Below are 288,358 nucleotides of genomic sequence, written 5' to 3'. Positions count from 1 at the left end.
CGGATAAAAATTATAGCAAACTTTTGTTAGCCCTTGCTAAAAGGTTCCCCAAAATATATGATGCCATAAGACAAAATACTTCGAAAAACAAAGAACATTCTTATACAAATAATACAATCAAACATTTCAACTAGTCTAGTTATGGTAATATTGGTGGCCTTAGTAATGGTAATAACACAATTATTACTATTAATATGAACAATTATAATAATACGAATGATAAAATCCATCTTAAAAAAAGGCCATCAAAACCGCTGCTCATAAGTCACACTGTCTAGTGAATTGCCGGTAAATCTCCTGAACCCAACAAGCACCACCAATCCATGTCAATAGTATATTTTAGTACGTTTTGGATCCCCCGAAAAAACCGGTGAATCCAGCTACCCTCCCCAGCCTATAGCTTTATGCTATCACGTTCATACCCGGGCATGCTCGGCCCAGCCCCTCCCTTCCCATCCATGTCTATCACTAAGGGCTGTGCCCTTCTTCCATTCGTCCTATCGTGTGGTATCCACCCTTATAAGTACAGTTGTATTAATAACTTATGTAAAATAAAGGCATGATGTATATAAAAATTATTTTTTTATTCGTTGAATTAATATTAAGTTTGACAATAAATATTTACATTGTTCTTACTTCGCCATTAAATAGATTATAAGTTATAATTTGGTCGTGTAATATTAAGCAATATGCCGAAATGGAGGCTGAAACGCTACTTAGGTCTCATCTCAATCCTTAGATCAACAGCTGACGTTTTTACATTATCGTTCTGTCTGCTCATACAGTCATATCCTCAACTATGATCGGTGATAGTTTTTTTTAAATCTAATGGAGTCAATAGAGTAGTAACGTTATCTCGACCATAGTAGGATTTCTGGAACTCGGTATATGCGCGATATAATGTAGCTATCTTGTTCTTATTAAAGTCGCTTTGAAAATCTTCGTAGGGTAATAATTCAGAATTTAAATAAATCTTCAAGTTTTTGATTTTACAATGACCAAAACATTACATTGCTTTACTCATACGGTTTTTCCTATCAGTTTGAAATCCGTTTATAGCATACCAAGGTTTTTCTAAAAGAAGATATTTCAAAATATGTGTGACAAGTGACAACGCTTGTGCTCAACATGGAGCTATTATAATTGAGATATACTTAGAGTAATAAAATATTTATTTATAAATAATAAAATAATAATCATTTTATAAGGAATATGTTATGGTTGGTAAATATAATACTATTATACGTAGATATATGGTTTACGTCGTCGACAACAATGTGATTTAGTAATAATTATGGTAAAAATAAGAATTCAAAAATACTATTGAAAAGTATAGTTTGTATATTATTCTATTCAATAATGTCATACAAAAATACTGTAAAAAACGACTTTTTCCTAAAATTAATTTCAAAAGTTATAGATTATAACAGTAAGGTAAAAAACGGGATTAATACGGGACAGATTTGAAAATACAGACAAAAAGCGTCTTGAAAGAAGATTATCAAGACAACAGAACTTAAAGTTGAAATAAAGGACAATTCTGTATAAAACAAGACGTATGGTCACTCGATCTAATCTACACACAGCATTTCTTAAAGTAATGGCTGCTGGTGGTCGTTAAAAATTACATCCCCTAATACGTGGGACGTGTTCGATTGGTTACTTGAAAAAAGTTAAACACACGCAAGAGTATACTTACTTTTTATTTCTCTTTTATTTTTTCTTAAGAAAAAAAAAAAAAAACAAACCTGTAGTAGGCGTCGCAGTCACGAGTTAGAGGACTTAAGATACGCATCATTTCAAATGTATTTATATTTTTAAAAGTGTGTCTTGTATTCTGTAAGATTTCTCATGATCTTAGTAGGACGTTACTTCAGTTATGATTAAGGTTTTGTAATATATTAACGATAATTTACAAATATAATATTGTTTACGATTTCCGTTCGTCGTACAGTGTTTTATAGAAATCGGTTAGAATTAAAGTAAATTAATTTTTTAACAAGTTTTATCGCATCACTATAATAATTAAATAAAAATGTTTGTGTGTGTATGTGTGTGTGTAGATATGCAAATATATTGTATTTTATGATTAAAAAAAATGGTTGATTCGAATGCAGACCATAACTTGGCCAGGCATACGTTTAGAGAACTTACATATATATTTAATGTTTGTATAACGAAGAAACACCGTCAAACGAACAATTTTGGAAAATATGCTGCAATAATAAACGGTGTAACTTATGTAAAGTATTTATAGTGTGCAATTTAATTTACATGTATATAATTTGGTATACCATCAATAGATAGTGGTCAATTGATAGGGCGACAATAGATAGTGGACAATAGATCGCCCGAAAATTGATCGTATACGACAATTGATAGTATACAACGATTTCGATACAATTTTCATTTTATTAAATTATAATTTACTTAATTATGAGTTTAAAATATATAAAGAGTGAAAGAGGCACTAATATTTTGATGGATGGCGGATTCATGTATCAGTGTGAATATAATAAGCCGGAAAAAAAGTATTTGGCGGTGTGTGCAATATAAACAAAAATGTAAAGGAAGAGTTCATGTATCTAATGGTGAAATAATAAAATACATGGACCATAATTACGTTCTAGATATTTCCAAAATTGAAGCCAAAATACAGATCAATGAAATGAAGGAAAAAGCAGTCAGAAGTACACGTGAATCGACACACTCAGTTCTGGGAACAATAGCTCAGGTACCCGTTTATTTTATTATTACATAATTTAAAAATTAAAAGTTTTCAACTTCATTCAGAATATTCTAATTTGTATAGGTACTAGTACACAGTGTCGTAAAAACCGGGTGTGTAGAGTGTGCAAATGTATAATTAAGGGCCTCAAGATTTGGGCTTGCACACAGGACTCAAGTAGTCTAGTTTGGTACTGCTAGTACATTACGTTTATTTTTATAACTTGTAGTGTTACCTCTGTAGGTAATAAAGATAATTTGGTAGATAATAATCGCATTGTATCTACAGCGAGTTGCATAGGGAATTGTACCTATCATTATTATTTTAATTATTGACAACTTTGTTAAAGTTTATTTGTGGAGAACAAAATTTAAAAAAACATTACACTATCAATTGTCGTTCATTATCAATTGTCGCGCGATCTATTGTCCACCATCTATTGCCGCACTATCAATTGACCACTATCTATTGACATGGATCCGTTTTTCATATTGGAGTCGTTAACTAAAAAACAAGTGACGTGACATAGATTTGTATAAGAAGGAACTCCGCAAAATAAATAATATTGAAATGTATTTGCTGTCATATAACATGCATGATTAATTAATACAATGGTTTCATTTTAAAATAATCATAGTCAAATACATTTTATTCTGAATTCAATTTTTATCTAAAAGACTTATTCAATGTACCCCCATAAACTTCGATGCTCTAAACATAACCATATTTACATATTTAACGTTAGTTTATTCCATTATACAACATTTAAATAAAAAAAAATTTAAATATTAAAAATAAGTTAAGAGTTTTTTAAAAGAAAATGTTGGTCTAAGATTTACTAAAATAGTTAATGTTTTTTATGTATGATGTACGGCAAATTTCATATTAACGATAAAAGTAAATTACTCTATAATGATAAGCAAAAAATAAAATGTTAATTTTATCGAGTTAGTTATGTTACTGTGATAATTAAAACACTCGAATTTCAATATGAATATATAAATAGTTAATTTTAACTTATGACCTACGTATAAAAATTAGTAATTAACATAATTTATTAATCACCAAAAAGCTAAAACATATAATTTACGATACATTCATAGTAATAAATTTAATCATTTGAAATCTGTTAACCTTAATTTTTTATTATTGTTTTTTAAATTTATCATGTATGCTAAATGACAATAAATATATTTCATTACCGTTTATAACGCAATGTTCTCAAACAAATCGATATGTCACACAGCATTTTTTAGCCGGTGACTCAAGTTTAAAAAACGCTTGACAAGCTCAAAAATGATGTCACATCTCGATTCATATGAGAATTTTATAAAAAATACAATTCTCGTGTGCTTATTTTTAAATTTAATATTATATTCTAAAAATAATTTGTACAAACACAGATTTTAAAGATGAGAAAAAATTCTAAAAAAAAATTTCATTTGGCCACTACAGTAAGCACGTTAATGCTACTATTGACCTGATTCTATTCAGAAACACTATGTAAATTGAATTAATTTAACTCCCCCACAATTGTAAATTTCTGTACCTATATATGCCACTGCTGCATAGATCACATTACGAATACAATTATATTAATTATTAATACATTTCCGTACCATCGTACTTCATGTGATCGGAATATAATTTAATAAAATACTATGTTTTTTAGGAAATTATATTTTGACTTAAACGTGTTTACTTTCATAACATGTCAAATGCAATATTATAGTTCATTTTTTTAATTACCCGCTCACGCAAAACACACAGACTATCATATGTATAGTAAACATTTACTGTATTCCGTAATTATGATGATGTCATACTTTATACTTTTATAGTCCCTTTGTTTGATTTTTTCCCGCGTATTTATACACAGAATGTGCACACAATCCTTTTGATTGTATCGGAATTTATTATTTTGAAAGGAATGTAAAAAGGGTTATTCGTGGGTATTAAACTTTGTGTGTTTTTATCCGAAAACACGACGATGGGGGTATTATTACCCGGGCGAGGGAGTCAAACGTGTAGGAAAACTTGTAAAGTACGACCAATTAAAAAAACTTAACTCCTCTGGTGCTTTTTTTTTACCAATCCACAGGGCGTATTTGATGGGGTTTTATTCCCTAGCCTGGACAGGAAAAAATGAATCTCTGGATTAGTATGTAAATAAATTGATAAAGGCTTTCATCCCTTTTTTTCTCGTACTTTGACCTCCTAGTTATACATGTATTGGATGTGTGTGTGTATACCTATATAATATTATAAACGGTGTGTATCATATAAAAAGGATCGTATTTTTCCGTTACGACCAGATTAAAAGGGTCTAGATTTTAACAAGAGAACACACACGACGTTATTCTTTTTTTAATGAAATAAATTTTAAATTTAACTGCCTCTCCCTCTCATTAGAAACAGTGGTCTACATAATGATATTTTTCCCACACGTCTGAAAATCCTGTTATAAATTATGTGATTATAAATTTTATCTTTTTCGAATGATTTTTGGTTTACATTCGTTTTATCTTGTTTTTATTAATATTTGTCGTTTATCTATAGAGGTAAAGTGGTATGTGTGGCGAGCACATTTAAGTCCCACTAAGAATTCGTATACGTTTTTTGTCGTAGCAAAAAAAAAAAAAAAACTGTTAAACATAATTTTTCAATTTTGTTTAAGATGGATTAAGTGAAACTATAATAATTAATAACCATAATGAATATTATAAGTACCATTATAACGATATCAAATTGTAGTGAGTTTGCAAATATTGTTTTCGATCTTGACATTTGAACGTGCGTTACAATGTGGTCAAAAACTTTAAAGGTTTGTTAGGAGCGCTGATATTGTTTTAAGTAACATAATATAATACTGCCGCCTTGTACTCAGCAAACCGTTAAATGAGAAACACAAATATTTGTTCGATGTGTATATTATTATACGTCTGATACGCATATATACAATTGAACTACTTTGTCGGCAGTATAGATTATATAATGTTTAAAGTATATCGAGTAATATGCAAACATTTTAAAATAATGCATGCTGGAAATGGATAAAAAAAAACCACTCTAAGCTAAATACCACGCGTTCTGTCAGTTGTCGACTTAGTCGTATTTTGAAATGCGGCAGTTTAAATGATTTGCTTTTAATAAATAATATAAATGTTTTTTCGAGGGGCGAAAGTTTGTGTTCGACTCGAATACGCCAAATGCGTACCTATACATAAATCAAAACTATTTTTAAAAGTTTTTTCCATCGAATTAACATAACTATAATAAGCTGACTAAAACCTTTACTTAAACAATAATAACAATATATATATAGATGTTTTTTATTTATTCAAAACGATAATGGGCTCCGCTGAAAAAGTTCGTTTAATATATAATTATTATAGTTCTTGTTTTTCGATGTTGTCATTATGTACATTGATGTTTCCATTATATATGATGGTCTGACATAAAATATTTTGATAAGCCGGTGAAGTACCCTACGCATAAATTGGCACCATATAACATAAGTTAGTGTGTGTAAGCACGTAAAAGTCAAGATTCATATACAATTTTTCTTTCTGCACATACATTTTTTAGCAATTAAAAGTTTTCTTACTATTCAAGTAATTGGCACTCGGCCGCTCTGGTGCTAATTAAAAATAACTATGGACTTCTTGTGAAAAACCTCATTAGGTTAATAATATAATTTATTATATTACATTAACAAAATTTCTAACGATGCAGTCCTACCTAGTCGATAAAAGTGAGGAGAGAAATATTATTTAAAAAAAAGGAAAAGAACCTCACTGGCGTAATTTTTGTCATATTATCTAAATTGACATTAATATTCAACTGCCGTGTACACCAATCCAATTGTTGTTTATACACAAACACAGAACTTAGAATTGTAAAACTTTTTAAATGATGCATAACACTTGCCCTGATGGTCGAATCTCACGACCACCAAGTAGTCTATCGTTTATTCACGTGTCCTCTTCTTTTATCATCCAACTTAACCTAATCAAACATATTTTTTATTGCTTACAATAATAATTATGTTAATTTACAGTTTGAATAATATTATTATTGTATACAATTATTTGTTTAATGTTCTAAATGTTATATTAATTTAGTTTCCATTTCGATATTTTTACACAGTTTTCATTTTTATGTCTTATACTTACTTCCATGTCCTAGATTTTATTGTTATTGACATTGATTAATACTATAGTCCTTGTTATTAAAAAAAAAAATAAGAAAAAAATATGTCTTCACATTTTATATTAGTTACTTGTTCATCAAAATAGTTTGTTTTTTTTTTTGACTATTGCAGTAGCAGTTTGTTTTATATTGTGTGAAATGTTATTCTTTTGGTGTTTCTCAGTCGTCTTTTAGCTGTTGTTATTTTGTTATTTACCTTATTATTATTATTTACTAAATTTACCAAGTTTTAATAAGAAATAGTTTTATAAAAATATTTCTAAATCTGTGAAGGTAAATATATTTTTAACTAAATATGTTTAAAATAATTAAAAATAACGCCTTCAATTAAAACTATCGATTTTATATGACCATTCAATTAATAAATTAATTTAATTCGAAGACCGTATATATTTCTGCAAGTAATCGTTCGCTGTTGAGGACATATTTTTGAAAGGTATATCAATTGAATGATAAATTCAATTATTATTGTATTTTTAAGTGTATATTCTTAGAATTCATTTAGCAGACAGAAAAAATAGATAAACGATAATGGTAGTTTTATAGCATTATATTTTATTATATTATTATGTTATACTATCGTGATACATGTATTAAATTCCATAAGATGGCAATATTATACTTCAAATATCGAAACATTGTATCTCAATAGTTATCATCTCGTACTTTTATTGATTTAAAATATATTGTGCACTCATGTTATATATTTCCCCACATTATATTTTTATATCATTCAGTAAGTAACCGCCGTATATGAATGTACAATATACATATACGCACATCGTTGTAAGATATAGAGGTTAGGTAGAAATACATTATTAAGATGCTCGAGCGTAAGTGCATATTATATTATAATATACTATATAGGTAGTAGATATTATACCTATCGTATTTATGTGGTATGCATTATATTTGTAATAATTTTTCAAGGAATTTTTTTCGATTCAAATATTTTGAAGTATACCTACTTACTTGTTTATATGCGAACCATACTGAGACATTTTTTTACATAATATATTATTAGATGATATAATCCATGTATAAAATGGACGGATTTCGTCAGAATAAAATGCGCATTTCCAAGCGCGGAGCAGACTTCCGTCGGTTTTATACGCGCACACGTATATTATATATATATATATATATATATATATATATATATACATGTACCTACTACACGGTCCGTATTGTATTTGTCGGTTGAAAGGACATTGGAGTGTAGCCACTTACCACATATATATATATATATATATGTGTGTGTGTGTGGGTGTGTGTATGTGTTATACGCATAAGATTGATCAGTAGCTGTATGCATATATATAATGCACGTGTTTTATATACTGGGTATGTGCAAAAACGCGTTCTTGACGGGATTTGAGAACTGCATGCAAATTATAACGATTATATATATAGAAGGTTTGTATAGTTAAATTCAAAACTCGTTATATCATGGGCGTTTTCACGGGGAGGATATAAGGGATAGATCCCCTCCCAAGATTCTTTATTTTCCTAACCTTAATTTACCTAACCTAACCTAACCTTACGGCTTATTATGTAACTATTTTTTTCATCCCTCTCCATTAAAATATCCTAAGAACGCCTCTGCGTTTTATAGCAATTATACCTATATAATACATATTATTATATTCATATCTGCATAACTTATATATATATATAATGTACATAGTGCGTACCTTATATAAAAATATATATTGTATATACTTACCCGTTATATTTCAATGTCTGTACCCGTCGGTTGCTAGCTCATTACGCGAGTGTATTATTATGTATAATATAGTGTGGTTTAACACACCCTTGTTGTTTAACCACTGAGTTAACCTAACCGCAGTACATATACCTAATCAGTGGCATATTACGTATCACTGCAGCAGTATGTGACAAGATCCACCTCGACGATGACGGCGTCGAAAAAATTATACGCTCATATATATATGTAAATATTATTTCCTCACTGTCGGCGTTTTTTAATAACACAATAGTATGTGAACGATTCCATCCGTTTGAGAATGTGTTTCGCGCAAGCCGTTGTAAATATAAATTCGTCGCGATCTCTATTGTTCCGCTCTTCGCGCAGAAGACTATTTGATATTTTTCTTAATTATAATAAAATAATATAAAAGGTATAGTCAAATCAGAGGTAGTAAAATTATTTTTTCATGGAGGTGAGATACGAAGTATATTTTTTAACATGCACTTTGATAATTAAAATCATGACTCAAGGATATAAGATTCGTTTATTATGTAATTTTAAATATAAGTTAAAAAAATATTAGGAACTTACTTAATATTAATATAAACTTTAATTAATTTTATTTTTATTATTACATGATAATAATGGAAAAAATATCATGAAAATATCGTTAGTTTATGGTTTTCAGAAAAAAATTATTTTGATATTGAAATTGTTAATAATTTTATCACAGTGATTCTTCACACAATACGTTTCTAATAATGATTGATTACTCCCATCATTAGAATAAGAACAAGTAGGATCATGTTCTATTACATTCTAACTGATTAAACAAACTTTAATTGATCTTTTGATGCAGTATATTAAAGGTGAGTTTTAATTGGCATTTAATCTGCATAAAGAATGCAATTCAATATCTAAAAAGGAAAAGTTTTGAAGTTAAATGATAAGAAATTAAATATAAAATACATTTTTTTTTTTTTAAATAAATAAAACGTACATTTTAATTTCTTGGTCTCAGCATTGGAACTAAAATGATTAAACTGTAAAGGCAAACTGTTGTTGCTTCATATTAAATTTTTATATCTGTACTTCTATTTACTAAAATATTATACATTACGTATGAAACTAAAAATCTAAAATATTTTGGGCAAAAAAATATATTCAATTTTTTTTTTCAATATCTAAAAAATTTAATATAAAATATAATTTTGTATTAATAAAATAGCGAATTGTTATTAGGTGTTAAATAGGATAATGGATTATTAATTGAGCTAATAATTGTATCATTATTAACTAGAATACTTTGGTTTGACTGAATACATTCGTATTTAATCAAATAATTATATTATATTTATTTTTGAACAATCGATGTCGGTAGCCGGTAGGTATTGCTATTAGATTATGATAACATATGGTTTTAAAATTTAATGTACATAATATGGCCTTTAAGCTTTTTGTAAAAGATTTTGTGTTCATAATTGGTAAATATTTTACCCATTATTTTTCAACCAAAAATACATACTTGTAAATTTATGAATAAAATTTAACTGCTATGAACAAAATAATAAGTAGATAAGTTAAAATAAAAACAGAATACATATATATTATATATGCGTGTAATTAAAAAAAAAAGGTAGTTAAAAAAGTAACACAATTTTAAATTTTATTTTATTGTTAGACCAGCCATAAAGTGTCCGATAAATAGCAATGACTATAATTTTTAATATTCTAATAAACTACTTAACAATAGCCAATTAATTTTCTTCACTTCACAACCCCTAAGTATAATCTAATATGTAACCAACCTTATTTTTTAATTATATACCTTATTATAAATTTTAATTACGTATTATGTTAAAGGTGTGAAGTATTTCTAATGTAATTTACATACACATGCACACACGCACGCATATATATGGTCGTTGATAGGGAGTTAATTGGAAATTATCTATGATGATTTCTATTTTAATTCAACAATTGTATAGTTGTTCAACGTAAAAGAATATATTAGCAAACACGCTCCAGAGTCTATACTCTATAGCAGGAGTGGCCAACATGAATAGGTTCGTGAACCACATAGTTAAATAAAATGATACCAAGAGCCAAAATGTTTATATTTTTTAATCATTTAATATATTTTTTATATGTTAATACCTAAAAATTAAAATTCATAATAATAATAAGTACATTTTCATTGTGTAAATAAGACGCTAGCCGCATCTGATAATGACGAGAGCCACATGTGGCTCGCGAGCCGCAAGTTGGCCACTTATGCTCTATAGTCACAACTCATAATGAGTTATAGAATATAAATTTAAACTAGAAGAAAAAACGAATTTATATTATTAGGTACATTATTATTATTAAATTGTTAGGATATATCAAATTAAATATTAATCTTATTTTGGTACACTAGAGCAGGGGTCGGCAACCTTTTTAACCACACGGGCCATTTTTTTTTTTCAATTGTTCATCAAGGGCCACATAAAAAAAAAAAAAAATACATATTATGATATAATACTTATAATTGTATTACTATTATGAAACGGTTAGATTAAATTTTATTTATAAAGGAAAAAGAATTATATAATATTGAAAATTATATGAAAAATGTTATTGAACAAAAGTAAAACACAAAAATTAACCACCTTTGTGCGGGCCATCAAAAATTGCTTTGCGGGCCGCGGGTTGCCGACCCCTGCACTAGAGTATAGCTTATGAATTATTCTAAAAACTAGACCTTTCCGTGATTTAATTCCATTTTAATTAGTTTAAAATTATTTTTATACATTAAATACAGGAATGCCACTGTGTTAGTTTAATATTAATATCAAACAACGGTATTCTTCTGAAACAGCCATTATTTTATCATCAGATATTTATGTATGATTATATTTAAGATTACTATGGTTGTATTTTTTATTATTGATACCAAATACATTGCAATTCGATGACTTACAGCCGTTAAGCATTATGCTTTGGCAGTTGTTATATCTTTATAAAAGTGACTTTTTTTTTAGTATTACATTTGAAACAATTGCAGTCGCGGATCATTCGAAAATCGGAACAGTGCAGACCACTCCATCGCCTACGCGTCACACGCACGGACGGTCAGCTAATGGAAATTTAACATTTCCATATTACTCGTATACACACCCCAACCACTATCGATCAAACTTATGACCAATGGCATTAAACCGACGCGCTGTCAATCGCGAATGTAGTGACATGTTAATTCAATACGCGAACGTTGTACGTCCGTTACACCTAATGCTGTATGCCAATATTCGACCTATTTTGCATAAAAGGACCATGGCTCCGAGAGTATCTACCCTTCCCCTTGGTATCTGAGTCCATAGTGATTTTACATTTAGTTCTGCGGTACTATTATATATGTTTTATGTAATTATAATATAGTGTTGCTATTTAAATGACAAGTCGTGATTATGATCGAGCAAGTGGGCATTATATACTTACATTTACACATTGTTAGGGACATGTATAGTTGCATATTGAGAACACACGTGTATAAGACGCTCTAACAGCTTTTAAATTATTTATTTTTTAGTTTTGTGTAATTGTATAATGTATGTTGATTGTAGAACTGCACTCCTTTTACTTAAACCAAAATTTTTGAATTGTACATCTAGACTCTGGTTAAAACAGGTAATGTTCAAATTACACTCTATCCAATCATTCTATTGAGACAAGACTTATAAATATATTTATTTTAGCTGACAATTGTATGCGTGTCAATAAATTTAGTACTTCAACAAATTCATTAAAATAAATAATTAATCAATAAATAAACATAAATTCGTATATATTTTTAAATTATTATTTTTTAAATCGCAGCAGTAGTCTGTATGCAATTATTATAATGAAACAATATACGTTTTAGATTTGATATCGTCGACAAATATTTGTTAGTAAATAGGTTTTAGGAATTAATTGGGGTGAATAATGAAATCTGAGAATTGTCTTTTTTAAATCCGAGTGCAATACGACCTTGCCTTACTGCTGTATGATGATGTGCATGTTATAACTTTTGTGTAGAGAACTAAAAAACAAAACGAAATGAAAATCCATGCGTGTGTGAACGATGCAAATCAACTCTCATCTACACCTAGGTCCTAGGTGTATAATGTACCCTCTGTGGTGCATTATGTTACAGTTATATCTATTACGTTGTCATAAATACGAGTGATACCAATGTATCTACAGTATAATTATAAAGGTGTCACTGTTTAAACTACGATACGTATGGGGTGGTTATAACTCCGAATGAGCGAGCGATCGTCGTTGTACTGCAATAAACACATACTACACTCATGAAAAAGAAACTGCTCAGTCTTGTCTGAGATTTGGATCGTCGTACACTGTATTACCTACCCTGAATAGTGTGAGATTAAATGAAAACCTTTCCGACGCTCGCGCGTGCCGTGGACTGCGAAGGGTGCAAACAGTACGACGCGTGGGACGTTTTTGCTTCCCTTTTGTTATACAATATAATGTAGTGATTATACGCGTACGTTCGTCGTGTTTGTGCGCGAATCGAAACGAGTTCAGAAGAGTAGACAATCACGGGCTCGAGGGCGACGCAAATGACTTCTAAACGAGTCGCATCGTCTCCCCCACGGGATTCGACGACGTTTCGTCCAAAATGCTGTCTCTCGGAATACTAGAGAAATCCGTGACGCGTATTATATCTAAAGGTACACGTGTGATGTGTGTGTGTGTGTGTGTGTATGTGTGTGTTTGTTTATAGTCTGTCGAGAGAGGATTGGAGAAAATGAAATAGAAAAAAAAAACCTTATAATATTATATGCTTTGCCGGTGACGTCGTTTACGCCGCGGCGCAGTGATGGATGGCCACCATAAAGTTCAGCGTCTACCGCTAGCTCGTGTACACACATTATATACGTATATTATTATTATTATTATATTATATATATCATCCGTTCGGTTGTCGTTTTCGTAGAGTACATAGAGAATACATTGTATTCCTAAACTTAAATAGAACGCCACAGTCACTATTTTATATAAATATAAATAAAATGAAAAACCCAGTTCTCTTCTCTCCCTCTATACGCCGAGAAAACGCGTGCGCGGTCTGATTTATTTTTAATTTAAATAAACGTCGTCATCAGTCCTGAGGGCCGAGTTTCCACAACATATAATATATATAATGTAATGTGTATAATACGATCTGTCGACGCGCGCGCTCGTGCGATGATTGGATTGCGAAACGATTTGATCTTTGGGTTTCATTAAAATATCTTTCTTTTTCTCACTGGTTCGCTCATTCTCTCTCTCTCTCTCACACACATACAAACATACGGCACTTTGCTCATTCTCGTTATCTTTCACTCCGTTTCGTTTTTTTCTGCCTTCTACGGAAATTTCTATCTCGTCATTTTATTTCCCGTCGAATACTATATTATATTGCCACCGCTCGTCGCAGTTTTGAAATTCGCGTGAATTAATCTCTGTACGCACCAATCACTGCTGTTGCAAATCTATGACGCACGACTTTAAACGTGTTATTTTTTGTATAAGCCCGTTGCTGAAGCGGACTTGAAGACTGTGTGACGGAAATGTGTACCGTTTTGTGAATAAATAATAAATGAGTACATAACAACATAAACGTCAGAAAACCGTTTTAAGAAAAACATTTTTTTACGCCATTGATTTATAAAATATAATATTTTCTTATTCATCCACAAGTGTGTTTCTTTTAAACCATGCGTATACCACAAATCATTCGCTCGGTTTGATTTAATATTTTTAAGAAACGCGGAGTGTTCCAACGTGGTTTCATGGTATTTACATATTAAACCGCACCCCCGCCGCACTATACGTTCGTCAACGGCTCAATCGTTATGTATATCGTGATATAATATTATATTATACGGCAAAACTTTTCGAATATACTCGTCTCATCTCCGTATACATGATTTGATAATTTTCAGGCCTATAATTTGCATCCCCGTCGCGACCAGAAACAAATAAGCGTCCTCCGTTGTAAATATATTTATACATATGATACTCATATATTATACACACCAGACAACAATATACAAATGTATATATTATACGCAAATATTACGCGTACAGTATGGAATAAGAGCCGAACGCAACTGATATTGAAAACCAGCAACGGTGATTCAGTCTTTTTTTGCAGTCAAATTTATATTCGATCTGGAAAAGAGAACGAGACGAGCGCACTAACTCGAATTTTTGCATCCAACAATAATGTTTTACCGCGCTGTAATTCTATTTGTACAAAGTCAACCGTTCTGCATCCCTCCTCACCAGTCCCGAAATCCTTTCGTTTCATTATACGCGTGGAGAGTACGCGCTTGATTTTTGAACACGAGTCGTTTCTCCCCTTTGCCCTACACAAAAGAGACTTGATATCTCTCTGGAGGCGTTTCTTTCTCTTTCTCTTTCTCTCTCTCTCTCTCCCTCTTTCTTGTCTATTTTTTCCTCTCCAAAATCAATCGTTTTCGACTCTATTTTCTCCCTCACTCCCCTTTTCTCACTCTTTTTATACACGAATCTGTATATATATATATATATACATTTAGACATATATATGCACACACAAATGTTCGGTGGTAATATTATCGGCCGTACGTGTCCAGCTTACGAGATTGCCGTTATAATTTTCAGCCGAGTCGCGCGGCCATCGACAACCCAGACACGCGTGCTGCACGTCCGACCCGTCATCCGTTGCTCTTGTAGCCTCCGGGTCCAAATTGCTGACACAAGACCATTCGATTATGTCATTATAAATACCTTGTTTTTATTTCATTACCGACGTCTCTCGGCCCCGGACACATAATGTGCATTTCGCCACCACCGCTACCTATACGCGCTCCATACCAGTCGACGCCCTCGCCGAACTTTATATCATTAAGACGTATACTACTTCTAAAACAGTATTGGGTTACCGTCACTTAATACATTATGTACATTATTACACATACACCATTGGATGCAAGTATAATGTGAGTGTATGTATCAAAGATGTTTTGGGACGTTTTTTAACGGCTTTATTATCGTTATATTATTAGGTACATATACAACTGCTGTTGAGATGATTCGTCTATCATGTTCACTTTCGTTTAATAATTCAATAGTAAAATTTTTCAAATTTTGATTTTTAGAATTTTTAAATATATTTAAATATCGAATTCTCAGGTTCTTGAGATGAACATTATTTAAGACGTGCTCTGTGGTAAAACAAGATTCTATTTTTACTGATAATTATTTAGTTGATAATTTTTTTTTTTTAATTTTAGTATAAATATATAATTCAAAATTCAAACGAGACATGTTTTAATTTTTAAAATGTATAATGTATATACTAAGAATTCAGAATAAAATTCCATAAAAATGGCTTTACAAAAATATGATATAGATTTATTATTAAAATGTAGTATTTATTATATTTGAACCATATTTATAAACTATAAATATTGATAGAATAATGTAAATTACTATAATTTTAAATTGATTATAGTCATTATTTTTAGTTTTTACTATATTCTAAACTTATTATCATTGACTTATTACTTATTAGGCATTGGTATGTTAAAAATTTAACAAAGTTAAATAAAACAAAAGTTACTCGTTCGAAGTTTGATTTTAATACGTCACAGTTTAAAAAAAAATAAATACCTGATAATACGTAGTTTACTGTTTAATAGATAAAGTTGTTATTTTAAATATATTTTCCACGAAACATTCCTTGAATAGTAAAAAAAGTATCTAGAATTTAATGATATTATGGTCTGTAAGTAACTTTAAAACTCTAAAAATCTAATTTTGAATAACTGCTTTATCGAAAAATAAAAAGGGGACGAACATGCTTGGTGATTGCAGTATATACTTCAGGTATATACGTAACCCGTTCAATTGTACCATATTTGACACATTGTTGAAAATGTCAAGATAGTCATATCATTCCTTTATGATGGATATTAAAAAGTTATTTTTCAGACATCAAAGGTATCTACTTTAGTTGTTTGTATTTTTTTTTTTTTTTTTTTTTTTGATATTTTCTTGTACAACTGAAATCAATTGATTAATATATCTAATACATTATTTGACACTAATTAATCCGGTATTCATTTATTCACTAATAGTATCGTACTATAATCTTAAAAAAAGTAAGTATTCTTTATTTTTTTGATTGTTGTAAAAAAAGTAGGTAAGATTGGATTTAAAACTGAATTAAATAATAATTATTCTCTAAAATAAGGTTTGAAAAAATAATTAAAAAGTTTTTACAAGTCAGAAACAAACATGGTGACGATCTTGCAAGTATAAAATACATAATTAAAATGCTTGTTTGAGGGTATTAAACAAAATATTATAGAGTTTACACGAACGAAATTCATTACTGTCTGCACATAATGAATGGTCAGTCTTATAAACAAAAAATAAATTAATAAAAAATGTGTACACTTTTACAATTACAAATTATAAAAATTATATTCTTCGTCTTCATAAGAAATATTCTTTGGCTGACCGTTTACATTTTCTACATATTTTGAGGAGTATAAATCGTCAATGAAATCTGGAATCGGTGGCACATAGTCTCTCTGGCCTTTTTTTACTACGTTCACACGTTCCATATCGTCAGAATCGTTTTCGTAATTAATTTCCTCTAAAATATCCTCCCGAAATTCTTTAGAAAGGATATGGTCTCCTGTTTCCAAAGAATCGTGTTTTAATTTCGAAACTTGTTTATTGTATTTTCTCCAAGCCCTCTGAACAAAAGAACGACAAAATTATATTATTATAATATACTATGTTATTATAATAATCGATTTATTCTGGCGAATTACTTGTATTAAAGTCGCAGCATCGTTAGCCGATTCGGTCGTTACACCGTATTTTTCCACCGTTTTTATCACATTTTGAGCAATAATTTCACGGGTCCATTCGTTATTTATAGAAGAGATGGGTTTTTCGCGATTTTCTTTGACCATTTTTTCCAAGTAACTGGCTATGATCAAATATGCCTTGCACTCGTCCTCAGGATTGTGACGCAACACCTAGTTATGCATTTTATAACTTATACTAGTTATCCTACGTATTCAATTCAGTTTGGTTGAAAAAATATAAAATTAAATTAAAATATTTATCAATTAATAAAAATACACCAAAGCTGGTATTTAATTTCTTTAACTATTACTTTATTTGTCTGTAACCTTAACTATGTAATAATAAACAAATAATAATAACTATTTTCTGTTTAATTAATTAAATTGAATACTAAAAAATTAAAGTTTTAAAAGTTATTAAAATTGTTATAACTAACTCCACTAGCTGTTATTGGTTTCTATATGATAAACTTGAAAATGAGCCGTTTAATAGGATAAAAAAAAAGCGTATCTCAATGCTAAAAGGCCTAATCTGTTCGGAAAAAAATAAGTTACTTGTATAGCCTACGAAATACTAGTAGAATATACAGTCGAGCGAAGTTTTAGATCTCTTCATAAAGGACAAATTATGGAGTGGTGAGTGGTTTGACCACGTCAATTTGATACACGTGAAATGTGGAAAAACACATATGTGACATGGTTTGTCTAATTTATAAGACATTAAGCGTGTTAATAAAATGGCAATTATTTAAGACCAAATAGATTTAGGTTTTTCAGGTTTTTATATGTGTAGTGTATACTCACCTCTCGAGTGACGACCATTATTAGGGCCGGCAATCCTTCGGGGATTTCGACTGTCACTCGCTGGCTGTTCGTTGTGATCGGATGGCACGATTTTTCGTTCATTTCTACCAATTATATAAAATATTGCGACGAATATTTCGAGGCTCGTTGTAAGTACATATAATAATATATTATATATGAATATTTATAAATACTGTGACCTGTCTTCACAGTATTTAATCGCTCGGAAAAACATAGTAATAATAATGATAATATTACGATGACGACGGCGACATAATAATAATAATAATAATAATAATAAAATATATTTTGTGTACGACAAACGCGCTACAAACGCTGCTTGATGATTAATAATAATAACGTAAAGAGGGGACGTGGAACGATGATTAGGCGTCGCGCGCGCGTGTGCCATTAGTGTATATAAATATGTATATAAATACGATAGTGAGAGACACGCGGTTTACTCATATATATATATATATTGCAAGGCCTTTGGGAAATGTCAATGTTATGAAACAGTGTTTAGAGTGTGCTAATTGCGTCGATTAACAAAACTGGCGTTGAAACGTAATTTGACATTTCGAATGCAAATAACGTTGTCGTTGCAGGGGTAAACACGCGCGTCTCGCGGAAAATATATCGCATAATATGTTCAACACTGCAGCAGTCACGAGCGGTGTGTGCATTAACCACAGAGGCACGTCTTCAAAAGACGTCTTGTCGCGTCACGTTTGATTTAGTGCCGTTCCTTCAAGGAGATGAAAAAAAGGTTTACGCAGTATTTATATATATAGTATTATACGATAAAAGGCAATGGATATTTTGTGTGGGTATTATATTACGTCGTACAAAAGGAGTGTGGCGCTTTCATGTACCTTTGAGGACCGCGACGGTTGGCTATAGTACCGTAAAGTATTTCGTACGACCGTGGGCGGGTAGGCAGTAACTGCGAGATGAGTTTCTCAAGACATACCTACATCAGGTCTTGTTTTAACTTAAAATGTGGGTACATAAGTTCTTACACGACTGAGATATGTAAGATTGAACGTAAAAATAAAAACCAGACCATAAACTCACAAACGAAATATATGAGTTTCTAAACAAATATAATGGCCGTCGCCATTTTTCTCAAAAAATGAGATACCGTTTTCTTACACTGTCAATTTTCCTCTAAAAAAAAAAAAAAAACAATATATTTTTATGATTGTACGAAAATGTCTACAGCAAATAAATAAAGATTCAAAGAAAAGAAAAAAAATATTAGGCAATCGAATACTTATTTTACTTTTGTATAACTTAGAAATTTCTTCGTTTTACAATTTATTAGTTAGATTATCGATTGCTTCACTCCGATTTTTTGATCTGTAATCTTTAGATATTATTGGAAGATAAATGCTTCTTATTTTCCAATAAATATCAGTCTAAATTCGTTTCTCATTATTAAGCCACATAAGAAAGATATCTACTTTAAGATTACGACTTCGAAATTTACTTGCTGTCACGCGCAAATAGTTCAACATGGTAAACATTATATTATAAAGTATCATAATTCATAGGAAGATATTATATTTATAATTCTTAATACAAACTAAATGTGGTGATGGTACTTTAATAATACATAATATAATAATTTTATTTACGCAAGCGATTGGTAATTGTTGGTCTGCTGATCACAAAATTCGTGTTTGTATAAGACGGAGCTAATTCAATGATATTACGAAGTGGTATGACATTTAATCGTCCGTTTAAAAGTGTAATGTAATTTTCATAAATATAAATAATCACATATCAAATTAACCAAAAAGTTACTCGAAAATAGTTAAATTGCAATCAATATCAGGTTGTCAAACGTTGAGTGTCGTGTTAGAAAAACATTATGTCAAATTGATATGTCTTGTATAAATAATACATAAATCACGTGATCTGTATAAAGTGACAGAGTAATGGTCGTATCGATTTCGAATATCATCAATAGAATCAGCGTATATATTTTTCTCTGCACCTATTCGAAATCGTGTTTTTTCTCATATTATAGTATTCACAATGTCTTTACTAGTACACAAGATATAATATTACTACATGAATATAAATTTCTACTGTTATTACACTGATTTATAAAATAAACACTACTATGTCAAATATTGATTGACAGTTGACACGAACACAATATGCATTTTTCCCCTACGTAGAAAACGAAATATTTTGGTTGATAAAAAATTCTACTAAATCAAAGATCACGAAAAAACCTTATAAATATTCATCGAACCCTGTCGTATTAGTATTACTATTATTATTTTTTCCATCGTCTTCGTTTCGCTGACGTTGTGGTACTTAGGCGTCCAGGCGTGTCCCCTGAGACATCGAAGCCACCGTTCCGTCGGGAAAAATCCAAAGTCTACAGAGGATCAAAAAATACGAATAATAAAAATAAAGCAAAATAATAATAAAAGTAAAAAGACGGTAATTGGAACGGAATTAGGATGCGAGGGCAATCTTCGTTGAGCGAAGTACGACGAACCGTGACAAGTATTTGCAGCGGTGCGAACGAACTCTGCGACGCAGGTCGAGAGTGAGAGCGGGATCGGTAAACCCCGATTAAATAATAAAAAACCTTTTAATCCTTAAAAAATAAATACGGGTGAAAGCCCATTATGAAAAAAAAAAAAAAACAGTCGTATTATAAAATATGCAGGTTGGCAGCCCGCAAAAATGTGTACACTCCCTCACAGCTGCGTAACTACTCTTTACAGTTAAATTTTTTCGGCTGGTCCTTCAAATTATATTTAACTACCAACGAGGTTAACACGAACTTACATTAACACTGGCTCACGCATTCCATTACACAATAGATTCATGAGTATACTGTTTGTACGAATTCTCGCATCACCGACGACGCCACCTTATCATCTCTCAAAAATCGCAGATATAGTTATAATTAGCCGTATTAATTATAAAGTTATTTTAAAAAGTTTTACCGGGACCTGATGTTAAAAATAACGAATTCATTTCTCGCCGTTTTTAGTTATTTTTTACTTTTATTATTATTATTTTTATTATTTATTACACGTTGGTTATACTTATTCTTATCTATAAGACCATAACGGCTAACGCCCCTCGCCGCATAAAAATGTTTTTATACTTCGACAATACCTTCCGAATGTAAATAATGCACACATCGTTGTTCGTTTTCGTATCACAAAAAAGTTAGATTAAAATTTTTTGTTAAAAGTATTTATGTTCAAATTATCATAGCTATATTGTAGCTTTTAAGTACAAGTTTCTTTATAACAACATCAAGAAAACCTTGTATTTTTAATTCTAAACGAGGCGATGGGTATTCAATTTTGCATATTTTTATATAATTTAAATATATAATATACATCATTGCGTATTTCATCTGTAAACAAGAAATATATTTATTTATTTTTTCACGTTGTTGATATGCAAATACATTAAATATCATACCATTTTTTAGTAATTTATTGAAAAAATATTTTGTTTTTGTAAAATTTATCAACTAAGAATTTATTTTAAAGTTTTCTGAAGATTTTTATTGCATGTTAGTATATAATAAAAATGTTTTAGTAATTTTTTTTTTTTTTTTGTATATATCTTTTTAATTTATGATAATAATTGAAATTATATAATTAGTTTAAAAAATTTAAATTTTTAAAATAATTTAATATTAAGTACACTATTGAGGTGAAATGTTTAATGAATATTTACAGACTACAGCTAATAATAATAAGTTTAATTGATGAAATATATTTCAAGTTTTATAAAACAAATAAGTTAGTATAAAGTTATATTTAAAATGAAGGATAAAATTACATAAATTTCAAAAGTTTCTTGGTATTTCTAAAAATTTCTTTTTAAACACTTTTGGAAAATTAAATTTTTGAAATTTAACATTTTTAATAATTGTAATATAAAGCTTTTATTTTATTAAACTATATTCATATTTAAATTTTAAACTCAACAACAGTATAATTGTAAATATTATATTATACTAGAATACAATAATTAAAAGTTTTTAAAACCAATTTACAATTTCAATAATGTGGTTTACCTAATATTCAGGAAGTTTGCATATTGTAAATATGAACCGCGCAAGTGCAATCTGGACTGGAATTTTCGTCGAGAACAAATCAATAAAGCATTATTGTACTAAAATTGTTTTTTTTTTTTTTTGATGGAAGCGTTTTGTGTTCAAATAGCGTTTAACCTACATAGAAAATGTAAAATTAAATTTTCTACTTCTCATCATATGAAGCTCACAACGTAAATTCCGCATTAAAATATTATGAGTACTCGAATTTTACAGAGTTAAATGTAATCTGTAATAAGTTTTTAGACTTATTTTTAATATTTTTTATTTTTATTTACATGACGTCAATCTTCAGTCTTTTATAATTTTGCGTTGTTATTTTTAAATAAAAAGAAATTTCCTTGTAAAAAAACATAAAAATAATAAATTTGAATTGTTTTTTCAGTAAAAATTATAAAAACGACTAATATTATTCTGAAACTTGAAGTACATATTTTTATAATATAGCACATATGAAAACAAAATTTAACAATTATACATAATATAATAATATTTAAACCACTAAACAATTATTCAACAATTGCCCGATGACGGGCTGCAGTTCTCGTGCAACCACCGAAATATTCGTTGCAAAGGCAATGCACCGGGCGCTCCGAGCGTCGACCCCCTTCGTTTAGCCACCCGGTCACCCCCTTTTCCAAGTTACGCAACATTTTGCGCGTTGCGCCGGGGTGCAGGGGTCCTCGCCTCGCTGTTCCTACTCATGGACCCAGTTCGCCCTACAACCACCACCGTCGGATCAATACGTTCGCCAACGACCGCCTTCCCCTATTCTGCCACCTAGCTCTCTACCGTCCTCCCCTCATTGTAGTAAATGTACCTGCAAGTGCAGTCGCATCCTTTCTCCACTGCCACTCCCTACAACCCTTGACCACTCCATTCGCCAATTCACACCACCACCACTGATATGGTGGAGAGTCACCTCTGCAAGCTACTGCAGCACCGTCGCCCTGACCATATCATCCTCTGCAACTCCCTGTAGGTACACCTCACTTCAAGGGTCTATGCACATTGGCATGTGATATATTTTTTTTTACTTGTCGTCGCGTCTAAAATTTTTTTCTCTCTTTTTTTTTTTTTGTCTCCCCTAGAGATCTATATTAATATTATACAGTGTAACAGCTGGTAATCAAGTCCGCGTGCTATCAAGTCATAACGAGACTGTAATTTTTTTCTATTTTTATTACATATAATAATGATAATGATCACGGGATTATTAAGAAAATATGACCCTTTATCTTATTTTTTTTCTTTTTCACTCAGTTTTTTTTTATCTTGCACTCACTCAACTTTTATCTTAAGTTTTTCTCTCCCTTTCTGAATTTTAGCACCTTTCGGACAACCGCAGCGCTGGTTCATTGTTTGGAAACATCCTTTTACAGATATATATGACTGTATATATAATAATATAATGCACCGGCTGCAGCTCGTTGATCCATTAATTTCTCCAGCGACCCGCCTGCAGTGCCAAAGGTCACAGTCCTTTTTGTCATCAGTGCAACTCGAGATATCGTCGGAAGAATCAAATTAACTGACCGGTAAATGAAAAAAAAGAAAAAAAAATTCGTTTAAAAAAGTCGTCTATTCATCTCGTATAATTGGTAAACCCTCCCGAACCCTGCGTGTCATATTATTACTACGTTATACGCACGTCGGTAAAAAGACTATTTTTTTTTTTTTAAATTTCTGGCCGTACTTTAATCAAGAAACGACTGCACATTCACGATTATATCACACCGAGTTAAATTGAGAAACTTTTCTGCACACAAACACAGATATTTATACATGTATTTGCGATCATAAAATTGCTATTTACCCTACGGACCATTTGTTCTACGGCGTTCAACACGATGGTATAAACGAATTTTTTTACGCACAATATTCCGTGTTAATTAATAAGAAATTTAATTGTATATATCGTAATGAAATCTAAACAATGTGATTTTAGCTGTATCATGCATAATATATATTGCACGAACTTTCGTCGGCGACAGTTCTCCGTTTCCGTTTCGTTTGATTCTTATTAATTTCTAACTAAAAAATTTAAAAACAAAAATCAGATTCAATGGTTTTAATTAAACGGTTTGCAAGTCTCGTGACCAAAAATTTCATTCTATATAACCACACCAAAAATAAAAATAAAAAAAAAATAAAAGTAATAGTATAATGCCGTTGGATCATGCGCTTTTGAAGTTTTCAAAATTCCTGCATCAACATTTATTCAAACATTTTTTTTTTTAACATCATAATTATATGGGTTTAATGATAGAAATAATAATAAAAAAAAAAACAATGAAGAAGGTTTAGTATTCATCCAAAGCACTTATTGCGAATTGCAACCGAGTGTTATATTAATAATATTATTGTGTTAAGCATACAAGTCAAGAAGGAATTAAATGACCGATTAATTGTATATAATATACACACTCGTATATATATATATATATTGATAACGAAATAGGTATGTATTGTTATATTATGTACTTAACGGTATTATTAACACATAATTGCTGATTTGTAAATTATATAAAAAAAAAAAAAAAAAAAAACGATATTGTTTTTTGTTTTATTACAATTTAAATAATTAAAGTATAACATTGTACGAGATCAAAAACATGAATGTAATACGATAAAATATGATTTTAATTGTTAAAAACGATGCGCATTCATATAGAATTATCAAATATTATATACATTTAGGTACAATTTTTTTTCTATCGAAAAGATTATATTGCTAATATTTACATGATTTTAAATTGTAATCATTATTCATTTAAGTCATAGTATGTATAATATAATAAATGTGTGAACATATATGTATATTATGAGAATACGAGCATATTGAATTCCGATTACGCACTTTGAGCACACTTTGATTGTATTCATGTATAATATTATAATATCCTGATTCGAGGACATGTAAATATATTACATTACACACTGACGGTTATTTCCTTCATTTATTTTATTTCTTTTTTTTTTTTTAAAGTCATATTCACTTACGATTCGAAATCAGCGAGTTCAATAGTGATTAAATTGTTTGGTGACCGTGTTTAATTATTCAATAATCCTCGAATGTATACCCGTTCGACTGACCCTTTATGTTTTATTCATTTGTACTTAAAAACCAATTAAATCCTCAGGTCACGCAGTGTACTATAGGTACCTATTATATATACACACTCACTTTCTAATCTATATGCATACAAATATATTGGCGAATACACGTTTTGTAATCTTTAAATTTTTAATTGTGTACACGCAACTGTCGTAATTAAAAAAAAGAAAAAAAGAAAAGAATGATATGTAAAACATATAAAATATCATGTTGTACTTTTCCTCGTCATGTTAAAATATTTCATTACAACTCATATCGTAATACTTGAACTAGTGAAGGACCAAACTAGTGTATTGAAGTACACACACACACACACACATATATATATATTATACATAAGTATAATAAATAGAGTTTCCCATTTGCGAATCGAATTCTTGTAACCCTCGTGTGCACGCTTATGCAATAAATTGTAAGTCGACTGAAGACCATATTATTATGTATATTACAGATTTCTTATAATTAAACTAAAACTTTTACTATGTTTACCACTGATTATACCATAAATCCCTAACCCTCTTTGAAATAATGCCGTTTTTTCAGCTTATAAAACTAAAATTTTAAATCAATTTTTTGCTTTCTTATTATAATTATTTTACGATTCTGTGAGGCCGCTATAAAATGAACATTCTGCTTAGTCTGTATAATATATTAACAAAAGTAGAAACCCACAATAACTGATTTCTTACATCCATGCTATATATTGTTAATATGAATATTGTACCCGAAGAAAAACTATAACAATTAATTTTTACACCGCTTGCGTTGTAAACTAACAAGTTCTCCAAAAAACATAAAAAAAAAAGTTATATATTTGCAAGCGATATGATTGAAGTATATGTTGAAAGGATACATAATTATTTATAGCATAAATTATACGAAGAATATATACAAAAAAACATTTTATTTTATTTTTTTTTTACTTATATCATTTTTTACGTTTTTGTTTTTACTTTTCAAATGACAATATATTATATTTAAAATTTTACATGCAAAACCGAAATATTTTTTTCTATTTTAATTGTTAAAACCAAGTTCATAAAGAGCAATTAATTTTTGTTATCGTATTTATTTTTTATACATTTAGAATTTGTATAATTTTTACAATTATTATGTATAAATTATATTTATAAAGTTAATTTAAAATAAGATAAAATTAATTAAATAAATTAGCTAAATATTAAAAAGACTAAGGTCTTGAATGAACCTTCCAGTAATGAAATTTCACTGAATACTCTAAGGAGGGTTAGTTAATCATTAGTCACAACATCAAGTTTGTTGTAGATGCTTTCTGTTGTCACCAAGAATAGTAGTGATAGACAGTTCTAAGATCAGTAGGTTGCAGTGATTATACTTTGAAACGTCTTGTGCTATTGGGAAAAAGATATCTTTATGGAAAGTATCATTTGAGGTATAGTATTGGGCTTCAGTTATTTAACAGAGACATTACAAATAAGAGATTTTAGATTTTATTAATATTGATAGGATTGATATTTTCCCATAGTTGGATTATACAAGTATAAATTGGTTCAAGTAGCAGTTTATATAGAAGAAGTTTATTTTTAAAATGTACATATTTAGACGTGATGAAAAAACGCAGCTATAAAGAACGGTTGTCTAAGATTTAAGGTGAGACAATTGGAAGTTTAGACATATATTATTGTTATAAATATTAAATTTTAATACTAATGTCTAATACTAACTGTGGAATAAGTAAATCTATATTTTGGTGTCCACCTATCCATATTAAATATTGTATCTATGTGTTATTTAATTTCAATAATCTTAACTTAAAGTAGGTATCTAAAAGTTACGTGTAACTGGTTAACTACTTCTTTAAAAAAATTTTCTCAACAGAAAAAAAATCTGTTAAGATGTGAAATTAAAAATTTAACGGCCACTTGAAAAAAAGAAAAATAAAAAGTGATAACAACAAGAATTAGTAAATATTTTTTTTTTTCAAAAATCATATTTTATTATAATGACGATAATATACATTTCCATCACAATCACTTTAAATAGGTGTATTATTTTTACGTATTGGCGGTTTATCACTTATATAATATAATATGTAAATAAATATATATTATAAAACAGTCAATCAGTTGACGCGGTTGTCAATTACAGAATCGAAAACTCGGGATTCATGGGTTTAAAATAATAATGAGAAGCGACGGACGGACGAGGGTTTTGCACCGTTTAAATTTATATATATATAATGTATATAATATAATACAGTCGTGCACGTAAATACGTAGGTACCTATATAATATGTGTATACAGCGGATAGACTCGGTGTCGCCGCCGTTGCTGAACTTGTTGTTATTTAAAACCGGGAGAGTGACGAGGGGTGCATATTATAATATAACACACGACGTTCCGGCGCGGCATACATTACTGCGCGGAAATATAATCATTCGTCGTAGTCGTATTTATATACATATACATACTTATATTATGCGTATACGTGCCGCAAAACTTTCTAGCCAAGTCATCCGATGCCAATGAGTGTCGACATCCATTCGAATGACGAATTGCTTATCTAAACACGTGAATAATTCCGTAGCGGTACGCGCGCACACCAAGTCATCTATATAATATTATTGTGTGCGTACGCGACTTCGGTGCGGAAAACTATAGGAACCCTTCCGGTTTCGCGGCCGCATGTGTGTTATTAGGGAGGGCCCCGGGGGTCGTGCATTATATACACTGCAGACGTCCGGGTGTGCGTTAAAATGCGTTCATGAATATTTGACGGAAAACCGCAGCGCCGCGACGACGACGTGTATGATAATGTGCGCGCGTGTATGCGCATTATTACTATTATTATTATTATTATCATCATCATCATTTGTTATCGCGATAGTCGATGTCTTCGAGCATGGTACCGACCTATATATTATATTATATATGCACTTATATATATTGTATTCTTCCCGCAGAATATCTCTTATGGTTTTTCGTTCCACGTCAATCGGCAACGCCATAATAATATCATATTGTCGGTCGATTTGTATTCTTCGACAATTTGAGTTCATCTTTGAAACGGCAACAGTCGGTTCAGAAACGAAACGACATGAGGAATGCTATTTCAATGGGTAGCTGAATGTTGTGTTGCTTGTGTTGTATTATTACTTAATACGTGCAAGTACTAGAGAGCTAAAATCATACTAATTAACATGCCCAAAGTTGAAAATATTTTTCAAAGCCTATACTACTCATATACTTTTGTAACAGTTTTGTATTATCTATAATTTTTCAAGCGATAAAAATTGATGTTTCAAGTAAAATTGTATATCAATAATACATTACTTTTATCACATATTATACTGATGGTATTAATATACTAATGTTACTATTACAAGGAATTCAAACAGTCAATAATCAGAGATTAACTATTATTACAAATAGTTGGCCGACTATGATCCTTATAGAAACAAGAGAACAATATCGCCACTATAGCTTAAAATATAATAAGTATATTTAATTGGGCAAACTTTGATGAGCTTATCATAATACAACTTGTGAACAATTTAACATATTAGTAAATCAACAGTAGTATTACAGTAAATTTACCGGAATCCAATTTTAATAGTATATACTTGTAATACACCTAGACCCGGATACTAAAATCGTAATATTGAACTCACAATGTAGGATATATTATTATCTGAGAATAATATTATACACGTAGCTGGGGTGTATCAATATTGCCTAACTAAAGCGCCTCGTGACTATAATTATAATTACTGTTCTTAAATTCTGAAAAGCGAAATTATTTATAATACTGTCGTACTATTGTACGAAAAACGAATTTACTATCAAAATAATACATTGTGATATTGTTACGTAGATCATAATAAGATTTTATTTAAAACCGGAATTTATATGTAAATCCAATTTGGCGGAAAATTCACAACTTCCATATTGCGTTTGAGTGCATAAAAAATATTATAATTTTATTGTGATCAGACGTGTAAGATAAACGTCTCTTAAAGCACAATATATAATTTTAGGTAACGGAAATCGATTCTCTAAAATACAATATGAATATGAAACTATAGTGGATAGATTTTAACCAAAGCGTTTTATATAAGTAGTATATTTTTGTGCGGTGGGAGGACAAAACGTATTTTACCTATGACAATATCGGTAGACATCTCGAAAGTACATTTTGTTGTGTATGTTTTATACTTATATCATATGTGCAACTTTATAATCTTCAATCGCATATAATAATACGCATTCAACGGGTATGGTATGTGTTAAACATAATACTATTAATGAATCTTATTTAATACGCCTTTCTGCGCAGTAATAATATTGACACTCATTATTATGCGGCGATGACGTCGTGCTTAAGAAATATAATCCTGCACTTTGCGTCTGGTACTTACCTATAACATAATAAAACATATAATTTCCATAATCGAGTGGCTTTCATTTTATTTTACAACTATTATTAGATATTAGAAATTTTGCAGAAAGCTTTTAAAATGCGTATTTTACCTAGATTCTATATAATAACACTCTATAGAGTTTCAACAAAATATTTAAAATTTGATAGTTTAAGTTATAATAATGTATAATCATGTAAAAAAATAACTCGAATACGGTTATTTCAGATTTTGAAAGCACAAGACTACTAGGAAGGTGATTTACAGACGACCATATTATAGAAGTCACCAGCATAATGCAAGCACCCACATGATCTGAGTTCAGAGATCATGAAGCGCAAGATCAGTTATCCAATTCGAACCACAGTCAACCAATTTTTATACACCGTACCTTACATAGCTGGTGTAACGGTAACGCAGCGGGAGAATGACCTGTGCATTTACGATTAATGTTTTAAATGTTAACTATTCCATATAAACGATGACAGCCACCGGCCATGACCCTTTTGCGGTCGTTGGTTCGAACAAAGAAAAAAAGATCAATGCTGTACCTTTTATTAAAATAATATAATACAAGTATAATATTAAGACATTGTGCGCCGCTGTGGAAACGAGATAGGCCGACAATATTTTAACGCCGTGTGTATGCTTAATTAAAAGGGAGTTAAAATATATGTCGGAGCGCTGGAAAAACGTTTTACGGGAGCGCATAAAACATAGCCGAAATCCTTTAACTCGCGAGTTGGGCTACTTTATATAAATATAGGGTTCCGAAGAGCCAACATTTTTCCCGACATCGTACTATGTGTAATATATATATCTACATGTGTGTTTGTATGTGTATGCGAACTCAGACCTCCTCCTCGCAAACATAATCCCGGGATCAGGGCAAGTCGAGGACATATCCCTCTAGTGCGTACATTATTTCATTGCGGTTTACTTCGAAAATAACGACTTTCCATATTATTGTATATTTAAAAGCCCGTTCTGCTACCGTTATTAGAATTATAAAATATATGAGTGGGTACGCGTCCGGTGCTTATATAGGTATAACGCTTATGACGATAAACAATAATATTATATAAACATAAATGTATAATATACTATACAAACAGAACCGAATTGGACAAATTTTATTTTATAAAAGTTTTACATAAGCGCCACATCCACCGAATGGTTTGAGTGGGCTAATAACGCGTACGTTGTATGGTCGTAAATTAAATAAAACCTAATCTAATGTCGCGAAATCGAGCTGATTGTACTGTACAGTGCATATAATTTATAGATCGATATTATAATAAACGCATATTACCGTCGTTATAGGAGCAATCCGTTATGGAAAGAAACATACATATTATTATGAGGCTTAAATATGTAGTCAAGTGAATTATTTTTCAATAAATTATCTTTATTATACTCGTATGTCAACGAATATTTGTATTATAGTATATAGGATATATAATACGGGCAAGGAAGAGACATGTAAATGTTTTTCGGTTAAATTGTTAGTATTTTTCAATTCTCTGGTTTAATTTCTTTAAGTGAGTCATAAATTACATATTTATTCAAGCAGCCATCATACATTTATAACACATTATTTTATTATAATATTATTTTGTATACCTATTTTATTTTAGACAACCAATAAGAATAGACTTGAACCATTACCTATGATTTTTATATTGATAAAGTGTTTTTTTTATGAAATCTCAAACATTTAATACACGACTTTTCATATGTTTTTTTTTTTTTTTTAGTAGTAGTAGTAGTAATAGTAGAAGTAGAAGTAATCAAAAAATATTGATAATACATTATCAAAATTTATTTAAGTTAAAATTTTTAAAATATTTTGTAGTCGGAATTTCATAGAAATTATGCCTTTCTAATGTTTTGTAGGGACAACGTCTCGACATGTAATCAACCTCATTTTCCAATCTTGTGTTCATGAAAATATTACAATACAGTCTAAGGTTATCGATAGGATTTAGAACAAAAACACATTTTCGGACAACATTTTTATTTGTAAGAGGCGTGCGGAGTTGTTTATTATTTTTGTCACATGTGGTCCCCTAAATAGCAGCCATCTTTTTGAGAATTTAAATTGACATCCACGGTGGTAAACGGATATTACCAATAGGTAAAAACTTTCAATATTAATTTTCATTCACTAAATATATAAGGATTAAGTTAAGTAATATTCATTTTTAGTAAAAATTATTGACTACCACGGCGTCATCTGCAGGCATCATGCATTGACCTATTTATTTTAGCATATTTTAACAAATTATAATTAGAAATCGCTGAGAGTTTTCTATCTAATATCAAATTAATATAATAAAAAATAAATATCAATATATTTTATAAATAACACTATTCGATGGGTAAATTAAACTCGCAGTCATTGCGAATTTAATGATTACGATTAACTGACGAAAAAAAAATTATTTCATAATATGTAGCATACCCTTAACAGTATGAAATTATCTACTATAACTCTTCATGTAATTATTAATTTTTTGCGTCTCATTTAAAATGGAAAAAATATGAAAAAACATCGAATATTGATGATGCGAGCGTATACTGATATAATACACGGATGATTCGTAAAGTAATTTATGTAGTCTTGACGTTATCGGTCAGCAACATGTAATAAGTAATAACAAATAGAGTTGAACGCAACAGTAAAAACGGATGAACGAATTTTGTTCAAAGATGATTTATTACGAACCGTTCAATATTATATGAGAATTTATGAAAACGATCGCTGAACAGCATATATGTGTATTACAGGTATGCAACTATGCTATGCAAGTCACTTATAGGTACATACGATTTCATTAAAAAATCTTTTGGACAGAAAGACTTTTAAAACTACATCCGCCGCGTCGAAAAGTATACAGGGCAGTCTTGATATATAATATTGTACAATTTGTGTTCGCGTAATAATTGTATAGTCATACTCGTTAAGAATTATATACGCTTTTATCTAAATCATAAACATTCTATATTATATTTTTATTTATACTATAGATATTATATTATTTCTTACGATTTATGAGCTGACCATCATAATACTAATATAATATTGCGTCGTATCTACTACTTAATTATACGAGTATATAATATAGATCGGCGGAATCTTGGTGGTCGTGTCACAGCCGATTTTATAGTAAAATGTTTTCTCTATATTGATTAAAACGCGGTACCTATACATATAGCTATTATATATTTTTTTTAAATAAGCAGATATATCAATTTTAAATCAAACTAGATTTTTCAGACACGCAAATATAAACGTATATAGTAGCAAAGTAAAATCGTCATGTATATAAATACAAAGATACGTCACGTATTTTACTAGCTAATATTTATAACGTCAAAAGTCATGCCGGTATCATTTTATTATTTTAATATATGATCATGAAAAAGAAGGTCTATATGATTACACTTATTGCTTGTTTTAATAATAAAGCGTTCTTATAATTCCGAAATGTCTGTTATTAAAACAGACGAAACATTTTCTTTTAGAAAAATAATACATGTTAAACAATTTTAACATTAAAATTTGTTTACTCATTTTAAGTATTTATACTATATTTAATTTCACTATATTGGCAAAGATGTTTTCCATATTTTAGGTTAAACTGCAAAAGTATTTTTTAAATTATTGTGATCTCTATTCATAGTTTTATTTTTCAATCCAAAGCAAAATAATTTTCTAAAATATATTATACTGGTATAAAATATATTCATCATAATATTAAAGTCTTATTATAACTACTTCATCTATGACTAATACTTATTACTGATTATTAAATAAATAAACGAAATATTATATGTCAATCAAATATTTAAATCCATGGTTTTTACATATTATCTACATTTGTGTTTAGAATTACGTGTAAAGTGACTTCGATCAAACGAATAAAGAAGCCTATAAATTATAAAATATTGTCTGGTCTGCCATATCGAGTATTCGATATATTTCTGTATGGCATTACAATCATCGACAAATAACAATCACAATAAATAAAATTTATAACGACATATATAATTTATACAATAATAAAGTTATTTATATTATAATTTAAAGAAAACCCAGTTAATAGTGTGGGTTTTTATGAATATTTTATTGCTTAAATCAATAATAATTTTTAGTCACAGTTCGGTTAGTATACATAATCGGTAGGTAGTATTGTCACAAGATTATACGTATAGTAGCAGCAATACTTTATTATACGAATTCCGTTTACATAACCTCTTCCTTTTCCGGTACTAGTTTTCCCGCCTTCAATGTTGGGCACAGGAGATTTGTTGGGTGTCGACGACAGAACCTATTAAAAAAAAAAAAAACGAAAATTCGCTGTAGTTACGAAGCTTCTTCTCCCTCTTTTCAATAAATATATATGTATATACAAATATGCGGACCGTTTCTTGTTGGATTTTACCGGAGCGTCTCGACGCCTCGAGCTCCACCGAAAAGGGTCAAATGTGCGCATGTAATTTAAAGTGATTTTCTATTGCATAATGGGAGTTTCTGTATATTTTTTTTTAAACTGGAAAGAAACTCGGTTTGACCGCAGTGAACCGCAGCAATTGGGTTAAACGAATATACCAAGAACGGTCGATTTTTCAATAAAATATGTTATGCGGAAAATAAGTAGATGTAAACCAAATCGTTCCTGGTATATTGTTGAGGATAATTGTTGTTCATTACGGCTTATTTTATCTATTTAAAATTATATAAATATATTGTTCTATGTTGTATAATATATATTATAATACTGATTTATTATAAGTTAACACCAATACATAAAAGATTTTTCTAATACACTTGTCGCATTGGTTATGTTTAAATTATACATTAAGATGAACTTTTTGAATTTTTAAAGATGTACTTAGCTCAAATATCATGTTAATTTCATGTTATAATAAATGATAATAATAATATAATAATATAATAAAATATAATATAATAATAATAATATAATATAAATATAATATAATAATAATAATAATATAATATAAAAATAAAATATTATTATATTAAAATATAATATAATCTTTTGTAATTTTAAAAACTAATTTTTTTTTAAAGTAGAATTTATAGTAAAACTATATATATATATATTTAATTTCAAATGACTATTACTGCCAACAAGTTATATTTTTATTTAAAGCAAAAAATAAAAATCTTTTTTTTTAGTTAAGTCGAAATATTCAATAGGTATCAATATAGTATTTTTGTTTGTTTTTTTTTTCATATGGTGCCAAAAATCAGAAGTTATAAAAGTTAGACCCATCTATAGAATATAAAACAGAATAATTTAAAAAATTTAGTGTAATTTCAATTATTTCGATACATCATCATTCAAAAAATAATCAGTTAAAGTCTTAATAATATTTTTAAATGTTGTAAAAACTCAATTTTGAGATTAGTCTTTAACTCTATTAGAATAATACGATTAAAAATTTAAATAATAGGTTTTTTAATGAATACTTAATATAACAGTATTTGAATTAGATGAGCATGCTAAAAAATCACTACGCATCGTATGACAGTAATAAAGCATGCTTGAATAATATGTCGTAGACATAATATTTAAGAAAAAACATTAATCTACATTATAATTAATTTATTAAACAAGTAGCTGTGTGCAAGTTTCCTCACCACCTTAGCACATTCAACGACATCATTAGATACCATTTAAAAACATGAGGTATTGCACATGGCGCGTTTTTTTTATCGTGGTATCCCCGTTAAGGCCTAGTCCACACGTACAAATTAAGTGTAAATCTTATCCACATTTTTATCGCCAAGAAAATTACTGTTAATGAATAGATAATATTTTATTTTCATATATCTATATTAGATTGTATATGCAATTTCACGATAGACCGTGATTTGATTTAGTTTTGTAGTGTTTGAACTCTAGAGATTTTAGTAAATATGTGGATTTAAGTTAAAATAAATAAAAAATATAATTATACTTTAATAGTTAAATACATATATTGGTGATATACTTTTTTTCTTATCTATATAAGTTGCACATCTATCTTTAAGAATTTTTAGAAAGAAAAGAACTTTAAGAAATATCAAACATTTACTGATATTGTTAAATAATTTAATAGCAATAATAACCCTACAATAGAACACATCTAATAAATTTATTAACTAATTAAGTAATTTGAAAACATAACTAAAATTATTTAAATTGATACTTCATTAATTATTTGCACTCAAGTTCTCATAAGTATTACTATACGGAAGTATTAAAGGTTTTATAATTAAATATTTAAAAAATAAAACAAATATAACTGTTGAAAAGTTGTAGTGGATTGTCATACTAAATACATTGTGTAGGTACTAGGAATTATTAATATAAAAATGAAAAAACTTAATATTTACACTGATTTTACACGTATAAGTTCTAATATTAACTCCAATAATCATAAGCGGTCTTGGTTAGTCACCTATTTTTTTATAATTATTTTAAATACAACTGTAAAATAACATTAATACATATTATAACTATAGTATACGACCTGCCACCTGCACTTCTAATGGTTTCACAAGGTATCTCTTTTTATATTGTACTGTATTTTGTGTTGATTATTTCAAATTAAAGAAAGAAAAAATAATAATAAATAAGTTAACAACATAACTTTAAGCACTATTCTAAAACTAATTTAAAAAAATTTAAAAATTTATTGGATAAAAATTAAAATAATTCATTGCCAAAATAATACGATAAAAATAAATTAATTTTATCTGTTCAAATATTTAAATTTACGTTGTCAACCAAAAAACATTATTCTCTTTATAATAATAATAACATTATTCTATAAATTCCATAGTATTACAAAATATTTATTTATTAGCCAATATAATATAATATCAATTGTATATAATATAGTGTAAGGTAATTTATTTATTTTTTAGATTGATAATTAAATTCCAAACAGTATTATACTTATTGGCTTTTTAGATGTATACAATATAATACTTGTTATATTATTATGTATACAATTTACATTTTCCTTATTCAATTAATTTTAATACATTTACTTTTTTTTTTTCATCGTCTTGCAGGTATAATAATAATTTAGTAGAATAGTTGCGTTCTAAAAAATTCCTCCCGCAGATAACGTAGTATGTGTTCCGAAAAATGTATTTCCTCGACGTTTAGAAAATATATTGCTCTTCATAGGATCGAAAACGTACACATATGTTGGAGATACTTTAAGAAGTAACATTTTAATTAATATCCCGTTAAAAATCATTATTCCCCATTGAATTTCGTTACTCACATGGGTTATAAATCTGAGCGTGTTTCAACGGCGTACATAACTATTCGCATAATTTACCTACCGTAAATGTTCGTTTACTTATAAAATAAAACATGGTATATTTTTGTTTGTTAGACTTAAAAATATACAAAAACAAAATTATATATAATTCTAAGGCTACTATATTATGTGCTAGAAGATATACATGTTTTTATCATTTTAGTCGGATATTACTAATAGTTATTTACATATAATTAACTACGGATAGTAATAGTATAATCAAATATATGTAAGTATGAATGCTCTACCGATTTTTATATTTGAATTGTATATTTGTTTCTGTTAGTGAAGTTGAAGAGTTTGGATAGAGAAGCCTATACGAGTACATACCTAATTTTCACATTTTATGCAAATAATTTTTGAAAAGAAGTAATGATTAAATCCATATTATGTAAAACTAAATTATTTTAATCAGCAAGTTTAATTGAATGCTCATGGTTCGATCTTTAAATAATGAAAACTTTGAATAATTAAAAAAAAAAATGTTATTCTACTGTACTCATAGTCATATTTGAATGCTGATTTTGGAAATTTTTAATATTTGTCCAATAAAGCTATAATAGCAGACGATTATAATTATTTAAAATTTAAACTGGCATGGTGGAGTGGCACATATTTACCATACAAAATGTTGGTTGACTGATAATCCGATTATATATTTTAAACACTTATTATACAATAAAATATTAACTACTCATTTGAATTTAAATTTGAAGAAATTAATATTCTCAAAAATAAATATCCTATTTTAAAACATGAAATTAACAATTCATATTGCCATAAAAGAAAAAAAGAAAAACTTAAAATGATATCATGAAAAATTTATTTTGTTCAAAAATGTTATTTTAATATGGATTTAAGTTATTTAAAAAAAATAAAAATATTTCTTAAAAGTTAAAACCGTTTTAAAAACAAATGCTAACTTTTTATAGAACCACTCAATAAATTATAACGAATAATTAATGCCTAAAAAATCCTAGTGTATACATAATTCATGTAAAAGACTTTAATACCGAGCTGATTCGAGCTCATTAATTCGCTGTAATAGTCGAGTGCCTGCAGTGTACACAATAATGATAGGTATACGTACGGTTTTTAATCTATATGTATATATATATATATTAATACTCATTATATTATATAGTATGATTGTACAATAATACCTACCCACTTCCTATAAACATGCTATGTATACTGTTGTATTAGATTAAATCTCGTAAATCCTTGTTAATCTAGTAATTGATGACCACCGTATAGACGTGCGTTGTTCGCGTACACATCGAGAATTGATATTTATTCGTGGTGTATATTGCTATTATTTGCTGCAGCATGTATAATTATATAGGTGTACTCATTGCACACACAATATATTTTTGGTCCAGCGATTCGTTTACCTTGACTGTGTAACGAGTACAACGTTGATAATAGAATAGTAAATCTCATTGGATACAAATATTGAATAATAATATTACACACCATAATAGTAACATATAATTAGGATATATTTATGGAATTTATGACAAAATATTTTAATACAATGACATATTTTCAGCGAAAAATTATAAAATCTTCCAATGATCCTAAATATATAATCTAACCCGTTTTGCTTAAAAACACGATGTTTGCATTCAAAATATTTACCATGTGACTAACAGTTTACAAAAAATAAGAGCGGTTCTCATTTAAAAAAAAAAAACAGATAATAGAGTAAAATATAAACATTTAAAAATACAATATTTAAGGACACTTTGTAAATCATCCTGTGTGTGTGTGTGTGTATAATTGTCGTGGTGAATGACACGGGTGGTTGGTGTGGTTGGGTTGCAAGTCGTTAGTTACATTGTTATAATAATATGTCAGGTGAAAGACGTGTAGTTTAACGGTACTCGCCGCCGGAGCTATTTATGGGCGCCCAAATGAATTTATCGGCCGAGCGGACGTCTTAAATCAGTGCGTCGCGATTTATAAATCTCTAAACGACGATGCGGTGGTGATGGGGGCCAAAAGAGAGCAAAACAAACCATAAAACACGCGCTCACCCGAATACCGCGGCGTGTTTATATTATAATGTACGCTTATAGTCACGCGTCGTATATTATACAGTAACACGTCCGAAACCGTGTATTTCCGTATATTACACTATTAGAATAAACAAAACCCAAAGATTTATACACCGCGTTTTGTCCTCGTAGTATGCGACGCTTTGTTTTTTTTTCTAGCTTCTCCTCATTTCACATGACGTGCGGCATCTAAAGGGTTTTTGGTTATATATCGTCATTACAATAATATTTGGGTCAGCCACTAACTGCTCTTCGTCGTCGAGGACACATCTGGTCGCTATTATGCGACTCGTCATCGCTGTAAATATCATAGTAATTATAACAATGTTATACTTAGAAACACTAGAACCAATCGTGCGTACGAGTATGTTGTTTTATAAGCAGTGTACCTGTACATACTCGTACTCAGTCGATATATATTTTTTTGTTTTTAGACGATACGTTTTTCCAAAACGTTATGAAATTATTTATTATACACTAAACGTATTACTGAAATCTATCGGAGTTTATATTAATCTATTTTTCTACCGTTTTCTGTCGTGTTTCTATTGAAATGCATAATACAAACACAATTACAATGATTAAATTAATGATTTGCCACTAACTGATTTTCTACATATTTTTGATATAAATTTAAAAAACTGAAGAGAAATTTACAAGTACTCAAAAGCTAACGCAATCCAAAATTGTTAAGATTAGTATTCGACTTTATATGTTTACATCAAAAATATGATGAGAATTAAAAAAAAAAAAAAAACCATAATCGCAAACCTTAAATGTCATTGATGTATTTATAAGTATTTGATTTTAAGATTTGTTTATTTATCAAAATATTTATCATTTTAATAGTAATATAATCTTTTAACCAATGGTAATCATTTTAATAAAGAAAAAATATTTTAAAATTTTCGTGAGCAAAAAATAAATTCTTGCATTAAACATCTACAGCAATATAAAGAGGTTAAAAAATATTTAACAAATATTTTAAAAGTCTCAAAAAATCTATTTGTATAAATGTCTTCAAAAATAATTCAGCAGTTTGTGTGTCTATAAAGTACAAACAAGAACATATATTTTTAAATATATATTATACGAGTAGGTAGATTATACAAAGTATAATTTGTTCATTGTGGATCAAAAAATACCGCGGTCTTTAAATGTTAAAAATCAAAATAATGATTATCGTAGAAAAATGTACAAGATAGTATGAATATACTTTGAAGTGTGTTCTCTATGATTATGCCTGATTTCGTGATAATAGAACCAGCCATTTTTAACGACACATTAACGCTCTAATAAATTTTGAGTAAGCAATTATTTTTGTGCTGTTTTTTGTACAGATCAAATTAAAATCTAAACACTAACGCGTTATAATTTATTAGGCAAATAACAATATTATTATTCAACTAAATATTTCAGTATAGTCATTATTAATTTATTATTATTATTATTATTATTATATCACGTTATCTTACTAGTAAACGCTGTTTCATTGTTGTCTTGTTGACACTGCCTTGTCTAATTTATAATTTAGTTTTATGCTCATTAACTATCATCTCTATTAAAAACTTGTAAATCATAATAATATAGGTAGGCACAGTAGAATGTAACACACTAGTACATTAAATACTTAAACATGACAAATGTGAAAACAACAACAATAATATTACAATATTTTTATTTTAACATTACACGGCTCTCAGGTATTTCCCATTTTATACTTAATTAAAAATGAAAAAGTTTGTAACTACAAGACAAGTGGAGGTGTAATTTTCAGAAATGAATTCTTTTTTTTAAGAAGATTAGAAAATAAAGCATCATTATTAAGATCTTAAATACTTATTATTACTTTGCGTAATGGTACTCAAATGAACCCGTGAGTTTATAATAAAATATTACGGGTAATAATGCAGTTTGTTTTTATTTAAAAAAAAAAAAAGAAAAAAAAGTAAGTCATTATAATGTTTCTTATTTCAATCTTACACGTTTGAAATATAAAAAAAGAAATAAAAGAAAGACAAAGGACAATACTGTAAAATTCATATTTGTATGTTCTTCATTAAATTTTGGACTTTGAAAATTTAAGGTAATAACTGTAATAAGGTTTATTTGTAATTTGTTACAATATACTATATTTAATTACTATATTAGTGGACTAATCTATTAGGTGATATTTTATATTTTATTATAATTATGTAAAATTATGAGTTAAATTTTGTTATTCTTAAAAATGTTATCAAACCATATAATATTAGATTGTCTTTTAATGGTAAACAAATTTTAACAACACAATTATTAATAATGTATTTTTTATAAATTAATAATTAATTAATTTTTTGTTTTTATTTCAAGTGTGTTTTTATTTTTATTAAAATTCAAATAAAGTTAAAAAAAATTTAAATAAATTTAAAAAATATTAAGTTTCTATGGGAGGTCATGAATTTATAATATAATAATATATTATAATACAGTTATTTTTATTATGTTCGATAAACTTTAATGACAAACTAAAAAATCATTTGACTATTAATAATGAAATTATCTTTTAAACAACTTTTATTATTAACCGGTAAATTACCTATTTTGTATTTTAATTATTTTATATTAGTTTAAAATTTAAATTTTTTTTTGTTTTTTAGTCTTCTTGGCTTCAAATAATTCTGTGGTTAGAAATATTACAATTGGGCATAATATTATCATCTACACTCTACACCCAATTTCACGACAACTAGAAAAACGGGCGTTCGGCAATCGTAATATTATATTTCTATCTACGGGTGATATAAATGATTGATTTATATAATAATATAAATCGAAACATATTTCGACCAATCGGCGATTAAAATTGGACGACTACGGGTAATATATTATTATTGTCATTACGTATTATTACTTTCTTTACAGCCCATTGATGCGTTCTATTCGAAGAGTTTTCCGATCGATGTTTTTACGAGTTCCTACATCGATATGGCAAATATATTTCCGTACTCGCACCCTTTTTCGTACGTATAATATAATATATAAATATGTCATATGGATGACATATTCCACGGCGTTCCGGTCCATTGGTTTACATTACGCAATGGTTCGAGAGGAGGGAAGGGGGTTTATTACTATCCAATAATAACGGTCGCACATACGTCGCCAATGAAATGCGTATATAATCCACGTGTAAAATGTAATAATAATATTTCGGGATTTTTTTTATGAATCTCATTTTATTATTATATTATAGCCACGTGTCACGTAAACTCTCTTGCGCGATATCTACTAGCACCCCAGTATACATATACATGTTTTTGAATGCAACGGAGGAATATAGAAATAAAATAATAATAACGTTACCTGTTGACGGTGGCGGTCTATCGGCCCCTTTTACACTGTCCCGTGGTACTTTTAGGTATATCATTCAGAAAATCATGTGCTGAACAGCTAATGGGATATTTCAAAGAGTCTGCGGCGGGATAAACCAGAAATAAATAATAGCGCTTTAATTACCCGTGTTTTGAAAGTGTATAATTAACATCGACGCTAATAGTGATGTGGTGGTGTCGGTTTCGACGACTACGAAAGCAACAAAATACAGAATCAGGGAGAGAGAGAGAGAGAGAGAAAGATAGAGTAAGAGGGAGGAGAGCAATGTAATAATAATAATATAAAAACCGCGGTTTTAAGACCGCGGCGCGCGTCTTAACCCACAAAGTTGTCGTTCCACCGCCGGCGCCGTACTTATAATTATACTCCGAGTGAACCCCGCGAGTAAGTCGAGATTTTCGGTACTCCTCCACCTAACGGTTTTTAATTAAAAGCGGCAGAGCCAAACTTTTACCGCTACCGCCACTCCTCAAAATCCAATTAATCTTCGAATAAAAATTAACCAACCCACGTGGAGATGAGAGACGAATGGTCAACTACAATGAAGATGACGACAACAAGCTTATAGTAAAGTACCTACAACGTTCAGATTGAATGGAAATGTATACTTTAAATATATATTAAAAACCAACCCCTTAAAAGAATATCGTCCATCTGATCGGGTACACAAAAAACGTCTGCAATCATTGATGTTTGTTGTAGTTATTTGTAGATGAGTTTTTGTTTTTCGTGTTATTTTCACGAATTTATCATCGACGAGTAGCGTAGTTCCGCGCATTTGTCCGTGTGTCGTCTATAGAGGAAACTCCGTGACGTTGTCATCCACCCACTCAAGATTGCACGCGTTGATATACCTATTATACAAGGCATACACCCATCGCCGACGATCTTTTCCGGAAAAACCAGCTACAACAAATATCATCAGTTTACAATCACTGTCTATCGTCTTTATTAAACATACGTTTATTTTTTTCATTACGCGACCCTAATTCGGTCGTTGTATAGTGTACACACGTCTTGTTTACCTTTTAGAAGCATCAATATTGCTTGTTCAGAATAACGTTTTTAATTTGTTTAAAAAATATTTAATTCAACCTCAGAATTTACATAGTTGTTTGTATGTTTAAAAAGTTTATTCCAGAAAAATAATTTATACCTTCATATTTGTATCCAATTAAATAAGTATTAATTACTCGGTTTCTATACTATACAAAAACCCGAAAATAGTACTCGCTTGACGCTTAATATCATATCATTGCGGCGTGCAATGACGATTTCAACTTTTTGATTTCTACATTATCTACGCAATATATCATTGGACCTGTATAGTATGATAATTTATGAACGATAATAATAATGAATAATTGCTTAAAGATGTATATTATGGTAACGTAAAAAACGTCGCCTGAAGCGTTTTTCCGGTCTGTCGAAATTGCAGCTTAGTATTATATTCGTTGGTCTTTCGTCAGAACTCTACTTCATTCCACTTCACAATTGTTATATAACGTGTTACGTGTATACTACACGTGCGCATAATAAAATAATAATAATAATAATATCCTCCATATTATTATTATTATTATTATTATTATTATTGCTCGCGTGCCGGACTGTAGAGTTGAAGCCCTCTCGTGGCATGCTGCAAGCTGAGCTTTTCCAATAATGTCCAATTAGACCGAAAAGCCCAAGAGTCCTATGAAAATGGACCGCGTTGCGTGAGTGCGGGTGGTGGATGATGACGGGCGTAGGTAAAATCCGTTCAAAATATCGTTATAGCTTCGGCTAGAGGGTAGTGGAGCCTTTTGAAAAGGGAAACTCATAAGTGATACTCGAAACACGACGAGCGCGCGTTATTTAGGGCGTCCTCCTTTCCCGCGCTCACAGAACTCGAGAACCACATCATAATATTATAATATATAAGCGAAACCGGTGACGTACAACTGCTGTTAAGGTATTATTATTATTATTACCACACCTAACCTATGCGTGTGTTGACAAAAAATACATTTTGCATGGCCACTACTCTCTACGCAATTTCTGATAAAATACTAATGTATAAAACTATGTATATATATATATACATTTAATGATGATGATGATTCTGTATACTATAATCCATGTATTATACTTTAAGAATGACCCACAAAATCCTTTTTATACGAAACGATACGTAACAGCGCTTTCGAGTGCCACGCATATATATTTATAAATATATAGGTAGTTACTTTCATTACATGGAATGTATATTATTATTATAACTATATTATATGAGTGAGCTGTAATAATACAAATTTATCGAATTATCTATAAATATGCACTTATTCGAATATTTGAGTTTAATTACCGTCCATACAATTTCGTTCTAAGATCGTACAATTTAAAATTATAATATAAATATAATTCATATTAATATTAAGTGATGTAAGAGGCGCGTGCTCTTCGTATCACGACTCTCGAAACAACTAACGTTTGTAAGGTTGCAGTTGCAGGTGAATCACTTGAAGACCATCATTATCGTGACAGCCGTATACTATATAAACACAGTAATAAAGTTATAAGCCCTGAAAAATTTGCAATGATGCAATTTTGATTTTCGTCGTCTGTTGACAACAACTTTAACTTGTAGAATGTTCAATTTCAAAACTGAAACTAAGGTATCACTATTTGTTAACTAGTCTTACACTAGTAAAAACCATTTTATTTTTCTAAACTATACATTGTAACATTTAGAACATCTGAAATAGTAGAGCAGTTAAGTAATATTCAATTTATCAGACAATATAAATGTGAATTACTTTTTACAAAATATTTTTTTAATATTTTATATGAATTATATTTATTACTTTTAAATTTAAAATTCAAGATTTTAATAAAAAATATTTTAATTGAATTATCGATATCAAATATTTATGAAAAATGTATTATAATCTCGTATAAACGAATCAATTAGAATAATAATAAGTAATAAATTTGATGTTTATTACGCTATTTTTGAAAATTAATGACAGAAATATAAGTCACAACAACTTTATCCACTATTGTTACACTATACTTTATATTGCATTAGAAAATTTTACAAAATAAAATAAAATTTTATATTCAATATTTATTTTAACAAATATTAAGTATTTTATGACTGTACATTTTACAGCAGAAAACAGTATAAATATAGGCATTTAATAAGTAACAATAGGTATTGCTATGTGAAATTTAAATTTTTATTTCATTATTATTATTTATATAAATTTATAGTATTTTACTATACTATGTTTTCGTAAATTATTTAGTAACATAGGAAAACATTATCATTAATAGCCTATTTGTTTATTCTTTTTATATTAACCAGAAGGTATATCTTATCAGAAGACAAAAAACAAATGTATAATATTTATTTGTTCTCACCATTAATTACTTATATTTATTATCAAATTTCCTCAAAAAATAACCTATAATTTCGTGAAATATTTTAGACTTAAATACTGCACTATATGCATAGGTACAACCTGCAAATGATGATATATTTGTATGATTCTCAATAGTTGTATTGTGGCTTAACGGATTAATTACTATGCATGTCAACTATTAGTTTCATAAATAGCATATTTACTTTAGATATAAACATAGGGAACTATTTAAAAAAGGTATTATACGTTACCACTGTTCGATTTGATTTTCGTTTGACCGTCAGAAATATAAAAATATGATTGTTTCGAGTAAGTAAAAAAAACTAAATTGCAAACGTGACTACCATCACTTTGAATTATTTTTATAGCCATATAGAAGCCGACAATGTTCGAAAAGTTTCGAAAATAATTTGATCAATATTATTTTATTTTGCGTTTTATTAAGACCCTCTTGTAATTACTGTAAATTAATTTAATAAATAATTTCCTTTTAAAAAATTATTGTTAATAGGTTTATATTTAAAATGCGAGTTTTGTAAAAATGAATTAAAATAATACGTTTAATGAATATTTATATTGGTAAAATTCTCACGAGTTTTTCGAAATTAATTTGAATATTACTTGTGAAGAAAGAATCTTGGAGTCTACAAAAAAAAGTAAATGGTAAAAATATTTGAAATTATCTTATAAAAATGCATAATTAACTGGAACATAGAGTATAAAAATACCTTATAATTGCCTCTGAACAAAATTATGTACTAACTTACCTTTCAAGAGGAATGTCAGAAAAATGTCGGATGGAATTCATAATTAACTATTTTTTATTCTTAAAAATTTAAATATTTTTTTCAACATTAAATTCAATGCAACATTTGATTTTTTTTTTTTATGTAATTAAAAATAAATATTTTTTCACTATCGAATTTAATCGTTTATTTGTTAAGAACGATTTTATATAATAAATGTCTTCTAACTAAAGTTTTAAAAAAAAAATAAAAAAAATATTATGATATAAAAACATAATATTGTGCTTTTTCATCTTTTATGCATGAAATTACATACGTACACAATATATACATATTCAAAAAAGGAGTTTTATACTGTAAATATTATATGTATGTATATTTTTTTCTATTAACGTTCTAAAGATTTGATTTATGTTGTCAATTGAGTTTAAAGAAAAAATAATAAAATTCTGAAAATCCAATACAATAACCCCGGAAAAATATAGATATCCACAGTATGATAACAAAAAATAAAAGTAAAAATGTATATACATCATCCCTACACGACGGTGGCCGTTCAAAATCCGTTTATCGAAAAATAAGCTTTTAGCTTTACAAAAGGAGACAAAAAGAGATGACTCAATTATTGGAACAAATATGTCATGACGGGGTCGGCCGAGGGCGTTCTCCCCGAAAGATTTAGCGACGAGGGTGAAAACGAAATTTTCACCCCGAAACCCCGGAAGATATGTGAACTATGCAAAAGATTTTACACACACTCACACACACACACACACACACACACATATGATAATAATAATAATAATAATAATAATAATATATGATGAAAGCCTTTATTTCCACACGCCTGTGAAGAATTTTAGCCATTTGTCAACTATCCGAAGTCAATTATTATATACCATCGATAAATAATAAATATATATAATATATATATATAAATGTATTGGGTTTCAGTGTTGTCACGTATCTAAGTTGAAATAGTGCACGGTCGAATGAAAACGGAATGCGACTTATCGTCTTTCGCTGAAATATGTGTACTTATATTTACGATAGGGACTATTTAATTGTGTTCATCGCCGAAAAAAAACAACAAAATATTTCGATTAGCGACCGTGTTGAGTCTGTCCTGTGCAAAAGCATTCAGCTGCACCAACGTCGTTTTGTGAGAAAAATTTCCCAAGTCCAATGTACTAAAATTGAAATATTGAGCGGACACAATAATAAATAAACTTATAAATATCAAATTAAATTGAAAGTGCATTGCCAAAAATCCGGTTAATTATTTTTTTTCTCCCAATTTTAACAACGCTTTTATTGCATTCTCGTAAAGTGTACTGCGTGAAATAATTTAGAAGTGTTATGCTAACTCACGAATCACGCATTTAAATACTCGTACAGTGGTTATACGCAAAACGATTGTTATAATATGTTATGTTATATACCTATACAACTTGGATGTTATTATAATATAATAATATATAGTTTAAAGCGTAACTACATATTTAATGGATTTTTTTTTTTATATATATATATTTTTTTTTTTTTTTTGTTTGAAAACGCATTTTTCACGCGTCAAAACATTTTTCAAGCTTTTCGGATTTGACGGGAGCTTTGAAAACTTTTGATGGAAAACTCTATTTCAACGTCAGTATTTTTCACGTGGAGTTTTTCTATAAAGAGGGGCGATGGTGGCCCTCCAGCCAAATGAAGTGAAAATGATAATGCACTAGTATAGCGCTACCGACTATACATATTATTATTACATTCTGAAATGCAACATAACAAATAATAAAATATAATATAAAGTTTTTTGAACTCTGCTGTTATAGTATAATACATATATTATGCTGAAGTTTACGTTTATTTGACGTGATATTTCGACCGTTAAAGTTTCGATTTTAATTTATGTTGTTACATCCAAAATCAATAATTGCACAGTGCACAGACGGTCGTTTTTATAATTATAAATACGCTCGATGCAATATAGTCAATATAGTCATATTATGTGAAAGCAAACAAAAAAACAAACGTTGTACGATTCATCTATATAGCTATTTACTACATATGTGAATTATTATTATTTAGTAATAATTGGATGTGTTTGAACATTTATTTTAATTTAAATAAAACGTGATTCGAATCAATATCATATCTATTATATTGTCAAATCGAACATCAAGCGTTTATTTTTACTATCGCTTTTATACAGTAATGTTTGCATTACAGACACACTAATATGACTACTGCAGATCTGTGCATTTCACGTTTGTGGTCGGCTATCTGAAGTATTTTCGATTACAGAACAATGATGAAAAAAAAATAATAATAATCGAGTCATAAATGTGGAGTTAATTTCTATAATAATTGATTTGCGCGAAATTCAATTAACATATTATATTTTTTGGAAAAATTAAACAAAATCGATACTCAATTCATTCTAGTTATAAAAATTAGAACGTAAAAATATGTTTATTTTATTATTAAATTTCGAATTTAATAAATAAAAATATTGAAATAAGTTTTTGAATATAAAGTAACTTATAATTAAACAAGTTTGGAACTCATTTCTATGTATATTTTGTATTTTAGAAAAAAAAATATTATTCTATACTCTTAATATTCGTGTTAACATGCAGTTGTGAGAGTTCATTTCTCGCCATAAATGCTAGGTATCTAAATTTATGGATTAAATAGTGCTGCTTATATTTTATAAAAACTAAAAATATTCATACCGAATTTCAAAAATTGGCCTATGAACAAGAACAAAAATCACATAAAAATATAATACATTGGAAAATTCTAAACTAATTAAAAAATAAATTATATGAAAAAAATGTTTTTAAATGTTGGATGTTTTTTTTTTAAATAAATTATCCACACTTCAGATCACATTTTAGTCAAAATAGTATCGTTAATGTTATTGTCACTTATAAAATATCTTATCAATCATCACGTCCCCAATAGTGAAATTGAAGCAGTATTTGATTGATTTTTTTATTTTACAAAGAATTGTAAATAAAAAAAATGTACAGACTAAAGCAAAGTATGTATAGCAAAATTTAAAAAAAAAACTTTTTTGATATGATATTATAATAATATCATTTAGGCTCCGGAAATATAATTATTAATTCGTGTACAAATAAAGTATATAGGTTTAAATTTCTGTATACCATTATAGTTGTATTCTAGGGCGTTTACTTACACTATATTACAGCTTCCATGCATAATATAATAGTTTGGTACTATTTTATGTATTATATTATAATATATTAGAAGTATGTCAAGTTTTATTTGAACACGTTGAACCCATTTTTTGACTAACACTAGTACCAAAAGTGGTACCATATCTAAATGTGAGGGATTAGCCGGATCAGATCTCGTACTGTGTTATTTGAATTATAATTTTTTCTATAGTACTAAATTGATATTTTTCTCAATACATGTCGTAAAAATAACAATTATCTCACCCCTTAAAAAGTCGTTATTATTCCGCCCTCTCGATTTGAACTATACTATGGGTCTTACATATATCACTACACAACGGTGTATGAAATGTATAAAGCATGGTTGAATGGACGGGACCGGATACTATACACATTACATATGTATATTGTATATATTATAAATGTATACGTTTATAAGTACTACCTTTATTATACATTACTATAAACGATATTATAAAGACATCTTTACAATACATACAGAATAAGCTGAACACCAGTTATTACGCAACCGGAGAGATGTCGCTGCAGCTGGTCACCCTCAAACTTAACGATACTTGGTTAAATTTTCCATACACTACGCAAGCATATAATTATAACAGAAAACGATTTAAATATATTTTATGTTATATTCAAATCAGTAGTTTCTGAGTTATTAAAATCAAAGTAATAACTACTAATCAAGGATATAATAAAATAATAATAGTCTTACATAATGGTTTTACATACCATTTAAAATTAGTATAGTATTATTATTAAACTTAAACAGTTTTTTATAAAATAATATAAAATAAAACTATACTAATTGAAGCCGTTTTCAGAATATCATATCACTATAATATTATTTTTATTATATAATATTATAGAATTAAATAATTATATATTATTAAACTTGCATTACAAACAGTTCAATAATTCAAAAACTATAACTGTTCGAATTTCTATTCGGCTAGACAAGTATATCAAAATATAAAAAGAAAAATCATCTGCTCGACAATTTACAATAAAAAAGGATAGTTTATTGCGCTTTCGATATAAAACGTAATTCTTTAAATAGCGTAATAAATTCTAGCAATCAAAAACATAACGCGGTTTTATAGTGTACTCAGAAGCGAGAAAGCCACGAAAACGTGAACTCTTACGTACAAATGTGAGTAAATTCAACAAAAAATTCGCAGTGATCCGTGCTCGGTGAATCGTCCTTTGCACACAACGTGCACGACGTATTGCTATAGGATGTCCGCTGCGCATCGTGCAGTTTAAAATACGATTTGTCGTATTGCTCTGTCGTCGTCGCGGGGACTTGTACGTAAAATATAAATCGCGGACACGTGGACAAAGAGATCTGTATCTCGATCCGTGCATACACGCGTGTCTGTAAACAATAAAATATAATTATATTACCGGTGTAAGCGTAGTAGGTGTGGCAAGCTATAAATTTATCGGACGGCGGCTGCGACAACGGCGAAAAACGTCCGAATATAATAACAGCAATATGTCTTCTCGACCCCATTTCGCAGGAGACCGTGTGCTACACACGCGTTGCCGTACTCACATAACGGTGAGCAGATTTCGCACCACCGCCGCTCTGCTACCGTCGTGGATGCTGTACGCCAAACGACGACCGCAAACACCGTAACCACAGTAATGTAATATACCACATATATGACTTGTATGTGTGTGTGGGTGTGAGTGTAGGTACCCCCGAGGGTACGAAGATATTATCGGGCTTTTCGGATATTGTTTATAACATCGCGGCACACACGTTATAATAATAATATAATATATTTTATGTACGTATACGCGTGATATACGTGTCAAACGTTGGTAGAACGGTGGTCGACGTTATTGTATTATTTTATTGTCGTCTCGGTCTTTATTGCCTCCGCGTCAAGGCAGAGATATTATACAATATACATACACACACACACACATATATATATATATATATAAAGTATTAACTATACAGTATACACAGATATAATATATTCTCTATGCTACGTTATTATTATTATGAAATGTTGCACGGTGCCCAAAGATACGGCAGAAAAGTTGCATCTTCTTCATTAATATAGTAGGTATGTACTCGTATTAACAAGATAATCACAAAATATATTAATTCGTTCGTCCGTGTTGGTTTAATACTCGTAAAACTAACTCCGAACCAATTGTCGACGTATTCGGATCCAAGTAGTGTTAGGCCAAAAATGTATTTTAACCATTGTACCACTTGAATGATTTTTTTATACTCCATATAATATACGCCTAAATTTTGTATTTTTCTCCACCATGATTGAAAATGGGGAAATCGGCAACCACGTAAAATTTTATTCGGCCAAACTATAAAAACAGCCTTACTTTACTCAATATATTTAGTATAATTTACCGATTTCGATTAATTTACCTCAATAATTAAACTATTAATATTTATTTATAAATTGTAGTTTTTTTGTTTGACAAAAAAAATCCATGAATACTTTTTTAACAACAAAAAAAATTTAAATTAATCTTTATTGAAAATTTCGTTATTTTATTTTTAAAATCATTTATAGAAATAAATTCTTTGTTTTTGTTCATCAGTTTTAAAATGTTAATTAAAGATGCTTGGGTTTCTTTTAGTTTGTGGGAAACGTTGAAATATTTGTTCATTTAGCTTTATATATATGTCTCATATTTAAAATATCGTTGGTTCTAAGGTTGTTTGTTTATTTATTGGATATTTCCTTACTTATTGTTTTTAACGGATTTCCTGTTAAATCATCCATTGCGTTCTTCTTCACTTGATTAGATATAATATGGCGTTCAAAGATTTTAGAGGAGGATGTTTGTGATTAATTTCTTCATTTAAATCTATAGTTATACCCTCGTCTGTATACAGCTTAAAGTTGCAACTTTTTTCTGCGCTCTGCCATTTTTGCACATTTTTAGTAAACTCTTTACAAAAAATATATATATATATATATATTATATAATAAATAGGAGGACGAGCCACAATAACTACGTACAACGCGTGGAATTATACTGAACAACTATGGATTTATAATATAAACGGATAACAATTGTCCAATTGTTTTACTATCTTCATAATATAATAATAAAATGATAAAAATAATGGTTTTTTAACGTACCTACAAGCACAACTTTGAAGATTAGATTACCGAACTTAAGATAAAACTAGGGAATCGAACATGTAAAAACAGATTCGTAATTATAAACATTTCAAGTTATCCAACCTATTTATAAATTACTAATTTACTAAATGATCAACACTGATTTTTTGTAAGTTTTAAAATAAATGGTAATAGACTATAGTATTATACACATTAATATAAATATTTTCAAGAATCAATCGGCACATTGACATAATATAACAATTTATTACATTCAAAAAACAATAAATACAATTGATATATGCCCGCCTTCATAAATACCGAAAAATTTTTTATAGAATTTAAAGTTTAGATAAATGAAATAAAGTGACAAGACGATAACTGTGAAATTCGTGACGTGTTGACCCACTTGTTTAACAATCAAATACATATATTTAGGTATACAATTTATGTGTGTGTGTGTATATATATATATATATATATATATATATAGCATTTGTTTAACCGAGGTATTTGTATTTGTATTTTACATTTTATAGATATTTTTTTTATAAATCCATCATAGTTCAGATTATAGAAAAGTCAAGAATATACACGAGTATTGAAATTTAAAAAACAAAAATTAAGTAATAAAATTCTAATTTATCATAATTGCATGCATTTATTAAATTGTTCAAAAAAAGAATTCCGAGTGATTTTAATATTTTTGAAATGATAATAATATTCGCTATCGAAAGAAATTAATTATACGTACGTACTTTATCACACTAAGAGTGATTATGTCTTGAATACAGTAGTGACAAATACTTGCTTGTGAAAAAACCACATCGCATATATCGATGCGTGTCGTAGGTTGGAAATTATTATAAATGGCACTCTTGGATGATGGTGGCCTATAACTAACTATACTCTTTGAATATATTATTTAAAGTTATGATTGATATTTTGTGTTAGTGTTATTATCATCACCGTTGTCCGTGTTTAAAAACGCGTAGTCGAAAAGGCGTAGTAAGTCTAGTTTAAAATTGTATACTACAAAAAAAACTAAAACTCGTCTTAATGCACTAGGACACATATTATTGTCATTAAATATTCACTATTGATCTTGGAACGGTATTAGGTCTTTGATAACATTTTTAATATAAACGCTATCAGACGATTATATTATGCTAGAAAAAAAAACACTAGCCCAAAAACAACTTTAAAAAATAAAACCTGTTCTTACCAATTAAAATAAAAAATGGATCTTTTAAATATATCGACTGCGTTAAAATGCATTATGCGCCGTATTAAATTAATATAATATATATATTATTATATGAATTAATAATAAATACTAACACATAATACTATTCTCCGTTATAAAATTGAATGCAATTTATAAAAAGAATATTTATCATTCAAATTCAGTATTTTTTTTATTTTTTTAATGTGATGCACTTACTGTTGTTAAGATAATATGTTTTTGTTACATTTACGAGTGAATTAAACAGGGTAAAAGTTAATAAAGTTGTATAGAAATCACAGAGTACAAATAAAGTGAGACACTGGGGAAGATGCAAGGAAAATACTACTTACTATTCTGTCACTAAATTTCTCAATACAAGTTTTATACAAGTTCAATGTACCTATAGGAAACCAAAAAGACTTAAGATTAATAATTACGCCGTGAAAGGATTAAAAGCAAAGAAGGGAAAAGATTAAACAATAAATGTGTAGGTTTTGTTCTCTCGAAAAGCTCCACTTCTGAACATTGGCTGCAGTCAGCTGCAATATTTAGAAATAAAATAGATGATATGAATGCAATGTGTATTATATTATAACACAAGGAGTGATTCATTTAACTATCTTTCTAATATAAAATTAGTATTTAAAAAAAAAAAATTCTAATTTAACTTACACTACTATAATTTGAAGTATTTATAACATTTAAATTATTTAAAACTTAGGTTATCATAAAAAAACTAAAAATCTTCAAAAACCTTAAAAAAAATGACACTATAATATTATAAATAAATAGTATATTTTTTTTTTTTGTAAAATTTTAATAAATTTTATTTATATAAAAACATTTAATAATTTACAACTAAAAACATGTTTTTTTTTTTTTTATTTAAACAATACAACAATTACTCAGAAAATTAATGTTTCGATCTAGTGGCTACCTCGTAGCTTTTAAATAATTTGTGTACAAATATTTTGTAACTTAACCACATCATTTCTTATTAGGTATTTACTTATAGCTAGGGATGGACAGTATATAAGCCATGTATCTCAGATACATTTGTTTCTTTTGAACTTTGTTAATTTTATTGTATTTAATAGTATATATTATCTAGATACTTATTTTCAAGTATCTTCAAATTTCTGCTAATAGGTATACACTATTATTTGAAAAAGTCATCAACATATACGGTCAGTTCCTTTCCTCGACAATTTAATTTAAAGGCTCGAATATTATCGCACATGCTAAACACAAACACAAAGCTCATCGTAACGTTTTTTCATGCGTTTTATAATCATTATTCGTACGTCATATACGTATTATATTTTGTTCATCTACTACAGTATGTAACTGTATACGACCATCGACGACATTACAGAGTTTGTATTAAAAATTCGGCATACGATGTAATTATTAATACTGTGTACAACCTATTTAAAAGTTTTAACGTTTCATAATAACTATAATATAAAATAATGTTCGGTTGTCGTCGGCTGTGTAATATATATTGTAGTCTCATATTATCATATAGATTTCATAACGTGTCTCATTGAAAGCAAATTAGTCCAAATAATATACGATTTAATTATGTGCAGGTGTTTTGGGATTTCCTGTACAAATTTTGAGAATGATCTGATGTCAGAGAGTAAAATTGAAAATACAATTTACGCTTTATACAATATAAGAAAACTTGTATAGTAACTTTTATTAGATATTCTATAAGTCCTTAAATTAATGTTTTTATGACATTTAGATTCCCCCAAGTTACGTTCTATCTCAAAAAATTTCTATTTTAATAATATATTAATGTGATGATATATCAAAACAAGAGTAATCTGACTATATAATATTTATTGTGTGCTTGTGTCTGCAATTTGTATTAATTTAACTGTATGTTAAATGAAAAAACTATATCTTAAAATATCGTACCTACTCAAAAAATACAAAATGTGTTTTAAATCACTCTGTCTAATACGAAATCGTTCTCAGGGTTAGAGTACGGAACAACTGAAAACATCCTTTACACTACGTTACACTTGGTCATAAATACTATACATAATACGTATATGACGTGCAGTCTATAATCAGGTTATGATTTTTTTTTTTCAAGAGATAGTACTCATCTTGTTTTAAACGTATAACGGATATTGAGCTGCGAAGATAAAATTCACCCCCTTCCTACAACCATCCGCCAAGAAGTCAAGACTCGTTTTGGAAATATTTTTATTATATAGCATAATAATTGACATGTGGTGACCACTCGTTTACTTTTCAAAAACTTTTACATTTACATATATATATATGTAATATGTATGTATAAGTATTAAGTAGTATTTTAGTTGTCGCGTTCGTATACATTCGGTGGCAGCTGTTTGTCGTCTTCGTCGGAGACGCTATAAATCGGCGAGCGCACGCTCATCGTTTCTATTAAGGAATCAACAGTGGATAAGGCTTTCTTTATGTTTATTGTATATATCAAATAATACGGACGAGTGAATTAAAAGCAGTTCCAAAAGTTTTTTCGGGGGACGAATTTAAAAACAAATTCGAGAAAATACGAATGGCATGGTTTTTGTTTGGTAGACGGACACGTTTACACAAAATAAATAGATGACGACGACTACAATCATGTTTTTTTTTTTAAAATTTATTTCGTCTCCCAAAAAAGACGAAGCAATGAGACAAATCGAGTAAGGAAAGGGTGGTTTTGGAGTATACACTATACACTTCAACCCTTCCGTTAAATATTATTATTATTATTATTATTGTTGTTCGTCGTGTAAGCGACGGAGGATTTTTTTTTTATTTATTCTCTCCTTTTATTTTCAAAGACAACGTCTGATGATAAAAACGAGTGTCTCCGCCAGCAGCGACCCAACATATAATACGCGCGTCGCCGTTTTCGTCGTTGCGCGCGCGCTCATCCCTCGCGATTAGTACACCAACGATTTTAATTAATTAAAAAACTCCTCGGCGTAGAAACACACAAAACGATTATTTTTACTTACCCCATTCGCCACCGTCACCACCGTGGACGACGAAAGACGAAAAAACTTCTTCTCGTCAATCCGCTGGCTTTCACAAACACTTTGGCGTTTAATTAAATATCAGATATCTTCGAGTTTTTTTTTTTCGTCTCTTGGGTTTTTTTTCCACTGGTTTTGTTTTTTTCGATGTTTTATCCTCCTTGTGGTACCCACTTCGACAAGTTAACAATGACAAAACCCATATAATAATTAAAAACAAAAATAATAAACAACTACGTCTTCATCTGCTACCGTCGATAAAGTATGTACAATGTACATGTATATTGTGTATTATATTCAGTCGTATTATGACAGCGTATAATATACATTGTAAGGTTGTCGTATCGGTGGACAAATAAAACCGCTCGTTTGGCGTTACTCATATTTTGGAAATCGTCCTTGATGGCCGCATGACTGCGGAAAATATCGAGAAAAATCTCCGTCACGTTTTCGTCTGTATTATAGATATTATACTAGTATTATAACCATTAAAACTTTTAAAAACACAACATTTTGTTTTTCTTTTACTGTCGATGTTAAATTTTTATTGTTTGTAGCCGTGAATAACGTAACCAAAAATTATGAATTATAAATTAAATTAAATTTATTGCATAGTAAGGTTAAATACAATTGTTATTCTATTTAACTATAATCTGAATTCGGTTGTGAATTTGATATTCTCACTATATATTATGTCTATAAATGTGACAAAATTATTAATATTTTTATTTAAGAATAATTGTGCACAATATTTTCAACACGTTTTTCTAACATTTTATAATTGTACAAGCATATAGAGAGTTTAAAATATATTTAAACTTAAATAATATAATAAAAAAATTATAAAATATTTTTATAAGTATTTATCATTTGATATATTATCTACTTATATTGCACATTTGATTACCAATATCGATTTAAAATATTATTATAGGAATAAGGCATTTATAAGAAGAAATATTATTTTTTACGCAATAAGCATTATAGTAGGTAATTTTAAAATTTAATTGTAAAATTTCTATTTAATTAACTATTAAAATATCATTATTTGTTAGTATATTACTCTAAAAAATTAGAATATCGTACAGTTGTTTAGATTTTGACAGTAAACAATGACAATAATATTATATAGTCTATTAATAATAAAAAAAATATTATTCTTTTCGTTACTGTTTATTTTTCTTTCTTTTAAAATTACCCTTTGTGTGGATACAACGATTTTCCAATAATATTCGTGGAGAAAATACACTTTCTTTTAACTATTCTTTCTCAATATCAAAACCCTTTGCTTTTAAGTTTTAAATAAGTGATATCCAGCTATAAAATACTAATTTACGTAGAAGGTATTAAATGATTTATATATACGCAATGCTTTCATTATGAGTTTACCAAATGGTGAGCCACCAATATATATTTTTTTGTTTGACATTATTATATTATATAATATTTTTTTTTTTTTTTAATAAATTAATAAATAATATAAGGTTTTTAAAAAAAAAATGAAATAATTTTAAAATTTAACAGCATTTGTTGAAAATTAATTAGTAACTCCTAATATTTAATAATTTATATAAATTACAAATCAAATCTTTTAACTAAAATACAGTAAATATTATTCAAATTTTAAACTTCAGATGCTCATAAAAAATATTTATAAAGTTACGCTCATCATTTTTTTTTTTTTCTAATTCATTAATAAAAGCTTTTGAGGAATACTTTATATAACATTTAAGCATGAATATTAAAATATTTATAGGAATTTTCAAATACAAAATAAATTTTGATTTTTCATGATTTTCTGGAATTTAGTTCATAAAGAAATATTTTGATATTGTATTTTAAATATTTCTTAATTTGTATATGAAAAACCTATTAGGAACCTTGTGTTACGTTTTCAAAGATTTTTCTAATAAAAACATTTTTATTAACATTAATTAATACAATTTTGATTTTAAAATTTGAAGAAGATTTCAAGTACCTATTTAAGATTATTTATTTTTGAAATACAAAAAAAAAAACAATATTGTCAAAAATTTTTTTATTAATATATTTATCACACCACTTATAATCTAAAATGTATACATTTTTCTTTTTTTTTTTTGATATTGAAAAATATAAATAATCGATACCTCATAATACATCATATAATTTGGATAATATACATAAATATGTCATAGTAGGAATTTTGAGGGAGTCACCCTTAAATGTTAAATAATATTATTTTATTTAAAGAAAAAATAATCAAAACGTACTGTAAAATTGTAATATTTACAAATTATTTTAGTTTATTACCTATATATATTTCATACTGAACTTTTCATTAATGTTCTTATATTACCGTACGTTATAAACACAATATATATATTGCTACAATGCTATAAATATATTTTAAAATTATTGATCATTTTTATAGTTTTGTGTATTAAATAATCAGTTCTTGGATATTTCAATTTTTTTTAATAGTTTTGATTACCACCATCACTATTGTCAATTATTTCTCTTGTCTCGACATTGATTCATTAGCGTTCAGTAATTATAAAAACGTTCTTTGGGCGTAATTTCTGTGTACATTTGTTAATGGTAAATTACAAAAAAAAAAAAAAAAAAAAAAAAAAAACAATAAAAAATCGTCAATTTTCGCACAAATCATATCGAGGAACCTGAATCTATTCCATATTTAAACACTTTGCATTGATATAATAAAATATTACGAAATGGTTTGGTAGTTTTTAAATTATACGAATCATTTACGAGTAATAATAAATTTGACAATTTATACGGTACGGCGATACTATATTACGATAAAAATATTATATCCAACAAAATTAATTAATAATATGACACCTACAGCCTGCAGATTCAGACAGACTGACGCAAAATATATGAGATGCCATGATAGAAATATTTAAGTATGGTCACGCAGCTATGATACGCATAACGATGACGTTACGTGCACAACATAAACATTATCAGTTAATGGTTATTATTATCAATGAGGCACGTGCGGAGCGACCACCTGCGACTGAATCAATAGTGAGTTGTCTATGATCTAGTATTAGGTATATTCATTATTATTTGGAATTGTTTAAGACTTTAATAATATAATATCAATACCAAAATTAATTAATACCTAATAAATTACAATACCAGGTGGATATATCTTTAAATTTATTTTTTCAGTTTAATATTATTTATTCCTATTTAATATTTAATAATAAATAATAGTTATTTAAAAACAACAAGATAACATTTTCTACCAGTAACCACTCTTAAAGTTGAAGATCAAAGCATTTTTATTACCCTAAAAGTTATTAATGACAGACACAAAAAATTAATATAATTAAAAAAAAAAATCATATAAAATTGTAAAACGCTCTGCTCAGAATATAATGTACTTTAAAGAATAGAATAAAATAAATGATTATTCATATAATGGAAGGTAAAGATACTTCATTTACTGAAAACTTTTTTTTTTTTTACAGTTTTATTATACTAAAGTAAGTTTTGACGTTAATTAAGCATTATTATAAAAAAAAAAAAAAAAAAAAAAATAAGTGCAAAAGTATAACCCAAATTTATATGCAACACTATAGGATCTCAAATTTTTAAATATCATGTGATCAATTCATTATATTATTTTGTCAGCTATTTTATAGAAAAAAATATATGAAACACGCTTATTAAATGAAGTAACCTGTAGAGTAAGTACCTACAAATATATGGCGTATGCTATTCTTTTTATGCCACTGCCTATAAATAATGGTTATCCGATGGGATTTTCTATAAGCATAATATAATATGTAACAGCTATAATATAAGTATATACATCGACATTTAATATTAGCTATTTTGATAAGTATTTAGACACTTATACTTTAATAAATAATTGAAAAACATTTGCACCGTAAAAAAAGATTTTACAATTTTAGTCTCCAATATTATATTGAGTGATATGTAATTTCATAACCGTCTGTGCTTCGAGATTTTTAATTTATTTTATTTTTAATACTTGTGTCGTTCACTAAAAATAAAACCGTCAAAATTCAAAACTTATCGGTGAACATGAGCGTTCAAGGTGCACGTTATTTTTGACGTTTACATCCTATTCATAAACGCACCGTGGACACAAAGCGTGTAATAAACATGGAAAATACTATTAAATTTGGTCCGTAAATCTTTTTGCTATTAATGAGAGCAAAATACTCATTACATTTTATAGGTATATATACATACACGCACACACACATACATATATATATATATATATATATATTGTCAAAAACAACAACCATAAACGGACCGCATTAAAAATAAACCAGCAAACTCCCAAAAGCGTAATATAGGTACTCCTGCTCTTACATACGGGATATTATTGGCTTTAATAAATTATTTCTGAACCAGCGCTTTGGGTCGACAATAAAACTGCATAGATTTGATGAATTCGTCACGGAGCAAGCAAGCGCATGGTCATATTTCCCTCATTTAATTTTCACTTTTTTGACGAAAAAAAAAAAACGTGTTTACTCTAAAAATATTAATATATATATTATGAATTGTATAAACCTCCCATATTTATTGTACATACTGGTAGTCGGGGCGAGGGACGTCGAACGTGTTTCATTAGTGAAAACCTTTTTTGTTTGAACAAAATCAAAAGAGACCTTTTTTTATTTTATTACATTATTATTTTATCGTCATTTTCGGTCCACACAGTAAATAACGAAAAAATAAAAAACTCGTAGGTAAAAATCTGGACAAGGTCGGATGAAATAAAATAAAAAAACTCTTTGTTTTTTCAAAATTGAATAAGATGATGATCGGGGTGTAGTGAGCAGGTAGGTGGTGGTGCTGGCAGAACGTGCCTCGAGGACTCAGCGCGATCAGAAAAAAAATGGGGTAAAATAAAATAAAATCTCCAGTGCAAAATAAAAGACTACTACCGCCTTTGTGTGTCCACCAGGAAACGTCGTCGGTCGAATGTTAAATTGAAATCGTCTTTTGGCGAGCGTGCGCGCGCGCATTTATACCTTCTTCGTCCGATAAACTCGTGTTCGGAATACCAGATAAAGGGTCGGGGGGTGTGTTAGACAGCGTAGATCGTGTGGTGATGGTGAAGAAGAGTACGTGGAAGGAGAAACGCGTGCTGAATCGAAGTTCGGCTATTTTTATTTTCATTCTTTTTAACTTTACTTCTGTCCTTTATATCGGTGAAATCCTTTTTGGTCTCGGTCAATTTACGCACAACCTACTCGAACAGAAGCACCGCGTCCGGTTGACCGTAAAGAACCGAGCGCATGTGTCCTCCGCTTTTCGTTTTCATTTTTTCTCTTCTTTTTGCTACTTATTTGTCCCTCTCCACCCATCACTCTATAGTAGCGTGTGTTTTGATGTGGAAATTCTCCAATCGTCAAGTGCCACTTTTTCATTTGTCAAAAGTTTCCACCATAATACAATGCAAACGAGATAACGTTGTTTTCCTTTCGGACTACCGTCGGACCACTGGCCATAATAAACATAAAGATGCAAAAGCACTATTCGTTTCACCGCCAACGTAGTACGTATAACTATATATTCTGTTTGCATAATATATAATTCAAACGATATTTTCTGAGACAACCTTCTCCGACCATACATATTAAATCGTGTTTTATTATATTACATCGCTCTTCCATATAATATATAGTTGACAATTCCCGTAAAAGCCGATATAGATTTAATATACGTTCACCGTATTCATCCCCATACTTGTCCATCTATGTGTCTGCAAACGTAAAACGTAATAACTAGGACTTGGAAGTTGATACATTTTTTTTTTTTAATTTATTAAACGATGCTCTCCTGGTCACAAATCTGTTTCATAAACATGTAAATCTAAATAACTAATTTTTATTTTGCATTTTTTTTACATTTTTTGGCTTTTTGACTTTTTAAGTCATTTTTTGTCATTTTAAGTCAAATTCGCATATATTTTTAGGTCATTTTTAATGTTTTTGAGGTCATCAATTTCTAAGCTCTAATATTAACCTAGACTAAATTATATATTAAAAACAAGTAACTAACTTTATGTATTTTATGCACATATAGTTTGATCTGTAGTTAATATATTAGTTAAAGTTATTACACATTTCTTAAACTTATTATTAAAATTTAACTGCGGTTAACAAAAATTTTAAATATTTTAAGCATAATCGTCAAAAAAAAAAAAAAAAAAAAAATGGTTAAATAGTTTTAAATTATTGTGTACGATAAACAATTCTGAGTGAAAACGGTTAATCAATCTATATAGCTAAGTATATTGTATGATATATTTATGTCTATATTAAAGTAATTTATTTTGTTATTAAGTTAGGTTGAACTGTTATTTTTTTTGCTGAAATCTTTATATTTTAAGATGTTATTACCCTTAAAAAATATAATTATATACATTAAAAATTAAAATTACACAAGAATATAGTGATTTTAAATTATCAAAAAATAACTTGAACATCGTTATTCTTTGCTTTACTAATTAATTTCATCAAAATATCAACTTATTAATATGTTTAAAAAAATATCTAATTTTTCTGAAATTTTATTAATAGCGCATAATAATATTTATAGCTGTTTATAAGCAGTATATAATTTCTAAATGTTACTTTATTATTATTCTAAACTTTTATAGAATAATTATTATAAAATAAAATGGATAAATATTCATAGAATTATGAAATAATGTAAAAAAAGAATCTGAAACTGGTTCTAGATGAGTCCGAACTCATCATGAAAGCATTATATTGTATTGATTATATTGCTATCGTTTAATAATCAATAATTCATTTACATCAATTAAATGAAGACATTTTAATTTTCTTTATATTTTTAAAATTTTATTCCTCAAGTTTTTTTTTTCGTTTTTATATACATAAATTGAAGGTAGCCCATTTATTAGATCATAAAAATACTGTTATATGATATTTTTTATTAATATGACTGATTAAAATGTTATAGTATTATATTACAACATGACTTTGAATTGCCTAGTCATTGCGCCGTCATCCAATTATAATAAATAACAATATAATATTATTATAATACTCGTAATATTGTTGCATTTTATACTTGTAAATTTACTACAGAACATTTATTAGTAATGTATACTTATTTAATATTATACTAATATTTTTATGACTTTTGCTCAAAAAAGTTTATATAGTTGACATTATAAAATGTATCTTAAAATTATTTTATTTATTTTACCCCACATTTTTTGATTGTTTATGACAGCTATAATCTACTTGATTTGCGTAACTTTAAAATATCTAAACAAAAACATCACTACGAGTTGTTTTAGAAAATTTTAGTTTCAGTCAATAGTTTGCGTCTCAAATATTCGCCATTGTGTTATTTTATGACGCCTTCCAGTTACTGTGCCAAACAGCAAATGGTGCAAAATGGTGCTAAAATGGTATTACATATCAATTTATATGATAATTTCGACCAGAATTATACAGTGTTTCCAGTGTAATAATATTATCTTTTATTTATTTTGAAAACTAGTTTTTTCCACAAAGTATAGACGACAAGGGCGCGTGCGCCGTTACAATAAAAAACAAACGAATGTGTTTTACGTGGTGTACGTGTACGAGGTACACACATGACCATATTATTGTCGTATATACATTTTGTATTTATATGTTGGATAAACTTAGACTACCATCACATCACCATATACATTTATAATTTATTAAATTTATGTGTACTATTATTATTTGGTATCACGTTAAGTATCTCCATTGGTAAATCACTGCTTATATAATCATATAGATATATAGTATTGTTTATTTCAAATTACACTGAAGAAAAGACATCAAATCACTGAGGAATATTTATAGTTTTACGATTTTTTTTTGTTTGAAAATAAATGCTGACACTTTAAAATTATAATTCATAGTTATAAATTCGTTGTTTTAATCTATAAAATAAATTATATGCGGTGGATATTCTATTAAATATTACAATAGCTTTAAAATATTATTATTATTAACTTAACCGTTTTAATTTAAAATTAATATATATTTATTTATTTTTTTTTTTTTTTTATCATTGTAATGTTTTAATGAGTTTTTTGAATAAAACTGAAATTTATTGCTTGGTTATTTACAAAAAAAAATTTACAAACAAAAATTTATATAAATACCGATCTAAGATATTTTTACCAGTATGAGAAAAATGAATTAAAATAATATAAGACCTCCTTTGGCTTAAAGTTCTGTAAATAAGATGTTCATAGTTAAATTTCTATAATATACATTTTAAAGAAATTTAAAGTTAAATCTTTGTTTTTTTTTTTTTTTTGTATAATACACGATTTAAGAGCACGTTGTACATCGTTCAAACCAAATAATATAGATATGATAAAAATATTAGATTAATCCGAATAACAGTCTCAAACCGTGTATGTATGACAAAATAAAAAAGAAGTATATTAATTTGATACAAAGAATAAAAATTAGATTAATAAAATGTATTATAAAAAATATTCATCTTTGCTGCAAACACAGTATAAATCAAGTATATAAATATTTTCAATGTCATAATGAACAGGGTACAACTCGCCAGAATTTAGAATTTTAATATTTTGCGATTCGATGAAATTTGTACGCATAATTACACAACACCCACTGGGTGCCTTTAAAAATCATTAACCTCTATACGGGATGTTCTGTTGTCCGTAAAAACTCTCAAGCGTACACGCACACGTATATGTGTAGTATATATATTTTATGTAGTCAGAAAATACAATGCAACAAAGAAAAGGCAAAAAAAAAATGTATTACCAACGTTTCAAAGACGGGTACGCGCTCTTATTATCGTGTTCTTTTCGCTGTGATGATATGGAGGGGGTATCCGGTAGCACACGTGTACACACACACACACACAGACACACAAATAAACGTAAAATAATGATGACAATAATAATATATATATACATTTATTATAATACGCACGAGATATAATATATACGCTAGCGGAGAGTCACGCGAAACCCTTCGAAGGACTTTTGGAGCGGTCTTACACGCTCGGGCGGTAGCGTGGTGGCGACGGGAAGTCGTAATCGTAACTTTTAAAAGCGCGCGAGACCGTAAACGACCCACCGCCAACTCCGGAGGATTTAGACAGAAAACCGTGGCGGTGGTGGTTAACTCTGTCACGTCGAGGGGGTAAGCCAATGAAAAGGGTGGGTTACGTTAATATATTTGTGTGTATGTATGTATGGGCTGCGTGGACCGGTCGCATTCTTGTATTAAAATATTATTATTACCACGTTTTGGGCACACACAAATGCACACAATACCAAATATATATATGCTTTTGTGTGCTTATATTTTACGTTCCTCGTCCTAGCTACAAGTCTCTCGCGGCAATCGCTGCAGTCGTTTCGGGGTGAAATATACGTCCAAAGAATATTAACCAACCCTACTCTTCTCGCATCTCATCACACACGCATACGTTGGTATCGGTAGGTAATACTATGAAAACTAAACATAAATTACCTCTTTCAAAAAAAAAAAAAACCTCTTGAACAAGTTCTGGCGATGATTCAAAATCGTAAATTTATAATTTAATAATCAAGGTCAAATTTTAATACAAAGAACATTAATTATTTTTCATTACTAAACATAAAATAATAAACGTAATCAAGTCGCAAGAGAAATATTTAAAAATTGAAAATTGAAATTTTGAGTGCATTAGACATTTTTTAAGTGTTAAGTATACAATTTGATACTTAATTTTATTTGAAATGTTAACCCTGACCCATGATAGGCTATTAGATTTCATTATGTCTTTACGATTTAACATGTATTTAATAACTGAATGTAGAATGTAGTATAGGTAATCTTTGTAGGTTTAAAATGAATAATACAGTCACCCAGGACTCATTCAACTCTAAATTAATTTCGAAATTGCATTCAAATCTCCCTCTAGCCGTTGCCAGTGTTGACATATTGCAGCAATCACTGCAAGTGTCGATGTAACCATTTACGTCATCCACTGTGTAATCATACTTTTCACATCGTATCGTAAATGTCATGTACGATCCTTGAACGGCTACAGTGAAAATCCATAAGCCGTTATTAAAACTCTACAGCGGCGTACCTTCCGCAACGCTACAGAATCCAATCCTCTACGCTCACCACACTCTCACTCGTCCCACCACCACTTTAAGTACGACGAATGCCATTATCATACGCAAGCACACACAAATATATACGTATTAAAGTGTTACCGCTGTCACGTCGCGGTTGTATATTTTATTTTATATATATATATTGCATGCACACGCATGCAACAGAAGGATATTTCTACACTCGCGCGCGATCGACCCGGAGCTTCTAATTAAAACCACTCGCAGATATCGTATATCAGGCCTAACCGACCTCCACCCTTAACGCCACCCACCCTTTACCGGTAACCACCCTCCGTAAGTCGTTCGTCTCTTTTCACCGACCTCCCTACCACCAACACCACACACCTATCTTCTACGCCTCCTCTCCCATATGCGGCGAAACGCGTGAAACTTTGCGGTACCAAATACATATTATATTATGATATGCATTATATATTATAACCAACTACTGGGTATGCGATTCGGTTAACGCACGAGGACGACATGTCATTCGTATAAAAACCGCAGGAGATATACCCATATGTATGCATAATGTATTGGTTATTTGCCGGTCATACTACTTTTGTATATAGTACCTTTGCAATTATAAATTATACATTACATCGCCAAACGACTATACAAATGGTTTTGTGCGTTTAACAGCATTAGAAGTTAATATTATCATATAAGTTTTGTTCACGGTATAGTAGTAGTAGGTTTAAGTAAGTTAATCAATTTTAAAAGGGTCGTCCGAAAACAGTTATGGCGTCAACAATGACAGTGGAGCAATTATTATTACATATTGTACTAAGTTTAAATTTATTATGCTATTGTGCCGGTAACAGTAACATATAACGAACATAAGAGTATAAAATATTAGAGTAAACAAATCACTATTTTTTGGTTTAGACTACAAATTAATTAAATACTGTCCATTTGATGATTTGAAATGCAACCCATTGAGTTTGGACGTTGTATGTATAACTCACAATTTTTATAAAAAAATTGAAAAATAACTTATATGATGATGTAATTGGGATTTGGGTAATAAATTTATTACAAAAATAAAGAATCTCAATCGTTTAATATTAAAATTAGTTGTACTAGTTATAGTTTTTGTTTAATAATTATACATATTTTTATTTTAATGTCGGCATAAGATTTAAATACAATCAATAATTAAAATTGTCAATACAGTATAATTATAAATTATATTCCCCATCTAGTTAGTAAACAACTATTAATTTGTATCTTATACTATATACACATTATGTATAATAAATAGTAAACCATTCGACTGTATATCATAGTCCTTAATCCATGACTTTCAAATTATTTAATGATACATCATATTTTTTTTTATCGTGCACTTATATGTGAGTAATAAACATTTTTCAGGGTAAACTAATGCACGCAACTTTATAAAAATAGAAATTTAACACGATGACGTAATTCTCAACAAATTAAAATTCGATACGGTAACAATTTTCATTATTTGGTTACTTTTCAGATATTGTTTTTAACAAAAACTCTGCGAATGACACCAAAGTTATGGATGTCACGCTTCTTAATTATTACTGTGTCAAAATAAATTACAATTTTTATAAAAAAAAAAAAGTTCTTAATTAATTTTTATAATATTGCGTATGTATAAAGTTTTGACAGAATGACGGTAAAAATTATTAGTATAAAAAACAACCTTTTAAAAGCTATATTATAACTTTTTAAATAAGTATTATATATAGTATTATAAATTATAATAATAAACAATTTTATTAAATGTAATTATGGATAATAACTAAATAATAAAAATATCAAATTTTAAATATTAAACAAATTAAAATAAATAGTAAATAGTTTGAAAATCTAAAGTATTATTTAAAATACCTGCTACCTAATACGATTATTATCAATAGCTACAAAGCAAACCTAAAAACTATTATACATAGCTTACCTATTAAATTTACGTTATATTTGTTTCATAGCTATTATTTCAAACAAAATAATTTTCGATATAATTATTACGACGTATTTATAATGACAAAATAAATTATAATAGTAAAAAAAAAACTGACATATATTTTTTTAAGTTATTAATTCCCTTTTAATACTGTGTGCACGCTATTTTGACAAAATGACGGGGAGTCATTTAAGATTAAAAAAAAGTACATTTTAAATGCCGTACGACGTTTATAATAAGTTTTAAATAGAACAAACGATTTTATGAATTCAAACAGTCGGCGGGGGGTAAAATAATTTCCATCAAGCTTTTAAACAAGCCACACCAGTAGAACTCACTTTTATGGCTCGCGCTTGCGTCTCTACAATAATAATAAGCTTCCAAAAACCGCTCAAAGGGTAAAACGGTCGGTTTTAAACAAAATAATATAATATTAAGAAATTAATTATATGACAATCGCACCTGCAGTCTACAGTACCTATATAGGACATTCAACCCGCGTTATACCTCGATACCTCGATATGCGTACTTGTCATTAGCATCGATAAACACTGCGAAGGCAGAGAGAAAAATGACTGAGCGGTATAAGTGATAGATAGTGCTGGGGGATGTAATAGTTGGGAAGGGCGAGAGAGATAAAGAGGAAGGATTGATCGAGTAACAGTAAATTTGGAATGTATGTGTATATACATAGTCGAATAAACCTCGTGCACCGGACCCTCGCGTACAATTTGTATACTTATGTATACACAAGCGCAATGAACACACACGCCCACGCATAAAAGCAACCAATTTGCCAGCACCGTGAGTCGTGCGTTTGCGACAAATGTTATAATAACATTTGTTTCCTCTGCACGCCCCTTGCCGGCAACAACGATGCGAATTTCCTACGACTCACAGCACATTCGCACTCTGTTACTCCAATCTCCATACGAGTATGTACTGTTTACCATAGGTTTCTATATGTGTGTGTGTGTGTGTAATATACACGGGCGCAGGAAGCAATAGTAGCAGCAAAACGTTTTGAGTTTTTGCAAAGGGGTGATGTGAGCGTGTGTGTTTGCGATATTAATATAATACACGCTGCGCACGGTGTACGGTTCTCAATAATAATAATAATAATGAATATACACAGAAGACAACGAGACATTTCTAATGGGTTGTCTGGATGACAAGGTAATTAGTGATTTAACCCGCTGTGAACCTTTCATAAGCACGCCCAAGGCCGCCAGTATGCATATACATCGTGTAATATACGAACGGGCGAATGACATACGCGAGTTACGAGGAATATCACTGCTACAACCCTTCTACGAGGAAATATGGATGCACAGCCTGAAATTGTACTATATAGTTCCCGTTAAATTCAATTAGACTCTTGTTCTTGCGAAGACCTGTACCGTCATGATATTATGTACATTTGTACGAGGCGCATATTGTACCTACGCATCTTACGGATACGAGCTTGAATATAATACAAAACATGAAGTATTGGTGGCACACTAATGTGCGGCGTAGCGGGAAACATGTCAAAGACGTGATGAAGTCGTTTTTCGGTTTCCACAATTTTCGTTTATCGTATAATAATAAATAATAAACAATATATCAATAACTTCGAACTCTTTGTTAATAACGCGTCTCGTCCGAACTTTGTCACTCGCGTTACTTTTATTGAAGTAAACTAAAAAGCACTATACAAATTATATTATGATTATACAGATATTTATTGATGACATTTGTTTTGACCCAGATTAACAGTTTTTGATAAAAGAAATTTATGATTATTTATATAATGATTTTTTTTTTTTTAGCAAATAAACAAATAATAAAATTAGGAAACTATATATTATATACACTATAATAATACCGCGAAAGTCATTTCACCAATTTAGCACAATAATTTAAATCAGTATGTTAGTTGTCTTAAGCATATAAACGTGGGTATTATATGTAGCGCGTTTTTTTTATAAGGTCCTTTATATAAGAACCTAATCCACATAATACGTAGTACAGTATTACGCGCCAACAATTCGTATTGCTCGATTTACCAATAGAAACGAAATAAATGAATCAAATATAACAATATATTACTCGTATTTTGGCATATTTCTGCGGCTTTTTAAAATTGTTTTATAACTTTTATTGGCAGGATGAACATCTTTGTTCGAGATCAGCTCCTCTGTACATTTTAAATACAAAATATGTAAGAGCAACACTTCGCGATAGTCTTCCAAACACGTTTTGAAACTCCAATTAATTACATCATATTAACATCTCAATACATAAACCTAACACCTAATAATAAAGTCATTATCGTTATTTCTACAATATTTTTTTATTTTTTTTTTTTTTTATCACTAATTTTTGACATAAACTTTTATTTTATTTTCATACACACCTTAAATTGTTTTTTTAAAAATTCAAATTGAAATATAAAAAATATTTTAATTATTATGATTATGAATGATGTATATTTCTATGTATAAACAAAATGTTCACAAGTGTTCACGTATGTAAGTATGAATAATAATTATACAATATATACGGTTAGATAGAGTTATAGATAAGAGATTGTTATTTATGAACCTCCACTTCGAAGTAGCATTGTTTTGTCATACGTGCATGTTTGTGAAATGTGAACATAAACATTGTTTTCAGAACATTCTGGTGTTTGAAATATGAAAAACAAACATATTAAATATCATAATATGACCTTATTTGGCGAATTAATATTTTCAAATAATCTGAAATATGTTTGTAGCATTTTTAAATTCGTATTTTAATTCTAATTTATTCATACTAAGTTGGGAAATGATTTGAAAATTCTGAAAGCCTTTACTGTATTTAAAAGTGTATTAATAATATTACAATGCTATTATAAGAGACTGAATTATATTAGAATAATTTTTATTTATAGGTTAAAGTCTCTCGATTGATAGTGTGATAATTATAACATTAAAAAATATATTATTATTATTATTTTAATATTCAAGTTCAATTTTCTTCATATTTTTTAATGATTGTATTACTATTCACTACCTAAAAATATAAAGTGATACCTTCATAAAAAGAAACTCAATCTCATTAATTTATCTTAGTTTTAGCGATTGATTTTTACTTTTTTATTAAATCAGTTTCAATTTATTTTTGAACGAATATACTATTTTGTTATTTTCAGCAGTAGCTCTGAATTCTCTGAAGTCTCAAATATCCGAACGGCCTGTCCACGCGTTAATTATGAGAAAATAAATTTCACTTTAATGTTAAAAACGTATTCATAATATTTTTTAAGTAATCAAAAATATTATCTTCTATAACAAAGTTTATATTTACTCAATTTGAATAAGTTTTTTAATTATTTATAAAAAGATTGATATTTTGAAAATTTAAAAAATGTCATCATATTTAATTTTGTTCTTAAATTTATATAAAAATATTTGTTAAAAACAGTATTTAGTTATATTTATTTATCATTGGTTAGTTAATAGTTTTGATTAATAAATAACTTTAATGACATAGTATAGATATATTATATTATAACCATATATTACATACTACATAGTTATAATATAATTGTTACATTTAATGACAATAATTTTTTACACACAAATTATAAAACATAGTATAATTAAAAATATACAATTAATTTTTAATATAGGCTAACATACAGGTAAGGAATTTTTATGTATTTTTATGTACTTTAAAGCAAACTAATATCCTATATGATACAACTACTGTAAACTTATGCCGATTTATTGTTTACTTAGCACACGGTTACGAAACTATTTTATGTACGTAATAAATTATTATTTAAGTTATAAATCATAATACATAATGTATTTTGTACTTCATGATCTTATATGCTCTTATATGATATCATATGATAAAATAAAATCATTCCAACAATTACCATTGTATTCGAAATATTTTATTTATACAAAGTGTAGCAGAAGAAAACATTTGGTAAATTAAATCAATGTTAACTCAAATATAATACAATTATATACATTATCAATTTATGATAAGCTAATCTAATTTATTGGCTACACGATAAAATCCACCGAAATTGTCTACACGTTTCTTTAGTTTCTATCTCATGTTGTAATATTTTTTCATTGTTTCTATTGATGTTTTCGATTACAGCCAACCACCAAGCATCATCATTTCTCACGCACCCTGAAAATGATAAACATACTTATTAGTTTGTTTTTTTTTTTTTCAAATTTCATTATTATTATTATAATGAGAATGAATGATGATTAAATTAAAAGCAAACAATGGAACTATCTAAATTGTAACTATTTATGAATTTGTAATTGACAAATAAAACATAATTATATTATTAAGTTACAGTTCCTACACCAATATCATTAATAATAATATAATCTATAAAAAATATTATTATTTCCTTCATAATAATGCTATTTTTATTTTAGCACATCATGGGGGGAAGAAGTATGGATTCCTCTCCCCAAGAATCGACTGCTGAATTTTATTCATATATATCATAAATGTGTATATATCAAAATAACTTCATTATTTCTAATACTATTAAAATAATATAAATCGGCCCGACCATTTTCGGTGAAACTAAAAAAATATTTAAAGGAACTAATCAAAATAATACGAATCTCTTCTCCCGCCAAAGTCATGACGATACGTCTTCTGGAAAACTATAATCTTGGCAATAAAAATAAAAAAAAATACCATGTTCACAACACAGAAATATGATTAAAAATAAGGTGCGTATCTACTGTGTTTGGTGAGTAATTTATATTACTTTTATATACGAGTATAAACTATTTTATAGTATTATTATTTATTGAACATGATTTCGTACAACTACGATAATATACTTATAGTACACATCTTCATCCGTATACAGTCTACACTCTACAATAGCGTCAATAGGTATATTTTATGTATCAGTTACAAATATTTTCCTCGCCGACCACATGCAAGCTGAATATTATATTGTTTTAATATTATACAAAATCATAAAATTTTTAACATGATATTATTCTTATAATAATAATTCATATTATTTATTCGATAATATAATAATTACTACAATTAAAATTGAGAAGTAAGCTGTAAGTAGATATATATTACGCAGTTTTTCGGGTTCAGCTGGCAATTGTGCTTTAGGCTGCAACGAATAACTACCACTATAGCGTTTGTCATCAACAGTTTCTTCGAAAATTTGTCTGTACTGTCCATCGTAGCCAACTACAGAGCACCGCTGCTCCTGCGCGAAACGATCACTGAAAAACGTCGGCATTTCGATAATGGACCGTTGCGATCTTGGAATCTTCGACTTCAGATGGCACGCGAAAATTGCCGTACACTGCAAAAGAGCGAAGAATATGGTTCTTTGATGCATTGCCGTCTGCGCAGTGATACGGTACACGTAGTTCTGGATTAAATGGTCACGGTCTCAACGAGGAAAAGAAATTTTTTAAACAAAATGGAAGTCCAGTATGCAAATGACGACCATGTCCATAAACACCTTTCCACTAATATTATGAGAATGATTGACCACGGAAACGTTGCGACGACTCATGGATATGATACCAATAATAATAACAATAATATAATATTAATATTATCATCGAATTATCCGTCCTACATGCACGTATGCACACATCATATGCGTATCATTTTTTTGATAAAAATATTAAATAACATTATACGATTATTATTATACGATGATGTGTTGTTTCGTGCACAAATGTTTGAGTTTGGAAGCAATCGAGGATCTCCAAGTTTAATATAGTTATTATTTTATTTTTTCAGGAAATGCATTTTCCAGAAAAAAATATTTATAGTCAACTGGAAACATTCTTTATTTGTTTATAGAATTCTAGTTGAAGAACTTATTAAATAAGATACTATTTGTACAATGTTTATTTTTAGTTTATACGTATAACAAGTATATAATATTATGGTTAGCGTCTATGGGTACGGACAAATATTTGTAACACTCATTTAAACGAATGTCTGATAAAACCGCCGATTTTTATTGGATTCTCACCATCAATATCGCAGAACGCTTGATGTTATAATTATACATTTCCCTAGATATAGGTTTTTATTAACATCATTCTTTTTTGTTGTTCTACAAATTATGCCTTGATGCATTTTATGAACATCTACAGAATAGATATTAGTATAATAGTTAAGTGTTAAATCTACTTCATATTATTATTATTGCGGTTTGGTGCGTTTTGAACTTAAATTATTATTTTTAATTTGCTTTTTAATGATTTAAATTTTTTTTCTTATGGACCCACAATTAAAATTATCTTTGATTATTATTTCTAATGTATATAATTATACTATATTTGATGAACCAATAATAATCAGTTTTATAATACCAATACTTTTTTTAGGTAAATTTAAATTAGTAACTCAGAGTGTCCAAACACATAAAAACACCAATATATATATATATATATATATATATGTAATAATATAAACATATAAATATATATAATACTTAATTATTATTTTTAAGCTCATTCTACAGAAATGTAGATAACATTGTCAATAATTAAAATTACCTAATTCAATATTCTAATTTTTTTTTTTTTTGTGGAACTCTTATAGTTATATAGGTTGTAACTTTTGAGTTATAACACGATATTTAACAAACATACAATTTTAATTATTTTACAAAATAATAAGTTATATTGTTAAATCAATAATATAATGTGTGTATTAAGAATCAAATATATGTCTAACCATAATAGTAATTTTATCAATGAAAGAAAAACTACTAGTTAGATAATACAGTTATAAAATAAATTAAAATATGTTACTGAAAATATCAAGGAGCTGTAACCCCCATTTCAGCTTAAAACATTTTTTTATTTGTTTTACTGATAATAACTTAATAATAACATAGTTGATAAATAACAAAAAAAAAAAAACACAAATATAATATTTTAGATGAGTTATGACGGGGTTGTTATTTAGGTTTAAGGTTACTGACCGATATCATTCTCCTATTGAACTGAGATTTAGGATTAAGTTCTATAAATTCAATGCATTCTACCTTCCGTTCCACCGATATTTTCGACTTTCATTTTAAGCATTATTATGTGATGTATTATAAACTTGTATGTAATTACTTATTTACAAGTATATGAGTACCTAATATTATTATTTTATGTTTCATATACATTTTTTTTCTAAATAACGCTTAGCATCTGAATAATAGGAATAGATTTGCATACTACTTATTTATTTATTTATATAAATATAAATTACATTAAAGTGAATAAACGATCAACAAATAATACAATATTGATTACATAAACATATAATAAAATTAAATTTAATTCAGCAAATTAGCAGCAACGATAAATTTTATGATGTAGAGATAAGGTTATCAGGACTAAGAGATTCGGCCTGTGATTCCGGAAGTTAAGAATTTCATATTTCTTGGTTATATTAACGCATTTATTATTAAATAAATAATATAATTTTATTTATAAGTTATAACTAATTATTATAATATAACTATTTTACATATTAATTAATAATTTGATTTTTTAAGTAAGATATCGGATTTAACTGATCAATGAGGTACATAAAACAACTTAATTTTATGAGCATTCTTATGACAATAATTTTAAGAGCAAAATTTAAAGCTTTTTATCATGATTTAAAAACAATAAATTCTTTTAGACATAGACTATAAAATCTTACAATATTCTGAGAGCACACAACTTACAATTTTTATTAATTTACTATATTTTGAGTAGAGATATTCGTGAGAAATTGATTCATTAGAGAATATACGACAGATGTAGTAGTTTTCGGGAGTGAAGCATTTAATTTCAATATACATAGATGATGAATATATATCTATAAAAAAAAACAATTACGTCATATTATTTACTTAACAAAGTTTAATACTTCAAATACACGTTTAAATAACTGCTGCACCTACTCAGTTTTTAGAATCTTTTTAAGAATATTGATATGATTGATCGGCCTCAAAACGTTTATCATGTTTGAAATTTGACATTATATACTAATTTTTTTCTAAAAAACCTGTCACGGTGGTCAACTTAAAAAAGATAAACGCGTAAAATATTTAGTATAAAAAATATGCACCGAACAAAATATTAATAAAACTATAAATATTATAATTTATCATGAATTTATATGAATGGAAATCAAGTAAGGCAAATAAAATTAAAATGTCAAATCAGCATCTAAATTAGTAAAATGCATTGATGCGTATTTAAATCTCTTTCTCAGCAGTATACATGATATTCTGTATGGTGGCCTAAGAAAAAAATTCAGAGCGTCTACTATTGCGTGATATAATATAATTACTTGTATTATATTGTTATACACGACCACATTTAGTATAAGAGCTATTATATCTCGAAATTCAACTTTTTTAATGAGTAGATTGTATACTAAAATTATAAGTATAGGTAATTAAAATTTTATTCATATAATATCAGTTGTATAACACGTAAGAACTAAGGTTTAAAAAGAAAATTAATAAAAATATGTTAACAAATCATAAAAATATAGATAAATAATACCATGGTTATAAAATCATTCCTGTGTAATTATTGAATTTTGATTTGAAATGTTTTGCTATGTAGCAATTTTATTGTATTTATAATAATATAATATATAAACACAAGGATTGTAAAAGTAGCACTAATGTGGTTTAAAGAAAATCTGTGTCAAATGCAATGTCAGTCACATTGTATAATTTTACTGCTACATATTTAAATCATTTATATTTTAATATTGTTTATTACTAGACAAAAGTAGATCCATGACTGAGTATGATTAGAGGGAAGGACTAAACACAAAAAATTAAAATTAGACACTCATAAGTGTTTAAAAAATAAATTAAGAAGTACCTACTTTCATTTCAACAACCAATTTAGAGTTAGTAAAACGTGTTAATATTAATGATAAAGAATAAACGACACTTACCTACACATTTTATAAAATTATTAATTAGTGGAAAAGATAATTTTAAAATAATAAACAGCCCTTATAGTTCTAGCACATCCATATTAATCACTTACACGTCATCAAATGGAATGTTATTATCCGTGGTATGTACCGACACACTAAAATATCATATTAGTGTTATAAATTATAATCATAATAATAATAACAATAACAATAACAAAATCTATATAGACATAATAAATATATAGTATTATATACTAACTTAATTGTAACACTATATGCATGCTAAACATCTCGATGTATTTAATTATAACATACCTGTACAAAAAAAGTTTTCAACAAATTATTATTATGCTTTTCCTATCTATACACATTGAATTGTTGTAAAGCAATACTGTAAAATGTGATACTTTTTAAAGGTTACTCAATGAAAAATTATCTTCGATTTTTATTATAACTTTTTTTTTTTTAATGTTTTTTTTTACTTTTTTTCAAGTGATAACATATATTTTTAATTTTATATGAGCGATGTAGGAGTTTGAGCACGAGTGTACCATACACTACTTTAATCATATACGTACTAAGTTCGTAAACTAAATACGAATAGGTTTTTATCAATGTTCTAAATCGAATGTTAATATTTTTAAATAGTTCTTTCCCTAAATAAAATTACATGCCAAAATATTATTCTGATTTTAAATCTAACAACGAGAAAAATCAAATTTTTTCTCATATATTTTGTAGCTATTCAAATCTTAATTCTATCGTACTAAATCCAACTTTTATATTTTAAGATAAATTTTGAAATAGATATTTAATGTAAAATTAATAAAACTCTTCTAAAATATTATACCACAAATATATATTTATATTGAAATATGTGCAATTTACAAACAAATGTTTACATAATTAATTATAATTTAACAACATTGAGTAAAATATAAAAATAGTAATAAGTAACTTGTATACAATAAATAAACATGTCTCATTGTATAGTTTAATAACGTTAAATAATTCATACTACATGAGATTAAGACATTATAATTATAATAACAGAATAGTTTACGCATAAATTGATTTATTTAAAAAAAAATATATCCAATTAAAAATCGATACTGTCTACTTCGTATCAAATAATTATTAAAGTATAACTTGACAATGTTTTGAATAAAATAATAAAATATGAAAGAATGCGTGATTTATCATTGATTAATAAGTGTACACCTAATAAAAATGAAACATGCGTATCATAAAATTTTGTAAATAGCAAACATATTTTTGAGCAATGGCACTGGATATTCCTTTAATTCAGGCAAGACACGTCTATTTATTCTAAAATTGATTTTACTTATTACATCATTTGTATACAAATTTTAAATATATTTTTTTTATAATAATAATGAAAAAAACAGGTTACTAATGAATGGGTCAAAGTTCCTTAAAATGCTTAAATATTCTGAAACCTGCAGGGAGCCGATAAACCAGAGCTCATTATTAAAATCATGAATTATATTTTTTCGTTTATAATCATGTCAAATTTTATCATTAAAATAAATTTGATAAAATTTTGTATTTTCTAATTATAGCAAATACAATTTTTCAACTGTTCGAATGTATTTTATTATTTATATGTTTTGGTTAAAAAAAAAACTATTTTTTTTTCAATTATCTTGTTGTATTAATCTTAAGGTCATAAAATTCCAAGCTCTAACGATAACAATAAAATAAAATATTATTAGTGCAATATTTACACGTAATGCGTTTGAAAATGTCGGCCTGCTGCAGGGTTGTCGGCATCACCAGTATTGTCAGCCATATTAAATAATTTGCAGTAATTATTAGGTCATAACATTTATTACGAGTTTACATTGATCAATCGTCGTTGTGGGTGTACTTGCAGTGTATATATATTTAGTACGATATGAAATTGCGATCGTCCCAACGTTCGACATCGTCGTCTTTCGGTGACAGATGTCACAGACGGTTGTCGCGGTCCATCTTTCGCAATCTGTAGCTCAACAGTTTGCCATACTTCTTGTCGAACACCCGCGATCGGACGATTGCGTTTGGAAATTGTTGTGACAGTAACGCCTGTTGTTGCCGCACGGGTGTCAAGATAATGTACCGACGATGTCTGCTGTGGCTGAGGTCGGCGACAGCAGTTCCGGTCGCAAAATTTCCTTCCGCCGACTCCCGATCACGTGCATCGGACAAGTCGGTGATCGTCGTAGTCGTCCTCGAAGTGGTTGTCGCTACAAGGCAAATCATCGCGATTAAGCACAGCGTTGGAAACGCATGGTAGATGACCACTCGATGTTGTCGGCCCATGACTGTTGCCGAACCAAAACCAACTGAATGCGTGTGTGCATTATTTTTCACGGTTCCTAACCGTCGTTGAAAATGTTATTTATTTATTATTATTGTTATTATTATTATTTCAACAAGTATTTAATTATATTGAAGGTTGAACTGCGGTACCCCACCACTACTACCGACAGCCCGAAAGATATTCGTCATTCGTTGTACAGCTGATTATTATGTAATAAATTAAATAACATATTAATGAAAAATCCTGTGGACATATTTTTTTCGACGTTTTCGTTATTCTCAGAAGATAACACAAAAAACGTGTTCGTTGTATGCCACAATTTTATTCTTCTAGTTTTTCAGTACATGGATGACACATATTCTTTGTCGATTTATACACAGTCTGCATAGCCATTAAGGAGGACCCGATCGGTTCAAGGTAAATTCAGCATCATTGAGGGATAGTATAACCATATATAAATAGATAATATAACTTCATTTTTTTTTTTATAACAAAAAATGATGTATCTATTTATTATTCAAACATTACATTTATATAGTACAATAATTACCTATTGTAGTCATTTCGTCTTTTACTTATATTTTATCAACTTAAACGTTATACAAAGTAAAATATAAAGTACTTAAATGAATTTGAAAAAAACGCTAACAATTACTCATTATTGAAAAATTATATAACTTATAGAAATAAATTAAACTTATTGATCAAGGAGGCTAAAACAATTTTTATAAAATTTAATTTAATTATCTGTCTTTATCGGATAACCCAAAAGCCACATGGAATTTAATAAACGAAATTACAAGTATGATATTTACATTATCAAGCCACATAGCTTTATAATTAAATATCATCATAATATTACTTATTATTTCATCTTAATGCTTAAGTAAATATTGAATAACCATATCCATAAACAATATAATTATCAAAATGATATCATAAATATTTAAATTTATAATTATTCTACATATTACAATATCTAACAAATTACCAATAACACCCAATAAACATGTGTGCTTACAAACTGCAATAATATAATAAAATAATTACCAAATAATTAGCAATCATATAATATTTATTTGTTAAGTAATTTATATCATGAAAAAACATGTTTTTATTATACAAATTTACTTATATAAAATAAACAATAACAAATTAAAACGGAACAACAAGTAAAAGATCAATTCTTTAAGTAAAAACCTCATTCTGACATTAAATTCAGTCAAGTCTCCATCAAGGATTTTGTCTCCACCGAGTAGTCTATATCCAACCATCAGGATGTCTTCAAAAAAGTATACCGTCTTATTCTTAAAAACAAAAGAATAATAATTTAACAGTCCAATTAATCTTTTACTAGTTGCAAAGTTGTAAATTAATTTCATAAACCATATTTGAGCTATTATTTTAATTTTATTCATATAATGTATATTAATTTCACACCTTAATCATATTATCATCTGGTCATCGACGCCTTTTAAGCAAGAAAATATATCAACATACTTTAATACATCAAGGGCAAAAATAACAATATCATTAGAAGTAAAAACAATACACGTAGACACGGGTATCCTATAAGAATGTAAAAATAAGCTATATTAATAAATCTGTATTCACAACCCTGAATAAAATTGTAATAATATATAGGCTCTAAACAAATAATAAACGAAGCAAAAAAAAACATGCACATTCTTAGCTCCATCGTTTATGTTTAAAAGAACCTAGCTATAAATATCTAAAAAATTAATTTATTATGATAAGGTAAAGTTTCATCAATAAATCTGGCCAAGTTTGTTTTTGATTCATTGCATACTGTAATGAACAAAGATAATATAAAATATTTAAAAATAGTTAATGTTCAAAGCGAACCCACATTAGCCAGTAATGCTTTTAATATTACTTTTTCAATAATTGGTTTGAAATTATCCAAAAAATTTAATAATTCAAATAATATAGAAATATAAAACCCATTCAATAAAAATTTTAACTTTGCCTTTAATCAACATGTTAATAAATCTGAAGTTATGAATTTAATAAATAATTTAAAGAATGATACAATTACAGTCTACAGGTCATGATAACATTTCCATAAAACTGTTTAAACATATATTAACATTTATTATAGATCTATTAATTTACATATATAATAAAAGCATAAATGAAGGCATAGTTCCATCACAGTTTAAAATATCTATTGTGAAACTAATTTTTAAAAACGAAGATTTAAATAACTATAGGCCAATTTCATTAATTAGCAATTTTGCGAAAATTCTTAAAAAAATAATTAAATAAAGACTAATTATATTTTTTAGAAAGTAATAAACTGCTCTCAACAAATCAGTACGGTTTTAAACCAGAAATAGGAACAACGGATGCTTTATATAAAATAACTAAATTTATATATGAAGCTCTCGATAGTAGCAAAAAAAACTATTGCAGTATTTTTAAATTTTCAAAAGCCTTTGATACGGTTGACCATAATTAATTATTACAATTCATGTTTAGTTTTGAAATCATAAAAAATAGCTATAAATGGTTTGCAAGCTATTTAAATTGCAGAACTCATATAGTTAAGATAAATGATAATACTGGAAATAAGACAAAAATAAATTGTGGTGTAAACTTTTTTTGTAGTCCTATTCATAATATACATAAATAATATATACAACATGCAAATTAATGGGTCTATCACTACGTATGCGGACAATACATGCTTAATATTTTCTGATGATTCATGGGACCTAATACTAAATAAAACAATTATTGAAATAAACCGTTTAATTCAAAAAGATAATAGAAACAACTGTTCTATGTTGAAATGTTGAAATTATATGATAATAAATTTATGGGCATAGCGAGGATGGTGGCAAGTGTATAAGTTTTACTATAAAATGGAAAAAGCAAAAAAAAAAAGTTATCAAATGCCCCCTTGATTAAAATTCTAGCTACGCCAATGTTTAAATTAATAAAGTAACAGTAACATAATATTTTAATATATTTTATAAAACTGTCAACACGATTAAAAATTAATGTTACTTTTTTTAACTGAACCAAAATAGAAGTGGCAAATTATTTTTTTCCTGGGACATTTCTAAGTACAGCAAATAAATTATTTGTCAAAAAAATTATTCTATTCGTGGGCTTTATAAAAATATTTATTGTTTGCTTTTATTTTTCATGTATAAGTTATTGAATAATATCATATAAGTACTCATGTATTTCGTACACATTACTAAGTCTAAAAAATACTTTCAAGTAATTTTTATATTAAAACCAGAGTAATTAAATATATTAGTTTTACAATGACACATTCGTTTTATATAGATATTTTTTTTGTTTAATATATCAAATTTTAGTTTTTTATTAAAAACTAAAAACATAAAAATGTATTGACGAATTCCTTATAAGTTGTTTATACTCAAATTTGTTTTATCTCTTTTTAAAGTTCAAATTTTTGCACAACTCATCAAAATCTAACATTTTCAAATATTTTTTTGTAGATAAGATCATAAATTTTATAATTTTTTAATCGTCTCTTAAAGTTTGAAATTCTATACAGGACTCTTAGTAAATTTAATTGCTAGAAATTTAAAATAATCAAATAAAACATAAAACTATAGAAAACTAGCAAATATTGTCTTCAATTTATTACGAGTTATTTTTACATTTGCTTATAAAATATAAACTGACTTTATTTTATAATATTATTATACATAGGTAAAACATGAAATCATATAAGTAGCGTTGACATTTGTAAAATGCTCTACAATACAATTTTAATTTAAATTCTGTGTTTAATTTGTTCATTTTTAGACATGGTAATATTATTTATGTTTTTATTATTATTTTTTAAAAAGAGTGACGCGTTTGCGATAAAACAAGACAGTATCACTTCCGCATAAAGTCACCCTTCAGTTTACGCACAAAAGTTTTAAAATAAATATATTATTTCATTATACAATACCATAAGTGTTTCATTCGGAATACCGAATCACACGGTTGTTCATAAAAAAAAATAAAAACGGAGAATGTTGATTACAATTGTAAAAGAGATTTATGAGCCCGACTACTTCGCTTGGATACGCTTCTTTCCCTGCTCTTCGTGTATGATTTATCTTATCTATATACACAAATACAAAACTGATGTAGGGTATTTGCCTCCGTATTTTTTTACTCGGTCAACCCCCACTAAGAATTAGGACCGTAGGGACGACAAATCATTGAAATGTAAGAGAGCAGTTAAGCAATTTATATGTATACATTATTACTATTATGCTCTACATGTGAAAAAAACAAACTAAGAACCGTCAACAGTTAGTTATGTGAAACAATAAATTTTCGTCAGTAAAAACGTTACACATGCACTTAATTCTGTTCCCATTTTTTATGAAAATTAAAAATTTAAAAGCGTATTAAATTTAATGAAATTACTATTTCCAAAGTTATATTTTTTTAAATAAATATTCGAGAAAATATTCTAAATATCTTTATACAATACGCATAATTATATATTAAATTAAATGTTTTTAGATTTATATCTATTTATAAAGTACTTGGATATATTTGAATGCTTACTCTTCTATAAATCTGATCTGAAAACTAAAAAAAATCTTATAAATCACTGGAATTCTTTGCTAAAAACATTTTTTTTTTTTTTTTTTGAGCCATGTTTATTCTTATATAAGATAATAAAGTATTTTTATTATATGCATAAAATTAAAAGATTATATTATGTTTAATCGAAAATTAAATTTTATACAATAAATATTGTGTATCAAAAAATAAGATTTTATTTTTTTTTTTTTTTTTATCAAACATTTTAAAATTTAATATACGCATCAATTACATGGACCATTGGTTTTAAGTACTTTTTTTTAAAGCTTTTCTTTATTACATTTTAGGGGTTATGTGTTCAGTATAAATTCGATTACATTATTTTAGATATATTGGATTGTATTTGACAATATTTATAGATTTTTTTTACTTTTTCGAGCTCTTCTATAAATAATCAAATAATTGTATAAAATTACAAATAAAAAATCTGTTTTCCCAAATTATTCACATAAGTACTCACTAAATTCTACTTACCAAAACATATATTAAATTAAATTAATAATTAAGCATTTTTTTATTGCACAAAAAGGTGATGAGAGACACAAAAAAAAATATAAATAAACACCAGAACTGGATTGGTTTGGCGAGCTACCGAAGAAAACTTGGTGGGTCGCTCAAAATATGAACTGGTTTTGAGTGTTAGTCGTATTTTATTTTTTTTTTTTTTGTGATAAATTAGTACAAACATCGGTATAAAATATAATTGATATGAATTATTTTAACCATACAGTAGCTGTAGCTGTAATTAAACACTGGAAATTTCTAAAACTTGGTAGGCCAATATTTTGTCAATCCGGTGTTGATAAACACAGTTACCTACATTACTATAAAATCTCGGTGTTTCCTAGTTGCGGACAAAGTCACAAAAACCATGCGAGTTGCGGACGAAATCTAAAAAGGTAACATACGAATTGCGGACACAAATATAACATACTAATTGCGTACAATCAATTATTCGTGGTCCATGGCGTAAAAAATAGTATTTACGTACCATTATTTTTTTGTTTGTTGGTGGGCAAATCAGTTACTGATTATTGTACAGCACTAGAATTTTTAAAAAAACGTTCACCAATCCTACCAACTACTTTTCATATTGATTTTGAACAATCTATTCACTCAGCTGTTCGTCTAGTATGGCCAATGAGCAAAATAAAAGTATATCGGTTCCATCTCGGACAAGCTTGGTACCGAAAAATACAGTTATTAGGTCTAGCTAAAGTATATAATACTGAGGGCGAAAATGGGAACTTTTTAAAATCATTTTTAGGTCTACCGTTTTTGTCACCTAACGAAGTGGATGACTGCTTTACAGATGACTTTATGTCTACGCTGCCGGCTGGCTGTACTGCTATACACGATTTTACAGATTATGTTTTTTTGAACTATATAAATACAGATTCTGCAATATTTCCTCCAGAAATATGGGCAGAATTTTCTTCATCTATTTCACGAACCACAAATGCTTGTGAAAGTTTCCATGCTAAACTTAATGGTATGTTTTATCGCAGTCACCCTAATATATATCAATTGATCGAGGCCATAAATGAAGTACAGACTGGTAGCTATACTAAAATGAACTATACTGCTGTAAGAAATTTAAAACGAGCCAAAAGAACTGTCGAAAAAGAGGATATTATTAGTAAACAAATGTTGCAATATTCAAATGGTGAAATCAGTAGATTATCATTTATACATGCTGTTTCAAAAAAATTTTTGCCACAAAAACTATAAAAATGAAAAAGTGGTGAAGGGAAATATTTGTGTCCGCAACTTACGTGATTTTTATTTAAAAAAAACTTTGTACGCAACTAGTACTATGATAACGAAAAACGTGTCCGCAATTGTTATGTTACAATATTGACCTGAATAATTTCGTCCGCAACTAGTATGCGTCCTAAAATCTAAGGTAGTAACGTTAAATTTTTTTTAACATTCCATTAAACATAAATTACATTTAGATACGATTGTAACAAGCAAATTAGTACTTATTTTTACGGTTCTAATAATCCATATACTTAGTACTTATACGATTTTAATTTAGTAAATATATATTGGCTTTGTGTCTTCATGTAGTATTATAAATTTTCATTCACTAACCACACTACTCCTTTTCGACTATTTAACGAGCGTTCAACAACATTACAACTTAGAAGAATCATTTATAATAATATATTCTTTGTAAATTGACTGAATAGAAATGAGGCACCCTCAAGAACCCGTACAAAATATAGTACAATAGTTTATGATGTAATGCCTAAAATAAAAAATATAAATTACATATAATATTATAATATAATTTTAATATTATATAATATATATATATCATGTATTGACGTTATTATTAACTTAAAAATTATTTACGCTGGTTTAAATAATTTTCCTTTGAAAAAGGATTTGTATACAGAAATAATTAAATGCATAATAGAAAAATATTTCAAGTTCGAAAAATTAATATATTTTGAATTATAGTATAACTGAAATTTTTAAATGAAAAATTGTTTTTCTTTTCTTTTGAAGATCCAATTTTGTCAGAAGTTTGAACTTTAATCACAAACAGTTGTGTGTATACATTTTTAATATTTTTATATTACTATAAGTAAAACTTATAAAGAACCTTATATAATATTTTTAAACCTTTTAGCATAAAATTTATTATAAAAATGTATAGCTAAAAACTGGAAATATTCAAATATTTCAAATAATATCTAGTTAGAAAATTATATTTTTCACGATAAATGATAAATTTAATTAAATGTATATTAATATAATAAAAAATCGTTTAATGATATATTGTTATTATACGTTTGAATTTCCTACAATTTCTATGATTCATATCATCATAAAAAAAAAAATTATGTTCATGTATTTTTGATATGTCAATGCAAATATTCAAAAGGTGATAACACATTAATAAAAAAAAAAAGTATTGCTCTGCTTAAAAACTAAGATTATTTTCGAATATTAAAGTTTAAATTAACACATCATTTAGGGACAAATTGAAATTTGTACTGAAAAACTGTTAGGTGATAGAGTAAATAGCATTAAAATTTGTAATTTAAGAAATGACGATTTTTTTTTCTTTTTTTTTTTTTTTGTTAAATTATTGTAATTTTATTTAGTTGAACAATTAAATCGTTAATCACTGCAAAAAAATTAAATAGTTTATTTTAATTAGATTGACCCTTGTTACCGTTAGAAAGGTAAAATTTTATTATAAAAATGATAATATGAAAATTAAATATAGGAAAATTAAAAATACTACAAATGTGTTATTTAATATTTAAATAATAATTATTTATCAACTATTGAAAATTAATAATTTAACTATATATATATAATTGATAGATTGATGAATGTCATGATTTGATTCTATAAAATTTAATCTGGTTCTGGTATATACTCTTAATATTATTTTATTAAAATTAAATAAAAACCATTTTAAATTCATTATTATACTGTTTATCAAATATATCACGTGTAAATAGCATTTTTATGACAATAAAGATTATTATCATTATTAATTACGATAAAATCTTATGGGCTCATATACTATCTAATAATTAAAAAAATATTGGTTGCGTGTAATGAGTAAACATTAATTTATAATTTTTGTAAATGTTTTCCCTTCAACAAATAACTCGGAAATCAAAATTTACATGGTAAAACGATCTAAATTATTGTATAAACATAAAATAAATTATTTCTTCATTTAATGGAGATATTAATTTTCAATCATCGCCCTTGTTTAGATTCCTCTTTGGCTTATACGTATACATATTATTTAATTCATTATGTTGCCTTAAATTCGATTATTTGTTAAACGGCTTTAACACGCCGCAGGAAAAATAGTTTTCATTTCTCGTGATGAAAAATTTTTTTTCGGTAAAAAGTAAACATGAGATGCAATCCTTTCTTTCGAAGTGTTATGAAGGCGGAACGGTGTTTCTAGGAAGGGGAGATTGAACCCCAAAAAAATCTTACTCCATCTAATTGAATTGCAAATATATTTTTATTACAAAATAGCTCGGCGACTACCCTCTAATTGCTTAATAAACATCAATTTAAAAAAAAAATAAATAAAAAATATTGTAAATAATAATGAAAAAAAAATGAAAATTGAATCACCTTGATAAGACGACGAAGGGAAAAGTTATTAAAATATTGTAGGCGGCTCTCGTTCGCGGACCCTCGAACAAAAAATAAATAAACAAATTCACCTTTAATTTACGGAGAAGCCCATCGTTTTTTTCAGCAAGCGTTTATTATTAACAAAAAAAAAATAAATAAAAAATCCGCTTTGTAACAATGTTATTAATATTTGTTAGGCGCGCTATTATTGCGGGGCACGCGAAGTTTGTATATTAAATTGCTTGCCCCCTACAACAGAGAATGTAAATGTAAATAAAATATGTTGTACTTTAATAACGCTAAATCGTTTATATTTGAAAATAAAGTTATCGTTAAAACCCGGTAATATTTTTAACTTCATAATTCCATTAAAAACTCAATATTAATAATATTAATGGAACATAATAATTTATAATAAATATAACCATGATATAATTTTAAGTAAAATATACTCTATTTACTTTTTTTTATTTATTATTAATTTAAAATATATTTTCTACTATATTTTATTTTTTATCAGATTCTTAGCAAAGTGATGACTGTATTGATTATACAACATTGTTCATTTGTTTTTTTATATGTGTATATACCAACGATTTAAGTTGGAAAACATTTTTCAGTATTCAACTTTGAAGTGGTTATTTGTAGAAAATTAGACCTAGTTAAGAAAATTAAAATGGAAATTTTACAGTGCTTAAGTAGTGAGAGGAAAGTTTAGATCAGTAACCTTAATACAAATCGGAGTATTTATTGACTTCACGATGACTACGTATGTTATAAGTTCCTTGAACATCTAATAGTAAGGTAATATTATAAATATTAGCATTAACGAAGGGAGTTAATTATGCATAGTGATTCAATCAAAAAAAATATATAATTGAAATAGAACCGGGTATTTTACAAAATAAAATAATATGTTGATTCTACAATTATACTGGATAATGAAATATTATACTTTTATAAATTCTCTTCTGGGAGAAAAGTATTTATATAATAATAAATAAAAAGTACTCTCATAAACAAATTAATAATGAGTAAAAAAAAAAACAGAAATTTTATGTTTAGCCAAATAGATACAAAGTACCTATATTCTGTAATATGGATTTGATAATAAAGCTATTAAAGTAATTAAATTTGTTTTTCATGTTATAGTACTATTGTAGGTTGATAACATTTTTTCCGAAAATATTGCATTTATTTAATAATTTATTATTATTATTTAACTATAGTAATAATAATAATATTTTAATATACTATCAACTTACTCATGTGTAATTTAAAATTGTACAACATCTTTTTGTATATTATAATGTAAAAAGTAAAAATAGATACATGGTATAAAAAAAGAATAATATCTTATAAACCACAAAATGTCATTGCGAATAGAAAAATTCATAAAAATAAAGTTTACGTAAAAGTTTTAAGTTTCCATAAATAATATTTTTAAAATATAACAAAATAATTAACATACTTATTTATTTCTTTAAAAATTCAAACACTATTCGTTTGAATTTTGATTTAAATACGTCAACATTTTCAAAAAATGTTATCCGCTAAATATTTTTTAGCAGAAAAAGATGATTGTTATTTTAAGTACATAAGTTTATATCTCCACAAGGCACTCCTTTGTGTTACAAAAAATCTAAAGAATTTGAACTATAGCTTTTAATATAATTTAAAAATTTAAAAATCAGATTTTGAACAATCATATTCAAAAAAATAAGGAGACGAACCTCCTCAGTAAATTAAACTATGTATAATATATAAATATTTTTCAATATATTTTCACAGAGTTAATCAGAGTAAAAAATAATAGAAATTTAAAGTAATTCTATACTAATTTAATATAATTAGTAATTTAAAAATTAATAAAAATGTGTTTAAAAAGAAATTAACTAATAATAATTTTCAAAATGTTGTTTAACTATGATTTATTTGTTCTCATTAGTCAGTTATGTACACATTTTTCGTGTTTTCAAAATGTATTTGGTATATGTATATTTATTATTTTACTTGCATGCATACAACTAGTTATTGTAATTGTTGTGTATAAGTAATTATAAGTAGAACAAAATGTCACAGTATAAGTTTAATCAAAACTCAGTTTTTATAAACTTACAAATTCAAAAAATCAATTTATATTTATTTAAAAATACAGTTTTCAATTTGTTTGGTATACTTGCTACAATGCTTGTATTATACGTAGATAACCTGAACATTTCTACCTAAAGTTTTGACATATTTTCTGAAACGATAATATTATTACGTAAATAATATAACAAAATTTACACTTTTCTGTAAGGTAAACATTATTATTTTATAAACTGTCTATCGCACGATTCGTTATATTTTTATCTACTCGTAGCATTAGGAATACTTGTAGGCTGTAGCACGTGACTTTTCGTGATATAGTCCTTACAACTTCAATATTATTATTATGAGACACGTGTTTCTATATTGTTGTATAAACAACAAAGTAATTATGAAATAATTGTGTATAAATATTTAAATGAAAATACCTGAAAAATAAAACCTACAAAATGTAACTACCTTCAAAACAAATTTCTCCAATAATGAATATGTAGATATAAAATAAAAGTAAATGTACATGTGTATAATTAATTTTCTTAATATATACATCAATTCATAACACTGTAATAACGTGAAAAAAAAAGAAAAAAATGTAAATATATAAAATTAATAATTGCGGAGGCCAAAATAGTGCCTTAAGGATAACTAGATCTAAATAGGAGGGCCTGGATCTAGAAAATACTTCTCTACACTTATAAATGCTGAAAAATATAATTACTTACTAGATACCAATATTAGATTTACGTTCTTCTTGATTTTCAGAGGACTCTCGAGGTCGTTTAATCGAGAATTTGATCAAGTAAACCGTAATATAAATTGAATACATAATAACTATAATAATAATATAGAATATATTGTGATCATGCACCTTACCTGATCATAACCGTGTATATGTTATGCTTATCAGAAAAAAGTGAGGTGGTACAAATAAAAATAAAACTCTGAACATGTGAACCCAAATAAAAAAATAACTTTGACTTAGCTCTTTGAAAAGTAAATTCCAGTTGTTACTCTCAAAATCCGGTGTTGAGAGGTGTTGATCGAATGATTGATGCCCACGGACTGATTAAAGAGACAAAATGGTCAATCCAGCCAAAGTGGCTGGTGGTTTCATCAAAAGCCTCTAAATTACCACTGAACTAGCCTTATCCTTGGTGGTAGAGATCTTTATTTGGCCATCCCCAGTCTCCGATGGTGAACAAGAAAGTCACCAACATGCGTCAATTTCTACACGACCTTTACAATGCGGTTTATCCTTTTCATCAGTGTTGAAAGAGTTGAATTGGAAGTAGCTGTTATCTGTCTGCGACAACTTGACGTTATTTATTTATTATCTTTAAGCTATATAATTATATATCAGCAAATCATCGTAATTTATAACACTATACTACAAGTAGTTCACGTGCAACAAATTTTGAATAATTATTTAAAAACTGTTAATAATAATCAGTGAAGATATAGTTTCTACACTGAAGAATAAAACTAAAATATTAGATAGGTATACTTACGACATTCATGGATACTATAAATATAGATACTTTGTTATAATATATTAGATGTATTGTAGTTTAAAAATATAGATATTATATTATATAATTTATAATTTATTATTTATTAATCAGTTGTGTGCATTTTTAAATAAGTACACGCGTATAACATTATTTATACTATTCTATTATTATTTATCATAGTGGTTCATTTCCGCCACATCATACTATATTCACCATGCTCCAAAAATCGATGCGCTTAGGTAATCAAAATACTGTTTGAAATTAATGTTATTAATTTGGAACGAGTCATCTACAAAACACCGTTCGGGTTTTTCTTCAAAACCACCACCGCCACTGATTCATATATACAATTATTATAATTATTATTATTACTATTATTATGTGTACGAAGTGCACGTTTGCTCTCATTTGCGCGCCAGTTTACCCTTTTCAAGCTAATCTATTACCGGGAATCAAATTAGTATTGACAATAATAATAACAATAGTCGGTGACCGGAAATATCAAGCGGACCGCTGCGCAAGGTGCAGCAAATACGGCGCTGCAACGTCCCGTCGTCGTTCCGTATTATATATATTAATATGTATATATCATGCACGTGTATGTACTTTATATGTATATGCACTATGCATGTGTATGTAATGAGTGCATTGGTGTTTGTACATTTCGTATAATATGCATGTATATTGTATATATATGTACGCAACAAATTGCACATAATACTATATGTATAGCTGTATGCACATCGCATCGGTATACTAAAAGGGTTATTTCCCAAAAGTTTAATATGGCTTTTTGGTTATATATGAACACGAATACAGTTTTGATTTTTGACCATTATAAATAATTATACAAAAAAACATAAAAACTAACTGCTAGCACCCACTTGCATAATATAAAAAAATATTTTTTGGTAAGCTATTGTCATGAGCTATTAATTAAATACTCAGGTTTGATTCTATATCCAAATGCTGAAGTCAAAACTTCATACACTTTTTTCGTTTTACTAATTGAAGAAACTATTAACACGCTCCATTTGTTATAACAGTTGTTGTTTTGATTTTACACTCTACAATTGTGCACTAGCTGACATACTTATTACTCAATGATTTTTTTTTTTTTTATTTCGATTGGTTTTTAGTAAATATTGAACTATACAGTCATATAAGTAGAATAAGTAAGTACATACTATAATATTATTTACGGATAATATATTAGAGATCACAATTAACTCTACGAGTTTTTGTTGGCATTTTTGCAAGCTAAGTATGGTAGAACAGTAAAGTTTATGATGAGGAAAAGTAATTAAAATATAATTTCTTCTTTTAAATTATATTAGTTTTATTCATAAAACGTATTTAACGGGCATGAATAATTTACGATAGTAAATACATAATGACAATATAACACTGTGTAATTAATTTATCGAACAACACTCATAATTTCCAGTCCAAATAAAATTATATTTTTATTGTTATAATTTTTTAAGTTTTTTACTCTTTTGAATGACAATATACATTTTTAATTTCATATTCTGAAGCAAAATATTTTTAGAAATATTTTTGTACATAAAAATTAAAATTCAGGTGAATAGTTTATGAGTAATAAATATTTAAAGTTTGTGTGAGCGAAGTGGAGTAGTACGAAGAAACCTCGCAAAATGTTGGTTTACTACTGCATTCACCTAAACTTCTAATATTTATAATTCATAAATGATTGGTCTGAATTTCGATTTTTATTTAATGAAACACTTTAAAAAATTTTCTGTTTTAGAATATGAAATAAAAGGTTTGTATTGTGATTTGAAAAAGTAAAAAATCTAAGGATACAAAATATTAAAAAAAAATTTTTTAATTTTATTTTATTTCAACTGTAAATCATGTAAAAGTATAAATAAAATTTTAAATAATGAGTGTTGTTTGATAAAAGAATCACCTTGAATAACATTATTTTATAATTGTACGTAACTTTGTGAATTTGAAATTCAAATTTAATACAAAACGTGTTTGTAGGTAAATTAGTGACAGATAAATGTGTAAAATAAAAATGAAAATAAGTTGATTTTTTATCCGCTACAACACGTATATTTTTATAACAATAAACTGCAGTAACGTTGCAAAAATGACTTCATAGATAAATTTACTGTTAATATATTACTATAAAATTATATTATACACGATAACAGTGGATATTTTAACTTATATACTGGACGACAAAAATGTCACCTAGAGAAAACTTTTTGTCGCCCAATAGACCATATATTTAGTTGTTCGATCATTTGAATTTGGGAGTACAAATAATTATTGAAATTTTCTATAATGGAAAACCCGTGTGAACGATCTCCTTAGGTACTCATAGAATAATATAGTATACAAGAAACAATTTATTTTATGCGACAATGTGACATATTTCATCTGGTCATCAATCGTTCCAATAAATATCTACAAATTATTTTCGATTTTATTTTTATCCTGGTTTCTACAAGCTAATTCTTATATTTACTTTAATATGTTGTTTTTTATACTTATATAACAAAATTTATAGGTACTGTATGTTATTGATTCCTTTTTTTAACTAAAAAGAGTAAGTTTAACATATAAATTATTTGTACTTGTTTATGTATTGTTAGTTTTGATGGTATTGTTAGATATAAGTAAGGTTTTGCATATTTAATTCTGAAAAGTATTTTTTAGGCGCATATATTGATTTTAATTATGATGTGTGCAAATTTTTTTTTTTTATGTCACCCAGTGATAATTGCTAAAAATATCCACTGCACGGTAATAAAGGGCGTATTAAATACATGTAGTCGTTTTGTTAATGAGTTTTATGTGTGGGTTATTTAATAATCAAAGAATAATTTTAACCGCTATAACATGGAATATGCATATGCCATACATATAGTATCCTGCAAAAACGTGTGGAATGTGAATTCGGAATTTATGTTCAGGACGCGATTTAATATTAAATAGATTTAATTCGAAATCTGTCACTTGGTTTTTACATGTATACCCTACTCAAACTACAATTATATAATATTGTAATTTCGATGAATAAAAAAAACTTGAAAAAATTATCGTAGGCCGTTACAACGATTAAAATTAACACTCAATAACAAATTAACACAGTAGTAATGACGTGATCGTGCAATATTTTATGACTTACGGTTAATCCTGAGTGTCATACGTACCCAGAAACGACATCAACTTTGCAACCCCACAATACTGTTTTATTTTATAGGGTTTTTCTTATATTTTCCTACACAATCCATTTGTAACAATCATCATTTTTTGTACGAAAATCTAACAATTAATCATATAAATAAATTTATTTTCAAATCGTTATGGGGAAAGGGGTGAGGCTTGGATCATTTTGTGCATAATGTATATGTATTACGTATTGCATTTGATGTACACCGATTACGAATATTTTATTTCTTATTAAACTAAGAATAATTTATTAATTGATTTCATTAAATTTTGATTTTAAAATTATGTTAAGAAGCCAAATTGTCTGTAGAAGATATCTAGACATATTCACTCTCTAAATTTTTGTATTAAAAATAATGATACAAATTCAAGTTTTAATTCGGAGATTTTCGGATTTATCTTTATATCTTAGAATTTTTTATCAAACAACCATTTTAATTGCATCTTCATAAAAATATATAGTAAATTTAAATGTGTTATCGTTTTAATGTCAGTTGTGTACGTACATAACTTTAAATCGACGAAGTATAATATATATTTGTCGAAAGCGCATATTTATAAATTATATATACATATATATATATATTACAACAATAATGTATAATAATATTATATACTCATATATTACATCATAGTATTCTAAATTATGTATGCGTACATATTTTATACACGTGGTAACTGTACACTAGCACTTTATCATTAGATTTATATTTGTTTAAACATGTGAACAACGATATCGGCACACGACGCAACGCAATACTGCACGCAGTACATTAAAACGGTGAATTATTGGACAATTAATTCCGCGCGGAATTTCGTATACGATCATACATATTATCATATAAAGAGGAATATAACATATGCATAATACTATGCATGTGCCATGTGTACGTGTTGTGCTTGTGTGCACAATGCACGCAAACGATTCGCATACATTTCCGGGCGGCGAAATACTATACCATTGTGTACAAATACTATGGCATACTATATTACAGCGCGTTATCGTTCAAGAATATTAACGGAAATTTCAAAGACAATAATAAGCTTTGGTACATTATTATATTATGTACACGTGCACACAATGATGACGTGTATAGGTAAGTACAGAGTGATTCGCCGAGTATGCTGATCTCCATTTTTAATAATGAATTAATTTAAATTCTATTTTGGAATTTTTAAATATACCTACTTAAAGACCGTGTTTTAAAATCCTTGAGATTTTTGTGCTATTTAAAGAATAAAAAAAACAAACTTCCAAGTAAAAATTCCTTTTTATCTGTAAATTAATTAATGGATATTCTTCTTTAAAATATTCATGTACCTAATATTAAATTTTAACGAGTAGTCTTTTCAGATATTAAAATGATAATATATTATAGATAAAAATCTTTAAAAATTGTTGACTGACGTTAATTTCAGAGAAACTTTCGTGTTGGCTTAAAATTTTGAACATAAGTATACGTAGAAATAAATATATTCGAATTGAATTCCATCATGAACCATGACTTTTGTATTACAATTACAGTGTACCTAATTAATTATCTGTATAAATATTATGATAAATATTTTATCGTGGATATTAAATGTCAGGAATTAAAAACCCTACTTAGAATGTTAATAATTTGTGATATTAGATCTTATATCGGCTAACCTAGTCAAGTGCATTAAAATTTAAAATTATTAAAAAATGATTTATCTGTATTAGCTTAAATTTAGGAAAAAATAGGAGTACTTTGGTTAGTACTAATTAATAGATATACTACAATTTTTGTGTATGGACTAGGTTCCAAATTTAAGAATAATATTATTATATTGACGATACAATACTAAATTTAATTTCACATTGTTATTTAGAAAAACCATTATCTTGCTGTTCGACTGCCACGATAACTCATCAGTACCTATTAGCTACTGAATACAATTATTGTGGTTTATTGTTATTAGTCACATCGTGGAACACAATATAATTAAGTACTGTGCAAGCATGCTTCCATATTCTGCAGCATCAGTATAATAAATTATAATATACATGCCACATAGATAATGTGATTTTAAATATCATCAAGACTGACGTGAAAAAAAAACCTTATATGTCGTATATGACGCAGTTTAAGTACAAATAAATTAAAAATAATAATCTACTTAATTAATTTTGTAAATAACAGATAATGAAATTAACTGCGTATAATAATTGTATTATTTTAATACTAAAGCAAGTAAATATGATTATTAACTTTATAAATTAATAACGAATTTAAATTAGTTTAAAAGCATTAATTACTGTTCTAACTAATTTCAGCCAAACACACGTTTGAAAATCCAGAATCAATATAGCAGAAATGTTTCTACCTACTATATATTATACATGTGCTTGTATGTGTATATGTGTATAGTATTACGAGTACATGAATTGAATTACTCAAGTAGGGTTTAGGTTTCATCCCAACTACATCATAATAGTATAGATTATTTACATTGAACACAAACCCCAATATCGATTGTAAGCAGCCCGACCGCTAGGGTTGTTTTAAATATGGATTTGTTGACTTTCAACGTAACTAACAACGTACCCTCCAGCTTACACTAGACTTCGACAATAATATTATAAAGTATAAATATTCAACCACTGAACATATTTATTTAAGAGATATTCAAATATATACTCATATATTATTACGCTTTTTTTGTTTTCAAAAGATATTTCTAAAAAATTATATTTACATTATTGTTCAAGGAAATTATTCAGTACCTGCCTACATATTATAACGAATCAGATTTTATATCATTTATAACAGACAAATAACAACATACAATGTATAATTTTTATTTAAATACGAAAAACTCGAGTAAATTACAAGTTTTTCTTAGTACAATATGTTATATGTATATAAACACAAAAACGTTTATAAAAGGGGATACGTGTATAAAGTATTGGTTTATTTATTTTTTATAAACTTTATAAAAAATTAAAACAAATTCTAGCATCTATCAAACAAATTCAAGCAATAGCGTTCTAAATGATAGCATTAAAAATAAATAAAATTACAGATTTTGACTTCAAGATTACAATATAATCATTTTTCCTACATCCTCATAATTCAAAAACATAAATATAATATCAACAAATATTGTTCTAAATGACAAAAATTACAACTGCAATAATTTTAAATTCTGAGCAGAGCGATGAATGCATTAATTGTTATTTGATGTAATTTGAAATAAACAAAAACCTATCATTTCATTTAAAAAAATTGACGTCTGTGATTAGAGGTAGATCTAAAAATAATTAAAAAGGGATGGGTTCAACCTAAAATACATACATATCTATAAAATGCAAATAAACAGAACCAGATTTTGTAGAACAGAGTTTATGAGTTCTAGTTCTCCAATTCTCCACTACAGTATATTATTTTCGATTTTAACATAAAAGAACATTTAAAACTAATAGAAAACGTTGCTCACCAGTCATTATTCAGAGATTAGTAAACAGTTAACTTACGCTAATTATGATTATGTTTTTCTGTATGTACACACACAAAATTAATTCCAAGTACAGATCATAATTTAAACACATTAAAGTTCTTTGCAATTTACACAATTTTTACTTTTTTACTTTTTTTTAACATTAATCATAGCTAAAAAAAAACTTTGTAATCAAACACTTTGAATGGCGCATTTGATTAAAATTTTGAATACAATAATAATAATAAGTAAAATCTTGCAAAAAAAGTTTCTCTGAATAATTTTATTCAAAAGCGTGACCCGTAAATTCAAACGATTCAAAGAGGTAAAGTTTAAATTGAAAGCAAAATGTATAGGTTCCTTAGTAATTTTTTTCTATGCGACTATGCACATATACCATAGGCGTGGATAATGTTATAACAAACTTCCAGTAGTGTCTATTGATCACGACTATTATTCCCTTTAGGGCACGAATTTTTGTGTTATTAAAACACTACCATCTGTGTTCTATGCAATATGAAATTCATTACGTATAATACAAAGTTATAAATTAGTATCATATATTATTTAGCGACAGTTTATTCATTACTTTCATTAATTAATAATAATAAGTGTAGAAAAAAATGTTTAACTAATCTAATTAAATAAATAATATTTTATAAGCTTAAACCCTAATAAAATGTAGGTACTTATAATATGATCATTTTTATTTAAATAAATAGTGGCGAAGCAACTCACTGCCACACGTATCTGTGTACTGTATATACGTATTACTTGTACAATACAAACAATTTAAAAAATAGTTCCTTCAGTTTGCACAAATGCATCTATCCCAGTATATTATTCTCTTTAATGCATATTTCAAATATAAGTATTCATATTGTGTTTATTTTTGATCGGCTTATAAAATTATTTCCACAGACTTTATACTAATATAATAATACAGATTTGCAATTCTGCACACTTAGAGTATGGACATAATACATATATTATACAGAAGAATCATTGAATGGTTATTTTAATACAGAATTAAAAACCTCAATAGAAGAGTGCGTGTATAATATATTATGTATATTTATGTTGCATAAGTTAACAAAATACCTAATAATATTTTAACAGTTGGTTAACACTTTGATTTGAGAATGAATAAGTTTGTTTATGTTAAATCAAATTTAAAAAACAAACTTTTTTTAAAAATATAAATATATAGGGTCTCATTTTTAAAATACAAATTAAATTGTTTTTTCTTTTTAATTATGCTGGAGTAAGTGACTATTTTTCATTTGCCTAAGCAATAGGCACTAATAAAAAAATATATATTTTTATATACATGTATACACACATATTTTTATATACATGATTGTTCATTAAATTAAAGTGTACCTATTGTTTTTTTTATAGTCAACATTTATATCAGTTCCTACTATATATATATATAAACAGATACGTACCTAAAAACTATGAAAAAAAGATAAGAAAATTACTATAAAACTAGCATAATTATGTTTACGTTACCCTAAAAACCATAAAAACAAAATAAATTGATAAAATAATAATAATTATATTATAATCATAGAAAAGTATACAAACACGTGTGTTGTAATGATAATACAATACAATTTTTTGTATAAGGTACAGTCAAACTCCAATTATCCGAACCTCAATCTATCGGACGTCCAATTATCCGGACGAAAAATAAAAAATGCTTATTTTTTTGATAACTCGTTAATCGTAATCGTATTTTGCCATTCCACATAACCGTAATCGTTGATTATGTTTCCACCTAATAAAATATTATAGAACGTTGATTATTATTATTTATTATCGACTATTGCCGTGGCACGGCGTCGGTATTTTGATATTTTTCTTATTACCTAAGTCAATTTTTCTCTAAACGTTGTTATTTAGTTTGTAAACCAATAATACGAGTGAATTTCAGTGTTATAATGTCGTCTAATAAAAAAATGTATAGTACTTACGATGAAAGAAACGATAGACATCATGCCAAGTCTACGTATTATGAGATTGTGATGAAGATAATACGAATATAAATGAGTAGTTGCTTATGGACAAAAATGATCTGGGATACTATATTATACTTTCAGATGATGAAATAGTTTAATTATTAAAGAAAGTAATACTGAAGAAGAGGAAAATTAAAATAACTAACTTATGATGATTTGACTGAAGTTGAATATGAGCCGTTTCATTCGGTAGCTTTTGATGCGTAGAATTTGGCGTTTAAATAACTTGAAAGGCAAGACGAATCAAACACCACTCATTACTCAGTTGTTACAATTAAGGAGATTGAAAGACTTAGCTACTCTAAAGAGAAAGTTAACAATAAAACAGACTAAAGTATCGTTATTTTATCAAACCTTTATAATAAATAATGTACATACCAAGTTAGTTTTTTCTTATTTCATTTTTATAACATTAATAATTTGTTTATTATCTCAAATGTCAAATTATATTATAAATAATAAATAAAATATTCATATACAAATATAAAACTTTAAATATGTCATCCTTTAGTTATCCGATTTTTTATTTTGTTTATCCGAACCATCCTCGACAATAATTCGTCCGAGTAATCAGCATTATATTGCTCTTGTATAGTTATATTTATCAACAAATACCCAGTACCTACCTATTACAAACTACAATATTAAAACTTAAAACTTATATGTTTCCAATATTATATAGTACATTAGTATCGTACGTTCGTACACTTCTAATAGTTTTTCTTATCTCCTATGTTTCTATTTTATTGAATGAAAGACTTAACTTGCCCGTCATAACTTGGAAAATAAAATATTTGCTCAAACTTTCAAAACAGCACTTGTTTTAGTAGACAACAATAATCCTGCTCTGTATGCGTGATGAAGGCAGTTGATAGAGGAGGTGAAAATCGACACTAAAAATAAGATACGTTGGAAAATCTTATTTCCCCGCGTTAACTTATTGTAATTTTTTTTTTTTTTTTGTTCCAGCAAGTAAAGTTTGCCACATTTACACTTGCAACCGGCGAATTACAATGTATAATATGATAATAATATCCTAAATCGTGACGTCGTCCACATTATGAGAGCGTTTTTTTTCCTTTTTATCATTATATTTACACTCGATCTCGAAATGAATATTACATGTATATTTTTTTTCGTCATTATCATACTAAAAAGTATACGTCCAAGTGCCCGAGAGACTTCCGCCATCGCCGTGGCAATGTTGATGATGATGATAATGATAATAATAATATTACAAATTTTTTTCTTTCCTCTCCTCGGCCGCAGGAGATCGTGTATATGCATAAAAGTAGGTATTCCCATAGCCTGCAGTACTTACGTGAATATCACACGGCGCGCCCGTGACTAAAACCCAACGGCCCCTCACTTTGACTACATTATGCACATCACAAAGTCCAATTACATATTCATCGGTGGCAAAAACGGGTGCGTTTAACAAACGGACGACTACCACGCGGATCACCACTTCATCGGTACAGGGAGGTGTACAGTGTACACCGTGGTCGGGCTTCGAGATTACCAATTCAAAACAAGCTCGTTTCTTCGCCCTCCGAACGGCGCCGCACAATAGATACAATTACTCCAACGTGAGGCGGTGGCGGTTACTACTGTATTTATGTACCATATATACCAAAATATACCGTAGCAGTGTGCGGGGCGGTGTACTTTTATTAAAACTTCTTCTCCTTCGCTTATAATATTATTATTATTATTAAAATGTACATATACGTTTAATACAGGGTGATCTATTTAGTGTAAGACACTCTTAAATGAAGGAAATAATTACGTTTTTGAAAATATAATAACAAAATAACAATTTACAATTTTAAGTCATTACTGAACAATATCTTTTAAAAGGAAACATTTTTACCATTTTCATTTTTTTTAAGTTTTTACACTTTTAGATGATAACATGCATTTTTATATTCTAAGGAGACTATTATTAAGAAATTTCGATCTATATAAGTCAAATTTTAAACAAAATATGGTTTATTTGTTATTAGTATTTTAAGTTTAAATACGAACTAACAGTAGTGGTCCACTACAATAGCAGTGGACCAACATTTTGCGTGGTACATCTAAATACAATATTCATTCAAAACTTGATTTTTAAACATCAAAGTATTCAAAAAAATTATTTTTTTACGTATAATTTATTAAAAATACATGTTGTTAATAAAAAAAAAAATAAAAAAATTATACTTAACGATAAAAATAGTAAAAATTATATTGGCTTTTAAAAACTTAATAATAAGAATAAAAAAATATTTTCAAAATTGTTAATAGTTCGTGCAAATGTTTTGCGTTAAATGAATTACCCTATATATTTGAGTGAACTAATATTATTTCAAACACAGTACTGGTATTGTGTACAACGTTATGTATAAACACGCAAGATCTTCGCACTCGATCCGGTCGCAATGTAGTCGGCGCTAAGGTAATCGGCACTACTCGTATATATTATCTTACATTATGACGTTTCAAATTCATTGAAATCATACAGTGACAAGAATTTATTACACCGTAACACTTGATGATGATTCTAGGTATGATATTTTATACGATAAATATAATAGTTATATGACGAACGGTCGATAACGATTCTTAAACCACGTTGCAGAGATATTGCACATTCAAAAAAACAATTTATTATTAATATTTTTAATCGATATATTTTTTTTTATTTTCATATCAATATAATATGACTGGACCGATTACATAGATAGAGGTTTAAATATTGATTTAACAACGGAGTTAGTGAAAAGGATAAACAATGAATTAATAATAACTAAAACATTTGAATAATTATAATAGGACGAGAGATGACTTTGAAACTTTACAAGTGGCATGCAACTATATTATATACATTTAACGAATTAAGTTTTACACTATTAGAGAAATAGGAAATAGTTCTAAAATAAAACTGAATACGGGTGGTGGCTCAAATAATTGTAACTTCCACCATAAACGGTATAAAATAAATAATGATTACAATATTTAACGTTGACTTTGTTATAGATATAATTTTATGTACGTTTTGGATAATTTGAATAACTTATCGTACGTTAAATAAATCAAAACATGAATTTTGAAAAACCTTTAATATATCGCAGAAAATGTATAATATTGATTTAAATTTATTCTGTGAGAGCTCTTTTGAACCGGATATCATGTTTGGTTAGTACACTTTGAAGAGGTGTATTTCAATTTTCTTGATAGTCTCTCTGAGTGCTAGAAAAATCTACCGATAACTGTTGAAAATATACGCTTGAAGAAATGCAAACGAGTACGGTACAGCAACAATAGGACTCAATTCGAAATAGTTTTTCTAGTCCGAAGATTTATATCGTTATTATTAAATTTAGGATACAACAAAGAAACAAGAAAATCGGTATGAATGTTTGTTAATATTACTGGAAATCGATGTTAATTTATTCTTTATCCAAGTTTATACTGAAATGGAATTGACATTATTGTCAACAACTAATTGGTATAATTATTAAGCATAAAACTATTAATATATGCCACATATTTTCATTGTCCCGATACTAATGACACAATATTATAAAAATAATAAATAAATATAGTATTAGATAATAGATATTGCTATACTAGGTGACCAGGTGATAGTAATTAAATTAAATTTTTCATAATGAGAGAATCGATTTTTATTACCTAAGTTTATATTGTACAGTAAATCCTAACATAAAATATTCAAATCGTATATTCATGTATATGAAAAATGCACGTATAATTAAAAAACAATAAAAACAATTTATCAATTACTCGACAAATTTCATCTTTGACGTGCAATTAGTAAAACAGCCTACTTCCCCTTATGAACGTCAAAGGCCTTGTATCACTCATTTATATATCACATACCAGAGAATATGCACATGTGGGATTATAATATCATAATAATTAATATAATATTATATTATTATAGTTATAATATATATATATATATTATAATAGACACTTGAGAGCAAATCATGCCCCGTGTATAGAGGGGATACGCGTCAAAACCGGACCGACGTTGGCACAATATAATAATATATAGACGAGACATGACGTATTCTCATGCAACGATTTAAAATTTTATAGTCTCCGTAGTCGTATTACCCACGTATTGGGGGAAGAGAGTACATGAAAAGTTCATACTATTTTAGTTTCACCAGCGACTGGTGAATATAATAATAATAAGAAGAAGAAGGAAGTCTGCGCACCCACCGACAGTTGTCAGGCCACAGCGGCATTTTAATTAAACGACGCTAATGTCTGTCGTACAAATTTCGGGACTTAAACGAGTAAACGTCCTATTGTGCGAGGCGCTAAGTACACTACGGTAGAAAGCACTTTATTGAATGCTATTGGGTTTATGCGCGCTGTCGAGTTGCCACAAACAGCTGCTCTCGACACCCCCGTATCTCGCCGCACACTATATACATAATAGTATATAATATAAATATATATATACCGAAGTTGACATTTTCGGACATTGCAATAAAGGCCTTAGACTTGAGCCAGAAACTGCTGCCATATACATATACAGTACACATATATGTTTTGCCTTTGCGCGTATATATATAGTATTATATAGGCCGTATGCGGATATTTCAGCGTGGAATATTTGAATAGGGTGTGTAAGTACGCACCGTTTCACGACCCATTAAAAAGGGACCCGGCGGCCTAAATAAAAAGGGAAAAAATCCTCACAATCCTTATTCAAGCGCACCGCCGTAATAATATACTACACGCAGTATATATGCACACATCCTGGCGCCAAACCCAATGTGACTTAGCAATATAACAAGACCTCGTACCCGAAGTAGTGCAGTGAACTACTGCGCCTCTGGCCTTAGGAATTAAAAACAAGCAGTGAGTTGGGTACACCTCTTCTTCACAACATGTATATTGGGTGGAATATCAAACTATATACATTTAAAATTAACATTTTTATTATATAAAAACACAAACATCGTGTTTATCAAAACAGTGCTTACTTTGAAAAAAAAAAAATAGGTAAAAATATACTATAATTATTATTTTATATATTAGGGTGAATTCGTATAAATAAATAATTTAAGGACCATTAACTTTATTTTTATATGATTATCGTGATTTTTTTGGTGAATCACGTTACTCATCATATGAAATAGGAAAATGTTGATAATAATCAAAAACAAGATATTTTTTATTAAATTGTTTCTCTATGACTGAACGAAACAGATAAGCCATAATAACTGAAATGAATTAATAACAGACCATCAACGAGTTATGATGTTGGAGTATAATTGGCTGCAGTGCTTTAAATTAAAATTGAATAATTCTAATGACAATTTTGTTGGACTTCATTTTCGTTGGTAGAATTTTTTTTTAAGAAACTTTATACCAACAACACAACATTTAGATTGTGAATTTTTTCTTTTCGAGTACAAATTCTATCGAATCGATGACTACCGGCATAGTCTTTAATATTTTCTTCCTCTCCTACTGTTTAAATTAAAACCGCATGTGTACGCTCCTCAGTAATACTCACTTATTTTAGGATTTATTGGGGACTATCGCTGTTGTCGTATCTCATTCGGTCATGAACTCACAGGTTTTTTTCACCCTTTCAAAAACATTTCCGTGCCCCACACACGGTTTCTTGGGAATAAAACACCTTCTACACACCTAAATATAATATAACACCGCGGATTGCGGCATGTTTATAAATGAGACGCCGCGAAGGTGGAAAATCGCGTAAATAAGAAAAAATGGGGAAAAATGAAAACGCGCTATCGGACGTATGAGTTTTCAGCGAATCGGAGTGGAAAATCTAGTACGTGCCGGCCATCCCAATAATATGTGTGACGAGTTATGGGATATTATGCACACTATTCACACTCACGCCGCACACGTCGGAATAATGTTATACGAAAGGTATATACAGGAATATATGCCACGGGTGGAGATTTAATCGAATTTTATGGAAGGGGTTGATGATTTAAGATATACATCATAATAGTTTTATGTATATTATATTATATTATACAAAGGATAAAGGTGGATTTAAGACCTTTCAAAGATGATATTTATTTTTTGTAATTCCTATATGTGTATTTCAAATTTTAAAATTAAATTATTGGATTCATAAATATCAGTTCATCTCAAATGCAAACATTTTTAAAATTTCATAATAATAAGACCTGTGTATACTTTAGTAAAAGTTAAAATTATACACAATAAGAATATTTTTTTCAATAAACTATAACTTATATCAAGAATATATAAATATTTTATTAATCGCTTACCATAAGTAATACAGCTCTTACAAGTTTACACTTTTTACTACATTATCATAACATATACTTTAATAATTATTGTAGGCACATTTTTAATTTTTTTTATACTAATAGCGTTCTCTATATAAATGACAAAATAATATATTATAAATATATTTCTACGACCTCCGTAAAAGGTTAAAATCGATTTTTTTTTTTTTTTTATGTGTGTGTGTCGTGTCGATTATATACTTAGAATTTCAAATTCTCCTCTTCCTGTGTACAGTCAGGCATCATTAAATGTTGTTTTCATTATAACTATTAGAGCTCAAATTGTATGCAAAAACCAATCTTTCCCTTCTTTCGTATATTTTAACTATATTTTTCAAAATATAAAAAAATTCTTTAATCATAACTTTTTTTCACAAACGCTTAATACGAAACCTTATACCTCATCAAACGTAACTATATATTTTAATGGTAATGTACAGTGTACACGCATAGATTTTTTTTTACAACTATAAATAAACACGCTGTTTTAATGATATAGCATTAAATACGACAGACACAATATTATATTCTCTCATTAAATCAAAAACATTGTGATTATTTTATTGAAAATGGTGTAGAAAATCATTTTAAATTATAATACCATACTATATAGGTGCGCAAATCTCGAGAAAAATATTTTACTGACAATACGAGGTTAATGTTTTGGAAGTCATTTGGAAGAGAGGGAGAGGACATAAACATCCTCATGAAGCAGAGACATAGTCCAATATAATTTTCTTCTGCATGATAAACATCGTTGGCATATTACACAACTACCTTTTTCAACACAGTAGTGGAAAAATGAGTGGTATAATAATTATTGTGTATCATTTTTTTATCTTTGCCAGTCTTAAAAATTTTACAAAAACGTGTCTAATGATACCTCATAAATTATTAGTTTCCACTATTATGAGTGTCACAAATAATTTAGAGCTTGCTTGACATATATATTACATAGCGTTCAGTCATCGCGAAACTAGTTATTAACCATAATAACTAATCACCTTACTACGATTGTAGTATGATGTATGACAACACAACCGATATGGTAACCATTTGATATATATTGTACAGACAATAATAAAGTCGAATTACTGCCAAACGTACTTAAAAAAAGTTTTAACTTTAAGAAAAACGTCATGTACATTATTATATTTAAAAAGGGATGTGGAAATTCAATATTATAATATGTACCATCGTGTTATTTCAAATACTTTTTCGTACACGTTTCGCGGGCCAAATGTTCATTTAACCGCAGGTGAAATTGATTTCGAAATGAAGAAAATGATTACAAAAGGGGTCGAAGCGCGGGAATTGAATTTAAGTTCGCGATTAGTTTTGACTTAAATTTGTTACGGTATGTAGTTACTGTTGTTGTGTGCGTGATGAATATTCTTAGTGAATAGTGTGTATGTGGCGACGACTAAATCAGATCCACGACGTCGTTTGGAAAAAAGACAATTTTCAGCCCTCCTACCATGTCACCATCGTCGTATCTCATTGTTTTCCCCTCATCTCTCTTGCACGCAGTACATACACACACATACGTATATATATGTATACAAAATTATAATGTGCGTGTACATTTATATTAAATCATTCGAGGTTTTATGGCCATTTCCAATTACAGCATAATATTAATATAAAATTTATGACATAATAACAATAATGCAGTTGGCTAGGGTGCACTATATTGCATTCAACAGACTCATAATGTACGTAACTATATTAATACATATTAATATATTATGTTTAAAAGAGTACAACGGTGAAAATCTAACGTCTTATCTATTTGTATGTCTTTCTTTGTCTAGGGTTTTCACTAAATATTCAACTTCTAGAAAACGTTGGCATCTAACCATATATACATTTAATTATAAAGATGACGTGAATTCTAATTCTAATTTCTTATTCCAGTAAACCCAAGTATAGATAAGTGGTGTGTACATTATAATTTTACAATACATTTTAGTTATTGAAATGTGCACACAGGGAAAAACCATACCGTTATTACAAATACTCGTAATATAAATACATACGTAAAATTAGTAATTTATATCATGAAAAACAAAACGTTTTAATGATTGATATGCTTAATAAATAATCAGCATGTTTTTAATACAAAACAGGTGACAATCGTGTTACATTAATCTACATTTAAAATTATCTTATACCTACATATTGACTAAAACTCGATTTCTGAAATCATATTATTCAATTGAATGTTAAAGATTAACATTCATAAATATAGTGAATATTGTATATATAGTATAATAATATGTACTGTGTGATGATTTTTAATTTTATTGTTAAAATATATACTCTTAGAATGAATTACATTAAAATTCATCATAAGCAACACATATTATCATATTTTAATGTTCTTGAATTGATTTAATTATTTTGCCTTAGTAATTATTTTGAATGCATAATAATATTGAAAAGAAAAACTATAAATATAATATACTTTTTGAAAAACTATTTTAATGTGGAATATTCAAATGACATTCACTTTATTATACATTTGCATTATAAGAAAACAACTAGCTTTGCAATATTAGTCACAAACCGTTAAACATAATAAAATACTTATTCAATGTGTCAGTGTATAATATTTCTCGTAAAACCCATACTGAAGATTTAACGACTTTAAAAAGGATTTTTTTCTTTTACATTTAAACGAAATTCATAAAATTTTAATAAGTCCATATTATAATATTATTTGCTAATGAATGATGTATTAATGTGAGTTTTTATTTATTTATTTAATTAAAGCATTTCTAGCTAGAATAGCTATCTAAGCCTACTGATAGTATATTAATGTGAGTAATATACTTGTATGTTCACAGAATGTTGTAATTTTTGAGTGCGGAAGTTACACCACATTGAACTGGCAATATAGGTCGCTTAAATACTTTTTATTTTACTGTATATACATAACAGAAAAATTACAAAGTTTTTGATCAGCAAATCATCACTCACACAAAGAATATTTATCATGTACACATCGTCACATATTTATATAATTATTGATCCATTACATAAAAAGACATTTACCGTAGTAAGAAACTTTTTTGAATAATATTAAATTTAGACATAAAATAATATTTACTAACAATAAATAAGAATATATATATCAATATAAAAAAAGATTATTTTATTAAATTATTGTGTTCTTTAATAACATAAAAAAAATTACTTCAATTTATTTATGTGAAAATATTTAAAAAATTTATGACGTACGTTAATGTGTTTACAGTAAAATAAAACATAAATTATATTACTAAACTATTTAAATTAAAGCTAACATATCTATAAATACAATTAAATAAATAATAATATGAATTTTTTATGTTCTAGAAGTTGTACTTTTTATATAAGATCAAATATTTAATTAGAAAATGTCTTGACTTATGTATTATCAAATCAGTTATAAATTTATAATTCATTGCTTTTCTATCATAGGTTAAAAATGTTTAATAAGATACTAAAATTATGATAAAACGCTTCATTACACTGAAAAAACCGTCTAATAAAGATATTTAACTAATTAAAGTGTGAATGTATAATTTACATTATACCATTGATTATTAATATTAAATAATCACATACATATATTTATAATTAATAATTAAATAAATAGTTATTAATTGAAAGTAATATTCATGCACCTCATCATTGATTAGGTCACTGTAATACCTCAATTGCAATATACCCCAACCTCATATTAGTTGCGTTATAAGAATAAAAAAAAATAGGTTTCTATTACAAATGTCAAACTTGAATTCAATAATAATATTTGTGTACGTTTTACGATGAAAATCAATTTTGAGCAAATAGAGCAATATGTCTACAAAATAATTCACGTTTTTTTTAAGAATTTTATCAGCGTTTTAAATTTAATCCCTTATAAAAAAAAAAAAAATAAATAAATATAATTTTATGCATAACATTTTTTTATGTGCTTAAAAATGATGATAAACCTTGTACTACATTGTTTTAACCTTAAATATAAAAACTACGAAATAGAAATAATTTAAACACCTAGATATAGTGCTAACTTCTAAATGTAGGTATAAATATGGTTAAGAATCTGAGAAGGAATGTTACAACTAACAAATATTAATTATAATAAGTATTATCATCATTTACTATAGCAATGAGGTTAGAAAATATTTTGTAAAGGACTAAGGAACTAAGGCCTTTTCCACTAAAAAAACACCTATAATCATATACAAGCTTTAAAAATAAACTTAAAAAAAAAAAAATAATTTCTGAAAGACGATTTTATTATTTTTCTACAAATATTAGTCTTTTAATATCATGTTTAAAAATTAAATTAGTTTTATCAGCAAAAAAAAAAATAGCGACAATAACTTATTATTTATGCAAAGCTATGTTTCATAGCTATTCATTCTGTATGACTACAATAATCTATGTTTATAAGCTTTATAATTAAACAGTAAATAACATATGTAAGCAGAATAAAATTATTATAAAAATGAATGCTAAAAAAATACTAGAACCAATATAAATTATTATATTTTTGTATTTTTATTAATCAAAATTCAAAAATCTATATGCTATATTAACTTTTAAATAATCGAATGATTTATTTCCTGTTAGTTTATTGTAGTAATATAACTCTATTTAATTCCAATTTCTAATTTTAAAACATCAAATTGTATTAAAATTGTTTAAGTAAGTCCATATAAAACATTTTTACACACAAAATAAACTCATTACTCTATATTAGGTTATATCCTATACATACATACTACAAAGAATTATATAAATTTTATTCCATGTGAAATATATATATAGGTATATTTTATTTATACTAAATTTATGTTTGAATATATTCTGAAATTAATTAGTCGGGCGGTCGGTAATTGGACCACATTTTATCTACCTACTTTGTATAAAATATTTGTTTACATTTTACTACCCGGAGATTGGGCCATAAATGTACAGCATAAAAATATAAAAATATATAACGTTTATTAGCTAATAATTATTTTTATAATGTATAAAATAATATCATACATAGATTTCATAAATTTAATATAATATATAAGGTCAATAAAATTAGTCAAATAATAATAATTATAAATATTTTTTTCTATAATATACACTAATCTTTTAAAATAATAACACATGCAGATTTCACAAATTTATCAATTCAATTATTAGTCAAATAATAATATAATAATAATATATTTTTTTATAAGTACATAAAAATACAATTATTTTTTTAAATAATTTGATAACGATTTTACAAATCCAAATCTATTCTTTTTCCTTATAATTTTGAATTTCATTAAAAATATATTTTTTCCGAATCAAAGTTCGTTTTCTTGCTTTTATCGTTCCTATGCTTCTCATTTTAATATATACTTCGGATTGAACCCCCAATAAAACATTTACAAAATTATGAATATTTGGATGTGACTTATAAAAATTGTTTTTGAAATGTGAATGAAAGGACTCGACGGCATTTGTAGTTCGAGTTACAGATTCAGAACGTAACGTTCATATGTGCGGAGGAAAAATAACATCGTCACTTATATAAGTGTCAAAAATATAATCTGAAAATATTGTTAACAGTGACCCACTTACCGGATACAATAATAAATAATAGTTGAAAATAGTGGCCCAAATACCGGGTCTACCTGTTGAAAATGTAAAATTAGGAGAATTATTGATTCCGCCGAAACTACCTGTATAATATTCACATATCGATTCCGCCGGCTACTGTTTATAATATCCACACATCGATTCTGCTGGACACTGTTTATCCCCCCCCCCCTTGTATATGTATTTTTAAATATATAGCAGCGGTTTCCAAGCTTTTTTAGTTTACGTCACCATAAAAATAAAAAAAATAATTTTACCTTCTATGAATAAATAAATAAAAATTGTATAGTATTTAATTATCCAAATATTTTTATTGTTGTGATAAAATAAATCAACAATAAATATTATTAAATTTCTATTTAAAGTATTACAAAATTTTTAATTTTTATGATAAAAAAAAAAACAATAATTATTAATATTAATATTTATGTGAATACATTAAAAAATATTAAAATGTATAGTCTAAATTATATAAAATAATAATAATATAATTGTATAAATGTATAATTCAAAATTAAAATGTGTATTCTAATTAATACGTGTATATGAATATATTAATTATATTATAATTAATATAATATTAATATATTAATGATAATAATAATTGTATAAATCAAAATTAAAATGTATAATCTAATTAATATTATTTAATAATATTAATTAATAAGACTTACACATGTACGACATAGCAAATTTTCGTTCACCGATAAACAGTAGCCGGCGGAATTAATATCCGGCGAAATCAATACCTAAATATTATAGACAGTAGTCGGCGGAATCAATATAAAATCGGCGGAATCGATATACGCCCGTAAAATTATAGTGGCCCAATTATCGTATACCTTTTTGAAAAAAGGTTAATTGTGGCCCAATTCCCGGACGCCCAATTAATCAGTTATCTCAGAGCCGATAAAATAAATTTTATATTATTAAACCCTATACGGCCTATACGGAAATAAATTAACCGTTGGATTTTCGTATGCATTTAAAATGGATATAATATTATTATAAACGTGTGTATATATATATAGATTTGAATGTAGAATTGTTGCCGAAACGCAGTGTAAAAAAAGTCTTTTGCCCCTCGTATTTAAACGAGAGAACGTCAATTCGAAAAAAGATTATTTTAATTAATGTTGTCCATAAACTATATACGTATATATATATATATATATATATATATAATATATTATATGCAAATCGTCGATGTAAAGTATAATTTAATCTAAAATAAGCGAAAAATCATTTTATTCATTTATAGTTTATATATGTATTATACATGCACAATATAGTATATGTAATACTATTTCTGTTATATTTATATATTATACTATATTAATTAACACAAAACTATTATAAACACGATTGTTTAATTATATAAATCCCAATGGATTATGTTATTGTGAGATAGATAAATAAAAAATTTTAAAAATATAATATTAGAGCTGATTAATTATTATAAACCAATAATGACCTCATTATATCAATAGTTATCTAAGCGCACATGTGTTAAGTATATAATTATTATTGTTTATTCGTGAATTTATTAGAAGCACATACGAAATTTTATATGAAAATGTAATATTAAATATTTAAAACAATTTCACTTAGAAATATATTTTAAGAACAGTTTAATTTCTTTTAAACAAAATGCAATAAAATTAATATATTTACACCTAGAATATTTGTGCGCTTGTCCATCGTTACTTAGTTGGTACTTGTCTATAAATATTATTAAAATATTTATTATCAATAATAATTTATATTAATACATTATTGAACAATGATAATATTTTATAATGAAACAATTCTCTGAACGTCAGCGGTATACGCTGTAATATGCTCGTACTTTGTATGCCTACGACTGTTACGAACCACGTCAAGTAACTAAGAATAATTTTATTTACTCATATAAATTCCAGAATCGTAATTTGAATAAAATATTTATAGTTTGGGGCATCGAGTAAATAAAAGCAATTAAAAAATAAAAAAAATCCTACATCAACTAATATCGAATACACATGCACACGCACGCACAGATAAGAGAAACCGCAAATATCGTCTTATTGCCGCAATAGTAACACTATCATATAAATGTCACGCGTTGTCCGCGGCCCGTTTCGACCGTTAAATGCACCCGGCGGAGACACTGATAACTCAATTCGACAGCTACAAAGACATTTATAAAAAGTAGGTATATATTCGAAAAGACGACCGTTTGTCCGGGTCCCGCGAACACGTGTCATCTTATACATAGTACACAATATACTTATACATTATATATTATATGGGCCGAAAACGTACGACGTCGTTACATCGAGGCAGAATACATGTACAGAACACGATTATAGCCAATATACTATATTTTATATACGTTTATATATATATATGTGTGTGTGTGTGTGTGTGTAATACAACGGGCGAGTGCAGCTGAGTTATATTGCCTCGCGAAATAGTGTGCGCTAAGTCTTTTTCATTCATAGACGACCGTAGAAATAATACTGTTCGCATACAGTAATAACAATATATTATTTCGTACCCATGATATTGCCGAATCGGCAACATCCGCATCCTCGATCCCCGTCCTACCATTCATCGCCCGCTGTTTCCTCGTCGTCGCGATGTAATGTACGTAGCACATATTATAAATACACAAGTGAGTACAGTCACAGCTTTTGCGTGTAATTAATTTACGGGTCCATTGCGCACCCCGTTTCCGAACATGCGTAATATATTTTGTGTGTGTAGGCACGCGCGTGTACGACGAACACATATTTCAATCAACCGCACCGGAAGCTGCAACAACGTTCACCCACCGGTTTGAAATTTCAGAACTAAATAATATACGTCGAAAATAATATTATTGTAATTAAAGTTATTATAAATTTTATGCTGCCGTTGCATTACACGCTACATATGATAATATTATATAGATATAAAAATACACTTGGTCGGTGAAGGTAGTATGTTTCCGACAATACTTATTGTGCCGTTTTAAAATTTTAATTTTTAATAATTTGTTTGTAACATTTAATCTTTGTTTTCACTTTTAAAATGATTTAATCATTTACCGCTTTTAAAAATCATTTAGTTTCAAAAATTTTAAAATATTTGTTTTCCTGTGGTTATTACATAAATGAAACATATGTACATAATACATAGTTTCTACTGATATGACCAATAAAAACAATGTAATTACATTGTTTAATTATGATGCTGTTTTATCGTAGAGTTTCTCGTAAAATATGATCAAAATACTCTACACATATTATATATTTTGTACATATTTGTACAATAACATCGTAGCGGTTTAAGGGTTACTCTAACATTTAATACCGTAAAATAAACATAATGCCAACAAACACGCGATAAAAAACTGGATGCAATGACAAAGCTTGCCTTTCTATATTTTTAATTAAACCTCGTATAAAGATCGCTCAATGCCCGCGGTTAAAGAAGCACTAAAATAATAAAAAATAAAAACAATGAAATTAACCTCCCCTTTCTTTTCCAACACACCCATCAGTGCACCACATCCGACACCCGTTGTCCTACCGTTTAAATAATGATAACACGTGATATTGTCCCGACCTCATTATAATTAAATACTATCTTTATGCCACCTTCTGGGTAATTATAAACAATTTATGGCACCTCGAGTACCGGTAACATTAAGTTTTTTTATTCCACTAGGTTTTATAATATAGTTCTTAAGTAAAACCATTTTTGAATACCCGTCGTCACAATTTTTTGTCGATGTAGCGTGCAGTGTGAGCTATAATAATTATATTATATGCAATTTCACTAGTGAAAATAATAATCCATGTAATAATTATATATTGATTGGTTGTTTATACAAACGTGTGAGATAAGGACAACAAGAAACCTTTTACTTGTTATACATTATATATGGATTGCGCGTCTTCAATATCCTACTATAAATTGTCTCATACTAATTACATTGTTAAGAAGTCAAAAAGGATTGCCAAAACTTTTTTTCTAAAAATGCTAATTTTTTTTTTTTTTTTTTTTTTGTTATTAAAATGGATTTAATACACTTTATGGCATGTATATTAGCTATAAATGCAAATTAATTTGGCTAACATAATGTCTAAATAGACTGAGCTGTAAGCTGTCTTTTCAAACATGATTTCCTCCAACCTAGAACTCTGTCCGGAACTTAATCCTTTCGTGGTTAACAGTTTTACTTTTCACACATGTACCTATTATACAGCGGTGAATAGTAGAGGTTGTCGCTAGAACCGTTTCCTTATTATTATCATCATCATTATTTTTATACCAATAATATGCTATGCGAACATAACAATAATATTAGTGAATACGATCGTTATCTACAAAACGCAGTCGTAAACGGTTTTTGGCCGACTTTTACTATCAGACTGAGTTAATTTCGAACATATTTAAATACATACCTATATATATATATATAGATATTATATATTACATTGTGTGTTAACGAGTGCGCATCGTCGATTAGGAGGCGAAATAGTTCCATATTATACGTTTGAATATATGTATAAAATCACCACTTTTAGTATACTGTGCGATGTATACAGTTATATCTATAACTATATGTACGCGATGATGCTCGTAACATTACAAATGTTTTAATCGTTTTATACACCATGTATATATATGTCCAATGTTGAATGTGCATGATGCGTGTACAATACTACCGCGTAAAAACTTGGGGACCGAACCGCCAGCCGGACTATACATATACATTATATGTATATAAGTCACACGTTCACGGCGCTTTTCTCACTCGTATAAAGCTATTAGAAAATATCGCGCGTATTTATACTCGTATTATTATTATGTGTATAATATATGTATATATGAGCGAGATATGCGAAGAATAATAATTACATTATTATATTATTATGTATATACTATCGGGTGACGGAACTGTGTATGTGTGTGTATATACCGTTTATGAGTACGACACACCCGGAGACGCAACCGCAGTTTAACGACTCAACTTTTTAAGCCCGTCGTACATTATTTTCAAAACGGATTTTCACCGCCGCCACCGCCATCGACTACCATAATAATATAATGTACGTCAACGACGTAAATTTCGGAAAAATTGAACTTTCCCCTTCACTGCAGTGTACCACACACCCCGCCGACCGGCCGACCGACCGAATATACGCGCTTATAATATTATTATATTGTACGCAATATAACGTCGCGGCGTATATAGTGCGCACGCCGCACCGAAGCGCGCAGCGACGGACAATTAATAGGAATTTATCGGCTACATTTGCATAATTGGATATACTGCTGCAGCGTGGGTATATTATCGTGTTTATATATATTATAACGGCCGTTTGCAGAAATTGGTTTGTCCCTTCGCCCCCGCAGCTACGGCCATCACGAGGGTGATCGATGTTAATGCGATGCTGCTGGTGCCACCGCCGCCGTCGATATCTTCGAAAGTTTCCAATACGAGTCTATTATAATATACGCTTATATTGTGTACACGCAGAACGGGCCGCATGATCGGTAATAAAGGGGAAACCGGTGAATTTAAAAACGGAAACAAAAAAAAAAAACACGATTTCCCGCATTATCTGCAAGCCGGCGATGCCGCGTTATATGGCACGATTTTCATTTATATTTGTGTATTATATAATACAGAGTGATTCGCCAAACGCACTCTGCACCTCCATTATTCCGTTTAAAGTTCAATTATTTGAGATGTAATATTTTCAATTATTTTAAAATTTATTATTAAAAACGATATTTTCAAATTCTTGAAATTGTTTACGAGTATATTATTGAAGAAGTGTGTCCTGTGGTGATACAAACTTCTGCTAACATCAAACTATAATCCACCTTTTCTAATATAAATTATTTAGTAGATAACTTTTCTGAGGGTTTTGACACTATTGAAAAAAAAAATTCAAACGATTAGTTTTCGAGTTATTTTCCTTTGTGCACTAAAGATAATAAGGTCATAATAACGAGTTTAGAATACACTAAAACTAAATGATATGAATATTTTAATAATTAATACTAATTTATCAACATTTTTAATTCATAAAAATAATCCTATAATAATAAATAATAGATCCAATATTACATCAGCTAAGTATTTCGTATTTTTGTAAAACCATTTTTCAGGATTATTATCTTTGGAATAAATATTTTAATAACTGTGGTACTACTCAGTTCCTAAGTATTTTGAGCTAGAGACGTCAAATTTTAAAATTATCCATTAAATAATTCACGGCGAATAAGTTAAAATCTCGTAGAAAAACAGAAATTGTAATCACTATAGGATACTCCTTAAAATTCTTAGTTCAAAAAAAATTTAAGAATTTGAAAATACGGTCATTAAGTATATTTAAATTCCAAAAACCAAAATCTGAATAAATCATTATTAAAAGAAACAATAGGGGTGAACATGCTTGACGATTCACCCTGTATATACGTAGTATTTGTTTTCTTTCGTTCATATTTTATATTGTATAAAGCACCGCCAACGTAGAAATTATTCGAAGAGGATTTGTGTTGTGCGTACGCGACGATGGTGTAAATATCGCTTTTTATTTTACTCTTTTTGTTTCTTCGAAAATCTCGTTTAAAATCGAACACCGCGCCGATTTCGTTAAACACCACGGGATTATTGTTATTGCATTCTAATAAAATCTCGCACCAACGCCGCGCTCGTCTAACCATAATTTATTATTACTCGTTCCTAAGTTTATTACAACGTAATTCTTTCGAAAAAAAAAACAAACTTATTTGATTCGGAAAACTAAGAAATTTAAAAACCCATGTACATCAACAGAAGTAATCGACTAAATCCATTCTTGAATCACTTAGACATTTTATTACTATTAAAAATAGACTCAGTCATATTATATAATATACCTTTAATGTGGAATAATATCCGCGATCACAGCGTAAAAGAATTTTGTGGAAATTTCTCATTGGTGGTTCTCGGAAGTGTCAGGATAAAGGTCCTGTAATAGTCAAACGGTATTCCATCCGATAGATTCTCTATTTTTTTTATTTTTTTTCAAATCGACAAATAACCATTAACCAATTAACTTATTAATTTTTTGTTGTATGACTTATATGCCCGAATACTATGATTGTGATGAACTGATGACCTTTATAATATCATACTATCTCTGATAGTTTTAATAGTAATAGAGAACTAATCTAAATTAATTATATAAAAATTTTATTTAAATACACGTTTAGCACCTCGTGATGTAATATTAACTCTCTCATATTATCTTAAATTCTATTTATTTTTTTTTTTTGTTATTATTAACTTTATTTAAATTGTTTTGATTAAAATAACTAGCAATAATAAAAAATAAAAAATAAAATTTTAATTGATAAAGATTAAATTTAACAACCGTTTATGCAATTTATAAGTTTATCATATAAAATATAATATTATAATATATTATATAATTACTATTAAGTAATTACATATCACTATACCCGATACAAATGTAATGTAAATTTTACTTATAATTAGCAATTTTTTTACATTTTTCTATAAAGACATTCAAATTTCAAACTTATTACTTTAAAAAATGTTTTTGTTTTCTAATACAAGCGATATTATAATTATCAAAAGTGTAATTATACTTTATCCTTAAAACATAACAAATTTTCAAAAATGTAAATTAATTGAAAATTAATTATGAAAAACGCGCATGGTAAAACATTCAAAACATATTACGACCAACATAAATTGTTTTTAAGACTGATTAGAAAATATTAAGATTAAAAATATGTTTATAATTTATTATAAAAGGCTTAAATAAGTCAGTAAAGATAAGTTAATAGTTATTATCAAAACTGATAAGACTTATAAGGTTTATTAGTTCGTACAATATATTAATATACACATATACAATATACATGTATAATATTATACTATACTGTCTATACTCGTAGTATTTTTAAAATAAAATGTTGCCATAAAGGAAAATATTTAATTTATATTATTTAATTAACAAAATAAATTCCTCTAATTTAAGGGTTTTGCCAATAGATTATTATATACACCACGTTTAAATCAAAATGTCTTCGAATCAAAACTTTTATTGTATAATAAGTAATATTATGTGTAGTGCTACGATAAAATATGTATGACTTGGCATTTTGAATACTAATCAAATTATAAAATTGCCATCATAAAATATTGTTCGTTAGAAAATATACCCTGGGGGGTCGATCTTCATAATTACGCCACTGAGTCAGCATATGGCGCACCCGAGATTCTTACAATTATTCAAAAACACGTTAATATATTTAAATATTTAGTGTATGGTTTTCTGAGCGCCATACTTATATACAAGCATTGCGCAATGGTCATATTATTATGTTCTAAGCAAATGTCCAAATGTTCAAATAAAGAGTATCCGAAAGGAAAATATACCAAAATATATCTATGGGATATATCTTTAGATATATATTTTTTACGATGAGTAATATAAATTGTACAGTACCACTGTCTAAACATTGATTATGCACAGTATAATATATATATATACTATATGTAATATGTATATCCAATGGTCTATAAGTATGCATAATATTCATATGCATACAACAATGTGTTATGTTAATGTTGTAAGATACAAATAAAAATGAATAGTTTTAATGATACTGTGAGCTAAAAGACTTTTACGGCTTTTGTCTCCATGAGCACTATATTATTATAATTAATTAAGAATTATTACTGTTATGTCTTTAATTCATTTTCACTTTACTTCACGTTAGTCCATGCATATTAAAAAATAATTTAGTATATGTATTCGTTTTTCTCCATATTTAATATCGTACGTATTTATCTAAAAACAGATTTAAAAAACATTATTTATATATATATATTTATCAGCACCTATAGCCATTTAAAGATTTTATATTTTAAACAAAAAGCATTATTCAAATAACATACGTTTATTGATATTAAAACTACCTAACATTTCGTATTTTAAATTTTATAACAGACTTACATATTTATCATATAACTAATTTAATGGAAGTACTTACTTAAAGTTGATTAATTTTTTTGTGCACAACATTACTTCAAAATAAATAAATATTAGAAATTCATAATTTATAACCAACAATTTTTTTTATTATTACAGTTTTTATAAAAAATTACTTTTATGAAATTTTATTTTTGAGTAAATTGACTATATTTTAAAACTTGGCCCATTTCCTAAAGGCAAGTCCATATTATTATCCTAATTGCAGTTTTCTACATTTTCATAGTACAAACGGTCTATTTATGTTTACTCATTTCATATACCAAGCTTGTTTTGTAATCCAGTTGCTTATAACATTTTACAGTATCTCTTATGACGTATTTACTGATATATAATGTTAATATTGCATTTTTAATTGTTGATGGTTAACTTGTAGATGGTTAAAATACATAAAAACAGGACATGGCGATAGGTACATGAATTTTGAAAATAATACAGCCACAATCAATATTAATCTAATTACGGTTAAGGTGTATCCTGTGATACGTTTATAAATGATGAATAAGTCGGAATATCAAATACATTATTATTAACTAATAAAAAGTCGGGTTTGTTATCTTGCAAGCATTTTTATAATATTGTCCATAAGAACTTAATTATCAGACATAGAAGCCACTGATATCAGTAAAATATTATATAATAAGTATATAATGTGTTTTTACACAGCATAAAAACGTGAAAACAGACTATGACCTGAAGTATCTGACAATCTGCGACAAATATTGAAGTTTGCATAAATCCGTTCAATGTTAACTTCGACTCGATTAGATTAAAGTACATTAAAATTTCACAAAAAAATACTATAATACTTAGAATTCATATAACACAATTAAATTATAGTTTTTAAAAAACACATAAATGTCAACAGCAATCAATTAAATTTTAACAATTTTAATTAGATACTATAAAAGTTTAACAATTTAATTTTACTTTATATTATTTTTCTATGTCTTGAAAAATATCATAGTTGCTTGTATACAAATTATTTAATTTTTATCAACGATTACCGCTACATAGTATAAACTGTTGTACAACTATTACGATTATTTATAAATTGAAAAGAACTATACCAAATGGCATTTTTACTATACAGAGAAAAATGCCTAAGAATTTAAACTATTAGTAACCAAACTTTTTTTTTGGCGATAACCTGCTTCACTGTAAACGGTAAATATTATTTAAACAAAAATGAGTAACACCCAGTAAAACGTATATGATGATTTTTTTTTTACTCCAGTTTTTTCTGTGAACTTTTACATATTTTATGACAGCGTGTAAATTACGATTCGTGCATAATGCATAAAATAATGTACACACTACACACAAACATTTATAAATTATAAATACTTAAAAAACAATATTATTAACGTGTGGTCGTTAGAAAAACATTTATCCTCAGAATGTTTATACGTGTTTTGCATCGACAACACGCTCGATCCATGTGGGCACGTGGCTGTAAAAAGTTTTATCCCCGGGGGTAGATTTCTGTAAACTTTATAATATAATAGTATGAGTATGTAGTATATGATGTTAACGCCACAGGAAAAGGGAAAAAAATTGTTAAAAAATGAAATGCTTTCACTATATATAGGTAAAAAAATATAAAATATTATATTTCTGGTGAGTCGTTTGATGCAATATCATACTATTATTATATTTATACACAAACCGATGCGGGCGCATGTTTGAGACGTGCGATGTCGTCACCATTGCAACAATATATAACATAATATAGAATATAGGTAGTTTTGTTATTATATCACATCGTCATTGTGTACATATATATAAAGGTATACTTAGCTGGTCGAGTAACTCGTTTACGGAACATAAGTATTTAACATGTACAACATTATATTTTATTTTGTACACCAACATAAGAGAAAGAATTTTTTATACTTTGGTGTCAGCTACAGCGATCCACATAATTTTTTGCTACCGGTTATTATTATATATATATATATATTTTTACATAAGACGTTAAAAAACAACATTTTTCTGAATAAAAAAATATATTTTAAATGAAAACATGCATTTTTAATTCCTAAGCCGAAATAAAAATAACTTTTGGAGTACTTCAATGTACAACATTTTTGAAAAGCAATTTATGAGTTATAAGTATACTTATAGTTTAAATGAACTTAGTGAAATAGAACAAGAGTACCCCGCAAAATATTGATTCACTACCCCGGTCATCTTTAAATAATTCTTATAAGTAGAGCATGGATTTTTATGAACTAAAAAGTATCAAAATATACCATATAATGTGCAGTAACAATCATAAAAATATGCAACAAATATGCAAGAAAATTTTTTTTTATTTATATAAAATTTAAAAACTAAACAACATATAATAATTAATTACCTAAATAAACTAAATATATAAAAAAAAATTCGTTTTAATATGCAATATATTTCGAATTTCGTAAAAATATACAGAAATGTACAAATAAAATTTCTTCATTAGATTCAAATTCTTATGGTTCGTGAAGATAACTGACAAAAATCTAAAAAAGTAAAAGGGAAAAAAATATGCAATTGCATAGAAATCCGCATTCTAGTATAACCATAACAAACTACTTGTCCAAAATTTTATTTTTATACATCAAAATACTCCAAAGAATATAATGCTTCGAAAAATGAAATTAAAAATATATTTCATCATTCAAAGGTGTAAAATATTTAAAAATAATACAATTTTTTTCCAAAAATATTGCTTTATTACGACTTAAAATTATGTAAAAAATATATTTTTAAAACATCTGGTATTTCTAAAATAATAAATTTCTTACTTTAATTGGATCATTCCGTGTATGTTCGTAGTATTATATTTCTAACAAGTCTTTTCCGTAAATCTAATGTGTGTAAAACTACAAAATTTTACCACAATCCAAATAAACAATAATTATTCATCATTTATATTATATACATATTTACGTATATATTTAGGATCAACAAAGACTTGGACACGTAATACATATTATGTATTGTATACATTTTTATAACTCGCAATTATTTTAGAATAATGTGCGTATGCATACTGTAATCCTGTAAGTGCTTCAAGCCACAAATATTTCAGGTAGACAAATTTGGCTAAAGCTTAAAGAACTTTCATTTTTACTTTTCAACGTCATCCTTGCAATCCTATTTATATTGACGATCTAAAACGTTCAAATAGACCAAAATTTAAAAATGCATCAGTATATATTATAATATTATGAATTTTTCTCCAATATACGTGCATTAATGTATTTAACAATTTAATTAAAAACTAAAAATTAAACTATAATATCATACAGAGTATATCACAAAAATCTTACACGTTCAATCATACAACTTTTTTTAGAAAATCTATATGAAAACTAAGTTACAAGTGTGACGGCATAGATAGTAACCTCTAACAACAATGACGTTGTATAATTTTTTGACTAACTAGTAAACATGAGATCAGTAAGCTTATGACCACAAACACATTAATATAGAATTTTTGAATATTACACGGCGTCATTAACTCATTTATTGAATAGTTAGCTTACTGTATAATAAGAACTAAAAGCTATTATATAAATTAAACATTATTTTAAATCTAAAAAATACAAACTATCAAAAAATAAAACTAATTTATTCTAATATTAATAATAATTGAATAAAATAAATTATTCTAAGCCAAAAATTATCTATTTTATGCATGGAATTGAAACAAAACATATGATGAATTTTCAATAAAAATTTTTGCAAATGCGGTAATAAAAATAATATTCGAACAACAAATAATTTATTGGTTGTAACTTGTAAGTTTGTTAATGTGAAATGACCATGATAGTTATATTACTTATATTTCCATACTGATAGCAGTGATATTGTAGAATTCATTTTATTTTTCGATGAAGGGGTTCAACTTTAAATATATCCTCGTTAGTTAGACCCGGTCATATTTCTATAAAGAAGATTAAAATGGAAATCTTGATTGACTTGTGAATTAAAGCCCAAAAGCATAATATTTCTGTTGGAAAATTCGTTTTTTAAAAGTCAATCTTTAATAAAAGGTAATTCAAAAGTAGAATGTAAATTTCTTATTACAACATGATATGTTTTTTCATATTTCTATACTGATAGGAATGGAACAAGATATTTTAAGATATTTGTTTACTGTTCTATACGAATCAAAACAGTATGTTTGGAATTTATAAGTTGGTAGAACTCTTACAGTCAAATCCTAAGAAATCGGTTAGTCTTTAATTTTTAGACAAAATTTATTATAGATATTATTTTAACTTGTGTGCTAAGTGTTTTAACAATTTACTTTTTCTTAAATTTTAAAATAAACATTTTTATCAAAATAATTTTTTAATTATTTATTCTTAACACTGCTGACAATATCACGATTGAGTTTATAGCGGTAATAATCGAGTGTTGATTTTTACAATAAAAATTGTATTTAAAATATAATATTGACTTTTAATTGAAAATTTCAAATTTAATACTTTGGTTATTAAAATAAAGTTAAGACTTTGAAAACGAAAGTAACTCGAAGAATTTCATAGAAGATGTTTTCAGTACGACAGGCATGACGCGACAGCATACGTTATTTATAATATATTTATTTTAGTACCCATTAATTTTGTTGTTTCATACTAATTTTATAAATAAATACAACATTTATTTTACATCGTTGTTTTATAAATAATTATCTACATACTTTAGTTATATATTATTACATAATAAATATTTAAATTTCTTGATATTTATCATTCCAAATAATAAATTACAAATTCATAATTTTAAAATTATATAAATTGTTGATGAATCCAAACTTAAGTATAGTTAGTATAATTATTATGTAATATAGTATATTAGATACTACCTTTTTTGTGCTATATAATGTTTTAGATTGAGTGGTACATGATAATGATAAAAAAAACTGTCGGTAAACTGTTTTATTGATGAGATGTAATAATTACATAAAGCGTGATGGTTAGGGGAACTCGCTTACACTAATAATCCGTTATTACGCGACACAAGACTTCCCAGTGGATATAGTATATTAAATTATACCCTTCAATAGTCTTAACGATATTCACTGATTGATGGACAATTGGATTCTCAAGACCAACCACCTGATAGCCCTTGTTTAAGACTTAACTATATCAAAGTCAGCACGGATTGTGTGAACGATCGCAATACACGTTAACACTTTAACAGTAATAGGGTGAGTATCTTTCCGTTGTTGGCCAATACAATTGGAACTTTGAAGAGAAAGCTGTAGCGTTATACTATTCAAATTGCTCTTATTTTCATAATACATAGTATGAATTGTTATTAAAATGTTACACGTGAAATATTATAATTGATTGATATTTGTCCATAGTTATATATTTTTTTTTTTTAGTATAAATTATTAAGTCATATTGCAAAATTAAATATCAAGTAGAGTTGTTTTTTTTTTTTAGATACTTAATACCATGTTAGTAAATCAATCAAAAAAGCTAAATAATCAAAAATTTCTCATGTATTATACTGGTGTGTAATAAATCTGTCTCAATTAAGAATTAAGAGTAACTTTAGACAACGAAAGGTTATCGTCCAGTTCCATCAGACCACATATTTTGATTAAATTAGTTTTCGTCGTCTGCTTTTATTTCTAATGATCTGAATGATTGAAAAATTATTTTATAGTGTTTATCTTAATTAAATTCAAACTTTGATGATTAAAATATTAAAGTGACGCTCTCGAGAGTTTAGCACTCGGAACCTGTTGGCCACGTACTTTGTTACCACTATGCACAGAAACTAACAGCTATGATCTTAGGCTAAGGCACTTTTTGGGATAAGTTAAAAATGTCTATAAAAAAGTTTAGGTAAATGTAATAAAAATGGTTTATTATTACGTTATAAAAAGGATGTAAGCTAATCTCAGAAGTTGTTATTTATACATTTCAATAACACGGCGTGTTGAATAGGCAATTTAGGCACGCTAATATCCATGTTATAATATTATCATTATGTTATTCCATTATCAATAAATATCTATCATTAAAATTGTTTAATATTGTTATAATATGTCAATATAATAAACAAGTAAAATAAAAAATAAATTAATTTAAGTAAAATAAAAAAAGATAAAAAAACATAGTAATGGTTAATGAACTATTTGCTTATATGTTATAAATTCATACCTTTCATAAAATAATATATAATATTATCTACGAATCCAAACGTCTAAATTGAAATTATACCACTAACATTATTATTCTTATAATATAAGACAGGTATGTAATATGTTTACAGACATACTAATAAAATTTGATTTCTATTATGTTAATGCAATATCAAATTTCAATAATAAAAAAATAACTATAATAATACAAACAATTTGAAATATAATCCGTTTGGTTTGAGAAAACAAAATTTGGAAAAATGTTTTTGATAAAAGATTTCTTACCGTGATATAGAATGGTATTGTTCACATTAGATTTCATTTTTAAAGACTTTAACGAACGATAGTCATAGTCAGATGAATGATCGGCTGAAGGCTTCTTAGTTTCGGTCACTCGGTTCGACGAAGTAGCTCTCTTTAACGTAAACAATAAACAAGAATAAAAATCTTTTTTTATTATTATTACGTTATTTACAATTTTTCTTCTAAGGTGCAACAAGAATATTTGCTATGAAAAAAAAAAAGAAAAAGTCACCCAATGATGATACTATTGATACTATAGATTAAGGTACTTTTAACCTTGTGAGAGGGTTTAATAAACAAAATAGGGTTATTTTGAATCATCAAAAAAATTTAAAACTGAAAACTTTTTATAAGATTCCTTATTTCAAAATATTTGATAATATTATAATAAATTTGGAAACATGGATTGATTAATAATTAAGTTAGAATTTATATGAATAAATAATCCGAGGATATTCATAAATTTTCCAAACGTTATTTTTTGAATCTTCGACAATCTAATTTTGGTAATGTATTTGATTTTTTTAGTTAAAAAAAAATATAAGTTTTATGATTTAGTATCAACTTTTCAAGAAATATTTAAAGTCCAAAAACTCATCTTTACTATTGTCTATTATCAGTGTACTTACAAATAATGCAGCTACCGCTAAACTCTCATTTTCGACGTTAAATTAAAATTTGAATTAAGTAAATCTCATCAAAAATCAACTCTACATAATATCAAGATAAATAAATTATAGAATGAATTTTGAAAAAATAATAGATAAATGAATTTTACCTAAAAATAAAAAATTATAAATATTATAAATTATTTCAAAAGTACTTTAATTTTTCTTTTTAAATTATAATTTTGAAATGTATATTATTACCTAAATCCTAGTTGATTAAAATAGCGTTTGAAATATATAACTATTTATTACATACTAAATCATTCTTAATGACTAAAATTCAGTTATTTAATTATTTTTAAAATAGCTTGTTTCCATTACTCGAATATTATGTAGGTACCTATATTACGCTATGCACCGTTAAGTTATTTATTTTTTTAATGTCTATTATATTAAAAACAAATGAATATATTAGATTAAAACCAACACTGACAAGATGCGATGTAAGCTGATAAGAAAATTAATAGCGTATGTAACAGAGAAGACTAAAGTGATGATGCTAGTCAAGCAGTTAGAATTATACTGAATAGAATAAAAGACAAGATAGACGGGAAATTAATCAAGCAACAAGCTGGCTTTAGGACTGGTAAGTCATGCACGGGGCAAATACTTAACCTTGTTGAAGAAATAGAGAAAGGCTATGAGAATAATGTAATAACAGGTGCAGCTTTTATCGACCTCAGCGCTGCATATGATACGGTTAATCATAGATTACTGCTTAAGAAAATATATGAGCTAACTGAAGATGCGAAATTCACAAAAATTATTAGTCTTTTATTAAGGAATAGACGGTTTTTTGTATCATTGCAGGCCAAAAAGAGCAGATGGAGAAGACAAAATAATGGATTACCCCAAGGAAGTGTTCTATCACCAATTTTATTTAATATTTATACTAATGATCAACCAATTGGGACCCAAACGAAGCACTTTATATACGCTGATGACCTCGCTATTACAACCCAGGGCAAAACATTCGAAGAGGTGGAAGTGAATCTGAATGCCACACTTAATACTATGAAGGAATATTATAATGATAATTATCTCAAACCGAATCCAGCAAAAACACAAATTACCGCTTTCCACTTACGAAACAAAGACGCCAAGCGGAAACTGAGAATTAATTGGCAAGACACAGAATTAGAGCATTGCGAAGAACCAACCTACTTAGGCATTAAACTTGACCGAGCCCTGACATATAAAAGTCATTGTGAAAACACAAAAAATAAAATAGGAACAAGAAACTGCTTGCTTCAAAAACTGGTTGGCTCTCAATGGGGCGCAGACCCTCATGTCTTGAGAACGACAGCCTTATCACTATGTTACTCGACGGGTGAATATGCTTGTGCTGCATGGAGAAACTCAGCACATGCTAAAAAGGTAGATGTGGCCTTAAATGTAACTAACAGATTAATTACGGGGTGCCTGAGACCAACACCAGTTCAGAAAGTACAAGTATTATGCGGTATAGCACCCCCTAATATAAGGCGAGAGGTGGCAGCAAGGGTAGAGAAAACAAAACAAGAATCAGACTTAAGACATCCTCTATATGGAGGTAAAACCATGGGGAGCCGGCTCAAATCAAGGAAAAATTTTTTGAAGACAACAATTAGCCTATCACAAACACCTGAAGCAACGAGAATAGACTTATGGAAGGAGGCAATGAAAGAGCATAACTCACTGCTATGGAAGGATCCGAAGGAAAGCTTACCAACCGGAAGTCACTTACCATGGTCGGTATGGAAGACACTGAATAGATTACGAACGGAAACTGGAAGGACAGCGAGTAATATGAAAAAATGGGGATTGAAAGATGATGGGAAATGCGAATGTGGTGGAGAGCAGGATGCGGACCATCTGTTTGTATGCCCACAATTACCGAATAAGTGTAAAAAGGAAGATTTTTTGACGCATAAAATTTCAGACAAAGCAATACAAATTGCGGCTTACTGGGGAGCGAAGGGAATATGAAGACCGATACGACAAGAAGAAGTTAGAATTATATAATGCTAAATCTAACTACAAAGGAAACGACGACGGCAGGATTGACGGAAAAAAAAAACAGAAAACTCACCATAGCATAGCACATAGCAACATGAAAAAAGTGGACTACATATGATACGTTGTTTTTGGGGTTTTCAACAATCGTCTGAAATCCTTCTCTCACCAACAAACAAATATTTCTAGTGCGCGCCAGGTTTCTGTGAAAATATTTTAAGACGATATGGAAATTGTTCATGTATTGAATAAGATCGTTTAATTATAAAAAAAATAAAAATGTCCATTAACTCAATAAAATAAAAAAAAAAATTTTCCAACTTCTTCGGGCCCACTCACCATTTTTATTAGTTGAGGTATAGATTTTAAAAATCAGCCTTCACCGCGCCATTAACATAAAGTAATTTAAATAAAATATACCTAAGTAAAATAATAGTACAATAACATGTATTAATGTTTTAAGTAAAATTTTAATACTTGTGTAGAAATAAACAATTTAGTTATGGCTTTAATTTTGGTAAATAAATTATTTTGTTAGTCCCCCTCTTGTTTTTTAAACAGTTACGCCACTGTTCTCATCGTTTATATATTCTCTTCGACGACGTGTCGTTGGTGTAATAATATTAAAGTCCGTGAAAAAATGGTGACATTTCGAACATCGTTTACCGATAGCGCATTCCGGATCGGGCGTAGTATAATTAATAACATGATAGTTTATCATGTAAGAATACGTATTTTATTTTTTTGGAAAATTTAAAAATACGCTGCAATGTGATAAAAAAAAAAAAAAAACAACTGATATATAGAAATACTTCAGGCGCACTTCGTGTATAATTTCGACTTGACTTGGGGAAGGAAATTTATGGATTTCCCAGCGCTTGCCGATAAATTAAAACTGACGTAGATGGTCCAGGAAAAAAACCGTGGAATGGGGACTGACGTTTAATTTTACGGGTGGCGAGAAATCAACCGTAAAAACCATCGTAGTGTAATTTCCGTCGACGTGTTCCTCTTATTCGTAAAATTTTGATGCAACAAAATCAAAATTCATAATATCATTGAACATAGGTGCATACCTACTTCATGGATCTAACCTATATCACTTAAAATAGAATTCGAGCTCCACATCATATCTATATTCTCATCACTACAAATAATGTTACCCATCTATAGATCATTTTCGATCTTAAATTTTTGTTTATATACTCGCAAATAACTAGTAACTGCTTAAATTTTATTTAAGATAAATTTGCTAAATAATGATTAAAACTAAATATACACACTTACAATATTATACAAGAAATTTACTGTATCAAGTATCAAGTATGTATATTGTAGATACAAAGCAGACATTTTATAAATCATGTAAAAAAAGTATTTGTGACGAAAATGAGAAAATATGTACCTTAAAAAATATATACCTTCATTTCTTGTACATACCATTTAAAATGAATTCATCATATATTACTAAAAATAAGTATTTAGTATTTACAACCAAATTCCATGCCCTAGCTCAAGTGATATAATATTACAAGATTTATTTTTAAAAATGACAATGTCCGGTTTGTCGAACCAAGTATCCTTCAAATAAACGAACCCCATTGTCGATGGAAACGGACACGCCGATCACCATCACTAAACGGTCGAGTAATCATTTTATGATTGCATGTGGTCACAACGAGACACATGTGTTGCTATCCGTCCTCCATAAAAATGGTGGGGATGAGGAATTGCCGTCGAAGAGAAAGATAGTCCTTGGAATCGCAAATCCCTTTAATAACCTTGCTCGCTAGTAGTCATTTTCCTACTCCCATTACTAGTCCTTCGAGTAAATAAAGTAGACAATGTCATGTTTATTAGTGCGTGCTGCGTTAATATTATATTAGTATCCATAAGTAACAAATCCTACGAACAGTGAACATTGAGTACTTTCGTCCTGCAACCATTTATGTCATATCAAAGCACACAATCGATTAATATAAGTAAGTATTCAGGACTACTACAGGTAAGGTTTTTGTACTTCTCGCGATAAATAATTGTATAGTATACGGTGAAGGAATTTTCTCAATTCTCAAATATATGACCTCACTCCTCAAGAACCCCGAACATTCTAAGAAAATTAATTGAGTAATATTTCATCTAATTAATCTCTAGCAATCAACACTCACTCTATTATTAGCTACAGTTTTTCATTTTTGAATTACTATAAAAAATAAAATAAAAACGTAATCAATATTATCAAAAGAAAAAGGTTTTGCGTAAGTAACAATTTGTTTTTCTTATTTTTTTTCCCCGATTATTTTGAAAAGTACTGTCAAAATTTTATTTTTGTATTTTTCATTTTACAAATTATTACTTTGATAATAATAGTGTTTAAAAAATATTTTAACTACGATTAGAACTAAAATATACAAATAGCCAAGAAATAATTTCATAAAAAAATCATAAATACCTATTTGGTTTGATAACAATTTAAGTATTTAAGTATAGGTACTGAAGGTACAAATTAATAATAATATAGATACGAAAGAGTGTAGACAATAATTTATTATATTACAGTTTAGTCGGATGACGTAAAAGTGAAAAATATAATAATAAATAAAACAAACAAAAACTTTTTTTCATATACATGTTCATATAATATATATTTTTAATATAACAACTAATATATATATATAGATATATATATATAAATAAAATAATATGTACAGTGTGTACACGTGATTTACATCGTAATAATTATTTTATACAGGTACGAATAGGTACAATAGTCATATTTAATGTTATAGGCCTAAAGATGTGTTGAAAAAACAAAAACTGCATATAAAATGTATACATAAGAATATTCACATAATATAAACGCGTTACCTATTCATAGTGCAACAACGATCGTCAAAAATAGTACCTACACCTTACACAAAAAGTATTTGACACGATTTGTTTGATTAGTATGTAAAATATCAAATAAAAAATAATATGATTTGCGGATGACAGTTAAAAGACAATCATAAACCATTTTAATAAAAAAAAAATGCATCTCGTCCTGATGTAGGTATACATTTATAGATTATAGTTAATATATTTGAGCTTTATCGTTTGTACTGATGATCTATTCTCTTCGGTCGGGACACGCGTGAATAACATACACATGAAATAGGTACACTATAATATTAGGCCCAACAAAAAACAGTATATTATTTATAATATATAACGTACAGACAATATAAGTATTTCTTTTGCAACAATAATAATGTAAATACATTTTTGATTCTTGTCATATCATAAAATATAAAGACCGCCTCATTTACATCGAATGCAAACGATAAAAATTCTTGACTGGGTTGTGGGAGGGATGATGGTAAAATGTTTGTAGGACATAAGAGTGGTCTTTTTTCACGATCGCGGTCAAAAACGACAATAGAAGGGATAATTCTTCAAAAGAATAAGACGTTATTTTTGTTTTTTTGTTTCTTGTATTTGGATAGTTGAGCAGACTCTTTAAACACCATATTGAGATCATTTCATTAGAGTAGGTGCATATGATTGCTGACGCAGTGAACAAATGAATAACCTATACATACATTTTTTTAATTATGAAAAAACACGGATACGATTATTATTGCATATATACAGACAACGTATTAAATCGCAGAGACGCAAAAACGTACGATAAAGCTATTTAAATAACTTCGTCATTCAAGTGTGCGAGTACGAAATGTTAGCCGCATTCGATCTAAATATTTATCACGGCAATAATTTATTTTTCTTTAAAAGTGGGGGAGGGGAGAATAATTCCGACCAATCTAGTTATCGTATAGCAGTGGTTTACAACTTGGAGTTTTCAAAAATAATAAACCAACAGGATTTCATATAATGGCCTTGCATTTTTACAAACAAATATTTAAATTAGTAGTTTTTGTAATGTTGTAACAAAAAAATATAAACATCTTCGAAACGCATATTATTTAACTTAAAAACAAGAATATCACACAGATAAAGGCAGGCCCTAAAATTGTATCTACTACGACACACTTTTTGTAGTACACAAAATGAAATGTGTACTATGAAATTCAAAAGTGTGTAACAAATAATATTTATTTTCTATATTATTATTTATTACTATTCATTTCACATCACTTTTTATAAATGTTTTATTAAAATATAGTGTTTAGTACGAAAAATAGAAAATTTTAGGCCTTGATTATAGGTACTGTACAGAATACATAGAATTTAGAAAATTTATTCATATTCAACTATTCACTTTTTGAACAGGTTGCACACTTAACATGAAAAAAAAATAATTGCAATTGCAATTCATAAAAAATTGAAAACCACTGCTCTACAATATACTACAAACATATAATCCTAATCCTTCAATATTTCCGTATTCAACGATGATTAGAAAGCTTAACGGTATTGTCAAATAGTGTGGTGCCATTTATGATATCATGTCACCGAGGCGGACAGCTAATGTACTCAATACAAAAAATAGCTAATGTAAACACATAATAATAATAATAATAATAATAATATACTAGTAGGTATACACAATGCAAAAAAAAAAACGAAAATAGTACAACACTAATCAATATTATTTTTAACAGTTTAACACAACTTTTAATCAAAATAAATTATTTGGATAATTAAAAATTTAAGGCAATAATAATAATATATAATAATTAATAATTATTGTTGTAGTATATTCTTTGTACAGAAAATAATGGTTAGAAACAAAAGTTAAAATGTAATTAAAATTGAAAAAAAAATGTATAATAAAACTATATAAACACATATCTTTATTTCGGATTTTAATTGTTTGTTCATTAATGAAGCTGAAACATGTGAACTTTCATAATTGACGGCTTAATAAATGGCACAGGGTGAACACATTTTTTTTTAACAACTGTGAAAACCAAAGCCTAACAATAATATTTAAAATTAAAAATAATATCAATTTTAGTTTTAAATTTTAATTCAAACACTCATTCTATATTTTCAAAGAGCCAAGTTAAGCATTATTTGTTTCTATTCGTTCACATATTTAAATTACCAAATTAAAGAATAATACATTTTTATATAATGTTAACACTAAACAAAACAAATAAACTAGTACATAAGTCAGAACTATAAGGAAATATAAATATATGTATATGTATATACACAGATATGTATATATTTATATATAAACATATATGATTATGTATAGTATATACATAGGCACGTATAAATTTTCACCAACAAATTCAATGATAAACATCGATGTTTGAAGTAATATTATACAGGCCGATTTTTACAAAATATACACAACTATATGTCCAAAGTATAACTAAGAAGTTATCCTTAAATAAATAAATTCAGGAGCTTGGATTTAATTCATTGGAAAGTACTACCTCCTCAGTAACAGATTCTGATATAAAATCATTTCCCGTCATATCTAAGTCTACATACATTTTAGGTTTTTTTTGTTGATTACAGTCACCATTACGGCCGTCCACGTCATCGGGTTTGAATCCAAAATGGTCAAGACCAACATGAGAATTAGAATTTTCTGCGCCCGTGCACATGAGAACATTGGACAGTATCATTTTCTCATTGTCATTTTGATCATTTGAGAAAACCTCTTCACTACTGTGCATCTGATAGTCACCATCTTCGGCAGAAAATTCAATAGTATTATTCATCATTGCTTCTAGAACACTCATGTCCTCTTCTGCAACATCTTCTATTTTCATAGTATTGTTGGTTTTCAATGAATCGCTTTTATTGCTAATACTAGAAGAACCCATTATGTCCATTTGTACACCTTCTTCTCCAACAACAACATATTCTACGTCAGTATCTACAGTACCAACAGACTGTGTACAGACGTTGTTCATTTGTTGTAACATTTCAGTATCAGAACTGGTACTGTTTAATTTGAATGTACCTCTTTTTCTAAGAGGTAATCTGTCTAACAGAGCCTCTGAAAACTTTTCATTACCGCAGTCTAAAATTTTAGTAATCAACGGCAATGATTTGTTTTCAATTGGCACATTTATTTCGGACACGCTTAGTAGTGGAGAATCTTTTTTCCTTTCAGGATTTGAATCCATGGACTCTTTGAATGCTTTAATGTCTTCTGTGGTCAAAACATATTTTTCTATGTTACCATTATCAGCTACTTTATACAGAACAACATCATCTGGATTGTCTGGTGGCATATGACTTTTAATATTCCTCAATATCGGATCTTCTACATTGGTCTCTATTATTGGTACATTAGACTGAGCTGTTTCTTGCATATTACTAACCATTTCTTCTGGTTGTTTGAGATTAGCAAGGTTCATATTATCAGTGAGTTGGAAATGAAGAGCATCTTCTTTGGCTAATATGTCATACACATTTTCAGTTAATGTAATGTAATTACCATCGCCATTCTCAATTAATATTGGAATATCCGTTGGAAGACCAGCTCCTTTTAATGCATTAATGTATCTTTCAGAATTCTGGGTTTGAGTTTCTTGAGGTTTTTGTACTTTAAGTTTATCGTCAGATTTATCATTTTTGGTTAGTAAGCTAGCTAATAATGGTGACCGATTGACATCTTCATCTGTCTTGATGTCATTATGCATTGACTTTTTTACATCATATCTATTTTCATCCACAGAATCTGCAGGCCTTTTTCTACTACGCTTATACTTAAGGTCTAAGTCATCACTGAACTTAGGATTGTTATTGTCTAGACCATTACTCATAGGCAATTCTTGATGATTTATAGTTGCTATACTACTATCATTGGTTCTGTGCTTTGAAGGCGATATGTATGATTGATTAGATCCTGCAAGTGATAGTAGTATTTGGGCAGATTCTGTCTGTGGTGGAGTAATAGGAGCCGGTTTGCTTATCAATGGTTCACAACATGGGCTCTGAAGATGAGCTTTAGGCCGACCCCTGCCAGCACAAGGCCGCCTTTCATTGGTATTATTATTTTGGCCAAGCCGTGCAATAACAGCTAAAAATGATTGAAAGATAAATTACCTAATTTCTTCAATATTAATTGTTCACGTTCATTAATACTTACAAACGGACGAAGGATAATTTCCGTTTTCTGTAACTTTGGTTGCAATAGATGTAACTGGAATTGGTGAAGATGAAACTTGACAGATTCTAGTTTGAGCTGTTGTAGTACAAACAAGAGAAGGTGGTTTTATACTCTTAGAATCTTGTAAGCTTTCATGAGCTAGTGATGATAAGCCTTTAACCTAAAAAAAAAGAAGTTAATTATTTTTATCAAAAACTTTATGTCTTAAAAGAGAATCTCAGAGTACTTTTGTTTCCTCCCTTTAAACCATACAAAATATGGTTAATTTGAGCTAAACAAACCCAATCTTGTTTTATTAGCTTTAATATTAGAGTAAGATGGCTATGTTTATGAAAAAACAAAAAAGACAAATTTTAGCTAACTTTAAAAAAATGAACCTTCAAAAACCCTAGTTTACAACACAGATAACAAATAATATGCTAATATCTTTTTGAGAAGTCTTAAAATACAATAAATGATTTATAACGATTAATGAAACTTAAACTAAATAACAATTATTATCAATTGTTTTTTATTTATTTCAATATAATATATTAATAAATATTAACTAAAGGTAAAAGTTATCATTACTCTATACATTTTATCAAAATATTAATACAATTTGTATAAATTAATCATTTATAAAATTTTCCTCACTACAAAAACAAAAAAATACAGTTATAGTTAAACAAACAATTGGTCACTTCCAAGCCAAAAAGTAAAAATGATATTTTAATATATTATTTTAACATTTTTTTTTTTTTTTTTTAATGTAGTAACATCTTAATATTATAGTCCTTGATAAATTAAAATTCTCAAAATTTAGATAAGATCCCTTTTTAACTCCTAATTTTTATTGTCTTGAAATTACAAATTATCCATAATTCAAACTTTATTAATTTCCTTTTAACTTTTGAGTTCCTAAAACCAACTGAATGAATGTCAAAGTATTTATTCTAAATACAAGATTAATAATTGTATTTCTTTATAACTAATTTTTTTTTTTTAATTAATATTTTCTTTGTAACTACTTTTTACTTCTAAAATCATTCATTATAATACTATTTTATACGATTATGTTAAATACTAAGATTTATTTAAATTTAAATCACTATCAGTTATACATTTTATATCTAGTTATATAACATAAATTTAGCTAACAGATAGAAATATAAGTAAATATAAACAAATACATCAAATTTTTATAGTGTATAAAAATATGCAATATTAACATTCATAAATTTTAAGCTACTTGAAAATATAGCATACTAAAATAGCTTTTGAATATGTAACATAACTAACATAATATTAAGTTCAGTATAAATTATCAATAACTATTATAAATTATATTACATGCACAGTAATTCATAAAATGTCAATATCTTAATAGTTGCTTAACAATAATAATATAACAAACTCTAATAAGTGGATTTTATAATTAACAGTTGATTTATGTTTATAAGAATTTCACTAAAATTTAAAACAAATATGCAGTAGATGCCACTTATTAGACACACTTTGAGAACAAACTGAGACCATAGCATTTAAGTCCCGTTAATCATATGAATCAAGAATACAAAAGGTCCAAGAATAAAAAAATAAGCATATACGTTTTAATAAAATAAGAAATTTAATTTGCTATGTACTAATAAACAGTTATTATTATATATTAGATATATAATCATTCATAAAGGTAAAAATGTATAACAATTGAAAACTAATCAGATCATCATATCTTATTTTCAATAATTAAAAAAATATGACTCATTATATTATAAATAAAAGTATTTCTCTAAACGTAAAAAAAATGTTTGAACTTAATTTGGAATTTATTAAAATGTATTAAAATGTGTTTCACACAATAATTAAAATATTTATCTACTAGAATAAATAATTAATAATTAATAATAAATGACATATTACTTGAACATGCAAAACTTTAAATACTAAGATACTAGGATTATTTTTATACTTCACTTTTTTAATAGCAGTAGGTATATTATATCAAAGTGCATGTTACTTTATAAAAAAATGCTATTTTATATTTAATTAGGTATAGTCATGATTGCCTATAAGAAACATTGTCGGTGAAGGCAAAATAAACAAATTTTAAATTTAAGTTAAATAAAGATATAATGATCAACGTATAAATAAAAAATATATGCCAAAATTATATGGTATTACTTAAATGATAAATATTTAGTATATTATAGTTAATTAAAATTCATTTTAATAAGTACAGGAAAAAAATAGAAAATATGAAAATAAAATAAAATTAAATGTATTATTCAATTTTGATTAATAATAGAGCAAATTTCTTCATTTTAGAATATTTAAGTCATTAGCTAATACTAATAATAATAATATGATCATTATTTGTTAAATTATAAGGTAATATTATTTTCTGTGGAGGCAAGTGCTCCATCTCCCTCTCGCAAACGGGCACATATGGATAAAATTAACAATATATTCATGAAATATCAAATGTACATACAGAAAATACAAATATTAGTATTATTCCATCATTATTTGGATTTGACAAGACACACTAGTTTCTATGTTACTTCACAGTAAAAAAATATAAGGGGAGATTATTAACTTGTTTATCTGTGAAATACATTAGTTTCAAAATGGTTTTGTATTTTGCCAACAAGTCAAAATAATAATTTTTCTTTAAAGACTTTTTTTAATGCCAGTCGGAACTTACTTTCTAGATATTTATTATTAGTATTAATTACAGTGGTATAGTCAAATCAGACAGAGGATTTTATCTAAATTAACCAAAATTAAAAAAAATTTAATATTAACATAGTAATTAACATTAATGTTTGTTTCAATCCTAAGAATTTTATCTCTAATACACAGTAACAGCGAGAAAATTAAAGAAATTATATTATACAATTTAACATAAAATAACAAAACTACAAATAAAAATAAAATTAGATTTAAATATTATTTATTATAAAAATTATAAAATGAGTAACTGATAAAAAACTTGAGTTAAACAATATTTCATTTTTTTTTTTTACAGTTATTCACTTAACAATATACTCCAATGAAATGTATATAAATATTATACCAATAAATACTTTTATTAGAAACAAATTATAAGTACCTAATTATTATAATTATGGAAAAGAAAAAATACTAAATTATTTGATTCAAAATTTCTTACTTATTTTAACTATTAAGATGATAGCCAATGTAAAAATAACTATTTTTCAGTTACAAAAACTAAAAACTATGTTTAACATTTTAATTATTATTTTTTGATACACATATAAATAAGTAAATTATTTTTAAAGACAAATTGTATCTACATTTATAATGATAACAATTTTGAAATTTTCTATTCCATTTATTGCCATGTCTATAATCAATCACCATTACAGTAATAATTCCAAATAATTTCATAAGACAGCACAGAAGTAACCTACCTATTGACTGGTATTAAATGAAGCATAACAATATATTGTCTGATTTGGACAGTAAAAAATCATTTTCCAACGCTTCAACTGGCATCAAAAATTAAACTTTCAGTGTAGGCGTGAAAAAGAAATACTTGATATTTTATATAAATTTTTTTATAAAATTACTACCTATAATTTATGTAATGCAAATAAATATTGTACAATAATATAATTTATTTATATATTATCTAAGTAATTTTAAAAACATAATTTTTATATTTTGTATTTAAAATTTATGTAACAGAACAAAAAGTTAACTTCTTAATGAGAAATTAATAAATTTAAATATATAAATAAAACCTATAGAAGCATTTTCAAATAAATGATAGTTTAAAAAAATAGTTATAAATAACATGAACTTAGTTATTAATTAATATATTTTACCATAATTCATACTAATAATTATTTGAAAATGTTCTAACTTATTTGTAAAATATTTTATCTACCTTTAGAAAAATATATACTATAATAATGATAAGTGACTACAGTAACTATTTTTATTTTGTAGGTACTATTTTTTAACATACTAATTCAACCCTAAATTTAATATTTACATCTTTTTAATGATAGGTATTTATTTCAAGTGTATTTTAAATAGTAGAATATAATTATTAACCACTAATAAATTAATAAATAAATTACCTCAAAAAATTTTGCTGCTTCAACAAGAGCATGTAAATTATCTTCTGTAACATTTGTTTCGCCACAATACATGAACTCAATTAATGATTTGAGCACACTAAATTTCATGTCTTTGAGAACAATCATGGGGTGATTACCTAATTCACGCTGAAATTAAAAACAACATTGTTGTATTGAACATCAATATGCATAATATAGTTAAATTTAAAAACTAATTAACATTTAAAACATGAAATAATACTAACTTTCGTCAAGTTTTAAGATGTTTTTTTACATCTTATAGTTTTAGATATATTAAAAACAATAAAATTACCTCAAAGTATGGGCTGCAAGCTGCAAGAACTGATCTATGAACTTTAAGACTGTGTGTGTTACACATCAAAGTGACATCAACCAACTGTTGACGTTCCAAAAGGTATCCCAAACGTGCAACTAAATGAGTAGAATGATCATCCCATGAAACCATATAACGTGTTGGATTCCCCATCTATAAATTTAAAACGACCATTATTACATCGCAATAGAGAAAAAAATGAAAAAGGCAATGCAATCATCTTACTGATAAGAGTTGATAGCCTAGTAAATATTAACTGTATCCAAACAAAAAAAAAAATTAATACTTAATATAAAAAAAATCACTAAGATAACTATTTTATCTTAATATAATTTGCATTTACATCAATAATTATTTAGAAAACAAATTACACATGCTACTCTATGGCAAAACATGAAAAGTGTCATAAGATTTTAAAAATGGTCTTAATGACATAACCATAAACGTCTGAAATGGTACAACTATTAAAACAATAAAATACCTACATATCCAATGCTGCTAACAAATTGTCTTATAATTATTTTACATGCTAAAAGTTACAACAAAACTAATCACTTGGTAATCAAGTTTATAATGTTTATATCAGAAACTAGTATAATATGCAGTAGAGCATACTAACCACTAACTAGGTATCGGGTATCAAAGTGATAGAAACAATAATATTATAAGCTTGGAAAATAATAAATATATTAACACTTTCTCCATTAACTATTAAGCAGTATTACACATTACATTATTGCAGTAAACACTTTACTACTTTAGCACTTAGACTTAGATGTTTGGCGTTTGCTGCTCTATAGAATATTGTTTTTAATTCATTGCTGTCGCATTTTAATTAAATGAAAACTGACTAGACAAAAATGAGGATAACGTTTGTTCAGACATCTCTCACTGTGTAAACGCAAATCGTAATTAATTAACAATTATTATCAGCGTTGTACAAGAACTTTAACCTTACAATGTTGTAAAAAACAATTGGAACACAACACACCCAATAATATCATTTTTCAAGTACTCAAGACGTTATCGTCACTGTTTTCAAATCGTTTCAAATTCAGAACAATATTTGACTGATAGGCAATACGCTGTGCAAACGTAAATAACTACACGAAACCACTTTCGCTTAAGATACCCAAAAATTTATGGAAAATCGTGAGAGAAGCGTGATCAAAAATGCACTCCTCACAAAACCATAGACTACCTTTTTGTAACATACAAAACGAATGGGACCGATGAATCGGATCGGATTCTAATCAGTGGTCAACTTAGTGTGTCGGCAATAGGGACAGTTGGGTCCAAAAAAAGGACAGTGTGGGGGGTCCCCCCTCGAAAAAAACCAACGCATAGCGAACGCGACAGCAACCCATGCGGGGGGGAAAATCGCAGCTGCGGAAAAACATATGACGAACCGCGAGGTCTGATAGACGACCACCAAGGCTAACAGTTTTTCACGTGACAACGACGGCTGATTCGGGAATGCGCCAAAAAACAAAATCACATCAGAACAATCAGAACATTCGTCTACCATCAACTCAGCCAGACCGAAAAAAATGTAAAACCCTTGCGGCGGCGACAATAGGTAAACGTACCCCAGGTTAGATCTATTGTTCTTCTTACCTTTGCGGTGCGGCGACACTACAAGAACACTGCAGACGACATAGGTCACAGGGCTATATAGGCATTGCGGTCTCCCCGCCCAGCGGCAAAGGCAACTCGGACTTGCACTCGACAAACTTGGACCGTGACGACGGAGACGGACGGCCACAATGACGAGACTGACGGCGACACCGTCGGGACTGCGACTCGGCACAAGACGACGACGACGACGACGACGGTCGCACGGACATCATAACAACCGACCCGACCGGACGACAATTACTCCGGCGGCGATCTCGTCGTCGTCGTCGCCGCAATCACCGATTCTGCTTCCGCTGTCGTCCGAATCGCCGAGACGTCGTTCGTCGTAACAATTTCGCGTCACCGCCGCCACGATAACGACTAGTTTCGTCGTCGTCGATTGCTCACTATCCCGCGGGATGGCCGCAGAAACAGATTATGCACGGACGACAGCGGACTCTGAGTTGTCGGTCGTCGTCGTCGTCGTCGTTTCGTCCAATTCACACCTGTAATATAGGCGATAAACCGAGTGTGTATCAACCGACGTAAAACTAATTTTATTTGTTTGACTGTTAAAGTGTGTATGTGTGAGCGTAAAAAGTCAAAATAATATTATTGTGCCACCGAGTACGCGGACAGTGTGTAATAATCACAATAATAATAATAATAATAATAATAACACAAATGTTTAGGAATGAATCGTGATTGTGCGCTTGTACGAGCGAGGATCTACATCGGTGGAGTGGGACGCGGCGGTCTCGAGACCATAGGTACGCCGAACCGGGCGGTCGACGTGACGTCACGTTTGCTGCTCAGTCGGACAGGACGGGGGGCCCCGCGGTGCCCGATCGTTACTTTTCCTTTGTCCGCACGCGGACAAACCGTTACAGCTCACCTATGTCCCGGCGACCGCGCGACATGACTGGCTCGAGTGCTCGAATTCGGCCGCGGTTGCGGGCCGTGTGCGCATGCGCGTTACCCGCAGTGTCACCGACTACACAACGGCCGACCCATCCGTCCGTCCGTAAATTACCGTGCTCGGACTCCGTGACCAGAGTACCGTTTTCCGCAATACATGTAAAATATACACATACGTTTTGTGTACAAATAATATAATTGATAATAATATTATTATTATAAATGCGTCCGGGCACGCGTGTGTACAATAACAAAATATTATTATCGTACAAAAATGTATGTAGGTTAACGTCGAGGTCGCCCTCCACCGCTGCTCGTAAGCTCATTAACCATTAATCCGGTTCGATTTCCGACCGCGGCTGCGTACATACAGATACACATACACCTTAGCCCTAAGTAGTTATATGCACGGTAAAAATATGCACTCGGCCCTTCCGACAGTTAATTATTTCGTTCTCTCGATTTTATTTGGATTATATTATTATTATTCGGTGGCAGTGGTCTGTGCCGACTGGGTGAGTGGGCATCGCGACGTTGAATGTTCCCCACCCATTGACCTATTGTTTTTGATTTGTGTCTCGGTGCTACTTATTACTTACTTGCGCTATTATTATATTATTGTAAAATAGATTTTTGATACCCAACGTTAAAATATTATATTAACGCGTTATTCGCTGAACTTCCAAATCTCTAAAAAAAAATCTAAATGATGATATTAATAATAATAATAACTCTCCGCCAATCGGTGGGTTACATGCCTAGATAGCTGAATATGCCAAGAAACTATGAATCTATTATTATACTTTGTAATTATTGTTTGCTCTAAAATATAAAGTTAAAAGTTTAAAGTATATTTACTTAAAAATAAATAAATAATCTATACGTCTTAATATGTTAAATTGTTTATTAAGATACAGTGTTGTTCAACCCCATGACCTAAACCTAAACCGGGTAGCCCTAATTACATCAGTGTACCCAAACAATATCCACTGCAATACGTATACATTTTTTAACCGGCGGCAATTTATTTCGATGTCTATTCAGTATACACATACGTATTAATATATGTTCGTATGGTGTCAAATCATATTTCCTGTACCTAACTACTGTATTTGTTTTCGCTTCACATTAAGGTGTTACATGTAGAACATCGGGAACAAAAAACATAATGCGTGTGCGCGAGCACAATATAATTCGTATTCGTATACATCGTACATAATATATTACATAACCTCATTAACCTTAAATTTGGGTGACAGATGTGTGTCTGTTACAATTTCGAGTTGAAATTCACGTATGGATTTGATGGCAATGAATCGAAATGAACTGAAATGAATCGAAAGAAATTGCCAATTTTCTCGTCGCGATGACGAATAAATCTGCGGGGACTGTTATTAGGTAGTTCATTTTATTCTTTGAAAAAAAAAATCGTTATACTAACGAATAATACTTGAATAACTTTATATTACTTTTTGTAATAATTGGATTTTATACGTTACATTACTTAGGTTTATAGATGAGTAATTGCCAAAATTAACCAATAGTGATAGACACTTGTCAATTATATGTTTAATTTGAATTTCTAAATAAAAAAAAAAAACAAACAATTTTTTTTATATTCTATTTCATTTGGTCTATTTAATTTAAATGTTTTACAATTCATACAATCAATGTACCGTTATTAAACTAAGTAATAGTAATAACTTAAACAACTAGCATTTTTCAGTGGCGTAGTTATAGTGAAGGGGGTGATGGAGATAGATCCCTCTAGAGCCTTAAAAAAGGATGTACTTACTTATTTCTTATTTCCATATCATAATAATATAAGCAAAAAAAAAGGTTATTCAATGTGATGTCCCGGTTTGGTAATTTCAAATTCTAAAATAAAGTGTATAAATTATATACCCCCTCCAGAACAAAATCATAACTACACAACTGACATTACTAACCTACTGGCATACTGCCTTAACTCACCAATTAATGTTTTAGAATCTGTTTATTTGAATAATCATACATCATGTATGTTTATTTATTTTTTAAATATATTGAATTTATTTTGACTTAAAAATTTGTAAGAATATAATTTATTAAATAGATTTTATTTAATGATTACAATATTTAGTAAAAATTTATTAACTGTTATTTATACATAAAACAAACGTAAATACTCAGTCACGCAATATAAAATAAATTATAGGACATAATAAAAAAATCTATTATAAATTCGGCCCCGATAATTGTTGGTTATACAATTGCATGTATACATGTTCTAAACTCGACATAATGTTACTTGAAGGCAACAACAAATGTACCTAATCGTATGTAAAAAGTCAAAAATTGTAGGGAAATAAAAAGTAGTATATACAAAAATAGTAAAATTTACATATATTTACACAGACGCATAAAAACATGATATCTTTTTTAAAAATAAATCGAACATTTTTATTTTTAATAAGAAAATTGTGTATAATTTTATTATTGAATATAACTAAGGTTTAAGAGTATTCATAAATTATATGATGAAATGATTAAACAGAACATTTTTGGAAGGTTATAATAGATATTTTGTATATTTTTGTTATGTGATATCTTTACCCCACCTCGCGATTACCTATCAGAATTTTTTTTAAATAAAAAAATATCGACATAGAGCCCGGTTAAAATTGAACGAATCAAATTTTTACCACTTATAAATCGTTTCTACCTATGTTGAGCGGCACCAGTACAGAAGTCGCATCGAGTTTTTTAGTTTTTAAGTTTAAAGCGGTCCACCGTCCCTATATTACGTTATACGTTTAACGTCAAAATTGTAAACAACACAATATTGACACACGCGTAAATAATTAGTCTCAAAATTTTTACGGATCGCATTTTTCAATTTTTACGAATAATAACGATGTTTTGCACCTGAAGCGAATTCGATTCGAACCACGATGTTGTCAAACATTCGCGCCTAATATATGTTTGTTCGACGAACACCGAACGACAAACAATACGCGACGTGTGTACCTATAGTGTCTAGTGCCTACACGGGTACACACCTATCGTATTCTCGTAGCATTCCTATATTATTATAAATTATAATACAGGTACACATACAACATATAGGTATATCTACTCACGAGCATAGACATGGGTACAATCGTACTGTGTAGACTGGAGTGGAGTAATAATCGAAAAAAAAGTTTTAATTATAATATAATATATACATTTTTTTTCCTTGTAAAACCGTTTTCATTATACGAAAAACCGGTTTCGAACGCACGCGGGCACGTGTCTTTTCCTCCGCACACGGTTTTAATATATTATAATTCTTTACGATACCTATAGATACTCTGACCCGTCATCATTATAATATTATAATACCAAACAATAACAATCACACTCCCTGTGACCGACAGATCCAAAACGATCCTGAAGTTGTTATTTTTTTCGAAATAGCGTTGCAGGTCCAATTTTCGGTTTTGTATGCTGCACAATTGCACGAAAAACGCCCATTTGATTTTACGACTGTATATTCAGGGGATTTTCACCTATACGGCCAGAGAACGCAACAACGCGTCAAATAATAATAACATCTACAGTGGACACGTTTACGATTTAAGTCCGTCTCGATAATAGAACAACTTTCAGATTCCATAATCGAACGCGGTGCAGGTAAAGGTAGATGCACTGCCGAGAGTCGGCAGTACACGCGCGCGTGTAGTGCACGAGATGTGACTGGCCGAGGTCATTTCGCATGGGAAATTTTTCCAACTTTCTTCTTCCATATTGCGTAGGTAGGTTTACGCGGTAAACTTTACACACGTTTGAACGTGTTTGTTTATGTGTGTCCATACTGTTTTTGTATACCGATGGCGTTTCAGGATTTTTTTTTTCTACACTACAAACACGATCGAAGATGATATCTTTAATCACGCTACAAACGATGATCGGAGTCGAAGATGCGCTTAATTCTCGAATTATTCGTTTTATTCAGGCCCACTATAGTAATAAATTTATTGATGTACAACAGGTAACAGTATGTACAGGGTGATAGTGGTGATACAGCAAGCATGCTCAAACCTATTTTTTCAATTAATAATATATGAATTTATTCAAAATCTGGAGATTTTTTTTTTTTTTTTTACTACTCGAAGAACGTCCTGTGACGATACAAACTTATATTTTTCAAATGAAACACCCATTTTTTAATTGTTAATTATTAAGTGGGTAATTTTTTTTTGAGACTTTGATATTTAAATATGAATTATTTTGTTTAGTGATTACGAATATGAAAGCAGCATTTTCAATAAGCACTGATTTATAATTCTACACCCAAAAAGTTTTATAATATGTGCCCAAAGCTAGTTAGGTATAACTTAAATACTCTTTTAGCATTTCAAATATAGGTAGGTACTTTAAAATTATGTTTCTCTATATTTTTATTCCAGAGTACTAAATACTTTTTTTTAGTTTTACCGTTGATTCTAAAGACCATTATTTACGTATTTTATTATTTTAAATTTTGTTTCAAAAATAATAATTAATAATGGTTTTAAGAATTTTGAATAAGATTTCATCAAACAAGTAGGTGATAACAAAAAAGTTAGCCGGGTCGGTCCCGAATTTGAAATATTATTGTTGTACCCATGGGCCATGAGCGTAGGTAGGAAATATTTTCGGAAGGGGTTTTGGGTCTAGGTCTATATTAATAAAATAAAACATTAAAATTAAATATGAATTATTATTATTCAATTTTATCTTTAATTTCGGGAAATGATTGAACACCCAATCCTCTTTATCTACACCTTTTATTTATCAATTTTTAACTTGTATGTATATTGATTTTAAATATTTTTTGTTAAGTTGTATTATACATATATTTGTGAACGTACAAAACATTCAATATCAATGTATTGAACTAAAAAAAAAAGTATTTTTAATATTTTTAATTATTATTTATATTTATATACAAATATTTTTGAAAGAAAGTAATCGAATGCGTATTTTAAATACAAATAATACCAAATATTTAAATATGTATTCTATATCTGAATACCTACATATAATTGAACATTATTTTTAATTATAGACTAGTCTTTGATAAAATATATTAATTAAGGGCCGATAAAATAGTTTTCTTAGGCAGAATTTATTTCATAGTCCGCAACAACAGGATTACATTCATCATACACGTGTGTATATACTGTATAAATGTATAATAGACCAGTCTAAATATATTTAAATATATGTAATATGTGTAGCACTGAAGCAGTTCGGTCGGTCGGTTTTGTAAAAGTAATTTTTTTTTAAGTTATTCTAATATTTCCAGTTTTTGTGTCGAGATAAAATATATAGTCGGTAAGTACCTCTTATTTTGTACATAATACGCAGTGCACCAGGTGCACCTATTATATATATATATATATATATAATGGATATGCATGTAAGTAGGTAGGTATATTAAATTTATAAAACCTTTTTCTTAACTTCACGGACCTTGGTTTCTGTTTAGTTATACGTGTTTACAGTGTATGCCTACCTACTTCCAATATAGTATATTACTTAAGTCTTTAAAATATTATTTTTAATTTCAGTGTAGGTATGTAGTATGTACCTTACTACCATAAGATATTAGAATACGTCAAACAAAACCAAAAAATTGAAAATTAAATTTGTATATTAATGATTTTATTAAGAAACATTAAATGTTAGACATGTCATGTTTATTGTCGTGCGTGGGCGAAGTTAATAGGCGCAACTATAGAACCCTAAAAGTTAATCTCCTGACTCATGGGCCAGTATTTTAACTGTGATTAACAAATAAAATATAATATTTTTCTAAAATACATAATTAATTGTTATTATTATTATTATTATGTATTATAAAAAATTAATATAATTATAACTTTATACTTATACTCAACTTTTTAGTAGAGGGCTTTAGTGCAAAAAATGCTGAAAGCACCACATGAAATTTAAGTTCGTGCATGCATGTCTATAGTTATGTTTTATAATAGGTGTTATAATTTTTTAATTGTTATTAAAATCACAAAACAAATTTTAGATAATTAGTATTTATTAATAATTTTCATCTATTTATCTATCTCTTTTAAGCATGCTTGCTTGTGGTAGAGATAGAGTTAAAATATAAAAATGCATTTATAAAATATTTACATTTTAGATACTGGATGATTCTACTTAAGTTTTACTCGAATTTCACACATTTCGAAAGAGAAAAAAAAACAGAAGAATACTGTATAAGTAATATTAAAGTACCTATGAATTGAAATGTCATGTAAACAGATATAGGTTAAATACACGCCCGCGAGTTAATGAGTGGGGTGGCATGAATGCATGATTCTAATTCCCAGGGCCCACCCCTTACTAATTTTTTTTTTTTTTAACGCATTCAACAAAAATAAAAATAAAATATGGTTTTATTAATATGCTATAACGATGATTAATTCCTAATAAATCGATTTTTGCTGACAGTATGGTATATGTATATGGCAAAATTTACAAGTTGCACAGTGATAGTGGGAGTTTTGATCATTTGTTATAAATACGTTTTTTTTTAATTTAATATAAGTTCTGTTGTTATCTGTTTTATAATATATGTACCTACCTTTTATCATATTTTTAAATAATACAATAAATTTGTTATTAAATTATTATTATAAAATTAGTGATAATTAAGACATTTAAAGTGAGAAGTGAGTTAAAGTTTAAAAAGTAAGAGAGTTAATAGTGTAACTTGTGTTTAGGGTCTAATGGAAATAAACTGAATATGATTAAATAGATAGGAATACATAAATGCTAGAGATCTCACAACAAAAGTCATAATATTTATGTTTATATATTGTTACAAATGAATTTAAAAAGTTGAACTGTTGATTGGTGAATTTGATGTATTTTTACAGATATAATTTCAAATAATAAAAATTACAAATAGACGGTAGTCTGCAATATAATTGTTCATTTATGTCAGATAAAAGATAAAAATAAAAAAAAATTGAATAAGAAATACATAAGAGTAAAAGATAATTAAATTAAACAAAATAGTTGGTAATTCCTTTATTTATTATTGATACAATTTAATAAAACATTTTACAAATGAAATACCTAGTTAATCATATGATATACATTTTATATTATATTATTTTATATTATTATTAATAAGATCTAATTAGTTATAATAAATAGTTTGCTCTTATTCAGTAGCGTTGTTAATAATATACTATAAATGATAAATGTGTTTTATTTTATTATAAATATTTTATTAAAAAAAAAAAAAAAATGGACTAGATATTTTTAAAATTCCAAAACAAAATAAAATAGTTTACAAAGCCACGTTTAAGTCAATTTGCTTCAATATGAACACAACTCGTGGAATAAATAATTTAATCATAAAATAAAAAAATTACAGAATTTGTTCAAAGCAAACAAAATAAATTTTTTTTTTAATTATTGCACATTCAATTATATATATTATGTTAGTTAAAAAAAAAAAAGTTAATACTGAAAGTATTTCAAAACATACAGAGATTCAAATTTTTTAGTGGTAGAGTTAAAAACTTAATTTTGGTTTTGATTTTATGTACATTTTTTTTTTATCCATAATAGTTTTGTTAAATAAAAAATCATTTGTGGTTGGTGTACAATAATTGTATAACAACTTATTTATGTTCACACACACAAGCACGCACACACAAAAAAAAAACTAACAATAAGTGTTTAGTAACACTATATAACAATATTCACATGTTTGTTTAACACATTACTATAATAACAAAGAAAAGTTTTATTTGGTATATCATAACATTAATGATTATAAGTAGTAATGATTTTGTTATTGACAAGGAAGTGAACTGAATTACAAAATGATATATTACAATGTGTACAATCACATACATAACAATAAAATATTAATAATTCCTTATGAACATTTAAAAAACTTATATTATTTTGTAACAAATTTACAATTAAATAAATAACAATTTACAAGACTATTTGTATGGATATAATTTTTCTTTAAAAAATTATATAGATAATACATTATAAATTAGATAATTATGTTGTATGTAGAAGTAATAGACAAAATATTTATAGTATTGGTAGGTTAAATAAGTCAAAATAAAATAATGGGTTTGTAGATCAAAAAATAATTTGGCACATTATAGGATATTAAACAAATAAACCCTTAACAAGGGAAGAAATTAAAATCTTCACCATTTATGAGTTCTATGATGGAAATGTATATGTATTCTGCACATATATATATATATTTTACATAAGTATAATCAATTACTATACTTTAAGTCTGTTTATTTCATTAGGCATTAAAATATAAACTAAATTTTTCAATAAGTAAAAAATGATATTTTGTTTAAGTATTTAAAGGTGATTAATTTGTTAAACACTAATTTAATAAATTACATTAGTTGGAACGAAAATAATACTAAATATTTATAAAATAAATGAATTATAAAATGTCAAATATTTTTTGTCAAAAAGTACTTCTTCAAATTTATAAATTGTATTATATTAGTCTAACCAAAATGTCATATAAAATCATTATCTTTATTATGCAAACATTATTTTAGTTATACATAAAATAGAGGTGTCAAATAAAATAAATTTAAATAATGTTTAGAGCTAAATATATATATTGTTCGGAATTCATTTGCATACTTTTGATTAGGGATCAGTAATATCCAGTGTTAAGAAAAATAATAATAAAAAAAAAACAAAAAATATTAACTACACAGCCAGGTGACAATGTCTTGGAAGTCCAGTGGCATATTTTGCAGCTTCAAGCATCGATACTCCTTTACCATGCATAAACACAAAACATTCTCATTATGAAATAGAAATAATAATAGTTATAATAATATAATTCTCGCGCAAAATGTTAACGTGTTGCATGAGTCAAAACAGAAATTTGTGTGCAAATTTCTTGTGATTATCAATCAATACAGTGTAATGTGGTATAGTGTAATAAAGTGTTAATTTTTATATCAATCAAAGCATTTATCTATAAGTTTTATTTGTTTGTGATAACATTTTACAAAAAATAATCTAAGAATTGTTAATCACAAATACCTACAATGTTTAAAAATGTATTAAGTTTATTAGCAAAATTGCAAACAAATAATAAATGACACATGCTATAAATTCATATCATGACATTTTTCTTTAAATAAAATTGAAAGTATTTGATAAATTGTCTGTCATTTCTGAAAAAATCATAAATAATTTTTTCTTGAGAATTTGTTAGTAATTATAAGTTATTACTATTTTTAAGTATACAAGGTTTTAAAAAAGCGTTAATTAATATTCCTGAAAATATTTAAAATTTAACAATTTAATTTAATTTAAAAGAGTTAATAATTGGAACAAAAATATTTAAATAGATTTAGCTTATTTTATGATAAAATTCTAAAATTAATTGGAAATATTTATTTAGTGCTTTTATATATCTTTAACAGGTATTTATAAACAAATTATAATAAATACTTAACAAAGATAAATTCTTTAATAGCACAATAAATCTATTTAATATTCATTGATTTTAATTAATAGTAGAGAATAAAATAAACTGAGCATTGTTTTAAATTATTTAAAATATTTTTTTTAAAGATGAAAAAACTGGTTTAATACTATATAAAATCAGATAATATTTGTTTTTTATAAAGTTTAATATAGCGCAAATAATATTTATTTGTTAATTCACCAATTAAAATATATTAATAATTTATTTCTGTTCCAGATATTTAAAATTAACTTTTTTTTTTGCTATGCCACTGTGTTTCTAAAATTGAAAAACTGAAGCATTTAATTAGAAAATAAATAAAGCAAAAGCTAATTAGTTTGAACTCAACATTATTTCAATCATTGCAAAGGTCATATTAGTTAATATATAAGTGTTATGCAATATCAGAAATGATGTACCAAACTTGCATATACAGAGCCTAATGTAAATTGATCCCTGCAATTTTCTAAAATAAAATATTGTATCCCTGCACCTGGCATTTCTATCCAAAACCAAAAGTTATTCAAATAAATAGTCACAGAATTGAGAATATTAATGATATTTTTAAGATTGTATACATTAATAATGTGTTGCCATTGTAGAATAAATAGCTGCATTGTAACTGTACCTGTTTGAAGAAGGTAATGAACTGTTTTGTTCATTAACAGATACCACTTCTGTTTCATCATCAGTCTCCATTAACGCAGTACTTGAGTCATACTCTGAGTGTTGAATCATTTTAGATCTTAACAAGTAGACATATGTTTTATAACGCTTTAACTAAAAAAATAAATAAAAAATTAGTTAATAAAAGCACAATATGTACATTTAAGATAAAGATATGAGATAGTTTCAACATGTGGTATCATTTCCTGGATATAAAAGAAAAAACTTATTTTTATGATAAATTAGATGCAAAGCATGTGAAGAATACAATTTATTTATTTTTTTACTTTGATATTAATTTTTATGATTAAATTAAATTATAATGTTTTCAGCTATTTTTCAAAAAGTTAATAGTTATTTACATTTGCCAGTATTGGTATGAAAGACATTCAGTATGTTTTTGCTAATACAAAAATATTTTGTTTCTAATCTTACTTCTTATACATTTTATTATTTAAGTTAAAGTTTATTATAAAATATTCAGTGGCCACCCATAATAAGTACTAACAATTATGAATAACTCGTATACATTGAATATAATAAATTAGCGTTTTAACTCTACATTTTTATTTCAAAATTTTTTTTTAAAGCACTGATATACTGGTTTGAGTATTTAATGATAACAATGAAACATAATTGTCAAATATGTATATTTTTAATGGCAATACCTATATATTTTTTTTAAATGTATAACTAACTTAAGTTAATTATTAAAAAAATAGTAAAAATAATTTTTGTAGAAAGAGAAGGCTAATAGTTTCAATTTTCTTAGTCAGATATTTTTGTTTTGTACACTCTTCACTTAATATATAGATTAATATATATCAGATATTAATTAATAAAATTTACTTCTTCTAATAAATGTGATTCTTTTTCTTTATAAAATTGTAATGTAATATTTTTAGTTCCACGTTCTGGGGGTTTCTTTTTATGGGCATCAAGCTCTAATTCTAGTTGTCGCAAAGTATCTTCATGCTCACGAAGTTGTTCTCGCTTTAAAAAATAAATGAAACATTTTATAATTATAAAAATAAAATATTTTAAATAATCAAACCAAATTTAATTTTGTTGGAGCTGATGGTAATAATGGCCTTTGGAATTTTTTCTGATTTCCAACAGCACTTGGCAATCGTGGGGCAGAAAAACTAGCACATACAAAATTAATTGTATTTATCCATGAATCCAATTCTTTAGAATCACTAATAATAAAATAAACAATAGTAAATAAATAGAAATGAAAAACTGTAAGTGGAAGTTTATAAAAATGATTACCTGGTTTGAAACAAATATTCTGCTTGATCTGCAGTAACTAGTCTAAACACATGTTGTTTTTTTGTGTAGTCTGTAGCTTTAGTAGCTAAGCCGTGATGTATATGTATTGCATTATGAATACTATCACTAATTTGAGATTTTCTAAATCCAGAATCATCTTTATGTAAATAAAGAATTAGATCACGTAATGTGCAATAGTACATTTTCCAACTACGTTTTCCTCTTGCAGCTATAAAATCGTTAAGACACAATATTATTATTAATAAAAAATAAAACTAATATGTTTTACTTTTTTTTCCATTGGCTTCCATGCAACATTTTCTCATTACATATCCTTTTTTATACTCTAAAGCTTGAGTCATGACATTTTCATCATAACTTCCTCCACTTTTGCCTATTTGGCCAGAAATTTTATTTCCAAGACCATCAATTGGTTGACTAGCAATTGCATTTTTTAGTTGATTTTCATCCAAATCATCATCACTAAAACATGTCATAAATTAATAACTTCTAAATTTGAATTTTCTATACTTAAAATTATATTTTACCTGGCCCATTCAAGAGGATTAGACTTGATAGCCATATACAATGATTTAAGTACGTCACGTGGAAAATGTTCATTATCATTTAAACCAGCCAGGTTTTCAATAAATTCATTACATGTCATTTTACGTCCAATCATTTGACCATGTAAATCAGTATTTAATAGCATAATGGCACAAGTTAATGTATGAACAGCATCTAAAATAAAATAATATTAATTAATATTTTACACAATTAAAAATATTATTAATAAAATAATTTATATTAAAAAAAAAAAAACTAGAAACTTTTAAAACAATTTTCCATAAGGTATCAAGGTTACAATCGAATAAAAGGAATTGTTGACATGCCTACATAATAATAATAATAAAAAAAAACAAGATTGTTTATATTACATGATATTCAAAGGGTTATCTAAATCTATCTATACATATTCATACATGTACCTAACTATTAATTTTATTTTAATTAAGGATTAGAGAGCAAATGTAAAAATTATAATTAAAATAAAAGTATATGTAAGAAAAATTAATTGAAAATATAAATAGTTACTACAATAAAAAAAAATGTATTTTACTTAAAAAATGAAAACTATATTTTTAATAAGCATTAAAATTTTAATATTACCTTGAGAGTTGAAACATTGAGGATTGCAGTCCAAGAATCGTTTTGAAAAATGAACTAATACCCTTTCTCTTTCTTGAGTTTCTCCAGTCAAACTAAATTGTTTCAAAAAATGCCTTAATGCCAAATCTAATGAATTTCCTTTAAAATCAAAATATTTTAAATATTCTTCGGCAACTGCTCTACTGAACTCATTACTGAAATCATTTGTTTTTTACTATTATTTAGTCTTTTTTTAAATAATTATATTTTTATTTTAATACTTTTTACTTAGATGTCGAGATACATCACTTTTTTTGAATCCTTCTAAATAAAATAAACGTTTTGCTAGTCTTACTGCCGAGGGCATATCCACAGCTTTAGGCGAATAATGAAAACTATGTAAACTATCAGAATCAAAATCTTCATTTTGTGTCCAGTGCTCATCATTATTGGTAACAGAATTAGCCAACTGAGCTGCACCTTCCATTAAAGCTAATAAATGTTGAACTTCTTCTTCATCCTAAATTAAAATATGAATTTTTAAAAATAGTAGGTAATTGTAAATATAAAATTCTACATACTTTAAAATCTTGATCTTTATTATCACTCATGTTTTCCTTGTCATTGTAATATCTATTGTTATTTTCACTGTCTTTAACCAAATTTGTTTTTTCTGGACCTTTTACCTGTATGACAATTCGATGGTCTGTGTGATTATCATAATATGTATACTGTCCTTCTGTAGATCGCTTTCTAATCTTTGGTTCACTCGCTACAATAGTTGAATCGCTGTCACTTGGATCTGTCACTTCTAATTCACGTGAGTTAATTAAGAAATCTGAATCTGCAGTATCTTGGAAGTCCGGACTTGATATATTTGAATGACTGCTAGTTGGATGACTGTTGCCACGGAAAGATCCTTTGACAGGTCGTCGTCGGTCAGATGGTGATGACATTATTGATGAGGATATGGATGTCGGTGATGTAGGTGATAAAACTTTTTGGAGGGAATTGCAAGAAGCTGATGTTTCATCAGGAACATGACCAGCATTATATGTCCATAACACTCTCTTGTCTTCCATTTCAAGTGGTTTTAAATTAGTATTTAATAAAGTATTACAAGAAGATGTAATATCTTCGTCTTCAGTATCAATACTGGTAGTAGAAGACATTGGATACTCAGAATTTGAACGTAAAGGATCTTCTGAACGAGAGCCACGTTTATAGTTGGACATATTTGTAGGAGGAGGAGAAACTGGCGATGTATTTCCAGAATTAGGTTTTGCAATGTTTGGTCGGTCATTTTCAACAGGACTACTAGGAACAGAATTAGAATTTACTTTTTGGAATTTTTTTGGGCCACCATTTTTTACCAAACAATCAACTTTTCGATCCCTCTTTGGTAATAAAGATACCTAAAAATAATAACAATATATGAGATGGTATATAATAAATGAAAGTGGAAAAAAATTAAAAACAAAAAATATCTTACCTGACTATTTTTAGACATTTTGATAACTCTCTCACCAGTCATCATAAATGCTTCATATTTAGGAGCTTCAGCTTTATTTGTATTTGTTCTAGTAACCATTTCTAATGGTGGAGGATGATGTTGTGGTGGAGGTGGTGGGGAATCTATATCACGAAGCAGTAATTGAGGGGAGTTTCCATCTTCAGCCAGTTTATCATGCACTTTATTTTTAATAGCAGGATCTAAAACTCATCAAATCATCAAATTAACAATTAATCACTTAAATAGTATAAATATATACTAACCTCTGACTAGTTTCAAAATAATGGGGTTTTGTGCTAATCTCAAACATTTTAATACTAAAACAAAAAAAGTATTTATTAATGTAAAAATATCACAATTGAAAAAAATAAAATAGATAATTGTAACTTTTGAAGGAAAAATTAATTTAAGATTAAGTATTTGCTTTATAGATATTCAACTTAGGTTGTTTTCACATTTAATGGTTTAATAATAGGATCAAACACATGATAAATATTAAATGTTCTAATTTTCAAGTAGTGTTACCTTCTTTTATTGTACATGTTTGCACATCTTCATTATTTATCTTTATGATAACATCGCCAACTTCAATCTAGAAAAATATTAATGGATACTAAACTTTAATATAAAATTTATATGTGAAAGGAATTGAGATTTTTCTAAGAAATTTAAGTGTATTAATACGCATTGGACTTAGGTTTTGATAAGAGTTGGTACAAAACTATTTTACATTGCATTTTCTTTTTTAAAAATCTTTATAAATAATTTAAAAATATAGGTACATGATTTACCTGTTTATCTGCTATTTAAATCTTACAGAAATTAACGTTTCGCATTTAGTTCTTAACAGATAAATAGATTGTAAAATATAAAATTTTGAAAGGCATTGGAAATAGAAAAGTATGTTATTAAATAATTACCTTATACGAATATATTTTTTGAACACAAGTTTATGTGTAAAATAATGTACTGTTTTCATGTTATTTAGCTTTTGTCATTTCAATCCATCAATTATTTTAATAACAAGGGTATTATTAAAAAAATGTTAAACATTGAATCAAATTAAACTATAATTGATAATGTTTTAAAGAGCATAAAATCAACATGAATGTAGGATATTTCACTTAATAATCAATAACAATTCAGGGCCATATCACTTTCCTGATTTAGAAATACGTGTAGGTAGGCACAAATTCTACAAAGAATATAATTATGCGCGTTTTCTCTAAATGGGTTATGTGTAATGCCACTGGTAAGACAGTGACCAATATGTAATTAATTGAACCTCTATAGGTAGACGCATCATAATATTAAAGTGAATAATTGGAATTGAAACGTACAGAGCAGATTCCAAACACACAACAGTGGCCAGAGAAATTAAAGAATTAAAAACGAAATGGCCATAATCGTGTGCACTGCATGGTAAACGAGTACCTATGGCCAGCAGCCATTGAGCTGCTAGACAAACAAACGTCGATAAACGGGAATGGCTTCACGGACGAGTCGGATAGGTATCGACTGTGAGATTGAGCACTGCAATACCTGAGCGCATTCGGCAGCTGGCGTGTTCTCAATGATGTCGTAGATGACTGGCGGGCAGTCGGCGATACCGAGTAAGGAAAATCCCAGGCCCGAGGGCATTTCCGGTCGGGACAGGGTAACCGAAATCTCGACGGCCATGGCGGCGGGTGTCCTGAGGCTGGGACTCGATGCCACCGGCTGGTCGGTCACTCCACAACGATATACCACCCGACCTGGCTCTGACCGGTCACTTGTCGGGCACGAGCGTACACACCGGTGACCGCCTAAGTCATGTCTGACATGCGGGCGTGCGTGTGTGGTCGAGTACTCGGGTAGATGAGTGGGTGCGCGCGCGAGTTAGGTCACTGTTCACAGGCGGCTGAGGCTGCCGCTGCTACGGAGGCGGCAAAGCTGACGAACGGTCGACAACATGACGAGTAACGACGGCGGCGGTGATTATAATACAAATACACGGCACTACGACCAGCACGGGCACATGATACGGCCGGGCACGGTGGGACGGGGGGAAACGGTCTCGCGTAGTATAGTGATATCCGCGACCGCGCGATGACGTCACGGCCGTCCCGTCACCCCCACCGTGGCGCCAACCGCTGTTATCAGTTATCGCACGACGGCGCACGTCTCAGCGCGAATTGCATTTTTGCTATAAACAAGTACAATGTACATGATGATATTGAATGAAAGTATTGTTGTTGTTAAAATCTAAAATCAATAATATTGATAATAATATTAATAATCATCTATTATTAGTTATTACGTTCAGCGTCAGAGGAAATTTATAATATTAATTGATTATTATTGTGATAACATTGATCGCGGATTTATAAAAATTTAAATCTACGCGCTTTAGCCTATTATAGGCATAGGCAGATATTTGATTGAATTTTAGGGGGGGGGGGGGGATTAAATCTTTTTTTGCATTGTTGCAAAATAGGTATCAATTAAATATTTTGAAAAATGTTCAATAATTTAGGAGAGGTTTTCAATTTTTTTTGGGGAGTTAAGTCCCCAAGCATTCCTCAATCAACGTTTATGATTAAAGGTATAATTATTGTACATGGTAATCCATTAAATGACCAGTTGTGCGGTTGTGCATTACAGTCCTTACATTTCATATCGCACTATAAAGATTTATTGGACGATATTTTCGTACAATGCGATTTTGACAGTTATTATTGTATTAGTCACACGTGTTAAGTCAGTAATATTTTTACAAAGAAAAAATTCAGTTTTTTCACTGTTCAATTATGTATATCACAAATGTGGTGATTTTTTGGTTTTAGAAAACGGAAAACTAAGAACATTTCAAAAAGCGTTAATGTACTATTAATATTTTCAATATTAATTTAAAATATAACGAGTATTGAACTAATGTTTTTTTTTTTTTTTTTTTAAACCGATAAGGCATATAAAATATTCTTAGGCTGTCATTAAAAAACGCGGAAAGTCAATGAAATAAAATTAAAATATATCTAATTGGGCTAATTTTGGTACATGCATTTTGCTCATGGTTTAGAACTATGCAGAATCATTTTTTTTTTTATAAAATCACAAAAAATGACCATAAAAATAGAGTAGCATGTCCCAATATTGATCGCCTGTTAAACAGTTTGTATAAGTAATGTATACACGTATATAATATATAAGTATACTAGTAATATAATGTAGATTATACTGCCAACTTTGACAAATGCGTGCCGTGTGGCGTGTGCGCAAGTATGCGAATATTGTGCAAATGTGCAATACTGCAATCTCGTTTCGAGCATAGAAAATTCTCGCTTGGAAACTATATACAAGCGCCTGTAGCCTACTGCACCGATCCTATTGCACGCATCAGCTGTGATGGGTATTATTATTTTTATAAGACACAAAATTTACTTTTTCTACGTGATATTACATACGTATACTCACTTAATTAGTTCGCTCGTGGATAACATAGGTATTTAGTTATTATTCAACGTCGGGTTTACCGTCTAAATACCGTATTTAATTGGCTTTCACGTGTTCTCGTTAGTAAAGGTTAGGACGGTTAGGTAGGTTGGTCTGTTGAGGTGCTCGTATACCTCTCTCGATCGCATCGGCAGTCGGTTGTTATACACACTCGTGCACACGTACTGTGTATAATATAATTTACATTATATTTTAATTTTATACACACATATATCGCATCAACGCGCGTGTTTGCCGATGTCGGAACAAGGTCGACTTTGAAACTATAAACGCGTCATTATAATATATTTATATATATATAATACATTATATCAATATTTACGCTCGTTTAAATGTATAATAATTTACGAATGCCAATGTCGACATGACTAAACATAAACATCAATAGGTACATGTTTATGCTCCCAGTCGTGGATTTATATAATACTCGAGTGTGCCGTTTAGGTAAGAATTGGAGCTAGCGTAGGCTATCGTGAAGTTGTTTTTCAAATTTAAAATCATATTTATTAGGTATTAATAGCATAAAAAACATACACATATTGATATTCTAACAAATAAATGAACACTTCAACAATATATTATTCTACCGAGTGCAAATTAATTTCATAATATACATTATGCTTACTCCTCATTTATTCCCTTTTCAAACTATAACCTATTTTATGAAATGATGAATTTATTTTATTTTATTAATTAAAATCAGCTAAATAAAATGTAGGTAAGCATTTGATGTTAAAATTAAAACTATGTATAATTAACCTTGAATATTTATATTTTAATAAAGTGTTATCCAGTGGTGATTTTGATGAAAAATGTAGCCTGATCATTGCGAAAAGGCCTTCCCTTAAAAATTTGTCAAAACTGCTACTTGAGTCTATAAAAATCGCAATGATCTTACATTGGAGTTATATTTCTGGGAATGAGAGAGGGAATTTATTAATATAAACAGACCTGAGAGCAGTTTTTCTATCCAAAATTCATTTCAATTTCTAATTTAACTAAATATTTTTGTTACACAACATTAAAACGTAATATGCTTATGACTTTAACACATTAAGCGCAATACCTATAGTATTTTAAATTGTATTATAATGTATAAGTAATTTATAATTATAGAAAATATTGTATATTATATCTTACCCCAGTTACACCCCTCTCAAAACATATCCTTAAAACTTGAGAATGAGACATGTATTTAAAAATGAGCGATCTGTGTTAAAATAGTACTTACTATACATGTAGCTATAACAAGATTGCAGAAAGTATATTATTCATTTTTATTTTTAGTCAAAATATATAATATATACCTATAGGATGATATAAAAAGTATATATGATAAGAGACAAATAACATGAGTATTCAAAAAATTTTCATTTTAAATAACTAAATATCACTCAAAAGTAAAAACACATTTTATAGATACATAATAACTATATTTATCTGTTATTAAAATGTCCCAAATTTCTAATTGAACGGATGATTGCAGACTATGGCGTAAATATAATACATACCGTATGTAAATTTAAAAGTGACACTATACATTTATAATGATCGCACTTATTTCATGATATGTAAAACACCTACATCATTAATACTAGTTGTGCAAAATTTTGTATAGTTGTATACAGTGAATTCCGCTTAATGTGGGCACGTTGGGACCAGCCCTGTTTGCCCACATTAAGCGGTTGCCCATAAAAACCGAAATTAGTAAAAAAAAAAAAATTATAATAAAAAAATATATTTGTATTATCATATAATTGAAAAAATTTTTAAATAATTATTAGATATATAAATAAAACTAAATACATATAATATATTAAATAAAATTAATCTTTGGATGTAGAAGGTATACAAAACGTTGTAATTTTTCGTTATCTAAGCTGTTTAGTATGGATCTGGTTGACAAAATAGGCACACGCTTCAAGTTTATCAGACGGACTATTTTCGTTTCCCTCTTGCATGAAGAACTTCTGCAAGAAATCAATGCACTTTTTCGCCTCTCTTTGGCGAAATTTGTTTATTTGAATGGTAATGATTTTTATTACTTTCGATAAACACAATCTCATAGATACGACGAAACCCGATTACATTAATCGTTTTTAAATACGTATGTGTATATTCTAACGCTATGATAAAAAAAATTGCCCACATAAACCGAATCGAGTGTCCATATTACGCGGTTTTATTTGACATTGTTAATATACATTTGTATTGGGACCAGACATGTTTGCCCACAATAAGCGGATGCCCATATTAACCGGTGGCCACATTAAGCGGAATCCACTGTATTTCGTTTACCTAATAAAAAAAAAAAAATTATTTTCATTTTTTTATGTAGTAAAGGATATTGTAATAGATACCTACACAAAAAAACTTGAACACATGTTTAATGCCTTTATTATAAGTCTGTAAACATAACATTGAATAAATAATCTAGATATTAAATTTAAATACAGCCAGAAGTGATAGTATATTAATATAATAGGAATCAAAGGAAATTAATATTATTGTTTTCTTTCTATACTAATAAATTACAATTGATTATTAATAGTAATACAATTTTCATTGAAGTTTTCAATTCAAAATTTGGGATATCTGTATTTATCACGTTTTAGGTTTTTGAATATAATATGATCCATGAATGTGAGCAAATTTCAATGCTATAGTATAGTTTACGGTATCTATTTAACACTAAAAATTAAAACTAATAAATAAAGGCAAATTGGTTTTTAAAATTTATTTCACGGCTAAAATATAACTTATAAGTAATAAATATTATAACCTATATACATATTACTTGCTCATAAATATAGTTTGTAGTTAACCTATATGAAATTACTATAAATTATAATACGTAATGGCTTACTTTAGTTTTTATTTTTATGCTAATATATCATATAATATGTTATACACTTATACCTTATAAGTTACGTCTATTTTAGACTTTAAATTTGTAGATGAATTTTTTTTCTAAATCAATAGGCTTAAAAATAAATAATTATTAAGTAGATTCATAAGTACTTATATTATTATAATATACAATTATGAAACCTGACAAAAACGCGCGTTGGTTATATAAGACGAAGGTCAAATCTTTAACAGTTTAACGCGATTTTTCGTTTGATCATTACATTTTAGAGCGAAGTCAAATCTTGACAATACATAAATTAATCAAAAATAGATTCTTATCCAATTCCATAGAAAAAAATTTCTATTTGTATAAAAAATAAACAATAATTTGTATCATATACAATATACATACAAGTAATAATGCATATAAGTTTATTAAAAGTATAAATTATGCACTAAATGCTGTGTATATAGCTAGGTGAAGTTTATTCAATACACTCTATTGACTCACCTCGTAAAAAACCTGATATAGATAATTTTGCATAAATGTTATAAGGCGTTTATATATATAATACACGTATATATATAAATAGTGATAATAATAAAATTCTATATCTTTTTCCTTTACAGGACACACGTTGTATAATATCTACTGTAAACGCATTTGTGCACTAATATACAATGTATATTAACACATACTGTAATGAATGAAAACCTGTATGGATACCATACGGCACTGTTGAAGAATAATTCAAGTTGCAAATAGCGATGAGTGAGACTGAATAGGCAGTGGCGAACCCAGGATTTTAGTACTGTGGGTCTGCCTCACTTATGAGAGGCCACTGTGTAGAAGGTTCAATCAACTGTACATTACAAAATCGCTCGCTACGCTCGCGATTTACCTTATTTATATTACATATATTAATATAGTAAATACTATAACTAAAAGAGATAAAGCATAAGTCATAACTAATTTTTTAATACAATTTAAAACTGACTTATAAACTTTGATATTATTAATTAATTCAAATTGAATGGGTTTTTCATATCTTTCTAATTTCTATACATCATATATCATAATATTCATAATATATTATATTTATATTTATACATTTACAATTATATTTTCATAGAAATGTTCTTGAGTCTGTGTACATTTTATAAATTACTTATAACACCATATTATTAGTTTATATTATTTCTATTTTTGATTATCGTAGTATTGTACATATTTATGTAGTTTGTCATTTTGAGAGGCCACATTTTACTGAGAAAAAAAAACGGTGGGTCAGCTGACCTCCCAAACCCCCCCTGGGTCCGCCCCTGTGAATAGGTAAATATACACGTCACACTGCAGTAATGGTGGTGAAGCGCAGATCCGACGCGTTGACTCTCTTTGAAGTCGAAAACACATATCATTATAATATATTATACATTACACTGGGTATAATATACATAATTTATTATTATATTATGCAAATAAAATACAAATATAAATATCACTGGACGTTGCAGCATGGACTCGAGAAAAAGTTTAATTTCTGGTAAACATATTTCAAGCAAAATGCACAAGATCATTATAAATTTCTATTTTGTGATAAAAAGGTAGATAACGATTTTCCATTATTTACACTTTGCAGCAGCACGTGCCTATCACCGGTACTACCTATATATTAACTGCCGGTCTGCCTACGACCTACGGCCCCGCTTTGCCGCACCAGGCAGCGATGAATGAATGAAAAATATTTTCACACAAATATCAATAGAAGAACGACCTGGTGACGCGTTTCATGAAATATTATAATATAGTGATATTTTATATTTAATATTATTAAAGGTAGGCAATGGTTATTATCCAGTTAAAAAAATATTTATTTTTATTAAAGTGATCAACTTAATTAGTCAATTATTTTTCTAATTAATTTAACTATTTGAAGTATACGTTTTAACAACTTAACTTTTTCTAATTTAAAAAATAATACCTAATAATTAAAATTATAAAATCATTTACACGTACCAACCGTTTAAAGTATAATTAAAACTAATTCATTAATAATTTGAGGTTAAATCATATAGTACACAAGGATGTTAATTTTAAATTTTTAGGGTTAAGTATATTATTCTGCTAATAATTTACTTGTAAGAAATAACTTAACTAATTTAAGTTAATTTTTATAGTAACTTGCCGGTATAATAATAACAGTAGTAGCTGTAGTACTTGGGTATTTTTCTTTATACATACCTATTGTCTATGTATAATCAGTAAAGATAGCTAAAAAGATAACAACAAAAAACGAACTGTTTTATATGCAGGAAAGTATTAATGATGATTAAAAATAAAATTAACATAAAAAATCTAAAATAAGTAACATACAAGCTACTATATAGGTTTGATTAATGACGAACAATTTAGACGAATAAAAATCTTTAGTTACATAGGTATAGCATGACGCTATCCCACTGCTGCTAATTAGAGGCGAATGACACATGAGACTGGGTTATGTCAACTAGTAAGCTGTAAAAAATGTTTGGGTAATCATTATTCATTGTTATTTCAAATTTTGAATAGATTTGAAAAACATTAATTCCTTTCGTCAGTTTGAAGAATATAATATGATTATTGTTAGAAGTTAATACTATTGTTGGAGGACGAGAACTATAAATATAATATAATACTATACATAATATGATAAAATACATATTTTAAAGTCTATATAACGCTAATATATATATATATATATATATATATATTGATCTTGACCTATATGCGTTACTTTGATGTGCTTATAACAAATATTATATGTAATGCAAACTAAACCAACTATAATGTATGTAATGCACAGATGTATTATTGATAGATCAAAAAACAACAATACATGAAACGTGAAATAATAATATGTCCTTAAATCCTATTTAGAATGATAAAACATATAGATTGTGCTTACATATAATCACACAGAAACATAATGCACGAATCAATAATGGGCATTTGATGGATTTAATTATATCTACTCGTATTTTTTAAAATTCTAAATAAAAATAGTTGTGTTTTAAGTATTAAACGATTTATTTTGTGATTTTTATCCTTATACTTTGTTGGTTTATGTTCTTGTGTATAAATAGCTTAATTTTTATATGAAAATAAGTATCTGTATATAAAAAAACTTGCTATGAATTTTAGTATTTTATAAAGTTTACTAGGCCATTCAGCCGTTTACGGAACAATGACGACGATAACGAAGACAACGACGTGTTGGCGGTTATATCGTAAACTTCTAAAAGAAAATAATTGGCAATTAAGAACAATAATTTACTTATTCAACTTTATATTTTCTGCACGGTGGATTTTACCCCGTGAAAAATACGTTTAACAGTTCAAACGAATATAAAAATCGTTCTACTGCTGACACTACCAAAAACAAAATAATATATACGTATTATGTGTTTCTTATATGGATGTATAATTTTCAATTAAAATATTTTATAATATTTTTAATAATGAATGAATATGAAAAATTCAAAAAATAATTAGGCACTTTGGTCATAAAGAAATATATATTTCTGTAATTATCTATGAGATTGCATTTATTTATAAATGCATTTTTCTATAATATATTATCTTTGCATATCTAAATAGAATATATTTATTATTCCATATCTATATAATATTATGAATTTCTATGTGTATTTTATTTTAAAAGATGATAAAAAGTTAAAAGCACCTTTATCATTTAAAAATATGTTATATAAATTTAAAAATCAATTAATAGGGCACATTAAAATTGTTTATAATTTTTAAGGACAAATAAAATTATATTTGGATACGTACTAAAAATCGAAAACGTGAATATATTTTATTCAAAATTGTATAACTAGTTACTATAAACGTATATGGTATATAAGATTTAATATGAGTTAGAACGTTAGGTGTGAAATAACTATTGTTCAAAATATTGACCTTGCTAGCTTGCTAAATAATATTGATGTGTTGTTCATTGCTGTATTCCATATTAGGAACTATTCACTATTCCATACTTGGTGCTTATCCTCTAGATTAAATTTTTGCGTGCATTTATTATTCTTTTAAATTATAATTTATTATTAATACAAGATATTAACTATAGAAATAAATTATGATTAATTAGTGAAGCCGAGTATATTATTTTTATGATTTTAATAACAATTAATAGAATTACATAAACTATATATACATTAAAAAGTGCATATATACTTTTACAATTAATACTTTTATTTTTGGATTTTAAACGATATTGATTTAAAAGATGAAAATGAATAAAAGTATGTAAATGGGAACTACTCTGCTTTACATAAAGTGTTGAGTGGTTACTGTAATGATTGTGTTAAATTTAAATTCAATAATATATCATCATTCATTGTAAACGAAAAATAATTCTGATTAGAGGTGGCCTGTCAGCCTATATCACTTAGTAACTTTCACAATTTCACGATTTGTTTTTTATATAACAATTAATAGTAATTTATTTTATGATAAGTACTACGGTAGATTGATTTAATTTTTATTGAAAATATTGCATTTATGATGTTATTAACATATAATTATTATAATAGCAATAACATAATAAATATTAACATTATCATCAACTTTTGAATTAATACCACTTAACCGTAGAATAGTGTGAGTAGCTGGTTTATATTTATGGTATTAATAGGTAATATCTCAAAAATAATCCAAATATTTTGAAAATACTATTGTGTTCAGTAAAAATATTGAATTATAACAAAATAATTTATATTGTTATTAATCATTAAAATATATGACTCCGTGTAAGTTTGAACATCAAATATCTATAACAAATTTGAGCCATTGTTTATATTTTAGATTTTGTAGTTCCAATATTAACTACTTATAACGAACTTTGTATTAAATTTTCAAATTTTGATTATAAAAATTACATATTTTATTAATTTTTAACAGCAAAACAGATTGAGAATTTTCGTGATTTTGACGAATTTTGTTAATATTTGAACTACTAAAAAAAAATTGTGCTTATGTATTTTTAGTATTTTTATATAGATATAAAAACAACTTATATTCGATATTGTATCAAATTTTCAATACTTTTGGTTCATAAAAATATTTTTTTTATCATCATTTATAGAAAAAAAAAATTGAATTTTAAATGGCTATAATATTAAACAATTCAAAAAAGTAAAAATATTTGAAAATTGTTGCATATGCAGGGAATGCAAACATTATTATTTGGTACAAATGTCCAGTATCTAAGGTTTAACATTTTTAAGTTATACCAAAAAACCAATTTTGTCAAAAACTAAAATTCCCGTTTCTTTTAATTTTTGTCTGTTTTCCTCGATTATTTTGGGAAAAAAAACTGGGAATTATAAATTATGATATTTCTAAAGTAACTGCTTATTGTGTTTACAGACACACACACATATAAAAGAAAAACGCTTTGTTCTAAAATCAATACATTCATCGCTCCGCTCAGAACCTAAAATGTATAATATATGCACGGATGGCAATAATTGCATTTAAATATGTAAATGCAGTTTTATTCTTACTAATTAATATGAAAACTTAATTATATAAAACAAGGAAATCATACGTCATCCTCTTTTTAAGGAGATTTAAAATAGGCAATTTCAATTAATTCTAAGGTAAATTAAATTTTATCACATAAAATATACTTGAAAATAATGTTAAAAATAAAGTATCAAGTTGTTTTAGTATTTTTATTAATTGGTGCGCAACTTTAAAAAATTATACTATTACTATTAAGCTGTTTTATATAGGAAAAGCCCTTAACATTACAGTTTTATAGATACAACTGCATTTATCACAGAGATAAATTGAAAATTCAAAGTAAAATATAAAAAATATTATTTTTGCTACCCTAATAGTTTTTAAAATAATTAAAACAACATTATATTTTAAATAACTATGGGAAAATTAGAAAATAGCTTTGTTATGAGTACAATATAAGGACAATATTTTATTGTATGAAAATTGTATGTCTTAAATATGTTTGTAAAGTGTAAGCTTAACTTTTCATATCTAATAAAAATAGCGAGTTTACAATCTACATATATACATCACGTAAGTTTACAAAACTACCTAAAAATTATGAAAAATATCATTTTTAATTTAATAACAAAATATTATTCTATATTTTACATTTATAATTTATGCATAATGATTACAATCTAATATTATAGATTTGAAAGCAATTGTATAAATAATTATATGATTGTTAGTTATTTTTACATTGGTACCAATGATAATTTCTAGTATTGTTCTTTAGATTTTACAGATATCTATTAATAAAACATAGAGTAGTTTCAGCAAAAATTGAAAATTGTTTTTAATAACTATAAAAAATATAATAAAAATATTTAAATCATTATCAAAATCACATTTTTTTACGAACAAATCTGAAAACAGACAACACACATACTAAATTGTTAATTATAATTATCAGCTCCCGCCTCATCTATTTTTTATAAGTATTTATTGGTTTTAACTATATTAGCAAAAAATCTTGATAAACTTTTTTGAACATATATTTAAAGAGTAAAAGCGTATATAATATCATACATATAATATTCGAACCACTTCTTATAAATATCAAAACTAACGATAGAATGATTTATGAACGATAAAATTATAGATTCCAGTAGTATTATATAGTCTTATTCATATTTTGTTTTTGCTACATAATTGGTGCACCAAATAAAAACATTAAATATTTGTAATATTATATTAAATATTGAGTGTTATTTATTTCAAGTTTCAACTTAACTATTAGGGAATAGTGTATTAATAATATTTTTTTATTGAAAAATTATTTACGAGTATAGGAGAAAAAATAAATATTATCTTTAGTCATTTATTTTGAAAGATTATTACTGGTAATAATCATGTTCAGCTTAACTGATACTAATTCAGTTTTATAATAGAAGATGAATAAGCAAAGTTCATCATTTTGATGTAGCAAAAATCATAATAGTAAAAAAAAAACAACTGTCAATAAGGACAATGAATACTTGATAAATGTCTATTTGTAACATAAAACTTCATTTTTTTTACTCAAATGATATCCTATATTCATGCTCGGCTTTCTAGTTTTCTGATTGAATACTAACCCTGTCAGCGATTTCTAATATATATTTTTACATTGATGTTTTATTTACTAAAAAATCTTATTTAACTGGAAAAAATATTGTATTAAATTTTAAATTTAGAATTAACGATGCAACAACTTAACACTAATACATACTCAAAACAAAATGTGATTTTAATACAGGGGTGCCCAACCCAAATGATCTTGCGGGTCACTTTGGAAATACATTACGATCCCGCGGGCCACATATTTTTTTATTAAAATTGGTTAGGTAATTGTGTTGTTATTTCAGAGGGCCACGTATAAAATTATATTAGTATTAATATAAAAAAATACAAAATTTAATAACATAGATAATATATGATAGTTTTAATTTATTTATTTCACTATTCAGTGATGTATGATAAATCTAGCGAATCGCGGATTGGCCATTCCTGTTTTAATATATAATGTGATATTTTTTCTGTATAATCAAATAATTTATAATATATTAATAAAATACCAAAGTATAATTTAAAATAAGTATCTTTTGCAAAAAATGAACAATATATTTTTACCAAGTTTAAAAAAAAATTGCTTAAAAACTGACTAGTACAAAACAAGAAATATTCGTCACGAAAAACCCCGCCATTGACAATGATTACCAACTATTAAAAAGCTGATCTGAGTATAGTAGAGGTTACAAGTTGTTGGTATTAACTTTCTCATCAAGGCTCTAATCTCGGGAGATTTTTTTATTTTAGTTTAAGTACATTTATTATTTCCAATGCAATTGTACTGAAATCATATTAAATGACTGATATATTAGTATTTAATAAATCATATATAGTAACGGTAATTGTTTACTCGAGAGCTGTGATGATCAGAACTAAAAAATAATAATTTAGTAAACATTAACAATTTTTTACATGTTGCATAAAAAGAAGTTAGTTGAAATTTATACAAAATATCATGTGGAAATAAAACAAAATTATAATTAAATTTTAAATATATAAAATATATATACTTAAAAGTTTATAAATAATTATGTTGCAAAAAAATTTTGAATTGTTAAAAATAAATTATAGTGTAGTATTTTGTAGAGTTTTTCGATTAGCCAATAAAATCTCCTACTCACTTGATTTTTTTAATTCGACACGTAATAGTTTTAAACTTGATACCTACTTAATTGTTTCTAAAAAAAAATGTATTCGTATAGTTGTCATTAGATTAATTTTTTTAGTCTTATACATTTAATTGTTAAAATATTCATATATTTTTAAAGGGTTATTTCCCGTTGGTCATACAATAATTAAATAAATACATTTGTTTCATTTATATTTTTTAATTTAATTTAAATGTTTATTTTTCAACCGGATAAAAAAGATTTTAGTTCGAGTTATTTTTAATATCCTTGTTCAGAACTAAAACCAATGTGTTGTACGATATTTATAGGTAATTAGTGACGAACATATTGCAGTTGAATGTTTAATATCTTCTTGGTCAGTTACGATGGGAATAATTTGAAGGAAACTATTTGTTGTTAGTCAACATAGGTACGTAGATCTGTAAAAGTTCCACTCCGTTTGAATATCATGATGTTTCTATTTTTAAAAATGACCATAACAATAAAATTAAATAGGTGCTAAACAATTAAATTATAGAAACTCACGAATGTTTAAAATTACAAAACATTTACAGAGACGTTTAAAGCAATACGTATTAAGAAGAAAAAAGTTAATTAAAAGTTGAAATCTGCGGTGCATATAGATAAAAACTTGAGTTATTAATACTAGATAGAAAAATAAACTGTCAAATATCAAGATAAGTATATATATATATATGACATGTATGTATAAAGTTTTTAATAAAAAAATAAAATAAACAAAGTGCAGTTTTATTTTCGTGACCAAAAACAGTTTATACAATGCTTAAATAAAACAAATTAGTTGAATTAATAATGAATTGTTTAAAAAGAGAGATTGTTTAACAAATCATTTCGTTATACGTTAATGTGTATCTTTATATAGTCTATAACAATAACAAAAACACGAACATGGGAAAAGGTCTGGTTTACCCTATTTAATGTAGAAAATTCTATTGCTAAATTTTGAAAACTATATGTAGGCTTACGTTGTATTATACTACACAATATATTAATTGTCTAATATTAATATTTTATATTCGTTCTGAAGTAATAAATTAAAAATTATTAATAGGAAATCGACAAAAATCAAATTTGTTAAAATTTCTTAATTTCTGTCATAATTTCTCTAAAAAAAGTGAATAAGAAAAAAAAATGACTGTTCAGATTGGTAAAATTATGTCTAACTAGACTTGAATAGTTGACTAAATAAAAATATGTTCACAAAGAAATATACTAGAAAAAACATGATTACCTATACAATCTAATATATATACATTTATCACTGAATCTAAAGTATAAAAGAATTTTAAAATTTACCTACACTTATATATCACATAGTAACTTAATAATGTTTATTTGTTCACTAAAATATCTTTATACTTATTTTTGGTTTTTAAAGTCTGTGATTTATATTAAAGTTGTGTTTGAACGCGTTGAAAGAATGATTTTAATTTGATTTATAATATAAATATAAAGGCCTCTTGTAAGCTTTAATTAAAAGCTCTACGGGGTACCTTAAAAGGGAACTTACATTCTTGTCACGTCACGAGTGCAGGTTAGTACGTGTTACACGTCCAAAACACTCAAAGTAGTACATTATTGTTGTTATATTAATCGTAATATTTTTGTAAGAATTGTAAGATAAAATTTAGTAAAAAATAGTGTACTATATTAATATTATAGGTACGAATGGTACAATTAGAATATGCGCGCGTGCATATTAGTGCAGGTTCAATAATAAATTATAAAATATAACAGTGAATATAATTTAAAATGTTTTTTTAGTATAAAAAATATGAAATATCATCATCTGAAATTGTTAGAAAAATTTTGTTTTGAAAAAGAAATTTTCAATCTCTACCTCAAATAGTTTGTTTAAAATTAAACATTTTAATTATAATATGTATGTTATGAAAACATTTCATTTTGATTTATATATTTTTTTAAATTTTTATAATATTAAATAGTATAATAATATAGAGATAACAGAAGTTGAAAAAAATGTAATGCATTTTTTGCATATTATTAAATTTTAATTTTAATTTTCAAATTAAATAAAAGTGTAACCATTGGGTTACTTCTTTTTTCATGCAATTTATGTCATATTTATTTATAGCTCATATTTTAATTGGAAATAAAGTTTTACAGATTGTATATATATATAAATTAAAAAAAATAATAAAATGTTAAACAAATATTTATCTAATTTTTAGTTATACAGGTGAGGAAAAATTTCAAAATGTTTTTTTGTTGTTCAATTCTTGTTTTTTTGTTACTTCCATAACCATGTATGTTAGTTCTTTTTGTACTTATAGTGTCTTATATTCGTTATAAACATTGCTATGTTAACAAATACATTTATATTTTAAATAATTTAGAATCAATCAATAGTTTTAATTTTTAAATATAAATGGTATGATAAAAATAATATATTTTTATTATTATGACATGTATTTGTATTATCAGCAAATAAAAAATACTATTTTCGAAAAATTAAGTGTTTTATTTTTTTTTTTTGTATTCAGTTGCTTAAAATTTAAATTAGGTTAATAAAGATAAAAATATTAGATTTGATGCTGATATCAAAACAAAATTTACTGAAATATATTTTAAAAATGTTAGTTAAGAATTGACCAATATATATATTATTATTTATTACCGTACAGACCGTCAGGTTCATGTCATATAATATCTTATGAACTATATAGGTGTACTGCACGCTTAGATTTTACTATTAAGTGTAAGAAATTTATTTGTAAAATTTATTTTAAAAAGCATTAACAAAAATTGAACTAAAGCTTTCTAATATTGATTTTTTAAACACTCACACACTCTTAAATATTTTACGAGAAATTATTAATAATAATTATAATTAGGTAACATAGCTTATTTTTATTTTTACACAAAATTAAATATATTTTATGATACGTTGGTATTAAATTTTGAAATTATAGTTAACGATATTTGTTATATATTTATACAATGTCATCTAAAACAGTTTGACAATACATTTTCATTTACAGTTATTTCCTTTTAAATGTATTATGCAATTATATTTATAGTTATCCCTCTTTTAGCAGGGTCTTTAATTTAAACCTATTAAACAGACAATGTCGAGCTTGGCTTAATTTGTCCTTCATTGTTAGTTAAGTTTTTGCGACAGTGTATAAATAGGTATACGTTTGTTATTATCACAAAATCCTCGTAGCAAGTAAATTTATATTATAATAACTAAGAAATAATAAATTTAAAATAATATTTTTAATTTAATTATTATAGTACTAATTACTAAAGAGACATTTACTATATGTGTGGGTAGATATTCAAATTACTACAACTAAAGTTTGAGTAAACTCATGTTCATGTTATGATAAAATTAATATAAACTACGAATATAGCTATTAACCAAAAAGTTTACAAACTAGTATACTTAAAGCACAATAAGCACACAAAAATGTATTCAATAAATATATATATATTTTTAAATGTAATTAAATTTAGTTTAAGTTTTTAAATTTTTAAAACTAATTAACTAAATTAATGTCAAATTAAAATTCAATATTTATAAATTAATTGAAACTTCCTAAATATGTCATAAACAAATAACTGATGTAAGAACAATTGTATCGATATCTGATAATTATATGGTAAATCATATATTTACGTCGTATATGATATGTTATAAACGTACAAATATTATCACATGGTATATGATTTATATTTTTTTTGTATACAAATAATAATTAATAATTATGTATTGATTAGCAGCTACGTTGGATTTGTTAAATTCATGCGATAAAAAAAAAAGCTATAGTATTTTTGTATTACTGTTGTTATTCACGTTTATTTTTAATTTAAACTTAAGTTTAATCTATTTTTGAGTCAATAATAGTAGATAAACTCGGATTATTGTAAATTCACAATATTTTACGATGTCTTATAAATTCATTTTTGATAAGTTGATAGATATTCATAACTTATCTATACATTTGTTATTTGTGTAAGATTACACAAATTGAATTATAAAAAATAGCTAACTATAAAAGTTTAAAGAACTATGTATTATCACTTTATACATCGATAACTGTTCTCCCTGATTCTGAAGAGAAAAATCAAACTATTACAGCCAATTTTGATATCATGTATAATAATTATACATATATTTCGGATCTTATGAATAACTACTGTGTCTGTGTACTTCACTGTCTTTTATAAGCTATACGAAATATCAGATACTTACATGTATGACATATTGACATGAATTAATACGCACTTATAAATATTTATACTTACATGTATAAAACATAAATATGACGTATAATGTGTGTGACATCACATCGTATAATAGGTATATAACTTGATACATGGACTTTTAGACTATAAAGAAGATAGAAGTGTAAATATATAATAGTATAATATTTTAGAAATAAATACCAAAAGAATTGTATTCTCGTCGTTAGTCCGAATTAAATATACCTACTATGTGACGCGTGATTGTTATTGGTCTGCAATGTAGATAGAAGACACTTGAAATAACTTGAAAATTATTCAGAAGTTAAATTTTGAGCCAACAATAAAAAGTGTTCCAAATTCATGCTACACTGCTACAAATACCACTTTATATGTGAAATTAAAAATTAAAACAGTACGAATAAAAGTTATATCTTGTAGATTATATGATCGTTTAGAACCAATTTTTGATAACATTATGCGTATAATGAATAAAAAAAATTTGAAGTTGACTTTTAAAATTAAATCACAAATAAACGAAGTTGAAAAATTTTTATTTTTCATTAATAAAAGAACTTAAAAATATAATTTAATCAATATCAATCACATTGGGTACGAGTAAACAACTTGTTTTTTTATTTATCAAGTTTTGCACAAAAAGATAAAAAGTGATGTCACATACGTTTCGGATGATCTTGTACATTTTCTTAGATTTTATTTAACAGAATAAACCAAACGATCACACAGTGAAGTGTATGTACAATAAAGAAAAATTATGTACACATCGCGTAAACACATTACCGAGAATGTGATTTTCTTTGTGTGCTCATTCGAGAGTATGCTTTTTCGTGTAACGTGAAACGATTTTCTTAAATAAAGTTCGTTTCCATACGTTTTATTATTATAATACTTGAAAGTAAATATATGGTATTTTCTGATTTAACGAGAATTAATATTTTCATTACGTATACGAGTATATATTATGGTCTATAACATACCCAGCATTTGATCTACACGAATTGTATAAAATTATAAAATACTTTAAAAATATGTTTAGATTGGAAATACAAAACGCAAACAAATCATTTTTACGAAGATTAATACAACGAGGTTTTGAATATACCTATAACGAAAAAGAAATTATAAAAAAATATATTATTATTTATTAAATGATTACGATAACATATTATTAATATAATACATCATACATATAAATATGTCAAATTGATAATACATATTCGAATAAATATTAGAGATATATATTTTTAAACATGCATTTTATATGCAATAGTATGTACTTACACGTGAATAAGCGAGAATTTTGATATTTAACCTTCGTACAATTAACGAGGCATTGCGCTTATTATTTTTAAATACACATATGTATCATAGATTAATATGGATAATTAAACACTCAAAAACCGCGTCAAAAATAATTATAGTCTCAATCTACATCTAATATTTTATCTCAAATATTAGTTATTCTGACTGAAATAAATTCTAGCATCAGTTTGCTAATTGTCCACTTATTAATAGCTCAAAGTATACTTATTTCCAACGGCACTATACTGGTTCTCCTTCATTTATTATCATCCATAAACGTTTTAATTATCCATAGCCGCAATATCTTCTTGTTTAAAACTTTATACTGTTTACTGTTCTAATTATGTTTTAAGTAATTAGTTTTAATAATATTATTACATAACTCATTAATAATTAATCTGATTCCATTACATTGTCTTTCTTGTCACGACAACACCATGTAACTTACATTATTTTTCTTCATCAATGAATTTCTTCATAGAAAAATCCCTGAAATTCTGACAAAAAAACGTGGGATTGTTTTTGAAAAAAGGTTTAGACACTCAAATATATAGAAACATATTATTAATCAGTTAATAGTATATACTAAATAGGATAAAGATTATGCGTTTAGAACTTTTAACGATACTTTTCATTTCAAAATATCATTTGGTTTTGGCACTTATATTAACCACAAATTTAAACAACTGCCACACACTACAGCTGAAAAATGTAGTTTAAGTGTATTCTGGCTACAATAATATTGTTGTACTAACTGAAAATGCTCAGATCGTCGTTACCATGATTAATATAAATACCGGCATCAAGTACATCCACAACATACATTAAATTGAATAGTAACGCCAAATTCATCCGTCCGTCTGCCAGACTGATGAAGACTCCGGTATAACTACTATATTATTATTCATATATTTCACACCGACAATATTATATTATCATTATACTGCAGCCGGCCATAATCCAAAGTACTTGACGGTTAAGAGAACACCACACATACCCGCCTTTTAAGGGGTTTTATGTAGGTAATTTAAAATTAAATTTTGAGAAGAATTAAAATTTTAATTACTAACTCAAAATATTTTAAAAGTGGTCCCATGTTTCCAACCCCAGTTCTATAATTAATTGCTGTGTAATTACCATAAAGTTATTTTGAAAAACGTTTCTGCACGAGAATGTACCACACAGTCATAGTTAAGAAATTAAATTTACACACAAAAACACAAAAAAATAGACAATATTTGTCATAGTGGTTTTATATCTTTTATACAATTTAAATGTTTTAAAATCCGTTATTATTAAGGTTTTCAAACTTAAATCAAGTTTTCACATTAATGATATTGGGAATATAAAAACACTTAAACACAGAAAATATAACCTTCTGCATCATATTTGGGGAAAAAATCTGTGACTAAAGCCCGGGAGGTTCATTATTGCACGAAACGGTTTTCACAAACAATGTACAAGTATGTGGTGGCGTTCTCTCAAAGGCGAAAATCGACAATGTTGTTATAATCACTGTCGATAAATCACCAGCAGAATATGAATTATTCACCGTGGATTCAACGGCTGCTGAATAAGCCAGAAAACGCGTTCTTTTGTGCCGTCGATGTATCGTACGTACGAGACACATTCAATCTCGCCGGGCTGGAGAAAGCGTTGCCGGACTACGAGACGGCGGTCCACGTGGTGCTGGACGACGCTCCGTACTCGAGCGCAGCAGTCGATCGTAACGCTCAATCGGCGGCCGAGCTGTTTTACGGTCTGGTTCATGCCCGATACGTAATGACACCTCGGGGCATCGCCAAAATACTCGAAAAATACTTGGGCGGCTGTTTTGGATACTGTCCGCGAGAAAACTGCAAACGTTCAGCAGTCTTGCCCATAGGTAAAAAATATCACTAAAATATTTTGTAAGGTACCACTACGCCAATGTGTGTGTGTCCGTGGCAAATTTAGAAATTTTTCATGGGAAAGGTCCAAATAATTTTCATAACACAGTACCGTAGGGAATTACAATGCTAGAAAACGGGTTTTTGAGTTTTTTCTCAGAACCTCAGAAAACATAGAAAAAGAGAATTTTAAAATAAGTTTCTGAAAAAACTTGACATTTTTAGAAGAAAAAAATATATAGACAAAGAAAAAAACATTCAGTTTAATTAAAACAAATTGTAGTACTAAATTTAATCATTATATTATCTATTAAGTACTTAAAGTATACCTAAAAATTAAAAATTAATTCTATTTTCTAATTTCATCAAAAATAAGCGCCTGTTAAAGTAGAAAAAAAATTTAGAATATATTGTATTGTTGTTTCAGTAAAGTTAATTATTGAACTCTATTATAAATACAAAGAGATGATATATGTGTTTGAAAAATATTAAAATTATAAGTTTATGTAGGTAAATTTTTTAAATTTTAAATTATAACGTCGTTATGTTTAAAAAAGTAATTTTCTGGAAAACTTTTTTTTTTTTACAAATTTTGATTTCTATAATATCAACTGTAAAAACCGGTAACCATGCATATTAAGTATAATATTATGATAGAAAAATATTTGTTTTCATCCCGTAAAAATACATAAATTTACACAGTTGAATGTCAATTGTTGGAGGGAGGTTCGTATCTCATGGAATCTCCTTGTACACGTCAATGGTAGATGTATATGTGTGAGTGTAATGTGTATACTGTGTAAGTTTCAATTGAAGTCGACTATTTGTCATGTTATGAGCTATTTTCACTTTGTGTATTGTGTATACTGTATACCTTTGTAAATGTGTGTGTTCATATGTGGGTAGTACTTTTGATCTAGAAAAAAATGTTACCAAAAGAATTTTGGGTATGAGTTGCTATAATAATATAACTGTTGTTAATAAATGATATAAAATAAACCATAGCAACAGATAAATACAATAATATTAACATTTATAGGCCTTTTATACCTCAATAATATGATAATTAGAAATGTTTATATTATCTATATACAAATTAAATAACTCTATTGATTATACCAACAATGCTATAAAGATAATAAAATATATAAAAACAACATCTTAAGTACCTTCTCAATATAGTGGATGCACAGTTCGCTGGTAAAACATTAAGTCAAAATAAAATAATTTACAAAAAACTGAACCGGAAAAATATAACTTATATAAATATAAGTAGTTTATACTTGTCAATATAAATATTAGGCTGATTAGGTATTAAGAAATATATATGATTCACATGCATTCGTATTTATTAATAATATACTATAATATAGTATACTATAAATTATAATGTATTATTTAATTTATATTAATAATCATAAGTAAATTATATTGTGTTGCTACGCTAATACACTAATTATTTTCATTTTGTATCGTTTTTATAGTTTTTACTAGTTTTTAATTATTAACTAAATATTTATTCTAAGAATTTCAATATATAATAATCGAATTTATAAGAAGCAGTACCTAAATTAGTTAACTACTTGTTGTAAATTCGATATTTATATATTGAAATTATCACAAAAATAAGATTCGGCATTTTTATTTTAATGAAGAAATATTAATTGCCACTACTCAAAAAAAAAAAAAAAACTCGATAAAACGATAATAATAGAATTGTAAAAATATAGTTTTATTTTTTTAAATAAAAAAATAGTGTTACTAACAATTTTATAAATATACATGTTTTCAAAAACTTAAATACTTTTCGAGAATATTTGCAGTGTTTACTTTTAAATATTCTCCTCGTACATAACGTACACGACATATACCATAGAGTAAAAGTATTAGTATGATCTAAACTTCTTAACTACTGCTGTCGACATTGTGAACATTATTCACACCATACATTTATTAAGTTCTTGCCAAGAGTCTTAGATCCGCTTCCGTTTTGCATAATAATATATTATATTATGTAAGATACGGCGCGGAAAGTCGTGTCTGTTGTTGTCAGAAAATCTTGCATTCTCCGTTCGACTTGAAATAAAACAATACAATATACCCTCATCGTTGCACTATTGTCGAATACATTCATTTTTTAGATAATCGGCGAATTTGTGAACACCGTAAATATAATACATAAGTCACAGCAAAATATAATTCGTTATTAATTTCTATACAATCTGACAATCTGTATCATAATATGCCTTATACGTCTTTCAGTCTTTAAAATCATAATGTCGACATATTTTTACCATTATAACCCTTTAGCCTTACACATTTTAAACATCACTTAAAAACATTAAAAACATTTAAACATCAAACCTAACACACTATGACACCAATTGAAATATATTCAACAACAGGTATACAATAATTCTTGAAACTAATAGAATCTACTATTTTTTTAATTAAATAATGAGTACTCTGTCTAAATATGTATTTACTTACTAAAAAGTGACCAAGACTTTTCTGTCGTATTACTTATAAACTTAACAATAGCATTATGATATCCTCAAATCAGCTTTTATATACCCATTTAATTTTTTTTTATATCACACGAATTATTTATTTTATTGTAATACTGAAATATCATCATAACATTTGGAATCGCCATTGATCATTATGATAATAATACAGGAATATGTAGGATCCGGTAATAATGTTAAAAGTGATTTTATTTTAATATTTATACGATGATTATTTAAGTTCAATTGGTTTGACGTTCTACTGATTTTACATTTTTATGTTGCCGAGTACGTCATTTTTTGTGTAGAAGACGACGCTGCATCATTGTGTCATTGTAGTTCGCACTTTTATAAATTATTTCAATAGCGAAAGAAATATAATATGTAGTATAGAGATCTCGTAGATTGTAGAACAGATGTACACCTTACAGATCTAACGCAAGCGACTATATAAATGTGAAAAGATAAAACTCCTACGAGTTGAACTTTCTGTAGCATAAATCAACGGAGACGCGTGTAAAGCAATAATACTTGTGTATAATGTACGCGTTTATGATTTAAATAATAATCTCGTATGTGCATATCCGTACGAAATTTTACGAGTACGATTCATCTGTTTGAACGACAAAAACGTAAAAAAAGTCAAAGTAATACTAATAGAAATAATAGTAATCTATAAAAATACAATTTTTTATAATTCTCTAATGATGTTAAATATAACCTATTATTTTGTCGGAGAGTTGTACAAATACGTTATAAGTTCAAAAATGGTTACGTTTTTTTGATGGTTTCCATAAGGTTCTTTAGAAGATCGTGTTTCATATAAATACGTGATTTTGGGGCTCTATAAAATTATGTTGGGGAAAGTATAAAGAGTATATATTATTTAAAATAAAGTGCAATATAATATAGTTAATGATATTCCATTTATACACAAATCACAGGTCGTGCCTGCCGTGCCAGACTGTGCATATGATGGGCACGACTCGTGGACATGTCTATGATGGTTACTGGTGGACGGTGGTTACTACCACCTACATCCGGGATGTACGTTAACCAAATGTTATTTGTCATATAGGGCTTTGTGACGTAGTCGGAGAAAATACGGTGAGAATCTACTGTCCCCGGTGCATGGATGTGTACGTTCCTCCAGCAGGAACGAAAGGGGCAGCCATTGACGGTGCATATTTTGGCACCGGTTTACCACATATGCTATTTATGACACGACCAGAGTACATACCGCAGCGACCTCTAGGTCGGTATGTGGCTAAGCTTTATGGGTTTCAAGTTCACAATTCGGCATATGACTTGCAACGAAACGCAGCCACTGAGCTCAGACGAAGCATTCAACAGTCTACCGCCTCTACCACCATTTCATCAATCGCAAACACCGCCACCATCGATCACCTAACGTGGCTGACCAAACATCACGCATTGTAAATATTAATAACACATATAATAGTGTCCCGTTATTAAAACGATAGATGATATGTCTTTATAAAATCATCTATTATTTATTGCTGCTCACATTTATAAAATTATTTTTTTTTATTTGTCATTTTTACTCATCTTGCTTAACTTCGTGAGAATTGCAATGTATATATCGCATCAAAAATATTGTATTAATCTTATTGCAAAATTTTTCAGTTTTCATATTAAATTATTTACATGTTATAACTGTATTGTATTCACTATTAGATAATAAATATTAAATTATAATAATAAGATATAATATTTTATTCAAATAAATTAACTATTATTAGTATAATAAATTTGAAATATAAAAAAGATTCTGAGCGAGAACAGTTATCCAAAAAATTAAATGCATGTTATGATATATTTATATTGCATTTATAATAATTTAGTTCATTACTTATAATACGAATGTTTTCGTTGAAAATATTGCGTTTATTGTATAATTAATACTTAATAGTTAATTGTTATAACTTATAATAGTATAAAATGTATAGACATGTATTATTATTGTTATTAACTTTTGAGTATATACTCAAGTCCATATCGACTTACCGTAGAATGATGTTAATATGATAGTGGTATAAATAAATATAATACTATAAAATTAATCTAAATGTTTTGAAAATTTCTATTTGTACAAAATAAAATATAATTAAAATACATGACAATTTAAAGTCTCATAATTAATATATTTGAATTAAAACATAAACCTAAAATAGTTATTCTAAATTTATATATTTAATTTTGACAACATTTGTACTTAAAATATCTATGAAACAATTTATGTTTGAACATTTTTTTTTAATTTTTGATATCAGTATTTAATATATACAAAAAAATAATATCAATATTTAAATTTAAGACGATTATAAAAAATATTTGTTAAATTACAGTTTTATAATTCTAGTAAAAAAACCGTATAAAAAATTTTGCATTATATTTTTAAATCTTAACTATAAATGTTAAATTTTGTATGAATTTTTAATTACTCAATAACTTGCAAATTTTCGGAATTATGATAATTTTCATTAGCTTTTAAATTTTTTATTCAAAAAAAATATTATGACTATATTTTTTGATTAATTTATACATACATTTTTTATTTACTATAAATAATATAATTTTAAAAATATTTTCTAATTTTTAAGCTATTTAAAAATTTTTTTTTATAAATGTCGATAAGATTTGCTCGAGAAAAATATTTAAAATTAATACAAGGTTCTTTATATGTTTTTCAATTTTTATTAAAAAAAAATTCTGCTGAAAAGCAAAATATTTGGGTGTTTGAAGTATGAAGTTTTACGACCTCTCATATATTTTATAACACAGCTATTTCTTATACACAAATGTTGGTACTTTGTTGTAATTAAAAAGCAAATAACCGTAGATATTTAAATTTTCATTAAATGTTTGTATAATCATTTTCTATACAAAATAAAATATTTTCAAACTATTTCGATTGTTTTGAATTATTTATAGATATTTTTAATTTTCATTATTTTGTTATTTTATTTCTATAAATATAGATACAATATTTTTCACTCAGTAGAAGAGTTTAAAAATTAAATCCAAGATCCTACACTACCTATTCATACTATATATAAATATTTGAAATATACAAAATCGATTAATTTTTATATGCATTTTAAGTTCAGATTTTGATAAAATTCGTTAAAACTACGTAGAATTTGCAAATTGTTTTATAGCTGACAATATTTATAGCTAATGATTCAAAATTTAATTCTAAGTTCCTCATAAGTAACTCATATTATACTGAAACTAATAAAAATCTAAAATCTATATACGTGACATATTTTTTTTTCTTTTTGTATTCATTTAAAATTCAAAATGAATAAAATTGCATATTTAAACTAATGATATTCATTATCATTTTGAAAATTGGATATTTTTAAAAGTATTTTTTTTTTTACCTTACATAAAATGAGTAATTAAAAATTTTCATTTATGTTATTTAATAAAAAATAAATAAATAATTAAAAATAAAAACACATAAAAAAAAAAATATCATTCAAAATTAATACATTATTATTTTCATCCAGAATTTAATATAATTATCGGGTAATTCTGATTTTTGTGACTTTATCTACTTTAGACTGTAGTTTTAATAACTTGTCTAACTTAATATAGTTCTAAATCGATATTTCTAAAAACTGTGTATCATTTAGGTAGGTTACAAAGATGCTCAAAATATTCAATAGATATATAACTGTTTTTAAATATTATCCTAGAAATATTCAACTTTTTGATGCATTCCATAATACATTTTCAAATATATTCTGAAACTTTTTATGAAAAAATTTAAATTTTAAAATTAATAAAATTAATGATTATATGCGTACGTTTCATAGAATAATTTGGTATTATTAGTACTAGGATGAAAAGTATTTACTGGAAAAAAAATCCATACATTATTGTAAAGCTGACAGCTTTCTTTTTTTCTAGAATCTAAAATCAATACACATGAAAGAAAGACAATTACAAATTAATAGATGATTGATGATTTTAATGGTGAGACATTTAGACATTTCTGGAAAAAATATTTTCTAATGGGTTAAGCAATATAATGTTGTTTTTAATAATTGTTTAATAAAGCATTAAAGAACATTATTATTTCAAAGAAATATTGTTATGAAAAGAATAATTTACCAGAAATGATTTAAAAAATAAATTACAGAAGTCTCAATAGATCTTAACGAATACCTTAAAATAATGAATTCTTTGAAAATTTCAGTCTTTAATTTTTATTAAAAGCCAAATGTTGTGGAAACTTTGAACACCTGATTTTTGTAGACTACCATAACGTGTTGGAGGATAAAAATTGAATTTAAATTCCATTACATTGTTATCGAGTGATGAGGGATTAAAAAGTAACGTTACTCTATGTAGGAAAATTTGAAATTATTTTTCAAATCCCTTTAGAAAGATTTTCCACTTACATAATCTACTAAATGAATCTCCGAAGGTCTGAATTTTGTTGATCCCCTTCTTTGAAATACTAAAGTTTTTCAAAAGAAATAAAATTACTTTATTCGCATAACGTTTTAATTAGTTATTTCAACATCATCAGAATAATATAATAATAATAAATATTAATAACCGTATTGTCAAGAAACATATTATACGCGTATAGGATTAAGAAATAATTCTTAACGAATCTTACACCGTCTTAAACTCAAAATAATACACCAAAACTAATTAGAAACTTTAAAATAATTGTGAAATCGTTTAATTTTTATTTTATTTAATACGATTTTTCATATTTCCATTAAAAAATCAAATACTCTATAAAGTAATGTAGAATATTTTTTTAATAATTCCTGTATGCGATAAATTAAATAAAAAGTCTCTATGATATATTTATTATTTATTTATCATCTATATTTTCATAGCTTTTGAATAGCATGTAATGTTAATGAATATAAAGTACATTTTCCAAACAGCTATAATTTATATTATTGAATATCGGCATTAAGGTTATTGTATAAAAATACGTTAAAAAAAAAAAATTATATTTTTTATAAAAATATAACACCGATAATAATTGGTATTCACATTATTTCAATGACAAGATTTTTTGAATGCACAGTCTTTTGCATAAGAAATTAGGTTATTTTACTACTTGAGCATTAAAAAGATCCTTAAAAACTCTTTAAAGATAATATTTGATTTTTTATGTTCGCGAGAAATATTTAAAGAGTATCAAAATTATTTAAGCAAAATATTTATTTTAGTTTTATACAAAAAAAAAAATATATATATATAATACACATATTAGTTTTGTTGTAAATCACATGTTTTATGCCATAAATAACAATTTTACTTTTATTTCGATAAAAATTAAAATTCAACTATACAGAATGTAGATATTTAAGCCATTAGATTAGGTCAAAACCATCGCTGTTTATTGTGTAATATTAAAAAATACAACAATGTCGCATAAGACGTGCTCTGTAAAGGCCCTCGAGATGTATATATAAAATTACGTGTACACTTGTAAAAATAAAATGTGTGTAAAATGTATTATTATATCATAAACAAAGTAAGAAATTCAGTTATATTACGCGGGTCTGGATTACAAATCACTAATTCTTTACACGTAATCGTCTTAGACTATCGCTGCGGTTGGACTATTCCAATACCACCGCTGCAGGATCGTACGGGCGCCTAAGGGTGACAACGATAATTATTTTTCGCTCCACTTGACCCTCTGGGGAGTATTTCGAGCAAAACGCGCGCGCGGGTAATACTTTGCAATGATGGAACGAAAAAACAAACAAAATAAAACGACGATAAATAACGCGGACGACGATCGATATAACATTATACGGCGAGTATAACATGGTAAAATATTATATCATGGCAATATAACAAAATATAGCAAACAGCTATTTTAAGGTGTTCCAAATTGATTATGCCGATATAATAGTAATAAAAACGTGTATAAACAGGCAAGACGCAATTAGTTCAAATTGGTTTTCGTGTACACCGGCGCATCAGCGCACTACGAATTGCATACACGAGGCGCCGGCTTACGTAAAACCGAAATGGGAAAATCCGTGTACTCAAATATTTTTATAAGTCGCGCTGGGGTGGATGTAGGAGGATTCGCCGAAGTGTTGGTTGGCCGGGTGAAAGTAAGAAAATTCCGTTGTCAGCCGCAAGTACATAATATTATAGAACGATGATGAACAACGACGACATTATTATGTAATCGTTATATTAACACACGATTCAAACAAATTTGATGCTTTTGGACGTATATTTTTTTAATTTTGTTTTCTTTTTTTTTTTCTTTTTTACTTACTCTTACACGCATTGTACTATGCGTATACGATCAGATAATCAGAAGAATATGATGCCTTGTGATTTTTTTTTTTTATTATTATTTATTATTTCCTCGCGCCATACCCGCACCCACCTCCGTACCAAATGACGATCGACGACGACGACGACTACGACTATGACGACGACTTCCCCGCTGCCACCACTGCCACCGAATATATGAGTTGTGCGCGTGTTTGTTGTTCAATAAACCCCATCGCCGACCGGGGTCATATTTGGTCATGCGCATTCCGCCATCTGTCGGAAAACGGTCGTAGTCCGTCTACACGGGTTTTCGCCCAAATCGAACGTGCCCCAGTAATGCGGCCGCGTCCGTCTGCAAGCCTACTGTCGACGACGACGGCCAGTGTGTAGCAGGTTTTTTTTAATTTTAATTTTTTTATTATTATTATTTTAAATTTTATTATCATCGTCATCGTCGTCTTCGTTGTTTTAGTTGTTATTGTAGCTGTTGTTATAATTGTCGTTTTTCTATTATTATTATTACTACTGTTAATTTTATTATCATTATCGTCATCGTTATACCACTGTATTATCATAATTCGGTCGGCCGACGACAAGCACCTGACCACTGCTGCAAGTTTTTGTCGTCGTCGTCATTATTTCGTATTTGTTTTTATTTTTTAAATAATTCTTTTGTCCGTTCTGTGTATTCGCGTTCGCCCATAAATCGTACACGTTATCGTAATATACAACCCGTAAAATAATATTTTATTGTCGTGTCACCGTTTTCTGCTGCCGTTTTACGAGTGCTCGGAATATCGTCGACAAAACTGACTGTAGACCGATATGTTGGTGCGGTCGCGTCCCGAAATGGATTGCGATGGATGTGTGCGGGCGCACCGTGCACCGTCGTCAGCGCGGCACTGAGACAAAAGGTCCAACGACGATTGCCAGGTAAAAAAACGCACAACGAACAGGTATAAACGTCGTCACCACTGCTTCGACCAATAAACTCCGAGTGTTTACGGCCCGATTAATCTTATAACGATGCATAATATTATACATATTATTGTATTATTTAAATATTTTACTTTTATCACAATTATTATAATTTGATTTCTGTGACGTTTAAATATATTATTATATACTATTCCCATCGATTTGTTGTTGTACCGTTCATTGCTGTTGAGTGATGTAGATATTCTATTCAAATTAAATAGGACATTTTGCGTGAATATTATAGTTGTTATAGATATAAGTTAAAAATTGAGGGATAAAACACCATATTATTATATTTTTGTTAATATATATATATATATTTACGTGGAAATGGAAGTCGGCCGACGCACTATATTATGCTCTTTTATGACAATAGAATATTATAATATAAAATACGCATATGTATCGTTGTAACGACATGTGATGGTGAAAGTATTCTTTTGGAAAGGTCACGCAACACAGTGGTTTGCAAGTAGTTTGACCTTTGATTTTTTTGAAGCGACAAAAGTTTACATTAACGCACGATAATTGCTCACAGAAAAGTTACTCATTTTCTGCCCACCGGTGCACAGTTATTATACGTATACATAAAGTAATACAATAACATATAAATGTCCGTCGGTCGGCTGTTGTACTTATGATATTTTCACAAGTACAAAATTACATATTATAGTATAGGTATAGTATAGGTAGGTAACGATATTTCGTTTTTACTTTTTATCCGTCTCACCTGGCAAGCTTCTAATATCGTTGCTATGGTGACGTACGATATGCAGTGCGTTGATTGAAGAAAGGATATTACATTATGGTCGCTAGTACTTGCGATCACCACGATGGGGAGGATGTGGCCAGCGGTGGTGTTGTAATAACAAGTTAAACGATTTAATGGTGTAATTTCACACTGAGCACTTCTTGTAGACGCATAATATGCATGAAAATACGATAGAGATGTTTTTCCCGGGAAATGCACTCTTAGCTTGTCCGGGATAAATGTTCCACGTAAATGCACAGACAGATTTTCTTTATTGGATTATGCAAATCTCTTGCTTTTGGCGTGTCCGCGTCACACAATAAACTAACTCCGGGAATCACCATGACTGGTATAGCTTAAAAAAAACAATAATGATAATAATGAGAACTAAAGTTTCTTTTAAATCACTCGTTTTATTTAGACATGCCAAATCTGAAAATGTTATAAGATTATGTTACAACACTGTTTAATTTTTTTATTAAAGCACCATTGTTATGATGTATTATATTATTTATAATGTTTACCAATACTAATAGTTCTTATCCAGTATGTTCAGATGTAGAGTATTTTAAAACTAATGCTACTGATTTCTGTCTATACTTTTGACCTAGATATGTATTACGATTGCGTTTCAAACGAACATAAAACCAAAAACTCTATGCTAATATTATTTACTAAATAAAACAAAAGTGGTATAGTATATAGTGTTTAAGCCAAAAGCTTGTTTCACCGGTTACTTTACAATCTGACAAAGAAATCGTGTGGAAACGTGATTTGTATCAGTTCCTTTTTTTTTCTACATAGAGTTTCGTTATTTAAAAATATTAAAATGTCACCGAAATCGTAAATCTCAAGGTTTTTTGACAAATTGGTAGGATAACGTCTTCAAGAACTATTAATAATTATGTAGACAAGGATTATAAACATTATAAACACAAATTAATTTTTGTTTTTAATTTCAGTTATATTTGGTAAGACCGACTGTAACGAAATATAATTAAATGATTACTAAAACTAAAAAATAAAAGCTATAGAATTATTTAGGGGTTATAAAAACTATAACTTATCGTATCCTCTTTAAGCTTTATATTACAAAAAAGGGTAAGTCAGTTTTATGTGAATGTTAAATATACACAAGTTTGTTCCTTTAGTATTGATGTATTCTTATTTTTTTAGTTTTTCGATTTTATAAGTTCGCATGTCCTGTATAAATAAATTAAATTAAATTGAAATCGAAGCATTAATAATCATTGAACAGCCAATGTTTTCTAGTGATGAGGTTACCTTTTTTAGTGCTGACCTGTCAGTCTTCAGATGTAAAGTAGGTACCTACGTATCCTAAACATAATTTATTTAACCATATAATATATATGATACGCCATACATTCTATGCATAACACAGTGAAATGGTGTTTAATAACAATAGAACGTAAGTATGTATTTGGGTATTTTTGATTTTTACTATTTCAATATTTATCTTTTTTTTAAAACGAAGAAGGTATAAGTGCCCCCGGAGTTTTAAAAAGTCAACACGTGGTCTAACTGTGAAAGAGAACAATGATCGATACTGATACGATAAAATATTAAAGGTCAATCGTGTTTTGTTCCTCATAAACTAGATAAAATATTTTATTCATTAATTAAGTCATAAATACACTTTTGTATTATCATGTCATAGAATGGTTATTTGACTCTTATTAAAAAATATATAAAAAATACGATTTATGGAATCATAGTCGTAAATAAAACAGTGACCAGTTTTAAAGAATATTTTTTTTAACGCGTGTATTTCATATAATGATTTAATGGTAATATGATTACTATTATTTTGACATTAATGGATTGTCAAAATCTTTATAACACTATGGCTGCAATAGTAAGAAATTTTAATGTATTTGTAAGTTTTCTTGTAATGTGTGTATAACAATATAGGATAAAATAATATTATTTTAGAATGAAACCAGCTTTAGAATTTTATTGACACAACATGTGAGTTCACTAGATTCTTATAGCCCGTTTATTATTCTATTATAATAACTAGACAATAATTTGACAGTTTTTTCTCTTTATAATAAACATATAAACGAAGTAATAACAACATAAATAAATAAAACTTATATTCATTATTTCATCGATATTTTGTAAAATAAATATTTACATTTTATACTGTTACTAGCGGTCACTGCCCCGTGCTCGCTTAATTCGCCGAATTGAGATTTTAAAATTTATAAAAATCTAAATGAGATAATTTAAATATTAGAAATTATATTAACATTTATGTATTGGTTATCATGGTAATCATTTGAGTATTTTACGTAACCAGTACTCAGAAAATATTATTTTGCATTGAAAATAATTTTTTTTAAATTTTATGTTAAGTATAATTTTATACCAATACGTTTTAATAAAGTAAAATAGAATAATCAAAAAACTTAAAATTTAAAAGTTCAAAAATAAAACTTTAAAGTATAAAAGCGAATAAATTACATTAAATGAAACTAATAATTGTTTACGAAATTATAACTGAAATTCTTAAATAACATGTACAGAACTTTTGACTTTAATGCAATCGATAAATTTTAATTTGTTCGTGAAGAATAAATGTTAGTAAAAATATTAAATAAAATGCTTTACACACTAAATCCACGTTACTATAAAATAAGTTATAAATAATAGAATCACATAATTAAAAAATTCGCGTGTTTTTTAAGTTTTTATGTGTTTTTTTGTATCTAATTTAAATAAATTAAGTTAAATTATTGCCTTAAAACCAGTGTTTCTACAGTTCATTTATATTGTGTTTGAAAACATTAATAGGTATGTATCACTATTAAAATCAATATTCAAGTCAATAGTATAATATCATACATATCTATTTTGGTGAATGTAATAATACTACTGGCTATTAAATTATTAACACTAAAGTAAACATAATATTTAATATGTATTTCTTAAGCATAAGATTTTCAAAAACCTAATATATGAAGATAAATAAGTAAATCCATGCCAATAAAAAAATGAAATTATAAGTGTACACAATAATAGATCATTATGATTTTAACACAATCGTAACATTCAATTTTGAAGTTTAATTCCTAAAATATTACTCTATCATACATTTTTAATCATTATAGTTATTTATTAAACAGGGAAATGAGTTAAAGAATTCTATATAACTTCAAAACCTAAAGAGCACAAAAATACTTAAATAATTTAAACTGGGTTTTTTTTTAATAACAATATAGTTTTTTAAACAAATATTTAGTATTTATTTTAAGTATTTTTACTTTATAATAATGTGCTAAAGATAAAAATACTATAGGATTTGAGACGCCCATTTCGCTGTGTTAATTTAAGCGCAATACGTTTAGTGCTGTATTATTTAATTGTTTTTAAAAGTAATTATCAAAATCTGAAGAAAAATTCTGAGTATAACGTAATAATTTTATTACAGCGTTAAAACTTTATATTTAGAAATCTTAAGTTTTAATATAAATTAATTTGATTAATAATTTTCATGACTTTTTTTCGTATATTAATGAAACATTATAGTTATATCATAAACTAGTGTAAAAAAATATGTGTAATAAAATAAATAATTCACGTCTATATAAAACAAACAAATATAATTTTTAATATAAGTAAAAATAATTTTAGGTAAAACATTTTGTACATTTTTAACTATAACACTATGTATATCTAGTTGAATTTTTTCCAATATTTGAAATATTATCAAAATAAAAACGGGAAATTTTAATTATTCCATATAAGAACATATATGTATAAAAACCCTTGTTCAATAAAAAAGATTTTATAAAAGTTTGTTTAATAACTTCATCTGCCACTAAAAAATTAATCTAAGATCCAAAAAATACACACATTTTTAAACCAACTTATTATTACTAAATATCAAATATACTTTAAAAAGTTATACCAAAATATATTTAATGAATACTTTATAATAACTAGCTAAAAAGGTTGAGAACATTTTAACAATATGTGTTCAATTCAGCTTTGTTTTGAAAATTTGAAACATTAAAAACCTAAATTTAATAGATATATCAATATATTATATTATTTAATTTATATTTCCTATTAAATAATATATATCATAGTCAATAATAATACACACAAATCTAAATAATATGTATAAACTTTTTAAATAATGTTATATATAATAATTTAATTTTAAATTAATTTAAATAGCTTGACCATTATAAAAACTTACACAATTTAAATTACTAAAAATAAACTACTCGTATTATTATATTATCGTTAAAACTAAAATTGTGCCTACTCGTATAGGTTATAAATTATAACATATTTATATACAATATACATTTAATAGACTTTTTAAACACGTAATAATATAATATATCGTTAAATGTATTTACAACATAAAAATATTAAATACTAAATAATAACATTACTATTTATTATAACGTTTTTAATTCAAATTTTAAATAAATAATATAAAATTTAAAGTAGAACATTTTAAATAATATCTAATAATGCATATCTATATTTAATGATCGGTTACTACAATAATCACGTACCTACCTATAAATGGTTCTTAAAATATGATTTGGATATAATGATGTGCAATATATAGTATGATAACAGTTTAAATAAATTGTGTAAATAATGTCATAATTAATATCCATATATTTTGTGATAACTAATGGATAGTTTCTATGTTTGTTTTTAATCAACAAAAGTAATAGTTTTATAGATAATTAATTTTAGAAACGATAATCATTCAAATTTATAATAATCATATATTTATAGATTCTTATCCTGTGTTGAAAAAAGTGAATATAATCATTAACCAAGTGCTCAACAACTGGTTTGAGTAACTCATCCAGATTTTTCATGTACGATATATCATGTGAAATTGTAAAAACAAAAGGAGTATTTCTTAAAAATATTTAGACATATAAAAATGTGTTAAATTTATAATATTTTATTTATGACGTCGTATTTCCTAAATAGATTCAAAACGATTTTAACTATGATTCATCATTGTTTATTATGTTAAACAAAATAATTTCCTCTTGAAAGATATGAATCACGACATTAACCTGCATTTGAGTGATTAAGAAAATGCAACTAATATAAATATGAAATAAATTAATATTTTTTACAAGTATTTAATTATAAACAAAGATTGTAGTGGCAAAACTACATATTTAAAAAAAATATGGAAATATATATACACAAAAATTTTCTAAAATACTAAATAAAAATGTTTCGAATGGCGAATTATATTATAATAGACAGTTGTTATAAAAATTAAGTTTTTGTAGTTTCATAAGAATATCAACAAATATTTTATTGTTTTTAAAAATAAAAAACTGCAAGAAAGTCACTTTGCTCTATGGTTGGTTTCGAGTGTACCTTGTTTTTAAGACTACGTCGTTAATCATTATGATGTGTTTAACTTGAATTCAATGATAAATTATATAAAAGATGATTCTGAATAAAATTTGTATAGGTAAATCCTTTATTTCTAAAAATATTTTATAAATTAATCATACTATTATTAATTCTTTATTTTATTATCAGTTTTATAGTAAGTTGAAAATATAATTGTTACTTATAATATTGTATACCTATATTGTAATATTATATATTTACATCATGTATTATTTTTACGAAATCATTAGTAAATATTGATATCTTTGAAAAGATATAAATAGAATAAATAATTTAAAATTAGTCAAAATATATATTTTAAATTTTAGACTGTATAGAAAACAATAATTTACATAATGGTGATAATTTTCAAGTTTGCCTGGTAAATATTTGAAACAAAATAAATAAAATCATTAAAGAAAAAAATTTTTATTTTTTTACAAATATGTATACAATTTTATCAAAATTTGAAACTTAAAACGCTTAAAAAAAAACTTATGCATAGTGTGTATTTTTAATATTTTTAAATGATTGTAAAGTTAATTTATGAGTAACCTTACATTATATTTTCAAGTTTTTTAACTTACACCAAATAATACTAACTATTAATTACTATACTTAATTATTAATGGTAAATTATGTTTAATAGCCAATAGGCAAACACAATATTAAATAATAATAATAAATTTTAATTAATTGAAAAAAAATACTATACAGCCGCATATCCTCTAAAAAGCATAAAAATATTTACTTCAATATTATTTCTCTGTCATGTTTCAGTAAAATGTTTGTAAATTTTAAAAATTATCAAGATTGTTAGTATATTATAAGAACTTAAAATATACATGGTTTTCATTAATTAATAAATATTTTAATTCTACACACATGCAACATAAAATTTTTAAACGTCTTAAATTGATAATTTTATACGTTTAAGTATTTTTCACAAAATTAGCGAAGATATTCTATAATTTCTAAATAATTTCATTATGATTATGTGTATAGCATGTATATTATTTATATTCTGGAAACACTATATATCTAGATCATTCATCTAAATTTTAGATGAACAATAAGCCAGTTATTTCTTACTAAATTCAATGGTTTGTTGAGCCTTCTGCCATATTTTCTAGTAAACCATCATTTTCTTGTCAATATTTTTAGTATAGGTAATTCTGCAAGATGAAAATGACATAAAAAAAGAAAAAAATGTTAAAAATACACTTGTAGTAATAAATATAAGCTTAAAATATAATCCAGTTTTATTCTGATCGTCGAAATATGTTCAAAAATATTATTATTTTTTTTAAACACACAATTTTAAATACTTGAGCTTTTTAGTTCAGCTTAAACTTTATAATGATCAACTATCTTAAAAATGATATTGTATATATGTATATAAAAAACATTTACCCTAATATTTTGGATAATTTGTTCATTATGACATTTTTTTTTTTTTGTATTTTAAATTTTTTTTTCGAGTTCATTTTTAATTTAATATAAGTAAAATACTTTTTACTTAATATAATAATAACCATACAATTTGTTTTCATTGTCAGCCAAGAAATTTTAAATGATTAAACAATTTGTAGTTTATTCTTTATTGCGATAATTTAAATATAAAATTCTTTAATTCAAATATTATTTATTAAAATCAAAGTAACTAAATGAATAAAAAAATATGTCAGCAAGTGACTAAATGCATAAAAGTAGTATAAATTGCACTGTGGTCAAATAGGATTGTTTAATTGATATGGTAGATGTTATTTATTATAAATACTAGGAAGTATAATTAATCTTTTCCCTGAAGCTTTTAATTTAGGATAAAGGTTCTGGGTCAAAGATATTCAGCTAACTTTATCAACGTGGTAGAGCGCATTGTTGTGTTCCTTAGATACCGGTGAATCGCAATCAATGGTAGAAAGTGTACTAAAACAGAAAGGTAGCCTATAACTATATTATCAATTATTATTACACGTATTATATCGAAAAAAAAAAAAGAAATAAAAGAGATCAAATTTCAAAAGCCTATAAATAAATACTATAAATGTGGCAAACATATATGTATTAAATGCAAATGTTAAAGTTGGTTGTTCATTTTTAAACTATAACAAAAAACAAAATTAATTTTGTTAAAAACTGGTTTTTCGTTAATATTCTCATTTTTTAACAAAAAAATTTTAATAAGAAGTTTATACTTTCGCTAACTAATTTAAGTACAAAATAAATATCTAGTTTTTTATCTGGTGTAATAAGAATTATTTTTGGGGGTTTAATATAAAATTACACAATATTGTAAAATCATAATATTTTTAACGGAGTTTGGAAACCTGTTAGATATAGGTAATTCAATGAACCTTTATACCGTAGTTAAAGAGCTTCGGTAAACATAGGTCGAAAAATAAGTTAAATCTGATATATTTTATTATTACACATTCTTAATAAAGTATTATGAAGAGTATTACGAAAGATTTCGTATTATAGAGGTCCATTACAAATTACCGATTAGTACTTTAAAATATTTATTAATTAAGATAACTTAAACTAAAATTTATTAAATTTGATTTAAGCCATCCGGATTTTCTTAGTGTGCGTGTAGTTGTTGGCCCTGAACTATAGAACTGTACATAGTATGTATCTTATATAGAATTAATATAAGTTTATATGAACGAATATATAAACACGAGTAATATGTCTAGTCAACATTATTCCTTACTATTTAGTATTTACCTATTTTTGTTAATGGTTTGTAATAGTGTCACACGTTCGTGATCCATTGAACATCAACTTTACTCAGAATCTAAAAATAGTGTAAGGATATATTTAACGGTAGATTTATTTTAAATTTAATAACAAACTATTAGCCATTTGCAGTCTATAAATAATATACATTTTAAACAGAATAGTGCCTGTGTAATTAAATTATTTAGCTTAATATATACATAGAAAATTTAATTTAAAAAAAAAATATATGGCATACCAGTGTAACAATATACGTTAGGTAATTCAAAAGTATAATAGTGGTATACGTTTTATGAACCCTATGTAATCATTCTTTTTAGTGGTTAAAGTCGTAAAATATTTCTTTTATGTACAAACAGAACGCATGTACTTTTAATAGTGCTATAGTACAAAACGCAAATATACAATAAATTATTAATTAATATCGAATTTCATGTGAATATACTACAATAACGTAGTTCCGACAAGCGAACATTATACAAACTATGGTTATTGAACAACGAAAATGACTCACAATTGATATTCTGAAGGAATAAAACGTCTTTGTAAACATTATGGTGTACAGAAACCTATTGTAGACGGTGATCAACTAAGTATACAAATATATTGTATATATGATCGAAAATCCTCTCGTGAAAAAAATTCAGGGCCGGATACACTCGACAGAATGTTATATAATGTATAATGGTTCCATGTCATAATAATGTTCTCGAAATAATATCTCTGGTCAAAATATTTTATAACAAAAATGTCTTTGATCAAAATATCTTTTAAACTAATTTTTGTTATAATCTTTATTCAATTAATTAATTTAATAAATTGTTATATATTACCATAGATATCAAAGGGGCTTATCGGTACTCAAATTAGGTGTAGAAATTAGGTACAAAGTAAACTATTCTCAAAACTTAAAGGCTATATTTGGAGAAAGAGCATCTAATTAGAGTAAATAAAAATATAAAATAGATAATTAGGTATTCAACAACATGAAAACTAAACCAATATATAAATATATTTACAATATAATAAGTTAATTATAATAATGTTAGTATGATCCTTATAAAAACATTATTTTAATGTAACATTATCTATTAATGAACTTATCACATATCATATATTGTATAGTTATAACTATTAAAAATGTATTTAAATTAATGATTAATATTGAATATAGTTAGATAAACCCCTTAAATATTAAACTGTTGGTATTTCAGAGCAATTTCTCGCAATTTTTTTTTATTTTACAATCCTTGTACTTCTTACGTCATGTTTGACTTGATTCTCCCGATAATCGTTTTTCCAATTGAACCTGATATTACGTAATTGTTGTTAATTAAATAAAGTAAAATATAAATACTTGTTGTTCTTGTTTTAAGAAAAGTGCTAATCCTTCTACTAAATTATTCGTACACCAAAGATCTTGTATTGATGATTCATAGCAATTTCACATATTGATATTAAATATTGGCGGGCACCGACCACTTCGATGTTTGGGACGTCCCATCTATATATCCTTATAAGTTATAATAGTTGATCATCGTAGATAAAGTATTTTCATTTTAAACATTTGATTCGATTAAATCATTAAAATATTATACACTTTTATTATTGGAACATAAGCAATTTCACATAAATGTCAAATCTATTAAGAGAATTCTGCATCTTCGGCGTATTTATTTTGTAATCCATTTTCTTGTATTTTACGCCACATACATTGTTGGAAATAGAAAAAACGCCTTTTTATATTCGAATTGGTGAACACATTTTTAAATGCTAATATAAATAGTTGTTCGAAATCAATAATAATACTGTTCGTATTCAAATATTTTTTAAATATTTAAAAATTTAACAAAGGATATGTTGTATGATCAGTCATTAATACATAAAAAAATGAATAAGTTATAAAAGGTGTGTGTGGTATATAATTGTGAAAACAATTTAGAAACTATTTAAAATGTCATCTGTCATTCAAGTATTACAGTTTTATCAAAATTTTTTTTTTTTAGATCTAATTATCGTAAAGTAAAAACTATTTATTATTAATTTATTGATATTTGAAAGATACATTTAGAATGTTAACTGTTAATGGAATTTTGAGAATAAACTTGAACTTTGGATTTTGCTCTGTGGATTTTTCGAGAAATCAGTGATAGACTTTGTTATTAAGTAGCAAAAACTAGTGAAACACTAGAAACAGATTCACTAACTAAATTGTTTGTGCATACTTGATTACTTTTTGCATCATCATTTTATTTTTTCCAATATTTTCCTAACTTGGATTTTGACACGGTTTGGTGTGTGTGAATACAGGATTCCTTTAGTATTTTGCCTATATTATGCATATAAATTAATAAACTTCGTAAATAATGATATTTATAAAATATAATGACTACTGATTTCATCTATGGTATTTGTAAAACATGAACTACATTTATAGTTATCATACTACGTAATGTTTTTACCATTGTTATGAAAAATATGGAAATATTTATTATGTAATAATAGGTTATTACCTTATTGATTTTTAATAAAATTTAGAGTCATGTTCAAAACAAATTTAAAAAAGAAAATTAAAAATCAATAATCAGCTAACTAATAAAATCTTATGACTAAATGATAAACGATAAACTTATAATATAAACATACTAAAATGCTCAGCTAAAATTAAGTTACGAAAATCTTACATAATAAACCGATAATATCTCTATCGTTTTTTATCTTAATGACATAGTATGTACACATAATGAGTATTTAAAAATTAGGAGACTAGGTACTATATTCAAATATTATGTACAATAAAATATAAAATTTCGATCGTAATTATAATGATATTATGTAATAACTGATGAGCTGATAAAAATCAGTATAAAAGATATTTTTTTCAAAGATATTTTAATACAGTATTATCTTGAAAATGTTTTGACCGGTCACTACACATTATATTAACATACACAACTGAATTTCTTGTAATATGCGGACATTTTAAAATCTGTCTGATAATAAAAAAAAAATTAGTTAGATAAAAAAAAACAAAATATGAAAATTAAAATTACAACAATTATTATACATGGATTTACACGTGTGTGTGTGTGTGCTTACGTGTTGTTTGAAATCTTAAAATCCATAAATTTATTTAAGAATATATAGAGTGATTCATAAAACATGATCATCACATTTTTTTCATTTAATAATTATTTTATTTATGTATCTATATTCTCAAATTTTTGAGGTTTTTTAATACATATAGCATATCCAATAAAGATAAAAACTAATGTTTTTTAAACAAAAACTTCTCATTTCTACAATAAATTATTTAGCAAATATTTATTTAAGAAAATTTTAATATATTAAAATCAGAATTCGAATTATTATCTTTTGAATACTAAGATTCACGAAAATAAGTTTGGAAGATATTTAGGTATGTCAATTTAAAAATTTTGATAGTGAATATTAATCTATCAACATTTATAGTTCGTAAAAATGGTTAAAGTATAATAATATATACTAGATTCATTGTATTATATATTTTTTACTTCTCTGAAAAAATGTTTAAGAACTATGGTTCTGGTATAAATATTTTAATTAGGTACTGTGAAACTACTCATTCTGTTTGAATTATGTGATTACATCAAAATATTCAAAAAATTATCCATTTCATAATTTACAAAAAAAAAAGACAACTCATTAAAAAAAAAACATCACAAATTTGGATCTATACAAAAAATTTAATAAGTAAAGCAAAAATTTGAAAAAATTGAAAATATAGCATAACAATATATTTAAAAATATCTAAAATTAAAATCTAAATAAAATAATTATTAACTGAAAAAAAAAGGATGAGCTTATTTAATGGATTACTCTGTATAATACGACGGAAACGAATGAGAAAATATTGACGTTTTATCACTCGCAATCAATCGGTACATCACTATATAGTTAATAAATATTTTAAAAATATTATCTTATGATATGACGTGGATGGGCAGAGTGTATAATATTATATATCGTATATTTTATATGTGTATAGGATCGTCGCCGGGAGTATCTATTTCGTTGTGATGATATGATGTAGTTGAATTTTTACGATGGCTTGTTGAGGAGGGAGCCAATTTGTCCCTGGCAACTCTAGTATACGGCTAACCCAGAACGGGGCAATAAAAAAAAAAAAAGATCCGAGTATACGGCTGCGAGGACACGGCTTTGCGGTTCTGTGGATGGGCGGAAAGTCGATCAAACGACCTAGTTTGAATGGAAAGCACTTCCGCTTCCCGACAACTGTTTGGCATATTGTACACACATATATATATTTATATATATATATATATTATATATATTATCATGGCAGATAGATGTACTCACATATACACACATACTTACAGGGTCGAACGCAAAAAGTTCGAATGAGCGGGTGCTCTGAATTAGGCATATAAATAACACGCCGCCGGTGTTTACATAAAACAGTCACCGTCCGTCGTACCACCGCTATAAAAGCTCAAAGCCACCCCACAGAAGCACGACTATATCGCCTGTGTCACGCGCGCATACCCGGACCTCTACTGTAGTCATCTAGTCACCACCATAACCAAGTGGAGGAAAGGTGCACCGAAAGTATCTCTGAAATCTCCCTCATATCTTCCTCGGCGAGTGTTTCGTCCCGCAAACCGTTTTTCCAACGAAATTGTGACGCTCTATCTACATATCTATACGGAGTGTACGTTAAATGGAATTTTTTAAATTCAATGAGCATCGAGTGGAAATGTCTGAGTAAAATATATGTATATACATTTTGTTTAGAATCTCGCGAGCATTGTATAAACGCATTAATGCACATAGCGTTAAATGAGCACTTTGAATCTTGTTCTTCTCTTTGTATGTAATGAATAGTATAGTACCTTGTACCTATAATATAGTATAACCAATGATTGAGGCCATTTTAGTATAGTATAGTATATCATACAAGCGGTACAATTTTTCTGGAATATCACACGATTCCAACATTATTTAAGAATAATTTAAATCATAAAAATATGATAACTGGACACCCTACACGTATATAGTTAGGCTACTTCAGTGTTCTCCTGTCTCGATACTTTACTGCGGGTCCAATATCGTCGGTAAGCAAAAAGTTAATTGAGAAGTGTTGTGCAGTGAATGGCACCGTAGTTTACGTCCGCAACGCGATGACTCTACTTGTTTTAAACTCAAAGTGGAACGATAAGAATGTATTGATTTTACAACAATGTGTTTTTTTTTGTCTGTGCATACGTTCCGTGGTAAAAAATTTCTTTGATCTTTGAATTCAAGAATACTTTCTAATAGAAAATTTTATTTACTTGCCAGCAAAGTTTCAATATTTTTAGAATAATCAAAAATAACAAAAAAATATACTGAGTAATTATTTTATCAAACAATACTCATTATTTCAAAATCTATTAACGATTTAAAAACAATTATATTTTTTATCGTTATAATTTTTTAAGTTTTTATTTTTTGAATGCCAACATCATTTTTAATTTCATATTTTATAGTAAAATTTTTACGGAATATTTCAACTCATAAAAAATAAAATTCTAAGGAGTAGTTTGTGAATAGTAAATCAACATTTTGTGGGGTATTCTTGTACGATGTCATTCCTCTCACCAAAACTTTAAATACTTATAATTCATAAACTACTCGTCCAAATTTTGATTTTTATGAAATTAAAAAAGTATGTTGTCTTTCAGAAAAGTAAAAATTTTATAATGATAACAAATAATAAAAATTTCAAAATTATTAAAAATGTTGTTTAATTTCAGCTGGAAATTATGTAAAAAAAATATTTTTAAAATCAATAGTAGATTTTGAAATAATTAGTGTTAATCAATAAAAAATTTCCCTATAGTTTTCTTTCTATTTATATGTATTTGAATTTTTCATTTTTTTTATTATTTATATAAGATAACATTTTTTTTTTTTTTTAAATTTAGTGAATGTAATATACGTTTACTTGCAACAAACAAAGAATACACTATACCTGATTTTATACTTAAGTGGTAACGTATACGCTTTGAGTAATGAGTACGTATATTATATAAATCAAACAAATATTAGACTTATAAAAAGTCATTTTTACGTCCCTATTGTTTTCTAACTCAAGCATAATACTAAAGTAAGAAACTAATCTATAAAACGAGAAAACACTATCAAATCTACCCTGTACAATAGTATAAGTGTGTATATGTGTGTGTGTTTCCTAATACGACTGTTACAGAATTAATAATTCACTAATTTCGCGCTTCTCTAAATTATAGACTAATCCTTGAGAAAGTTTCTACAGTTCAATAAACTTCTCTGTCATAAAAATGTATTCCTTTTAAATTTGATCTGTTTTTGCAAAACTTAACTATTCCGTAAAATGTTAAATTGAACGTATATATAAAATATATACATAATAAAAACAACATAATGTATATATAAAATAAGTTTTCGGTTAATTTACAGGACATATTTTAATAGAGATTTTTAATTTTTTTTAAATACAATATTTAAATCAGTTAAACGTGTAATTAAGTGTTTAAATTTTAATACTAAATATATTGATCTAATTCTTTAGTATGTATTTCAATTTTGATTGAAAAATATTCATAATGATAATAAATAAAATTTTCTTTTATTGAACATTGTTAAAATATTAATTTATATTAAAATGATATATAATATAGTATAATTTATTGAAATATAAGTTAAGTACATATCTCTAATAGACGAATCTTAAATTTAAATATTTAATTTGTGTTATTTTTTTCCTGTTAATTAAAATCTATCAAATTAAATTAAAATTACATATTTATAAGTTCTTAAAAAATATATATACATAAATATTTCCAAATTACATTCATAGATATTATTAATGAACAATGAAAGCAAATACTTTTTGGAGTATTTTGATACATAAAAACCGCATTTTGATTGAGTAGTTCATGAATTATAATTTTATTCAAAGTTTTATTGAATACGTTGTATAATATCTAAAATTTAAAATGTATTCATAAATAATAAAGTAATATATTACTTAATTGCAATTGAATTTTGATAAATCAAAAAAATCCTAAAAAATTATCAAAACATTCTGCTTAAATATAATAATAAAAATTTATTTTACTAATTAAAGAAAAATAAAAAATAAGATATTATTTAATTTTTTTAAGTCTCTTTTGTTTTTATTTTATTTACAGTAAATGTGTAAAAGAAATATTTTCAAAAACATTTTTTCAGTATTTTTTGAAATAATAAAGAGTATCTAACGTTAAATGCATTATCCCATGTATATATATTGTATATTGTATATATGTGTATGTATATTGTATATATATATATATAGTCAGGTCAAACAGGTTTAAGATACCAAATATAGTTAAGTAGCTTGTCACAGAGACTGACTATGGTGTTAATAAATTATTATTAAATGAGCAAACAGCTGTTCGGACCTCACGTAGTACACGATGTTTCATCCCAATAAACGACATGAGTCGAAGAGTCTTCTTTTGATTTTTAACGATATGATTTAATATTTTCGATAATTTATTAAATAATGTTATAACTTGATCTTCACAATGCGATATTACAGCAGTCATTGTCGCGACCGCATTCTGAAGAGGTTACCCACTTACCCCAAAACTTCTTAGATATACGTCCATTTCGACTGTGGCTGTAATACAAAACTATATTACAAACTTTGTCCAGCTTAATAGCAATGGTTTGTACAAACAATTCGATAATTCGATTTCGCAAAAATCAATATCAATTTAGTGGAAGCCATTCATTTATGTATATATATATACGTATTTTACTCGTTGTATTGACGTTAATCTCGCATCTTCAATATTCTCGTTGAGTATTTATCCACTTCGAGTTTGATTATCAGGGAAATATCGAAGAATTCGTGGAGATTACTTGTGATTGTGGAAGTACATTATTATATTATATTATACACAAACACGATCAATCATCTATTTCTCGCACTAGTAATACAAGTTCGACATTTATATTATTTTTAATTCTATTTAAACATATTGTTTGATGGAAAATATTACTTGTAATATATTTATATATATATATATATATAACATAATAATAACAATATTTATACATCTTATAACAGTGGTAAAATAGGAGCTTGAAGGGAAAAAATTGACATTAGGTTTTAGAAACCTAATTATTAATAGAATGAGACACATTCAATGAATTTGATGGTTATAACTTATAACGCTTATAGAGCCAGGATGTGGAATGAGATGAAACAAAGGTAGGTGCTCGACTTTGAGAGAAATATGAAGGTACGCGGTAGTTACGCGGTAAGGAGATCAGATGCGTCTACGGAGTCATAAAAAAAGAGAAAGAAAAATCGAATGTCCGCTTTCTGCTTCGTGAAAACGTAAGTAAAATGAGAGAGAATATTCAACACATGTTGCACAAAGGAATGATCATAATGAATGTGTTAAATTTTAAAAAAGTAGGCTGAGTACGAAAATAATCTATTTTTTATCCATCCTTATTATTGGTTATTACATTAAACAGTATCATAGCTGGGATATATTATTAATACAAAATTACTTTATCATGTAACTGCAGTGCAAAGTTAACCGATATTTTTAATGGCAAAACGATTTTTTTCGCGCGGTAGGTACTACCTTTTTATCTTGTGTTTTAATCATAACACGCATACCTACATTTCACCCCTGCACGTATTTATATTTCATTCTCGCGTGCGCTTATTATTATTATTATGTACCGTGTGTCGACTATTTTTTTCGATTGACGGCACGACACAATTACCCCACAGACATAGCAGGTATACATGGATCGCTTAGAATAGTAAAGTCAACTTTATCCAAGCATTATACATGGATATACTCACCGAGAATTACATTATGTAAATATTGTTACAATGACGTACTTACAATTTCCGAACGATAATTATGAAAATACACGATAAAACCATTACATCAATAGTAAATTAAACACATTTATGTTGTTATATACATCAACGATTCAACTCGTCCATATTACAATCTGCAAATGACGAATAGCATTTTCAGAAATTATAATTATAAATAGTTATTATGTATATATATATATATATATATATATATGAATATATATTATTATATACATCAAACACAAAGTAATTACGACAAGGCTTAATAAAATAAAAACTACCACATTGTCACCCACACTAGTTAGAAATTTAATTTGATAAGGGAACTGATTCTTTGAAGATTTAATAGGTTTCGATTTGTCTAAATAAAAAGTTAAAGTTTCAGTTTCGATTGCGATTCTCTAAAATTCTAAATCAAGGTTTCACTGGTATGACTTGAGATATAATTAAAGCTAATACGATATAACGTATACAATATTAATTATGTAATATTGAAATTTCAAATATTACTTCATATTATATTATTTCTCTAAATAATTAAAACTACTTGTGACTTAAGATAAAACTGTTATTAAATTCAAAAACTAACTTAACAGATACGCATTGGATGTATGTAGTTTAAAGTACAACATATTGAAATTTATGGTGAGTCAAAAGTCAATATAGAAAATCACTACTAATAATTAAATGTAAGTTTTAATGAGTATTATAAAATCATATAATAAATATATTTAAAAAATAAATGTCTAGAGAAATAAATATAAATGTTGTGAATAAATACGATAAATTATTGTTAACTACTATGGTAGTTATGGTCGGAAAAAAAATTTCATTGAGAAATAAATTAGCTATATGACTTTTTTGAATAATTTTTGTCAAGATTCCATTTATCTCTATTATATTAGGATTTAGAATTTTAAAATAAGCCAAAGTAGGTTTGGGCATTTCATAAAAAAAAAAACGCGACACATATTTATACAAAATCATAATAATTAGGTTTGAACACTATTTAATATTTATTAAAAAATATTTCCAACTATATAAATAATGATTGCATGCCAATTTTAAATCGAGTCAATATTGTAAATTATAATCAAATAATAATAAATTATAGAAATAATACAGAACACAAGACTATAACTTTAATATTATTTATTTACTTTATATTATTAAAAGTATTATTTAGTATAATATATTCCATATTGTTTTTATACTTAAGTTTAACCTACTAAAGGTATATAATTTATGTCGCATAACTTTTTCGTAAAATTCATCTTTCCATGAAAACTAATCCATTTTATGAAGTGAAAACAGTTTTTTTACAGCAAATGAAATAGAAAAATATTTCTCAAAACGTTTACTCCAATTTAAAATCATGTGATTTATTTTACAAAAAATAAATATTATTATTTATATATATTAATATTTATTATTATACACGATTTTTACTTTTATAAATTTAAGTTATATTTACAATTATTTTTCAAAAATACAATAGTCAAAAAGTTGAAAAAACTTTATTTAAGTATACACTATAAAGTAATTTGTTTTAACTTCTATTTATTTAAAGCATTTTAAACAGAACGATGCGTTGTGATAATAGCTGTTACAATTTATACTATACCTATCTTTAAAACAAACATATTATTGTTTGGATAGTAATGTACTCTTACACAAACAACTAAGGAACTCCTAACCTTATGATTATAGCTTGAACAGTTTCACGAAAATCTTTAGAACAATTATATTATACTTGACTATAAAATCAATATCAATAAAATATAAACATTTAATATACCCAAGTTAATATCATAGAGATAACAAAAAAAAAGATATTATTGAATTATTAAATTATTGAATAACCAATAACAATTTTTGTAAAATTATCCAAGTTGTAAAGTTTTAACCTAGAAGATCAGGGGTTCCCAAAACGTAAGTATGTACTTAATTTTAAGGTACCGTACCTAGTATGAAAGGTTAGAGCCAATGTCAATACTCATAGTTCTGCTTAAATAGCTAATAATCTAAACAAATTACTATTTGATAAAATAAACTTCTTTTTCCATTTTTTAAATAAAATGATAAGACGTATTTAAATTTTCAATATGTAGATTTAAAAATATTACAATAATAGTAGCATAGAAAATATTTTATTTTAAAAAGTAAATGACCATTTTGTGAAAAAAATTACATGATGTCAAATTGGAGTAACTATTTAGTGAAATATTTTTATATTTCATGAAATGTAAAAAATACTGTTTCTACTTCATGAAATAGACAAATTTTCATGAAAAGATTAATTAAACAAAATAGCTACTAAACGATATATATTTATTTTATTTCAATACCTAATGTAGTAAAATTTTAAGTATATTGATTGCTCCCATAAACGTTATGTAAATTTGCGATACCAAACAGGTATAAATGCCCAATTGTGCTGCACAGAAAGAATACTCCAATATTTACTAATCTATATAGACTATATATTATACTAAATACTATATTTGATATTTTAGTACATTGATTTCAATGTTTTAGTGAGGTTTGGATCGCGTTGTTTTCAAACTGTATTCATGGTTCTCATATTTGATGATTCATAATTTTCCGTTTACGTTTTTATTCATACAACTCCAAACAAAATTACTGCGACGTTGCCGGAAAATTTTATTTTAAAAATAATTGTAATGCAATAATGCATGCTCAATGGTACGTTTCAAACATAGTGCTTCATTTTAACCTAAGGTTATTAAATAGGTAGTTATTGAATTCGCTCAAATGATATAAACACATGTTTCCATCAAAATTTGAATGCGTATCATAATCAACGTATTTCACATGTACTCACCATTTCTTCTCTGAAAAATTTAACAAGCAGACTGAAGTGTAATTGATATAGATATCTATTAACATCGTAAATTTAAGAGGTTTTGTAATTAAACGATTTCCTATAATAATAAAATTTAAATCAAACAATATTATCCTTTGGGTTTTGTTACAAATTAGTATTCGATATCAAGGGATAACTTTTAATCAATTATCATGAATTGTTTATATTCTTTATCATTAATCTTTTATTTTATTATTTATTTAGTTGAAATAATTTCTTTTCTTTTTAAATATAATACAATTTTAAAACAAGTTATCATAATGATATTATATGTATATTATGTATATTTTTTTATTTAATAGCCAGGTTCACTGTTGCGTTGTCGTGTTATGTTGTACCAGTGTGCCTTTACAGTATTCTAATTAGCCATCGTAATCATAGCATTAATCACTAACCATGATCTACTGGAAAATTTCTAGAGTTGTCCCAAATTCGACTTATTATGGACATGGCACGACAACACGTAACTATGAACTGCTGGCTTCGTCATTCTTTTCCTCATACTCGCATATACAAAAAATTACCGTTGTATAGCAGTACTTAGAGATCAGGTCCCGTTGGGTACTGATATTGTTATAACCTTATGGTGTTTTGTTGTGTCCGCAGACGAATGGACGGAAAAAGATTGACGGTTGACGGTCCGGTGTCCGGTTGATGGCCGCGGAACGCAATGCGGGCACCGGATTCGAAAACAACAGCTGCGGCGGCCCGCGGCTGCCACCAATCGGTGCGGCGGTGCGGTGGACGGCCGCGGCCGCCGCGGCCGCCGCACAACCGGACAGTCAGAAGGAGATCAGGTTCCCGGTCACAAAGCAGCCACCACCGTCCGCGCCGGCGCAGGCGCAGGAGCTGTACCGGCGGTTGCACAGCAGATCGCTGTCGTCGCTGCCTCCCGAGCCGTTCATGATAATGCGGTCGAAGGCCCTCAACCGAAGAGTGTGCATAAACGTGGGCGGCGTCAAGCACGAAATACTATGGCGGACCCTGGAGCGGTTACCGCATACCAGGTTGGGTCGGTTGAGGGACTGCAACACGCATGAGGCAATATCCGAGCTGTGCGACGACTACTCGTTGGCCGACAACGAGTACTTTTTTGACAGGCACCCAAAATCTTTCAGCTCGGTAACTATAAAATTATATAATGTTATACGTTATACGTCCAAAAATGATAGTGTTTTGTGAACGTTGTATTACTGCCATTTACCACGCATGTTACGGATGGGATGTATGTTATTTGTGCCACATAAAACTATAGAAAAAGGACACATTGATAACATGATTATACAAGTAATCTGCGCAATCGTGTAAAGTGTAAATATAAAAATTGTAACTTACGCAATTTTAAAATAATTGATAACAATTTTTTTTTTTACTTACTATTATATTTTTAAATAAATTCTTGTCTTGGACCTGATGGTTATAGATAAACAGTAATTATGTTTAGTGTTTACAAATATAACTTAATAACAATTTCTACACATTTTTAATAAATATACGTACTTTTCGATATTTAAACTATTTCTCAACCCAGTTTTCTTAACGAATCATATTATATTAATTTAACAGTTTTTGTTCGGAATCGTATCACAATATAAAACAGTAAAAATAATTTTAAAAAATAATTCCCGAAAGACCATAAATACATAACGATTTGGCATGTATCTTTCGTGAAACTGAAATAAATTTGTTTTCGGAGTCTAGACCTTTCCACCAAATACCAATACAGGGGCACATAGCTGTGAGGAGAATAATTGGCAAACATTATTGTGTCAATGATACAGCGGGAAAGATACACAATCGTTAATAGTTGTACACTCATATTGAGTAAATTCTCTCAAAAGTGTGTTATAATTAATAATATTTAAGTCTGTCTTTTTAGAAGCATGAGACTGCTTTTAGAAACAGGATATTTTTGTATGGAATTGTTTCCCAAAAATCTAACATTTATGGGTGTGTTATACCTATATTATAGCCTGTTTCCCGAATGAATACATTAATATATTATATGAATCACAGCCGATCACGATTGCTTGTCATCCAATCATCTACGCGAACGAATACTGGTATTACGACTTTTATGAGGTCCAAACAAAAAAGATCAATAAAATATAATAAAATAAATATACTGTATTCCCACCCATTTGCTTGTCAACGTTGGACTCGAATTATTTCACCGCATCACGTATTATAATTGAAACGAACAGTCTCCATTCTCCATAAACGCGACGATCGCACTTGTACGTAGGTATATAATATTATACACACAAATCCTGATCCAATCGACACACACGTAAAATGATTTAAAAAATTAAATAAACATCCCTTTTACATCCTTTTTTCCACCAAAATCCCAAACGCTCTTTTATTATATCATTCACAGCGTGTCTTATGCCACTTCAGTGTGATATAAACAAACAATAATAATAAGTTTCCTTTAGAATGTGTGCCACGTTACGCCTAAACAAACCATCAAATTATTTTTGTTTTCAAAACTCTTCTAAATATACTTCTGTGATTGATTTTCTCTGATTTCGAACTTGACCGTAGTTAATTTGTTTATTGATATTAAAGTTATTAAAAATGCAATAAAAACAAATATTTTGTATTATAAATATGTTATACTATTACCGCCGCTCTATTTTTTTCTAAAAGTTGTTAAATATTTTTTAAATGTTGAACCATTACCAATAATAAAAACAAATTTCTGAATTTTTTAGTTTGTTGTTCACATTTTTCGGATAATAAGATCTAACTTTTTATAAACACTAACCAAAGATAGAAACATAAATTAATCAAATATCTAAATACGATCATAACTGGTAAGTAAGTAAAGAATTATCTATACCGAAGAAGTAAAGTATTTAAATTAGAGAAAATGGTCTACTTGATCAAATACTTTTCAAATATTATTATAAATTGAGTTTACTTGATTTATTTTCGCAGAAAGTCTCCTAAATGCAAGAAATTATAGCGAGATGATATGTAGAATAATAAAGCAACTAGGATGGAACCTATATATTGTTACTTGTTATTGAACGAACAAAATATGGTTGAGCGCTAAGGGAATATAATTTAGTACGATAATTTAAATTTCTTAGACAATGCAATTAAATCGTAATGGGATGATAGTTAATAACGTTATGTGAGTTTCAAGAATTAAAAATAGACATATTGCTGAGCGAAAAGCGTAAAGTATAAGTGATTTATTAAATAATATATAAAAATATCAATCAATAATATAACTAAAAATAATACAACTAACGTCATCAATATTAAAAATTGAACATGACATGGAAAAATCTATTAGGAGATAAAAGATTTAAAGCAAAAGTAGGTAATGGTTTACGGAATGCAAGCAGATGGAGAAAAATGTTTGACAGAAAATCGAAATGAGAATATGTATTGAGCTAGGTATATTTAAGAATTTTTTTATTTAGGATTGTAACTACCTATTAATAAACCTTTCAATTCCGATATTCTCATAATCATACCGTCTCATATTATAGATACATAACACCATTAAATAGTAAAATACTAAAACAATATTCATTTGGCGATTACATTAAGAAATTATTGCAAAACAAAAAATTTCATTACAATGCTGATTGTATAATATTATCATTCCGATTTTACAAACAACACCAGAGTATCGGACATTGACGGCTGATGTATAGGATCGGAAGAATGAATTTATCCTGGATAGACTTTTTTATAGTACATTGTATAACTCTTGTGTTATCACTATGATATAACGTGTTATTATTGTGTTAAAAAATAAATGTTATAATGTGTATGTCCGATGTGCCTGCAGGTGTTAAACTTCTACAGAACCGGCAAGTTGCACCTGGTTGACGAAATGTGCGTGCTGGCATTCAGCGACGATCTGGAGTACTGGGGCGTCGACGAATTGTACTTGGAGTCGTGTTGCCAGCACAAGTACCACCAGCGTAAGGAACACGTGCACGAGGAAATGCGCAAAGAGGCAGAGTCTCTGCGGCAGCGCGACGAGGAAGAGTTTGGCGAGGGAAAGTGCGCGCATTACCAGAAGATCCTGTGGGACCTGCTCGAGAAGCCCACCACCAGCATTGCGGCAAGGGTAAGTCATCATCGTCATCGTCATTACACGCCGACTGCTCGCACGACGGGTAAGTCCCCACCGCCGATGCCGCAGCGGGGCCCGCATGCCGCGACACGAGTGCAGGTGACAGTCGTCGTCATCATCACGCATTTTTTTTTGTTTTTACGACATTTTCTTTGGCCATGGACCGTTTTTGAATGTCACGCTCCGTGACGTATAATGCTATGTCGTGGTGTATGTTGTGCTTATTATATACATACGACCAAGTTATTAGTACACGATACTCGTCCAATGTGTTAAACATATTATGTGGAAATCCTGTAAAATATATTTTTATTTTTTTTAAATTTTTAAAGGGTTGGGTCTTAAATATTTGATTGCAAACAGTTCCGTAAATACTTTAGTCTTAAACTCCCATTTATCTTATCGTTATGAAATTTTACTTTTTTATAGAAATTTTTGTTATGTTCACGAACTGATCTAACTGAACAGAATAAATAAAATATTTTACGGAATTATAGAACATTACATTTCTAAGCTACCATCTATCTTAAAACAGTTAAAACATACATCTCATGGTTTATATTAAAATTAATTAAAAATTGTAATTTTGAACTGTACGAACATTAAAGTACAGAATATAAATTTTAATATTTTAAATATTAAGAATTTAGAATTGATCAAAACATCTCAACTTAAAAGTTTGAACAATTCATTTAAATTTCAACAAAAACCAAAAAGATCATCAAAAGATTCATCACATATTAATTATCTATCTATTTTAAGTTCTAAAAATATTGGCTCTAACAAATATTTTTTATTAATTTATAGGTATTTTTATAATTTAAAAGATATTTCTTGATAAATTTAAAAATAATATTGTGTGTAAATAATAATTTTGTGTTGTTTTAATTTGGGCATATGAAATAGGCGTTATTTTATTTTTATTTTTAATGGAATTTTGGCCTCGAATGAATTATTTATGTGGGGTTACGATTAGTTCCACTCCACCTATGGTGTTATATTATCAATTAACAAAATATCACATAAAATAATTTCAACAAACACTAAATATGGTTAAAAATATTGTCCATATTTCACATAAATGTTCAACAATAAAATACATTATAAAATATATGCAATGACAGTTTACTTGTTAAGTGCGTTTCTTGATATTTTTCTACGGTAAACGCATCTTCGATTCAAACTATAAAACTATAGTAATTTTATTATTTTTCACAAGCCCACATAAAGTAGATAACACATTCAATGGACGAGTAATGTATGCTAACCGGATAATAAACGATATGTAATATTTATCATACGAACTCCAAGAAAATCGTTTCTCTGCAATGAAATCAACGAAATCGACTCGTGGGCGTTATTACACAAGATTTACGAGCCGTGTGATCACAAGTATTGTTTTTCGCAGGTCTCCCAAATTTTTGTGAGATTACATAAAGATTATCGGAGAAGAGCAAAAAAGGGGTTTTACTTTTTATAAACAGTTAGCCTACATCCACACCTTAGTTACGCCAACGAAAAATTGTAGATTCCAATGTGTTTCTATATTGGGCGTGGAGAGACGATTTTCATTTTTTTTTTCTATCATATTATATTTTTTTTGATACGTTTAATGGTTTTTTTTTCTTTTATTTATTACTATTGTTTTCTTTCCTTTTCGAGTGTGTTAACAGGGAATTATTGTTGCACGAGGCTTCTTATATGTACGAAACAAAATTTTTTTGGTTTTTTATATACACTGGCCGCGTGTGTGCTATCAAAGCATCATATATACGCTGAAGTTTTCTTCTAAAGGCGGCTGCAACCGACAAAATTATTGTAATACGCATAGAACTCGGCAAATAATTATAAAAAAAAAAAAACACGGCTAAAAATATTTTACGCGTGTGTGGAATGTGTTTTGCGCAATGAACCTGTTCGTCACAGAAATCGACAGTCGGCTCCGAATGACCCCGAACACGACTATATTGAAACATTTTTTACGACGGACGTTTCGGGTCACGCGCCGGCGCCGAGACAGCCATCCAGTGAGCGAGATTGACTTCCCGGCCCCGGAACCTGGCCCGAACTACCACACGACTACACTTCAATAAATAAAAAAAATTTTAAAACCTTACTGTAACAGTGTATTACAACTATACATGCCTACCTATAATACATATTATATTATTATACGTATGTTGCGTGCGAATGGTTTTATGGCATTTGATTTTGGTTTTATTGGCAACACTGCGGCTTTCTATGTGAATTTTGCTTGGTTTTTCTATAACAAATATAAAGTGTGTGTGTGTGTGTAAGTGTGCATATACAAATAATATATATATATATTATATAAACATAACATATTATTTATACATTACCGACAACTATACAACTGTATTTTTCTTATGCCCACACGTTCCAATGGTGTTTGATATGTATTGTAATATCGTTGACCAATATCAATAATAATAAATAGATATAACATCGGATAGCTTTTCAAACAGTATATTTATAAAGACGCTATACATCGGCATTTGTTGTTGTTTCAGTTTAACAAATGCATAACACACCTAACTTAAGTTCAGTAGAATTTATTTTGTGACGTTAATTTTAATGTAATAGCAAATTCAATTGCTGGCATTTAATTCGAAGGTAAGAATATAACCAAAAGTATCTCGTGAATCGTGGGCTTTCATTGATATTTATATTTTACAGTAAGTTATGAATACTTAGAAAATCTTATATTTTACATTGTTAAATCTAATTTTTAAATTAAAATATCAATAAAATTCAAAGAAATACTTTTGATAATATTCTTACTTTTACATTTGATAATTAATCAATTCACTGTATTATTGAAACTAACAGTAAAAAATGGATTCTTCTGATCGCAAATTGTATATATTATACATTTATTAAATAGAGACGGAGTTATCTTATATTATATGTTATATACGTATTGTCATTACCAATTGGATTTTTCTTTTTTTGACAAAAATAGAAAAAATAATTGTTACCGTTATCTATCTGATGTATAAAATTTGAAGTTTTCCATCATTTATAAAGAATTGAAATATTAATAAAATAAAATAAATTGAGAATGTTTTTGGGATAAAATCGGATTTGGTTAAATTAAATGTATGAATAAAAACCTTACTATTTATAACATTAATAAAAAAAACTTTTATTTTACGTAAAATTAAATTTCTCTATAGTATAATATACTTTTTTAGCATTAAATCTAATTATAATTTTACTGATGAGATGAAAGAATGATAGAATGTATTACCTAGCTAAGGGAATTAAATTAAATTAGACTCTTACAATAGTCAGTTGACTAAAAAAAAAATTGTTATTATAATAATAATTAAACCAATAAGTTATTTCATATTATAATATATCTAAGAATATGCAAATTATAAAAATAATACTTTACAATATAATGTCGATGCTTTCAATTATTGCAGTCATATGGTATTTTTTAAATTTTACTTATATCATTTTGGATTTAGTTTTAGTCTTTGGACGAAAATGATAGCAATCTAAGAGTAATTACATTTAATGATAGTCTTTAAACATTTTCTTAATTCGGTATTATTAAAATTATTGCCATGGTTAACGATGTTACAATTAAAGAGCTACATTAAAATGTACAACCTATTTTACGTATATAAAGTAAAATTGGTTTAAGTCTTAGATAATAGATATTATATTAAAATAATTTGTTTGTATTAAGATAATTTTATGCACGTTATTACCTATTTAGAAAAATTATTTTTAAGTTATCTTTCATTTTAAAAGTAATTAGTTATAGGTATGATTATTAAAAGTAACAATTATATGACCGAAATTACTAATTATACGCTTAGGCATATCATCAAAATATCCATGTTCTAACGAGACACTTCTCTACACTATGTATCTTATAATTATTATTTATTTTTATAATAGCCATTTAGTATTTTAGCTCAATATTAAACATGAGAATTAAAATTTGGTGGTATACGATAACTAATCTCCATTACATTACTTTTAAGATATAAAAATAGATCACAAACTACACTTTCGTAATCATTATTTTAAAAAAAAAAATTAAAAATTTTAAATACTCTATTTCACTTTTCTTTTATGGTTATTAAGCTAACAAGAAACTTTGTTTTTAGTTATAACTAAAATAAACAATTGAATACTGGACTACGTTAATTTATTTTAAACGCTGCTGCTTTTCATCGAAATCGCTTATACTTCTTCAGAAGCACGTAATATATTATGTACTTTTTGCACTGCGCTTTAACGTTATGTAAACAATTAATTTAAAGCTATTATGTAAATAATACTAAGTTATAGTGTCTACACTAAAAAGGAATTTCAAGCTAAAAGAAATTATTAAACGATATTATGGAAACATTTTTTTTACTCCTATTGAAGACCTATTTGTACCTACCTCAATTTCAATTAAAATAAAAACTTGAGAGTTGGTACCTAGTGAATATTAGAGATAAGTAATAACTAATAATCTATTATAATTTATATAATTTTATATCTTTTAAACCTCTTAAACATTTTTTCTCGATTTTTCTTAAGCACAGTAAATTATTTGAAAAAATATCTTATATTGATAAGGGTTTTCTACACAATATTATATAAAAATAATATAATTTATCAAAAGTATGCCATTTTTTTTTCAGAATGTCAAGTTTTTGATTATGAATAAAAAAACAATTTAATTAATTTTTTTTAAATAATAATATATGCGTGCGAGTTTTCAACGATACAGACGTGTAAAATGAAAATCAAATTTCCATTCCACTATCGGCGTATTTCCGTGCGATAAATAATATTAATCCGTGGGCGTACATTATAAAATACGGTTGTTAGACATTAATTAAAAAAAAAGAATAGATAAATAATAATAATACGTTTATCTATACATTGAAATGTGATATATTTATATACATTAAACAGTATATATAGATGACATCGTCACGGTATCATATAATATTATATTACAGTGAGACACGAATCTTCAAATTGAAATATGACAGGCGCGAGAGTCGTCGCACCCACAGGGTTTATCGTACAATAATACATCGACAATATAATATTTTATAAGCACAACGGTAGGCGATTCACATGAAAACTATAGGTACATAATATAAATATATGCGTGTGTTATATATACTAATGTGTATGAATGTATGTAGGGGTAAATGAGTTTTAATTAAAATCAAACGAACCGCAAACCGTACGTTGACCACTGACCAGTGTGAACTTTATAACTGGCACACGGTGCGCACGCACGCAAATAGCGAACCTACATATATTTATTTACTCGAAACTGAGGGCTGCTTATATTATTACTATTATTGTTACTATTACTATCGTTATTGTCGTTATCGATCCCACGTATACCTACCGGAGCTTGAAATGCCGCAGTGGCACGCGAACCTCACTAAAAGTAGACGGAAGGATGCGATAAACCATATAATATAATATTATGTTATACTAACGCGATACACACACACACACCGATGTAACGTATTTATTATACCTGTATAATACCTCCATGTTAGCACAAATAGAGCATAATTTCTTTCTATTTTGGTATAGGTAGTGATGGTGGTGTTGGCAGGGTGTAACCGAGATTTCATAATCCGCGATTGGGAAAGTAAGGGTAGGGTACATCAGAAAAAAAATGTGTCTATACCAGGCATAATCGACGTGGCGTGTAAAGATTAAAGGGTGAAAAAATATATGATCGATTCAAATTAAATTATCTATTCTTAACAAAACTACCCCGTTGTAAATTTTTAAAGTTCATCAAAAACTCGATTTTTTTTTAATTTTACGAGGGCAGTAGCGATACAAACTTTTTTCATCGAGGGAATAAATGCCTCAACATTTTATGAGAATCGTCTACGGTAGATCATTTATTGTTCATATAAAAATAATAGAAATACTTATTCGAACAAATTTGTCTCATTATAGTATTCCAATATGTCCTTGATCACCGCAAAATATTATTTGAAAATACGTTGTTTACAATAACCACATGTATATTCGAAGAATGCTAAAAACCATGGTGCTCAAATAAAATGCAAGATTCGAATGTAAAAACAGGACGTACGGTTGTTTGAGTTTCCGAACTATTCGCCGCACAACTTACAATATACGTATACGTGCAAATATGTAGATTAAATAGGTAGACGATATACACGACTTGACGACCTAAACCGACACGCATCGCTCTATTAGATATGCTAATCGTTTTGGATCAAAGCCGTACTCTTCTCTTTTTGACCGATTCATTTTTCGACCAAATTTAATAAAGATTATTTCTACATTTAACTAAAAACATACCCTTCCTCTTTCGGCTAAACCAAAAATGAAGGATATGATTTTGATCGAAAAGAGAATCGATATTTTTAAAATTTAGCCGAAAATGGAACGGTACGATTTTGATTGAAAGCGGTCTCATATCCGTTGGACGATAGCGACGTTTACAGCTTTTGATTAAACCGTAGTAAAACATATCGTTAGGACAAAAACGAAAAAACAAAAAAAAATATAGTACGTGTTTTCTCAAACGGACGTCTGACCGGAGCCGCACGCGGTTGTTTATATGTGACCCTGCAGGTGATAGCAGTGATTTCGATACTGTTCATCATTATGTCAACGGTGGCACTGACGCTGAATACGATACCATCGCTGCAAGTGGAGACGAAGGGTGTGATCCAGGACAATCCGGTTTTTACCATGGTGGAGGTGGTGTGTATCACGTGGTTCACGCTCGAATACCTGCTCCGGTTCAGCGCGTCGCCCAACAAGTGGAAGTTTTTCAAAGGAGGCCTGAACGTGATCGATCTGCTGGCCATACTTCCATACTTTGTGTCGCTGATATTGGTGGCCGAGACGGACCAGACGAACACGCACCAGTTCGAAGACGTGCGCCGCGTCATACAAATATTCCGTATCATGCGCATACTCCGCATACTCAAGCTGGCCCGGCACTCGACCGGTCTGCAGAGCCTCGGGTTCACGTTGCGCAACTCATACAAGGAGCTGGGCCTGCTCATGTTATTTCTGGCCATGGGTGTGCTGATATTCTCTAGCTTGGCGTACTTTGCCGAGAAGGAGGAGCCCAACACCAAGTTCTTGTCCATACCCGAAACGTTTTGGTGGGCCGGCATCACCATGACCACTGTCGGTTACGGCGACATATATCCGACCACGGCCCTGGGAAAGGTTATCGGTGGCGTCTGTTGTGTCTGCGGCGTGCTGGTCGTTGCGCTGCCCATTCCGATTATCGTCAACAATTTTGCCGAGTTCTATAAAAACCAAATGCGACGAGAAAAGGCGCTCAAGCGGCGCGAAGCGTTGGAGCGCGCCAAACGCGAAGGAAGTATCGTGTCCTTCCACCACGTCAACCTCCGGGACGCGTTTGCAAAGAGTATGGACCTGATCGACGTGATCGTCGACAACGGTAAGTCCGCGTTGCTGATACTTGCCTCCGCTACCGCCAACATTCCTAGTTGTCACTCCTTGTCAGGGATGTATTGGTAAAAAAATGGTTTGTGTATACGTCATATTTTTCTAAAAAATGTTTCTATGATAAAAATAAAAAAAAAACATACTTATAGTTGCTTACTGCTTAATAAATTCAAATTCATTTTTATCAACTATAAATATTTTCACATCGACTATATTTATAATTGTATGGTTTTTGAGTGGTGTAATGGTGACGTGTTGTTATGCGAAACCATAGAATTTAAAAAAAAAGAAACAAATAATATACTCATTGCTCACCATTCGCCAAATATTTATAAAATTATTTTTTTTTTTTACAAATACGCATTTCTTCAAAAACATTTTTTCTTTTTTAATATTGTTATGACTTTATGCTCCAATACACCCCTGCTCCTTATTTGTTGGTTGTATACGTATGATGAGATGATTTTTCTTTGTCCACTTTTAATCGACAGTGATCCTAATATTTCTTACGTACGTCGCTAAATTACTTGAATACGTATTCATTATTTATAAATGTTTTAAGTTCCGAGAGATTGGCGTGATAATCACTCTTCTACTTTTTGTTTCATTATACTAAACTGTTCATATAAACAACGATCATATCTCGGTTGTTATGTCAGATAATGTTTATCACTCATGTATAAAAGGTATTTCATTTTTTGAAATTTTAATGTAAACTGTTATAGTTTGATTAAAAAGGTAAAAATATAACTAACAACTAATACAGAAAAAAAAATGAATAATAATTAGTTTTGTATGATATATATCATATTACTTTGCCATATTAAAATGTCCATTCTATAATAAAACAAAAAAAAACAGGCTCTCAATACGAAAAAAATCTACTCCTAGTATATACGTACTATAATATGTGTGTGCGTATATATTATATTATAGGATCATCTAAATATTATACGTTACAAACCTTGGGGGATCCCGTGAAATTATAAAATACATAATATTTTATCGTCACTAATCTTATAACTTAAAATCTTAATGATCCTGTGTATATATGTTTTTAAACCTATATACTATGTGTCATATGTCTTAGAATCCTGTTATTCTCGCTCTATCCTACGATCCTTGTCCTGCAATCGTCATGTAAACAGCTGGTACATAATATAATATTATTGTCATCTATAATCATTACATAAATGTACGGCCTTATTATGTACTTTATGTATAAGTACCAGCTACTAAATACGCACCAACCAATGTCGCATAATCTTTTATAACATTACCAATATAATATATTTATCATCCATGCGGCAGCTTCTGTATTATATAATATTAGATTATAGAAACGCACTAAAATTTATAATAATTCATAATAGTAATGATATTATATTACTAGTACAAGTAGAAATAAATATATTTATGCACCATACATAAAACATGAGTAAATAACTCTAGTTGATTTTCAGAGAGCGACATTCCGAAGCTGTCCAAACAGAATTCGCTAAGATCACACGGTAAGTTTATTTCGTACGTGCGTTAAGTATTTTAAAGTTGATTTTGCGACTCGCTATCTAAAGTGATGATTTCATTATTTTCATCAACACCGTTTACTTTATATAGGTATGCGTTCATCTCTCGCATTGAGTAAAACAGTTAAATTTTTAACCACGTGAAACAATTATTGTATTAATTTCCGACATTATATAGTTAGGTAAATAACCTAGTTCTCGGATGACCAGCCGAAGAATATGTATATATTGTATAACAAAGATTCGATTATGCATATCATTAATTATATTCTTAAATGCCGTCATTTACTTTTTAGTTCAGTATAAAAAGATTAGCAATGCAAATTCATATAATATTAAAATAAACTACGTTAAACGGGTAATAATATAATTATTCACCAGCCACTGACGTTATTGATGAAACGCATAGGTAATTATCGTTAAAAGCTAAATAATCACCATAGATTTTGTTGTTTATACTCTCGATACGATTCCAACGCCTGTACGAAAACCGTCACAATATACAAATCATTTTTGCTGTGTTGAAACATTCATATTATTTTACCTTTAAACCTATTCGAAACTATCTCTTAAATTCAAATTAAAATTTGTTAGAATAATAAATAAGTGTCCCGGGTAGGAAAGGGAGAAAAAAGCGTACATTAATGGTACTCAAGTTTGATTATTTTATAACCAAAAGCTCACCACGTCCCTTATCAGATAAAAAAAAAAAGTGAGTCGAACGTTTAAAATAGACTAAAATGTCTAACGATTTATTTAGTATTTTGCTAAAGTGCAAACGTTAAATCTGTCGTTTTGACAAAATACTATATATGAACGTGTATGTATATTCAATGTGTGTTCAAACAGTGGACAGCAATTATTCGCAGAACGACGGGGCGAGTAGCGGCAGCGAGACGGTTCCGTTAAACCCAACACCAGCGCGGGGTGCCACAACCGCTAAACCAGAACACCAAACACTGTTGGACATCGATAATCCAGAACAAAATGCCAATTCGTTTGGAAAACCTTTTGAGAGCTCGGTGAGTACATTCCCCAGAAAATCGTACGCCACAGCAATTGCGTTTCAGCGATTGTGTACTTGGCCACTACTAGATTAAAATTTTGATTTTCTATGTTACAATAATAATATTATAACGTAACAAAATATTTTACAAAGAGTGCATTAGTAAAAAATTGTTACTGCAATGCTGCCATATCGCATTAAAATATTATATCAAATAATTTTGAAATTCTATTTACTTACGAGTTATAGTTTCTCAAATTACGTACTGCACTATCTACGATATTGCTGAAACATAATTATTACTCTTTCATTGAACGATAAATTTATAAGTTTAAAACAAAATATTTAAATTGCAAACTTTTTAACGCTTCGACAACATTTCTTTCTATGCACCAAGTTGGCGCACTGTTTGGGAAAAAAGTGTGGGCGCGTTTAATAAATCAAATCCCGCAATCATAACTAATTTGTTTTGGAAAATATAAAAAACAAGCCACTTTTACTTTTCTGTCTCCACACTTATACTATTCGCGTACCGCTTCGATATTTCCCATGATTTGACGATACAAAGCAATTAATAAATATATTTCAGTACTCAAATTCAACAAAACTTCTAATTTTTGAAACCGCAATCATACTGCAATTTTCGGTATGACTGGATTTAAAAATTTCAATAGCTCTACTGTTCAAACTTTATGAGTACCTATCATGGTATCTACTTGAATACACTTAATAGTTTTTAAATGAGACGACTATAATTTAAGGATAAAATAAAATGACAGTCACTTTACCCGCAAGATTATGATGTGGTTTACTGTCTGTTTAATTTATACTTTATTATTTTTTTGCCACTCAAATTTTTTTGGGTATACCGATAGCGTTAAATTATTTATATTCTCATAACTTATAAGTTGATATGAACTTCTATTTGTACTATAAAACTCAATATTTAAATAACCAGCACGCATTAAATTTTACATTTTATTTCAAAGTTCATACAAGCCAATAATTTTTCTAAAAATTACCTATTACTAATATTTTCTTTAAATTTCACTTTAAGTATTTTTATAAACATATATTTTAATTACTTGCAACATTAAACCCGATTTTTCGAATTAAATGATTTTATACGATTTTTAAATACTATTTACTAAATTATTCATATTATATCTTGAATCTTAATATAGTTTTTAATTGTATTGATTCAATTCATAATTTTTGTTTACCAAACCACGTTAATTTAAGATAGAATCAACAAAATTTGAATGAATATTTTCATCTTATCCAGACCAAAACAGCTTTAAATTGAATCATTAATTTAAAAGTTTAGACTATATACTTATATAATATTCAGTTTTCTAGTATTAAAGCCACACGGAGTACGTTTATTAGTAATTACTAATTACTATGTGAACGATTGATAATACTCTCAGATGTGATATATTTTCTTAGACCATTTTTTAATCATTATAGGTAACAGTTCTAAATTTTTCATACTACTTAAAAATCAAAATATCGGATTAAAATATTCACCAAATAAAATAATCTATTTTCACTTTTCTTTTCACGAGTGTATAATAATTAGTTAAAAACATATTATATTTTGATAATAATTTTTAATATTTCAAAAATAAAATAATTTTATTTCACTTCATTGCGTAACATTTTGCGATACAAAATAATAGATAAAGCAATTTTTATGATTTTAATATAATAAAAAGAGACATAAAAACTAAACATATATTCAATTTGTTCATTTATTGAATAGTGCTTATTTTTTGAGAATACATTATTTTATAAATAGAAATATGAGTACTTATTAGAAAAAGTGCTTACGTTAATCAACAAAATAAAGTTCCTGAAAAATTTTTACACTGAAATATTTTATTATAGTAAAAAATAAAAACAATACTATAAAATAATTAAGCTAACAAGATTTGGTTAATTTCAATAATGTAACTGATCCTCGGGAAATTTCCTTTATAATAATATAATTTTATTTCGTATTGATAATAATATAATATAATCAATTAATATCAACATAAATAACAATAAAAACAAAAATCATGAACCAATGTACATAATATATTAGTTAGAAATAATATATAAAGATTTCGTAACAAGTAAAATATTGTTAAAATACTAATTTTTTTATACATAAAACATTAAAAATAATATAAATAGCGATAAAAATATATGCGAATTAGGTGTTGTTAAAATTCACTATGTAAATTAATATTCATATTATTTATAAATAAATTTAAATAATAGGGATAGAATAGTTCACTCAAATATAATAATTGCTCAAATGGCAAATACTTTAAAAATAAAACGACAAATTTAAACAAATTAAATTTAGGGATTGTATTTTTATTTCTATTTCTTATTTATTAATTCTTACTACTTATTATTTTAATAACAAATTAGATCAAGTTTTTTTGATAAATTATTACACGAAAAAGACTTAATTGGACATAAACGCAAAAGTAATCTATAAATTTATTTGAATATGAACTATGATTTGTTTTAACTCTCTTTAATATTTATTCTGTATTCCTTAGTGAATGATAATTGCCAAATGTACTAATATATTTATATAACTTTACTATGAAACTGAGTTTGGATTTGCTCATTAAAATAAAAATATGATTAAAATTTTTATCCTTTGAAGTCATAAAAAAATAATACCATATGATTCTGAATGCACAAAGAAAACGACCTTTTTTACGCTTAATGCAGATTACCTATTTAGTTTTTGTTTGGGTCTTGCGAGACATTTTTTTTTTTTTCATGAATATTTGTTTTGTTTTGTTTTGTTTTTTTTTTTAGGGGAATATGACCGTGAGTTGTTTTAACGAAAAATTAGACGAAAATTTCAATGAGTTCGAATGTTGCTCTTGTAGACAAAAGGTACCATGAAAGTTGTTTAAATGAAGTTATTTTAGTGATTAATTTTATTTCTAATATCAAAAGTCTAACCAAAAGTAGATTTCTTACATAATATATTTTTTTATATAGTTGCAAGTAGAATTTAAAAAAAAAAACTATTCTTAGTTTTAACTACATACTATAATGTATCGACTAGACGCTAGATATAAATACATTATATTATTGCTTTTATAAATAAATACATTTCACATTTTTTGAGTAACAATGTTTGCATAATAATATAATACATAGAAAATAATATCGGATACCAATGAATCATGAATTTTTCTTTTTTAGTCATTTTTTAACCAATATTTATCAAAAAACTAATTATTTTGACCAACAACATTTTAATATTATCTTGTACATTCTAATACGAAATAAATAAATTCCATTGCTTGTCACTTAATTAATGATTTTAATGAAATATCAAATAAATAAAACAAAAGAAGTAGGAGTTATAGTATTTTTATATCTATTGCAGTATTATATAGCAGTATTTCCTAACATATTTTAATCATACTTTTCAGAAATTTGAACATTTTTCCATCTCTACTAAAAAAGCTCTTGTTCATCATTCAAATTGGAAATTTTGTTTATCAATTTATTTTTTACTAAATTCTTCATGAAACTCTTAGCGTTGACTCATAGAACCTTTGGGTTCCGTGGAACACTAGTTGGGAAACACAGTTATATAGTATTATAATATTATCTATTATTATACGGTTATTAACAGCTGATACTAGTGATACTGTTGTACAACATAAACAAGATAGTAGTGGATGCAATGTTAATCACGAATTAAAATAAAACATATTATCTGACACACAGGCGTGATGAGAGAGATTTAAATTTAACAACGTGTCGTCTCATGGATCAAACTAATGAAAAATATTACTATTTTTTTAATATGTAAATAACGAGATTTTTATATTCGTTAAACATTTTTCGTACAACCTATTATTCTGGCATTAAATCATATAATTATTAATCAATTATTTTAATATTATATTGCATTAGTTCTACTGCAACACTACAATATAATATTACATCGAAGTCGGTGTCTTGGGAGACATGAATTTTTTGTTTGAAGTATATCGTACTTGGATAATGGCGTATGTAAAAGATTATCCACTATTTCCGTCTTTGTCTTCAACGAAAACTTTGAACATGTCGAACACCCTATATTTATTGACCAAATTTCCATTGATTCTGTATATTAACAATTACATAAAAAATACCTCCAAATAATAATTGAATATCCTTTTTTTATCGATTCAACAAAATCTTATACATATTTGCATACCTTGTTTGAGGCATACCGGTACCAACCAGAACTGTTCTGTCCTTACAACACGGTTGTAAGCTCTGCAATACTTTTCGTTTACCCAGTCTGTTGACCTAGATAAACGCGAAACAAATAACGTATTATAATACATGCAATATTCGATAGTAATCATATCCATAAGTTGCGAAGGATAATAATGCTAAAATTTGTACGTGTTATTATATAAAATTACGTTTTGCACAAGACTTCTGTTTTCGTCGTTTTGATCCATTTTAACTTTTTTGAGGACAAAAAATAATCAATGTGACGACTGTAAGATAAATAAAGCACAATACTTAAATTTAGTTACAATCAAAACACGTTTGCGAATGAGAATTAAATATTATTTTTAGACATAGAGATTGTGAATATCAAAATGTTCGTATAACATATTGTATCTCATCATCGTTGTGTGTTATTTTAAATGATGACACGACAACATTGAACATAGATTTTATAATATTATAATTTTTTATCTATTTATACATGCCTAAACAATATGACCATGTTTGGGGAGAAAAATTGTATTTTAAAACTGTATTATTATTTATTAATTAATTCTATAAAAATTAGACTAAATCAGTCTTGCTAAATTACGTACTATATCTATAATTATGTAAAAATAACAAACCGGTGATGACAAACCATCACACAATTCACTGCCACAATCACTAGCTGTATAATTAGTATTAATAGATGTACAATTAAATGCTGCTAGGGCTATCAAGTTCGTACCTGCGGGGGGTTTAGGGATTAGGGCTGTGGGTGAGTTGCTGCCCAACGTGTCATTTCCAGTGTTGGAGACTGGTAAATTACGGCCCGATAATATTTTAGGTGTATGTTAGTTGCAGCCTGACAATATTTTAGCTGCAGGTAAGTTCCAGCCCAAGTAATTATCATTACCTATGTTGAATATACATAGCGATAAACGATTAACGGTAAATGAAATGTTCAATACGTATGGGAAGTTATATTTTCATATAATATAATAAAGATAATATAGATCGTTTTATTGTATAATATCTGCCGTATGACTCGCATTAATTGCGATAATCAGATAATTTCAAATGGAAATTTGATTTTTTTATGGGTATATATATATATATATATATATATATATATCTGTAATATATACATTAATGTATAGCCGCAGTTCGTACGTACCTTTTATAAACCCAAGCCGCAACTCGTACGTTATTTAGGGATTGGGTCGCAATCCACTTACACCGGGGATTAGAGCACCCATGTCAAAAAATGTTCTCATTACGTAAACTTAAAAATTTTATATCATTTTTTGTTATTATTTATTTATATAATATTAATAATTTAGCATTACAGCTCAAACAATTTTAATATAATATTAATACGGTAGGGATAAAATAAGACTATACTGACTAATGGATTTTCAATAAGTTTAGTGAACTTTGATACTCTATTTTTAATAGTATAACGCTTATGTAAAAATCTACCTACAACCAATTAATTGTGATTAAATTAAAGCTACAAAACACATAAAAACGATAATAAACGAACTTGAAACATACGTGAAAGTATAGACCAAGCCTTTATATCAATTTTTGAAAAAGCCAAACTTTTTTTAAAATCTTTTGATGGACAGGAAAAAATAAAAAATGCCAAGAATAATTGTTCGTTGACAAAATCGTGTAAATATTAATACTGATTGTTCTGAAAAATATAAATTCAAAAAATAAAAATTTATAATTTGTGTTGTAAAATCGAATTTGATTTTATAGTTTATACTACGCGTATTTAAATAATAATTAATAAACCTTATTAATTTATGGACCTTATATACCTCCCCCTCAAATTTTTTCTGAGTACGACCTTGAGAGTTATCCTAGTATAATATCGTTTAAATATTTTTTTTAAAACCTAGTCGATTAAACAGTTCTACTTCAACCTTCAACCATAACGATAACATGTCCAGATTCATTCATAATGGTGTAACATACAAGAATAATTTAAGTAAAATATCTATTCCAGTATATATTAATATCTTGAATTTTATAATATGCAAAATTTAAAATTTATATTTACCTACCCTTTTATTTAAGATATTATCTTTTTCTAAAGGAAATATTGGCAAACATCATAAGCACTAACATTTTCAAAAAATTTAAAATATTTTTTCTCAGTATAATAAGTTTTTAATATACGAGTACTATCAAGTGCTTTTAAAATTATTTACGGACTTCTATAATACGCTCGTTGGACATTAATCACTGTAAGCAATATACAACACGCCACTCTAGGTAGTAAGTATTAACCATCACAAATGTTGTCATCGTTTTTGAATAATTAAAAGTACTAAATCGATAAGTCTGCGACACTTGATATTTGTTGCTATTTATTCGGGTGCTATGACTCCATGTTTTTCGATTTATCTTTGTAAACAAAGTAAACCAGCCACTGAGACGCCAAAGCAAAACGTTCTTTATTAATCATTAATTTAATTAAAAATTAATTTTGCACTCTGCACTGAATGCGTCTTATTATGAGTTATAATTTATTCACGTGTAATTCAATTTAACATTTTACTTAAATATTATGTGAAACAGTTTGACGTTTATTAATATATGAGTCATATTGATGGCGTGTCGATTTGTTATATTGATGGGTTTTGCACAAGAGTCGTGACTCATAACTCATAAACATGTTTGAATCGAATAATTTGGTATCTATATTAGATTTATACAATACATAAATAAATATTTATATCATGAAATAACATAACTCTCAACGAAACAAGAAAACTATCGAACTATGTCCCAAACTTAAATGTAAATATAGGTCGTAGGTACTATAATACATACCACCTTTGAAAATTTTTTTTTTAAAAATGAACTAAATAGTACTTATCGAAACAAGTTCAAATTTAACGAATAAAAGTTTGTTAGTTTTAATCTGCTAAATTGTAATATTCGATATGAAAATTATAATTTGTGTTTAAAATAAATTACATAAAGCATATTATATATTAATACAATCATTTATTATTTGATAAAATTAACATAAAATTAAATGAAACATTTGCGATGTTAATCGTTCTTTAGAATAATTTAATCAATAAAAATTCCGTAGATAATAAATTATACATTTTTATAGCGTGCACGAACTATTCTGACCATTAGTTAGAGAACTGCATGATTTATTATTATTTATTTATATTTTATTTATCTAGAAATCTTTGTTTCGTCAATTTTAAACTTACTTTATTATATTTTACTATTTTTGATGATTAGGTAGCTATAAAAATGCTGTAAATATTTGAAAATCATTTATTTTAGTTTTTACAGCTAAAGTTCCCAAAAATATTTCATGTTTTTCCATGTAATTATAATATATGTATTTTGTAGACGTCCAGTTGAATAATATGAATTCATATAAAATCATATTTATGAAAATGGCTGAGTAAATAAAAATGTAGTTATTACGTACTGGTGATAGTAATTAACAAGCAAACGAGATTTAATTATTTTGCTGATATATTTTCATAGGTCATTAGATGCTAAAAAAAATTTTAAAATTTTATTCATTTTTTAGAAATGATTTTTAACAGTATCGTTTAGAATATTAAAATTGTATTTAAGCTGTCTTAATAGAAAATATAAATAAATATAAAAACACGAAACACGACTATTGTATATATACACCGTATAATAATACTAAATATGCATCATACGAATAATTTAGTGACATCTTGTCGGCCGTCAAGTGCTATTATAGTCATAATACTTTATTTCACTTATGCGTTACACTATGTTATATTATAATATGATAGCGTTAGTGCATATTACCTATTTACGTACGTCGCCAACTATATATAGGGAAACCGGGACTAATTGTCACAATTTTTAACATTAATTTTTTTCGATTACAATTTTTTCAGTTATATTATTCAAAATATCATCTTAAGTCCACACTTAAAAAAAATGTATAGTTATAACGTTTGTTATGAATAGCAAATGTAAATATATTTACGAAAAAAATTACTCACAGACTTGAAGTTCACTTCGGTCTTCGTTTGACTTAAAATTCATTAAACGACTACAACCAACTCAAAGTCGAGATAAAAAATGAATATTTTCTTAATGATGATAATATAAGTACCTACAGTACGTAAAACGATGACCACTAAATTGACTCCCAATATTAGGTAAAGTACATCATTGAACATTTAATTGGCTCCCAATATAATTTTAAACAAGTGGTTTTCAAAAAATAAAAGTACGTGACTTAAATATTTTTATCAACGCAGTATCGGATAACGGCTTGAAATAAAATTATCTAATCGTTAATCCAATAACGGATTAAACAGTCACAATCATCGTCGTATTTATACAATTTAACTACCAATATATAAGAGATTTCACTAATATGATAAATGCAGTACTTGTAATTCGTCGCAATCCGTTACAGCTCGTCGGTTTTATAAAATAAATTTTGAGGGAGCAAACTCAATGCATAAATCCTGGAAGCTAATTCAATGCGTAAAAATATTGATTAGGTACCTGAGTTTGGGTGCCAATTCTATAGCTCCGCATAAAACGAATATAAATACTATCAAGGTTTTAAAGCTATACTTACCTACATTAAAATTGTGATAAGTGATAACCAACTTATGTAAAAACTAGCCCCAGTTTCTCATTTAGTAACTTTATTGATGACAATCTACTCAATCGTATTTTGGCGCTTACGTTTTCTAATTTTGTATTTGTTTTTATTTGTTTTCGCTGACACAATGCGTGTATGCGTCCATGTATGTGTTTGGGTATTTATGGTGCGGTACTGCAGGAGGTTAAGGAGTACTTGGACGCCGAACACCTGACACCATATCCAACCAGTGATCTACGGACGCCGCTCAGCGTGGAGATGAGAACGCTCAAAGAGGCCGACGGGTCATCATCAGGTGGCGGCCAATGGCGTTCGCGCAACGAAGTGGGCAGCGTTGATAGCTCAGACACGTACATCAGCTGCAAGTCACAACCGTTCCATTCACAAGGTGACTTGACAGCCGACGACCTGCACGACACCGTTTTCGAGCAGGTCAGTCACGTCCCGGCCAGTGGCGTCACCACTGCCGGTAAGGGCAGTGACAGCGGCGGAGTTGGCATCAACGACTCCAACCTGTACGTAAACCCGCTAGAGAGTACTGGTGGCAAAGGAGGCAAAGGGGGCCCGCCCCGGAGCTTGGGCACGTCGCCGATGGACGAGTGCAAAGAGTTCTCAGGCAGGACTGCGGCAGTCGGCAGTCGTGGTAGCCTTAACGAAACGGCAAAACAACGAAAGACAAGATTTTCGCAAGTAAGTCGTATAGCTGTAGTATAATATTGTTATTATAGAAATAACTGAACGGAAAAAATAAGTTCCCCAGAGTCCAGACTTGTATTAACATATACGGAGACAAATTATAGTCATTTTTCGAAACATTTCGAAGGGGCAATATTAATATCGATACGGTTTCAGAAAAATTTAAAATTTTTCGTTAATTTTCAAAAAAATATTATAAGGTAAATCATACGTGTATTTGGGTACTTAAAATCACGTAACCAACATAAAATGTTTTTCACCAAATTCGGTCCGTGAATAATGCTGGTTAATAATGCCAATGCTATAGACTATAGCTGCAAATTCGACACTGAAATCATGAACCTATAAATTATGACAATGAAATTAAACTATTATAATATGATTTATCACATTTTAATATATCAACCACGTCCATATCATTATAATTTTTATATTAATGTCATACTCATGTAATATAACAGTAGATGACTATGTTATTTCTATAATGCTATGAAATACACCTAAAATATAAGAATTGCCGTCGTGGAGAACCGTAGTTTTTCAGTATAAAAGTCGTTAAAAATGATTTTAACGAAAATCCTTAAGTAGTACGAAAAATCTCAAGATTTTGAAAATATATTTAAAAATTGGATTTTAAATAAATGTAATATTGAATGAATAATAAAAGTGGTACTTGGTGAATCAAAAATATGTTCTGAAGTATCTCAAGTTTTAACTATTTGTTCAAACCGTGGAGAAACATTTTAATGCAATAATATTTCCTACAATATTATGTATGGCTCTCATTGATAATTATTTTACCACCGAGAAAATCTAATGGCATTAATTAAATATCAGTATTAGTAATAACTGCGTTAATTACCAATACCTACTATTCCCTCCGCTAAAGCCGGCAGTTAAATTTATTAGTATTATTGATATATTTATATATTATAGATAGATATAGTCAATATATAAATAATATATTAAGAGCAATTATTTTCGTTTTGAAAATCGAAATTTCATATAATATATAGTATAGGCTTAATAACATTTAACAATGACCAGTTATACTAATTTCATATACTCATACTATGACAATTCGATTATTTAACTACAACAACAATATTATACGTATACTATCGTTCCAGTATAAGCAAATATCGAATTAAAAATCTCAAAATTATATATAATATAATATCTATAGAACTTTAATTCATTTATTTTGTTTGAAAAATTAAAATAATATATATAATATATATAGTCTAAAATTTAAACTGTAAATCGTAGCGTTATATTTTATCGACAGTGATTTAATTATTTCCTTCCAATAATTTCAATTTTTCACCAATAATAATAATATTTTGATAACGCATAAGTGAAATAACACAAAATTTTATTGAAAGATAATATAATATGTGTGGTTTTATTTTACCATTGTTAAAGCAATCAAACATTGGAGAAAGTTTATTTGGCCGATCGTCTCAAGAAAGTTTGGATGGCGCACGGAAACGACGACCTTCGTTCGGGTTGTCGTCCAAAACATTGACTAATGCTACAAGAATAATCAATCAACATTTGTTCGGGTTACCACTAATATCTAATAAAACAGGTACTATATTGTGGAAAAAAAGTTTCCATTTAGGTTATATATAAATTAAATTCAATTACAGGCGTATTGTATTATACTTGACATTCAAATACTATTATGTTTATTTCAATAAAATATAATTCTGCATAGGTTCATACAATTATAAAAAATTTATCAATATTTTATGATTTTAGGTTGTAATTTTTTTGTTTTAAAAAATCAATAAAAATACTATCACTTATATATCTAAGTAATAAATGTAATTCTTTAATGCCATTCAACAAAGTTTAAATACAAATATTATTATTACTTGAAAATGTATATATACATGAGTTGGCTAACTATATTATGATAGAAATTTAATTTTTTAATTATAAAATGATAAAAGTTCAAATGCATTGTATGTAATTAATCAAAAAATATATTTAGAGTCTACTAATCATTATAATATACTACATAAAGTAACCAATTATTATCTGTATAAACCCACTGCAAAGATAATAACGATTAATGCGAAACAGCTCATTTCTGTCATTTATAGGATATTAATTATATGTCCTTGAAACTTTGATATTGTGAAATAAATGTTTAAAGTTAAATAGTATAGCAATAATATATACCAAAATATCCTAAGCAACAGCTAATAATCTCTAAAATACGTATAAGTACCCGGAGTAATCTAGATACTTTTTACTGTGATCGATGAACTCAATAATTTATTTTATTTTTTAATTTAAAATTGATTAAATCTTGAAAAACATCGTATTAATACGGGTGATTCATACAATTGACATCTACGAAAATCCGATTTGGTAACATGTATGTGCTTTCTTCGTGCTCCCCTTTACAAAAAAAAACCCTATAATATAGCAATATTAATAAATGTGTTCAGTAACAATCACAAGATAAAAACAATGGTTTATATTCCGTAATGTATATATAAACATATTATCAAATATACGTATAAATATCTAAAAAATTATCTCACCATCATAGAAAGACATAGGTGCCTACCTCTTTAAGAAGTGAGACATTTTAATTATTCAGAAAGTGAATCTATATATACTATATAGGATTCAATTAATTTAGTTAAATTTAAAATAAAAGCGAGATTATTTTAAAAAAAGTAGATTACATATTTTTTTTTTGTTAACATTCTTTAGAATTGTATTTCATGTATTCCTCAAAAACAAATAAAATCAAATAACTACTCCGCAATTAAATTGTGATTAGGTACTAATTACATTTTCAACAGTTACTGCATTAAATCGGTCTCTTTACCGTTCTGAAAATAACACATTTTTATGAGAGCATTAACATAATGCTGGTTTAATTGTTTTACTTATAATCCAAAACAAATCAAATATGTAATATTTTCAACTGTAATTTTTAAAGATGATATACAAAAAGTTAATATGTACTTAAATACACTCAGCATGACATCTAGTTGAGCTGATAGCAGTTTAAAGTTTAAAGTAATGTTGTATACCCGTTTATTTAATTCACTGAAATGTGTTTTGTTTTAATTTTTTACTAAATTTATTTAAATAATTAAAATATAATTTTCCCAAATATATTATTTGCTTTTTTTTCATATTTTATTTTAATGGTAAGAGTTAAATTTACATCTAACAAAATAGTTAAAATCAAATTATACCGGTTGTTGAGACTTTTCTATTATTAGAGACAAAATTACAAATACTTTAAGTATTATCACTACCACTACACCATAATGAATTAATCCCTAAATTATGTAATTAAATTAAAATTAATCTTTTAATTATTCCTGTGACTGAGAATAGATAACGATTTCAAATTTTTAAATAAATAACGTTTGAAATCATAAACTTAAAAATCTACTTACCGAATCTCTACGAATTTAAGTTTCCTTTTCAGTGATATAGCAAATACTCTAATACTCATCTCACTCACATAATTTTATACATGCATCTTAATTATTATTATTATATTTTAGTACCACTGTTTCAACTTTTTACTTTTTAGATAAGTGGTTACCAATTAACGTAGATAATAAGTACCTGTTAACATATCTATCTGTCATAGCGAGTTGTGACTGACGTAATACACATTTATCCTTTATGACTTTTAACTTATAATAGGATTAAATTACAGCTCTAAACATATGTAATGTGATAACAGCCATAAATATTGGCGTAGAAACTTCATAATGTTTGGACATTACGTTAACAACCGACGGGGATGCTGAATTTAGGGTGAGTTTGAGGAATTTAGTCTTTATATGTATATGATGTAATCACTATATAGGTAGCTGATGACTATCGAAATAATAGATGTATTTTACTTATTAGTTATTATACTATCTACCTATCTCATTATATTTTACTATTTATACTATCTACCTACACATAAATAAAAATAATATTATAATGTATGTATACTTAGTGACTATAGTGCATAATATTATTATATGATATACGGTATAATAAATTACAAATCCAAACAAATAGTGGACAACTTAAAAAAACTTTACTATATTATTATTCTATGGTTCTTTTATTCTTGATATTCGTTAAATATTAAATACACAATTATCAAAACACTTACTGTTTTCATTGCTTGTTAAACTTTTACGTATACTTTTGTAATAATAGACTTAGACTGTACCTACCCTATGAGGTTATGTCTATACCCGATGATACCATTATATAATATTTGCTTGATAAAATAAAATAATTGTAAAGCAAATTTGTAGAGATTGTAGTAAATTTTTTGATTATTGTACCTTCAATGAATAACTGTAACAAAAATGTAATGTTAATGATTTACTGATATTTTGTCGTCAACGTTTTTGCGAATATATTTGGTAGGTATAAATGTATAAATATAAATATAATATATTACCTACACCATTATGTCGGTAAATAAATGTATATACGATCATATATTAACTATAGATTTATACATAGGTATGTATTAATTTTAGCATTACATTATATATTTATTATTTATATAGATAAGTAGGATCTTAAAATAATTGAGATCATTATGAACAAGAGTGGTATCTTAGATATATCTATATTTTATTTTATCAATAGTTGTAATGCATTTTTTAAGTTTCTCGATTTTAGATATTTATAAAAATTTTATAATGAACAGACGTATGCGCGCAGAGACGTATTTCGAATACTTTTTTAAGAATGTTAAATAGAAACGGCCCCTACAGAGTCGTAAATATTAGCTTCTCCACCCCCTTTTCCACTGCTCAGTTAACCAATACGATTAAAATATCTCTAATAAAATATTTAAGCACGAATAATATGAGATAATTCCACTATAAATAATCACGTCCTCTAACATTCACCCATATGTACGGCCTAAACTCAAACATAATATACGTCAGTGCGACATACGTCTTGTGTATATCTCGAACATTGTACTCTAGTAAAACTGTATACACATGATATAATATAGCTATATACGTACAACAATTTAAACTTTACGTAAGCCATTGAAATATTTTAGTTTTGCCTGAATTACATAATTTATAATACGCAACCGCTATTCGTAACTATATCGTATCTATTATGCACATTTGTAGGCGTAACCAGACCAATATTTTTGGGGGTGTACAAATTGTAAAAAGCTCGAAATATGAATAGGCTTTACTTTCATTCCACTCTTTTCACAACCCCTAAAATAACATAAATTGTTTGAATCTATATTTATATATAAATACAACCTCTATTTAAATGTAAATAATAGTAAAAATAAATACAATATTTACAACTATTTTAGTATTGAACATAACTTTTCTTGGAATTTTATTATATTTGTTTAAAATTGATTAACTTTTCAAATTATTTATAATATCCCTATTTTTATTTATTATAAATTGATGAATTGTTGCTATTGCATCGTTCATAGCTTGCAAAATTATTCTAAAAATAGCATGCAAATTATCGGAAATATTAACTAAACAACAATAAAAATATAGAAGAAAAGGACTTTCATTTTCTGAGGATGTAGATATCCTTCTGATGGGGTCTTTAGTTGCGCCACCAATGTGCATATTGCGTGTATAGATTATGATGACAAAAATATTACTCGGGTTAACATTATTCATAATTATATATAATAAATTATGTATTATTACAATTTGGCTGATTATTGCAGGGAAAAGCGGTAAATCCTCATCCTCGGTGTCAGCTGAATCGATAAACCGTTCTCCGGAACCGCATCGGAGGTCAAAGTCGATACTGAAACGGCACCAGAACCAAGGGTCATTGCAGGCGACTCAAGACTCTTTATCCGGTAACCACGCAAGAATAGGCATCCGGCGGACAGCACATGTGGACCCAGAAACAGAAAAGCTCATACCAGACAATCTATCGGACTGTTCGCCGGGCAAGAGTCCTATGTCTCCACAGCAGCAGCAGCAGCAGCAACAGCAACAGCAGCAGCATCAACAGCAACAGCAGCAGCATCAACCACCTCAACAGCAGCCATCACCACTGCCGCTACCGTTGCCACTTCCGCAACCTGTACATCCACAACCGTCACGACACAATAACAACCCCCATCACCACCAGCAGCAACAGCAACAGCATCAAAACCACCACCGCCACAACAACCACCATCTCAACAACAACAACGGCCGGAATACCAGCAGCGGCGGCGGAAGAGCACCGGTCGAAGTGGCGCTGTTGCAGGATCTTCTTGAGGACTCTGGGGGGCCGATATTTATATGTCCACCACCGCCGCCCATGAACGACAACACCGACAAGAGGTACTCGTAGCCGTCGCACTACGTGGTACATGTATACGTATATTATATGATATATATATATTATATTTGTGAAATCGTTTATTACCACTCGCAAACAAAATTCGCAGACACACTCGCATAGAATATGATATTATTATAATACGAAGACAATAATAATAATAACAATAATATAATAAATATAATATAATAAAATATACACCTAAAACTCGCTCGCCATTTAGCTACTTATAAGTAGTGTACTAGTAATATTATGTATATTTTATTATATTATGAATTATGATATAATATAATATATGTGTACAGTCATCAAGTGCCGCTGCTATTGCAGTGAAACGACCATAAATTGTTACACAACGTGTAATTATATTAGCCAACGAATAACAAGAACGCTACCGCTCGTTCTGGCTGAGGTACCTCCAATAATATAGTGATTAAGCCTTTGGACGGCATTTAAAATACATTTTACGTACAATATATAATATATGTAATAATAATATGTATACGACCCCAAGAACAACGTATATATATTTTATGTATTTATATACATACTATATAAAGATACTATGTTATATAATATATATTTATAAATATATATGTGTGTATGTATGTAGATTTTTAACTATAACGCAACTCTCGTTTTTTTTAAGAGAAATTTTCAAATTTAAATCATATATATATGAGAAATGCTCATTTTATCATCATCATTAGATTGTAATAATTATATATATTTTAGTCTCGGTGTAAGTGAAGAAAACGAAATATAATCATTTACCATAGTATATACGTAGATATTTTTAAAGGACGCTTCTTTTTAGGCTTCCTATCGGTCAACTTTGTTATTTAAATCATCGCTATTATTCATCATCAACGTAATCATTATCGCATCATCATCGCCATCAAAATTATCGTCGTCGTCATTATAATATGTTAAATACGTGGTGTACAATATTTTCGTGTCGAAACGATTTTGTTCCATACATCGGAATACCTACGCATCGTCGTGTTAACTAGAGTTCAATCCGTTTCACATTCAAAATATACGTTGCCAAATTAAACAATCTATCAAAAAAGTTTCAACTATTATACAATGTTACTGTTTTGCTAAAAAAAAAATCAAAAATTAAAAAAAAATTTCTTCGGGTCAATTTTCTTTCCTAAATATTTCTTATATATATATATATATATAATCAAACGTTACCTACCTGTAATTTGATTTTTTTTTTTTATTAATAAAAATTAAAGACTGGGAAGCAAATGATGAATTCATTATAACATTAACAGGAAATTAAGCATGCATTTTGCACTGGCCTTTTATAATTATATTTTAATTTAATTATATATATTATATTATTATTGATAATTATACTTTATACCCACTTGGCACAAAAAAAAATTTATCGCTACGCAAAATTAATTTTTAACGCGATCTCAATTTGATATACTGATGGTAGATAATTAAAAATGTATAATATTTTGTGAAAATATTTTAGAAAGAAAGCAATATTGTAGTTAAATATAATTACGTAGTTGACTTAATCATGTAATTTTAATTGGATTTAAAAACGAAAACGTTGTATACGTACCAATCGATATAGGTACGTAAAATTGTAATGTGCATTGAGCACAATTTTTTTATAGTTCGGTCGAAACGAGTCATTTATTAGTATAGAAGTACATAATATTATTATATGAACAAAATTATAGTTTCCGTTTATTAATTCGCCTGTGATTTATCTTTTGTTAAGTTTATAAAATATGTGTATGTATATGAGCAACAATATACATAATAATGTTATTGAGCATTTTATTTTTGGTCTTGTCCTTTTCCTTATTTATTATTATTTAAAAATTAATATTGAAAACAGAAAATAACGTTTCTTCAAATTAAATATGTGTGATTTCCCTTCTTTATTAGCTAAAAGTAAATTTTCAATGAAAGTGATTAAAATAAAAATATATGAAAAATAATAAGCCATTTCAAACAGTGGAAATTGTTTTCAAGTCAATCTGTGTATTTACTATTAAGAAATAACAAATTTTTTATAATTTATTTTACAAAATATTTATAGATTAATGCTTGATTGAATAGGTACTTAAAAGTACAGTATCTAAAAGTATTTGATGTTGTTTGGATAACTTTTTACAATATATTAAATTGTGTACTAATCAAATGATGCCATCTAAAACACTAAATATTATATTGTTTTAAATATTTATTATAGTTAACCATTTTAATTTCTAAAATAATAAATAATAATAATTTTAAAATATCTTAAACCGCTTTATTATCATTGATTACAAAATTTATAATATTTGAATATTAGATAATAATATTAACACCTATGTATAATCAACAATTACTACCAACTTATTTAATTGCATCCATTTTAATCAATAATTATCTGAAATGAGAAATAAAATACAAATCATGATGTATTACAAAAAATATATTTCAAAAGAAAAAAAAATACACTTTAAAAATATTATTATATTATTTAATATTTATACATAAACAAATATTATTGGAATGTAAAAAAATATATCAATTTGATTTGTGCTTATATTATAAATACAAAAATAAGTTTTAAAAAAAATGATCAAGTACTCTCCGAACACTCACAAATTTATCACAGTTATGTAAACAACTAATAATCTAAATTAATTCTAATGGCCCATATAGATTGAAATAATTTAATACTAAATAAAAATAATTCTACAGGACGGAACAATTTTTAGTGATGTTTAAGTACAAAAAAAAGGAAAATATACAAAGTAAATTATAAAAATTCACAACATAAAAACTACAAGGAAAGTGTAAATATAATATTTCCATAAAAAAATAATAAATATTTAATCCTCCAAAAATTTCAAAATATAAAGGCAGTTTGAAAATTAAAAAATTATACAACATTTTCGCCTTGTTTTCAATGGATCACCAACAATCACATCCTCAGTATCACCAGCAAATCTATTAAATGCAGCTTCCGAATCAGATGGCAAATCTGCATTATTTGAAAGAAGACCAGCTGCTGCACGAGTTTGTGCTCGTTGTTTCTTTAACTCAGCTAAAGTACCTGCGTTGATAGTTACCGAAACATGTATATTTATTTTACCATCACTTTCTGTTGTATAACAAGTTTCAGCAGCTGGACCAACATCAACAGATTCCAACTGTGACTTTTCATCAGTAACATCTTCACCTTCAGGTTCTCGACGTTCAGTAGTAGGAATTATTGAAGGAACAGGACTAGGTAGTGGAACAAATGAATCAATTGATGAATCTCCTTCTAAGTCACTAGTGATACGCTCATTAGCCAAAAACTTTTTTGCAAACTAAAATAATAACAAAAAAATAAAATAAAAACAAATTAATTTTTATAAAATCAGCTACAAGTAGATCTAATCAGCATTAATTGTCTTTATCTTATCATTATTAACATAGCAAATTCACGTTTGGCAATTTTCAATAAGTTTTGTTAGTATTAAATTTAGAGTGATTTTTTTAGTATTTTAATAAAGCAAGTAATAATTGTATAAAATATTACAATTTAAAAAAGTTAATAACTTACATCAAAATCAAACTATCAAGAAAAAAAACTTAACAAACCACAATAAATACTTTACTTTTAAGTTCATTAAAAAATCAAGTTACTGTATTATTAAAAATAACAAAACAAAACAAGAACTACTCAAAGTAAATTTTATATGTTACCACTGAGACAAAACTATAAAATATATCTAAGTAAGACATTTCCTCTTAACAGATTGTACAATTTTGACATTATCAGATTATTTTACTTACATTTTGAGCTTCAACCCTTAACCTAGCTTCTTCTACTGCATCCTTTTTAGATGTTAGCGTTTTTTCTCTAATAGATGTCCTGCGTACTGATTGAGCTCTTGTGTTATTTGATTGTGTACGCCGTACTCTTCTTCTCTGAGCTTCTTTTTTGGTCTCTTGTTCATTACGTAATTGTAATATACGATCACGTAAATCTGGATCTTCACAAATATCTGCAGGTGTTTCATCATTTTTTGTCTTAGCATTTAAATCAGCACCATTTTGAACCAATATTTCCAAAACTTCCAACTAACCACAAGTGTAAAATTAAACATTTAGTATAAACAATTTTACTATTACCCATTTACATAAGAACTGTTGAATATCTTAGAAAAATGTATTAATTTATTTATTAAAATGATAAATAAATAAATAAACAATAAAATAGTATTACTAAGATTAATTTATGACCATGTCAACAAAAAACAATACAGAAATATACAATAATAATAAAAATATTTAATTTCTCTTGGTATCTGTCTACAAATTAATGTTGAGATTATTTAACTACTTTATGGATGCAAAAGTAGCTTTAAACATATCTTAAAGTTTACCACTGAATTTCTTCGTGAAACATTCACTTAATACATGAAATATAACAAAGTTTGTATAGTCACAAATTTAGAAAATTATATACTATGGTAAAATCTCCTTATAGCAGATTTGTTCAGGGCCAATTAATTGTCCAGTAATCAAGAAATTTCTTTTAAAGGGGAAACTAAAATATTGTATATGGGATATAAGTTTACCGAATTTTTTTTATTTTCTATTGTAAGGAGATTTCTATCATTTAGGAATTCGTTACAACAAAGTTTTACTATGCACCATAATTCAATAAAATATTATATAAATTAATAGTTCTAACTTGGTTACGGTAAAAATGCCCATTGATACAATTAATAATTAAAATTGATTAACCCAAAAATTTAATTTATAAAGAAAAACTATACTTACATGACCCCAACAAGCTGCAGCATGAACAGGCTGCCATTCATCAGAATCTTTAACATCAGTTGCAACATGATTATCTAATAAGTATTCAACGACTTTTAAATAACCATTAGCAGCAGCAATATGTAACTAAAATATAATTAAATATTCAATAATGTACATAAAATAAAAAATAGGTACACAATATATATTACAGGTGTAGCTCCTTGATGGTCATACGATTCTAGTAAATAACTTTGATTATTTTCAACAGCTTGCTGGAGTTCTTGTAACATTCGATTTTCTGTAGTAGAACGTGTATTATCAATCAATTGTTGTGTGACACCTCGTCTAGCCATTTCACTCTCAATAAGATCTAATGCAGCTTCATCTTCGCAGATATCATATGGCATGTTACCATCAGCATTTACAGAAAGTAAATTAGCACCCCTAAAAATAAATTATTATAAATAAACAGCAAGAAAAAAAAATAAGAAGAATAACATACTTATCAATAAGATATTTAATTAAGTGTAAATGAGCACAAGTGGCTGCAGCATGTAAAGGAGTCCATTTTTCGCTATCTTCTGCATTAACATTAGCACCAAACTCCACTAAAAGTTTCATCATTTGTTCATTATCATCAATACAACACTAAAAAATTAAAAATAATAACTAGATTAATAATAATATATATTTTAATCATAATTGTTTTAAACAAAAATTTAGAAAATTCTAGATTGATTAAAGCATATACTCATACTATAAATAAACCTACTTCATCACCAACATAAAATTGTTGAATAAATTTGGTTTTCTATTGCTTAATTTTATTTTTTTGTAATGTTCTATAAATGAAAATTTACTTGCTCTAACTTTCAAACTTCAATAATGCATAGATAATGTTAGATACAATTACATTTCTAAGAATTTTAATGATTAATTTAACATTTGTTGCTTTCTTTAGTCTACTTAACCTCATTTGCCCATTGACATTACATAAATTACACATTTTGCCTATATTACCCGTTTTACTATCTCTAGAAACTCTTTCCTTTTGGTTTTAGATTCTTCAAGACTCTTAATTTGTATTATTACCAATATGTCTATTAGTTTCCATGTGCCAATAAATATGCAATATTGTATTAGTGGGCTTATGCCTGTTATTAATTAATATAAATAAATAAATAAGAGTTAAAATTAAGTTTTTAATAAAATTAGAAAATTGATGAAATAACTCAATACTACACTACTACATCATAAGCTATCTAATAATTACACAATTTGATTGATTTTTATTAGATTTAAATATATATATTTTTTAAACTATATGAACTATTCAAAACTTTTATAATAAAAAAATAGCTTTTTGGAGATTTAAAAACTAAATTTAATACAATTTTTAAAACATGCCTTTTAGTTAGAATTTTTTTTTTTAATTGACGTAAAATATTGTATTTGAGTATACTGATTTTCCATAGAGATACTAGGTGTGATACTTCTATGACATACTGTATATTATAAAATATTTGTAATTTTATACTTTTTAATTTACTTAAAAAATATAAGTATTGGTGATTTTAAAATATTTTTATTGATAAAATTATATAAGTAAAAATTTACTATGTTGGTTTTTAGAATAATATTTTTTTTTTCTAAATTTATAATATAGTAGTCTAATATGCCTACATAAAAATTGTAATAATTGCAATGAATTTTATTTTTGAGTTCATTAAATAATAATTTACCTGATGCAAGGCAGTAAGTCCATCTTCATTTGTAGCATCTGGACTGACCCCTTTGACCAAAAGTCTTTTAACTGAAAACATTTTAAACTCTCAACTCTTACTCTGCATTAAATTAATTATTAATAATTTATTTATGTCATACCTTCTTCAATATCGTTTCTAGAAGCAGCTTCCAACAACATGACATTGTCACTAAAATATATATGTCTATTGTTGCGTGGTGGAGACGACCGTCGACGTTCGCGATCTTTTTGAGCCCATAGTCGTAATTGTTGTACCCGACGCCGTCTAGCTAGGGCTAACCTATCTGCCGTAGGCATCCGCTCTAAATGAGACATTTCTAATACCAACTCGGCGTGATCCATTCTACTCAAAAGATTTAAGATCCAAAAAATTCGAGCGATTAATATCTAAGAAACGTTTAATGCCGACTGTCCGGTGACACAATTCCTTTTTACTGTCACCGGTTTTATTTGCATAGTTGAAATGTCCATTATAGTACACGGTGGTTTTTCTCAAACTCAGTCATAAAAAAAAATGTAATACTCAATATTCCAAGTTAAAAGATCTTTATTTTAAGGTAAACATTCTAAAAAATATCCAACAAGATGAGATTCTTAAATCCTAACTAAACGACTAAATCTAAAATTAACTATTAAGATCTACAAAAAATAATAATAAAATACCGTTGTTTCTGTTATCACATGTGTATTATCAACAATAACTATTAATTTTCACAGTGGTTTCACTACTTTTACCGAAAGCAGCGACATGCTTCGTGGCGAATGTCAGTAGGGCTACGTAAACCATAAACACGTGCGAAAAAATACGCGGTGAATTTGAACATTTTTAGTCACTAGATGTAAACATTATGGATTTATTATTATTATTATTTTCTAAATTTTTTTTGATTAAACTTGTTTTTGCTAAAAACAACATAAATATTTTAAATCAATTCCGACTTGCGGCTTATCGTAGAATAGTAATTAGTATGTTACCAAATAATATATACTGAATAAATTAACGATATAAATAAAGAACTTAAAATTATATAGTGTATTATATTTTTGAAAATATTGTACATAGATACTCATAATAATGATATATTAATATATGTAACAATGATAGGCTTCTAGTCCGTATATTTAATATTTTTTAAGTTAAATACAATAAAATAATAAAACTTACTGAGAAAAAACTGTATGTAATTAAATATTATTTTTATTTAAAATTATTTTATATTTGTTTATAATTATACTCCTTGAAAAATATAAAGTTTACACGTATTAATATATTATAATGCATTGACTTATACATTTATATAGTAAAATTAAAATATAAATAACATTAATGCTTATTGCTTAGATAAAATTAGCTTAACAATTGAATTTAATTTTTAGATTAATACGTAATAAACTGAGTGATAAATTAATTATAGCATTTTATAAATTACAGTTTATCATACCTTTGATATGTATTCAGTGATCACTCATCTCAACAACATTTAAAACGAAATACTATTATCTATTTATTTATTGTGAATGCCTAAGTTGGATACCTATTTTGTTTTTATTGTATTATTGTTAGTTAAGATAAATAAATGTTATTAATGCCGATAATTAATTCGTTATTTTCCTATTTCTTGCATACCTAGTTAAATGCCTATACAGTAAACATTACACAAACCATTTTGGTTACATTTAAAGGGCATTTTCACGTTGAAAAGTTATTTTTGATAGCTTTTATGACATTTAAATATAGGCATATTAATAATAATAATAAAATATGGTTATATGATACCTAGATATTATTTTAAAATATAATAAATGCAATGTTTTTGGGAAAAAAGTTAATCAATCTAAAGTAATAAAAGTAATAAAATAGTTTTAATACCATAATTAAAGATAAATACTATTATATTCATAAACCTTATACCATAGACTATAGAGTACTCTACTGATCTCAGATCTGTAGTCTGGGCCTTATGGCTTATGCTATGACAAATTAAATCTATAATTTGTTATGCCTTGTACTCAATGTAAGGTACTAACTACTAAGGTCTATTGTCCTATGACTCCTATCATGATAAATGATAATATCAAACATGAAACAGCTTATCATAATTTTTAACGATACGATATCGTTTTGTAAGCAAATCAGAAGATAGGAACGTAAATAGGTACGAAACTAACATGGTTGTGTATTAGTACCAAGTAAAATGTTTATTTTGATTTACGAAAACGGTCGTCTCCGATGAGGCATTGAGACCTTCTCTACATCATGATTCATGTCTCATGACTAATGTTCATAAACAATTATCTACAACCGTGGTTTGTACTGTTTGTAGGTTATAAAGTGATCAAGACTTCAACACTTCAAGTCTTCAAATAGTTGAACAAAACAAATAAAACAAAGTATATTTTAGTAAACTCAAAAGTCGGGATTCAAATAAGTTAACTAATCGATCTGTTAGTTTTTGAAAAAAGTATTTGTAAAAACGTAAGTATATATATTTTTTTAATATCTCTCGAAATACGTATGTCTTGGTGCTGTTTACTCTGAAGTTATAATGAGTACATATTATAAACTTTGAATATAATTGCACGTGGCAAGCAGTTATATTAAGCCAATATAGACAATATAGTTCCAATATAAATTGAAATTGTTAAATAATACCTACGTTGGACATGACGGTAACACCAATTATTGACTGCTGTTTATATACAATTTAATACAATACTGAATAGTTAATAATCGATTTTTAATAATTTTTTTGATCCTCTTGGTTTATAATACTTATTTTAGCTGTAGAGTTTTTTCTTAAAAACTTTAACTCGTACTTTTAATTAAATAGGTGTTGTTATGAATATTTTAAGATTAATTATTGTATCATAAATGATAAACAATTTTATAATAATTTGTATGGAGTATTTAATAAATTGTTTTAAAGTAATCTAAAATGTATAGTACATTAATTATTATTTAGCAAACTTAACTTTTGTCTCAAAAATTGCTATTGACTTATTTAATTTTAAGTAATATATTTATATTTTTAAATTATTATCTTAAAATCATTCAATATTAGCAATCAATACTGTTTATAATTGTCATTTATTATTTTATGTTAAGGGCCTTAATAATGTTTGATCTAATTTATAATGCATACAATTTATTCTATACAGGACTGGTCTGAGACTTGAGAATATATTATACAATATGGCGGTTCGTGCACAGTTTGAAAACAACAACGAAATAGGAGTATTCAGCAAGTTGACAAATTCTTATTGTTTGGTTGGAATTGGTGCATCTGAAACGTTTTACAGTGTATTTGAATCAGAATTATCTGATATCATACCAGTTATCCATGCATCTGTTGCTGGATGTCGCATTGTTGGTCGTATGACCGTTGGCAACAAAAATGGGTTACTATTACCTAATTCTACTACAGACACTGAACTGCAACACATACGGAACTCGTTACCTGATAACGTCAAAGTACAACGTGTAGAAGAACGTTTATCTGCTCTTGGAAATGTAATGGTGTGCAATGATTATGTAGCACTAGTTCATCCTGATTTAGACAAAGATACAGAAGAGATACTTTCAGATACTTTAAATGTTGAAGTGTATAGACAAACTGTAGCATCCAATTGTTTAGTAGGTTCATACTGTGCTATATCAAATCAAGGAGGATTAGTACATCCTAAAACCACAGTGGAAGATCTTGATGAATTGTCCGGTCTAATTCAAGTTCCTCTTGTAGCTGGAACAGTAAACCGTGGTTCAGACGTAATTGGAGCTGGAATGGTCGTGAATGATTGGTGTGCTGTTTGTGGTACAGATACTACATCAACAGAAATTTCTGTCATTGACAGTATATTTAAATTAGATCCAGATGGTGTACACAAAATGAAAAAACTTAAAGGTCCACTTATCGATAGTATTAAAGCTTCATAATGATTATTAATTATAAAATGCACTTTATGTTTATACTATTTATATTATCAATGTACTTTATAATAAAAGGAAACTATGTTAACTAAATAATTAAACAATTTTACATTGTATTAATTATTCTTGACATTCTGAAATAATATGAATAATTCTTTATAGAAATCATTTATAAATATAGCCTATATAATTAAATACAACAGAAATTTAAAAAAAAAATAAGTAATAACATCAATTTTACTAAAAAGTTATTATATAATACAAATAAAAGTGAATGAAAACTATTATAAGAAGAATGGTATTTTAGATTACTTATAGGCTTTAAGTTATAATTTTAAAGATGCAGCATGTTGCTATGGGTTAAAAATGTAAATAAAATGCTTAACAGGTTGACTGCCGGCTCTCGCACCGTATCATTTGTAAGTCATGTAACTGCGGGCTGCCGTAAATTAATTTAGATTTATATTATTAACTTTTCTAGGATACTACATTAATGATCTAGAAAATGCGTTGTGGCATAATTAGAATAATTAACTTTTTTGATGAAATAAATGTAAACATTTTTTTTTTTCAATTTCAATAGTATAAATACAAATTCATAATGACATTGAAAAATGTCCTTGGTGTGTCCATGATAAATATGCTTGTGGCCGCATAGGCAGTCAACATGTTAAATGATTTTAAGCTATATATATTGTATTGGTACAAATAATTAAGAAAATAAGAGCTTTACTTAGCAAATTGGTTGTGATTGCATTGAATGTAAAGTGTTTGAAGGTTCATTAGAAATACATGGGGACCTATGTTGAAGCGAAATCGCTTTTATTAAATAGCATTCCACTACGGCCTTGGGGTGCAAACTCTGACAAAAATAATTATGGGTAAGGTTACAACACCATCTTAAATGTACATGCATTTTAATTTTATTGTAATACACTAATACCCTATTGGCTCTTACCCATTAGACATTAAACTGATTCAAATGTTTATTTTACAAAGCTATTTTTGAAATTAGTTAATAAAAATACAATTTTACACAAAATACAGAAGTTTAATATGTAGTTAATTAATATGTCATGATAAAATATGATGTGATATTGACACGTCAACAATATAAATACTGTAAACTTGTACCACAGATAAATTCTGGATTTTCAATAATTTAACTAATCATTTATTTAAGGTAACAAGTGATCCAACGTAACCATGCATTTTATGTATTAATGTAACACTTAAAAATATCATTAAGTACGTACTTTATGTTATTTATCATTTGTACCTATAGTTCATATTATGTGTATGTAAAATTGTTAATAATAAAAAAAAAATATAAAGTTATACATTTTTTTATTTAAAATTATTGTTCTACTACATGTTAATGTCTAAAAGAATAATTTATTAATCTAGTTATTTCTAAACTAAGTATGTGTAAGAATATAAAATTTTGAGATGGCTTAAATAAAATACAAATAAAAATTACTTCATAATATTATCATTATTCTTACTATTATGATTAAATTAAAACTAGAATTTCTTTTTCTCTATTATACTATAAAAACTATAGTTAAACACATTAACAATTTAATCATATTTAAGGAAATAGTCAGCTGTAAGTTTTTTGGTTGGCACTGCACGACTTACTTGTATAGCTGTCTCAAATATTATAAAATCTCTTTATAGTGTTTCACTGAGTTCTAAAATTGCCACAACATTACCACAACTAATAATGTATTAAACTATATAAAATAACTAAATAAATTTATCTTATAACAAGAATAAGTTTACCAATAACAATAATTAGGAGCTTACCAAACAGTAAGGACAGTTTCATTAAAATGCCATTTATAACCTTCCGTTACTAGTTGATGAACTCGACAAATATTATCTGTATAATTTATAGTTTTAAAATAGGAAACAACATCAGATCCAAACAGATATCCAGTACCTCAATGATTCACACCCCATTCCTGTGTATCTAAGATACATGTAATATAATTTCATAACTACTGGATACTAACGATTGATTTATTAAGGTGTTTACTTTCAGGATCAGACCATAATAAATCACACATAGGTCCATCGTGAGCAACTTCCTGTTTTCTACCAATTGTTCTAATTTGATCCAATGTTTGAATTGAAGGTGACAAACCACCATATCACAAAATATCTAAATATTTTAATACATAATAATATTGAAAACTATTTTAATGAATAAAGATTTTTTATACTTTTCCATCAATGATAGCAGATAAGCTCATATAATCAAAAATATCGGTACAATAACGCCATACAGCAACACTATTATATTTTCGTAAGCATTCATCACAAAACCCATAATCTTGGGTAATTTGTTGTGATTAATGATTACCCATATTAATGTTATTCAATCAGGATATCTTACCTATAAAAAATTTTTATACCTATTTTTCTTATTAAATAATGAATTATAAAATAATAAAATATTAAAAACCAAATTTTTATCATCAAAATAAAATAAATTAAATTAAATGAATACCTAATTATTTTTTAAATATTGATAGAAATATATTTAATAAGCAACACAAATAACATTTAATTTCTAAGTTTAAATAATTACTAAGAAAACATTTTTTCAAATGATTAAATGTCTAAATAAAAAATGAGGTCAAAAAATTGTAGATTACTTGCTAAATCAATTGTTTAAATAAGACTACTAATTTATTAAAACTAACCAGACTTGGTCAAATACTTTTAAGAGTATTTGTTATATTTATGAAAAAAAAAGTAATCTGAATATGTGTTCAAATAATTCATAAAAAAATGTATTCTAAATAAAGTATTTAAGATATTATAAAAGTATGTCAAATTGTTTTAAAATATTTTTTATTTCAGTTATTTAAAAATAATAATGCTTATCTTTAGAAAAAATTTAAAATTATAGCCTATGTTAAAATATGAATTTACATATATTTTTATTTCATTGTTATTTATACAGATGTTTCCAGTCTCCTTTCTATTGGCTATGCATTTCTATTGACTAATGAGTAATGACTAATAATTTTTTTTGCACGAGTTATTATTATCGGCCAACTTAAAATGTTGAGAGTTTTTATTCTCAAGGCTGCACCCAAAATTTAATTTTTAAACAGAAGAGCTTTATAGTAAACATCGTTATTAGTGAAATTATTTAGTATTTACCTAACACTGAATCTCTAAGGCAATCAGAGTTCACCTTAAATCGACTAGATGTTGCTGAACAGTACCATGCAGTTTTTTATTTCATCAATTGCATTGGATACCTAACTTAGGTTTCAGGTTCATTTCACAATTCCCTAGTTCAACTTTCAAATACATGGAAATCTACTTGGCGTATGGTTCAATACATTTTGAAAGTCTAAAACCATGAGTATCATCTTCAATGTAGACTGTAAATTGTACTTAGTGATATCAATATATCATACTGCAACTACATTTAAGACCCAGGATCGTATTGATTAACCGCAAGGCCTTAGGCAATACGCTTAGATTTTTTTCCATAAATTTATATTGATATGGGTTAACGGTTATCCTACCATATTAAAACCTTTTTTTTTTAGTGAATGTTTCACGACACTGTAGTGAGACACTTAACCCCCGCAGATCGTCCTTCCCCCTACATCCCTATCATTTATTATTTATTAAATAATCTTGAATATTAATTAATAATATAAAAGGAGATCTATCTCCTCAATTTCCACCTTTAGTGCACATTTAAACTTATTTAATGCATAGTTTTTCTATGTTCTTTCCTTTCTTTAATCTTCCTTTGTTAACAGCACCATCTTGACGTATGTTTTGACCGCGTCTCATTTTTTTCTCGTCCTCCAGCATAAATTTAACAATAGACTCCGGAGTCATATCTCCACGATGGAATCCAGAATTATTTACCAAGATCGTAGTCTATCCCATGGGCTATGACCAAGTGCATAAGTATTACATGTAGTAGGTATGTACCAGCTATTTTATCATGATCCGTCTATTAATCATAAAAACATAATTTTGTAGTGTTGTCAATTTGATTTTCAAACCATTTGCTATCGATATTTTAATTTTTAAATAATCTAATTATTCGTATTAAACGTAAGTGAATGTTTTGATAAATTGAAAAAATACAAAATACTATTAGGTATAATAATTAATATCAAAAATGCTAATTATCAATATTACGCATATTTGTTTACGGACAGTTTTGTTACAGAACAGTAGTTTTACGAAGTTTCTATATAGTTCGAGTCCCGTTTTAAGATATTTGAAATTTTAAACCTTAAACGCTCTGTGACATGTGCCATTATATTATTTTAATTATTTGTATTAGCACATATTATTATCGTGCATTCGTGACCAGTGGTGGAGATACTATAGAGTCATAGAGACAGGTTAACTATAGTTCTATACTTAAGCCAGCATTTAAGTCTATGGTTATGTCGTCGTAATAAAACCATCAAATTAATACATTTCAAAACAAATTCTTATTCTAATCAATTGCCGTTTTAAGCGAAGTGTTGTTTTCGTTTTGGAAAGGAAATTCAGGTTGAGTGTTGGGACCTTTAGACTGTAGAATGGAGACTGGACAGTGGGCACAGTGAACACTGAAATGGATGAACGAATACGGATCACGGGATATTATATTAATATGCTATTATGATATAGAGTATTCAATATTGTCTGATCTTTAATTAAAATTAAAATGATGCGAAGTATTGTAATAAATTATCTATTGTCCAGCAGGTAGCAAGTGAAGGAACACAGATTGGCCTGATTCTATGCATCCCCTCTCCATACCGGTTCCACTATGGTAGAGTGCGGAGTTGGGATGCGCAGCATCGATTTTCATCCGGCCAACAATCGGCAAGTATCTTGCAAATTGCAACAGCCAATCGGGATAATAGTGATTTCTGGATAAGTGACTACTTGTTTATAAATTATACAATTTATGGATATAGACGATATAATTAGTAGTGATTATAGTAATTATAACTCATAACATACTGGCCACGGAAAATGGCCAACTAGTCGACGAACCTCGATAAAGAAACATATCCATATTAGACCATACCAGTGGCGTATTTAGGTTTTTGTCATGGATGAGGATATGACTTAATAAATGAAGATACCAATGAGAATATTGTACAATATATTATAATATTTTAATTCTTGCAAATTTAATCAATTATTGATAAAAAAAAAATAAATAATAATAATTTTTTAAATAATATGATGACTATAATTATTTGTGTGTATACAGCTTATGGGGGGGGATTTATTCCCTTGATTCTTCCCCTCGTAAATAGACCACTGGACCATACTAAAGTATATGCCGTATGCCCGTATGGTTTGTTATAAATTATTGTTGATTCGAATGAATCTAAAATAATCGAATTCAATCGATCTTACAATCGAATTATTCGATTATTTCCATATTATTTCAACCATGGTTTTGAGAAAGTACCCTAAGCCCGTAACCATCAACGATAAACAGATTTTGTCATGTGACTGGTCTTTGATTACCAAATATCAATTACCATTGCGATTGCATATTGCTGAAATAGCACGTTTTATTGTAAACAAAAACAACAAGCATTCAATAATAATACCACACATTACATGGTACACATTATTTATCGACTACCAGTCAAGTCCATAGTTCATTTCATTAAGTTCATTTACTACATCTACATGAATTAGAGTTGGTTGGGTTGCTACAAGAATGATAATTCTTATTATATAGCAACACCGATGGACATTTTGATTTTTTATCCCATGTTATGTCCCGATATTTTATTCATAATCGTTTTTCACTGTTTAGTCTTCAGTCTTCACGTTATCAAGCCACATTCAGACATTCTTAGTTTGTAAAAATGCCGAGTAATGTACCTATATGGTGCATCGACTTGAACGTTTGAAAAATCTTTTCGTTGTTATTTAGGTGAGTTACAATTTTATAGAAATACATGTATGTACTCATCATGTATAATAATGTTATAATTGATCGTATTTAATCAGTGTGTTGAAGATTTTTTTATTGTCTGATCACGAGACCCAAATCTTTTTTTTAAACTCATCAATGTTTGATTAACAATATTTTCGTGTTTCTCAAAACTGTCAGGATATGTATCATGCAGTTGGAACATTGAATATAATTGTACGATCTGTCATTAAATTTCGATTGTTTCAAATGTCAGATATAATATTTACGTCTGAATTGTGGACTTATGAATGATATTTATTATATATATTACAGAATTCTGTATTTCTGTTATCTATGCGAATATGCAATGCTAACTTATGTCCAATAATTGATAAATAGGTTGTATAATTTTATGAAATGAAAAAGTCAAAATATGTTAGTATTTATGTTCATATTTTAGCTAAAATAATATGTGTTAAAAAATATAAAATATTTAACAGAAAATATTATTTAATTCCATTTTTCTTTTTTTCTTTTTGTTAGTGCTTAACAGGCTTTTACCAATTACATACATTTTTTTAAATTTTATTTATGTTGTTAATTATGATTGTTATTTTGGAAACAATTGAATACAACATAATATACTTGGATATTTTCAAATTTAAATGTATAGTGGTTAGGTCTTAAAATTGATATTAGTGGCTAAAAAACCGTTCAACTTTAACCGAGGATAATGGGTTAGATTTGATACTTGATTTATCAATGTTGTTAAAAAAATGTTATTTCATTCTGAGTATTATAAAACATACTTATTTTTATTAAAATTAAAAAAACTGCATTCAAAAGACTTATGTATTTAAATAAAAATCTGTACCCTATTGATTAATTATGATAGACAATAAATATATAAATTAATTTTTTGAACAATAGAATAAGTTCATGTTTGACATTTTTTACCTAGGTATTTCATTATATTAAGCAGTTGTGATAGAGTTGACATAGTCTTGGTGCCAACCAGGACATAATTTATTAACAATATCTATATATTTTGGTATTATTGGAACTAAATGTATTTAAATAAAAATAATTTAAACTGATTTATGTTTTCACAATACCTGACATTTAATAAAGCAATGTGATGATCAGAATGGAAGTTATAAATTTATGTTATGTCAAGGAGTACTGATTTTTAATTTAAAAGTTAAAATTTATTGACATTGGTATATAATATTATATAAATATATTAACAATTGTTTTATTAAACATGAATAATGATTATTTAATGTTTTTTTTTTTTTATTGTTATTTAACTTAATCATTTTAACATTTTACTATATTATGAATAGTTTTATTGACTAACCTTGCCAAACTATTAGTAATTTTTACAAACAAAATAAATAAATAATTATTTATTACTCATTTTGTAATATGAAAATGACTTATTTGTTAGCTCAGCTATTGGTTGCTTATCTCTGACCTATTATTTATAAGATATTTTTTTATTATTTTAAAGTAATTTTTTTTTGGAGTACTTACTATTAAGTATAATGTGTGAGCATAGTACCTGAAAATAATTTTTTGTTTATTAGTATTTCTCATATTTCTAATCTTTCAATTTTGGTTTTTGAAATTGTGTTTATTCGTTCACATTTTGTTTTCAATTTTGCTTTAAATAACAAAAATTTCCATAGATACCTTAATTTTTTTTATAATTTATATGTTTGTATTTTTTAAATGTAAAATTTGAATAATACACAATTTAAACAAATCAAACAAAATAAAATTTATTCTGTATATCCCCTCGTTATTATGGTCCCATTACAAAAATCCGTTGTTTAAAGAATTATTTAGATTTATGGTTAAATTTTATTTAAAGTTGACCAATAAATAAATAAATCATTTAAAATGTTTTAATGGCAGTTAAACTGTTTTTAACTATTTATTATATTTGATAATCAAACATAAAAATAGTACGTATTAGATTTATAGTAAGTATTATCATGGTAAACTAGAAAAAATAAATATTGCTTAAGAAAATATATTCCATGTATTATTTTCTCTACATACTAATGTATTAAATATTTTTATACATATTTTTTTTTTATATAGAATAAAATAAAATATATCATCATGTCTATGTGGCAACAATTTGCAAAAGGAAATATTGAAAAAAAAATTTTGCCAGGATCTGATTTACATAATATTTATTCAAGAAATGAATTTAATTCAGATCTACCTCAATCTAGTTATAGTTGTATTGACTATGATGAGCAAGGTAGAAGTTATGTTAATACTGGTTTGGATGAATATGAAAAAGAAAATGAAGAATATAATGAAGTACTATTATTTATTAGTTAATTTTAATGTGTCAATCCTGTATGTTATTTAATTTGTTTAATTTAATTTAATTTAATTTTTAGTTATCAAAAAAAGCTTCACATAATTCAAATATGAGTTCTGTTGATAGTATTACTTATGCAAATTCAGTGGCTGATCTAAAAGATTTAGATATAGATGAAATTAAAATTTTTGAACATTATAAATTTAAAGATCCTTCTAATAAGTCAAATGACTTAGAAATTACTGACTCTAAAGAAAAGGTAATATAATTATAAATTGTTAAGACTTATTAATACAGTTTTATAACTTTTGTAAATAATAGGCAAGTATAATTTAATGTTAAAAATTTAATCGCCAGCCAATTACCAAAACATAATTCCTTAAATAATCTTCATATTATTTGACATTTGGTATTTTAATTGGACCAGACACTACAATTTTTCAAATACACAGGTTAACTGATTGAATATTTTTGTTGTTTGAAAAGAAACAATACTGTTCAGGTGTATTTAATTTTTAGATATATTACAAGCATGTATAGTATATAGCGTAAAGGTTTGCTTTACAAAGTCAAATAGTTCCTTCCTGCCTTCTACTATCTACTAATTAAATCTTATCTCTAAAATGCTTAATTTTCTTACTTTTGTTTAAAGCAGAGGTGCTACCAAATAGTAATCTCTTCCCCAGACCTATTCAAAATGTATATTGCCAACATACAAATTATAATAAGTACGTTTATAACCTAATATGCCGATGATACAGTAATCCTTTCTCCCTGAAATGACTCAGTGCAAATTTTTTATACATTACAAAACCACTTAAACCAAATTAAAAACTGGTTATCTAAATAACAAATCAAAATCATTCCCGAGTAATCTGTATGTATACATTTTACATTAAAAGAAGATGAGTGTTTTTTTCTATATTTTCAAGGATATCACTTATTCCTTTTTCCTCAGATGTAAAATATCTAGGTATTATTCTTGACAAGAAGCTAACTTGGGTGGGGTTCTTTTTAAAAAACCGAAAAAATAAAAGTAAATAGTCTTCTACATTTCCTTTGACCAATCCTTAAGTCAAAGATGTTAATACACATTAAGACAATTGTTTATAAGTCACACTTAAGATCTGTGTGAGGTTGTGCCAAACCTTCATAAATTTTCTGCTCCTTGCTATATATCCAATGACACTAATAAATCAAAACAGTACAATACTAGTCTTCATACGCTACTGCAGGTTTCACTCAAAATTATCATGCTCAAGTTCTATAATTTTTTTCATTCTCGTGTAAATTTTTCCCTGGCAATTTAATGTGCTATTTGAAACGTTATTGGTGTAAAGACTTATTTAATTAAGTATATAAAAAAGATGAAATTGTGTTGGGCTCTCTATTTTCATGTAATTATGTAAACAATAAATTTTTATACATCATCATATTTTCTAATAATAAAAAAAGAATTTTCACCACTTAAAAATCTATGCATTTTTTTTTTTTGTTATTAGTTTGTATAAAAATAAAAATTATCATGAGTACAGTTTAATTTATTTTTTTAGATTGTTAATACCATCAATTCAAATGGTACAGTTTTAATATCTGGTGCTACAGGATGTGGGAAAAGTACTCAAGTTCCTCAGTATATTTTAGATGATTGTATGAGTAAAAAAAAATATTGTAACATTATTGTTACTCAACCTAGACGTATAGCTGCAATTTCAGTATCTAAACAAGTAAACAGAGAACGTGGTTGGAAAGATGGGCTTTTAGTCGGTTATCAAGTTGGACGTAAAAAAAATTATGATCCAAATACAACAAAAATTTTATATTGCACTACAGGAATTTTGTTATTAAAAATCATTAAAGCAAAAAGCCTTTCTGAATTTTCTCACATTGTCTTGGATGAAGTTCATGAAAGAACACTTGAAATGGACTTTTTATTATTAGTTATAAAGAAGTTACAAAAGAACAACTCTCAGTCAACTCGTGTAAGTATTTTTTGATTGTATACAATTGTCTTACAATAATTAACTCATTTAATCACAAATAATAAATCATAATTATATCATTAATTTATTATTATATGAGATTATTATAGATAGCTATTATTAATATAATTATTCAATTGTTTATTTTATAATTAATCCATTCTAATAATTATTTAGGTAATACTAATGTCTGCTACAGCAGAAACTGAAAAATTAAGAGATTATTTTGGTGATTATTATGGCCATCCTTATAATAGATTCCAAGCAGCACCATTAGTTAATGTTGACAAGGCATCCAACTATACTATTCATATAGCATATTTGAATGATTTATATGGATTGATACCTTGTGTAAGTATAAATATGTATACCTATAATCAAAATACAAATTATTGGTTACAAAATAATTATATTTTTTAATTTATCATTACTATTTGAAAGTATAATTTAATTTTGTGTTAGTTAAATTTTCTTTATAAATGATGAATATAATATATACAGTATGTATTTTTTAACATTTATTTTATATTTTTTTTTTCGAGAAGTGATATATAACATTTTTATTTTAGATTCTATGCATTAATAATTATTTTCAATATGTATGTTGTTTTTATTATTATTTTTCTTTTTATATATTATAGTAGTTGAAAAATTTCATTGGTCTTACACTTCCAGAGTAGTTGGTAAAAACTTGAATCTAATAATACTGTTTGGGGTTAAAAGAGAAAATTCTTAGTAATTCTCAAAATAATAGCAAAAAAAAGAACACTTAATCTTATGCAATAACTGAGTTTTGATGTATGAAAATTGTTTATTTGTTTTGATTCAAAAAACAATAATTCTTAAAGATTTGAAACCTTTATCATTTTGTTAATTATTATTTACTTAATACATTGAAATATTCAAAATAATTTGTACGATTAACTATACCACAAATTTATTCACTTTTTTATGGTTTATAAGTATGACTAAATTTACTACTATGTTAATAAATGGCAATACATATTATGTGAAATAGTTTTATAATATATTATGTGATTTGTTTTTGGTAAAAATTAGCCCATTCTACTGTATTAATAATAATAAAATAAAGCACTAATAGCGATAGTAATATATAATTAAATATACCATGTAAAAGAGGTAGACTAACTGTCTTTACTCAACATTGTTTTTCATACTCATTAATTTATCATTAAATTCAAATTTAACTCATTCCCAATACTTTTACTTACTGAAATGTTATATTTAATATGTACTAAGTAGCAGAGCAATTGCTCTGCTTTAATTTTTTTTAGTTTTCAAGCCTAAATTTAGTATCACAATAACATTTCTATTATTTATTTATATAATACATTTATAAAATATAATATATAAAAATAGGTTAACTCTTAAAATAATCAAATTATAAGGTAGTATGACTAACAAATTATTAAAAGAATTAATAATCACAAAATTAATTCAATTTTTGTAATACCCAAATCAAAAAAAGAAAGAAATAAAAATTAAGTTATACATACTTAAAATATGTGTCTGTAATATTTCGAAAAGTACTTAATGTTAATACATTTTTTAAACAATGAGTTTCTCTGTTCCTAACAATTAGTACATATTTACAACTTATCTGTGTCTTGGAGATTTGATTTATATATATTATTAAAATTATTATTATTATTTTTTTTTTTTTTATGTAATTTAGGCCCGTAAAATGGAGTTTGGTAAAACAGAGATAGGAGATGCTGGATATGAGACAGCTGTTCAATTAGTTAAAGCATTTGATGAAAAAAAAGTAGATAATGACAACAAAAAGTCTGTATTGATATTCTTACCCGGTATTTATGAAATTGAAGAAATGCATAGACGTATGGAGGATTTAATGGCTTCTGAGTAAAATTATTTTAATTAAATTATTTATTTAATTAGTAACTAATTAAGTAAATTTCAGAAATCATAAATGGATTCTTATACCATTACATTCATCAATAACAAGTGAAGAACAAGACAGGGTTTTTATGCAGGCACCATTAAATTATCGCAAAATTATTTTGTCCACCAATATTGCTGAGAGCTCTATAACTGTTCCAGATGTTTCTTTTGGTAACTAAAGATACTTATTTTTTGAATTTAAACATGTTATATATAAATAAATAACTGGTGGTTAGTAATTTTTAATGATTTTAATAATTAAAGAAAACAATATAAAATTAAATTCATATTAATCATGGGATGCGTGGTTCATAAATAGTTAAAATTAACAATATAATTTTATTGGAAGATTGGATGTTGATTTTAAAAGAAAAGCCTACAGACCTCTAAAATTAAAAAAAAATATTAGAATTTACTTATTTCTAAATAATGATTTCTAGTCATTATGTAAGTAAAATTTAAATAATAATCAATAATTGATTCTAGAATACTCACAATTTAATAAATTGTTCAGTTTTAAGTTCTTGTATTAGAATCTTTAATACTAAGTATAGTATAATTCTTATTATTAATTATTAATAATGTAGATCAGTGGTTTTCAATCGGTGTGTCGCGACACACTCATGTAACGTGGTAGTAATGATGAAATATAGGCGCTGGCGATTATAAACGTATAAAAAATGAGAATTACAAATGATCACCGATGGTATTGACCATCGGCTTTAACATATTGATGTTAAAGCTTATTTTCATATTTAGTATTATTAGTATCTTAACAAAATTTAATTAAATAAAAACTTCTTTAATTGTATTTTCAGTGATTGATTTTTGTTTGATGAAACAGTTAAAAAATGAAATGAGATCTAATTATTCTATGTTGACTATGACTTGGGCATCTAAAAGTAATTGTAATCAAAGAGCTGGAAGAGTAGGTCGTGTAGCTGATGGTCGTGTTTATAGGCTGATTCCTCAAAACATGTTTAATGTAATTATTCTATTTAACTTTTATTTTAACTTTCTATTTTATTTTTATCCTTATAAATCATCTAGGAATTTGAAGATAATGAATTGCCAGAAATGAATCGTTGTTCTCTCAGTCGTGTTGTATTAATGTCTAAAATATTGAATATGGGAACACCCAAACAACTCCTTGCAAGTGCATTAGATGCACCATGTTTAAAAAATATTATTCTCACAATTAGTACTCTAAAACAGGTAATATTATGCATGATCATTTTAACTATCTACTGTTTGCTTAGGTGTAAACAAATAATAGTATTATATTTAAGAGGAATCATTTACATGTGTTATATACATTTAACAACATAAATTTAGCAAATTTGTTGAATGAACTCTAATTTTGTGCAATAACTTTTAATTATTTAATGAATCAACCAATTATCAAAATTAAGGATAAGAATATTATCTATACCTTTTATGATATTTTAATTTCTAAACGTGTTGTGGGAATTTTTAAATTGTAATATTTTATTCACACACAATTTGCCTTAAGGATTAAAAATATAAAAATTTCATTAAAAACTTAAGATTTTGTTCATACCTTTAAGTTAATAGGTCAATTGTTTCTATTATTAAAAGTATTTGAAGAAGAATATCCAAAACACTGCTCAAATTGAAAAGACAAATCTGTATTGAACAGGCTAAGAATAAATCATACAAAGCTAATCCATAGTTTCTTAATGTCCAAAGAAGACTTTCCAATTATATCACATGTAGAACCAAAATCACAGTTAATTATATTTTAACAAACTGTCTCAAATAAAACAATCTATCAGAACTCTTTTTTGAATTTTTAGAACCCCAAACAGAAATGTTATACAAAATAAAATATTTAAAAAAAAAAAAAATCAGAATTATATATACAAATTTAAAAATATATTTTTAAATAACAAAATATGTTATTTAATAAAAAAAATTTAAACCTAAACGCTGATAATCCTTGTTGAAGTGAATAGATCAATAAAAAAAAAGAAAGTATTTTGTATTTATGTCGTATGTTTTTAATATGGAGAAAAACTAATGTGCTTAAAATCTTAGGCCATTGAAGTAATTAGTTAATACATCTTAGGTTTTAATTAATTTTAACAAGAATGTGTTGATTTTATTGTAAACTAATTTTTTTAGGTGGGTGCTCTATTATCGACAGTAAATGGAGTAATTTCATCAATGGATGGTGATATAACATATATGGGAAAAGTAATGGCGCAATTACCATTAGAGCCACCAATGTCAAAATTAATTTATTTCGGACATATTTTTAATATTTTAAATGAAGCTATCATAATGGGTAAATAAAAGCAATGTATTTTGTATTTTTATATTATTAATGATTTCAGTACTTAAAACTTTCAAAACTATGGTTTTTTTTTAAATAAGTCTTTTAAAAAAACTTTAAAATATATATATATTATTAATTATATGGATATCGCTTTCTAGTTGTCTAATTTTAAAACTAAGTGTACCAATTGATACTTAGATGTGTTTAAAATAATCGTGTTTTAACATTTATTAGAATAAACCAGAGTCAAATAATTCAGTTAATAAATTTATTGGATTCTAAGCTTAATATAGATTTATCTAAAGAAAACACCATAATATAGTTAGAATACAAATTTCTAATTTCTTAATATGTATGGTCATATTATACTTGGTGATTGTACTATACATGATACTTGAATTAGAATTTATAAATTAATTTAAAGTAGAAATTTAATTTAAAATCTATATATTTTCAGCATGTGGTCTATCAATAAAAAGTATATTTAGTCAGCCTTTTAATCAACGTTTAGAAGCATATACACAAAAGTTAACCTGGGCTAATTATTCTTGTAGTGATCCAATTGCATATATTGGTGCATATCAAGTACTAAAAATATTATTAAATCTACATTATATCATCATTTATTAATTTAAGTCTTAATTTTTTAATAATTATATTTGTTTAGAGTTGGCTTGAGAGTAAGCCAGAATTCGACCGAAATCGAAATGTTGAAAAAACATGGGCTTCTAAAAATTACATACAGCTTTCAGCAATGCGAGAATTGTATGATTTGATTGATGATGTATCTAATAGATTAAATAGAAATTTTGGTATAGTTGCAAATTCTGGCAAAATGAAATGGATTAAATCTGAAGAAAAAGCTATGGTTTGCAAGGTACAATTTAAATAAATAAATAAATTTTATTATTTAATAAGTTATAATTTATTTATGTATTGGAAATTAAAACTAAACCATTCAAGGTCATATTGGCTGGGGCATTTTATCCTAATTATTTCATACGAGGAACAAATAATGCCTATATGGATGAACACGAAGTACTTAAAACATTAGATGAACATGACCCTTATCGAACAGTTTATTTTACTGGATTTCCAAATGATCAACCTAAAGAATTATATAAAGACGCTATTGAATCTCTATTTCCAAAAAAATTTGTTGGCAAACCTACAGCGTATTTTAGTACATCTAAGTGAGTAAATTGATATTCACTTTAATATAATTATTTATAAAAATTATATATTTATATTTATATCTAAGTATATTACAATTATTGAATTCATGTTTCAATAGTATAGTATTAGATAATATTTAATTTAAATACCAACAGTATTCATGAATGTTATTATAATGTAAATAATAATTCATATTTTCTTTTTATAATCAAATCCAAAAACTAAATATTTATTTTCAGTAAAGTGTATGTAGAATTCCCAATGTCAAATAAAGAGAACATAACATTTAATAGTAGTCAATACGAAGAAAAAGAAAATCAATTAGTACCAGGAAATATATGCTATGGTGTTTATGTAGCTATTAAAATGCGTACATTAAAATTTAATTTCAAAATACCATTACTGAGGTAAGTAAATTGATATAAGTTAATAAAAAACTGTTCTATTTGTGTTTTTAAAAACTGGATAGTATAAGATATTTAATTATTATTGTAAATGTTACAAATCTAACACAATATTTAGCATCAGTGTATTGTACATTTTAACACTATCATGGTGAAGAATAATTAGAAAACCATTTTCCAGAAATATAATTAATCATTTTTAAGACACTGTTGTATAGTAATATAACTTAGTAGTTACAAATATTTAATTTATAATGTAATTCTTGATTTTATTTAAAATATCAAAAATAAAATAATTTTAAATTTGCAACCAATTATTATAATAAAAATTAGAATATTAGGATTACTTATCATTTAAGTAACAATATTTATATTAATTATAGGCCTAATGATGCAAAAAAAAAAATGGAGTTGATAACCCAACAAATGGCTGCACAGAAAATAACTTGTAAGGAAGTATTACCAATTCAACACTGTATACTTGAAGAAATTGAATCTAATAATAGAGTTATTGTCATAACAGGATCATGTGTAAGTAAATAACCAAAACATATTTAAAATAGATCCAGCTTACAATTTTATAACTTTGTTATACATAATTAAATAAATAATGGAAAAACGTAATTTTAGATTCTAATTGCATCAATAAATGTTTTGGTTACAAACTTGGGTTTTTTTTGTCTGTTTTTGCCTTTGATAGCTCTAAAAATTATTTTTTCTTTAATTTTAAGAAGAATTTCTTGTAGCAAATTATTTAAAAATGGATTGAAATAACTTTACGTACTTAATCAAAAAATAATCAGCAAAACCGAATAATTTTGAAAACTTATATATTTATACAAAACTTGTTTTATGTATTATATTTTACTTACATAATCTATCATGCTTAATGGTAGAGATTAGAATCTACCTATAGTTTATTAAATAGGAGTTAAGAGGGACAAACAATAGGTAGATGAATCCATTTTTCAAAAATGTCTGCAAAAAAAAAAAAAAATAAATAAACATTTTATTTTATTTTTTAAAGTTATTACAATTTAAAATTTTAAAGTAACACAGTAATATACCAAGTACACATAAACTTTATTAGATATAATTAATTATTTTTATTTTTTATAGTTTGAATCTGTTGATTGTTTTTGGGCTCAGATTGAGGATGAAAAACATAATAATATATTAATTAAACTATGGAATTTTGTTAATAATGAAATAAGTCTCATAGAAACTAATCCAAAAAAGTTAGTGGTGGGCAATATTTATATTGTGATGCATAAAAAAGAAAGATATAGAGGCAAATTAATGGAGTTTCTTCATGATCCTGAAAAAAAATACAAAGTAATGTATTATTTTTACCTTATGTACAATATAATATATGTATAGATTTAAAAAAACATTTTTTAGTTTTTATTGATTGATTTTGGAGAATCTGTTCACTTGTGTATTGAAGACATATTTAATATTAAAGATGAAGCTATGAAAAATAAAGTTTATAGTTTTCCAACTCTAGCTTTTCAATGTAAAATTGCAAAAATACGATCATCAAAAAATGGACTGAATGCTAATTTGTCTGAGGAAACTAAAACATTTATCAATGATAAACTATTAAAAAATGCAAAAGGAACAGTAAGTTTGGTTGTCATTTACATTTTTACAATAGTAAATCACTCATTTAATAAGTTACGACAATAATAATTAGTGTTAACATTTTAAAACCATATTTTTTTTTGTTAAATGTTTTTTTATGGTTTTTAATTCTGTTAACAGTTGATTTATTATAAAATCAGAAGTCTGATTAAAATTAATTCATAGTTCATTTTAATTCATAAATAAAATACCAATGCATATTGATAAGAATTTAAAGTAATGTTATATATTTTAGAGTAGATATTCCTAAACTGTGAATTGCTATTATATTTTTAGTGAGTTGTATTGAGTTTTAAATTTTTTTTATAATATTTAATATTAGATTACTATAAAATACATATACCATGTGTTCACCAATTTAGGGAACATTAAATTTCTTGGACGGATTAAATTTAAATAAATCGAATTTTTTTTATAAGCTAATACACATTTATAGATTAATTTCAAAACTTTTATCATTTCGGTATGCGCAGGGGCAATATAAATATTTTTTTTTGAATAGCAACTCCTATTTTGAATATCATATTCGGATAGGCCTAATTTTTTAAATTAATTTTGATGAATCAACTATGGCTCTAAATTTAAAATTGACTGAATATAACTATTTCCTTTTTAATAAATAAATAAATACATTTTTACGATTAAAAGTGAATAAAATCATAACACTATTCTTGGTTAATTTTTTGATGTTTTTTTTTTATATACGTATTATAACAAATATGTTATTATACAATACATACAATCACAATTTTGTTTTATAAATCTGCAAGACTGGTGGATCTTTGTAAGCTATTGTTTTTAAATTCCTCATAAAAAAAAAAAAAAGTAAATAACCTAAAGACTTTTAAAAATTAAAATCGATTTTATGCGCTTAAATGAATCATTAAAGTGTATTTATTTATTAAAAAGGAAATGGTTTTTATTCAGTTAATTTTTAATTTAGAACCATAGTTGATGCATCAAAATAACTTTAAACATTTAAGCCTATCTGAGTATGGTGTTAAAAAAAATATAATATTTTTGTTTCTCCTGCACATACTGAAATGATAAAAATTTTGAAATTAATCTATAAACATGTATTTATATACCACTAGCTTAAAAAAAATTTGATTTATTTAAATTTAATCCTGCTAAGAAATTCAATGCTCCCTAAATTGGTGAACACCTGTATATAATATATAAAAAGAAAATATATTTTGTATAAATTCAGATAAATATGATAAAATATTTTTCATATAACTAGTTAGGTAAAACAGATTTAGTTTTATCATTGACCTATGAAAATTACAAATATACTAATGAATTATTACTATTATTTTGTCAGATTAAAAGCATAGTGATTGATAATTTAAAATTTTTTCTATTATTGGATTATTAGATTTTATTACACCGGTGGTCTAAAACTTGAGAAACATTGCTTTTGTTCCAATATATTTTTGTTTTTGTTCCATATTTTAAATTAAAATTTTTTTTTTTATGTTTAAGATATATTCTATAGTTGATGGTGTTGTATCATTTGAAGATCTAACCTCCACAGATGAAGAAGAAAGCACTTCAATTTCAGAATACTTTATCAAGAATAAATTAGCTACTCGTACTGAAGAGTCTTTTGCTTCTAAGGTATTAATAATAAATAATATATATTAATATATTTGCTAAATCAAAAAATTGGTTATCATGGATCATAAAATTGTTGATAATTTGAAGTAAAAAAGAATCCCCATAGTTTTTCCACTATAAATCCAGTATCAAATGCACCTTTTTCATTTAAAAAATAAAATATAAATCAACTTAATAATTTATGATATTATTTTTATATTTTTGAATACATTAGGTTTATAAAATATATATTATAAAAATAAAATACATTTAATGGGAAATTTGGGATTATTTTTTTTCTTACCTAGTCTATAATTGTTTTTTTTCTTGTTCCCTTTCTCTCCGCTCTTCAATTCTGCGACAGCCCAGGTAGCGTCATATTAACAACAGTAATAGCATATACAATATTGTTTTGATCAAATATTTTAAGATGAAAACATGCTTCATTTATTTTGTATACTTGAATGCATTGATTTTAAAATTTACAATCTTTTTACTTTACCACTTATTATATATTTATTAAATATAATTATAACTGTACATTTATTTTTAGATAGATCATGAAAAACGATTAAAGATTATAGGATGTGTTAACAATGAGATGTATAAAAAATCGAATGTTGTCTGTCCTAACCTAAAAAGTCCTACAGAAGAAGAGTCATATACAATTGTAAGTTCTAATAGTTCAATTTTATTCATAGTCATTGTATTTGTAATTATTTACAATTTTTTTCCAATACCTACATTTTAAATTATATTTTCAATGTCGATTTTTTTAAGTTTTTAAATAATTTATTTGAATATTTATTGAATGAGTTTATGCACCTAACTTTCTATATCTTACAAACTGTTAATTTTGGTTTACTATTATAATATATATATATTTATTTTTTAATGTAGCACAATTTAAGAGGACCTATAAGTCCATTAGAAATGTCAGTTAATGGAATAAGTCGTAATAGTACTTCTAAAATAGTAAAAATAGAATGTCAATCCGTCAATTCTGTTTTGTTAGATACTGACCCAAATGATTATCATGAAAGGTAAGCATAATATTTTCTGCTTAATTATAAATACATTGTTTACAATAATTATTGATATTATTTTTTATGAATTAATATTTTTCATTAGATTATTTGTTGCTGGAAATGTATGTATAAATGAGAATGATAAGTTAACTCTTTGGGATACAACTATGATGCCAAATATCCCAGGGATGCCGGCAATTATCTGTCTAATGTTCTCGCCGTGTGTAGAAATCAGGTACATTTCTTAAAAATTAAAATAATTGTTAACAAACATCTATACTATATTAATTTTATTTTTAATTCTTAGATACAATTCTTCTTATACTAAAATGATTGGAGCCATTTGTGGTTTAGGTTACCATCCAGAAACTGGTAGGCCATTATTTGAAGACAATGATATTGAGATTACCTTTGACACTGTTATTGATTTTAATTTTTTGAACAAAGTAAATAATTAACTATAATATTTATTATTTAATAATTTGTAGCTGTTTGTTTAAAATATTTTTTATTCTCTTTTAGATAAATATTATAAGAATGTTGTTGAACAGATGTATTAATCCAGAAGACGAAGAAGGTCCTGGTGATATTTTTCAAATACAGCATAGCTTACAAATGTCTTTAATAGAGTATGTATTTAAAATTTATAAAGTTATTTTGTTTTGTTACTATTCTCTAAGCACTGTTTGTTTAATGAAGGCTATTCAGTCAACCTACAAAGTTTAAAGGGCCAGAACCATACACAAGAAAATATATATGGTCAGAAATTCGAAAATCAAGATTGCAATCACCATACCAAGAAAATAGCCCCGTTAATCACCCGATGGCTGGTTCTGATGTTTATAAACTGCTTTGGGGCGCTATTTTATCACAAAAAATGTCTGCTGTTGAGTGTAAAGATTTGATGTTTAAACTAAGTAAAATCAAAAGATTAGAAGAATGGTATATCTGAAACTTATATAAAAATAATACTTATTATAATAATATTACAAATTGTATCTATTATTTTCTTCCAGCTTGAGTTTCAACAATCTTACTAGCGAAAGGTGTGTAGAAGAACTTCGTTGCCCATTATGTAATTTGGTGTTTACTAACACTTCATCCGTTCTAATGCATTTTGATAATTACCAACATATTGAACGTTATAAACTCGCCAGAGAAGAATTACATTTGAACTATATGGGACCATTTCAAGATATTAGAAACTTGTAAACTGATTAATTTTAATAATATTTTTATAATGTATAATACAATTTAAACTCAAATGACATTTTGATTAAAAATAATTTAAGAAAAAGAAGACATTTTAATTTCCTAAACTATTTTTGCTAAATTATAAAAAGGTTACTAGCATATTTATTTTATTTAACAATAAAGAAGATCATTAATTTTCAATTTAATTGTTTTTAGTTTTCCCATTAGAAGTTGATTATAAAAAGAAAATACTATAACTTAATCCTTTAGAATAAACCGTATGAATTGTAAGTAAATTTAAGGCTTTATATGTTGTGTTACATACATTATTACATTTACTACATTTTTAGCAACATTATAAATTCTCAATTTATCATAAAGGATCTGGGAGAGGTCAATACGTATATTTTATAAAATGTGATTTTTCCTGTTCTATTATAATTTTTATCCCTGATTCTAGTTAATTTAAATAATTTAGTTTTGGTGATTTGCTGGGAGATTTTTGTTCTTCCATTAGTTTCAGATGTAGTTGCTGCACTATAAGAAGAGTTTGTTTTTAAATAAACACTGAACATTTCTTGAACTTGACTTGAAAAAATTATTGTTTGACCAATTAAAAAATAAAAAGAGTATTTATAATAGAATCAGGAAAATGAAAATTTTTAATTGAATTAATGAACAATATTATATTTATTTTTAAATAAAATCAGTTCTACAACTAGATAAAATAAATTATTAATTTGCTGTTAAATTAAATTATACGCATGATTATATTAAATACGTAACAAGCCAATTACAAGAGTTACAAATAAAATAACATTCATATCTTAGTTATAAACTAACTCAAAGAAAACTAACACTAAATTTTTTAACTAATTTTAATTAGTACAATTATTATACTTCTCAACATTACAGAAACTTTAAATAAATAAAATTTATATATATTATATGTAACATTAAAATATTGGTTCATATTTGCTGCGTTTCTTCTTTTTATTTTTTGATTTATTGTTACCTACAATAAAAAAAAAAAAACTTTTAATAATTATTATACATCTGGATAAATATTGGTTTGTCATTGCAATTTGTAAGTAATACTCATACACTACAGTTATACTAAATTTATCTTCTATGGAACATTGAACTATCTAAAAGTTCTTTAAAACTATCTCAAGTCAATATTTATGGAAGAATATGGTTTACTTAAAATAAATTCTCTAGCCAAAGAATGAACAAAGGCTTATGCAGATACATTTTATTAAGGGTATCTCTTTGTTGGATTTACTTATATAGACATATTATAAGATAGTTAGAACTTAGAATAAAAATAAAAATATTTTTGTTGTATATTTGAACTATAATCAACAATTAAAATAATATTTGTAAATAAATTTTAAGATTTTCGAGTTTGGTTAACTTGATTTCCTACAGCATAAGGTGGTGTAACAGCACAAATAAGCCTATTCTACAATTAATTCATAAAATGACTTAAGAAAAAATAGATATAATTTTATTTTCAATAAGAGTAATATAATTTTTAGTTTGATGGATACCATAAAAGATCAAATATTTAATGTACTTAGAATTTTGAGATATACAGAAAATGTCCATAAAATAAAAATGTAGGATTTGATTATTTGAACACACGACTATGCCCAAGGGTTGTATGGTTAGTGATCAATTTAAGATAATAGGATACATTTAAAATTGTGTATTTAGATAATAAATTTATTTGTGTATATATAATAAATATACATACTATGTAAGTTCATGTTGGCTACAGCATCTTCTAAAATATTATTCATCGACATAGAATTTGGTCTAGAACCCAATATTGGCCATTGAGATGATACATTAGGTAAAACATGATCTGATGAAGAGGAGTTACTTGCAGTAACTTCATTCTGCAATGCCTGAAAATATAAAGCTTAATAACCATAGAATTCTACAACTATATTAAAAAACAAAGTAAAATAATTGTAGGTATATTTTGTTCTAAATGAAAATAAAAATGGTTTAAAGATAAGTTAGTCTTCAAAAATGTTAATAACCCCCACCATACAAAACATAAACCTAAGAGAATCTATAAAAAAATAAAGAATATTAACACTGTACCTTTGCAAATGATAAATTACTTGGTGAACCATTAGAAATATTTACTATAGCATGATCTGAAGTTGAAGTTATACCAATTGATTCACTCAAAGGAATCATGCTATTAAAATATTTATAAATTGTTTAAACATTTTATTTAATTATTATTTATTATGGAAAAATAAATATAAATACCTTTTGTCAGCAAATGGATCATAGCCACATTCTGGGAATAAACTTCTATTATGCCATTCAGGAAGTGGCAATTCCTTTTTAGAATTTCTTTCTTCAATGCGTTTAGCAAGCCGTTGCTCATCACGTGCACGCCTATCTCTAATAGCTTTTTTTTCATCCAAGTTACCTAAATTTAAAAGAATTTTAAGTTATTATATTTCTTTTACAAGAAATTCGATCTAGTGGATAATATAAAAATTAGTCTATTAAATATTTTTAACTATGTCAGAACATAGTTATGTTGGTCATAATTACTTTTAAATATAAATAAGGTTTCTTGACTGACAATATTAGTCAAATCTAATTCAACCCATTCAAAAACAGTAGTTATGGGCAAATGTAACAGGAATCTATAGCGTTTTCTTGATGCTTCAGTCATCGATAAGGACTGTTTTTCAATTACAATAGCATCTATCTGCTGTGGACTATTTTCTAGACTGCCAAACATACATTCTAACATTTCTACATTAACTGCTGATAAATATATATGCTGACCATCCAAAGCTGTTAAAGTTAATGAGTATATTAAACAAATAAGCCAACATACATTTTAAACTTAAATATTTACCTTGATAAAAAAAAAAATCTTTTTTGGCAGGTTTATTCTGTAAAACCTCTTTATCAGCAATGTTAAAATTATGTAAATTTGTCTTCATTTCTCTAAAAGTTGAAATACTTCATTAATATTAATATACCTAATTTTTCATTTAATAAACCACAATTCTATACTTGAAAAAATAAGTAATTGTATACTTTAATAAGGATAAATAAATATGTTCATTATTATTATGTTTAATACTCAGTTATGTATAATTCTAAATATTAACATATAACATTTGACAAATTTAAGAATTTAATATTTTAATATAATGCTTCATTATCTTGGTAGAGATATAGAGGATACAAGGTACCTACAGACATAGTTTTGATTTCTCATTAATAATAAACAATAATTAACATACCATATAATAATATATTAATACATTATCTATAAACTATAACATTATATTATTAAATAATAATACACACTAATATATTGTACGTTACTATTGGAAAATAGTCTGACTATCTATGAAGTATTTTTAAATCATTATTATAATTTAATATCAATTATGAGGATGTTAGATAAATTTTTATGTGATTTTTCAAATTTAAATCAGTTTTGATCAAGGAATGTTAATTTTTAATATGTAATACATTATCTTACTTTATATGCGAATTTGGATTTTCATCTAAAACATTAGTAACATTATGAGAACATCCAGGAATTCCTATAAAGTTCTTTGGTTGTGATTGCTATAAAATATATATTTGTATTAGTAGATAATAACTGATTAATTTAATTAATAGTAAACATTCATTATCTCAAAAAGGTAATATATTTGTATTTATATATTTTATATCAACTTAATATTTCAGGTAGGTATTGTACTTTTTTGAATGACTGAGTACATTTTTAAATTTATATTCTAAAGCAAAATATTATTTTGAGAGTATTGATATTAATTTTTAAAAACGAAATTAATGAATAATTAAATTGTAAATGAGAAAAGTAATTAATAAAAAAATTGTGCATTTGTAATTATGTATAAAAAATAATTACTTAATCTAACCTATTTGAAAATGTACTTTTAAAACCTAAAAATTATAACAATATAAAATAAAAATGTACTTATTTTTTAATGAATAATAGTTTAAAATGATATTAAAAGTAATAAATTTTCAGAAACTTTTAATACTTTTTGTGATAATGTTAACTGTTTCATTTAAACAACATAACCCTGCATAATTTATATTAATTTTATTCAAATTACTGGTGACGCCGATGATGGTGATCCTAGATTTGCATGTATTGCAGAATTCATAGATTCACAGTTTGTTCCTTTTATTTCCAAATTCTTATTAAAGAAAAAGAAAATTAAAATGTACATTGTAATTGTAATTTTATTTTACAAGCAACTTACTGGTTCCTGATTCATTAAAATGTCTTCTCTTTTTGATAACAGTTCAAGAGCTTCAAAAATATATTTTTTTTCTGTATCTTCAGTTTCCCAGTAGTCTAAAAGTAAGACAAGAGCTTCCCTTTCTTGGTTTATAATGTTTAAAATCTAAAATGTTACATTGGTAAATTTGTGTTTACAAATATCGTAAATGTTTGTTTTCTTACTTGGCTTTTATAACCAATTAAAAGTCTGGAATATGCTGTAGAGTAATTAGATTCACAAGCTGATAAAGGAGTATCATCAGATGGTTTAAACATATTTTTACAGAGTTCAGACATTGGGTATGCTTGCAAAGAATTTCTAGCACGCTTCATTAGTTGTAAAGTTATTGATTGACCAACACAGCATTCTTCTTTAATAATTATTTCAACGCTAAAAATGCCAAAATTACCACATTACATAAACATTTAAATAATTTTATGTTTACGATGTATATACACACATTTTTTTCAATTAACTAATTATTTAAATAATATTTTCAGTAATTTTTTTTTTAAATGTTATTGTTACCTTTTTAATTCTTTTTTTAATATTCTAGAATGACATATAGGACAGCCAGCCGTATCAAGTTCTTCATTTATATCTAAATAATGCAAAATGCAAGGCCAACAATATATATGACCACAACGAGTCATTTTTGGTGTTATTGGTATATCCATACATATAGGACACTTAATAAATTGAGTAGAAAACATTTTCTGAAACAGTAAATTTATTATTTATATTAACAAATAGATTATCCACTGCTAATTTTTAATGAAAACATGTTTTTAGCATTTATTTAATTTAAACTGATATCAATTTCAACTTACAATTTGTTCAATACAATCCCAATCAACAATTTCATCCTGATCAAACATCCACTGAGAATAATCTTTTCCAAACTTGACTACAAATTGACAACTGTTTTAACATAATTATTTATTAACATCACATTGTAATATTCATTCAATGTGCTAATAATATTAAAAAAAAAAAAAAAATACTTTGCTATCAAAAAATGTTTGACATTGAATTTTTGTGGAAATTCTTTTTTTCTAGATCCGTAGCCATTACGCATATTCCATTTGTTATTTTGATCCATATGCCTTAATACAGGCAATATATCATCATCATCAACATCATTTAACGATTCAGTTACCTAAAAATTATAATCAATTAGTAAAATAGATTTAGAATAAAAATGTAATACTTTGATATAACACAATATAGCATACAGAACAAAAAAAATAGTTTTTACAGAAAAGTACTTAAACACAAGTCAAATATATTATTATTTACAAACCTCGGAACTCTTCTTTCTACAAAAGAGACTAGCTCGAGGTTGCGGCTGTTTATTGTTGTTTGAGTTCTTTTTAAAGCTGATATTTCGGTTAGCTTCAAATTTTTGAGGTTGAATATTAACAGCTTTTCCATTTCGACGATTTGAGTGCTTTGAATTTAATGAATCTATAGCAAAATAAATAAAAATGAAAATAATTATATTGTTTAGATTAAAACAAATAATATTAAATTACTTTAAGTTTTAGTAAATACACAATATTAAATATTCATATGAATGTAATATATATTAGTTAAAGACAGTCAAAAAAAAAAAACTAAGTTTACTTCAACATTTAATAAGATGGTATTTGTGCAAAAATTGTAAATTTCAAGGTTTTTTTTAAAAAAAAAAATGTATTTATTGTTACAAAATTTTAAAGGTCAAGTAATCCATTTGATTGAATATAGAATCAATTCAAGTATCTGTACTTTTCTTTTAATTTTATAAGTTTTATGGCTTTGTATTAAAATAATCTACCTATTATCAAAAAAAAAAAAACGAAAAAATTTAATAGGTTCAATAAAATTTAACTTTGATTTGAAATATTGTAATCATTTTTTTGAAAATATTTAATCAAATACATGGTTACCATTAATCACTACTTTCTAAATAATAATAATAAATCAGTGTCCTGCGCCCAACGTCAATTTAAATAAAATCCCTGTAAGTGGGCATTGATTAGCCTTGTATACCTATCCAGATTTTTTTTACCCCCATATTCTTGTAAAAAGTGTACGAGGAAAATTGTCCATAAATTGTTTTAAGTTAATTACTTTGTTGTTTATAAGTAAACAACATATTAATTTAGTACTTATGCACTTAAAATAATATAAATAAGGGGATATGCTGTACAAAAAAAGGATAAAAAATATTTTTATCTTGAAAATAAATAAATGAATAATACAATAAATAAAATTAAAAAAAAAAAATGAAGTTAAAAGAGATAGGGTCAGTCAGACAAATTATAATAATGATTAATACGACTCGTACGAGTTAGTGAGTGTACGCTCAAATCATCTATGACAAATACTTAATCTTCCTACAAAACTGAAACTAGAATATTACACTATTCATATCAAAATTCCAAAAAAATGATATATTATTATAATATAGTTCATGTTTATAAATATAGGAAATTTTAATGATATGAACAAAAACGTGCATTTTTTTTTCATAGCACATTTGCACAAACTATATAAGAATTACAGTTCAGCCACGCTTATCCTACACCAGACAGATCGTCCATTTTACAAAAGCAAAAGCTGGTTTCCATTTTCTAAAACTTTTTTTCAGACTTGAGTTATATCCAATTTTCTCCAAATATTAAAATATAGTAGCCAATAGTTTAGCCGGCATTAGTATGGCAGTCTTAGTGTTGTTGTTGTGTACCGTATTATAATGGGACAATAAAGCTGGGATCACACTAAATGTATTTTTATCGTTTGTCGACTTTATTTTGGCCCAGAATTTTCTATAAAATGAAGGCATGTCTAGGAAATTACAAAAAGTAAAATAACTATTTATCTGTTTAATATATATTTTTTCTTTAAACTAGTACCATTTAATGGTAGTTGAAATGTGTTATAGCCTATAATTACCTATAACAAAATAAAATTGTTAAAATTGCATTGGTCATTTATTTTAATATAATATTTTTACTTAAATATATAATTATATATGCTTATAATTACATACCTACACTTTATTGGAAGGAAATTGTTACGACGCGCCTGATACCTTCAAAGGATTATCCTCTATCATACCTCACCCAACTATTTTCGACCATTCTCTACTTTAGTTTTCCTTTTTATTTTTACATTGATTTCTAATGCAACTTCAGAGTTACACCTGCTCATAACGTGACAACCTATTCTCTTCAATTTAGTTTACCGACAAAAACATGCCCTCATAAGATAAATACAAATCGTATATAGATCAGATTAAAGATTAATACGCAGTGAGAACACTGAGAACTGAAAATACTTTATTCGAATTTTGCCACAAACGTCAAACGCATTGATACTTTGGTTATGCGATTGGAGCACTATGGAGTTAGGTTATTTACAGCTGTAACGTAAGTGGCAGTAGTGGCAGTACCACCACTGCGGAGGTATTCACCGGATACGATAACTTGTTGTTTAGATAAACAATGAAAAATCTTAAAATACAACTGAAAACCAGCAAATATGCCTCAACTGACAAATAAAAAAAAAAAACCTGCATTTTTTACAAAGAATAAGACATAAATATAAAAATGTAAAAATTTGGTTTTGATATAACGTGAAACAAATTAGAATCCATATTGAAATTTTTTTACAGTTGCACAAAACAAATATGCAAATGGTAAAATGATAATTCTTCTATCTGACTGACGATGAATACTCAATGCTCATAAGCTAAATTATTTGTTTTGTCTTGCTAAAATACTATAAACTGCAAAGCAATACTCAAACCAAAAATAAAAAATAGATTTTATACATTATAAATAATTTATAAGTTTATTTTTTTCATGAATTAAATAAATTATTGTTAATTTTTTTTTCCATGAAATTGTGGCGTTGTCTAATGATAAGAAATATAACCCAATACTCGAATGGCTGTACAATTAATGGTCAATTGGCTGTCGCGTAAAACTAGAAAACAAAAGATATGTCTAGTTAGAAATCGTTTAAACTTACCTATCTACCTAACGTACGCGTTCATTATTCAGTCTGAATTTATGAACTGTTTAAATTAAAAGTAAATCGATCGACATGGTGAATAAGTGCAGTGTGACTTGTTGCAAAAGTTTGTACACGAAGGACAATTCCAAAGTTAGATTACACAGGTAATCTATTAAAAACCAACTCTGAACTACCTCCGTTGTGGAGGACGGAAGTTGATAGAATGCATTGTAAATAAATTTGGAATATTATATTGATTCCTTTTCATTTTTATCTTTTTAATTTAGGTTTCCTTTAACGGATCCAGAAACATTACCCTTGTGGATAGCTGCCACTGGCAGAGAAAAAGATTGGAAACCTTGTAAGAGTAGTAGATTGTGTGGCAATCATTTTGAAAAATCTGAATACATAATTGGCCATGGCAAAGGTGTTTTAAAGACAAAATCAGTCCCAACAATTGAATATCGTTTAGATACTATGGTATGTAATTTGAAAACATTGCTCTTTAACACATTAACTGCCATATGATTGCCAGCGATTATTCAATAAAAATTTGTATATACATAATATTTAAAAAAAAATTGAAAAATAAATAATATATTATAGGTATCTATATCAAAAAAAATTATAATAATTCCTGCTACGCCACAGTTCTTATTTTGGTGCATTATTGTAGTGCTATGTATAAGTTAATAATATAAAACTAAATTCATTTATGGTCGCTAACGGTCACAAATGTATAAAATTTGAGAATTACAGATGATCGCCGGCGGTCATATGGTGGTTAATGTATTAAAATAAAAACAAATTTTATCAGCATATAATTTAATATATATTACTTTAGAAATACCACAAAAAGAAGTCGTTAAATTCAAATAATGATGTGGAGCAAATGATCAATCATTTAGAAGTCGATTCAGAGGTAATTTAAAATTAATTAATTGATACTTCTAATTTTTTGTTTACTTATGAACATTTATAAAATATATAGGATATTAGTGATACAAATGTTGAAATTGTTCAACTCGATTACAACGATTTAGAAAATGAAAATCTAAAAAGGGATAAGTATTTTAATAATGGATATCTATATGATAAAATCGAGAATGTAAACATAGAAGATGAAAATTGTACACAAATTTATAGACATATTAACTTTCCAAACTCGGAGAATGATTACGACAACAGAGATGATAGTGAGGAAGCTTCAAAAAATGAAAATGAAGATTCCAAAATTGAAATAAAAAATGATATTTGTAACAGAGAAAACCAATGGTATGCTTTTTTTTATAATATATTATATTGACCCTAATAAATATAACTGAAAAAAAATGTATTGCATAGTTACATGTTTACAAGCAGTTTCAAGGAAGGTGCCGAACCTATAGATTTAACACCTCCAGAAGATAAACCATCTGAAAGACCATTAAATACGGTAGGATTTTAATATCTTAAGAATTTATAAATGAAATAGATGTATTTGATATTAATATAATTTCAGAATATTGAACAATCAATAGCAGATTCAAATTTTAATAAAATTATGGCCTTAAAATTAAAAAAACAACGACGCACTAAAGATATTTATTCATTATACTTCAAGGCTTTGAAGAAAAAGAAATTTCAAAAACAAGAAAAGTTTCTTAAAAGTTCTAATAATGAGACGGCGTCATTTGCTGCTTTTATAGAAGCTCAAATGAAAGATTTACGTAAAAATAAAAGAGTTTACTTAACTACAAAACACAAAATTCAAAAAATACTAATGAAAGCACAGCTTGAAATAGCAAATTGAACTGATTTTGATTAAAATTAAAAAATGGTAATTTTATAAGTAATTTTTGTTTAATCCTGTAATAAATTTATATATATTATACTATTTAGATTATAAAGTAAATTATTAATATAGAATAATATTTGTATCTAATATGTAAGCTTAATAATGTATATTGTATTAGTCTGTAGTTGTATGTGTAAGTGTTTTATTTAATTTATACATTAATAAATTATTATTAAATAAAACATTTTTACCTTAAATTATAAAAAATTTACTTCATAACTAAACATAATCAAATAAACTTTTAAATTTAATTTTAAGATAATATTATACTTGTTTATTGTGTTGAACACTAGAATAAATTATCTTATTTTCCAATTAAAAACTAGTAATTTACATTGGTACTCTAGATTTAAAAAAGGCCCACATACATGTAGATAATATAATTACCTACGAGTTTCAAGACTAGAATAATTAGTTTTAATATTAATTATTAATGGTAACAACATAAACTTGATTTTGTTTAATACAAATTTACTATGTTAGGTATATTATGTAAGATGGAGACAACGTGATATACGTCATGCAGATGTCTTTTTAATGAGTACGATCATCTTTAACTAAAGTCAAGACTTTATCACTGAATAGTTATTTTAAGTTTAACTTTAAAATTGTTCACGATATGGGCTAAAAGACACTAGCATACTACAAAATAAAATAATATAGAAAATAAAACAAATCTTATGAACTTATAATTATTTTACTTAACCAATATTTTTTAAAGAATGCATAAGCTTAATTTTTTTTATAAATTAACTAAACATATTTATGCTCTCGACTGTTAAAAATAAAAACTGTGCTGAGATTTTATTATTGTAAAATTTTATAGATTTCAAAACTAACAAAAAATATGTTGATTGAATAAAAACAATTCATTTAATATTATTAAACAATTTTTTTTTTAATTTTAAATATCTGTATAAATGAAGAGCTGACACTTTTTTCAAAATTAAAAAAGTTCAAATTTTAAGTAAAAATATAAATTGCCATTCAACTGATAGACTATATTCTATATTAGCTGATAGTCACCAAATTACTTAGGCTTGCCAATTCATAAGGTGAATAGCAATTTAGCAATTAAGAAAATACATAAAAATAAATTAAAAAATTGGCTGGATCATCATCAATCATGAAAATGAATTTAATTTAGGTTGAATCAAGGATTGATAAAATTTCTAACTAACAATAATAAAGGAGTAAAAAGCAAATTTAAAAATTATTCACATAAACATTATGATGAAAACTGTTTTATAGTATAATTTGTCTAAAATTATTATATTGGATTTTAAATTTTAGTATTAAGAATTTATCGATTATATATTGTTTTAAATTAAATGCAATTATAATAATAATTTTTTAATATTAAAATTACAAAAGAATTAAAAAAAAATCTTGTTGACATAGAACAGCGTTTCTTTTTTATCTGTGGAACCATTTTTGATGTTTACTTTTAACATGGGACCCCTAATTTATTTTAGCTTTTTAGCTTTTTTTAGGATTATTTGCAACAAAAATTATAATTATTTCATATAATAACAATGTGTTAAAGATATTTAATTAAAAAATATTTTAAAATAAAAATAATAATAATACTACTTAAATTATTTTAATTAGACTAAATTTTAATTTTAATAAGATAAGTACCTAGGTGAAATCGTTTTTCATTCATACAAATATTTTTAATATTGAACTTTATTGATAAAAGTTATACCAACATTTTTTTTCTCCACTAGCCACTACTAATCTTTAGTTAGATATTCAAAGTAATTTTCTTGAAAATTTTGAAAAAATTACTTAAGCTCAGTGGAAACCCAGGATTCCGCAGAACATAGTTAAGAAACGTTGACATAAATGATTGAGAACCTCTGATTTATATTGATGATTATAGATTAGTTATAATAAAGTGAGAAACCATAATTTTATTTTCACCCTAATACTATATTTGGTGTTTAACAAGTATGTACACATATAGAGGCAAAAATAGTAATAATTAAAGCTATAAAATATTAAATAGGTATGTTTTAATTATAAAGTTGCCTTTGAATAGGTAATATTACACAACTTTTATGATATTATCATTGTTCTTATCAGAAAATTATTTTTAGAAGTATGATTGGGTAAATTATTGTAATTTTTACAACAATTAATAAAAAATATAGTATTCAAATATTTTGAAAACGCTATTTCCCATTACTACTTATTAGTAAGTGTTTATTGCAATAATCATGTTTAATGAATCAAGTGACTTTATAGGAATGTTTTAAACTTAATAAAAATGTTGACAAGACGAAGGTGGACACCAGTTTAGAGAGCATATAATGACACATTATTATTTTGTTGTTGAATTCTATTGACTATTGTTAGTTCGAGAGCATGAAGCTCATTGAACATCAGTTTAAATTTTATCACTACCAGCCTGATCAACCTTGATCTCTACAAAAATAATACATAAGAGCTTCTAACCAACCTGTCGACTTCTTGGCGTCCGTCTTACTGTTGGCCTGCAGTAGAGACTTCGGCAAGGGTACGTTCAGTTTTCTTTCCATCTGACGGTTGTCTGACATTGGTAGTGATTGCACAGGGGTTGGAGGTGTGATCTCCAGGAGGAGAATAAGATGAACGCGAACCGGATTCCGACATTGTATTCATTGAAATGCCATTGTCACACGAACGAATTTCGTAAACAATCGTAACGTCGTCGTTGCCCACGAGATCGGTTCGACGGACGAGGTCCACGGGGAATCAGAGGTCGGCGATCTGAGAGCTGATCTCTCTCTGTTCGCGCACTGAATCGGTGACAATAAGAAAATATTGGGAGTGCTAGTGATCACTCGACGAGTTCGTAATTGACAAGTCCGGACGCGTAAAGTAGTGTTTTACACGGGTGTCACGCTCAAAGCAACACGAAAACGCTGCTTTTCCGTATTGTGCAAACGCTATGACAAAACGACGTCTGCCAGTCACTATAACTGGTCGCTACTCACTTCACACTTGATGTTCGGCAGATGCCTTATAACTGGATAACTGGCGAGTGCACGTCTTTTAAAATCACTACAAAACCTTAGTCGTCACTCGTCACAACGTACGGCCGTGACGATTAGACCCAAAACGCGATTGCGACGATTGCGTATCGCCAATATTGCACTTTATATTAAAATATATCATAATATCATAATAATAATAGTAATAATAATAGTTGAACCGCAATATTATATTCATCGACTATAATCTACCTTGGTTGAAAATTGTTCTCTGTGATATGGGAATTTTAAAACGCGGTCTGTCAATCGTTTTTTATCCATGAAAATCCGAAAATTATGGAGGTAATTGTATATAGTTGTTCTAGTTGTAATAAATATGCAAAATATATTCATTATTCAATATTCAATAGTATTAAAATAAACAAGTAACGATTGCACGTAAAGTTACATTAAATTGTAAATTGCATTTCACATA

General features: G+C 27.1%; 10 protein-coding genes and 2 pseudogenes across 15 annotated transcripts; 5 read left to right on the top strand and 7 right to left on the bottom strand.

The window, feature by feature from the left end:
* Window positions 1-17,061: 17,061 nt before the first annotated feature.
* Window positions 17,062-18,457, bottom strand: LOC112599235. The gene is made up of 4 exons (XM_025346053.1): window positions 18,356-18,457; window positions 17,513-17,722; window positions 17,142-17,434; window positions 17,062-17,068 (listed from the first exon to the last, which is right to left on the bottom strand). Exons 1-4 carry the CDS (start codon window positions 18,455-18,457, stop codon window positions 17,062-17,064), a joined length of 612 nt encoding a protein of 203 aa, XP_025201838.1.
* A 55,136-nt stretch (window positions 18,458-73,593) lies between these two features.
* On the bottom strand, window positions 73,594-75,016 carry LOC112599232. The gene is made up of 2 exons (XM_025346048.1): window positions 74,715-75,016; window positions 73,594-73,778 (listed from the first exon to the last, which is right to left on the bottom strand). The coding sequence occupies exons 1-2, from the start codon at window positions 74,983-74,985 to the stop codon at window positions 73,639-73,641; spliced, it is 411 nt and encodes a 136-aa protein (XP_025201833.1). The 5' UTR covers window positions 74,986-75,016; the 3' UTR covers window positions 73,594-73,638.
* A 62,217-nt stretch (window positions 75,017-137,233) lies between these two features.
* On the bottom strand, window positions 137,234-145,878 carry LOC112598990. Of its 4 annotated transcripts, none has more exons than XM_025345678.1 (5): window positions 145,171-145,878; window positions 143,533-143,706; window positions 143,220-143,366; window positions 139,108-139,288; window positions 137,234-139,038 (listed from the first exon to the last, which is right to left on the bottom strand). In XM_025345678.1, exons 2-5 carry the CDS (start codon window positions 143,704-143,706, stop codon window positions 137,402-137,404), a joined length of 2,139 nt encoding a protein of 712 aa, XP_025201463.1. In that variant the 5' UTR covers window positions 145,171-145,878; the 3' UTR covers window positions 137,234-137,401. The 4 variants fall into 4 exon arrangements, with proteins under 4 accessions (XP_025201463.1, XP_025201466.1, XP_025201465.1 ...); XM_025345681.1 differs by lacking the exon at window positions 145,171-145,878 and adding an exon at window positions 144,039-144,057; XM_025345680.1 differs by lacking the exon at window positions 145,171-145,878 and adding an exon at window positions 144,035-144,054.
* An 8,805-nt stretch (window positions 145,879-154,683) lies between these two features.
* Window positions 154,684-162,233, bottom strand: LOC112598989 (PH and SEC7 domain-containing protein 2). Its single transcript, XM_025345677.1, has 14 exons — window positions 161,748-162,233; window positions 160,731-160,797; window positions 160,469-160,522; window positions 160,185-160,405; window positions 159,274-160,107; window positions 158,974-159,212; window positions 158,714-158,907; window positions 158,092-158,284; window positions 157,833-158,026; window positions 157,544-157,772; window positions 157,326-157,470; window positions 157,121-157,264; window positions 156,234-156,385; window positions 154,684-154,901 (listed from the first exon to the last, which is right to left on the bottom strand). Exons 1-14 carry the CDS (start codon window positions 161,883-161,885, stop codon window positions 154,886-154,888), a joined length of 2,820 nt encoding a protein of 939 aa, XP_025201462.1. The 5' UTR covers window positions 161,886-162,233; the 3' UTR covers window positions 154,684-154,885.
* A 19,653-nt stretch (window positions 162,234-181,886) lies between these two features.
* LOC112599231 lies at window positions 181,887-186,227 on the top strand (annotated as a pseudogene).
* A 5,168-nt stretch (window positions 186,228-191,395) lies between these two features.
* On the top strand, window positions 191,396-243,279 carry LOC112599096 (potassium voltage-gated channel protein Shab). Of its 3 annotated transcripts, XM_025345832.1 has the most exons (11): window positions 191,396-191,979; window positions 213,343-213,858; window positions 216,548-216,832; window positions 223,457-224,303; window positions 225,775-225,822; window positions 226,687-226,859; window positions 229,670-229,750; window positions 235,911-236,420; window positions 237,852-238,017; window positions 240,130-240,230; window positions 242,152-242,239. In XM_025345832.1, exons 2-10 carry the CDS (start codon window positions 213,391-213,393, stop codon window positions 240,183-240,185), a joined length of 2,634 nt encoding a protein of 877 aa, XP_025201617.1. In that variant the 5' UTR covers window positions 191,396-191,979; window positions 213,343-213,390; the 3' UTR covers window positions 240,186-240,230; window positions 242,152-242,239. The 3 variants fall into 3 exon arrangements, with proteins under 3 accessions (XP_025201617.1, XP_025201615.1, XP_025201616.1); XM_025345830.1 differs by lacking the exon at window positions 240,130-240,230 and having other exon boundaries at window positions 242,152-243,279; XM_025345831.1 differs by lacking the exons at window positions 229,670-229,750; window positions 240,130-240,230 and having other exon boundaries at window positions 242,152-243,279.
* A 2,099-nt stretch (window positions 243,280-245,378) lies between these two features.
* On the bottom strand, window positions 245,379-250,135 carry LOC112598781 (protein phosphatase 1 regulatory subunit 16A). The gene is made up of 7 exons (XM_025345393.1): window positions 249,426-250,135; window positions 249,284-249,354; window positions 248,044-248,189; window positions 247,751-247,985; window positions 247,560-247,685; window positions 246,567-246,854; window positions 245,379-246,097 (listed from the first exon to the last, which is right to left on the bottom strand). Exons 1-7 carry the CDS (start codon window positions 249,646-249,648, stop codon window positions 245,657-245,659), a joined length of 1,530 nt encoding a protein of 509 aa, XP_025201178.1. The 5' UTR covers window positions 249,649-250,135; the 3' UTR covers window positions 245,379-245,656.
* A 1,396-nt stretch (window positions 250,136-251,531) lies between these two features.
* On the top strand, window positions 251,532-253,312 carry LOC112598770 (eukaryotic translation initiation factor 6). Its single transcript, XM_025345371.1, has 2 exons — window positions 251,532-251,782; window positions 252,466-253,312. Exon 2 carries the CDS (start codon window positions 252,500-252,502, stop codon window positions 253,238-253,240), a length of 741 nt encoding a protein of 246 aa, XP_025201156.1. The 5' UTR covers window positions 251,532-251,782; window positions 252,466-252,499; the 3' UTR covers window positions 253,241-253,312.
* Window positions 253,313-255,039: 1,727 nt separating this feature from the next.
* On the bottom strand, window positions 255,040-257,110 carry LOC112599230 (annotated as a pseudogene).
* A 1,761-nt stretch (window positions 257,111-258,871) lies between these two features.
* On the top strand, window positions 258,872-274,844 carry LOC112599141 (probable ATP-dependent RNA helicase spindle-E). Its single transcript, XM_025345906.1, has 25 exons — window positions 258,872-259,178; window positions 261,270-261,497; window positions 261,581-261,760; window positions 263,055-263,483; window positions 263,661-263,834; window positions 265,180-265,367; window positions 265,426-265,577; window positions 266,225-266,391; window positions 266,457-266,621; window positions 267,552-267,714; window positions 268,163-268,290; window positions 268,373-268,582; window positions 268,669-268,898; window positions 269,121-269,288; window positions 269,669-269,816; window positions 270,405-270,620; window positions 270,687-270,908; window positions 272,415-272,549; window positions 273,082-273,198; window positions 273,429-273,571; window positions 273,660-273,791; window positions 273,864-274,002; window positions 274,079-274,185; window positions 274,256-274,498; window positions 274,573-274,844. The coding sequence occupies exons 2-25, from the start codon at window positions 261,291-261,293 to the stop codon at window positions 274,766-274,768; spliced, it is 4,359 nt and encodes a 1,452-aa protein (XP_025201691.1). The 5' UTR covers window positions 258,872-259,178; window positions 261,270-261,290; the 3' UTR covers window positions 274,769-274,844.
* An 862-nt stretch (window positions 274,845-275,706) lies between these two features.
* Window positions 275,707-288,066, bottom strand: LOC112599139 (RING finger protein 10). The gene is made up of 15 exons (XM_025345904.1): window positions 287,370-288,066; window positions 280,367-280,530; window positions 280,068-280,222; window positions 279,894-279,984; window positions 279,592-279,779; window positions 279,246-279,453; window positions 279,043-279,186; window positions 278,893-278,976; window positions 278,286-278,374; window positions 277,647-277,738; window positions 277,334-277,582; window positions 277,040-277,205; window positions 276,866-276,965; window positions 276,510-276,663; window positions 275,707-275,765 (listed from the first exon to the last, which is right to left on the bottom strand). The coding sequence occupies exons 1-15, from the start codon at window positions 287,464-287,466 to the stop codon at window positions 275,707-275,709; spliced, it is 2,040 nt and encodes a 679-aa protein (XP_025201689.1). The 5' UTR covers window positions 287,467-288,066.
* Window positions 282,988-284,932, top strand: LOC112599140. The gene is made up of 6 exons (XM_025345905.1): window positions 282,988-283,232; window positions 283,356-283,548; window positions 283,913-283,990; window positions 284,060-284,343; window positions 284,413-284,503; window positions 284,570-284,932. Exons 1-6 carry the CDS (start codon window positions 283,159-283,161, stop codon window positions 284,858-284,860), a joined length of 1,011 nt encoding a protein of 336 aa, XP_025201690.1. The 5' UTR covers window positions 282,988-283,158; the 3' UTR covers window positions 284,861-284,932.
* Window positions 288,067-288,358: the final 292 nt, after the last annotated feature.

Source organism: Melanaphis sacchari, unplaced genomic scaffold (genome assembly GCF_002803265.2).
Source record: "Melanaphis sacchari strain LSU unplaced genomic scaffold, SCAv2.0 Contig4_pilon_pilon, whole genome shotgun sequence".
In the NCBI taxonomy this organism is placed as follows: Eukaryota; Metazoa; Arthropoda; class Insecta; order Hemiptera; family Aphididae; genus Melanaphis; species Melanaphis sacchari.
This window is presented reverse-complemented; position numbering and strand designations above follow the sequence as displayed.

Bases quoted from the DNA above. Each gene is read 5' to 3' on its own strand.
- LOC112599235 (XM_025346053.1), bottom strand. From the start codon at position 18,457: ATGAACGAAAAATCGTGCCATCCGATCACAACGAACAGCCAGCGAGTG. The intron at 17,723-18,355 runs GTGAGTATACAC...ATGCATAACTAG, and splicing joins TAATGGTCGTCACTCGAGAG to GTGTTGCGTCACAATCCTGA. The intron at 17,435-17,512 runs GTAATTCGCCAG...TCTTTTGTTCAG, and splicing joins ATGCTGCGACTTTAATACAA to AGGGCTTGGAGAAAATACAA.
- LOC112598781 (XM_025345393.1), bottom strand. From the start codon at position 249,648: ATGGATCACGCCGAGTTGGTATTAGAAATGTCTCATTTAGAGCGGATG. The intron at 249,355-249,425 runs GTATGACATAAA...AAATGTTTTCAG, and splicing joins TAGAAACGATATTGAAGAAG to TTAAAAGACTTTTGGTCAAA. The intron at 246,098-246,566 runs GTAAGTAAAATA...TTATTATTTTAG, and splicing joins TAAGGGTTGAAGCTCAAAAT to TTTGCAAAAAAGTTTTTGGC.
- LOC112598989 (XM_025345677.1), bottom strand. From the start codon at position 161,885: ATGGCCGTCGAGATTTCGGTTACCCTGTCCCGACCGGAAATGCCCTCG. The intron at 160,523-160,730 runs GTAACACTACTT...TTTTTGTTTTAG, and splicing joins AACATGTACAATAAAAGAAG to TATTAAAATGTTTGAGATTA. The intron at 156,386-157,120 runs GTAAATTTTATT...TTATTTTTTTAG, and splicing joins AATCACATTTATTAGAAGAA to TTAAAGCGTTATAAAACATA.
- LOC112599139 (XM_025345904.1), bottom strand. From the start codon at position 287,466: ATGTCAGACAACCGTCAGATGGAAAGAAAACTGAACGTACCCTTGCCG. The intron at 279,454-279,591 runs GTAACAATAACA...TGGCATTTTTAG, and splicing joins TTAAAAAAAGAATTAAAAAG to CGTTGAAATAATTATTAAAG. The intron at 275,766-276,509 runs GTATGTATATTT...TTTTTATTGTAG, and splicing joins AGCCAACATGAACTTACATA to GTAACAATAAATCAAAAAAT.
- LOC112598990 (XM_025345678.1), bottom strand. From the start codon at position 143,706: ATGGGGAATCCAACACGTTATATGGTTTCATGGGATGATCATTCTACT. The intron at 143,367-143,532 runs GTAATTTTATTG...TTTTAATTTCAG, and splicing joins CTTGCAGCCCATACTTTGAG to CGTGAATTAGGTAATCACCC. The intron at 139,289-143,219 runs GTAATTTATTTA...CTTTTTTTTTAG, and splicing joins AAGCAGCAAAATTTTTTGAG to GTTAAAGGCTTATCATCACT.
- LOC112598770 (XM_025345371.1), top strand. From the start codon at position 252,500: ATGGCGGTTCGTGCACAGTTTGAAAACAACAACGAAATAGGAGTATTC.
- LOC112599141 (XM_025345906.1), top strand. From the start codon at position 261,291: ATGTCTATGTGGCAACAATTTGCAAAAGGAAATATTGAAAAAAAAATT. The intron at 268,583-268,668 runs GTACAATTTAAA...AAACCATTCAAG, and splicing joins AAAAAGCTATGGTTTGCAAG to GTCATATTGGCTGGGGCATT. The intron at 273,199-273,428 runs GTAAGTTCTAAT...TTTTTAATGTAG, and splicing joins AAGAAGAGTCATATACAATT to CACAATTTAAGAGGACCTAT.
- LOC112599232 (XM_025346048.1), bottom strand. From the start codon at position 74,985: ATGCATCAAAGAACCATATTCTTCGCTCTTTTGCAGTGTACGGCAATT. The intron at 73,779-74,714 runs GTAATATATATC...TATCATTTTCAG, and splicing joins AGCTGAACCCGAAAAACTGC to GGTGCGTGAGAAATGATGAT.
- LOC112599140 (XM_025345905.1), top strand. From the start codon at position 283,159: ATGGTGAATAAGTGCAGTGTGACTTGTTGCAAAAGTTTGTACACGAAG. The intron at 283,991-284,059 runs GTAATTTAAAAT...TAAAATATATAG, and splicing joins ATTTAGAAGTCGATTCAGAG to GATATTAGTGATACAAATGT. The intron at 284,504-284,569 runs GTAGGATTTTAA...ATATAATTTCAG, and splicing joins CTGAAAGACCATTAAATACG to AATATTGAACAATCAATAGC.
- LOC112599096 (XM_025345830.1), top strand. From the start codon at position 213,391: ATGGCCGCGGAACGCAATGCGGGCACCGGATTCGAAAACAACAGCTGC. The intron at 213,859-216,547 runs GTAACTATAAAA...ATGTGCCTGCAG, and splicing joins ACCCAAAATCTTTCAGCTCG to GTGTTAAACTTCTACAGAAC. The intron at 225,823-226,686 runs GTAAGTTTATTT...GTGTTCAAACAG, and splicing joins GAATTCGCTAAGATCACACG to TGGACAGCAATTATTCGCAG.